Below are 240,000 nucleotides of genomic sequence, written 5' to 3'. Positions count from 1 at the left end.
GCAGGTCTAGACTAAATAGGCTCCACTTTAATTAGCAGTTTGTCTTCAAGATCACTGTTTGTTTTTTTTATATTCTGTGTTTTTTATATTTTGTTTATATTATTTTATATTCTGTGTATATATAATACGCCTATAGAAAAAAAGATTCTAGAAAATATAAAGAACAGTAAATACTTTTAGATACCCCTCCCATCAATCATATCAATGAAAAAAAAAGAAAAAAAAAGAAAAAACAGACAAAGGCCAATAAGTAGGAAGGAGCAATAGTGGGATTTGGGGAAAACCAAGAATTGTCTGTGAGGAAGCGCAGGAAATGAGCAGCAATTGCTTCAAAGAAATAAAGGAACCTCTACAGGCATAAAAAACCCTTCGTTGTCAATAGATCTCCAGGGCAGTGCACGGCGGTGACCTTGTGAGCCTGTGGATATTGTCGCAATGTAAACACACAGTTTTTTGGTTTTTTTTGGCAGGGTCCGCCCTCTACGTTTGCATTACCTTTATTTATTTCGAGGAGGAAAGCGCGTGTGAGGCCACGCAGCATCTGGGACTATATGGAGAGGACTGAGCTGAGGGGGCCGAAGTCAGGACAGGAGAATTTGAGCTCTCCGAAAAGGGCTTTGGCTGAACAGAGGGGCGGGGGGTAGAGTGGGAGGGTAGGGGGTTGTTAAAGGAGAAGGTAAGAATGAGAGGAGGGGAAGGAAATGGGGGCCTAAAAAGATCTGAGAACCAAAGAGAACAGAAGTCGTCAAGCTTTTAAAAGTGATGTAAGCAGAGAATGCGCTACAACAAACAGTAATCCAACAGCCAACATGTTCTTTAGACCACATGGTGCAAAGGGGAGTTGAAAATGACAGCAGAACTAAGGCCTGAGCAGAATGCAGATAGCATTGGGGGTATTTGAAGAGATAAAGATAAATTGTCTTCAGTCCACTCTAATTTACTTTGAAATCAATCAACTGTAATCTATATATCTGCCCTGGACCTTTTTATGACTGAACCAATGCAGGACTTCCATCAAAGTGACCTCCCCCCGCTGTTAAACCATTAGCTTCAAGAAGTGTCCAACATACAAACCTTTTTACACGGCCAAATAAAAACACTAGATAACATCTTTCGCTCCTCTCTTAATTTGGAATTGTTGCAGGCGGCGGTGAGCAGAAACACCTGTTTAAACACGAGCCCCTGATGTTCAAACCCCCTGGCCCACGGCCCTATTTTCGAAACCGGAGTGGTGAGTCACAGCTCCCAACCCCCCCCTCCAACTGAACCGTCTCCGTTTTTGGGAAAACAGTTCCGGCCTGTGCGACTGGAGCCGGGGCGGGGGGAAGGGGGAGGAGGACGACACACCGGAGATTGACACAGCTGGACGCCCCGCTCCCAAGGCCGCGGCGGGGCTCCAACATCCTGCCCGCGGCCTTTTCAGGTTCCCATGGTGACCTGAGCAGGAACCGGTTCAAGGGAAAGGGGGAGGAAAAAGAAAATACTATCGGGATTTAAAAGGGAATATGCTTACACGCCTTCCACTAACTGTATCTGTAAGGGTGTCTAATGCATTGGTCATGTTCTTTAAAGAGAGTGCGAGAGGGAGGGAGAGAGAGAGAGAGAGAGAGAGGGTATAGTGGATATCTGGGAATAATTAACCACAAACGTGTTTAAGAGAGATCACACGTGTTGTTTGAAACGATTCATAGATCCTCTAGATGGTACCTATGGCTTTATTGATCACGGAGGATAAGTGTAGGGTGTGATTACTACACATCACTTACACTGAAAAACCCTTCTCAACCCCTCTTCCTGCTTCCCGCCAAAAGGTGTTTTGGCTGCAAATTCTGGCTGCTTCCTGATAGGCTGGGCTGCTAAAGTCTCCATGACAACCGTTGCCCCGTGCAACACAGGATGCTCAGAACCGTGGGTTTACCCCCCCAATCTTATGCGCAATGCAGCACTCTCCCAAATCCGTTCCAGACTCTTCCACAGCTGAGATCTGATCACTGGCACCAAAATATTTTCGTCTTATTAAGGTTAACCACATGTGGAAAATACTGTATATATACAAAAAATAATATGCAACCTTTACTGCACAGAGGCAACTGGCAGACCTTGAAGTTTGCCGTTTGTGTTATTGCCCCGCGATGTGGGGATGGTGCGGTTTGAGCAGCCACACCTGTCCTGGGTCTAGGTAATTGGGGCCCAGGATCAGTGTGGCTGTATACTTGTTGCTGGTTGGTTGGTCTAATGAGGAACAGGTAAAACTCCAGTCCCCACACACAATCAGGAGACGAACCCTTGTCATGACATGCTGTCCATCTGCTCCAGGGCTTGTTCCAACTAGCCCACTCTCGACAATAAACTTGTGTTCTCTACCCCCTCGTCTGTGTCTCTGTCCCTGAAAACGCCACTTGGGTGGCGTGTGGCAGGTGAAACTGCCACATGGCCCTTGAACAGCTGAAATTAAGTTGTGAAAATATAAATATAGTTTTCAGCATCTCCTAGATTGTCTCCGACACTGTCTCCTAGCTCTAAGACTGACTTGTGCAATACCTTGTTACTCCTAGACTGTGTCCTAGCTCCCTACACTGTGTCCTAGGCTGTTTCCTAGCTGGAGAAAGAGTGTCTCCTAGAGTGGCTTCTAAACTGTTCCAGGGCTCCCAGATGTCTCCCGGTTTCTATTCTATCTCCTAAATCCTAGACCAGGGGTCTCAAACTCAAATGGGCCGGGGGCGGTTCTAACTATATGCGCGGTGGGCAATGCCCCATCCGCTTCATCCCAAAATTCAAAAATAACTGAAAATAATTGTATTTTGTCCTTGTCGTTTTGGCCAATCATAAACACGGCACATCTAAATAATCAAAGTTTACTTACATCCAGTGCTTGAAGTGTGCCGGTACTTTCCGGTACACAGTACCAGCACTTCTACGTTTTACTCTCTGGCATACCAAGACTCTTTTTGCACACCAGCACTTCTCACAAGTTGCCGGTGCTCTGTTCTGCCCTCTCATGTGGAAAAATCAAGTCAACATATTGTAAAATATATAATATTCTATTCAGTTGGAGTGCACTTTAAAAAATATATATTAGTCATGGCAACCCAGAGCTATGACATCATTGACCATATATGGACATGGACGGGGGATTTCTTTAGATTGTGGCCATATCCTTGTTTGCGCTTTCTATTTCATACCTTTTTGGTGGAAACAGCTGGTTTCACTCATTATCTATTCCACCAGTTCTGGTGCCATCGTTGGTAAAGGCTGCTGCCTGCACTCTCTGGTTCAGGTGGATTAGCTCTGTGATGTCCAAGTTTGAATGAATCGTTCGAAATTAACGACTCTTTTCACTGTCTCGGGAGTGACGAGACCCCGTCCCCACTAACTCGTTCACTGACTCACCCCTCCTACCTGTATAAGCTAGACAATGTTTCACTCACACCATTGTGCAACTCTTATATCACTGTATCTGTGGAAATGTATCAAGTTAATTACTGAATTAACCTTGCCCTGTGAGAAAATAAACTACTTTGATGCATGTTTCAATTTAGAACTTGCTCTCCCGGCCCCTGCCATGAGTTGAATGGTCTGACACAGGCTGCACAAATCACTCGCTCTCCCAGCCTGTCCGGAGCTGAAGTCAAGGTCTGAATGACTCTGAGTACTGAGTGAGTGAGCGATTTGCAACCCAACAATCAGCGACTCACTCACTCACTCACTCACTCACTCACTCACTCACTCACTCACTCACTCAGTACTCACTCTCCTTGCCCGGAGCGCTCACCCACAAGTTCCATGCCACAGTGACAGTCAGTAACTGTCCATGAATTTTAATTTGTCCGTTTTTAGTAGTTTACTACTACTTGATTGTGATTGATCATAACATTTTAATTACATTTGAATCAAAACTAAACATTTTGCCTTTGAGAACTCTTGGTCTTTCAGTATTTTATCACAATGACTGATCATTTTCCTGCAGCAAATTGGTGGCCTGATGATGTGAACCAGTGAGGTGTGAACGACTGAATGACTTGATGCTCGGCTGTCAACTCTGGTTGAGCAGCTCTGACTCGTGAGCTTGCGAACGTGAGTCAGCGAGCGAAGCTTTGATTGGTTGAGGGCCTCTTCTGAGCAAGCCTCTAGATACAGCGCCATACTTTGAAGCCAATTTGACATAGTGGTCAAACCGCGTGATTACGATTGGGTACGACAGGGGCCCAAAAATAACTTTTCCTGCACACAATCGTGGGAAAAAGAGCGGCTGTAAAACGGTGGATAATTATTTTTGAGCATCACAGTCCCCGCAAAGTGATTCGTTTCACTATCACAATTTGATCCATTTTGGTCCGATAACATTTGGAAAGTCTATAAGCACAACTGAATTATTTTAGATAATTTAAGTTAGCGGAGGGCTAAACGAAGTTAGCCGACACAACCGGTGGAAGCCTTTGGTACGCATGCTCTGTGGGTGCTGGGGCCGGTGGTGGAATCCCCAAGCTCAGGGTGACTGACTCTGTGACTCGAAAACCCGACTCTCTTTAATGAGGGACTCATACAAACTCAAATCAGTAAAAAGAGTCTAACCTCTCATCACAAGTTTGTATCGGGTTGTGAGACAGCAGGAAGTCTTTCTGGGTTCCATGGGTACTCGGAAAACTGTAATTTGTGTCAGTAGTCCCCATGTTAATATCAAATCTACAGAGTAGTTCAAAACAGGCACGTAGCTGTGGGTGGGCCTAGGTGGGCCTGATTTTAATCTGTTTCCTTATGTAACAAAACCAGCACCAAGCGTGATGGAGACACATGCTCCGTCACTGTCTTACACCCCCCGGGAAAAGACGGCCCACCCAATTTTGTACTTGCCCACCTAAAATACAATTCCTGCCTACACCACTGGTTCAAAACAACGTTATACATGTTCAAATAAATAACAATCTATACAAAGGGAACGTTGTTCACCATTAACGGCGCATGGCACCATACGCCACCTCATATGTTGGCAAACTCGGGCGCGAGCAATCGGCTCTGAAATTCCCAACCTACAAATGGTAACTTAAATACCCCCCCCCAACATGTTCGTAAGCAAATCAGCATTTATTACGGGCCCCCAAATCAAAGCAGCGGGCTCGCTGGGAGCCACCGGCCAGCGTGTCTTCTCCATGGAGGGCCACAGGGAACATTGAGGGAAAAACAAACTGTCCCGCAAATTACTGAAGTCTGTTTATTCCATCTTATTCCGTTTCATCATCTAAAAACGTCCATATACTTGCGTGAATTAATTAGGGGTCATTTAGAAATGAAATTGCTATATTCAGTATATGAATACACAGGGGGAATCCCCGTTCGAATTTAAGGGAACACACAGTATGTTGTGATATCACCAACTTTCCGGAAGAAACTATTCGTGCTTTGTTTTTGTTGCGTTGTTTTCTAAACCGCCGCTTCCCGCGCCGCTCCAGACCACGTGGTGGCGGCAAACACCAGCCGAGGAGCGGCGGCAGAACAACCGGAAGAGCGTGCCGCCTCCAAAATGTCTGCGCCAGACCAACCTCCGCAGGGGGTTCCCGTTTCCCTGTCAGCCAGTGTGGTTGGGTAGGTTGACGGCCGAGAGAATGATGACCGAAGCGTCGGTCTTACCCGAATAAAGTGTTGTTATTTTTTTTTTTTTTTTATCTCATCCTCATAAAAAGTAACTTCCGTCGAGGCTGACAAGTGCCCGAGCTATCACTAGCATTAGCATTAGTGATGGGATTACGCACCACGTTGTTGATTCAAATCTCGTTGTGTCATCTATATGTATACAACACTTCAAGTATTTACCTTCGTACTAATCCTCTTCTCGTTCTGTTGGATAAAATATCTTTCATTCAGAAATGTAATCAAAATGATCAGACCCAACGTGGTCAGTGGTCCTCCAAGAGCGTCCAGGGACCCCCAACAAAGTTATTAATAATTATTCACAACGCGCACTATAAGAGAATGAATAACAAATGTCAACAAAGCAAAAATACGAGGAAAGAAGTCGTCATATATTTATGTCAACAGCAGCTCACAGCGAATGAGTGTGCGTCAAGTCACCTGTGAGGGGAGCCCTCACACAGAGCCACAAGTCAGCACTACAGCCAGTGTGCTTCCGTTAGTTCAAGCGGTCGATCAGTTCCTTTAAGTACAAGATATTAAACAATATCAGCCATTTTTTTCAAGTTAAATCATTTTCGCAGGGTTTTAATTCGTGCTTGGAAACACAAATGGATTAATAGAACTGAATGTGTTATTCCAAAATGGGTGTCCACTCATCTCAATGAACGTTGCAAGCAGTTGGAGCAGAGGCAACTGGCTGTCTGCATTATACATACATGGAGATTCCCTTCCTCTCTGCTCTCCACTCTAACGGTAGTGATTTCAATAAAGGAATCGCCTGAAAGTCATGATTATCATTTCTCCATGCCTAATGTTTATTCTTAACATGTGATTTAGACCACCCCTTTCATTTAACAGTGATATTCAGAGAATAACTTTAGCCATGATGCCCGTTATACTAGGTTTTTTTGAGGATTTGTTGGGAAATTCCTTTACATACTGTACATCTCTATCACACAGGTCATTCGCTTATTTGACCATAAGAGATAGATTGCCGACCATCCTGACCAAAGTAATTGACACAATCCATCGCAACAAGAATACGTTTTTTGAAGAGTATGGAGAGGTAAGGATTATTCTCCACATAAACCGTGATGATAAAATAGTTGTGTTGCTCACTGAACAGTGACATTGTCTAGTTTAAAAACAAAGTCTATTTTTACTTTTCCCTAACTGCCCTAGGTGGGTGTCCAAGCTGAGAAGAGTGCCATTTCTCTGCTGTCCAAGCTACGAAACGAACTGCAGACGGACAAGCCGGTGATTCCCTTGACTGATGGCCTGGAGGATGCAGAGTCCTGGAATCAATACCTGGAAAGACATCAGCACCTGCTAGAGGAAGAGGATGGCGTCAGCTGGTTCAAGTCTCCATGGCTTTATGTAGAGTGCTACATGTATCGAAGAATACAGGAAGCCATCTGGCTCAAGTGAGTGAAATAAAATAATGAGACTGAACCATAGTTAATGTTAATATGATAATGGGTCACAATTAGGGACTTTATCATGAACTATGGTAGTGATAGAAATGTGATAGCACTGTGATTAAATGTAAATGCACAGTATTGAATGTCTAAAGGAACGCTGCCCCCTAGTTGTCTCACAAAAAAATTGCCTCTTCACAAATACACAAGCCCAAAAATTAGGAGATTGAAGATGCCAGTAACCTCTGTCTTAGAAATCCCCTTTATTGCAGCTAGGGGGCATGCATTTCCAGCGTACCACCTTTAATTTGGACATTGCCGTATTGGCTGCATGCAAACTGCTCTTATGACTTTTGTTATTCATTATTTTCCAGCAAACTGAGTTTATGCAGTCTTTTTGGCTTTGTTCTAACCACATTCAGTTGTCTTTGCAGCCCCCCCATCAACGACTTTGATGTGTTTAATGAGGGAAAGACTCAGAGCTACTTTGAGTCTCAGCAGGCTATCATGGCACTGTGCACTAACCTTCGAGGACTCAACAAGAGTACAGAAGAGCTTCCCGAGAATCAACTGGTGGAGCACTTTCACAAGCTGCTGAAGGTAATCCCCCACAACGGATGGATAAACATATGTAGTGGCTGAGCTGCCTCTGGTTGTAGCTGGGTTGTTGGGAAAAAAGGGGGACTTATACAATCTGCATAACTTCTCAAAACATTTAACTCCAGAATGCATATGATGGGTCAAAAATAACCCGGAGGATGGATTTCTTGCGTTATTTTTTATCATACAAAATTCCAGGAATTCCTTAATTTAGGTATTTTTGATGATGTGAACTCAACTCGGTTTCTCAATTAATTTAATTAAATTAGAATTTATTAAATCATATGTACAAACGTATCAATGGAAAAACAAAAGAAATATTAAGCCAGACCATTTTTTACATTAAAATTTATTTTAGAGGGGTGAAGTTGCCTATGCATTTTCAGTTGCGGCTCGGTTCGTATGAAGGTTTTCATTCAAAAAATATATTTTTTCAGGTGTCTTTGTGGGGGAACAAGTGTGACCTGTCTATCTCCGCTGGCCAGGAGAACTCTCAAAAAGCGAGCCCTCTAGAATCCCTCGCCGAACTTCAGCCCTATGTCCTAGTAGACGACTCTGACTCTGTGTGGTTGGCCCTTATTTCTGCGCGCAGACCCGGGCCTTCAGGAAAACCCACACCGGGCAGAGTAGATATTGTTCTGGACAATGCCGGCTTCGAGCTGGTCACTGACCTGGTCCTCGCCGACTTCCTTGTTTCCTCCGGCCTTGCCCGCGAGATCCGCTTCCACGGCAAATCCATCCCCTGGTTTGTTTCCGATGTCACCGCCAACGACTTCCAGTGGACCATCCGCCAGACCATGGCAGCTAATCACAAGTGGATGTCCAAGAGCGGTGTCCAGTGGCAGAGTTACGTGCGCGAGGGGGTGTGGTCCTACCAAGACCACCCGTTCTGGACGCAGCCGCATGAATTCTGCGATATGACGTCCGACGCTCCAGACCTCTACGCGACCCTGCAGGGGTCCGACCTGGTGCTGTTCAAGGGAGACCTCAACTACCGGAAGCTGACCGGGGACCGGGACTGGGAGCCCACGGTGAGCTTCGATGTGGCGTTGCGCGGCTTTGGACCCGCGCCGCTGTGCAGCCTCAGGACTCTGAAGGCCAATGTGCAGGTGGGTCTGCAGGCCGGCCAGGCGGAGAAACTCAGTGCCTGCCATCCAGACTGGATGACCAGTGGCAAGTATGCCGTGGTGCAGTACTGCAGCCCCAACTCGTAACAACAAGACAGGTCTCCCGGTTTAACATTTTACCTTAGGAGTTGTGTCTAAAAGCACCAGTATACTCACAAGGAAACAGAATCTTTTGAGCAAAGAGCTGCATTGAGAATAAATAGTAATCGAAAATAAACAGTTGATGTTATGAGTTTGTCCCCAGCGCCAACTATTCACAATTTCGCCAACCTCTTTGCATGGAATAGGTCACTCAGAATTCAACATTCTTTTCTGGTTCATTTTGGCATCGTCACAAATATACTTTGCTTTGAATATACTAACAATGGTGTCTCCAGTGGTCTTCTTTTTGTTGGAAGTATATTGCTGATACTCATAAGGTTTTCTAGATTTGGGAGACTGTGAAGTTATTCGACAGGGGGATGCTAAACAATTCATCATGTTGAAAATGAAGACTGCAAGGAAACTATTTTTTCCATTTTATCCACTAAAACGTTTACTAATTCTACTTAATGCAGAGCTGAAAATCTCACCCCAAGATTACACCACAAACAATTTTGGAATGGCATGTCGATAGACCTCACTGAAACATGTCACTTTATAATAATTAGCCCATATCTCACTATATTAAATCCAATAGTGTACAGATTGACCCAGAAGTTAACAAGTTTACAGAAAATGGTTATACACATATATTTTGTTGCTGTCAGTTCAGGTTTTGTCATTATTTACTGTCATCGTCAGTTGTATGCATCGATATGTGCACTGTGTTGTTTACGTTTACCTCCGTCACATCCCTGTAGACCAGACTTTGGGCCGTCAGCTGAGGCTTTACCTTATCTAAAGAACTGTCATTAGAGAAGCATAACAATAACTCAGACAATGCATGCCTGTTTATTTTCTGTAAATGGCGGGAAAACCCCCCAAGCCAACTGTAGGGTGAGAAAATAACAGCGGATATCACGCAACATGTTATGTAACATCAGTCCTCTTTAACAGCGGTGATCCAGCCATGGAAAATGAAAATTTTCGAATGAAATGAATAATTACTCGGACTTGATTCAATAAAGAGCTACAACGACAGGTGTTCTCCCCCCACTGTGATCTTTTTCAGGCATGAGAATATGTGGATAATATCTGTGCACATAGTTGATTATTTGAGTGAGACTGCTGAATGGTGTTATCACTATTGTTTCTTTGGCACCTTAAGTCTATGTATTTGAGAAACACCAAATATGATCCAAAAAGGTATCTCAGTTTTAAACAAAATACATATAAATTGATACTTCAATTTGTATCAGAAATATGGATTTGTACTCAGTAAAATACATATACAATAGTTATTATTATCACTATATGCTGGGTATACACTATTTAGTCACTATATATAATAAAGCCTCAAAATAATAATGTATGTCTTGCTTAAAAAAATGAATTCTTTAATAAACCCATAGTTTTGTATTTAAGATTAAATGCCTGTGGCAGAATTTGCCATAGAATATTTTAATGTGTGTTATTGATACTCGTTCCACCATTTACTATCAAGCTAATAGTAAGTTGATCACAAAATGAAACTTACCCTGATCACATCACTGCAAATGTTTTTTTTAATATTTTTATGATTTTTGTCATTACAAATTTCATACATTCTGCAATTTTGAAAAATTTTGCACAAAAACAATTCAATATATTTTTTGCCCTTTGCACAGTATAAGGAGCAACGAACTAACAGGCAGGCAGAGGGTGAATGTCTTCATCGAGGAGACGCTGGTAAGGTTTGCAAATGTGGTTCATTATAAAAATGAAATTAAGTTACTTCCAGAAGCAAATATTTAATGTATTATTTAAAAGTAGTCCAGTTTTACTTCTAACCACGTGTCTTTCCATTTTCAAGCTTTGTAACATTATCATTGTTTCCTCTTTCCCTGTGGGAAATGTCCAAAAAGGTTTTCCACTTGACCTGACATGTCCCGAAATTGGCTTGTTTACCAAAGAAAGATGGTGCACCAAGATGGTAGAACGAAGCCCTCGATTGCCAAATGTTAGAAATCTCACTGTGTTCGAGGTCAACGGTGGCTTGTTATCTTAACCGTTTTGATGAGGTTTATGGCACAAGACTCATGTCAGCCCAGAATCTTTGAAGGAAATTAAGATTGTGTTATTATTATTTCCCTCTTGCTGATACATATCACTGAGTACTTCACGAGAAATTGATCAACTAAAATGGAGCACATGCACTGAGTGCGTGCTAAATAACAGGGAACCCCCTAAACAAAGTAGTCTTAGTCAAATTACACTAACTTTATTTTTTTTAATCAGCAGTCATCCGAGCATTGTTATTGTCTTTATTTAAAATTTGATTTTCTTTTTGTCTTTTTGAGTGGTTTGACTCGCAAGGTCTGTGTTTGACCTTGACCTGTGGTCCAAAAACATGCAACGCCAAGAGGGATCCCTGAACACGGTGCACACGGGACCTTTCTTCAAACTCAATATCGAAAAAAATGGAATATATTTTTTCCGTTTTTAAAAAACTTTCATCAACGGCCAAACAACTCTGGCTTTCTACTTTGATTTGTTGATTCAGCCTTCCATTTGATCTGTGGGTTATCTGCTATAATGTAATAATTGACTGACTGATCACATTTCCATCATTCCCTTTTTTTCCCCACACACAATTACATGACTTTGAAAAAACTATAGTGCTTTTTTCTCTCAGTTTGAATCATTTTTTTCCCTATTAATAGAAGAAATAATTAAATACATATATGATCAAAAACGCCTTTTTGCAATTTGAAATTGTGTAATATTGGCTTTGGTATACGTTCTGACCTCCCGCTCTGTTTGCCGTGTTATGGTGACCTGGCAGCAAGATTCACCGTTGCTATCGATTCGGCTGCATCTTTAATTTGTTTATCCTTTTTTTCTGACGCTGTCCTGTGTTCCCATTCTGTCCATCGAGCCAGGCTGGATGTTTGGCAGTCAAAGAGAGAGGGGAGATGAGATGAAAGCGGAGAGCGAGAGAGAGAGAGCGAAAAAAACACAACAACAAAGGAAACCCTGAAAACATCTCCACAGAAGTGGACCTCCAAATAAAAAGAAAAGAACAAGATGTGGATGATTGATGAGTAAGGGGTGAGTAATATATTACACGGTGCGGAATTGTGTTTATTTTCTTGTTGGGGCCTGTCTTAGTTTCAAACCTTATCTATGCATCACATTTCCGTGTTGATTTGATTTGCCCGCAAGTCTCAGGTGTGTTCGATAGTCTGGCTCAGAGGAGTCGGGCTGAAAACACGTTGCTCTGGTGGCAAGCAGGAGCGAAACAAATGATAAGTATTCACTAAGAGGCTCTCAAGGAGCCTAAACTCTGTCTGCTGAAAGGTTTAAGAGGCCATATAAAAGTAAAGGCAGCGTAAGTAACAAGGAAGCAGTTTTATGGGAGATTAAGATGAGAGGGAGATGGTAAGGGTATCATTTTCCTCATTTTCTGCCTCTATTTCAAATTGTTTTTTGCCTCCATCCTTCCTCCCTCCCACACACCAGTTGGAGGGAAAAAAAAGAAGCAAAGGCTCTACTTGCACTCACACACACCCCCAAAAAATGGAGGGGGCAGGGAGACGTTTCATCGGACATGCTTTTGAAAATTAGTTTTGAGCCGATGGGAGAGCCCGACTCTGTTTCCCCCCCCCGTCGCCTCCACATCCACAGCAGCTGCAAAGTTACCTGAAAATCTCTTTTGGGAAGGAAAAGCCGTGGAGGGAGAGCAGTTAGAGAATAAAGAGAGAGAGGGAGACAGGGAGTGAGAGCAGTACTCTCCCCCTGCCCCGCCCCTCCTCCCGCCCTCCCTCCCTCCATAGGGGAACGTTCAGTCTAAATCATGCTGCTTATCAGTGTTGCTGTGCTGTGATGTTGCTCAGGCAGAGCAGCGCAGCTCAGTGCCGGCAGCCTCGTGGACCCGCGCTCAGATCTCGGATCGACCCGGCCTCCTCCTCCTCCTCTTCCTCCTCCTCCTCCTCCTCCTCCTCCTCCACAGCACTGGAGACCCTCTCCTCCCCCCCGCCGCGTGGCACCCTCAGTGATATGTACCCCGAGGAGAGCCGGGGCCCAGGAGGGATGGCCTCCGTAGACTTCCTGGAGGGGGTGTACGACTACGCCGCCCCGACTCCACTCTATAATCACGCCGCCGCTGGCTACTACTCAGCTCCACTGGACGCCCACGGACCTCCGTCGGACGGCAGCCTGCAGTCCCTGGGTAGCGGCCCCACCAGCCCCCTGGTGTTCGTGCCCTCCAGCCCCCAGCTAAGCCCCTTCCTGCACCCCCCCAGCCACCCGGGCCTGTCCAGTCAGCCTTACTACTTGGAGGCCACCGCCACACCCGTCTACAGGTGAGTGATGCTCTTTCTGCTTCCATTCCATTATCAAGTATTTGTTTTGCCATAATCTCTAAAATTTGGATACAGAGTGACTCGCCTCAACTGCCATTGAAGTGACTGGCGGATGCTACACCTAGTACTGATCTTATTTAGTGACATTTATTTACACTGTCTTTGTCAATACACATGCATTTGATGTGCTTCCCTTTAAAAAGTTTTTTTTTTTTTTTTTTAACAGGAAATACGGAGATTCAAAATAAAAAAAGTCGCTATCGCTCACTCATGTCCATAATTATGCCATTGATAATTTTTTTGTTTTGTCCTCAAAAATGCAATTAAGTACATACAGATTCGATTATATAACAACATTCTGGGTTTATGTCTTCTCTAATGGCAAAACATCGCCATTATCTTAATAGAAAAGGATCAAGCATTGCCCGGGTATTTAATTCCAGAGATTAAGGACTTTGTTAAGGGCCTTGAGGAAAGAACAATATGTAAAAACAATCAAAGAACACAAGTACAGTTTGTTTCCTGATTTAGTGGAAAGCATCACTTCCATCTGCCAGACCATTCACAGAATCCTTGAATTAGTGCTTTCTGAGTTTCTAAAACATATTTAGCTTGGCTTAGCTTGCTTAAAGCAAATGTGTGTGTGTGTGTGTGTGTGTGTGTGTGTGTGTGTGTGTGTGTGTGTGTGTGTGTGTGTGTGTGTGTGTGTGTCCACATGTATGATGCTCACCACTAAAACCACAGTCTTTTTTATTTTTTGGAAAAATCTTTCAAGGTCAAATGTGGCGTCTGGTTCAAGGGACGACCTCCTCAGCGCTGCTGATGGGCTGGAGCCCTACGGAGCGTTGGGGTCCGGGGCTGTGTCGGGGTCCGGAGCAGGGGGGGGCGCGGTGTTTGAGATGGCCAAAGAAACACGCTACTGCGCCGTGTGCAGCGACTACGCCTCCGGGTACCATTACGGGGTCTGGTCCTGTGAGGGCTGCAAGGCCTTCTTCAAGCGGAGCATTCAGGGTAGGAGGGCACCTTTTCTTCCTTTAGTGCTCCTCATTTTTATTTATATTTTCAGAACATATGTATATCAAATGAGATTTTTATGATTTGGTATTCACTAGTGTCACTAGAACTATTCGGACGGATGTTTCTGTTCAAGGATTACTTGTCATTATTTCAGTAATAATGAATGCACTTGCAAAATACTACATCTCTCTCTCATCCATTCTGGTTAATAGTTTATTTGAGAAGTGCAGCTGCCCATGGGTGACGCGGCACGTCGTAGATAGGTTCCAGATGGAGCACCGTGCCCCTGCAAGGAATGAGTCTCGCTATCCGTCAACAATAGAGCTAGCGAGGTGATTTCATCCATCACGTCAAAGAAAGATCATCAAAGAAACAGCCCGAGCCCTAGAAAATGGATGTTCTGGCACCGAAACATTACCATCAACACGGCTTTGTGTTTGTTTGTGCAATTCTGGGTTGGGACTCTGTGTGTGTATGTGTGTGTGTGTGTGTGTGTGTGTGTGTGTGTGTGTGTGTGTGTGTGTGTGTGTGTGTGTGTGTGTGTGTGTGTGTGTGTGTGTGTGTGTGTGATTGTGTGTGTCTCTGCACAGTCCCAGTCCCACAGTAAAAAGTCCCTTTTTTCAGTTGAGTAAGTCTCAATTTATGGTTGTTTTTATCTATATGTGGACAAACGGTACGTGAAGGAGAATGTCTTTGTGTCTGACAGATATGAATGGCACAGCGGGTGACATTAAAGAGGACAAGAGTAGCAAGAGAACGCAGAGACACAGGGAATAAGGAAATGGAAAGTGATTGAAAACGGGCTTACTCCTGCTTCATACACGTGGAACATCTCTGTGGAGCAGTTTTATGGTCTTTCATGGCTTTGGAGCAAAAGACTGATCATTTAAACAGTATCCATGGTAATGACAAGGCAAAGATGGAATTGTTATATATATATATTTTTTTTTTAATGCCAGATCAAGTTGGGAAGAGGGATCGGCTGTTCCTCACTACCAAATAACCAAACCTGCTCTCAGATCTGGAGTGTAATTTCAGTCATGCAATTGTTTTTTGTTTTTTTTTCCCATTTTAGGTCACAATGACTACATGTGCCCAGCAACCAATCAGTGCACTATCGACAGGAATCGGAGGAAGAGCTGCCAAGCATGTCGCCTCAGGAAATGTTACGAAGTGGGCATGATGAAAGGAGGTATCTATCTATCTCTCCAACTACCTTCCTATCTACCTACCTTATCTATCTATCTATCTATCTATCTATCTATCTATCTATCTATCTATCTATCTATCTATATATCTGTCTGTTTGTCTGTCTGTCTGTCTATACCAAACTATTTATCTATCTATCTACTACTACTACTGGTATTTATAAGCTCTTCATGATCTTTATTTTTCATCTGTATTTACGCTTATTAAACCTTAAATATACTGTAGGTACTCCTTTAATGCAGGTTTAATTGCCATCTGTCAAACAAAATGCTTTTGCTCTGTTGATGCTTAAGGGATCGATGCCAAGTATGTGTTACTAAAAGGAGATACGCTGGAGACTAACTTTAACATGGCCTTGAAACTGTTTCCTCTTAAGGAGTACAACAACTGATTAGCACACACCCACATTTTTGTTTTCATACTTCTTGAACCACACAGGCATCCATGCACGCTCTCAAATTCTGCACTGGGGGCTGAATATGACGTCATGTGTGGGTGTTGTCTATGTCACGTGCCCTCCGTTCTCTACGTTCCAGGTATGCGAAAGGACCGCGGGAGTCGTGTTTTACGCCGTGAAAAGAGACGCAGCGCCACTGGCGACAGATACAAGGGCCCCAGACAGCTAGAACACAGAACAGTGCCCCCTCTGGATGGGAGGAAAAACAGCAGCAGTGCCAGAGAAGAGGAGGGAACCAGGGGAGTGAGAGCAGCCAAAATCTTGATTCCTCCTGACCAGGTAGCACACTGTAGTTTATACCCCCGTTTCCCTTCCTACCATTTTATTTTCTATCAATGCATCCCTTATGTCACAATTTTTTTTTGGTTTTAATATTAAATTTTTATTCACTATTATTGTATATGTATCTTTTTTAATGGATTTTTTTATGTATTATTTCTTGTTGTTATTAGGGGTCGAGCCCTTGTTCGGATTTTTATTTTTATTATAATCCTAGGCATTTTTCGGGCTAAAAGTGTCTGGAACATGGCAACCGCTGGAGCTACAGACACGGTTGAGAAAATTAGCTCAGAAGGCTGGAAGTAGCCAAATGTTCTTGCATCGTTCACAAACCAAGGTTCTACAACTTTGGGTGGCTTTGTGGTGGAGCGAGATGAGTTTGTGGAGTAAGACGTTTTGTGACAACATCATACAATTTGCTATATATATGGAGGTTGTGGCTACGAACGCACATTTGCACCGTGCAAGGGCCGTAGTGTAGACTACATCGCTCTGTAGTGTGTGCAAACCGTGTGTGTGTGTGTGCGCGTGTGTGAGTTCATATATCGCCTTACCTGCTTGACATCGGCAGGGCTTTTTTCTTTGATATTCTTTCTCTTTCTCCTCTGCCCTTTTTGTAAATATAAACGCATTCTGTTCGCATCTAACTCAGTGCCGTGTCCCTCCTTATTTTTCGCCATTCGAGCCAGTCGTAGCACACAAACTGTAGGAGTAGAAACAATCTAAAACTTATTCCGTGTTTGTGTCCTCACACAGTATTTTATTTATTTATTGTGAATTTTTTTTTTTTTATATTATAACGAAAATTTTTATTTTAATTATCCACTATCCTGGGCACCTCCCCTCCATTCAGATGAACTTGAACCCCCCACCTTTTAACCTGTTTTGTTTCGAAAAAAAAATTCTTGAATATAAAGATCCTGAAACTGTACCGTTAACGGTGGCCCCAAAACAGTGATACATACCGTTGCATCCCTTGTGTTGATACTGGAACCCCAGTATTGCTGCCTGCAGGTATATTTATTCGGGGTCCAGCCCACAGGGCTGGATCCCCTATTGTAGTTGCTCGGTAAAAATTCGAAAAAACTTTGACTCCAAAATTCGGCTAAAACTATTTGAAACAGACCGGCAGCAGAAGTTACAAACACTGTTTACGTCTTGTATGTCATGGTTCAACTTTCATCAAAATCGATTCACATATGCAGCAGAAATTAGTGAAAAACGGACCAAATTTGGCCCAAATCACAGATGCGGTCGTAGTCATCGAATGCCAAAGTATCTACAACAGGGATAAAACTATCTGGAATACAACAATGACAAAAGTTAAGAACACGGTTGAGGTGTTGTTTTAACCGGTATTTCACAAACATCTCGTGGTTGAAGTTTCATCCAAATAGATCCACATACGGAGCAGAAATTAGTGAAAAACCAAATTTGACCCACAGTAGCCTGGTGGTTGTGCGTCGCCAGCACACCAACGTCCAAAGACAAATGGAACGAGACAATATTTACAGTTAGACGCTTTATGACATCATCATACTATGTGCTATAAATGCGCAGGTTCTGATTCAGAATGGACGTTTGCACCATGTGCGGTGTAGACTCCTTCACTCTGTAGTGGTTACAAATTACAAACTGTGTATATGTTTATGTACTTTCTTACCTGGTAGATGTCTGTGGATCTGTTTGATTGATATTTTATCTCTTTGGTCCCCATTACTTTGATGGATTCATGAAAAAATACGAAAAAACATTAGTCCACAAAAACCTGTGTCCACATCAAGTCGAATCCACTCGACTGTGCGTGTAAATCATGCGTTCAAGATCCAGCAAGGTGTTGGAAAGCCATGATATGGTAAGTACTTACACAAATACCACAATGTTTTCCGTTTTTGGTATTTCATGGAAACGTAACTTTAATGGAAGGAAAGAAGTCACCACTAAAATTACGTAAATTGGAATACCTTCGGAAACCTCCGTAAATACGTAAACATGCGTAAATATGTCATAATTTACACATATGAGACCAAACGTTACTGAGACTGCACATGTACTTTCACACACAACAAGGTTAGTTATATCAATCACAAGGTTTGGTTGAAAGTAAAAAATAAACCGTTGTTTTAAAGAAACAACAATCACAACAAACAATTTTAATCAAACAACAATAATGAATCTATGTGCATTGATAATATTGAAAATGCAGATTTTATTTCAGAAGATGAAAATGTTGATGAAACATTAACTGATAAACGACAACATGGTTTGCTTATGGAAACATGTTTCCAACTAGTTGATATTGTACAGGAAGTATTATGGCAGCACTTTGATGACATGTTGTCTGTAGCCCCAGCAGAAGAAAGCAACCCTGCAGCATTATTGAGAGATGAAACCAATGAAGCAAAATGTTTCCCAGTTTTTTTCCAAAACGTTTTTTTAATTATTCTTCTCTGCGTTTTTCAGGCTAAAATGATCTGAAACACGAAAACGGCAGTACACTGAGACATGGTTGAGGTCTCATTCAAACAGGGACATCTCAGACGTCTTGTCGCTTGAGTTTGATCACTATCGATCTACATTTGGAGCAGAAATCAGTGAAAAACTGTCATAATTTCATTCGTTTCTGGAGCTGGCCACTTTGTGACATCCGAAGGTATATAAGTCACAGCTTCGTCTCTCGAACACCATTTCCATCCAGCGACTTGCGCCAGCTGTTTGGACTGCATAGCGTTCACAGACAACCCACGTAGACAGACGTGCGTGTGACTAATGTGTTTGGGATGAACAGAGCTCTTCCCTGGGATGTCTCTGGGACCAAAGGGATTTTTGAATGTTTGTATAAGCTTGCCAGGACAATGCCAAAAATGACGCCAAATGTCCATTTCTTATCCGGTACCAGCTGCCAGTGGCGTAACGAGTCAGCGGGCCCCAATGCAAGATTGTCAAGGCGGACCCCCATCACAATGTGTCATGTTCCACTTGCTATTCAGTCTGCAGCCTGTCTTCCTCCGGCCTTCAGTACGGATTGTTCCATTACAATAGCAACCTTGTTCACTATTTAACTTACCTCACCAGAATTGTGATCAGGTTCTTGTTTAAGATTTCTCATATATAAGAATACCTTAAATGTTATGGTAACATAACGTGATGTCAGTAGCGAATAAAATAATTCAAAGCATTCAGCTTTAAAATGACCCGCAACAGTGAAATGCACTGCACAGTTGATGCCTAAATGAAATATTGACCAGGAAAACAGAGTGACAAATACTTGGCAAGATCTGGTATCGGAGCAACAAAACAGACGTCTTCCTCTTAAAGAAACTGCCTTTTTTTAGAAGCTTTGCTTTTTCTTTCTCGACTACTTCTTTAACTTTCTGAAACCCGCTTTTATGTTTGTATTTCTCCATTGTGCTGTCGTCACTCTTATGTGTGGATTTTGCTACGCAGTAGTACCGTAGTAGTATGATACGCATGTCCGTAATTACCATTATGTTAACCCAGAATTCCGTGCTCCGCCACACACACATTTTTTAACGAATCGCCCATTAATCCTTATTTAAACGTAACTGTTTAATATTACCGTATGTAAAACAATTTTATGTTATCGTGTATTTATTTATTTATTATTATTTATTTGGTGAATGAATGACATCAAGTATGTGACACCATATTTATTATTATTATTATTATTATTATTATTATTATTTGTTATTTTCTTTAAAAATATATTTTTTATTATTATTTTTAATTCATAGAGTCATAGACACTACAGGAAAAATTTAATTTCCCCAAACATCAAGGTGTATAGTGCCAACACTGTAGCAGATCTGGACAACATGTGGTTCTTTTCACTTCCTCTCACCAAAAACTGTTTAAACCACAAACAGTTGAGACGGTGCCTTCATCTCCTCTAGGTGCTGCTGCTCCTACACGGCGCCGAGCCCCCGGTGCTGTGCTCGCGCCAGAAGCTGAGCAGACCCTACACCGAGGTCACCATGATGATGCTGCTCACCAGCATGGCCGACAAGGAGCTGGTCCACATGATTGCCTGGGCCAAGAAGATCCCAGGTGAGAGAAACCATACCTGTCATAAGTAATATCTCCAAATTAAAGTTGTATTAAACATAGGACTGAGGATTCATAACTGGTTCAGAATAGGAACTGCTTCCAATTTGCCCGTTTTCCTGCCTATGCTAAATATTTCTTTCATCCACATTGACCAGCTGGGTGCTTCTCAAAAAGCCATTTTTGACTCAGATCCTTTTGGTTATTTTTGCAACTAGTGATATTGTTAAATGCTGGGGCTCCAGCACGTGGGAAAATGGCCAAAGGTGAGTTTGGAAGAATTTCCTTTACTTTTTTTTTTAAATGTCCTCATTGCCCATTAATATCCCAGGAGTAACACTAATAATGCTGTTAGTAATGCCCTCACCCATGGCTTTGAGATTTCACCCAGTATCATTTAGCAGCTGCATCCTTCATTCAGTGGTTTCAAGATGAACCGTCTTTCCCAGTAAATATAATAATCCCCAGCTTTTCAACACTATATCGATCTTGAGTGAAAGGCAGAGGAAGTCGGCTTCTACCTGGATAATTCCCCCTCGATGCTTGAATTTAAGTAAATAGTTTTAACGGAGCTGTCCTGCTGACATGAGTCCATCCACTCAAGTACACTGACAGCAGCTATTAGCTAGAATGCCGGTTCAGAGGGCCGACTCTGAGCTCAATAAAAGACCAAAATGTATTTGGTACCAAAGCAAGGCACAGTTGAAGAGTCTGAACAGCTAAATTCTCTTCAAGAACAAAAGGATTCTCTCAAATGATACTGACCCCAGGGCCTTGGGGCATATAGGAGCCAGGTTGAATTGTTAAAATGCCTAACTTCAGTTTTGATTGTGGGGATGAATACAACATCTGCTATATGCTAACAATCAAAGTTAAAGCAGAAAACATGGACATCAATGGCCAATTGTCACATGTCATAAATGTAACATAACAGGCTGTTGTAGATTACTGAATCATGTATGGTTATATATCGCCAGGCTCTCAGTTCACCCTCTGTTGGATGCCATCACAAATTTTAAGAAACCCAATCGGTGGTCAAGATTTTTGTGAACCTCTGGTCAAATAGCAGCAATTGTCAATGCTCTTCAGAGCAAGAACATTTGAACAATTAGATTTCATCCACATACTTTTCATTTGTATGTTATAATTCACTGAAAATATGCTACTAGGAAACTATGTCTTAGACTCTTAGTGTGTGTATGTTGTGTGGTGGGGGCTTTGATAACGTCACCAGGCTGCCCCTAACCTGACACCGGCCGAGGTGATGCAAGGCATTTACAATGGCATCACACACACACCCACACACACACACGCACGCACGCACGCACGCACGCACACACACACACACACAGATGCATTAAGGTGGTAATTACAGTCATCACTTTTGAGAGGGTTGTTTGATCGATCTGCTGGCACCCCATAGAGCCTAAATGGAAGATGAGGCATGTTTGACTGCTAAATCCAGATTTTGAGGCATTATAACCCACGTGTTCCTCTAAAAGCCAGACGGCACGCACAGTTTTAATTGCAAGGGTCCCACTCCCACACGGGCCTGGGAGAGGAACAATGCGGCTGAATCGTCTGTGATTAGATAAGAATGGAGACGGCTGAGTGCTCGTGCTAGGGCGCACTCCAGATCTATTCACACATTTTAAAAAGGTTATCCGAACTCTAAGTACTTTTCCAGATACTTTTGAAAAAGTCTATTTTTTGCAAATTTATAAAAATTAGTAGCAGGAATTCTTCAGGCAGAGGGGTCAAACCACTGGGGTAACAAAAAATCCCACTGCAGTCATTCATAAAAGTATAGAAAATAATAATACTTGTACGGGATGGATGTAGAACATACCAAAAGCATGCCTGGACATCCTGATGAAGACATGGACTGATACTTCTTGATTCCTGTTGTTGGAAAGTTGGACTCCGTCATACTATCTGCCTTGGGCTAACTCTGGTGTGTGTGTGTGTGTGTGTGTGTGTGTGTGTGTGTGTGTGTGTGTGTGTGTGTGTGTGTGTGTGTGTGTGTGTGTGTGTGTGTGTGTGTGTGTGTGCGCGTGTGCGTGTGCGTGTGCGTGTGTGTGCGTGTACGTGTATGTGTGTTTACCAGGCTTCGTGGAGCTGTCCCTCCACGACCAGGTGCAGCTGCTGGAGAGCTCCTGGCTCGAGGTGCTGATGATCGGCCTCATCTGGAGATCCATCCACCTCCCTGGGAAGCTCATCTTCGCCCAGGACCTCATTCTGGACAGGTACCCATCTTTCCTTTCTTCCTCTCTCTTCCTCTCTCTCTCTCTCTCTCTCTCTCTCTCTCTCTCTCTCTCTCTCTCTCTCTCTCTCTCTCTCTCTCTCTCTCTCTCTCTCTCTCTCTCTCTCTCTCTCTCTCTCTCTCTCTCTCTCTCTCTCTCTCTCTCTCTCTCTCTCTCTCTCTCTCTCTCTCTCTCTCTCTCTCTCTCTCTCTCTCTCTCTCTCTCTCTCTCTCTCTCTCTCTCTCTCCTTCTTTTTTTTTTCTGAACCTCATCTGGGACCGGTACCTCTCTTTCGTGCTTTCTTTCTCCCTTTCTTCATCTCCCTTTCATTATCATATTTCTTTCTTTCTATCTCTGTGTGTTTTCTCATATCATCTCTCTGTTTCTCACATGCACAAAGGAAAGCACACGCACAGGCATACACACACACACACGCGCACACACACACACACACACACACACACACACAGAGGGACCCAGAGAGTGATAAATCAGCATTGTACAGTAGATTTCCATTTCTCACCTTGGCAGCCATTGTACCTCTCCAAGTGCTGCATCTCAGAGTGAAAGACTAATTACATGTTCCCCGTGGAGAGGAATACAACCTGGACCCCCGCCCTCCCACCCCCACTGCTGAGCTGGCAGCCCTTGGCTTAATCACAGCCCCAATGTAGGGAGAGGGATGGAGTGGGGAGAGGGGTTTGAAGAGGGAGAGAGTGAGGGGGGGGGTGGTGCAGGGCTGTTTTTCAGGCACAACCTGTTCCCTCTATTTCCTCCTCATGCTTCAAAGTAAACAAGCTAGCCCCACTACGCTAGCTGCCCTTCAGAGTGAAGGAGAGAGACAAACCCACAGAGAGAGAGAGCGAGAGAAAGAGAGAGAGAGAGAGAGAGAGGGACAGAAAGTAAAGGGTAGGAGAAACGGGGAGGAAGAGACCGAGGAGCAGACGGAGCGTTTTAGCCTCCGACGCCCCATTTGATCCAGGGGTGTATTACGCATTATTACCTCTTAAAAGCCACAGCCGACCTGAGTGTTCTCGCCAAATGGCTGTGATGGCTCAAATGCCGCGGCGGACGCCTGACAAATTCCACTCGGCGCTGTGCTGTCACGGTTTATCTTGCAACTCCTCACTGTCACTTCCTCCAACTCCGCTGAAATCTGCAGCCGAATTCCCCCCTGGTACAGTCCCTTATTCCCATTAAAGGATAACTCCGGCCCTTTTTTAGTCTAAATCATATTTTTCTGATCATTGGGAGTCATCTCGAGTCCTTTAAATTGATCCAGCATTGAGGGAATAGCTTCAGCTTAGCCTTACATCTTTCTGCAAAGTGGGTTCTTCTTCAAAGAGTGTAGTGTTGTCTACCGATCCATAACTCGGTATTTCCAAACCTTGCATTAGAAGTATTGAGGTTATCGGCTAATTTCGGCCAAGTTCTTCCTCTTTTGGTGAGGGTGTTGGCTTAGTTTAGCATTAGCACGGTTGGAAAGAACCTATACAGTAAACTGTATATGCACCTTCCGGGTGCCGTGCTGGGAGCCAATTGTAGAACTGAACTGTCTCATCCATATAAAGATGCAGTGCGAGTTGACCCCAACTGTGATTCGCATTTTGTTGAAGCAATATTTTATCAGTCGTTATACAGCACTATTTCAAGTAATACCATTGACGTGTTACTTATGTCAGCCGCTAGCCATTAAAAGAGGCCTTTTAACCCCTTCTAAACTAGGAAGCTAGGAAGAATTCCTTCCTGCTGCTTTTCTAATGTTGCCTGGCTCAGTGGAGTTACATCCAAGGCTTAATGCTCGTTGTTGTTTCTCTCCAGGAATGAAGGCGACTGCGTGGAGGGCATGGCTGAGATATTCGACATGCTCCTCGCCACCGTCTCCCGCTTTCGAATGCTCAAACTGAATCCTGAGGAGTTTGTCTGCCTCAAAGCAATCATCCTGCTCAACTCTGGTGAGCCACGTGGATCTACAAACAGGGGCGGTTCTACGCATGGGCACAGGGGGGGGCAATGCCCCACCAAATGCTTCAACTGCCCACCCGTGGATTGGGAAGGGCTCGAAGTTTGTATGAGGTCGAGAGACAGCAGGAAGTGATGCTGCGTTCCACGGGAACTCAGAAAACTGTAATTTGTGTCGGTAGTCCTCATGTTAACGTAACATCAAATCTACAGAATGGTTCAAAACGAGGTTATACTGTACGTGTTAAAATAAATAATAATCTATGCAAAGGGAGCGTTGTTCACCGAGACGTCTCATTTATCAGACTCAGTTTACCACGGTGCCGCTGCTCAGTTTTCTTTTCCCAGGAGTAAATATTTAACACAGAGCCAGACAACACCACAGGAGTGTAGCTCACATTAGCTGGACAGAGTGTTCCAGGAAGGCCAGTATCGTCAATATTCACGATAAGCGTTCCCATGGTGACGTGACACGCGGAGAGAGGGCGGTGTGTGTGTGTGTGTGTTTGTCTCATGGGAGTCTGAAAATACCTGGAATACCTTCTGGAACACAGTTTGAAACACAGTTTGTGAAGTTTCTGGGTCTTAATGTGCCATTAATTGACCTGTTGGACCTCAGAGAAGTTAACTCTTTAGTTATTCCTTTGAGATGAGATTCATCTCTAATAGAGATGGATAGATTGAGTTTGTGCTTGTGTATGCACAAAAAAAAATCTTTAAGGTTATTGCCATTTCAAAAATTGGATGTAAGTTAATCATTATGATCCAAACCAGTGATTCCCAACCTTTTGGCGCTAGACCCCCATGGTTGTCACAAGGCGTAGTCACATGAGTATTAAGCTGCTTTCAAACATGCACTCTGGATAATGTCTGGACCTGATTATCCGGACATTGTCCGGAGTTACCCTTTTACTAATGTAGCACACAACCGGAGATTGTTGGTTTCAGACGCGTTAACACCAACTGGAAATACTCAGTTTGGTTTAGACGAGGGGTGGAGCCCAGGTAGAGCTTGCACAAGGCAGGACGTGACGCAACGAGGCTGCAGAGTTTTACAGCACACTCAAGATAGCAGATGAGGCTACCGACTTATCAGTAATTGGTAATTTTTACGTTGATACTCCATGTATTTGGACCCATCTGCAATATAAACGAGAGAGTGGAAAGGAATAATACAGGAAAGCAGAAAGGCGTAGGAAGCAGCTACGCTCGGTGCACGAAGATCCGAACAAGGTAAATAACTGCCGCATGATGGAGACATCATCAATACGCGACACCCCCACTTGCTCACTGTGAATGATCAGGACGATTGTCTGGTTTGTTCACACACAGTGCAGGTGTGAAAGTAGCTCTAGTTTGAACATAAAACACAATCCATGTCTACATGTTAACCTAATGTATTGTACGCCCTAAAACCTTGCTCTCTCCGCCATGAAAATAGAACCAATTCAATGAATTAAAGAAAATGGCAATATGCCTTAAGAATTTACTGATAATTGGCAGCATACAATGAGCCTAATTAACTAGAAGATAGAAAAATTGGAAATATACAGGAAACCTAAAAATTATAATAAATTGAAAAAGAAACAAGAAGAAATACAACAAACTTAATCATTAACTTGAAAAAAAACCTATAAATAAACCAGAAAATGGCAAATATACGATACACCTAAAATTTGCAATAATCTAAACATTAACAGAAAATAATAAAATAATCCTAAAAATGGACAATAAAAATCAACAATATACAATATAGCTAAAAGTTAAGTATAACATCAAAAAATGTGACATGCATCTATCCACTCCATGTACCTTCTTTACCTCCATCCCTCTCTTTCTCTCCCTAGGGGCCTTCTCGTTCTGCACCGGCACCATGGAGCCGCTCCACGACAGCTCGGCCGTGCAGGCCATGCTGGACACCATCACCGACGCCCTCATCCACCACATCGGCCAATCAGGATACTCGGCTCAGCAGCAGGGGCGGAGGCAGGCACAGCTGCTGCTGCTGCTCTCCCACATCCGACACATGAGGTGAGACACCAGCCCTGCTGCGAAGGCATGGCTTTGACTATTTGGGCAGCCATTTTTTATTTTATTTTTCTATAAGCCAATGATTGTTCTTAATTGTCATGTGATTGTTAATGGTGGTTTGACAGGTTGTGAGTTGTTATGACAGAGTGAGTTGAAAATCTCAAAAGTGTTCGCAGCCCACATCCCACCAGAAGTTATATGGGAGCCAAACAGTGCGTTCTCAGAGGACGTATATTTTAACAATCATATGCATTGTCATACATACAGTGCAGTAGTGGTAAAACAAAAAAAGAGGTGGGTTAAACCTCACGCCAGCGCTGATAAAACTAACAACAGGAGCACATAATATCAACTCACCTCATGAGTAAGGGTTTGTGTTCCGTGTCTGTCCAAAAAAATTCCCAATGATAAATATTCAGCGCTATACTTTCTCCGAACCTTTCTTTTTTGTTTGACAGGCGGGACAGTTCCGCTTGTCCGATGTCCCGCCGGGACTTCGCTTGTGGTTGATGTACCAATGGCTTCCGCAAGTTAAAAAATGTACAGGTGCACGTCGATCGTGGTCCGGCATGGACGTAGTACACCCTACTATAAGCTCCTATCTATCAGTGATGATGCATTTTTGAAGGCTTTAAAGAAAAAAATACCATGAAATACATTTAAAAACGTTTTTGTGATAAATAGTTTTTTATTTTTATTTTCAATAAGATCGATGTGTTTTGCCAATGATTTGGTGGCCCACTTGCAATACCCTCAATATCGCTGCCATAAACATTTCAATACAGGTTCCATTACCAGTGTCCAAACTTTTGATGTTTCATTCTTGCTGCTGAGTTTCCCTGTAGACCTTACATTTTGGAGCACAATTTCTCAATGGTAGGTAAAAAGTAGTAAGAGGATTTATTTTTCCAGCTCTTTTTTTCCCCAAATATTGTCTCTGTGCCACCAGACGGATAAATTCCTCATTCTCATTTTAAATGACATCTGAAAGGGGGGAGTGGGAGAAGTATAAGAATCGTAAAGCAGAAAACATATTTTTGGGGTTGTTTAAGCCAGTGTTTTTCAGCTCTGAGCTCTTGTGTTGCAAGATCAAAATTGCAAGACTAATTGATCTAATCCATCCGTTCCTGACAGAATAGCAGCTCTGTGTTCATCAGAAAGGTTTGGTTCTTGACGTGTCACCCAGTAAAAATAATCGACTCCTTGTTTGTTTGATTCAGGGAGCGAGGGAGGACTTCCTGAACCTGAGTCTGAGGAGTCGGTTCGGCTCAGAGTCCTGAATGGAATTCTCCCAAGCATCCTTTAATTCTGTCAAAAGGATTTATTTTGGTGGATCCAAAGTGTTAATCAGTCACATTCAAAATGAATTATGACAAATGCTTCGACTTTTTCCTTGCCTTGGACTTTTAATTTAGTCCTCAGTAATTATTAGTTTGTGGGGTCGAAGGTTCGCCCGCTCCAGACTCCTGAGTCATTTAAAAGATTTGCGCTTGCATCAATAATGATTAGTAGGCCATAATAATAAGCACAGTTCCACATATTTATTTGTGGCATTTTAGCTTTAGAGTTTGAGATAAAAATGGTATCTTCTGAGTCAAAGTCCTCTTCATCTTCAGGCCGGGTTCAGTCAATGACATTATTCTAATCCCCTAATTCCCCAGCAACAAGGGCATGGAGCACCTGTACACCATGAAGTGCAAGAACAAGGTTCCTCTGTACGACCTGCTGCTGGAGATGCTGGACGCCCACCGCCTCCACCACCCGCCCAAGGCGGGGTCTCCTCCCCCCCGGGTCCAGGCCGACGGGGAGCCCTCCACCTCCACCAGCTGCTGCTGCAACTGCAGCTCTGGAGCTCTTCAGGGGTGTGTGGACGGCCACGGCAGAGCGCCACCTCAAGGTGTGCTGCAGTACGGCGTCTCCCGCCCCGAATGTGCCTCTATCCAGTAAGGATCTGTAGATAGATATAAAATGTCGTTTTATTTAACGGTGGGGATGGTTAAACAAATTTGGAGGAAAGTAAAGGAAAACTAGTATTTTTTATTTTTTTTTCCTAAACCTGCTTTTTGGATCATTGGGATTCAGCCCGAGTGATTGATATCAGAATTTGTTTAATTGATCCAGTATCAAGAGAATAGATTCAGCCGATTGCCGGAGCTGCAATACAGTATATATCACATGGGGCAATGGGGAATGGGGTGGTGATTGCCCCGCCCCCACTGTACTACGTACAGTATCATTAGGTTGACTGGGAGGATTAAAAAAGTTTCCCTGTTCGAGTTTCGAGTTTCCTTGAAGGTTATTGCAAGATGAGAAGTGGTATTTAAATTATTTCATATGAAATGATCGATTTTCTAATTTGAGTGATTTTATAGTCTTAGCTTTTGAGTTTACCATCTAGTTGTGCGCAGCCTGTCCAAATCAACAGCAGTCATCACTTAAATGCACTTGTGCTTTTGTGATTTTTTAAATTAACAGTTTGAAATCTCTGGTGTCTTAAAAAGACAATTGATGTTAAAAAGCAGCAGGCATTGTATGGTACGCTGTTAGCTCAAAAATGGCTACAGTAATCCTTTTCACTCACGTGTGATGGTGCCTTGACCTAAGTGCTCTTCTTGTGTCAAGGGGCTTCTGGGCATTGATTTCTTCTGTTTCCACGGCTGCATTTACATATGAACTGCATGCCAAACTACGCTAAGGCCAGTGTGAAGTACAAATATATAATTTGTTTGGTTTTATTGAAATTGCTCAATGCAACACTTCTTATCATGTCATCATAACGCCAGGTGCCTTGTTGGGAATGGTCCCAGACGGTTTTGTTGAATTTAAAGTGGTAATCCGTGAGAATATTCTGTTAAAAAACATTTTATACTTTATTTAGCTGGCACTTTTCAAGAAACAGCCATTGAATGTATTTGCGGAATTCATATGCTATGCATTCAAAATAATATGCTGTTTCCATTGTTGGTGGCAGGGTGGCCTTTCCTGGCAAAAAATTCAGCTTCTTAATAATTTTCCATCATCAACTGAATCAAGATGGTTTGAGATATAGACCCTTTGTACTAATAAATTGTGAATAATATAATCAATTAATTGCAGGGGAAATCTTAGGATCTGCAGTAATGAAATTAATGAAATTTAAACTTTGGTTTGGAGCGATTTAGATTGGCCTGCAGATTGTTTTTTTTGTTTTTTTTTGTATATCCAGTAGATCTGTTTAATATGCTTATTAGAACATGTTTTAATGCATTTGTCTTTCTGGAAGAGAGAGAACGCGAGGTATTGGTGTGAATAAATGTACAACAGGCTCCAAGCTGATATAAAGCATCGTAGTTGTTCTACATTTAAACTGCTGGTTGCTCTTCACTCACTAATACAGCTGCTTAATATATTGCATCACATCGATATATTGAAACACACACACACAAAAAACATTTTCATTGTTGCAAAAACATTTTGAACGGAGGCAGATTTGAAGGTACAGTAGCACAAATCTGCTGCCGAGCATTTCAGCTGTTTCCATTTTTAGGAAATCTAAAATCCAAAAGGAAGCTTATACTTTTGTACATTTACAAAATATTTCACATTGCATCCCATCCTAAGTGATTAGGGACATAATAAATATTTAGGCTCTTGGAGGGAAACACAATAACATCTCAGTTGATGTACATAATGTTTACTAAAATAACAAATTGGTTCAAGTTATGGCAGTAATGGGGACAGGGCTTTTTATTAGACATTTTAATATTCACACTTTCTTTTTGGTCTTAATTGTGCAATTTACTTGAAATACATCAAATGATAGCACTACTGAAAACATTTGGGTATCTGCTTTACTGAAGCACTAAATGGGGTTTACTGAATAAAAAATAGTTGATGACTACAAGCACAACTGTAATAGTGAATAATTGGCTTGTCTTTTTGACCAAATTGAAATAATTAATTTCTAATGCAAATGATTAAAAAAGAAAACCTACCTGGTCTGTTATGTTGAGGATGTTGTATGAAGCTGTGCCAGCTTGCGATTGTTGCTTCATTTTACTGTCAGACATGAGGAAATTGCACAAAAAAATGTAATTCATACATTACCTGCGTATCTGTTGTTTTACTGTTTATTAAAATAAAGTTTCTTGAGAAGGACATGGATGTAATGCATTCAATCACTTCAATGATGAATCTGGTTATTATCGAGAGCATGGAAATGTGTTTTTTACAATTTTATTAAATGCAAAGAAGGTATTTCTGGATCAAGTCAGCGTTAGCAAACTGTACATACATAAATAACCATTTCATGTCATTTTTACAGCTTTGATTTTTAAAACAATGATTCGGATTCCACAAAGCACACCTTTCTGAGTCGCATCCTTCTCCTTCAACACTGACAGTTGATTGTTTGGCTTTCTCAAAAGCAAAATGACTTTCAAGTGCATGCCTAAAACTTATAGATAAAAAAATAACTGGCTGTATTTAAAAGCATTTCAAACATCGGTATACAAATCACTCAAATCTTTTAACAAGTCAGCCGACGTGTCTTGAATCTGCTCTTTGCTCTTTGATTAAATATTCCTACACTATCGTTAAAAACAGGAACACTAGCCTTGGGGACAGGAAGTCGGCCATCTCGGTTGGACGGCTTCAGTGCAGTACCTTCAACAATGCTCGTGTCAGTGCGATATTATCAAAAAAGATTTCCTCTGCACGAAGAGTTCATTTTCAAAATGGCATTTTGGAATAAGAGAACCGTGCCTCGAGAATACTGATACTTGAAATTTAGGTAATGTTTTTGTAAGACGCCATTATTTTATAAGACTTTTATGAAATGACAGACATTTCATGTCATTTTGAAGTGAAACTCTTCATAGGATTGCTCCCAAAATGTTGCCTAATCTACAATTTACAGGCATGGTTTTGCACAGTTTGGGTGGCTCGCGCAGTGGCAGCACTGAATTGCATGGACAAACAGCACGGTCGACTTTGGCTCCCAACACACACACACACACACACACACACACAGTATATAAATAGTGCTTTGTTTCTCCGTTGATTCCACGTGGTACTTTAGAAACTCTCAAAAATAATGTACACTTTTAAGTTAGAAAGAATAAAAACACAACGCTTATTATTTGGATGGAGAAGAGTGGGAGGGGTTCCCAGGCAACGGTCCATTAATCCTGGAGATAGAATGTTCAGAGAGTTAATTTCCCTCTTCGGAACAATGGGGGTATATTTATAAGCAGGTTGGGGGGAGTCTGGATATGACTTATAAATAACTTTATTTTCCCAGTTAGGGAAAAGAGTCTTGTTGCTTTTGGGAAAAGAGGGAACATTCAAATGCATCACCTAGCTAATTAGCAAGGTGGTAGCCCGTCCTCATATGGGCGGAGGTCCGTTGGTGTAGCGCAGCATGGGGTGGAAGGAGCGGGCAAAGTTGTTGGCGTGGTGGCAGCTGTAGTCCTCCTGGGTCATGGGCACCAGGCAGGCCAGGCCGATGAGGAGCAGCAGGAGGAGCTGGACGGGGAGCGCCGCCCGCAGGACCCGAAGAAAGAAGGACTGGCTCGTCCAACAGGAGGTGGAGGAGGAGAGGCCACCTGCCAGGTCAGAACGGGAGGAAGCGCAGCCAGCGCTGCCTGGTGATCTGCCCAGGCTGCAGGGAGACGGAGACAGGAGTAAGACACAGCAGAGAAACCCCCACACCCCTCACATACCATCTGAAGATACTTCTCAGGGCTTTGGCTCGAGTCTACGCCGTTAATGAATGGGTCGGTTTGGCTCCTTGGTAGATGTTCTAAAATCAGTGAAAGGGTATTTTCAGAATAGTTTTCTTGGAAACTCTTCCATTCCTTTCTGACTTGTGTGCTAAATGAGATGATCAGAGATGTCCTGCTACAGTCAGACCCCACCAGTATGGTCCTCCAAGCAAATTGAATCAAATGCTGAGAATCATCTGCAGATGGTATTGGATTTGTGGTCCAGAAATAGGTTGGTATGGATGTACGAATTATCAAAAAGGAAAATCACAGATAGTTCATAGAGATCAAAGTAGAATAGTAGTTTGAATAAGCACGAAATACACAAAGGTCTACAAACAAACTAACACACACTTCTTAAGCACAAAGACAGATTCACGCACACACATCACAAAGTAAAAATTCGGGCGAGGAGCATTCTTAGATAGCAGCGCCATCTGATTGGGCGAAGCCGCTCTGGCTCAGCAGCCCAGTGTGTAAGAGTTCAATGTCACGGCTCATTCCAGACGGGAGAAGCCAAAATGCCTCTCTGAGAGTCTTCCAGGACGCGGGAGGACGGGGAACGCCATGTTCCCATTCTGCCTCTTCCTCGCCCGGCCGAGGAGGAAGGGGCCGAGACCCTCCCTCCAAAAACCCTTGTAATAAACAACACAAGCAGTGTGTGTGCGAGCTGCTTCAGATGGTCCATGTTTTTCGAGGACAGAAACGTCTCATCTCCATGGCAACCCATGCCTGTTTGCCAGAATTCAATTTCCGCAACCAATTAGCGTGTAGTGGGGAATTGCGGTGCTCACTGCATCTCCTACAAAGGAGGCCATCAAGGAAAGCCATCCAATCATTACTTCTCTGTCACTCAGGGCCAGAATAGTTCAGGGATGAGGTTTCCATGGGGAGGGCGTGCCGTTATTACTGCTGTTTAAATGACGAATCACAGAGAGAGACGTGGACGTGATGGAGGAGGGGGAGCAAAGCGAGTTCGCTTCCTGGAGAGAGTGGAGGTAAAGCCCTTCAGAAAAGACCACAGGAAAGAGGGAATGCAAAGAGATACTGCCTTTCAAACCACAAGGAGAAAGAAATGAAGGACGGGAAGCGGAGGAACAGAGCTTTAGCGCTTAAACACTGCCATCTAGTGGGCGACAAGGGAACCACAGGGTTCGCCAGAGAAGCAAAAAACTGAAAAGGCATGACAGTGCCGTTCGGAACAGTGAGAAAGAGAGAGAGAAAAAGTGAGGCGATGCAGTGCACAGCAAGGAAAAAAAAAACCACCTTAAACCATTTCAACAAGAAAAGGGAGCCGCCCGATGCAGGCCAGTCCCCACTCGTTTAACAGCTGGAGACTGGGCTCCTAGAAAGAGGGAGGATCATGGAACACAGGATTGAGGCGTCTACATCACCAGCTTTAACAATTTGGTCATAACCAAACAGGTATCTGATTACTCTTTGATTCAAGCATTTGATCGATGTTGTTCTTTTAAGTGGATTTGACGGCCAGGCGCTACATGCTACGTTCAGCAGGTTCTATCTACAGATCAAGGTTCTAGAAGGGTGTTTGAACGTGGTTCCATCATCCTCCCGTGGTTCTAGGGTCTGGGGCTGGAGGTACCTGTGGCGCGGGCCGCTCTCGGGGGGTCCTGTGTAGGCCTGACTACTTTTGCCTCGGGACTGTACCACGTAATGAGCGAGGGCGGGGGTGGGGGGGGTGGAGTGGGTAAAAGAAAAGAAACAATGTTTCAGTCCAAATAAAGACCAAGCTTCTGATGAGAGAAAAAACAATCAACGTAAAGTGAGCAGTAACATTGCTAAAGAGAGAGAGAGAACGTCAACAACCAAAGAGCTGCAACATAATCGATGATGGTCCAAGAAATCTGGCTTCTCATGCATAACTCCTACCGAAATAATATCATGGTACAGGATGGTAATCGTGTGTTGTTATCCTTTTTTTCCAAGCATGATCCCTACGTTTATACTATAAAATCTATCAACTAATGAGAAAAGCCAGTTTTTCTTGAGTTTTGGGGCTTGGGTAGCAAGAAACCAATTGAAAAAAAAACAGGGGGAAAAGGCATCAACAAATGCGCCAGCCTACGTGTAAGCAGGGCAACTTAAAGCAAACTCAAAAAGGGCGATGCTGGGAGTAGCAGGCTTCCCCTGGCACTGAGGAGCCTACCATGCGTTTGGAAAAAGTTGATCATTTTATCTAGTATCTGGGAAATCACTTTCTATCTTTCTGTAAAATTTAACAATTAAAAATGAAATTGTTGCAAAGCAGTTGGTCTATTGAGGCCAAGCACGGAAAGCCAGGAAGCATTACCAGTCGTCTGCGGGGCGGGGCGCCCCCCACGGAGACGTGACCAGAGGAGCCAGAGATGTCCGATTTGTTGATGGGAGGCAAAGCGACAGACTCCTGTACAGGAAACGAGAGGGGAAATGACACAATTTAACATCCGTTGAATCACGTGAGAATTAAGGTCTTTTTTCGTTCAATTACAGTCATGTAAGTCTTTACATGTCACAGTTTTGAGTCACAAGAGATCAAGATCTTAAGGGAAACATAAGGAAATCTTTTTATGGCTCGTTAAGAGCACGTTCCCATCAAAGGCGTCTAGACTAGTCTGCAATCCTTATGAGAGTGCAGAGTGCTAGAATGCTAGAATCCTAAGATCTGTGCACTCCTATGATCCTTGTCCTTGCTAGATCCTTTAGCATCCCTGCCATAAGATGAGAGGCCAGCTCGGTGAAGTTCGGAAGGTTATTCTTAAGACACCAAGAGTCCTCCAGCTGTGACCTCCTATCTTCTGACCTGCCACGTGTCTCCGGTGGTCTCCAGTCTCCTCTCCAGACCCTCCAGGTCGGCGCTGACCTCCCTGAGGAGCAGCTTCAGCCGGTTCCAGATCACGTGGACCTTCTCCCGGGCCTCCAGACACTCGCTGCCCTGAACCTGGACCCGAGCCTCGACCTGAGCCTGGGGCTGGAGGAGGGGACTCTGGGGCTGGGAGGAAACCAGCAGCTGAGAGGACAGCTCCTGAAGGGACGACACCTTCTGCTGTGAGTCCAGCAGCTCACACTTGATTTGCTGGTGAAATGATGGAGAAAATAATGAATGGATTAAATATTTTGTGAGCATTATCCATGATTATATACAATATATGCCCATACTAACCGAAATACAAAACAAAAGCATAGGACAAATAGGAATTATTCATAAATGCACACATATGCTTATTGTCTGTAGCACTTTTTTTTAGACTATCATTTAGTTTCTGTCAAAGCTCACAAAGATATTCAAATGAAAAAAATTTAATTCCCTGAATATTGTCACTTTTCACTTTACCGTGAGCGTTATGTGGTGAGCTCGTAGCGTTTCCTGGTCCAGTTCGGGGGGGACGGGCACCACCTCGTTCCTTCTGCGGTCGATGTTCTCCAGCCACAACAGCAGCCCGTGGCTCATCTCATGGAACTCCTACAGGGAAATGAGGACGATTTATTTGATTATTTTCATGGAGAATGAAAGGTGACTTTCCAGTCACCTTTCCATTGATTTAAGGAGATACAGACAATTATTTTTCAGCCGTGAAGTCCCTGGCTTATTGTGAATGTGAATGCATTTGTGGCGGGGCCGAAAATCGGAAGGAGGGCACTTTCTACTGGTTGGGGGTGGGGGGTCTGGAGGGGAGCATAGGCCCCCTCTGGGAACTGAAGAAGAGTGCCATGGTCAAAGTCCTGACTTTTCCATCCAAGACCCTTTCCTTTAATCAAATGATTATAGGAGTTGACCAAGCTTCATAAGACTCATTGGCTCAACCAATAAGCTGCTGGAAGCTGAGGGCTTCAGGGTTCGATGCCGAGAGAGCTTTTGAAAGGCAGCCCCCCATGGGTGCGTTTGAAAGCGCCCAGGGGAAAGAGACCAGGATTGAGCATGAAGGAGACCTGGTGGCAGGATGCTCGTCACAGGTTCAAGACTTGATTCTTTAGAACGGAGGTTTCTTTCATCAGATGATTAGAGGAGATGACCTCACTGGCTCAAAGAGATCATCTCCTGGAAGTGGAGGAGTTCAGGGTTTGATGCAGAGTGAGCTTTTGAAAGGCCCCCTGACACCAGGGACACCAGGGTTGAGCATTAAGGTAACCTGGTGGCTTGATAGTGACACTGCCTTCCAGTGCTGCCGTCACAGGTTCAAGTCCATATTTTTCATCCAAGTCCTATTCCTTAAATGAAATGATTGGAGGAGTTGAGCAAACTTCATAAAACTCATTGGTTCAACGAGGTAAGCCGTTGGAGGAGGGCTTCAGGGTTTGAACGCTTGAGGGATCAATGCTGAGTGAGCTTTTGAAAGGCGGCACCTCAAGGGTTCATTTAAAAGCAGTGGCGCGTGAAAGTGACCCGGTGGTGTGATGGTATTGTCATCACAGACTCAGAACATATCTGTGGATGTTGGATGGGTGGCCGGTTTGACTCCCTCTCTGCCCCGGTATCCGGATTGCAACAACAACAAATCCTGTTGTAGTGGGGGCTGGGCCACTAGGGGACGCTATGATACTAAGGTTTTTTTCGAGAGTTACCTGTGGGTGGCTCACGTTTTGAAACAGTTAAGAGTTTACTGCGGTGGTTGACAACTGTAGAGATGAAGGACCATATGCAGTATATGTATATATAGTATATGCATGGGGGGGGCAGTTACCTGACACTGCATCAGCGCCCTCTGCAGCTCCTCTCTCCAGTCCTCCAGCGTGGCACCCAGCCGGTCCCAGCGCGAGTTCACCTCCTTGAGCGCGTCCCGCAGCTCCCAGGCTTCCTCCGAGTCCCACGCCTCCTCCGGGTGGCGCTCCACCTGCAGGAAGTCGGCGCTGCTGAGGTTGATGGATAGGACCTCTGACTTGTGGCCGTCCATACCCTTCTGCAGTTCCTGAAGGAAGGGAGAGGTTTGATTGATTTTGGTTTCAGTTATCCTTGTTGCTGTTCTCTGTATGTTTTCATAGCCAGACTCCGTATTTTAAGGTCTAGATTGAGTTCTATGAGTGCTTTTTTAAAAAATAAATATAAATACAGTCTCTGGGTTTTATGTTTATTTATATTATTATAAGCCATCCTGTGTTATTGTCCTTTACCTGACTGCACAGACATATTTTCTTAACAAGGACATAAAGGGATCAAATTTATTTTAATTGACTCTCTATATTTACTTCACGTCAAAATCTTAAGATATGAGACTTTTTTTTTCTACCCCTATCAATTTCTCACCCAAGTACATTTTTATATACTAGTCATTTGTTGTGGATTTGTGCATTGTTGTACAGAAAGTTAGCATGAAAAAAGCCTACAAGTCTGAAAAAACATAGCCAAATATACAAAAATAGAAATATAATAGAAATTAACAAATATATAAAAATACACATATTTTATATAAGAATAAATGTGATTTCATGAACAGGATAAATTGCATAATAGATGGGGCTAAGTGGCAGTATGTTTGTGGGTATAAAATATAAATAAAGATGAAAGTCTGTACGAGATAATATAATGTATGTGACAAATAAACCTCTTCAAATGGTATGGGTATGGATAACAATGGATGAGTAGCTATGAATTATAACTATGTTATTGCTGTGGTGCAGTGTTATTACAATATATTTCCCAAGTTGTGTCTGTGTGAGAATCAATCGCAAACCTGAGCTACTCGCTACAAACACAGTATGTGAAACTAAATAACTGCTGTCAAATAGAGTACTGCAATAAAAACACCACTGCCCCTGTTGACGGATCAGTAGTGGAAGTGAAAGCTGCAGGCTCCAGGTGCTAAACAGCCTGGTGATGGATGTACTGTAGGTTACACCACCCACCCCCCAAATATTTCAGAAGGGTATATTTTTAGAACCCTGGCTTCACCACAAGCCTCAGGTATATTTGTTTGTGGAGGAATGTGTGTGATTGTAGGGTACGCGGGAAGAGTTATTTATACGTATACCGTATTTCCTCAAATAGTGAGGAAATAGTGGGGACTTTTATTTATCTCAACTGCAGAGGGACCCAGGCTTTTATTGGAAGCAGGCTTATATTATAGGCAGGCTTTTATATCTAAAACCAAACCAACTCCCTTTGGATTTTAAAATCAAACTTCCGTCTGGGTGCCATGCTCCTCAAAATAAATCTAAAATAAAAACACACTTTATATTTTAATAGAATGCTATTAAAAGCTAAATAAATGCTATTATTTGTCATTTCTCAGCACTAGCATATATTTTTTTGTTGGAGACGCGGGAACGGCTGGGACGCACAGAGGTCCCGAGATCACTCTCTCTGCATTACGCAATCCACTGTCATGATCCGAGGTGGAATGTCCCTGGGTTTAAAATGTTTGTTTCATGCAACTAGAAACTAACGAAAACAAATAGATATGAAATAAAAACACAGGAAAACCAGCACGGGAACCGCCGGCGCACCGCTGTCTGGAGGAGAAAAACTCCACTCCAGTTCACTGAGTTAGCGTTTAACACGATGAGTAATCCAGAAAATCAAAGTGTTGAAAATAGCATGATCATATTGTTGAATTTATCAAGTTAAAGCGGTGGAAATGTACATTATGCTTAACTGGAATGCACACAAATAAACCTCTTGAATCTTGAATTATATAACAGGCACCGGGAGTTTATCTATCCTTGGTTTTTTCCCCTGGTCTGTATTTGAGGCAGGCCTTTATTTGTTGCTTCATTTAGATGCTTCCTCCCGCCAGCGCAGAATTGTGAGGAATGTCGCTCTGGAGGGATGTAAAAGTCGCAAGAATTGCTATATGACTGTTCAGAGTGAGGTCACAGACCTGTATCTGATTTAGGACCACATATGAAAGTGGCCCAAATCAGAATTGAAAAGATCAGATTCCATGTGATTTGTGCTGTTCACACTGATATGAAAAAAACAGATCAATCACACATGAGCAAATAAAATCTGATCTGGGCCACTTTTGCTTACAGTGTGAATGTAACCTTAAAGGCCTGTTTTTTTCTTTTGAGTAACAGTTTATATTTGAGGAAATACGGTATATTTGAATAATTGTGTGGCTGTAATGTTAATATAGTTATTTATTTATTTGGCTGTAAATTCACACAAGTCACCTTAAAATACGCGCACACACGCACCTTGAGCTTGCGGATCCTCTGCTGGATGGTGTGTATGTCGGTGCTGAGTTCCAGGCCCCGCAGGCGTCCGAGCTCGGCCTCGCAGCGTCCCAGCCAGGCTCTCATGGTCTGCAGTGCTGAGATCAGCTGCTGCCACCGTTGCTGGTTCTGCTGCTGCCGGAGCCGCTCGCTCAGGGACTGAGCCTGGATCAGCTCCCAGCGCTCGATCACTCGAACCCCTGGAGGGGGCATACCATATAACAATACAATCAATGCTAACTTATGTCATGATGTGTTTGCGTCTTTTTTCAATCTGTGTGGAGTTGCGACTGACCCGCGCTCTGAGAGTCGGTACTGATGGGATTAGTGAGACCGGGCACGTCCTCCTCTTCCTCTGTCAGCTCTTCCCCCACTCTCTTCACCGCATCGATGCTGCCACGGCATTCGCCCATCAGACGCATCTGGAATAACCACAATACAACCAGCTTTACTTTCTTTCATGTTCATTTGAGTGGCAGTGATATCAAAATATTAATTTAAAAATGTTGTAAGTGTAAAATAACAAAAAACAACACAATGAATTTCATCAATATTGAAAAATACTGATAAAAAATGCAATATAAAAAATATATAAATACAACAATAAACAAAGCAAAAAAAACAAAAAAAAAAACAAGACAAGAACAGTGATATATAGTAAACCTAGAAATAGAAGCGTTGTTATATTCATCAAATATAATTATGCCAGGTATCCTAACACACATAGTGACTCACGTAGCCCATGTATGTGGAGTCCAGTTCGGGGCTGGATCCATTGGTCAGGGCCTCCCGCTGCTGGATTTGGAAGTGACCCGAGTCCAGAGCCTGGTCCATCTGCCTCAGGTGGGCCTCCAGCTGGCCTGGCTCACCTGGATGGAGAACATAAGAGGAAAACCTGAAGGGAAGTACTGCAACAATAACAGCTGAAGTAAGCTTTCCACACAAACATGCAATTGCTATAAATTAATACTTCAGCATGCACTTGAATAGTAGAAATGTTAGGAAAAGTGACACATTAATGAAGCATATCGCTGTAATAATAAAAAAATGAAATGTGTTTTAAACATAGTTAATATTTGGAATGAGAGAAAAAAAAACCAGGAAGCATGATGCAGCAAACTGGCTGGAATGTGATGGTGGAGATTAGCGTGAGGTTAAATGGAGCTGTGGATTCTGGAGTGGAGGTGACCTTTAGTACATAAATGGTGGGACATGCAATCTGCTAATAAGGCACAAAACTCTGTTAATAAATTAACAATAATATACAGACACATGCCATGATAGCATGCTAAGGCCAGTAGTCCTGGCGTTCCAATGCCACCAGGGGGCGCTGTTTCCTACCAGAGGAGGACCTCAGTGTGTTCTCGGTCAGTTTAATATAGGCCTCTGGGCTCTCAGGGATAACTACATCTGGGAAGAGACACGCCACACCCTGCTTACTAAAGTGTACCATACTGTACTATTAAGATAATACATTTAGTAATAACATAGAAATCATTCATACCTATTCAACCATTGTTATATATATATATGTGTGTACAGAATATATATGTACAGAATATGATTCATATTTATACATAGCCATACTAACAGCCATACCGATATTTACCCCCTACTTACCATAGCCTTTTAACTTAATTTACCCTTTGTTTAGAATCAAAATTTGTATTTGTAAATGTGTATTTGTATAAGTATATGTAGGTATATTGTTAAGCTTTTTATGACAATTGCACAGCAATTCACCAATTCTTACCACAACAAATTCCTTGTACATGAAAATGTACTTGGCCAAATTAACAGATTCTATTCGGACTACAATTCTGAACACTAAATATACAATATCTGTAATTGTGTGGGATTTTTATTTCATGAACCTGGATTTTTCACATTTCAAAAACGATGATTTAAATATCCTTTTAACTCTTTGAAGTTTCTGATCGCTCCAAAACTGTCATCCAGGAGTGTTATTTTAAATGGTTTCTGACCTGACAGCTCGGTGGCTGCAGTCCCCAGATACTCGTCCTCTCGCTCCTCGCCTCGGCCCCGGCTCCTACTTGCCCCCGGGCCCCGGCCTCCGGTGCTCTCCAGGTCCCGGCTCAGGTCGTAGTCGTGGTCCCACTCCAAGGGGATGGAATCGACGCTGGCCGGTGTATCCCGGCCTGAGCGGTCTGCCGCCCGCAGGAGGGCGGCGGCAGTGGTGGCTGAGCCTGGGCGTCCGGTGCTGCGTGGCAACGAGGGGTCGCCCCACTGGAGCTCCGACAGGTCCCCGCCGCCCTCCTCCATGTCCAGCTCCCTGTCGGAGCCGTCCAGCTCATCGTCAGCCAGCTGGGGAGAGGAAAATGAGGGAAAGAAAGAAAGAAAGAAAGACAGAAAGAAAGTATTCAAAATTTCAGATTGGTGGTTCTCAACATGGGGTACACGGACCACCCAGGAGTCCTTCGGGAGGCAAAATTGAAATTAAGATTAAAAGTTAAATCAATTTTAAACAATAATGATTTTTCTTTAAATCCTAGTTTCACTGTTTTCTCCCTAACGACACCAATCAGCCACAACATTAAAACCACCTGCCAAATATTGTGTAGGTCCCCTTCATGCGGCCAAAACAGCTCTGACCCACCTAACAACGTTTAGGGAGGTGGTACATGTAACATCCCCATAAATGCCAGGATCCAAGGTTTCCCTGCAGATAATTTCTCAGAGCATCACACTGCCTCTGCCGGCTTTCTTTCTTCCCATATTTGAGCCATCGCTTCCCCAGGTAAACGATGTACACACATCCGGTCATGATCCACCTTCTTAGAAGAAGAAGAATCTTTAATTGTCACATGACACACCACACTACAACACAACACAACACACGCTACAACACACACACCTTGGACCTGGTTCCAAGTGCCCATCGCTGGTCAGACAATGGCAGAGCACGGTGCCAACAGCCGGGAATCAAACCCAGGACCTTCTTGCTGTGAGGCAGCAGTGCTTCCAGCAGTGGACAGGGGTCAACATTGGCACTCTGACCAGTGTGTGGCTACACAGCCCCATCACAGCAAGCTGCGATGCACTGTGTTCTGACACTTTTCTATCATAGCAGCATTAACTTTTTCACTACTTTGTGCTACAGTAGCTCTTCTGTGGGATCAGACCAGACGAGCTAGACTCCACCCCCCATCCGCATCAATGAGCCTTGGGCACTCATCACTCTGTCGCTGGTTCACCAGTTGTCCTTCCTTGGACCACTTTTGGTAGGTACTAACCACTGCATACCAGGAACACCCCAGACCTACCGTTTTGGAGATGCTCTGACCCAGTCCTCTAGTCATCAGAATTTGGCCCTTGTCAAAGCTACTCAGATCCTTATGCTTGCCAGCTTCCAACACATCAACTTCAAGAACAGACTGTTCACTTGCTGCCTAATATATCCCACCTCTTGACAGGTGTCATTGGTACAAGATGAGCAATGTTATTCACTTCACCTTTCAGTGGTTTTAGTGTTGTGGCTGATCGGTGTATAGTATAAACAGCCATCTGTGGCTGTTGTATGCGGCCATACTGCTCCTGGCCTTTGCGGCTAAAGAATATGCTAATGCAATGTGTCCTTTTTGTGGTGCACTTTATGTTTATATATTTGGAGTTTTCCTTCATTTATTTTTGTCTATTTGTGTTTTTGTGTGTTTCTATATGTGTGTATATTATCTCCTCCTTTCACCTGAATTTCCACCAGGGGATCAATAAATTGTTAAATACTTTTAGATGTTTTAATTAATCAATTCAATTAATTGATATTGGTTCTTTATCAGAAGTTGGTGGCAATTTTACTTTAGAGTGGAAATCAGTAAGATTATTTTGTATTGTATAATTTTGAAAAGTGACCAAGAAAACACCCCCCAAATCAAAGGATCAGAAGAAGGCAAACCTTTGAGAAACAAATGTGACGTCGTAAAGCAAAGTCCAGGATATCCCCGAATGTTGGGGAGAAAAAGTGCAGTTTCCAGTGGCATTCTGGGACGTTTAGTGTAATTCACTCAACACAGATGTTCTCATGAATTTCCACTTTTGAATTTCCACAATGTCCAAACATATTTGGACATTGTGGTCACAGCATTGAATGATTATGTAGTAATATTGGATTTTATGTTTACACCTACAGCAAATATGGCATACGCAGATGTCCCCATTCCCCTTAAATGATAAGAACCCAAATAAACATGTGTGTGCACTCACGGGCAGGCGTGTGAGCTTCTTGTAGTATCTGTCGACACGGCCGAACACTTCCTGGCAGTAGCGCTGCAGCTCCTCCAGCTCCTCCTCGATGACGGCAGCGTCCAGCGGCTCGCTCTTCTCGATCAGAGCCTCGCCCTGACGGAAAACCATCTCTATCTTCCCTGAGTTCAGACAGATCTCCTGCTGGAATGCCTGCAACCAAACACAGCACAACGGAATGTAACAGAATACTCGACAACTCTGCAATACAGTATTAACCATTTGAGAGGATAGATTCATTGATATTGTTTTTTTTCCATTGCGTTTGATTGAAGTAATCTCTGCTGCTCTATGTTCGCTTCATTTGAAATGCTAGGTTCAGTTGTGGATAACATGTGTAATCCTGACAGTTCCCGAGCCGTCCAGTTTTACCCTGAGCTGCTTGATCTTGGCCTGGACATCGCACTCGGAGAAGTGCTCTATGTTAGTGAGCTGCAGGTCCATCTCGGTCAGCCACACTAGGATGCTGTCCCTGGCCGTCTCAAACTCCTCCCGCTGGCTGATGAAATGCTGTTGAAGAGAGGGAGAGTCACAAAATTACCTTTTGTACGTATTTTTAAGTTTAAAGATCATCAAAATAATACAAATAATTTTGTATAAGGTGACTTAAACTGAGGGAGAGGTGACACAGTGTCGTTAATTATTCCCAAGACAAGTAAAACGTGGTAATTATCTTAATTAGAGGAAAGCGAAAAAACAGGTTTAACCGGATATAAACTTTGGCGTAGTCACACCCAGTGGTGGAAAGTAACAAAGTACAAGTACTGTACTTAAGTACAGTAGTTTTTAAAAGTATCTGCATTTAACGCAACACTATTCAACCTTTTTTTGGGGTATGAAAATGTGGAAAAGTGCGTTACGCTTTCAGTCATTACATCACTTCCTTGATGTTTGGCTCCGGTAATTAAGGTTTATCTTGCCTGGTAAAATTTATGTTAAAATAAATAAATTATAATCTTGCCGGTCAAAATGTCCAGTAATAATGCTCATACAAAACGTAGCCGCTCCACTTCCTTGATGGCACGGATGAGACGGGCCAGTGCGCCCTGCACCCGCACCTGACTTTCATTGCGCCACGGTGTTTGTTTCCCCCTCTGACTCACACGTGCGAGCTGATCTACCAGGCCGAACGCATCTGGTACCTAAACCGGTAGCAGGGGGCCGATCCCCGCATCCTCTCTCCCCGCGGCTCCGGGGGAGCCATGGACTGCGTGCTCTCTGAAGCGACAAAGTCTGTGCAAGGGGCGCTGTCACCTGAGATACGTTATATTTGCATTTGTAACATAGACTGTTATTGAAATGTGACTGATAAGGGTCAAATCTGTCAGGTAAAATAAATAATTTTAGTTTTATGACAGTGGTGTAAAAGTACAATTGCACTTAGAAACTGGAGCGGTGCCGAATCCCCAAATATCAAAAGTTACATAGTGCTACTTTAAATATATTCACTTTTGGAGAGTTTCCACTTTAACTCCACGAAGCAAATATTTAGTTTTTACGTAGTGCTTAATGCCATATAATAAGCTTTAGATTAAACTTCAAATGATATCAGGAAAGACTTTTAAGGTACATTTAAGAGCAAGTACTCAAATAGTTTTAATTAAGTAGGAATATCAAAGTGGTACAGTACTTCCACTTTCACTAGAGCCATTTTGTACTTTCCCGTACCTTGAGCCTGCGCAGGATGGACGCTACCCTCTTCTGCAGGTTGTCCCAGCGGCGGTTCCCATCATGCACCATTTCTCGGAGGCGGCACGACGAGTCGGTGCGGTTCTCTCGCGCTAGGCGGCGGTACTGCTTGTTGATCAGCTCCAGCTGGGTCAGGCACTCCTGCACCTGGCGCTGGAATGCCTAAAAATCCCAAAATGTATATTCCATTATTTATAGTTATGACTTCACAGTTCACAAATAAGACTCAATGACCCATAATGATGAGCTATTTATCAATAAATCCTGAAACTGTTTTATAATGGTATTAAGGCTGGCTCATATCAACAAAATCAAATTTCGAAATATTTTTGAACCGATACCTCAATATTGATCATTTGACAATATAGATCTTACAGACTATTGGTGGTTTCATAACAACAAGAACAGTCTATTATATTACAATAAGGCCAAAAACAGACGATATCTAGTCTCATATCACAATATCGATATTATATTGATATCCCCTGCCCTAATGGTATTATTATATTATCTCAAATTAGTTAAAAATATCAATCGTTTTTTTAAAATTCCATTAAAAATGCAATTTGTCATGAAGAGCCTCACTTCACTAGAAAAACAAACAAACTATTAAACGGTCTTCTAGACAACTCTCTCTTTAAAAGTCGGAATTTGAAAGACACGCACCTCAAACTTCTTGAGCTCCTCCTTAGCGATGGTGTAGAGCACTCCAGAGGAGTTGGGCAGAGCCGCCGTCCGCTCTGAGGCCTTTAGCCACTCCTCAAACCTGGAGTAGTCTTCTAGGAACTTCTGCCACAGCCGCCAGGTCTCCTCAATCCTACCCAGAAAACAAGAGAGGAGCGATATTGGGTCATAGCACATTTCACTGCTACAAAATAAACAAATTGTTGTAACACGAATGTTTTCTTTTCCTTTTTATTTTATTTACAAAAATGATGTGTCTGAAGAACTTTGAAACATGGGATAAAAGTCAGTATCACTATAAGCAGTAGCAACAGTAGTGGAATTTAGGCACGTAATAATATTGTATAATGGAATTTTCCTCTCTATGAACACACAGTACCAATTTTATTAGATTACATATTCATGCAAACTTGCACAATTTCCTATTTTTCCTTTTTTATTTTTATTGTTTTCTTGTTTATCATCAGGTTTATTGTATGCACAGAGGTTTATTATTTATTGTTATATTAGGTTTATTGTGTATTGCCAATGCTTTATTGGACTTGTTTATTGTTTATTGTTGACTTGTGCATTTTTTATTGTTAATTTCTAGGTTTATTATTCATTGTTTATTATTAAGGTAGTTATTAAGGTAACTTTAGGTTTATTTCTATATTGCCATTTAATCTAGTATTAAGTTAATGTTTAGGTTCATTGCATATTGCCATTTTTAGGGGTCCAGCCCTTTTGTTTTTGTTTGGATTCTTATTCTCCTAGCCATTATCACCAGTCAAAGTGCCTGGCACTCTGGTGCTCGTTGAACCCACGGACACAAATGAATGACATTTTATTTGGGGCAGTCCACATAGGCTGTGGTCCAAGTTTGATGCACATCGGACTATATTTCTAGGAGGAGTTAATAAAAAGATATTTATCCGGACCCAATGTACTGGAAGTAGCGTTGTGACATCATCCAATTTGGTATATGGTCAGGGTATGGCTCTGGGGGGACTTTCAGATAGATTGTGGTACACGCTGCGCTGGAATCTGGACTGCATTGGTGTGTGTTGGTTGCGCCGTGCAAGATCTGCACTGGGTTGAGACTAAAGACATGTGGCATGTGATGCTGTGTTCCATGGGAACTCTGAAAACTGTAGTTCATGTCGGTAGGAAGTGATGCTGCATTTCACAGGAACTTGGAAAACTGTAATTTGCGTGTGTAGTCCCAAGGTCAATTATCTTTGCGGGGTTTGCAGTTTACGTTGTGTAGTAGTACGTTAGCTATTGTTTATTTCAGTTTTTTGGCTGGTTTTCACATTGGTGCAATTGCTGCAACTAACTGAACCAATTTTTTATTGTTATTACGCTATTATTATTGCCTATTTTTTCTACTGTGACAGCTATCTATCTATCCCTCATCCATCTATCCTTCACTCCATCTATACATCCATCCATCCAGTACAGTCTAATAGAGTACTGACTTGAGCCTCCTCTCCATTGACATGGCGCAGATGTTCCTCCAGCGCCGGTCCAGGCCTCTGGTGGCCTGTTGGATGGAGTCGCACTCCGTCTCCGTGGAGCAGGCGTCGCAGTCGTGGAGCAGAACCTCGCACAGGTTCAGCACCGATGCCACGCCCGTGCTGTGCTTCTCGATATCCCTCTGCAGGTCCTGGAGGAGATACGGAACCATAACAGTGAGCACAAGGACTTAGGGTGTTTACTCTGTTGAGGTACAACGCACTATTGATGAAGAATGTTTAGTAGTAAGGGATTGACAGTAAATGCTCCATTGAGGCCCACGAAAAGGACAATGATTTTAGCTTTATTAGTCAACTCAAGCAAGGTAATAAGAAAGTCCTTGCAAGAAGGAGTGACGCAGTAAACTCATTAAAGGATAGGCTTGCTATTTCTCAACCCACGTCTTGAAAGAAAATTTGGTTCCCATCATTAATAACTGTTCATAGCACATCACGGAACCCTTTACTATGGAGAAACTTACCACTCTGCTGCAACTTCTTACTGTGCTTAAATGTAATGGAACAAACTTTAAAGCCTTGTAAGAAAACCTTAAATCTAAAAAAGGAAGAATAGCAAACCTATCCAAAAAAATGTTGACAAAAAAACACAATAAATGTAGATGGATCTGGTGATAAAACGTGATCTGCTTGTGAAGTTTGACTGATCTGTGGCTGTTGGGGCATTCAGGGGCAGGGGGTGGGGGGTGGGGTGGGCTGGGTGGAGATGTGACTAAGTGTACGGTCCCTGAGGTCTGAGAATCCCTTCCTGATTTAGACCTCCCTCTTGGCAACAGGAAGCACACTGGAATTCAATCAATCAATTCAAAATGAAGGCAAGAAATGCAGACTTTTCTATGCATCTGTCATCTAGGCTTTTAGGATTGTTTTGACCCATTTGAAAATAGTATGTCATGCTTAGTCACTTTTTTGTTATTTAGGTTGATTGTGTATTGTACATAATACTTACTGGTGCATGTGTGTAATTTTTACCTTTAAATGCTGCTAATTATGTCATCATCTTAGCAATGAATTAGCAATTGTATGTATTTTCTTCATTTGAAAATGATTCAGCAACCTCAATTCATGTGAAGATTAGCTCATAAAATACTTAAAATAGCTTGTGAAACTTTAAACCTCTTTAACCAGTTTATAAAACCTCCGGGCCTGCATCTGCAATGTTTTTTTCCCCAATTTGCTTGCTTTCAAACTTGCTACAGTACAGTACGAAGGCTTAAGTGCCAAATATGTTTCCATTACAAAAAGCCAAGATCTATATATAGTTCAGAGAATCTAATTCGTCCACAATTCCCCACCTCGAGAGCAGGGACTAAAAACAATGTTCCAGGCAATTTTCGCAACACAAACAGAGCTGCTTGTTGCAGATTGGCCACATGGAATACATGTGAGAATCACCTCACAGATAAGCCTATCAAGTGCCATGTTTAAATAATCCGCTAACTTGTAAACACACATGTAAATATGACCTCTGAGGGCAGTTTCACGAACAGTGGTATTTAATTTGGATAGCAACACGGATACACAAATAGTACCACTGACATCTCAAGAGGTCCAGGCCCTGATAGACAACATTCAAACAAAGTGAGAAATTAGAATGTTTACGCAAAAATTGCCACGTATCTGGGAGAGCTAGACCAGACCACCAAAAGAACATTTTAAGAACGCCACAGAAAAAGACCACACAGAACAAGAAGTAAATAGAGGATTTCCATCAGCCATAGACATGCCCCCAGTGTCCCTGGCGCTCCACCTACCTGCTGCTGGTTGAGCTTCCTCTCGATCTCGTGGTCATCGCAGGAGTCGTACGCGATGGGTCTGGAAAGCTCTGTCTCGATGTGCGCCAGCCAGGAACGCAGGCTGCTCATGTTCTTATCCAGCTGCTGCACGGCGACCAGGGTCTCCCTCAGCTTTTTCACCCTGATGGAGAGAGACAAGAGAGATGATTGGTGGTGTTGGAGATCAAGTAAGTGCAAATACTGTATACTTTGAGTGTTTCATTTTTTTCTATAAACGAAGACAAATAAGTAAACAAACAAGTGTTTGGTACTTAATTTGATGAAAAGTTCAAAGGTCTATAGACAACATGGAAAACACCTTTGACCTGCAAAAATCCTTGATCTTTCCAAAACCCAAATCAAGGCAATCTGCATTTCGATGTCCAACAGACAGCAACGTCTAGCCTGGGAAGCATTCAGAGCCTCACTCTACTGAGCCAATGCAACTCTTGCCGTCGCTACATTAGAGATCTGAAGAACATAGCCGACCTAGATTGTAACACACACTAATTAGGGCCAAAGTTCAGAATGTGCTACTGAGAAGCATCTTGCAGGCCCGTGACACTCTAGACACATTGTGTTACTGCAGGACTGATGTTGCGTACGGTCAACATCCAAGCTATGCTATTATGTGACCGGGTTCCAAAAATCAAGCTGTTATTCCTAGATGCTGAGGAGTACACCTGTGTTACAGTATGCCTCCAAGCTTGCTTAGTCATTAAATCATTGTGTTTAATATGAGCTATTTAATGTGTTTAACTGATCAGATTCTATATGTTAAATGATTTGGGTGAAATAATTATATGAGGGTTTGTTAAAGGACATCTAGTACTAGTCAGGTGGGAGAGGTTTACTTGTGAGGTGTATTGGAGAAAGTCAATAAAGTATGCAACATTGATGATCATATAAATTTGCAGAATTTGCTAATGCAAGCACTAATTACATTTTCTGATGTGGCAAATATGCACAAAACCACAAAGCTGAAACATTTTTCAATCCTAAATGTTGCTGATCGGATGTTGTACATCAGAAACAGCACCCAAGCTTTACATCCTCTACTCTGCAGTAGTTAAATCACTTTCCTATTTGGGGAAGAAAACAATGTTAAAAATGTCTATGTTTAAAAGTCCAGCCTGAACAACACAAGTTTAATGCTCAAGAAAAAAAACGTTTTGAGTTTAAATATCCAAGATGGTCCTGCCTGTTGACGTCGCAGTCGCATTCCGGCAGATCTGACTCCTCGCTCTGGCAGCCCGCCATGTCATCTGCACCCAAATCCAAAACCATGGGGGTGAGGAATTTCCCAAAAAGTCAGCGTTAATCTCAGGGTCTTTCAGAGCTCCTTTCTCTTTCGTCCGAGAACTCCGAATGGGACTTTCTCTACAGGTTGTCTTTAGAGAGGGTGGGTGGCTTTGCATGAATGTCTGTTTGTAGGGTGGCACAAGTGTGACTCAAAGAAAAAAAAAGAAAAAGGGGACCCAAAACAGTGTGTGTGTGTGTGTGTGTGTGTGTGTGTGTGTGTGTGTGTGTGTGTGTGTGTGTGTGTGTGTGTGTGTGTGTGTGTGTGTCAGGAGTGCCTGAGAGTGACAAGTGCGGCTGTTTCTAAAAGCGGGACTTACAGTCAGAGGCATGTGGCATGGAGCTGGAATGTCACAGAGCAGACGTGTGCACGGTGTGAGCTCTGAATGAGCCACTGCAGCTGCAAGGTCGAAAGTACGGCAGAACTTTCCGATACAAAGAGCATTCCAGGAAAGTACAATCCAGGAAAACTTCCTCGAAAGTGATGAAAAAAAAAAGAAAAACCTTCCCGAGAACGTAGGAAAGAAAAGTCGCTTCAGAATAACCCAACATAATAAAATACAATTGCAAATCATACCAAACAACAACCCTCTTCAATTTTTGAAAACAATGGTCTCCTCGTCTTGAACCTCAGTTTGGCACAAATACCAGAAGACAGGACGTTGCAGCTGTTTTCGGGTGAGGTCACCCACTGCCCCCCCCCCTCTTCCCTCCCCCTTCCCTACTCCATTCCAGTCTCAGGGAGCAACAGCAGAGAGTGAGGGAAGGAGAGGAGGGGGTGAGAACGGAGCATTTGGGTTATGGTGAGTTCACCTCCCATTCAGCAAACTATAAAGTGGATTCTATTTGAAATTATATGGAAACAAAGTGAAAACACCACTCAAATGAGAAAAAAATAGTGTTTTTGTTAAACCATTTTAGCCACAAAAATGGCTTCATAATGAACTACCGAACAGACATTTCAAAATTTGTGATTTGTATCTATTGAAATGAATGGGACATTTTCTTAAATCCAAGTAAGAAAAGAAGCCACAGATGGAGTAGAAAAAAGAAAGGAATAAGGGACGCAGCATTTTTGTTGTTTGCTGCTTCAGTAGAGGAACGCCTCAGCTGCATTGTGTGGAAATTAGTTCTGCACAAGTTCCAAAGTTCCCGAGGTAACCATGGCAACAAGCCATGCCTAAACACGTCACAAACCCCATTCAAACCCCTGCTGCACTGGGACACTAAGCAATGCATTCTGGGACATGGTGGAGGGAGCGAATATGCAAAACGGATCTCATGATGAGGAAGTGATCTTGTGGATTCATCAAAGTGACTAAAAATATGACTTAAATATGAATAGGGCTTGTTTTTGCCTTTATAATGTAGTCTTGTGTAAAAACAAGATATAATATATAGAAAGAGTATATTTTGCCCCGCAATTAGTTAAGAAAACAAAATGTATGTTTATATCATACTTGGCCAATGAAGCCAGATTCCGATTCTGAAGTTCATATACAGTATGTTATAGATTATATGACCCAGGCCAGGGGCTCACCTGGCGGCGATGAGGTCCAGCAGGTGCTGCCAGCGCTCGCTGACCTTGCTGAGCTTGTGCTGGATCTCAGCGGCCTTGCTGTCCTGGCTGGCCTGGGCCAGACGCTCGCCCATCACCTGCAGCTGCTGCTTGTTCTCCTCGGCCACGCTGATCTCCTCCTGGTAGTCCTGAGGAGAACGAGGGGACACCAGGGAGGTTGGGAGTATAAAGAAATTAAGGCTTGAGGACTTCCACTGCAAAATGTATTTATGCAGTGTGAGCAAACCATTTTACCTATCGTTCAGCTAGCTCACCTAGCTAACATGCAGGGTGTGAACATGAAAAGCAAACAGGAGTGTATTGATAACGGATCATTTGAAAACTCCTCATTTTACTGTATTGATCACTGATCAGAGATCTGATGAAGTCAATGCAATTTGTGACGTAGCATGAAGTACTAATCTATGTCAGCATCCTCCCTGCACACGTTGTGCTGATTTCAACCAGCGGATGGCACTGCTGAGCAACACTTACTATCCGTAACACCAATTTGATCACATTTATACAGAAACGTTAATATTATGACCAGGATATATATATTTTTATAAATAAGTTGCTAAAAGAAATTCAGAAATATTAATTAATACACAATGACAAGACAGCCCAGATAAAATATGCTTGGATCTGACTTCGGCCCAGCGTAATAGTCAAGATCCAACTTCAACATTTGCTGTTTTCAGGCTTATTTATTCATGTGTGTGTGTGCAATTATCAACACGGCCACTAGAAGAATGGGATGATGTGGCCAAATTACCTTGCGCAGCTTGTCGATCATCTCCTCGATGCTGATGTCTCCATTCTGGGAGACCCTGCTTTCCATTTGGGTGAGCCAGTCGCAGAGCTCCTTGTTCTTCTCATTGAACACTGCCCACTCGTTCAGCTTCTCACTCACCTGCTGCTTCCGCAGGGAAATCTGGTGTGGGAGGGGAGTGAAGGTAGAAAGGAACAGAGATAGAGAGAGAGTGAATGAACAAGGTCCCGGAATTCCTAGCCTTCCCAAAACTAGGTTAAGAATATTAAGAATGTTTCCTCTCACATGACGGTGTTGTTAAAACAACAGGCCATTGTAATATGCCATGTGCCATCAGAGCTAGTGTTAAGAAAATCAATAAACCGAATCAAACCTGTTCAATTCATCAACTTTTGGTCTTTGAAGCCAATACAACATGTTTTTTTAGAACACACGTTGTCAGGCAAGGATGTACTTCATTGAATTATTTTCCAACCTTAGGCAGTGAAATGCAGTTTGTAACAGAGAAAGTGGAGAGAGTGGACATCTCCCAAAAAACAAAGTCATGTGTGTGTGAAGGGAATTATTGTTGTTAATTTAACAGATGAAGGATATATAATAAGATAGATGCATGCATAATGCATAAAAAGTACAATATGTTTTATATTGTGTCTACCTGGTGGCAGATCTCCTCCCACTGGCTCTGCAGCAGCCGGAGGCGCTCCCGCAGCACAGTGAGGTCGTCAGCGCTGACCACACCCTCCAGGGAGTCCCTCAGCAGGAACAAGGACGTGAGGTCGCTGGTCCAGCTGTCGACGCTGCCCTCCAGCTCCTGCAACCACATGACAAGGAATACCACGTAAAGGATGTGGAGAGACATAATCCACGTCATTTTCTCCCGACAATAGATTTGGGGGAGTTGTATATATATATACTTAAGTAACCCCAGACAAGTAAGTGCTCAAGCTAAACTTGTCGTTACATCCTTCCTCAATTGGAAATGATGAGTCAATAAGAAGATAAAACCAGCTACACCAGACATTCAGCAACCCTTTATAATCACAGAAAGACATAACAAAAACCACTAACAACCAAAAATATCCTCAGAATATCCACAGAAAATCCTTCGTAGAATAAGGTGATAATAACCTTGCATGTCCTCCTCCGCCTCCGTCACTCTGACGACTGCACTGTGGTGTAATGATTTGTGTTCCCGAAGAATCTCTTTATTACGCCACGCGCAAACGCACAAAAGCAAATCCCCCCCCAACACACACACACACACACACACACACACACACACACACACACACACACACACACACACACACACGCGCACACATATATAAATACACAGTCCCTAAGGCAGATTCTGTGGCTCTCTTTCTGCATATCATACATACTCATGCTCTCTCTGTCTCTCTCTCTCTCTCTCTCTCCACCCATCCTCCTCTCACCAGCTGATGCTGCTAGAGGACAGAGGCCAACTATAGAGGCAGCAATAATTTCTCCATGCCCCCCCTTTCCTCCCCTCTCCCAGGGGAGAGGCATCATGGTGCCATGTGATGCATAAAACATGTCTACAAGCAAGATGAACGGCCTTGATCAGAGCCAACATAGAACCCCTCCCGCCCCCCCCACACACATAAATCAGCAATAATTATGTAGGAATAATTATGCTACAAGAAAATTATTTACACATTAGTATAAAGCTGCAAAGGAACGCCTGAGAAAAAATGGTGAATTCCTGATTTAAGAGAGGAAAGTTTTTTTAACCTCTACGTAAAAATTATGATGTTGTTTTGTTATATTGTTAACACACATAAAAATGATATGAAACATAATAACACAAGTTCTGGAAGATCCTACATTGTGGGTCTGTATATATCATAATATGATATATAGAGACACACAATGTAGGATCTATAGATATATTATGTATATACAGTATATATTATATACTGTATATACATAATACATGTATAAAGTGAGAGAGATAGCGAGAGAGAGGGCGTACAGTACGCGCTGTATAAATTAGAGAAAGACAGATGGACATACAGTGATCATTACGTCCACGTATTAAGAGAACACTCCCTCGCACCTTGCAGCGAATCTGCTCAGAGTGCAGCTCCTCGTGGTGGTCGGGCAGTGGCACGGACAGCTTCTTCTTGAAGGCCCTCAGCTTTTCCAGCGACGCGTCGATGCCTTTCTCACAGCGCTCCCAGTTCTACACACAGACATAAACACAATAATTAACTATACAATACACACAAACACATATACTGTACATAATCTCAATTAAAACCTGCAAAATCTACCCGAACCTCAACAATTAGCAGAAGGTGTGATAACAGGGGTCTACGTCCCTTTCCTCAGAAAGACTGAAGCCAAGTCAGCTTGTGAACCTCCCTGGCAACAGTGTGAGGCAGCGTGATGCAGCAGAAAAATGCTGACAAACACAGAACTAGCACCACAACAGGGATCCAAGATATTTTTAGAGCCAAATAAACACCATGATTGATATGGTGAATGAATGAATAAATACTCAAACAAGCAAGAACTCAAGCAAGAAATGACATTTTAGAGGATGAGAATACCCACTCAGTGCCAGGAGCAACTCTCTAAGCACTAAGACGGCAGGATGTTGGGACTAGGAAGGAGAGAGAGAATGTGAGAAAAAGAGGAGTGAAAGAGACTAGGAAAGATAGATAGACGGAAAAAGCGAACTATATAGCTCTCCCCTTTCAGTAAAATCTACCTTGCTGTGTCCACGTCATTGCAGTCGGCTGCACTGTGCAGCCAGTGTGTGTGTGTGTGTGTGTGTGTGTGTGTGGCAGTCCTGAAATAACCATCTTCATCTTTGTGTATTTGTGCTCATTTTCCTTGGTGGAAGTTTCTAAACACACAGAGTGCTTATTGTTGCACAGGGCAACTGAGCAACAGTTATTGTCAGGCATGATTTATATCAATGTTGCCCAAAAGCCAAAGGATTATTATGAGAATATATTCTTTCATATTGCCCAGCTCTAGTATAAAGGATTAAGTCCTCTTGATTTCCCAAAGTGACACAAGGGGCCAAGGATAAGGACTCAACTGGAACAAACTAACCCACCAGCAACACCACCGACCAACTAGTGCTTAACCTCCCATACTCAATAAATATAGTCAATATATATAGATTACATCAATAATACATTTCCCATTTCTACTGACCTTCAGCAAGGCGTGCAGCTCCCTCTTCTGCTGGTCCAGGCGGTGGTGGGCGTGGCGCCACCTTTCCTGTGTCTCCATCAGCTCCGTCTGCAGCGCCGACTCCGCCCGGGCGTCGGCCGACAGCAACAGGCTCCGCCCGGCCTCCACCACCAGGATGTAGCTGCCCTGCTGCCGCTGGAGTACACGCTCCCTCAGCTGGAGGAGCGGAGACACGGCGCGGGGATATAGGGGACGCAGGTTAACTAATGGGAGCTACGGTTGGCGGTACGGGGAGGGACGTTTTTTGAGAAAGGGAGGGTGGGGTTGGAGGTTAGGTCAATTTTAAGAGCTCAGTTAAGGTCTGAAAGTAAGCAAAGCTGTCATTTTATTGGTATTTGGGGTATCTTAGTGAACCTTGCAAGCAAATCATTAGCTAGGTCAGTGATTCTCCACCTTTTCCTTTTTTAAGTAGGCCACCATTCGGTAATACACAAAAAATGTTATATACTGTAAGTTACTGACAATATTGTTAAGTTCAAACCAACCTGGATCTGGTCCAGCATGGTTCTGGCCTGCTGCAGGGCCACCGGCTCCCCCGGCTGATGCACGTCCGGGTCACGGCTCACTTCTTGCAGCCACCGCCGCAGCTTCTCCGCCATCTCCCGGTAGCTCTGCCACTGGCGGACCAGGCTGTCGATGATGCCCCGGCGCTGCTGGGTCCGCCGCACCACGCCCTGCCACTGGTTACTGAGCAGCGCCAGCTTCAGGCTGAAGTCCTCTCTGGTGGAGGAACAGGGGAAAATGGATGTTCTCCGGATTAGAAAAACATTAAAGTTTAATTTAGGCCAAACCTTAAATGAGAAGGTGGGGGGGTGTCACATTTTTTTTTATAATGGTTCACTGGAGAAGTTGGACCTTGGAAGTAAGCAGGGAAGTTTTTGAACATTTTGATAAGTTTTATTTTGGCTCTTTAATTTATAGATGGAAACGTCAAGCTTTTACAATAGTCTTGGGAAGTAGAGTTCCTTTTAAATCATGTGTGGCAGTGTAAACTGGCAGTGAGACTTAATGTTTCCACCTGTCGTTCACTTGTCCCTGATCCAGCATGTTGTGGCCGTCACTGATGATAGAGTAGAGGATCTGCTGCCTGCTGAACATCTCTGCCTGGAACAACTGCACACACACACACACACACACACACACACACACACACACACACACACACACACACACACACACACACACACACACACACACACACACACACACACACACACACACATAGAGTAAGTCCTCTATGATATATGAACATTTTCCCAAATTTTAAACTATATACACACACATCCTCTGACCTCGTGGTCTCTCTGTTGCTCTAGCAGATTGGCGTAGTTGCCGGAGATTTCGGCGGCCAGCTTCTGCTCCGTCTGGGACAAGAAGTACATCCAGGCCTCGCACTTCTGGAGGAAGCCCTGGTGCTGGAGCAGCACCGCTTGCAACTTACTGCAGGGGGGGGGACAGATGGAGCATGATGGAACACCAATCACCATCTTCTCTTCTAGTCTTCTGAATCATCTCTTTCTGTCAGTTTTCCGGGAGAGACCATGTTTCCAAACAGAAATGAAAGGCCTGAATACCTGAATCTCTCAGTGAGGTGAGCAGTGTGGGCCGCCCACTCTCTGTTGAGACCCTGCAGGCGCTTGATGTCTCCGTCGCTGAGGGGAAGCCTGTAGGCCGACTCGCTGAGGCGCTCCATGTCTGGAGACAGGCTGCTCAGCTTCAGCAGGTGGACCTGGAAACACAAAAACAGGCTTTTTATATGATGGTTCATACTGTACTGGGTGTTCTTCTTCCACATTGGTGCAGGTAGAACATCATTTCATTCCAAATGTGCTGTCAGAGAATCTTTTGATACCTTGAGTTTCTCCATTCGCTCCTGGATGACGGCGAGCTTGGAGGATCCGAGGGGTTCGGCCTCCTTCAGCACCTCCTCGGCTTCTGCGGCCTCGCGGCTCAACGCGTCCAGCTGCTCTGTGAACCCGCCGCAGTCCTGAGCTCCACACTGGAGTGAGAGAACACACACGTTTTGTAATTTTTACACAAGGACCATACATTTATACACACAGAGGATCTGAGGTGGAAAAATTCCAGGTTCAGAAAGTTAAAAGTCCCGCCATATTAATATTATATTATATTTTTGCTACAGCCATGCACTGATCAGCTGATTTCACTCATCAGTTGGACTTCTGGGCTGATTGTAAAACAAAATCTACTTGCTTGACTCTAAACCCTGAGGTGGAATTTTACTTTTTGAATCTGGATTTTCCACCTCTGCATAGGGATCCCACAATGTCTGGACAAATGAGGTGTTTCCATAAACAAAAGATCCCAGTGCATGTGTCACTGGAATAATAAAAAATATTAATGAATGTACTATTACCTAATTAATTGAATCTATGATGAAAAAATAGGGTTGCCAAAAGCAGACATTTCTTTATTTTAAACTGGCAAAAAGAGTACCCGCCCACACACTACCACACTAGCAAATTAAGCCTTTTCTGTCATCCTATCGCCTCTAAATCAAGGGCTCAAAAACTAAAAGATAAAAGTGAAAGACAAAAAAGGCAAATGTGGGGTTGCACATAATGCCACAAATAAAAGCATCACATCATCACAAGGCCCAGAATTCCTTGCAACGGCCCTGCCAACATGGTATATTGAGGGTTAATATGATTAAAAGAAAAATGCTGTAACAACATGTATAGTATTTCTCATTTATTTATAACCATTTGAATTGAGAATAACCCAACCTGCAACACGTCCTGCTGCCTGTGGAGGGCGTGCTCCAGCGCCGCCAGCCGGTGTGTGAGTGACAGGTGGTCAGACTGCAGCGCAGCCATGGAGGAGGCATCGACCTGGCTCTTCAGCTGCTCCGCCATTGCCTGCAGCTGCTGCAAGGCCTGCTGTGCTGAGGCCTGCTCCCCCAGACAGTCCTGCAGGGACAGCGTTGTCACATTGTTACAGAAAGGTTCTAAAATTATGTGATACCCCAATATCATTCAATTCCATCATTTCAAATTTTTAATTGGTTTCAAAATTGTAATATCGATACTTTGTTTGGAATGTTTTTGAAATGTTCAAATGGTATCCTTAAAAGTTGGTAACAATTCCCATTACGTAATCAAACATCAGTTTAACAGATACAGAATCGTATCGTGAACCACATCGTCAATATCGTATGTTTTTTTAAGCCGAAATTGGTGATTTGATCTAGCTTCAAACTATGAGACTGAGCTCTTAAAATGATAGATAGGTGGATAGATGGATAGATAGATGGATAGATGGATGGATAGATGGATGGATAGATGATAGATGGATAGATGGATAGATAAATAGTCCCATCAAAAACAATAACAAAAAGTCACATGGAGTAAAGCAATAGAATATAAATATAGAAGAATCAGCCACAAGCAATAAACCAGCCAACAATCAATTAAAAAACAAAAAGAATTGGCTAAATAAAATAAACCTAAAATAAACAGAGAAATGTGAAAATTGACAATCAGGCCATCAACAGCAATCCTAAAAATAAAAAATAACCAATAGTTATTTTTCCGAGAATCCTAGAATCACCGCTGACCATCGCCATCCGACTTAACGTTAATGCTATCTGATTCCTAAACTATGGGTCAGGCAAACGGTCATCATAACAGAACGTGTGTTAATGCGTCAAAGAAACGAGTGGCGTTAAAACAAATTTGCGTTAGCATGTTAACTTTGACAGCCCAACATATAATATTGTTATATCTGATCTATCAATGTCTCCTGCACTTACGTTGCAGTCCTTTATCCAGGCACTGCTCTCCTCTTCCATGATGTCCCTGCAGGTGGCGCTCCTGAGCAGGCGGTGGGCCCTCTCCTCCTGCCTCTGGACGGCCGTCACACAGTGGCCGTGCAGCGCTCTGTAGCTCTCCCACAGCGTCTGCAGAGCCTTGCAGCTCCTCAGCTGCTCCGAGATCTGCTCCAGTAAAGCGTTCCACCTGAGGTGAACGAGAAGATGGAGTACCATCATATTTACAGGTTGACCTCATGCCATTACCTAAGCTTTGAATAGCATTTAGGTTCACAGCACTGATTACTTTTAGACTCACAGTACTTTTAAGTATACAGAGTTTTTCCTCATGAGAAGTTTGGTTAATTATTTTCCTGGTTAAACCCACCGGACATTGACGTCTCGCAGTGCCCGGTTGAGCGTTTCAGCCACGGACGGGTGGCACTCAGTCAGCAGCTGGTGTGTGACGGAGCCAAACTTCCTTAGGCTGCTCTCCTGCTTGTCCATCTCCTCCTGGAGGCTCTAACACACAAACAAGCAGGCAGGATACACTTAAGAATCAGCATTTTCACAATAAATGGTTTATTCTGGATAGAAATACAATTTTACAAGACTAAAGAATCAATTCTGCAATTTGATTTGGCAACCTAGACGTGAAAACAAAGTAAAACCTTTGTTTCCAGGGGGAATTCTAACACCATGTTTGAGGAACAAGGCGACTCTTTCTTACGTCCCACACCATCGCCATCACCTGATGTAATGTAATGTAATGTAAACCATCACCACCGCTCACCTCCAAACTCTCCATCTGCTGCTGCACCGCCTCCAGGGAGCCAGTGAGGAGGCGCAGCCTGGCCACAGAGTACCTCCCCTCCATCAGGTAGCCATCGATCTCCTCCGCCGCCCGCCGGTACAACGTCCATTGCTCCAGCACCGAGCGCAGGCTCACCTTCATCTGACTTATCTAGTGGTGGAGGAGATAAATAATACTGAGATACAATATTGTTATTGTAAATGTAAATGAAGGTATGACGATGATCGAACCACTGATTTTTCATTGGCAGTGCATGTTAAACACACTGGAGGCTCACCATGTGATCCAGATTGGCCCAGGACTGGTTCAGTCCTTTGAGAGACTCCCTGACCACAGAGCAGGCCTCTCCTTTCTTGTCCTGGACCAGTACACTTCCACGTTCCTCAATCTTCTCGAGATCCTTCTCTTTCTCTTTCACCAATTCCTCTAACTCCTGGTGAAATGTGAGAAGGGAATATTTCACTGGAAAGACAAATGATCTACTTCAAAATTGTTTTGTGGAATCAAATGATAGAGTAAATAAATAAGAGTAAAATAGTTGAATAGCCTACATAAGCCTACATAATACTCTTAAGGCCTAATATTTGTAAAACTGAAGACATATATTGAAGACTTTTTAAGGCCCTGTTGCCAAGTCCCTACCTGACAATCTTTGAGTGCGTTCTGCACTGATGCTACATCCTCAATCCTGTGCCTTTTCTTTAGCTTCTCCTCCTGCAGGGTGAGCCAGCTCTTCAGGGCCTGGACTCCATTCTCATGCTCCGACATACCTTCCAATAATCCTTCCAAAAGCTGAATCTGAAGTTGGAGATGCACGGAGATGTTCAGAAAGAGCAACTTAAGAGGTGTGTAAAAAAAGATTGTTAGGTAGCGTTTTTTAACCCACTGAGCTATAAAGGAACTTCTACCTTCTCGTTGATGAGTCCCTGTAGAATCTGCCAGCGTCTGTTCATAGCTCCCAGCCTTTCTGCAAAGTCCGTCTTGTCGCTGCGCTTCCCCTCCACATCCTGACTGCTGATCTGCAGCACCGACTGGTTGACAAAATCCACCGTCAGCTGCTTGCAGGTCAGGTCTATGCGGAAACCCTGTGGACGGCGGGTGCAGAACAAGGACGTCAAAGGGGGAGAAGAGAAACAAAGCTTTTGGAAGTCAATATATAAATGTTCATTCAGAAAAAAAAGTAATTTGAGTGAGGGTTAGGCTTTCACTCGTACCTTATACTTCTGAAGAAAGTCCTGGACGGCCTCTGAGCCCACAGCTCCCACGATCTTATCCTGGTCTTCCTCGATGATGTTCTCCATGAGAGAGATCCAGCTCATCAGCTCTGTAATGGCGTGCCGCGAAGCCAGCTTCTCCATCTGTAACTGTACGTGAGAGGAGAGAGGAAGGGCGGGTGTTAGTCTCGTGAGTAAAAATACAGCATCACAAACAAATAAGGTATAATGACCAGAAGGTTGGTCATAATCGCAAAATAAACCCTGATAGGGTGGTCTGGTCAATAAAGGGGGTTATTTTGCTGCACATTAGCCCACTTATTACACACTGCTATAACACACTACTTACTAAATAAAATACATTACAACAGAATGTTGCTTTGAAATGATTTTATTACTAGTATGCTAAGTTCAAGAGCTTCTGCTAAGAAAAATAGTCTACGTAGCAATCAGTGCAACAATGTAGCAAACTTTTATCTCTACAAAAGAAATGTTTGGGTTGTGCGACAACACTGGTTTTATGAAGGAAGAATGAAAGTTCTTACTAAGCTGTCTCCAGACAACTCCAATGAATAAAGCTGAAAGCCCCTTTAAACAAACCAAGTCTCAACTTTGCCCTGATAGGTTGTAATTGGGCCACACGAACACCCGTCATACGACCGACCCCCCAGTATATACTGTATACTGGGTCACCACCTGTCATACTTCCTCTGACATAATATGTCATTATTATTCAGCTCTTGAGCGAGCTGGTGAGTGAGGCCAGCGGTAAGCACTCTCGTTCTTCATTCGTAAAAACCAGGGTTTTAGCACAAGCCAAACGTTTTGCTTAATTTCGAAACTTGAGTTCTTACTATGCCATATTATATACCCACAACAGTCACTGACCAGGTCAGAACGGATGTGTCCTATGCAAGACCCCAAAGGCAGAGATATAGAACCCCCAGTCCAGGTCCTCTATTCCAAGGACCAACTGGCAAATGTGTGTTAACATTCAAAGCAGGAGCTTTCTTAATGTTTTATGTAAAAATTCTCAGATCAAGAATTGGGCGAGAAAAGCCATCTTTTTTTTGGAATGAGCAAATATCTACTGTAAAAGCAGCAGTTTCTCTCGCTGTCCACTACTTGGCGAATGGCACCCTTCTCCAACAAGGACTAAGATGGAGGATGTTGAGTCCAAGACTTCCGTTTGTGTGACACCAGCGAATGCTGGTGGACGCAGGGCGAACTGCAGCCCATAGCCCTTTCGAATCGTCCTCTCTACCCAGGGGGAATCTGCGCATGCGTGTCTCCATATGCTCACACAAGCAGAGAGGTCTGTTTTTTTTACATTACATTACATTTAGCAGACACTTTTATCCAAAGCGACTTACAATTGTTCAATCACCAACGGACGCAGCCATCAGGAGCAATTGGGGGTTAAGTGTCTTGCTCAAGGACACTACAGCATGCTAGCAGGAGGCGCCTGGGATCGAACCAGCAACCTTTAGATTACTAGACCACCAGCTCTACCGCCTGAGCTACCATCCCCTTGGTTTCTGGTAGCGCTGGCACCAGGGCGGATTCGCCCAAAAATTGAGCCTCTGGCCACAATATCTGGGCAGGGAAGCAGGCCTGACACCTTCACCGGAACGTCCAAGAGCCTGGTCTTTTCCTTCACAGAAATTTGAGATAGGTGAAGCCACAGGTGGCGATGCATCACCACAGAAAACCCCATCACACGGCCAGGTGGCAGCTTGCGACTCCTCCGGGGGGGAGAGGGATAGCCAGGTATCCCAACTACGGCTCGGTGTCCAGGGTCGATCATTGGCTGAATTCCTAGATGGGGGAGCGCGTCTTCTGAGGACCATCCCACGACGACCTTACCTCCTTATTAAAATCCTATGGCACCGGGAGAGAACACGGGCAGGAAAGCCAATCCCTAGCGTCCGTAAAATATGCTCCGGACAGCATGGAAGGAGCAGCGGGTTCTGGGTCTTCCCACGGGATCCCTAGCTTCGCCACCGCGCTCTCTAGGAGGCGCAGCAGCTCCTGGTGAAAAGGCCCCTGGGACAGTTTGTGAGCAGCACCTTGTCACCTGCCCCCCCCCCCACCTCGGAGCCTCACTGTCGGAAGTCAGACACGGAAGTCCTGCAACTCCTGGTGCACGGCTAACTCCTCTTGATCCCTCTGGCACGGATGTTGAGGGAGATCCAGAGAGGCAAGGGGAGTGTGTCCTTGCGACTTGGTTGATTTAAAGGGTGTTTTAGCTTTATTCAGTGGAGCTGTCTAGAGACAGCTTAAGGCATAGTGAGAACTCGAGTTTCAAATGAAGTAAAAGACTGCCCGACATATGACTAACATATTTACTGTTATTAATATGAAATTAGACATGTCTGCTAGCTAGTGTTAGCATTAGTGGGAGGAGTGATATGAGGGATGAGTCCAAGTGGAGAACTGACAACTGTCATTATTAACAGACAGCGGCCATATGAAATGAATATTCCATGGAGCCTTATAATAATGGGTGTAAACACGTATTGAAATATGCTATAATTTGTTTTCATACGGAGCGGTTATGACCAGACCTGGTGTAGCTTCTCCTGCACTATGGGTATTTGGGTGAGCAGCTCGGCCCACTGGGTGTCCACCTGGGCCAGGGCCGACCTCAGACCAGCCGTGTCCACCCTCTTCAGGCGCATTAGTTGGTTCCCTGTGCTCAGCACCGAGGAGCGCAGGGAGGACTTGGCGTCCACCTCCTTGGAAAACTCCTAGAAGACAGAAACACAAAAAGGAGATAGAAATTAGATGTAAATTTACTGTTAATCAGTACAAGTGATATTACTGGGTTGTTACTGACCAGAAAGGCGTAGAGGTGGTCACGGACAGTTTCCAGCTCCTGCGGCACAGTCACCGATTGAGTGGTCCAGAACTCCAGGCGGTCTAGAGCTGACCTGAGCCACTGGCTCAGCTCCCCCGACTCCCTCTGGTACCTAGAAAACAGTTTGGCATTTAAATTAAACTTTGCATTTAAAAAGTGCAAATCTCACAAAACACTAACCCTTATTAGTGAGCGTATATATATATATATATAGTGTTAAAAAAAATGTTAAAATGATTTGTTATTATAAAAAATAACAAGTTTTGCTTTGGATCCCATGCAGTTCCGTCACAGACCCCTAGGGGAGCAGCAGACCCCAGTTTGGGAACCTCTTTTACAGTCATACAGGCATTGATTTTAGTTTGTAAACTACTGGACTTTGACACTGCTTAGCACATCACTTATATTTAAGCAACTAGTTTATTGGATGGAGCGACAAAACTATGTGACAGAAAGACGGATGGAGAGAGGGATAGTCAGACCTGCTCCAGTGTTTGAGGGTGGAGTCGAGGCGGTGCAGCTCCTTGTTGACCTTGGTGGTGGAGGCGAGCCAGTGCTCGCCCAGCTGGGTGAGCTGGTTCTCAAGGTCGGAGCAGCAGACAGAGAGCAGCAGCCTCTTTCCCTCCTCCAGGACCTGGTAGAGCTGGGGCTGGTGCTCAGTCAGGCTGGCCTTCAGGTGCTAAACAAACAAAGATCAAATTATGCATTTGTATATTTATATTGCAAGTATATTTTTATTGTAATAAATGTGTTAAAAGTATATTTCTACTTTTTTATTGGTATACTTAAGTGTATTTATTTGTACTTCTTATGGACTTTATGTACTGATTTAAAATATAGCTTTAGTCATTAATATGCTGTAGAAGAAGAAACCAAAAATCGATGAAAAATATATTTCTTAATATACGTATCCAAGCACATCTTAGGTTTTTATTTAACACAATTTTAGTATATTATATAATACATAGTGAACACATAAAAAGTGTACAAAACAAAAAAAACACATACAAGTATATATTTTTTCATTTGGCTATGCATACAAAATTTACAAGCATTTACACATTAGTAAAAATGTGTTGCTTGTGTGTGTAATGCAGTTACCTGGTAGAGGTTGATCCTGTCGTTGAGCCTCTCCTCCGTCTCCTCCACCAGACCCACAGTGGGGATGCTGCACTCCACGGCCTCCAGCTGCCGACACAGGGCCTGGTAGTCCTCCACCAGGTGGCTCCACGACTGGGACGGGGCGGGGGGGGGGGGGGGGGGGGGGGGGTTCCAGCATGGGTTTTAAAGATTATTTAAAGTCACCGGAAAATAATATTCTCATTCAACATCTTATCAGGTTGTTTCCAAGGATAGAATGGATGGGAGGTTCAAACTCAGCTCAACCAATCTGCCTTCAAACTATATATGCCCTATATATTATTATTTGTTAGAAATGTATTATCTTCAACTATTTCAGATAAGTCTAATAGTCCTTTCTCAATTTGAATAGTGGGTTATCACATTGAAAAGGTTTTTTATCTGGTCTGGGTAGTATGAAAGGAATTCCACGGTTAAAGTCCGCTTCACAAATATATATACATGGTAATAAAATAAATGCAAATACAAAGTAGAAAAAAATGAAAAAATACTACAATCAAACTCTGTATTAAGATAAAAAAAAAAAAAAAAACAGAAAATATGTATATATGTCTCCATCCACAAATAAATTACTTATTACTTGTGTTGTCAAAACCATTTTTTATATAAATGTAGCATCACCTATGTATTCTTGTGATCTGTTTGCCTTGTCTCAATTAATCAATTACCAAATGAATTGTAATATTCCTAATGCAATTCATATCTCATTTTAAATGGTTATTATGTATTTAGAAAATACTGAATTTATATTTATGTTTGTCAATAACTGCTACAGATATGTGGAATGGTCTTGGAATCATATTGTATTTGTATTTATTTTATTATTTGTAAATCTTTGTGAATAGTGACACGATTCCTCCCGTAGGTTAATCACATGAAACTCCCTGTTTAGTTGTTTTCAAGGTGGACAATACAAGAGGTGTGTTTGTGATTATTGAATACCTCCAGTATGCCCTCCAGCTCCACCCCTCTCCTGTGGGCCTGTTTAAGGACACTGTGGGCAGAGGCCATGGTCTCTTCCAAGGCCTGGCTCTCCCTCTGCACCACCAGCCCAGAGACCTTGCTGTAGAAGGTCTGGGTCAGGATCATGTGGCACTCCAGGCCGTGGAAAAACTCCTGGGAGAGGAGGAAAAGAGGTTGTCAGAGGTTAGAAGAGGTTAGAGGTTATCAAACAAATGTAATCAGATTTCCTATTGCAAATCAGCCCCCACTTTGTGTTTGTCCAGCAGCATCTGGACCTCGATGACGGAGGCCACGTTCATCTTCTGGTCGGCGGCCATCTTGTCCTGAGCGGTGTCCACCAGGTCAGTGAGGTCGTGGAGGGCCGCCTGATACTGGGCCTTCAGGGACAAGCTGTGGTTCAGGCTGCTGCGCCTGGAGCCGACCATCAGCACCAGCTCCTCATAAGCATCCTGACAAGAGACACATTAAGCAATATACTGAGGATACAATAATCCACATGATACACGTATGAGTTGCATAGGCTTTCACAGTCAACGCATTATTATACATTATCAACATTTCATATTGTGTCTATTCCGCTATTTAAGACAGGAAGAAGGGTTCTAATCGGTTTTAGCTTTTTTGTCTTGGTCATGAATGTAAAACACAGTCCTTTATCCTCTATGATGAAAATTCCCAAATGCTTTTCCGCAAACTCAACCATAAGATGATACAGAATACTTTATACAGAATTTATACAAGAATAGAGTGAGAAACAAAATGGAGAACAAAAGATGTAGAGGAGGGGATAAGGATGGCGCCTGTAATCATAATAACATAATAATAAAAAGTTATAATAATCTTTGCGCTCCCCACCTGCAGTTTGAGCAGCTCCTGCTTGGAGACCTGGTCCGACTTGAGACTGTCCGCTCTGCTCTTCAGCTCGGCCACCCTCTGCTCAAACTCCCGCATACTGTCCTCCACCTCTGATAGGGTCTAACAAAAGGCAAAATCAATTCAAGATGTTTACTCAGAGCACCCTGTTTATTGAGACCTACAGTTGGGATTACATTTCAACAGGCTTTTCTCACCTCTATCTGTTTGGGAGCAGGTCTGTCCACAGTTCCCGCCATCCTCTGTAGGAGCTGGTGTTTACTCTCACTCAGAGCCGTGGACAGCATCCTCAACTCATTCTACAAGAGGATAGATGGATAGATAGATGGATCAAAACAATGAGAAAATAAATAAAATAAAAAATAACAAAAAATGCAACATTTACTAAGAAATATTTGGCAATATACAATAAACCTAAGAATGGTCAATAAACAAAAAGCCATGTATCAAAAATTCACATTCTGACAAAAGTAGGAAATTGTGCAAGTTTGCATGAATTTATACAGTTTAAATATATAATTATATATATATATATATATATATATATATATATATAATTTTTTTTTTTATTATGGCTGCCCCTGAAAGTTGATGAGTCGAATCATCAGTCGGAAACACGTCGACTGAGATTCCTGAAGCCGAGCAGTTTTTTTTTTGTCAGTGTGCAATAACAGGATAAAACAGATAGAAGTTTACAAAATGCACAGGATAACATTTCAATGAGGAATTATGAATAAGGGGAATATATTTTTATATGAGTATATTGTCTGCATCGTCTGCACTTGGCAGCACCTGGATGGTTGAGTGCTCCTGCAGCCGGTCCCTCATGGCATTGCAGTGCTGATCCAGGGTGGAGTCCAGCAGCTCCAGCCTCTCCTGCAGGCCGTCCAGGGTGTCCTCCATTAGGGCTCGCTCTTCCTCACCACACAGTCGGCCCACTCCTCCACCCAGGAGGTCCCTGCAGCGGCTGGCCTCTGCCCGCACTTCCTTCAGCTCCTTATTCAGGCCCTGGAGTGGAGGAGGCCAAAATTGAACATCTTATTTGAACATAAATATCTTTTGAAAAACAAACATTATTATTTTTTTAATCTAAAGCACCAATCTTGTGCACACTATCTTGTTATTAGTATTAGCATAGATGTTCATGTGTTAATTGAAGTATTACATAACAGGGATGTTCCCAAATATGAATACGAGAAATCAAAGAGAAATTACACATTTTCTGACTGAAAAAAAGCAGGATTTAACTTTAGCTTGTAATACAATGCACAGTTTGTGTACATAGATACAGCCACCAGATGGATTTGCAGCTATGAATAGTCCTTTTTGTCTACCATGAGAACCACTTCCTGGTTAGCACCAGCCAAATCTGGCTTCTATCAAAATATAAGTATTTCACCACCCCAATAGATACAGATACAATTACCAACCCTTTTCACAGGCCTCTACTACATAATTGCACACATTAAAGACAGTATATAGAGATAATTATTATTATATTATTATTATATATATAAGATAAACCAATCAATTGCATTGGTTGAAGTATTTTAAAAGTATATACCCCCAGGTGGTGGAGCTGGGTCTCTGTGTCCTCGGACAGCAGTACGGGGCCAGACAGTAGCTGGTTCTCGGCGCAGTCCAGCCAGGACGAGGCGGCAGACACTGCTGCACACAGCTCCTGCTGCAGCTGAACCTCCACCAGCACCACCCCTTTAACGTCACTGTCCGCTGCCTGTAGGGTCACACAATGGAAATCGACAGTCACTTTTTTAAACAAAAAGTGTCAATTAATTTTGACACATTGTCAAAATTAAAATAAGATAAGATAGCATTACTTGATTAATTAACGGGAGATATTAAGGAATAATAATGATAATAATAAGAAGAAGAATATCTAAAATATATTTATAAACAATGTATAAAACAATGCTGAATAAAATAAATAACACATATACGTATATAAAATACACAAAAAACATCTATAAATAATAATAACAACAGTAATATAGTCGAGTGAGAATTAATTTCTGAGAGAAATCACCTCCTGGGCTAGACTCTCCAGAGTCTGGCGACTCGCCTCAAACAAAGCTCTTGGGGAGCGGGAGTCTTGTCCAACAATCTCTCTCCTAAACACCAGGCTGGGACTGGACAGACGAGACCTGTGCAGCACCTAAACACACAGCACAGGAGACAATAAAAGGACTATGAGATCAAAAACCAACATTAACTTGGAATGTGTATTAAGTGTAATCTAAGAATGACATGCAATGTAATCTCAAAAATGTTTGCGACTCAAAACCGACCACAAGTAACAGTAGCATTCCATAAGTCTTACCTATAGGTTTATCAGAGTGGTCATGCGTTTTCCAAGTTTTGAAGAAAAATACCATGAAATCAGTTTTTAAACAACATGAGTTTTTTTTGTTTTTTTTCATATCATTTTTTTTTTTTACCTTTATGTTTTGGGACAGAATTGCCGGCCTGCTTACAGTGCACTGGCAGCCCACTAGGGGGCCGGGGCCAATGCATTGAAAATCGCTGCTGTAAGGCCACAACCAATAACCATTTATGAACGATATGAGGTCATATACTGTATGTCATTTTGGAATATCTCTCCCCATACCGGGCTAAGCTGCTCCTGTTCCAGGGAGTTGAGAGAGAGTTGCAACTTGGTGCTCTGGTCTCGATTCAGGTTCTCCCAGCGCTGCCTCAGCTGCTCCACGGGTGACAGGCTGTCCGACTCCAGGAGAACCCCGCCCGGAACAGACACCTCGCTGCAGGAAAACACACGCGTCTGAATTCCTGCACCATTCCTTACATATTGCCTTGAGAAAACCGGCATAGTGTTTCATGAATAAATACGTTTCTTAAATTTACCATTTTTTGGGGCTTTCGTCTGTAATAAATAATAAATAAATAAATAAATAAATAAATAAAGTGCTACCTGTCCCCGTTGGGCGTGGTCTGCTGACTCAGAACCTCCTCCCCGACGCTGGCGACCGACTGCAGCAGCCTGCGCTGTTCTGCTACCTGCTCCTCCAACTCCTTGATGGAAAAATCATGTGGTTGAAGAGATCGTCGAAGAAAACAAAGCAATATCTGACCTCTGAGATCTGCACTTACCCGCTGTCGGAGCAGGTTGTCACGGTGCTGCTGCGTGCGTGTGGACCGAACCTGGGACAGCCAGTCCTGCACGTTGGGACTCTGAGACAGCGAAGAGTCCGTCTCACTGTCTTCCTGCTCCTGCAGCGAGCCCTGGAAGACAACAGAAAGAGGTCAGGGGTCATGCTGGTTTAATAATCTTTTTTTTTCCGAGTCTAGAGTATTTTTCTAATTTCTTTGCCATGGCTTACTATACTGCAGTAATATACTACTATTTCTACTTACTATTTCTTTCACTTGCATAATTTCCTATTTTTCTAATTTCTAAGTGTGGATTGTTGATACAAAGCTTTATTGTATATTGCAAATTTGATTTTATATTTTTTAGGTTAATTGCATATCTATCCATCCATCCACTAGTTTAGGTTAGTACTTTCAGCTGTTGCACAAACACAGATAAAACCACCCAGCATCATTTCTGGTGAAAAAAATAATAATCTCATCTCACTTTTCCCTGGAAATTGGTGGGAAAACCCTCACAGTAGATATTTTTTAAATGCCATGCGTCATCAGAAAGACACCTGTGGTAGCCAATGAAGAGTCCCTTTTGTCTGGGATTGAAGCCTTTTGTGAGACACACAGTCACTGGTTTGTCCGTGGTTGACCTTTATAAAAGGAGTCTGACGTGACGTTTGGTGTTTACACACAATGCGTCCATTGATGAATAGACACAATGCAATATAAATAACACAAAAAGGGACTCAAACAAAAGCAGGGAAAAAGGCAACAGAGTGAAATTATGGGGGATGATGAAAGCAAGGGTAGAATAAGGGTAGAAGACGATTACATAGATCCAAGACTCGCAGGACTCCACAGTGGTGGTGTCTCCTCACCTGGATGTCCACTTGCTTGTGCTGCAGCATCCTCTGCAGCTCCAGCAGACTGTCCTTCAGCGAGTGCAGCTTCAGGGTGAGCTGCTCCGCCTCACCCTTGGTGCCCGCCCGGCCCTCCAGCAGCAGGCTCTCGCTGTGGACCGACAGCTCTGACAGCGACGCCACCTTCTGCTCGATCTCCAACAGCATGTTCTGCAGGGGCCAGAGCAGGTGGGCAAGCTTGGTACGTTTCATTAACATCACCAAAGTTTCGGTTTACCCAAATATCACTTGGAGAATGAATCGTGCTCCTCAGGACTTAACCAGTCCAGATTTAGCCGTAAGAAAATCCTGGATACAGAACTTCATTTGTCAACATCACTGCAGTTGTCACTGTACAACCTTCAAAACATTTGAAGTTCAACTTTGACCCATAGTTCAGTCTTGTGACTCAGAAACAAAATCTGCTATCACGACTACAGAAGCAGAAATGCCAACACCAACAATAACAGCATCCCTTTTCCAAACAGGTCCATCCAATTTGAGTTGTTTTCACTCATTGACTGTTTGGGTGATTGACAGGCCTCCTCTCCATCATAATGCACAGTGGGTTTTAGTAGTTTCTAGAATGCACTGTACGTGCCCACGTCCCACTACCAGAACTTTCCATTCAGTGGTTTCTCTTTGAGGTTTCACTACATCTACTGTATTCACCTTTTCTCTTCCGTGATGTTCTTTTCAGAACATCAACTCTCTCCTCCCCGACTCTCTTCTATCAGTCCCTACCTAATGACGCCTCCTTAAAATAAAAAAAAAATTTAAAAAAAAAGAGGCCACCACCTCTTTCCATGCACTGGCTAGGGGTGAAATAATGGGGTAACAATAGGCTCAGAGCTTGAAAAGAAAGGGATTAGGGTGCTTGCATCCCCCGAGTTTCACAAGGGGATACAAGAGGCCCACAGTTCTCTATAAACAAAAAACCTCCTTTCCTGCAGTTCAGAGCAGCCACTGGGTCTTATAGAATTGAGGAACTCTCACAGTGATTCTAGTACATACCTTTGTGAAAATACAAGGTGAGAATATACGTCATAATATACGGATCTTTTTGGAAAAAGCACATCATCAAATAAACTATTGGTAGATAGGTAAAATGTACCACCAACAATGAGAATGTTTTACCCAGTATGTTAAGCCAATGATAGGTAAGAATTCAAACCATAAAACCACTATCCTGTCAACTTCCTACTTGCAATCTGCTGTCCTATAATCCTCTTGCTATCTGAGGAGGAAAATTAGGAAAATGAAGGAATTAAAAGAAATGTAACTCAATTGAATTTCTTCTATTATTTTTCAATACCACTTCACCTCTTTTACTTTATACATTTAATAACCTTTTTTTATTGCTCTATATCACAAAAAAAAGGTACGTAAGGTACGTTTGAAATTTTTTTTTTTCTCCAGAAAACACCTCCCTCCCCTGGAGCATAATACCACATGCTTCCAGGATATTAGACCTGAGCTCCACAGTTGCCATATGCAAGCCCTAATCAGATTAATGTCTGGAAGCAACGACAGGACCCAGCACACTTTGGAGAATGAGTTTTCGTGACTCACAGAGGTTTAAGAAGAAGCCAGTTACAGTGTGTGCACTGTACTGTGTAAGCAATTCAATTATCTAATTTGATTATTACAAACTACTCCTGAAAGTAGAAAACTCCTGAGTGTTTTTAGGAGGTGCTTTGTGATAAAAAATAAGATAAAAAATGTGATTCTGCTTGCATGTACACCCCATGAATATCTTTAGGAACAACCATATCACCGTGGTAACGGGGTGAGCAGGGGACAATGTAGGAGCTGATGGAGGAACGTTAAGGACCATGCCGGTATCAAATTCCATGTTAAACCAATGCTGATTCCGTCTTTCAGAACAGAATTTATAAATACAAAATATAGCAAAATTACATAACTTGAGTAACATTTTTTCAAGTAAAAAATATATTAAAAAAATTATTTATTAAAAATGACATTACATTTTTTAATTAAGTAAAAAACATGCTTTACTGTAGTTGTCAATGGGAGCAAGAGTTCATTTTAAGGTAGTTTTTTTACTCGCAATATCATTAAAATTAAAAACCAGTAACTTTTTATTAAAATATCAAAACTTAAAAAATCTGGAAAATGGTCAGGGGTTAGCAGGCTGAAACCTCGATTAGGCAATGGTATGGTCCTTTAAGACCCATTGGGATAGAGTGAATCTGAAGGGTTGACCAGTCCTAATATTCGATATATTGTCTATAAATCTTTCTTGGGCAAATGGCAATAAATGATACCAGCCTGGTATCAAAAGAAGACTTATAAGATCCGTTTGTGTATGAACAAACAGCTCCAACAATTTGGCTAAAGTAGTAAAATCCCACCAGGGTGAAGAACCAAAAGCCCTAATTTGACTCCATCATCAGCATATCACCTGGCAGTCGATGAGCTGCTCCTCCATGTCAAGGTCTTCGTTCAGGGGCTGGAGGGCGGAGCTTAGTGTGGCCCGCGTGCTGAGCAGCCAATGGCCAAGCTCCTCCGCCTCGCTGTGGTAGCGCTGCAGAGCCTGCTCCTGCCGCTGCTCCTCCAGCTGCTCACTTAGCTTCTCCTGGACGGGTCAACATGGACGCCAAAGGAAGTGATTAGTCTTCATATTTAATCGGAAGGGAGCGTTGAAAATCCCGCTCAAATAAATAATATTCTGAATGCTCCAGCGTCCCACCTCCAGCAGCTGCCGCTTTCCGGAGGCCTTCATGTGGATGGTAGCCATCCTCTCCCCCAGCACGGTGAGGGTGGACTGGAGGGCCAGCTGGTCCCCGGGGTCCCCATCGTTGTCGCACATGCCGTCGCCCAGGAGCTCCTCGGAAAAGCACGTCTGCAGCTCACCGATCTCCTCCTGCAGCATCAGGATCTCGTCCATCAGGGCCTGGATGGAGTGAAGGGAAAGGGAAAGAAGGAGCGGAAAAAAAGCAATTAGCCCAAGCGTTTGTCTCACTGTATAGGAAGTTGCTATTGTCACTACAGGTTGCCGTAGCAACGCAGAACAGGGCAGTGCTGTCAGTACAAGGCTTACACAGACTAATACAATATCAAACTCCTCAATCAAGCCCTCTGTTTTCCCTGAACAGTCCAGTTCAGTCATTGGTCTTTGTCTCCTCCTCCTGTTGCTCTGTCCACGTCATTACAACTGCACCACTGTTCTCTGCATTTCAATTGTTTCTACAATTTCACACTTTAAAGTGTGAAATTGTAATTTAAAGTGGAAATCCGTCACAATATTTTGTAATAAAAAAAATCCCATATTCAATACTTTTATCTGGCACTATATAAGAAACAGCCTTTCAATGTATTTACAGTGGCGGGGTCTGACACCAAGAGCGCACTGATGCGCACTATGCGCAAGAAGTGAAAGGCAGCCGTGCTGAATGTGATACAGCAGAGTGGCTAGTTGTGGTTCGTACAATGTCGATATAGATGAACATTCACCAAAAAGAACAGCGCTCTCAGATGAATACATACTATCCCCACCACCTAAAAAAATAAAAATAAAAATCCCCAGTATTTCCTGTCTCCACGTCCCCATCCCCCCATTTACCTGGTGTGCCGCCATCTGGCTCTCAGGGGTCTTGCTGGGCTCCAGGCCCTCGTTGAGAGCCGCCTCCACCGCCTCCATCTTGGTGGAGATGGACTGGAGGGACTCCTGGTAGTGCTGCTGGCGCTCTAGGGCTTCATAGAGACTCTTCTGCTTCTCGCTTATCTGCAGTTTGGGAAATAGAGTATAGAATATAGTGAGAAAAATAAGGAGGGGGGTTCAGAGGAAGCGGGGGAGTTAGGATGGAGAGTCAGTAATTTGTGGTTGTGGTAGTTTCAGATGGTTAAATTTAGGTACAGGCTTCTATGGGTTTCCAGTCCTTATTTGGCACTCGAGTAACTAGATCCGTTCCTAAACAGCTACTTGAATTGGCTCTTTGCTAGCTCGATTTCTGTCGAAGAAAATAGTTCATTATCACAGTAAATACGTGTGTTTTGATGATGTGGTGACGTACCACATTCTTGAGTGTTTCCCAGGACCTCTGCAGCTCATCCAGGTTAGCGGCGCTGGACTCCATAGAGGGGTCAAAGAGCTCCTGGAGAGGAGCCCGGCTTAGCGTCGCCCGGCCCTGCAGCGACACAATGGAAGACTGTGTGAGTTTGTGTGTGTATATTCATATATATGTACTTTTATAGGATGAGTATTAGCCTCCCTGTGTTTATTCATACAGTAGAAATTGGCCAATGGAAAGGACTGCGTATATTTACGTAAGTGACGCCTTTACTAAATGAGGATCAAAATACTCCGATGTCTATTAATGTCCTCAACATATTGTCTAGAAAACATGTGAAACTATTCAGCACTTATGAACCAAAGTCAGACAATAGTTTTAAAACCACATTTGTTTGCCATAAGTGTATCTGTGTTGGTGGTCACGTTCAGGAGCCACAAAGCAAATATTGACATTAGTGTTCCAGATAAGCATTGACCTCCATTGAGGTCTAGTTTCAGTCAAGGCTGTATGCATTGAGGTCATGAGCCATGGGTAAAAATAGAGTACGGCTGACAATGCCCTTTGCTATCAGCTCACCATAGGAGTTATAATCTCACACACACTTAACATTTTCAGCTTAAGAAGAGTAGAGTTTAGCTCGGTTTATGTCATGTAGTAATTAATAGATAGGCTCAAACAACTGATAGGCCATTGTATTGTTCTCTACTATACGTGCTGAGAGCTGGGTCTGTCTGGAAGTTTGGTATCTCTGTTTCTTCCTGGATAATTTTAAACCCACTGGCTGACCGCCAGTCTAACCTCACAGATAACAGATTTTAAATCATTGAAAAACAAAAAAAAAAATCTTAAAAAATTTATTTCAGTGAAACAGTGAAAAAAACATCACAGATTTTTATATTGTTCCCACATCGCAGCAAAATAACTAAACTATAACCAAATTAACCAATTAAAATAAAAACATATGGTAAAAACCAGCATGAGCATTCACAAAAACAGATTTGAGCGGGGAAGGTGGGGGTGGGGGGGTGCAGAAGCAAAGTAAAAATTGACCGGCTGCTTAGAACACCCAGCAGAGGACGGGTGGAGGATGGAGAGGGGGTCGGGTAGAGGTGGGTGGAGGTGGAATAAGTTGAAAGATCAAACTTGAGGTGAATGTAAGGTGAAATAGGTTTTTAGACTGGAAGTCGAATAGCAATGTAAGGTCCAGGCTCTTTGGTTTGAATTCGTTTTAAGTTATTTTTCGTGGCAGTACCTGGTGAGGAGGAGCGTCAGCGTTAGCCCCAGGGGAGGGGGAGCGGCAGGCAGGGGGAGAGGAGACCTCGCTGTTGGTGCCCTCCTCCCCTGACTCCTCCGTGACAGGGGAGAGGAGTGTGTGGCATCGGCCCGCCGTCATCTGGCCACACACACACACACACACCACGCCACGCATACACACATCCAGGAAGCCGGCGGGGGAAGAAAGGGGCGACAGGACGAACAGAAAACATCAAAAGAGGGATAGATTTAGATTAAGATTAGCAGCAGGGGTAAAGCAGGAGGATCAGGAGACCACAGAGGATTTTGTGAGGGGAAGTAATCAAATAACACCCAAGAGGAAGACACTGAACGCCCGAGAGGTCTCCGGAAGCCTGAGGCGCTGAGCGAAGGAAAAGCAAAGTAGCATCGATTTGTCCCAGTTAAAAGGTAGTATGAACAGAGCCGGGGTGAACATGTAATCCATTGGAAATGAATGACCCACAGGGGCTGTTTATCAGAGGCATCAGAGGAAAGGAACGGAGACTGCCAGGAAGTCGAAAAAGTAGACTTAACCAATTGAATGCCGAAACACAAACACACAAATTTAAAAAACAAACAAAAAAAAACACATAGGTACAGAAACTGCTCTCAGATCGAATCAACCTAAAACCAGACCTTATTTAACTCTTAACTCGTAAAGTTAAGCATATGTTTCATGATTTATCTAAGCTATTAGCTACCATTGTAATGTGGATTAAACAATAGTCGGTAGCTATTAAACCAAAAGGTGGTGTGAGATAACTCCTTTAGTATTACTTCATGAGCCGTTCCACTCACATTGAATGAATCTTTTTTTCAAGCCAGGATGCCATGAAAAAGACAACATGGACAGAGATGCAAAGTAAAACACAAAAAGACAAATTATATATATATATATATATATATATATATATATATATATATATATATATATATACACACACACACACACACACACACACACAAAATGTGAGCATCTTAATGGTAGTAGGCCAACAGGATCTCAGTAACATGATGCATGGTTTCAGCAGAATAACTGAAGGAAGAGATGATGCAGTAACTGAGTTCTCTGTCCGGCCGCATGCTCATGCAGAGCTGAAATTTGAGTCAAACCCTCACTTGACCGCATTTTGGTGCTTAATGTGGAACTTGGCTGACTGACATGGGACACTGCTGCATTTCGGAGGCCCTAATGATGCAACTCAGGGCAACGGAGTGGGTGTGTGTGTTTGTGTGTGTTTGTGTGTGCGAGTTCACTGTGGAATTAGATAGAACGTCGCCAGTAATGGTTATAACATTGTTTTAATGACACTAAACTATGCTCAAGGAAAACAAGTCAAGGGCAGCAGGGGTTTCACCACCTAATCTCACCATGCTCACAAACTATTCATGCTCTGCACAACAACACACACACACACACAAAATGTCCTATTTCCTGGCCCTATGAGAGTAAAACACACCGGAAACAGCACCAGCGGAGCGACAAGCAAGATTTTAGCAGAATCAAAGTGTTAAGAGGCACACACAAACACAGAGCTAGAGAGAGAGAGAGAGAGAGAGAGAGAGAGAGAGAGAGAGAGAGAGAGAGAGAGAGAGAGAGAGAGAGATAAAAGGCAGAAGAGGACAGGGTAGATAAGGCAGCAATCTGTGCAAACACATGAAGGGGAGGAGTGGGATCAAGTTGAGGATGACAGTAGCAGGGGGACAGATTCAGGCCACTATAGAACAAACAAGGCTGTGAAAACAGCCTCTGATGACTGTCAGCAGTGTCGTGCCGTGGTGAATAGCGGGAGACTGTGAGGAGAGAAAGTACGTGGAGGATGGAAAATAGAAACATAATACTCCAGACACAGGAAGGGGAAAAATAGAGAGAAACAGGCAGAGCCTTTGAGCTAAAATATGTGCTAGACTAAGTAATAACCACAATGTGCTGTAGACACAGGGCAGAGCAGTAAGATGTGTACACACATGGGTCAAGCCAGCAGACGTACAGCCAATCAGGGTGTGTTCGTGGTGGGGGTGTATGTTGCGTCCTGAGCTCACCATGACAACGGAGGGGTGTGCGGGCAGCTGCTTAGCGGCACTGGGTGCTGCCGTGCCGTTGGGCAGCAGCTCGTCATCGCTCAGCTCGTCCGCGCCGTCTGACAGGCCGTCCACCTCGCTGACGGTCAGCAGCATGGTGGCGTGCTTAGCCTTTACCGTGAGCATCTTGCACTTGGAGTGCAGCGAGGCGATCTGCTCCTGGTAGCCGCGAATCTTCTGGGCCAGCTCCTGTCAAAACATGGCCCAAGAGGAGATGAAACCATCCACCACGCGAGGGGGGGTGGGGGGGGGGGACCACAGCTCCAGTCCACAGTAGAAAAGAAGAACCAAAATCCACAACCACCACACCGGTGGAGGAGCCGGCGTGAGGTGAGGTGTCTGCCGGGCGGGACACTTTCTCTGGCTCTCACTCCTGGCTCTCTTCTCTGACGCTCTTCTCGCTCGGTGCTGGGAGCCAATCAGAACTCTGCCGAGGCCGACGAGTCAGAGCGCCGGTGGTGCGGACGTTTGGTTGAGGGAGAGGTAGAGAACCTTGCTGAAATAGTTTCAAAAAATCTCTCCGGTACTCCCTCCCTCCCTCTCTCGTCGGGTGCGCACGCACACACACACACACACAAAAGATAACAAACAGGAAGTGACCTCACTTCCCTCCTCCGCCAATCCCCAAGAGTGGCTCGCTCGCAACAATAGAAAACCGTAACGGAGAGACGAAGAGAAAGAATGACAGTGAGGGTGTCGAATTACCGGCTGGTATGCCGGGCTCTGGTTCCTCCTCCCACCCCGCCTCCTCTTTTTTCCCTTCCTCCCTCCCCTCCTCTCCCCCTCCCCTCTCCTTTCCCCCCTTTCCCGCAGATGGCCAGTGCTCTGATAATCAGATCATGTGACTCTCTGGGCCAATGCAGCTTTCATCCCTGCAGCTTAGCGACCAAACTCAGACGTAAACACACAAGAGACTGCTTTCAAGCAAAGAGACACAAAAAGCCCAGTACGAGACTAAATTAATTAATTAAATTACCTCTGGAGAAATAACTCCATTCTCCACCATGAAATATGCACTCAAATTCTGCAATGTAATCATTAGTCCCTTTCCCACTTGCACTGAAAGCTGTAAATCTACTGGCAATGTTCCGTATTGGCGTCATGTGGGGAAAGGAGCCGGTCTTAATGTTCTGTAAAAGTCGTTCCGTAAATTTCCCACTCTCGACCTAGTATAATTTACAGGAAAATGCCAGTACGGCTGTGAATGGAAGTGTGGCGGAATGGAGGCAAGAACATTGTCGTAACGTAGGGGTGGCGCTAAATGCGAATAAAGCTCAAACAGTGGGTTTTTCCCGAATATTTATTTCGTACAAATATTTAAAAAATATATTTGTTTTTGGGAAGAAAAAAAAAACATTTGGAAAAGTGGAGAGCCTGATCCGAACCGTGGAGCTTGGCTACAAAGATGAGAAATTGAAAGACATCCAGTCTCCAGACATCCAGGAGAGGGGTGTTATATGTTCTTAATTTTTATTATTTTTGTTCTTAAAAATGCCACTCAGAAGCATTATTCTGGAGGTTTCTTCCGGACTCTAAATGTGTTCCGAGCTCTGCCAGCAGCACACGCCACGCACAGTAGACAGTAGACACAGTAGAGCACTGGGACTCACCTGGGGGCAGTGCGTAGGGTTAAAACTATCACTATAGGGGGGCTGGGGCATGGAGAAAGTGTCCTCATCGTCCCCAATCGTTCAGCCCCAACCGGATTGCGGAGCCCGAGAGGGAACGAGTGGATAGGGAGAGGCAGAGCGTGTGGAGAAGGTTCCTTCTCCGGAGGCGGAGAGTGTAGGACAGGTTGAAAATGATCACACTGTTTTAATAGCACTGGGTTAGGGTTATTGGGTCCGGGGACCGGGGCAAGCTGATTCAGATTGTATGTCCGTTGCTGACAGATTGTCCAAATAACATACAGTACCTACTGCCTTTGAAGGATATTTCTTATCCAGCAATGTTATGGATTCCATGTGGGAAAGAGGCCGTTGAGTATCTACATGTTATTGAAAAGGAATTCCAGCAGATACTGTAGGGGCGGAATAAGTTTGTGCCAAGCCCATAGACAGAAGCTGGGGCCTTCCAAAATGTCGGAGGAGATTCAAATTATTATTGTTTTCTTGTTTTCAATCGTCAATATGAGAACTCTGCTGTTAGAATTGATAGAGGATTTAGCCAACTAGGTTTACCAAATCAAACCCTCTTCAGAATCAGATTTTTCAGTAGGAAACACAGCATATGCCATGTTCCAGCCTTAACATAAAATATAGATGCGATCTGATCTGATCTACCTATGTCACTCATTCTAACACATTTTACACTATTTTTCCCTTGATACAAACTACTGCCCAGGAAATACATTTTGATTGAGGAGTTATTTCCCCCTCCATTCTCCTTCTCTCACTGGGATTTCTTTCAAGTTTAAGGTAGGTCATCTCATTAGAAAATCCATTTAACACTAATTGCGCATTAACTCCCTCAGAAACAAAGCATAGTATGAATCTTCGAGGTCAATGGGGAAACAACCCAACAGCAAGTATTTCACATAATGGATTATCAAGAGAGTTGTGAACCCAACCAAGACAGGAGAGAGAGTGTATGTGTGTCCACTCATACCTCGTGGTGGTGGATCTGGGCCTGGAGCTCCTGTATGTTGCTCGTGGAGACGGGCCGGTCCTGGATGATGTGGTGGGCTTCTTCTATCAGCCGCTGGAGGTTCCTGACCTCCAGCTCGTACTGCTCATACTGCACCACCGCCTCCTGGGGAGCACAGCAGGAAAAGGGTTGAGGCGACGACCAACATTATTCGCCTCAGATTGGGAACTAAGTCCATGGGTCCATCGAGTTATAGGGTGGTATTAATTCTACTCTACTCTATTCTACTCCTTCAATCTCCTAGTCTTTGTGATTTGGGGCCATTATACCTATAATTAACCTCCACAATAAGTGAGATAAGCTTTCTCCCTTATTTTCTTTTTATAAACTCAAACATTAGAAATTGGCTATGATTTAAGCAAAGTAGCCAAGAGGATATAGTATAATATTCTGTGTGTCCATCTGCACAGGGACACTTCTGATCAGGATATTCAGATATGATATATATTCCTTTATTATCTCACACTCAATGAAGGACTGAAGCTGGTATGCAGAACTTGCATGGATAAAATAGTTAAGATGCTTTAGGTATCTGTTTGCTCCATAAGCCCCCCCACCCGACGTCCTCAAGACTAATCTTTACCAAAATGAGCTTAGCAACAAAATCAATCCTGAACACATGAAGAGGGGAGGGGTCCTAAAGTTAACCCTGACATTCCAAGAAAAGACATGATAGGAATCTGAATCCAGATAATCAGAGCGGAACATCTGTTCTAGACATTTCCGGTTATATGTCTTTTGAATGACTTTCTATACAGTTAAACAGCCTTCATGCTTCAAATGTCCACTATTGAATTACACCAGTTGCTGCATCGTCAGATATCAGGACATCATTCTATACATTGTAATGGAACTATGTGGAGCATCTGTCGAGCCGCAATGTTCCGCACATTATCTCACAGCTGATCAACTGAGGCATTCCACTTCCTCCCTGCGTTCCTGTTGCTCTCGTATCTTGTCACGCCCGTCTTTCTCACCGTGTGACTATCTTTCTGTTTCACTCACGGAAGACACATTCACAATCCCAAAACTCTGGCTTGACACTCCAGGGCAGTGATTCTCAAACCTTTTCCATATCAAGGACCCCCAATTTGATATACATTAAGCCACAGACCCCATTTCATAAGATATTGTCTCTGGGACCACAATCTGAGAAGATTGATATTGTCGGATATGATTTGGTCCAAATTTCTGTACCTGTCTATACCATAGTTAGAAAGATCAGACCAGACCAGTGAAATTAGGATCAAAACAGTCATTATTGTACATTCTCTAATGGTGGTGAGGTTTACTTATGAATAATTTAGCAGGCGTCCCCGGACCCTATATTGAGGATCACTAGTCATTTTCACCTGTTCTTAAAGGCAGTACCTGAAATTTGCAAAATTTGACAATGTGCAACAAAACAACATATTTTCAATGTGAGCAGCGCCCCCTGCTGTACCTGCAGGATATTGCACTGTTGGATGGTGGTGTGCTGCAGCTGGCTGGTCTCCTGCTGCAGGGTCTGCGCCATGCGGCAGATTGGCAGGCTGGCCACTACCTCCTCTGGCAGCCGGAGGGCGCTCTGACATTGCTGCACCTTGGTCACCTGCTGCTTGAAGCTCTCCATCTCCATCAGCAGACGCTGGGGGGGGGGGGGGGGGGGGGGGGGGGAAATACAGATGTCAGGGAAAAGTTGGATCTTAATATAAGTAAGTGTAGATGCATGTGTGTTAATATGTCTTCCCGTTTGTACATTTTTACTTGGACATTTTTTAACGACGTTTAGGTGCATCTACCTGTCTGTGTGTGAGTTGCTCTCTGAGGCTCAGTCTGTTGAGGTCTGGGGAGGCCAGCGTAGCCTGGACCAGGTCCAGAGTGTTGTGGAGGCTCTTCACCTCTGCCTCCAGACGCAGCATGTCCTGCAAGAAAGATATACGACAAGAGCAAAGGAAATCAGGTATATAAGTGTTTAAATACATGCAAACATCATAATAGAAATGAATGTGCTGGTTGAGTGGCCACAAGGGGGCACTGCAGTCTCATATCTGTGTTGCTCACTTTTTGAAGCAGTCTAAAACAATGTACTCCACAATATAATACACTTGGATTTTAGGAATTCATTGTGACTTACTATCCAAATGAGTTGGCAAATATGATAGAGACTGTTAATTACTGGTGATATGTATACTATGTATATTTCCATTTTTTACCATCTATCTATCTATCTATCTATCTATCTATCCATCCATCCAGCTATCTATTGTACTATGATGTGTTGCCTCAACAGCATTGATTGCTGCCATTAATGAAGCATTAAGGTTTGAGGTGCACCATATTTTAACAAGGTATTTCTTCCTTAAAATACCACTGTGAGGACACCTTTACCTTGGCTGCATCCTGCAGACTTTGCAGGCGTGTCCTGGCGCCCTGCTGCAGCTCATCCGTGCGCCTGCTGAGGTGCTTCACCTGCTGGCTCCACCCCTTGGTTTGAAAGACCTCCCCTAGCTGCCGCTCCCTCTCGCCCATGGCCTCCAGGTCGCCATGGAGACCGCGGCACTCTCGCAGCAGGGCCTGTTGCCATGGGAGCGAGCATAACATGTCAAGAAAGGAGCCGGCCATTGTATCGGATGATTAGACTAATTAAAAGGGGTTTACCATGGCATGCTATTAGGAGATAATACAATGCTAAACTGGTCCATTTTAGGAAGTGGATTACATTCAAATTTTGTGTGAGGACCATTTTCAAACATGTCGGAAGTAAGAAAAAAACAATAGGTCTGCAAGACTGGAATTTCACACTAATCACCAAGAAACAAAACAATAGAAAAAAAAACCAGAAAGAAAAAATGGATAAAAAAAAACCATATTTTGAATGGAGATTAAGCTGTACCTGGTGTGCTCTGATTTGCTCCTGCAGTTGGGAGGCCGAGCTCCACACAATGTTTCCAGTGACCAGAGTGTCGGCCTTGTCCGTCCATCCCAGAATGAACGACCTCATCCCCCTGTACTCCTCCAACTGTCTCTCAGCCTATGTAAAGAATAATGACAAGATGAACAGAGGGAGTGATAAGTCTAGAAATCAAATGCATTCACACAAAGATTATCATTCTCCTTGATCCAATATCTTTGAAATTCAAAATTGTATTTGGGATTCAGGCAACAAAACGCTGTCTGTTAGTTTTGCATTATTGTATATTGTTATAACTACTTTGTTTTCCTACCCTGTCACACATAGTATATGCAGAGCTTTTATAGACTGTATATTTATGCAAACTTGCAAAATTTGTCAAAATCTGAATTTTTGGTTTATTGTATTATTGTATTGAACTATTACTACTGTACATTTGCAATCTTTTGTATTTTACATTTTTGGGGGATTTATTACATATTGTCATATTTGTATCACTTTATTATTATTGCCTATTGTTTTGACGTATGAGGCTGTAACACTGCAATAACTCCAGGGATGAATAAAGTATCTATCCATCTATCCATCCGTCCGTCCGTCTGTCTGTGGAATTCAGGCTACAGCCCTTACCTTCTTCGCCCTGTTGGCCCTCTCCTGGGCCTGCAGCGTAGTATAGCGCTGCATCTCTGCCAGCCTGGCCACGGCGTCGCCCAGCTGCTTGCACAGCAGGGGATTCTGCTCCCCAAACTCCTGCACCGCCACACCCAGCTCCGCCAGGGTGCGACCACAGCCCTCGCACTCCTCACAAAGGCACTGGAAGGGAGGGGAGGAGAGGAGAGGGGAGGGGAGGGCAGAACAAAACAGAAGAGTAGAACCTTAATAAGCAACAGAGTGGTATAATGCAAAAATAAAGTTAAAGTAATAGGACTTGGACTTAATTTGGACCATTTGACCATTTTTGTATCAGTGAGGTACAAATTTGTCACTAGAGGTCCAGAATTAGCACCCATGCAAGTAACCATGCAGAAGGTACCTTTGATGGTTCTGCCAGTTTGATAATCTATCGTACCAATAAAGGTTCAATGCTGTACTATTCTAAGAGTGCATGTGGCTATCTCAGTCTTAACTAGAATTGTTTTTTTTTTCTTTAACAAAATCATGCTTTAGGATTTGGAGGAAAATCAACAGAGAAAGGCGAAGGAGAGAAGATAAGGACCAGAAGAAAGTAGGGGAAGAGTTGGCATTCAAAGAGGAGGAGAATACAGAGAGGAGGGTCAGATTTCCATTTGGAATACCAACACACAGAGCTTCAACACCTTTGATGGCAGCGCCTAGCACATGCCATTCTCTTCTCTCTCTCTCTCTCTCTCTCTCTCTCTCTCTCTCTCACACTCATTAACCCCAACATCTGCTAAATGAATAGGCGGTTTAATGAGAGCTAATTGCTGGGTAATTATTCAATCTGTCTGGCTGATTACTTTGCTCTCCTCTCTGGCCTGCTCCAGGTCGGAGGCCTTGTCTCCGAGCTTCAGAGAAATGGTCTTCAGCTTCCCCTCGATGTCCTGCAGCCTGGAGCTGAAGTCCTCCTTCACGTCCCGGGTCTGCTGCACCTCCCGCTCCCTGGCCTGGACCTGGAGCACAGTGAGCAAGCTCTGTCAGATGCTATGTAGTAGTAGAAGTAGTAACTGTAGTAGTAGTAGTAATAGAGGTAGTAGTAGCAGCTGTAGTAGTAGTAATTTTAATAGTAGTAGTAGTAGTAATAATAGAGGTAGTAGTACTGTAGCAGCTGTAGTAGTAGTAATAATAGTAGTAATAATAGTTGTAGTTGTAGTAGTTTAGTAGAAGTAGTTGTAGCAGTAGTAGCAATAGTAATAGCAACAGTAGTTGTAGTAGAAGTCGTAGTTGTAGAAGTAGTTGTAGTTGCAGTAGTAGTAGTCTAGTAGTACTCTAGTAGTAGTGGTTGTAGTAACATTATTAGTGCTGAATTTCTCCCCAGGGATTAAAAAAGTGTTATATTAGCTCATCTTATCTTTACACAAATTTCAATTCTACCCTTCACATTGATACCTGGTCCCAAAGTTACGTTTGATGACCAAATTTCATGACCTAACATCTATATTAAAAATAAGCACAAGTAAAACACGTAGTTACATTACATTACATTTCGTCATTTAGCAGACGCTTCTATCCAAAGCGACTTACAATTATTCAAACACCGACGGACGCAGCCATCAGGAGCAATGAGGGGTTAAGTGTCTTGCTCAAGGACACTACAGCATGCTAGCAGGAGGAGCCTGGGATCGAACCAGCAACCTTTAGATTACTAGACAACCAGCTCTACCTCCTGAGCTACCGTCCCCCCCCCAACATTATTATTAACGTAGTTGGTTAATCTACGTCACATCTCTGGCTATATGATGGTGGCGGGGGTCTACCTGGTCCTCGGCAGAGCCCAGGGCCAGGGCCACCTCAGCCAGCTGCATGCTGAGCTCGGAGGGCAGGCCGGCGGGCAGGTCCTGGTACTTGGATTGCTGCAGCTCCGTCATGCGCTCCACACTCTGTCGCCTGGTCACCACCTCCACATGTGCCATCTGCAGGACACAGGAGACGACTGCTTAGGAATATGAATCTCACTACGTTCACTCAGTGTTGATTGTAATGATCTGTTCATCCATCGCTTGCTGACACAGGGGCCTCAAGATTCAAGATTCTTCATTTGTCACACGCAGTCATAGAAGTACGCTGAATTTAAATGATAGGGCTTCAGGGCCCGTGCAAAAAAAGTAGGAAGAAGAACTTGATATATACATATACACATATATACAGTAGATATATATATATATATATACATACATACATACATACATACATACATATACACACACATACATACATACATACATACATATACACACACACACACACACACACACACACACACACACACACACACACACACACACACACACACACACACACACACACACACACACACACACACACACACACACACACACACACACACACACACACACACACACACGTATATATATACTTTATCTACTGAGGTAGAATTTTTAAAAATAATATGTAATCTGTATGTTTATATTAATTTAATGCTGTGTGTGTGTGTGTGTGTGTGTGTGCCAACCTCCAGCTCCTGCAGCAGGGAGTCCAGGTCGGCTGTGGGGCTCAGCAGAAGTCCTCTGGTGTCCTGAATCCAGCCCTTGACGAGGCCCAGCTCCTTCTCCACGTCCTCCCGCTCTCGCAGCTCCTGCTGCACCTGAGCCCGGCTGCTACGTACCTGCTGCACCAGGCTGAGAGAGGAAGAAGAAGAAGAAGACAGGTAAGACTGTCTGGAGGGGATCTGGAGGGTATTGGTTGCGTCATCATGAAGGTTTTTCCAGAAAAAGTAAAGCCCAACATGGCCTTTTATGAATACCTTTTATATTAAAAACACATGTCACTTGTTCTATTTTGCTATTGGAGGATAAACCATATGTGGAAATGTTGTATTAGATATGTAATAGCTTAAACAGAATCTCTAAAATCTGTAAAAATAAAGGGCTATATAGGACTAAAATGATGGAAAATTGGATTAATTAAGGGTTAAGCATTCATTTTTATGGTGGTTGTCAGTTACCATGACAAATGGTAAAGACTTGCTGTACATGAAAATGTACTTGACCCAATAAACAGATTCTGATTCTGATCTCATCTAATTAATTGAAGGACTGTATTTATGAAAAAAAAACACGAGCAAAAAAAGGTCTCCAAGTTGAAGCTGTATATTCAGCTCTATCCCTCCTTCCCTCCGTTTACCTCTTATACTGCTCCTGCATGCTCTTAATCTCCTGGAGACACGGCGCCTCCTCCTGACTGCCCTCTGCCTTTCTCTCCATCTCCATCTCCTTCTTCTCCTCCTCCTCCTCCTCCTCCTCCTCCTCTCCTCTGAGGCTGAGTGTGTGTTGACCCAGCAGTGCCAGGCAGGACTGCTCACGCTCCACCTCGCGGCTGAAGGAGTCGTGATACTCCAGCATGCTCTGCAGCGCCGCCCTGGTGGCCGCCTTCTCGACCGTGCTTTCCGGGACGCGGTCATGGAGGTCGGCTGACACGCCACGTGCCTTTTCCATCTGAGGGAGGGTATAGTAACCATTGAGGTCAAGAGATAGCATAAAATTGAATAGGAATTTGGATTTAAAACCAGTTGGCAGTAATGACTATAAAATGTCATTTTATAAAGGTTAAAGGATTATAAAGGTCGTGTTTTTGTATGGTATTTCACATCTAAGGACCATCCCTGTTCTCTGGCAAAGTCAAAGACAAAAAAGATAATAGAAAATTAATGAGTGAGAATGTAAGTCAGTTGGTTCGTTTTGCAAACATACAGTATGTCATCTAAGACCAGATCAAAATAGTTTCCTCTAGTCTACACTATATTCAGAATTAACTGTGCATTTTTTAAATTAAAAAACGAATGGTCTAATGTTGGATAAATGTGGGCTAGAGATGGTAAATTACAAATGGAAGTGAACATTACAGGATAACGACTGGGTTATAGGTTGGTGAGAAGGTGAAACAGCATGAAGTGTGAATCTAACATTTTATGGTTACCAATAAAGAATTGGTAACCATTGATGGCCCAAAAAAAGGGCAGATTACAGTTAGGTGTGATTGTGAAGTTAACACACAGATGATGATGTCATACACTGTTAAACAATGGGGCCAAAGAGAACTGACAGATAACAAGACTGTGTCAAGTTAACGCAAAGGGAATTGGGAATATCACAGCTTTTCCCACAGTATGAACTCATTTCCTTTTTAGGAACAGGACTTATGGGAGTTCTGCAGTGCTAAAGTGGGTCAGTGGGCGGGAAAAGGCTTCACACTGTGATGTTTAGGCGGGAAAATTCCTCTGGCCTTAAGCCTGGAATTACATCATGCTACACCCACACTGGGCCTCAGCTGTCGCCCTGTTTGACCTGAATCTAAAAGGAAGATTTGCACGTCTGGCTATGCAACATTAGCATTTTGTTATAATAAATAGATAGAATACAGCCTATTACGTGTCTTATGTTTCATTTTTGTCACATTCTGCCTTAAATATAAGATTTTTTTAAAGTGGTTAGTAAAAAAGGTGAATGGCTCCTAGAAGTTGAGAATCCACCAGACACAGTGGCTAGTGCATAAAAAAGTTAATTTTACAACCTGGCTATATATGAGTTTAAATATACAGTATAAACAGCTTTTAGCATCAAAGGCTGGTTATTACTGTAGTATATAAATGATTAAGAAACACCCGACATCCAAACCCACGCAGGGACTCCCATTGCGTCTCCTTATACCTTCTCGGTGAAGCTCCTCCACTCCCGAGCCGTGTCGTCCAGCGCCCTCTCCTGGGCTCTGGCCACGCTGCGGAGCCTGGTCAGGCGTTGCCATAGCGACGACACGGTGTGGCTGGTGAGCAATTTGCTGGACTCGGAGCTGAAGCCGTCCAACTCCGTCACCTTTTCTCTCAGTGCGTTTAACAACTGCTCCAGTGACTCAAGGTGAATCAGCAGAGACTAAAGCAAGATGGATGAACAAAAGAAGCACACAAAACCAAAGTTCTACATATTCTACATATTATATCTTTTATGAGTCAGAGTGAAACAGCAGGTTTCAAAACACAGTAACACGAGACTAGGTTGGCATTTGATGGCACCTTTAGCAGAGTAGCTTAGCCAACAGTATAATCAATCACTTTAATTGAGAAAAACGATTTTGACAGCCCGTTTTACCTGGTAGCGATGACACTTGTCCTCCGCTTCCTGGATGCTGGCTGCCTTTGCTGTAGGAAACATGGTCATGGTGTTTTCTGCCACATTCATCTGTCCGATCAGCGTCTCCTTCTCACGTTGGAAGGAGCTCCACAGTGCGGCACAGCTTGAAAGATAAATTAACTTTATATGGTAAAACAACAAAAAACACACCTAGAAAGAGACCAAAATCCCCCCCTCCCTCACACACACACACACATACCTCTGCAGAACCTTTCTGTAGGCATTGAGATGCTGATTGACCTCTGTGTTTCGTCCATGGGTCTCCTCAACTTGCTCCCTCACCTCCTTCATCACCTCTGTTCGCACATAAGTCTCCAGTAGAAGATTGGTGCCTCTCAGCTCATTTAGCCCGGCGGCAAAGAGTTGTTCCTGTTTTGAGATCTCCTGCAGCTCATGGTTGCTTTCCAACAGGGTCTCCAGCTCCACGCCCAGGCTCCCCCTCTGGAGAAAGGCCCCTGCAGCGTCCAGCCATCTCTGGGTGGACTGCTGGGATGAACAGTACCTCTGGACAACAGAGAGGGCTTGTTCCATGGCCAGCTGGGGGAAAAAATGAGATCAGTGGATTCATTTTGAGCCAATACAAAGTAATTTATCTAAACAGCATAATGGATACATACAAAGGAAAATTGCCATATAAGCTAAATTAATTGATCATTTATCCTTTTATGAGACTAAGTGTATGAGTATGAAAAATTGAAATTTTACTGCATTACTAAATAGCCAATTTCAGCACAGATTCCCTAGGTCTGCTAATATTAACAAACATCTTCAGACGCATTATTCTTGGATTGGAGGCTTGGGAGGAGGATCAATTGTTAAGCCCCATTCTGCTTATGAATGATGGATCAGATTTGGGCAAGAATTTAAGTTGACTTTCAAAACAGCTTTGATAGTCAATCAAACATTAATGAAGCACCTGCCTGGAACAACTCAAGAGAGAGTGTCGTAAATGAAACGGTAGAGGTGGGAGAAGCCTTACTTGTTTAGCACTAATGGCTTGGTGAATGTGTGTTCCGAGATTGGTTAGTCCCAGTAATTGTTCCTTTAATTTGACTGGAAACTCCTCTCTGCTGCCAAATCGCTGTTTCTCCATGTTTACCAAGGCATCTACCACCCGTAGTCTGCACTGCACCTCCTCCAAAACAATGTTCAACCTCCTCAGTTCCTCTTGGACCTTCTCCACCTTGACCTCGGAGAGGGTCAAAGGCTCCTCCAAGTGGTCCTTCACCTTCCTCAACCATGCAAACGTTCTTTCCATCTCTCTGGTAAAGTCTTCATTCCTCCATACATTCTTTTCACTTTCCGCGATGCAACTTTTTACTTCCGAGCGTAAAGATTGGAGGGACTCCTGCCATGAGGTGATTTCCTGCATGGCAGAGGGGTCAATGTTCAGATCAAGGCCTTTGATTTGTTGATTAGACTCTTCTATCTGACAGCTGAAGCACTCCAGACTTTCAAGTAGAGAATAAAAGCTAGCCACTCTGTCCAAGGCACCCATATTAGCATCTGATTGTAACCTAGACAGCTTCTCTTTAATGGCATTTGTTTTTGATTGAATGTTGGCTGATGCTGAGTTGTGCTCAGCCACTGTTTTCAAGCAATCATCCAAAGGCTTCATTTTCTGATTGATTCTGTTTTTAAGGGAGTTGTGGAGGTCGATCAGCTGCTGCGTCTCCTCCACACCGCACTTTTGGCCCCGGCTAAGGAACCCTTCCAGTTTCCCCATCAACTCTCTGACAGCGGGGCTGAGGTGGGACAGGCTTCCGTCCAGATTCCCGTATTCATTTTTCAGCTGAGCCACTTCCTCTTCGTTTACATTGATAGTCTGCTTCTCCAGATTGTCACACTGCTCCTGAAGCTCCTCCAGTGCATTACGAGTGATTTCAAAGAAAGTGCTGAACTCCTTCCTCTCCAGAATGACCTGCTGGACTCTGTTTCTCTTCTCTTTGGCTAGAGCTAGGACGCTGTTGTACTGTTGAGGGAGGGCGTTTAGCCTCTCGTCAAGATAGCAATGATCGATCTCGTTCAGAGTGGGGAGGATCTCCTGACCTATTCTTTGGACTATGAGGAGGAGGTTCTCGTACTCCCAGGCTTGCTCTAAAACATGCTGGTAGTTGAAAAGGTGCGTCTGCAAGTCTGAGTTGCAGTCGGTGTCCGTTAAATCAATTTCCGGGAACGTAACGGCATCGGCTTGTCTCAACCAATTGCAGGTCTTGTCCAGGTCGATCTGGAAGTACTTCCTGGAGGTCAGGGCTTTGTCCAGGTCTGTCAGCCGCTGGGTGGTCCTCTGGAGAACCGCCTCAAACGCCACCTGCAGCTCCTCTAGTCTAGCCACGGTCTCTGCCCTCTCCTTGTCGGTGGCATCTCTTTCTAGTTCTCGTCCTTGTGCCCAAAGCGATGTCAGCTCTCCTTGGTACGCCCGCAGGCCGCGCTGCACCCCCTGACAGGCTGCGACCTGTTTGGCCAAGTCCTCAGGAAGAAGTGCGATGTGGTTGTCTACCAAGGCCTTCCTTTCCTGTTGCTGCACCCAGGACAAAGCCCTGCCCAGGCCGTGAAGAAACTGGGTCCTTTCTGTGAATGCCTGGAGAAAGATTATAAGGCCATTTTAATTGGCAAAATAGTCTTGTAAGTATGTTTTTTTTCCCCTGTTCTTTATTATTCTCTCATAATTTTTTATTTATTGTTCAAGAATTGCATTTGTCTGCCATGTAAAATTATTGTTTTTTAAATAAAAGTGCTAGTTCACATGGTTTCCATAGAAGTACAATTCATAAAATTCTAACTAATTTCTAAGTTCTAGGACATCATTACCTTTAGCACCCTAACATTGTCATGCTTGTTTTCTTTCTATCATTGGTTGTTATTTCGATATCAAACAGCATTTGTGTTAAATGATGAAAAAAGGGCTCTCAGTAATGAAATGCGGTGTAATGACTGCTGATATTATATTGTAAACAAACACAGTAATGTTGAAAGATGACACAATAAAATATTTTAAAAAATCATATTACTTGTGTATTTTTCCACCATATACCATTTCAGGAGAAAATCAATGCCGTAGTGTAATTCACTCCAGGTCAAAAATCAAACCTTCTGTCATTCAACAGAGAAATCCCGCCGCCTACTGTACCTTACTGAGGTACTTCCTCCTCTGGGTCACCCGTGCTCCCAGAGCCTCCACCTCGGCCTGGGCCTTTTCCACCAGCTCCTGGAGGCACCTCTTCTCGCTCAGGCCGAGCCTGGAGGCCACGGCCTTGGCCTCGCTCACCGCCTGGCACAGCAGCTGCTGGCGTGCCTCCATCTCCACGCACACGCTCAGGTGGTCGAAGAGGAAGCTCTGGGCCAGATCTGGCGGCGGGCTGGTTTTAAGGACGGAGGTGAGAGTGGGCCGTTGCTCCTCCACCCACTCCCTGGCGTCCTTGAGCTTAGCTTCCACATGCACCAGGTCCCCCAGGGTCTGTGCCGAGTCCTGGATCTTCTGTTGGATCAGGCCCTCTAGACGAGACCAGCGCTGCTCAAGGTGGCTCACCTGGAAAGGGAAAAGAAAAATAGAAATACAAGTAGATGAGACTAAACGTCAATTAACATTGAGAAACATGTCAATATAATAATAACCAGACTGGAGTCCCACCTGTTGCTTGACCAGCTCCTTGTCCAGGAGGCTGAGTCTGGGAAAGACAGCCTGTCTCTGGTCCCTCAGCTCCTCCAGGGTTCCTCTCTGCTCCTCCAGGTCGCTGGAAAGCTTCCTCAGAGCCTCTAGATGCTCACTGGTGCTCTCTGTGTCCGCCCTAAACACAGTGGCATTTAAGGGATAAGTGATTGCTTTACATTATGTAATTTTTCATTAAGCGTTACTTTACGTCACAAGCTGGCCTGTACTAGGACTGGACGATTTGGAAGAATTTATAAACATGGTGTTTACAGGCAATTTTACACAATATTGATATAGGTCTATGTCCTATTGTCTACTTATAGTATATTCAAATGCCCGTGTTAAAGAATCTACAGTAACGGATGTACATCAAATTGAACAATGGTAAAGATTAATGACAAAAACTTCTATTTCTAAAAAGAAGAGACTCCCACACACTGTCTAAACGTGCAATTAAAATGTATTTATTTAGTGGAGCAATGTTTCAGTCAAAGGAATTTCATCAGTCAAATATTTGTTTGATTGATATTTGCCTAATGAAATCCGCTCCCTAAAATCCCCACATTTTAACTGCCAGTGTAATTTTTATTACAGTTGCCAGTTTCCTCTTCTTTTTTTTTATATTTTGAGGGCATCTCCTATGCACCTGTCCCTCTACAAAGGTGTTGAAGAAGAATTTTGTTTTTATTTGTATTTTTTCCTCAAAAAATACTATTTATAAAACTCCCTCAAAAAATAAAAAATAAAATAAAATAAAATCATTTTCTGACAAAATATCCCCCATACCTGGCCAGGTAGTCCCACTCTCTGGACACCTGGTGGAAGAGCTCCTCAACGGCGGCCACACTCTCCTGGTACTCCCCGCTCCGCTGCATGTCATCCCCACGCTGGGCCTCCAGCTCCTCGGCCTTCTGGCCCAGTTCCACCCAGCTCCTCCTCAGAGAACCTATCTCCTCCAGGGAGTCCTGGCTCTCCGTCAGCCCAGCAATGACCTCGCTCAAGTGGTTCACATCAGACTGCCTCTCCCTAACGTACTGCAGAAACTCCTGTGGGATAAAAAGAAAATGACACTTTTGCATATTATTTTCTTACTCAACAGTCAAATAAAACATAGCCATTAAACAGTAAACGCCTAAATTTACACTATTATTCAACAGACCTGTGCCTTGTCCAGTTGGTTTTGTGCGATCTTGGGTTCGAGTTCTGCTGGCCTCCTGGCGAGGTTCTGCAGCTGCTGCTCCGTCTCTCTCAGCTGGACCTCCAGATCGGCCGTCTGCTCCCCCACGTCCCTCCAACTGTCTGCCACGTCCTCACAAAGCAGCATACGCTCCTCGATCTACACACAGAGCCACATGGGGATAATGGCAAATGATCAACCAAAAAAATCCAATCCAATAATCAACTGTAGGATATTGTTCCGTAAATATAAATACATATCTTTTGTGGATTAAAAATCATCCACTTACAGAAGATCTCCAATAGTTTGGAAATTTGAAACCCCAACCTGGGGTGCCAGACCCCCACGGGGGGTCATCAGAGTTCGCAGGTTGATTGCCAGGCCTTTGACCATTTCAAACATGTCTCCTAATAGTCAAATATTATTTGTGACATTAACATACATGTATTGTATGTTCAAAAAACCTTGCTCTGTCTACAATGAAAATCAAACCATCTCAGATAAAAATAACCGATGGACGAATCCAGATGGATTGCGACTTTTAAATAGGGGGGTCTCAGATTGCATCAGGTTTGATTTAGGGGATCTCTGAGCAGAGAGAAAGGTTGAGAAGTGGGTGGACTGGGTGAGTCCATCATGTTTGAAGATAATCAAAACTTCAGTCAAAATATTGTACCTATTTGCAGCTTTGCGTGGGACCTATGGAAAAGTGACTGACCTGCAGTTTGACCTGCTGGATGGTGGCTGCAACCTCCCTGACGCGGGTCTGTGCCAGGTCGCAGGTGGAACACACCAGCTGGAGGTAGGTGCTGGCCTGCTCCTGGAGAGTCCTCTCATGCTTCACCTGCCAACACAAAACATTACAGGAACGGGATGAATCATACCTCACCCAGCCTCATGTAGCATGTTCTACTGTGAATGTCCATCCTGGATTGGAGATTTGTGTGGCTAAAAGCTTAAAGCTATCTTCATTCATTTGGGAAAGGAATACTATAGTAAATGTGACCCACCACAACCATATTTCAAAGTATTTTCAAAACTGAGTTTGGTTTCTAAATATCAGATAAATATTAAAGGCTACGTGATCCATCAGCATTAGTTGAGTTACAAAACCAACAATAATTTGTTGAAACAAACAGCGATCTTATGGTTCCCTTTGGTGCAAACATGCAGATCAACATCATCCTTGAATGTAACACTGTTAAAATATGGTTATAAAGTGTATCGAATAGTGAATGACAACACCGCGTCTTCTTTGTGTGATTAAAAAGTTGCGCTGGTACCGCTGATGCTGTCTCAAAGGGCAAGAGCTGATGTCACTCCTGCAAGCAATGTTTTAAGGAAACAACAACCAAATGGACTGCATCTTATATAGATAGCACTTTTCCAGTCTTGCGACCACTTAAAGCGCTTTACAATACACGCCTCACATTCACACATACATTCATACGTCCATGGCAGCGACAACCTTGCAAGGTGCACACCAGCTCATCGAGAGCACTTCAGGGTTCAGTGTCTTGCTCAAGGACACTTTGACGTGCTGCCAGGAGGAACAGGGGATTGAACCAGGAACCCTCTGATTACTATACGACCCGCTGTACTTCCTGCACCACCGTCACCCCGAAATACAAGGGATACGTCAAGTCGACATTTTGCAGATTTTTTCTTTTAATCAGATTCATAGTTATTTGGCTACTAATATGTGACCAACACCAGAAGCTGTCATTATGGATAATGAGAAGAAGGTGGCAGAAGCTCTCAATTATGTCACCGAATATTTCTGCTCCAAGGAAACAGCAATTTCCAGATGGCTGGGAAGACCTCGCCAATTGCATTCTTGAAATTGTTGTCCCCTGGTGATAGGTTTTCATGTGCGCGATTAGAAAAGGGCCACTTTCTTATAACTACTTATTGTTATAAAACAATAAAGGCAGGAAATGGGAATGTTCAGAAGTTAGAGAATAATAGAGGGGTTATTTCAGTTTAGTGAGCATGAACTAAAAATGAAAGAAAATAACTTAATCTCAAAATTAAAGGATTAACTTGAATTATGCATTTCCCAATATTTTTAATACTATTATTATTTATAAATTAATGATTCAAATATTATTTCAGAAAAACCCATTCAACATTATCTCATTGAAGGAGTACAGTAGCCATTTAAAGCCCTAATTGTCTTTCTAAACGTGTATTTTGTGCTGCCAAACTCTGGAAATGCTTCTAAAACTTGAAAGCCTGATAACTCAGAACTTCTGTTTCAAAAACCTTAATGATTAATTAGCCATAGCTACCAAAATATTTGTTTGATTCCCACAAGTGATAGCTTGCTTTGAAGCTCTGGTTCTGCACTTTCACATTATGAAAGAAACATACATTTCTAAATGTGACCCTAAAGTATGCGGTGGGTCACATATTAGTAGCCAAATAACTATGAATCTGATAAAAAGAAATCTGCAAAATGTCCACTTGACTTGAAATATCCCTTGTTGTTTGCCTGATGCTAATATACACAAACATTCCAAACAAAACAGACCTGCAGTAGCGCCTCCTCCAGGTTGACGGGGTGATGTTCGGGGGGTTCTGGTTCGTCGGCCACAGAGGCCAACCAGGTCTGGCACTGCAGCAGCGTGTCCTGCAGACTGACATGTCTCTGCAGCTCCCGGTCCAGACTCTGGTACACCTGCAGACAGAAGGACAGCGCACAGACTCAGCTGCTGCTAAATACTACTACTACTAATACTGGTATCTCAAAAATGGACCCAATTTCTGAGAAACTGAAAACTATATACATCAGGACTGCTCAATAGGCAGCCCGGGGACCAAATATGGCCTGTGCATCAATGTAGATTGACACTTTGAATAAGAGAAATGAGAAAAAAACACCATAATAAAAAAAAGCAGTTCTCCTGGTTGTCCCACCCATTTGCGTTGTTACCAATAACCATTTCCTCTGGCATATTACACGTGTTCCATGACCAAGTGGGAAAATATATATTGATCAATTTTCATTGTACCTAGTAAGATTGATGAGTGAAATAACTGAGGCTGGAAGTAATTAGAAAAAAACAATAACAAAACATACTGTATACACATACAGTATATTCCACAATGGATTTGAGAATAAGATAACCCAACTTGCTGGTCCTGAAAATAACCAAGTAACAATATACATACATATAAATAAGTAAAATCGAGGATATAAGGATGGACAAAACTAGGGATTATAGAGAAATAAATACAACTACAATGGGACACGAAGTGGTAGACTCCAGCACTTCAAGCTTTTCACACCTATTATCAGCACCAAACCAAAAAAAATAAATAAATACCCCCCCCCACTAACTTAAACCATAAGCCGTAGCATTCCACCGAATTACCAAATCCCTCTTGATGTCATTAAACTATACAACGTAGACAAGTGGACTTATCGGTGCTGGCTTTGACAGGTGTTGAATGTGGAGGCGTCCATGCCCCCTGGGGGGGGTGGCGAAACAGCAGGGTCTGACTGACAGTGTTAATATGAGAGCCCAGAGGGGGGTGGGGGGTCCGCCATTGACAGACACGCGCTGGCAAGCCGCCTGGCAGACTTGGCAGAGGGCAGGAGGTTGGCAGTGTGGCAAGGGGGAAGACGGGATATTAGATATTAGAGCGGGGCTGAGCTGGCAGCAAGGGCGGGCGGGAGCATCAGCGCGGCGGTAAAAAGTAGAAGCGGCGCGTCAATGGGGTGTGTGGATGTGTGTGTGTGAGGTGCTGTGTTGTGTTGTGTTGTGTTGGGGAGGTGAGCTGTGATGACAGAGCGGGCTTTGCCAAGATGACAGAGCGGGCCTGGATTAAAGGGCTTGCCAGATCTACCCGGACGGCAGAGCGGTGATCATTTTTGGCTCTGGCGTGAAGAAACGAGGGTTGACGCAGGGCACTCAGAGATTAATATGGGGAGTTTGAGAGAGTGATTTTGGCTGATGGAGTCCGTCTGAGTATGGCGGCTGTGGTGCGCAGCTTTGGCAGCCTTAATTGGTTGTGCCCTCTATGCTGGCAGCGAGGGCTGTCGAGAGGGGAGGACTGGAGTGTCAGAATGGGTTAAGCTCGAGTGGATGGCGAGGCCAATGGAGGATGAACAGCATGGATATGAAGTGTGTGTGTGTGTGTGTGTGTGTGTGTGTGTGTAATGCATCTGTGTATTAAATGCCTTCTATTCATTCTTCTGGTTCAAAGACATTTGTAAACTCCCCCTCTACTCACCCGCTGGGCCGTGCTGCAGATGGCAGAGTAGCTGTCCCTGGTGCCTTGATGGTGGGCCTGGACTTGCTGCCTCAGCCGGCTCTGTACGCGCTCGCCGCAGCCCCGCACCAGGTCGTCCCCGCAGTCCTTCAGGATGGAGAGACGATCCTCGAAGCCCGCTATCTCCTCCATGATGGCCTTGGGGGGGAGCAAGGACATCAGAAGAATGACAGCTGGTCAAGTGGTCAAGGACAGAGGGAATTCGGACAGATTGGCACCCCTACGGTGAGGTCATGGGCCCTATTGGATGAAGGTTAAATCGTTTAGACACTACATACTGAGCTACAGAAGGAAAATAACTATGAAGACTGTAACTATAATTTAGCGGGTTCAGTTAATGAAAAAACGGGAATTCAATCTCCATTATCCGTCCCAAATGGTGGCCGGGTGAGCAGCGGCTCTAATTGAAGGACGTGATGATTAACCTTGTGCCTTGCCAGCTGTTGAGTGGCCGCCTCCAGGCCGCCGCCCATCGTGGGGTCAGGGGTCACCATCCTGCTGGACATCTGGAGGAGCCACCGCTCCACTTCCTGCAGCTCGCTGTGATACACTTCCTGCTCCTTCACCTGCTCCTCCAGGTTCTCCACGTGGGCCTGGTGCATTGAAGATACAGACACACGGGTACACCAAAGTAGAAATGTATGAATTACGTTGGATATTCTTTTGTACAGTTCCCATCCCAGGGCTTAAAAGAAAACTTTTCCTTAAAAGTATTTTTTAACCTAAAACTTATTTTTTGACCATTGGGAGTTAATCAGATTGACTGGCCTCAGAATATGCCAGGTCATGGGGCAACTGCAACCACATTCTTTGGTTAAACTCCTGCTTGGACAGCTCTTCACCCATTTACACAAATCTCCATCCAATGGGGAGTCAGCAAAAGTTCAGTCAGGAAGACTACTTACTATCACTACTACTATCAATTTAATGTGTTTCTTTGTGCTTTGTCTTAATGTTTTTATGTTTTATGTAAAGCACTTTGAATTGCATGCTTGTTGAAATCTGCTATACAAATAAACTTGCCTTTCCTTGCCTATCACGGCCAGGTAGCATTTGACAGCTCTGCCATTCAGCCACAACCAATCAGAGCCTGCCACACCCTGCACTGGGCCAACCCTCGGCTTCCTGACAGTATTTGTACGGCTGCTTGCTCCTCTCTTCTTGTGTCATTTCAGATGCTAGTCCTATCGCCAAAACCATGTCTCAGAGTGTTTCAGTTGTTTCCCTACACCGTCCACTCATAACAGCCTCTAGGTTCTCACCATGGCAGTGTTACAGAGCTCAGCGTAGTCCTTGTGTAGTCTGTTCATTTTGTCCCTGATGGATGGGTAGTGGACGGAGGACAGCAGAGCTTCTCCTTTCTCAACCACGGACTTCACCGCTCCGTCGTGGGACTGAACAGTCTGCAACAAGGTCTGGAGCACATAGGAACACAAGAAAAAAATCTATGGACTTCCAATACAATGACAGACAGTAAAAGTCAATTGGAGTTACTAATCGACCAACCCTGCAAGACTTTGCTAATCCTTTGTCAAGGTGGACGAAAAGGAATACATTGTACCTTGTACTTGGCTAGCTGTGCTCTGCGCTGGTACAGCTCCGCCTTGGGCTCCACGGGGGCCCCGAGCAGGGCCCTGGTCTCCAAGAGCCACTGGGCCTGGGCCTTGAACCGGTCCTGGAACTCCTTGGCCAGCAGCAGCGCACGCTCCAAGGCACTGTGCTCCTGCCTCAGCCCTCCGGTCAGGTCCTCCAGCTGGGCCAGCCGGGCCTCCACCTCCGCCCCTAACCTTTCGGCTCCGTCCTCCTCCAGGAAGCCCACCGCACGCTCCGCGGCCTCCCGGAGGGACTTGAGCAAGCTGCGGCCATGTTGGAGCTCGGACTGGAGGGTCTAGAGAGCAGAGAGGTGAAGCAGGAACAAGAAAATTAACTTTTACCCACAGCCAGCAATGGAGTCGAAAGTCACACAATGTTGTTTGCATAGAATATATCAGGTTTGTGAAACGTGATATTTCTATATTCTGAAGAAGCCCATGTTTGTTTCTTGACCTGCGGTGCTGATCCATCCACCGGAGGCTGGCATAAGAGTGTGTTTTGGGTACCTAAAGGGGGGCTTTGAACCCATCGGGTGGGCCGACACCTGCACCGTGAAGCCTCAGTGAGACAGCGAGAAGACCAGTCCAGTCACGGTGTAGAGGAACCACAGCGAGTAATATGAAAGGAGGACCCAATTATAACCCTTAACAGGCTGCAGTCACAACGGGGGTTTCCAGGGCAACCAAAACACACGCTATCGAAACACATGCGCGCGCGCACACATACACACAACACTCCATGGGATGCCATCTAGCTTTCATCATCAGTCTATTATTGTCTGAGTAGAAGGCAGCTATACAGCGCCAGTCTCCAGGTAACGCTGCTGATAACACAATAACAAGATCAGTGCCTGGCCACACACATCCAAAAACCATTATCCACCCTCCATCCGGGGCCACCTAAATGTATCATATCCATTTGTCTCCTAAACGAGTGCATGTAAATAATACATATAGAGCTGTTTATTTGAGTGTTATATTTCTAACCGTTTATTATATCCTGCACATCGCTTGTGTCTCACACCCAATATTTAATATTCTTGTTCTGCAAGATTGACATTTCTCTCTATGAAGTACTTATCTGACTATACCTTGTAAGAGCTAGAAGTCAATATTAATTGTTCTCTTCTCAACTCTTTGAAGATCAATGCAGACCTTTAAATGGTTCATTGTTACAGCTTGAGGAATCTTTTATGCCTTTGGATGGTGTTGTATAAATGGTGGTGCCAATAAAAATAAAATAAATAACTACAAATAAATGAATAGCAATGAATAAATAATATCATAAATAAAAATACATAAAATGAATACAATTTATTAAGAACATCTAAAATATGTATAATAAGGGAACATGTTTAGGCTGTTTGTTTAAAAGGTTTTTGCATTCACAAAAGGTAACAGCGCAATGCACAGAACATTAAGCATCTAGTGAAGCACCGTTTCACAACGACTCTATTAATACAAATTATAAATAGTGGCGGAAAAACGAACCTTAACTGTCACAGAGAATTATTTTAGTTACGAATGCAGTGTGTGTAAGATTGGGGGTTGATGGCAGTTGCCGGAGCCTGTGTCAACCGCCATAACTCATTAACACTGACATTGTGTTCCAACCCCTTTTCTCCATGAGTATCATTATGATCCGATGCGGTAAAAAGATAAAAATTTACCAGGGGCGGTGGGAGAGGCAGGAGCAATATGAACCTGACCTTGTGAACAGTCTATTAGCTCTGCTGTCATCGTCTCCACGCTGTTATCGCCAGGACCGCAGCAGAACGGTGGTACGCTGCGTCATCGCCCTCGGCAACGGGGAGGCAGCTAATCAGAAGCAAATACATGCTCAAATCCACATCTCCATGTCTCTCTCTTTTCGGCTTTTGCAAAACCTCTCTTTCTTCTAGTGTTGGTTACGGAGCACTAAATTACATTGTAATTACATTGTAATGCATTTACAACTGGTATTCCAAGCACTGCTTGTAACAATGAACTCAATTCATTTTATAATAGTTACATTTGATTAAGAGCATATAGAATAGGGGTAGGATAAAATAAGTGCTTACTTCTTCCTACTCCTTTCAGACATTTACATTAATTTCTTTGAGAAGAAGCCAAATACTACAATTTTTTCCATTCCATTGATCTTTGATGGCTATTTCCTGTGCTTCTCATGAATTGTTTCTGAAACGTCTGAAGTAAAAAAGAATCATTCAATCCAAAAACTGCCATTTTCTTTTATTCTTTACTATTCTTTTATTGTCTTTTTCTGTTATGGGAAAACAAACTGAATTAACCCAATTGGTTTTGCTTCAAAACCCGATCTGGCAGAGATGGAACCAGACCACGATGCTCCATAGATGTCCAAGAGACAGCAACTATAATAAAGCCGTGTCTGAACCCCCTCAATGCGTCTTTATTGACTATTGGCCCCATTATCAATGCATGGCAGCAGCAGCAGTTCTTTCTCCAGCAGAATGACTGAGCGCCGGGGCTTTAGAGAACAATCTGCAGTCCGAGCGTCGCGCATGTGGCGACGGCATGACTACAGTCCCTGAAGCAGAAAGAGAGGAAAGGGGATCGATCCCAAACCCCTGGATTACTGCAAAGCCCACGCCAGATGACGAGCGGTGGCGCTGATGTCTTTGTAAAAGTGTGCATGTGCTCCAGTGTTTGTCCTCACGTGCATGAGGCGGAAAGAGAAATGAAGTCCGTTACAAAGACACAGATAGAGGATTGAAAAGTTTGCTGCGGCTTGTTAGCCGGCACTTGTCTGGTGCTTTTTGATAATAAGTGTAGTGCTCGAGGAGAAATGTGTGTGTGTGTGTGTGTGTGTGTGTGTGTGTACGCGCGCGTGTGTGTGTGTGTGTGTGTGATATGAAGCAGTAAGGGCACTGCATCAATTACAGTGTCTGTGCCAGCAGGCGCCTGACACCGGTGCTTCTTCATCTTCTTCCTCACAGTGGGGGGTTGGATGGGGGTGTGCGCGTGTGTGTGGGTTCCTCCCTCACTAGCGATCTTCCTCCAAAGCAGAACCCGCTTTGTCTTCATAAAGAGCCGATCGATATGAATACATTCGTCCCCTCCCTCTTCGCACTCGATATGAACCGTGCCAAGCCAGATTTTCCCCGTTTATCGCTTTGTGTTTGCACGTCTGCCTGCGTGTGCCTGTGTCTGCCTGCGTGTGTGTATGTGTGCGCGTGTGTGTGTGTGTGTGTGTGTGTGTGTGTGTGTGTGTGTGTATGTGTGTTTGTGTATGTGTGTGTGCTTGCGTGCATGCGTGTGAGCCGAAGCTAGCTTACTTTGCACCGGCCCCATTTCATACAGAAAAACCTGTAGTTTCTCGGGGCGAGTAATACTATGTAAATATTTTAGCTCAGCGAGTTGCTTTTCAAGCTTTTTACAGATGTCCACGTAGGTCTTTTCGCAGCCTAAACTAAACTGCAAGCAATAATGTGGAGACTGCGTGATAAACTGGCGGCGTATATTTCTTGGCAGGAGTCAAGGAGAGTGGGTACGGACATTTCTGCTGGCGAGGATATTGGAAGATTGTTTTGTTAAAAAAAATAAAAAATAAAATCCTCTAGCAACTGTGGTCTTGCTCACTCATCAGTTTTGCATCTGATAAAACCAGAAGATGTGGCGAATTTGTAAAAGGCGAGATGAAGCGTGTGTTCTGAAGCCAAATGGTTCGCTCAAGTAGTCACAATCATCACAAAACCACCCAGATATACAGACGAGGGGCGGGCGTCCTAAAACAGAGACAGCATATACCTCTAATTTCTTCATTTTTCTCTCCATTGTGAGCCGGTCCAAAGGTTCTGAACAGTCGATCAGGGCGGTGAAGTTTTCCTGGGTGGAGTTGTGCCAATCGGAGAAGGTCACGCAGAGGTTCTCCGCCTCCCCGATGCTCCTCAGCTCGTCCTGGATCTGCTTGATGGTTTCCTGATGGAGGAGAACAGCAGATAATAGCATAGAGGCTCCTGGGGGGCTGGGCGATATGGACAGAATAAAATATCACAAAATCTCTTGACGAATATCCTACAAATCAATGGTTTGACAATATTTTTGGAGATGACTATTGGTGCTTTCATAAGATAGTAAATATCTTATAAAAAATATTTGAGAAGCAATCGTTATTAAGGTGGATATTATGACCAAGCAGGTAGAGACCAGCTAGAGCAGTCTGATGGTCAGAAAATTGCATTGCTTTACTGTAATACAACCTTAAAGACAGCATTTAACTACATTGCGATATTGAAATAACCAAAATCCCAGACGAGATCACATACAGCTTCATTACGTCATTTAGCAGAAGCTTATATCCGAAGCAACTTCCAATAAGTCCACTTTGTTGGTGGTATGAAACCAACTGTATATCACAGTCATAGACAGCTACATCTCCTCTAGGGAATATCGTTTATATCTAGTGTCATATGGATTTTCGCTATATCGATACAACGATATATTGCCCAGCGCGACGCTGCAGTAATGGCCGTTTAATTGCCGCTGAGGTAAAAGTATCAGAGCGTAGCCATGGAGACATCACAAAACATAATCTCTTTAAAGGTGTGTGAGTCTTTGAAGGTTCCTAGGTGTATCGTTTGGCAGCAGCCAACAAGGACAGAATCCAGCCATCAAAATAAAAAAAACATTTTTTCCTCCCCACCCGACCTCCTTTTATTTGCTGAATGTCAATAATTTTACTTGCGGGGCGACGAGGGATTTGGTTTGCTTCTTTTTTTTTTGATGCATTATCCACTTGACTGGGATTTTGAGTCAATAACGCCATGAGTGGGGCTGGGGTTTCTTGTGGGCTTGCCGCATTATTCACTCAACTTGCAAATCCCATGGTGAGAAGCCCCAATTAGCTGATAGTGCTGAGTGCATACCTTTCCTGAGTAGACTGGAGGTAGCAGCTTTTCGCCGAAAAAAACCTCCTTAACAACCCACACACACACACTTCACACTGTGTAATCACATGCATTTGTGGAATGAGATGGATTGGGGAAGTATCGCCATGTGAATGTGAGGGTGTGTATGGGGAGAGGGGGTTAAAACACTCACACTCACAGAGACACACACAAATAGGTGTTGGAGAAGGTGCAAAAATCAATGCTGTGCAAGAGAAGCCTGTGCACTCCTGGCGCTGGGTGTGAGATTGCCTTCTGTAGCGTTTAATTACAGTCTAAACTCTGGACCTGTGGAGCAGCATTGACTTTCCTTTAGTCCTCCTTGGAGGAATTGACATGTAGAGACTTCCTACATACAGCGAACCACGAGCAGGGGAGTTCTGCTCTGAATGGAGCGTTACGGAAACAAAGAGAAGGTGCTCAGGAGCAAAGAGTAGAGACAGTCCGCGTGTGGAAAGACCAGGATATGTGGTGTAGTTATGAGCGCTTTCATGATTTTGGAGAATTATCTAGCTTTTAGAACTATAAGTACAGGATCACATTCTGACCTGGCTGATGGATGACTTATGTATTATGAGTTGTAGCTGATCATGAATTATGTGATTGTTTTTTTTTGCTTAAACTTTTCTTTTATGTTTATAACCATTTTTCTTGTAAATAAAGCTGCTTTCACACATGCACTACAACCCTGAAATTATCCAAACATTTACCCGGAGGAGCAGTATGTGTGAACACAATTGTCCCGAATCATTTGGACCGGACATTACCCGAATGTTACTCAACCAGCGCCCAAGTACAAAATCTGCGTAATGTCTGATTGAGGGGTATGTGTGAACAGAGCATTGATTGTCTGGAGCATTCACAGCGAGTGAGTGAGCGTGTCACGCGTTGATGACGTCTCTATAATGCACCAGTTTTTAACCTTCGTGCACGGAGCGTAGCTGCTTTGTACTCCTTTCTGCTTTCCTTTATATTCATTTAAACACCTTTGTTTATATTAAGTCCAACTACTTGGACTATCAATACCAAAAAAGATAAATCGACGGCTTCGTCTGCCATCTTGGGTCTGATAAGACTCTGCAGCGTCATTGCGTCACGTCCTGCCTCCTGCATGCTCTACCCAGGCTACGGCCCTCGTCTAAACCAAACAAAGTATTTCCAGTCGGTGTGAACGCGTCTGACAGAGACAACCTCCGGTTGTGTGCTACATGAGGTAAAGGGCAACTCTGGCCAATGTCAGAACCTGATTATCTGGACATTGTGCAGAGTGCATGTGTGAAAGCAGCTTAAGTTACCATCATTCGGAAGATACATCAATCATGGTAAATTGTACACTGGAACATGTTTTGACAACTATGCTTTGCCTCATTCATATGAGAAAATATGATTTCATCAATGATCTCAACGTAAGATGTAAACGCCTTTTAGCAACTCATATTAACTACATATTAACCTGATTCATAAATGTACAACTTGTTTTCTAAGGTATCCGGTATTTGAAGAGAGTAACACCTTTTCACACTTAATCTATTTTTTTAAAGGCATGTGAAAAAAAGACTGTTGAAAGCAAAAAAATATATATAATATTGACGGATAATTTTTTTGTAATAAGTAATTATTTCTTAGTATGAGCCGCTAGGCCAATGAAATGCATCAATAAACATCAAACAAAAATAACTGGATTCATTCATTATGTATTTTAAACGTAGCATTGCAATTATTTTTCCTTATTCATTTTGGTTCTCCTGAAAATGACTCCTCATGGACATATGCAGATGTGATTGAACCGAGAACCAGGTCTCACCTGGATGTAGAGTAGCAGGGCGTGGTAGCGGGTGGTGATCTGGGTGGCGGTGGTGCTGACTCGGCTGCTGATGTGGGTCTCCTCCAGAACCTGCTCGGCCAGAGAGGAGAGGCCGTCCACCTCCACCTGGCGGGACAATGAAGCCTCGTACCAACCCTGAGGACACGGGGATACAGGAGGCAACACCAGGGCAAAGTCCAGTGAAAAGTGTAAAATAATCAGATTCACAACAAGAAGCGTTCAAGAAACAATCGAGTTGAGGCTTACTATGAGCTCTCCTAAAGACATCTTTGTCTTGACCTAAAATATTGTCGTTCATTCCTTGATAATGCGGAAGATAGAAAACAGCAAATGGTCCCTGGAATTACAGGTTGATATAACTAATATAACATTCATAATTAAAACAAAATTTTAATGTGTTGAGCTTCCCCCAGAAGCACTTTTACACAGACAGTTTCAATTTTAAGGAGTAGCTTTTTTTTTTTCTAACCAAAAGTACGAGTCAGTAAAAATGTGGATCGGCTAATAAGGTGCACAGAGGAGGCACCGGCTTGGTCATATTGTTGTTTAAATGTGCAATATTTATGCATTTTTAGGCTACTATGCAAATATTAATTTGCACACGAGGCCTAATTTTTCCCATGCTGAGGGTAATTGCGGAAAAGTTCATTATGAACGTAATTAGATAAGTATTAAAAAACAGGTATTAAACTAATATTGATTTGGAAGCTGTTTGCTGATGAGGAGGAAGAAATGGGAGAAAAATAGGAGAACTACCAATATCAGTTGCTTAATAACCAAGCACATAATCTTAACAAAAAACAAATGTCAGGAAAAATACAAAAATAATGACTATGGAACAATGCCATTCTAGAGACTACGGACTGAGTAAAGGATTTAGGACGACACAGAGCTTATGTCTAAACCTCTCTCTTCCCATGATTCTTCCCGGTTGGTTTGGTGGGTGGGATAGTGGGGGTGGGGTGGGGTGGTTTTTGAGGGCTAATTAGACAGCTGTAACAGCCCTGTTCTTTGTTCAAGCCCTCCATTGTTAACGGCTCTCCAACAAACAGTAAAACCTAATTTGAACATGTATTTGTCCTTTATTTGCACCAATCATTCAGCCACATAATTATTCCAAGTTAATCACCCCCAACCGAAGAATTCACCAAACAGCTCCAATCATGTCAAACAGTTCCATCATGTCCTGTGTGGACTCTGGATAATGCATCAATTCTGTCTTGTACCTGGAGCTGCTTCAGCTGGGCGTCCTTAGCTTCTCTGGATGACCTCCGATGCGCTCGGACATTGGCCTTGCGCTCCATCTCCTCCAGCCATTGAGCCAAGCTGAGGAACATGTGGCCCACCTGCCTCAGCCGGGCCAAGCTAGAGCTCAGCTGGGTGGACGTCTCGCCCAGACGGTCCTGGTACTCTCCCCAGTCCCGCTGGGCCGTGTCCAGGGCTCGGTCCTCTATCTGGGGCACCCCCCAGGGGATGACATGCTCCCTGCTGGTCAGCACCGAGGAGAGCAGAGCCTGGCCCTCCGAGCAGCGCTCCTGAAGGACCTTCACGATGGGAAGTTTATTAGATTAACTGTGTAAAAAAATTAATGTTATGAGTTTTAAAGGGAGAGATCATTTAATTCTTAGTTTAAGTTAGGCTTAGGAGTGCTACATATGAGCATAGTAACCTGCAGCCTCTGCAGGGTCTTCTCCAGCGTGTCCACGTTGCCATCTGGGTGGGACAAGGAGGCCAGCGAGGCCTGCTCCTGCTCCAGCCAATCCTCAAATACGTGCAGCCCCCTCTGGTACTCCTGGTGCACCAGAACTAGCTCCTTGGCCTTACTGACCGCAGCCTGACAGACAATGGGACACAATGCACATGGCAGTGGATTGCTTCAGTATTTCAGCAAATAATAAATTCATCAAGTGATTTTGATTGATTGAAAAGCTTAATAGAAACAGGTAAAAGTTGTGAACTATTAATTGCAACGACACAAAAACATGTTCAATCCTAGTTAATAATTAGAGTAATTGCACACCGTATTGAAGCATTACTGTTTATCCTCAGAATTTAATTTGGAAATAGAAATGTAATTTATTTGATTGATATTTTAATATATTTAAAAATAATTTAACCCATCAGGGGTAATTCTCGAAGAGCCCTTGTCAGCTATAATGTGTGTTAAATGAAGTTTGAAGCTATAGACTTAGATTAAATAATTGTAAAAAAAAATCTATGTCAATACTCCTGAAAACTTAAAAAAAAAAGCAGAACAAAGCAAGGTTTTGGAGTCATCCATTCAGTGTTGAAATGCCGAGAGTGGACAAAATACTGAAGGCATTTCCCTGTGCATCTGTTGCATGTAGACACCTTGGCCTTGTCTTTAATGGCATCGTATCTGAGCTGCAGCTGCTTCACTTCCTGCTGGGTGGTGCAGTGTTCGGCCATGTTGGATCCCTTGGTGGCAATGGTCTCCAGGGGACTGCTGTGACTCAGCACCTCCTCATACAGGAGCTGGAGAGAAGGCATAGACAAATGCTCAACAGTATGCTGAGATGCTTTTAATTCCCAGGCGTGAATGTGAATAACTCAGCACAGATGCACCAGGGACAAGGCCGTTGCGGTTGGTATTTTTCTTTTGCCGTGGGAGAAAAGGAAACAGGTCTGTCACATAATCAATATTCTTACAATATAGGCAATTAGAGCCCCGTTATCTACTGTGAAATCAATTGAGCTAATCATATTTGCCACGGGTGACTGTCTATCACTCCCTGTGAAGCATAGTAAACCAGAAACGTCTTCGATCCCCGTGACCCTGAATATTGGAAAAGCTTAATAAATGACTTTTTCACTGCCTTTTATAGAAGAAAGACCACCAGATTAAGGGTTTGCGATACCTTGGTCTTTCCGAGGTTGGCCGTCTTGTCTCTCATCTCTGAGTACTGTCTGTCCGAGCAGCACAGCGTCTCCTCCACCCGCTCCATCCACAGGACGAACTGGCCCACATCCTCCTGGTAGCTGGTCCACTGGGACAGGGATCCCTCCAATTGGCTGATTAAAAAAGTAAACATCATCACATAACCCACAGGGAAATACACAGATACGGGTTGGTGAATTGTTTTAGGGTCAAACTAACCTTTTACACTGGATGGAGGCAGAGAGCAGAGAGTCCCAGGAATCCTTGAGGTCCTGGATCTGTTTTCGGACCACGGGGACACCCTCCGCTGAGGTGTTCCTCTGGACCGCCTCACCCCGCGTCAGCAACATTTTCAGCTGGATCTCCCGCTCCTGACGGGCCGCCAGCAAGGCCTGGATCAGGAGTAAAGACAGCAAGAATTAAATGTGTTATTTGAAATTACACAATGTCTGTTGGGATAATTTTGAGATGCAATATACTATAGCACAGTGTATATTATGGTAATATTTTTTTTGCTCTTCTTTTATACTTGGTCATTGAGAACATTACATGTTTTGTGGTTCAGGAATTTGCACCATTCTAGATAGATAGATAGATAGATAGATAGATAGATAGATAGATAGATAGATAGATAGATATAGACCACATCAAAAATAGCAATATCCAAACAAAAAAAAACAATAACAAATAAAACTTAAAAAAATAAAAGAAACAAGAAAAAATTGGCTCTCTAAAATAAAAATAAAAATAATAAACAAGAAAAAATGGCAATATACAATAAACTAAAATAATAAACAATTCACATTCTTACATTAATGGGAAGATGTGCAGAATACATATAAAATAAAATATGTACATACACTGGGTACCAGGGTGGAGTAACAATATATACAGTAATTGCAGAGTTTATAGATTTGTATGACTAGAAATACATTTAAAAGAAAATCTGAGTAAGCTTGTGCATTTTCAAGGTTATAATGTCGTCCCTACCTCCAGCTGTATCATCCTGTCCTCCAACACACTTTTGTCCGCGGTCGGGGAGAGGCAGGTGCCAAGGATCCTTTGGGCTTCACACACCCAGTCCTGCAGCTCCTTCAGGCCCTGCGAGAAGAGCTGGTGCTCCCCCACGATGCGCTCGATCCTGGAGGCCTTGTCCTTCAGAGAGCAGAGCCAAAGCGGCCGTCACAGTCAGAGCGGCGGTCGTACTGTGTTTCGTTGGTCTTTTGTTTCGGCGAGGATTAGCACTGAGTTTTAAATTCTATAGAAATAGAGGACTTTCCCAGACAAAGAAAAAAACACAATCCCAATTAATTTTCTCTTTAGTTAAAACGTAGATTAATCAGTACCTCGATGAATAATTAATGCAAATTCAAACCAATCTCTGCAATATTTGCGAGGGTTTGCAATTTTTCTACAGTATATTGCCGCGACTTTTCCTTGTAAAAGGTCCAAATCGTCAGAACAGTTAAACTTGTCGTCCCTTCCTTGAGAAGTTTATTTTGAATTTAATGATTATTTGGTTTAATGTTTATTTTATAGACTTAAAACCCATGCAAAAGCACAGTATCTTCTTTTTTTATAACTTTGACCCATGGATCCTTATGTTTAGAAAATAAAAATATATTTCCTTTCCTTTCTGTGCTAGGTGGAATAAGTATTATCATAAGTGGCGATTACATGGCTCTTTCTTCATCGGTAGTAGTAAAAAAACAAAAACAATTTCCTTTGATTTGCAATTTGTCTTGAGAGAATCTGCCACATGAAGTCATTTTGGTCTGAAAAAACTGTGAAATCCCAAAGGGACTAACAAGCCTCCTAGACATGTACAGTATACACTTCAGATTGACTGACAGGTGTGGGGAGTTGGAGGTACAGTGGAGAAATGTAAATGTGGCACTCAAATGACTGCGTCATCTTTTCAAACAACTCCATTCCTGTTTCCAGGTCTGACAGGGAAGAAGACCTAAAAATAGCGCTCCGTTCGCAGGCCGACAAAGTAAATAAGTCCCATTCAACATCATCATTGTCCTCTGAAGAGAGGACACTGCTAGTGCTGCCAGTTTGAGTTTTTTTTGCCCAATGCAATATCAAATAAATCATGAAGATGTCATCAATATCAAGAGTCTGTGCAAAAAAAAAAAAAAAGGTCAATTTACCACACATTTAAACTCTGGCATTTCAAAAGTGCCACAGCCCTGGGCTTCACTCATGCTGATGAAACAGAAATCCTATGGGTCATTTGAAATGCACAAGGAACAGTCACATTGAGACATCCAGGTTTTACATACTAAGAGTCCTTTGTAAGCTAATGTTTTTTACCTGGGGCAATAGGCTGTGAGATTGTGATTTATGTGTTGTTGCCCAGAGTCATGTTGAGGGGGGGGTTGCCATGACACAGCAAAACACAGTAAAGCCACAGAAAGCAGCACTGCTGGACAGAGAAAGCCTCCTTTTTAGGAGCTTCCACTTCCAGCGGTTAATAAAAGGCGGGGAGGGGAAACAGAAGACGTGCCACAAGAAGGTGTGGAGAGGGAGGAGTGGGGAGGAAGGGAGGGAGGGAGGGAGGAGGGGATAGAGTATTACCTTGGTCAGGTTGCTGAGGGCGAGGTACTGCGCCGACAGCTGGGACACGCGGTGCACGAAGCCCTTGCCGGCCGCCTGGCCCTCCCACAGCCGGTGGGCCCGCTCCCTCAGCCGGCACAGCTCCTCCTCCCTGCCGGACATCTCCTCCAGCACACACTGGGTTAGTGGCAAGGAGGAGATGGAGGGGATGGAGGAGTAGCACCAGGAGATCAATGAGTCAAAAGGAGGTTGAGGAGACGGAGAAGATGGAGGAAATAGAGTGCAGGGAGAAGATTGGCGGGGATGGAGATGAATGGAGGAGATGGAGGACATGGAGAGAGGAGCCCCAGGAGAGGAACGAGGCAACAAGGAGGTTGAGGAGATTAAAGGTGGGAGGATTTGAGGGCATAGGATTTCACCATCATGGGAAGAAGGAAAGGGCAGAGAGGATGAGAGGTATTTAGGAAGGAAGGCGTGGCAGGGACGAGGGATACAGGGTTTGGGGAAACAAGGAAACACGGCACAAGGAGAAGGACAACAACAGAGAGCACATTTAAAACAATGTACGAGGGACGAGGACATCTTAAAGAACAGCATCAGCAGAATTTCTCTTCTGGATGTTCCTTCTTTTTTTTTTTTATGTGGTTAGTCGGGTAGATCGCACGGAATCAAACGGAGGAAAAGACGAGCCTGATAAGGAGCTTCAGAGGTAGACGACATATAAAGACATAGGGAGGGGTTTCCCACCCAAGGGTTTTCCCACCCTGTGTTATTTGGTGTTGTACAGTCAGCTGGGGGAGGAAATTTAGGTAATTTCTTGCGGGGGCCAGACAAAAGGGCTGCAACAAGAAGCGCTACGGCAGACGACAAACTCATACAAAAATAGCAACAGCGATAAGGGCAGGGCACTAAGATGGGCTTGATTTTTTTTTTTCTCCACCTCTTTTGTCAGTTTTTATCTTTTTTAACGCTCCACGCCACTCTTCTGCTTTTCTTTTTTTTGCGAGGGGGGCCGTTATCACATCTTGAAAATAGGCTTTTTAGCCACACGGCACTCTCTGACAGAAGGGGAATTAATTAGATTTCTGGACTTTTTCCTTTTGGACTATTGTGTCAAGATGCATCTCTTTTTTTTGATCCAATGGTGCTCGACAAATGTAATTAGGTTCTCCTCTCCACTATGCTGATTATAGTTCGCGCTTTATGGATGCGTGACTTATGAAGAGCTATAGCTTATTAGCTTTCAATGACTCCATATGATCTTTAATTTATGGAAAAGTGGAGAAGGATAAGAGATGTTAAGTAATAACAATTGAGACAAGGAATACAGGAGGAGCTGAAAATCAGTCTATCAAAATCTATTTAACACATGAATTTGAAATATTAGGCTAAAAATATGATATTTTATATATATCAAATTTGTTAACAATCACAATTATTTGTCTCGGGTGGGACCACACAAATATCGGGTGTGTTGGGTTGAAGTGAAGATGGCTATAAGAGGATCATAATAAGTGATGTTCTCAGGTATTACGTTAGTCATTAAGGAACCTTGGGCAGGTCTCCATTTCATCTCCACGGTACCTGCAGCTTGCCCAGCTCCTGCCTCTTGGCTGGGAGGTCGTGCAGCCGAGCACTGCTCTCCTGAACTGTGACCTCTGTGTCGTTCAGCCAGTCCTGGAGAGGCTCGGCACAGGACTCAAAGTCCCTCATCTGCGACTCCAAGTTCTGGCCAAAAGGAGCACAGAAACAATTCAAAGCTCTCACATGTATCTTTGCAGACTGAGGGAAATGAATTTCCATTCTACCGAGGACCACAAGGGAAATAAGGGTTGTTTTTAATATTTCTGAACCGTGTAATACACTCTTGTTTCAGAGTGTATATAAAAAAACAAAAACAAAGACACAAATCAGATGTGTATGAATATTTGTAAAGTGTAAAGGTCAGTAGGTCTGTGCAGACTAATAATACAGAATGTACAATATATTAAATACAATCTAGGTATGATTTCCTACTTCACACATCTCCAGTATATGAGGGGGAAAAGGGTTGAGATAAACAAGACAAGGCTGTTCAATTATGATTCATGTGATACATCTGTTGTTAGGCAAAAGGAAAACACACTGTGTAATTGTGTGTGTACCCTAAGTCACTCAAACACGCTAACACACACACACATATACAGAAACTCTGTGCTCTGACCTTGAGCGCATCCTCCCTCATATGCAGGTTGCTCATCAGACTCTTCCAGTCTTCTCTGGCGTTGGCCATCTTGGCCTTGAGTCCCTCCACCCGGTCGGCCACCACAACGGCCATGAGCAGCTCTCCTGCCGCCCCCACCGTGCTCAGCCGGGCCTGGCCATGCTCCCTGTCGCTCAGGAACTCCTGGAGGGACAAGAATCAAAATGGGGTTTCAACTATGCCAGATAACACACACACACGTACACACACACACACACACACGTACACACACACACACACACACACACACACACACACACACACACACACACACAGACAAAGGTCTGGGAGGGGGGTGAAAATTAAGAGTTAAAACAGAGAGATGAAGATAAAACAATCAGAATGACACTAATTGGCCAACTGATTCGATAACATATTCCCAGAATTACACTCTACGTTGTCGGACAATGTAATTAGTCATTGTCATCACTGATTCCGTCGGTGTGGGTGGAGCCTAACTCAGGGAAGGGAAGCGATCAAACTAACTAAGTCAGTGAGCCTGAAATGTGTGGCTTTGACATCCCCCCCCCCCCCCCCCACACACACACACACACACACACACACACCCCAATACACCCCAATACACCCCGCCCTCGGAGCGGAGCCAATGACAGTAGCGCAGCAGGGATGACTCCACCATCTGTGCAGTAAGCACATCACCGACATACAGTTAAACTCACACACCCACACACACTTTTTATCTCGCTCTGTTCCTTGGTCTCTATCTGTCTCTCTCTCTTTCTGCTCCTCCTCAGCCCATCCATTTTTTTATTTTTTACACAATGGCTCCTCTTTTTCCCCTGGCAAAGTAACGGTATAGCACCAATTAAGCGTGACACAGAGCATGTCTGCCCCTCCCCGAGTCGGCCCTTCCTGGAGGTCAGCCATGTGGAAACATTGTTCCACATTCCTCACCACGTCAATAATAAATAAAACATGACCGCCTCCATATTCGCCTTCCCCTCCAACATCCTCTTTTCATCCGCAGAGTGGCTCTGTGAACTTTATTTTTTACTCTGTGTCCCTCCAAGAGTTGATGATACGGTGAAAAAAAATTATCCGAAAATCCAACACCTCACCTCCTGAAGCATGGCTATTTTTAAAAACCATGAATATATGATATGAATATGGATGTGAATTGTGAATGTTAAATCCAGGAGAATAATTGATGTTGACTTGGTTATTACCAATAGAGCTGATTGATAAAGACAGGGGTAGAGGAGCTTAATATGGCGGGGGATTGGAAAGAAGATAGAAAGGAGAATGGGAGAAGGAGAGCGAGAGAGAGAGAGAGAGAGAGAGAGAGAGAGAGAGAGAGAGAGCAAGGGGACAGAGAGAGAACGTGAGAGAGAGAGAAAGAGAGAGAGAGAGATAGTCAGGGGAGAATTGGAGGGAGACCCTGCTGTGGTGCTCGCCCTCATCCCCCTCTTGGGTCTGAGCCTGCATCCAGCTTATCCAGTTTGCATCAGATCCAGGCATTCCATCAAGCCCAGCAGAGGACACAAAACAGAGATTCCCGATCTCAAATGGACTGACTCTTCTTGATTTTCTTTTGATCATTTCTCTCCCATTTTCCTATCGTAGATGATCAAATAACTGATTCGGAGATGACCTGAGACAATGGCTTCCTCTTGGTAAGAAGGGCGTTTTAAGGTATTTTATATGTATTGTTTTACATTATATGCATTGAGCATATTACTGATACGCCAATAGATCTATTATTGAATACCCTCCCCTCTCCCAAGGAATAAAACAGGAAGTATAATACAAAGAAAGAAATAACTTGAAAAAAAATGTCCTCAATATCGGCAACTGCTGTTAAATAAATATGTGTAATAAATATGTACATATGTTTCTCAAATGTTACCACTTCAGTAAGGTTTAAGAAGGCAACACCCCCTACCTGGATCCTCTGCAGGGCGGCCGAGGCCTCGGCCACGCTCTGCGGCACATCGAAGCACTTGGCAGTGCTAATCTTGGCATTGACCAGCCACTGCTGGAAGTCCCGGAGCGCCGCCCGGAACCTCTGCTCCAACAGGCGCTCCTTATTCTGGCACTCCCTGGAGGCTCGCAGGCTGAGGCTGGACGGCGGGAGGAGGGAGGGAGGGAGGCGGGGAAGGAGGAAGGGAGACGGTTGGTGAATCAATGAGATGTGTAGCCCCTTAATGCCCTGAGAACAAATCATATAATATCCATAAATGACATCATATGCAACCCCCTTGTCCCCCTCTCAAATCTCTCTTTTACTTCCGTCTGTCTGCTGTGTGATCAAGTACAAATAGAGGTACATAGATATCTATCTACCTATCTATTTATAGACAGATAGATAGATAAAGACCAGATAGATAATACAATTATAACATGGAATAATTGTCAATATACAATAAACCAAAAAATGTACAATAAATAATAGAATAAACAATAAACCTCTGAATTAATAATTCCCATTCTGACATTGTACAAATTTGCATACATAAACACAAACACACTTACACTTACACTTACAGTTATACGTAAAAAATACACATACTGTGTATACCAAGGTGTAAAAACAAAATGGTTATAACAATGTAATATATATAGATGGGGTGAACACAATATGGGACAGTATGGGGGGGTGAGAGAGAGAGATGGCCAGCTGGATAAATGGAGAAGTGGGTGAAGTGAAAGGAATGAGAGCTGGGGGGCAGAGCGTGGGGTGATGGGGGTGATGGGTAGGGAGTTGAAGGGGGGTTCACGAGGGATCGGAGGGGTGAGAGTTAACGGTAGGGGGGAGGGGCAGGATGGAGAGAATGAGGGATGGGTTGGGTGATACTGGGAAAGGGAAGCTAAGATAGAGAGAGAGCTGGGAAGAGTACAGTAGAGGAAGAGCCGTTGAGGAATGCATTGTGGAACGCTTTTAATTTTGACAGTTCTTCAGTGTTAATTGCCGAAGACAAAGAAACATGGATACCGCAAAAATATAACTGATAACGGTCGCGGTGTTCAATTTTCTATAGAATAAACCAACCAACAAAGAAGCAGCAGCTTCCCAGTGTCTCTCAGTATTTGCAAAGTCTAAGTTTTAGTAAGGAATATGTGCATACTAAAGCCACAGAAGGTTTTATGGGGGAAAATAAGTAATGAATAACAGAATGAAGTAGTCCAAGAGATAAAGAGAGAAATAAAAAAGCCCATGTGTTAAGGGTGAAAAGTCACGGTTACAATATGGTTTGTTAACTTGAGTTCAAGGTAGCACTAGGTGAACAAAATAAACATATTCTCAAAGCCTCAAATCCACCTTCAAGTCAGAACGAGACATTCATGTATTAGCCCAAAGTGGAAAAAGAAAGAGTTTTACAATCAGTGGTTATAGTTGAAAGATAAGTTGTGACGGAAAGGTCGACGGGCATGTAAACCAGATGAGCGGCTGTTTGGGCAAGATGTTCCGTCCAAAAGGAAAATAAATAAAACACAAACACACAACCTTTCCTTTGACACACACACACCTCCTAAGGAAGCCTTGACGGGCAATAATGGATCAGGCCCGGCACTAGGATGAAGTGACAGTGAGAGGCAGTTAAAAATGGTGAGGGGGCAAATCTTTTTATGTAGTAAAACAGAGGATTATCATCCCGCTATGCCTATTTCTGCATATTTTTCATCCTTTGGATAGCAATATAGTGTTGCAGGCACCATCGGTTTATGGATGTGGTGAGGGAGGACATGCAGACGGTTGGTGTAAGGGAGGAAGATGCTCAGAACAGAAGGAATTGGAGGCAGATGATCCGCTGTGGCGACCCCTAACGGGAGCAGCCGAAAGAAGAAGACGATAGTGTTGCAGGCACGTGCAGGTATCATTTTTTATTTTTTATTTTTTTTTAAGCATGAATGGGCAACGAGATTTCGTTGGTAACAGCTACAGTATATTATATATTGACTAAAAGAGGGGTCCCCAACACGGCAGACCCCTGTTTTAGTCAGACGGTTGGGGTTAATTGTTTATAAATCTGAATATCAATTGTCAAGTTTGGATATAATAATATAAGCCCAAATAATAACCATATTTAAGTGGGCGCCACTATGTGGTTTTAGTGGGGAAAAGAAGTCAATAACTCCTTTCCCGACATTATTTTGTACAATCACGGCAGGAGAATAACAGAGCAACTATAGTGTTTTAATAAGTCTCATATTCCAGAATAAATTACTTTATTTAGCCTGTAGGAAAAAGGAGAAGAAGAAGTCCAGATGACTAGAGGATTTATTTTCTTGGCAAGATATGAATACACATGATGTACGCGTTTTTCAACGCATCCTCATTGGTCGAGTCCAAACGAGTCTTTATTGAAGGAAGTGATGTCAGCATTCAGCGCTGAATGCTGTTTGTGCAGTGGAAAAAGAGACAGGATCAGATAACAGGCTTCAAATAAGGGGTTTCATTACGTCGCCTCTATGATACTTGTATCTCAGCCAGTATTTTTAGTTGTTTTTGATATTTTTATATAGGATACATACTATAAAACTTAAACTGGAGGGGCAGAAAATACAACTGAGGGGGCAAAGCCTATGGACATACACACAGAGCATCACATATGCACACAAACAACCCTGAGTTTTAATGATGCAATGCAGGGAATGAAAGGGGAACACTGTGGGGAGCGCAGGGGTGTGAAGGGGGGCCGTTTTTATGCTGTGACAGACAAAATCTGGCAACCGGGATAAAGAGCGTGATGTGTGTGTGTGTGTGTGTGTGTGTAATGTCCTTTCTATGTCTCTCCTCTCCTTTTCGTTTTCATCTCTATATTCAGTAACTCCACTGCTGCAAGGTAACTTCATACAGGACAGGTTGTAAGAGAATTGAGGATGCCAGTTAAAAAAAAACCACCAAAATACTGTAAAAACCCAGCTGAGGGAGAAGGGGCGACGGGTTTTTCTACTACCCATCAGAGGACCATCAACAGGTTGAGCTCACCCGTGTGATATGCCAATAAAGACTAGTCAAGGGGGCTTAGTCACAGTCCCCCTGGCCGTGCATTCAAATCTGCAATACTCCATTATTCAAATTAAAGTACTATTAAAGTGTAAACACACCAAGTCACACAAAAAAATAAAACAACAACTTAAGCATGCACTTAATGAACACGGCGAACATGTGGGCTCGATAGCAGCCACCAGTAAACAACACAACGAAGCAGTCCATGAGTCCATTAAAAAATTAAACCTAAAACATATCTAGTCTCTAGCATTGGCTGTTATTTCCTTGGGGAACACACTCGGTCTGGCATCAAACGAAAATGGAAGAAGGAGACCCGCCAAAAAAAAAAAGAAAGAAAGAAATAAACAGCAAACAAGCAGAGAAGAGGCAGCGAATAAACGTCGCTTAGCAACCGGTGGCACAACGGCTCTGCACTCCGTCACCTTTCACCCTTGTCTGGATGACACACACACACACACACACACACACACACACACACACACACACACACACACACACACACACACACACACACACACACACACACACACACACACACACACACACACACACTTCGCAAATTCTTCGAAAATGCAGGCGCCAACACACACACCAGGTTTCATTCTAGAATTACAAAATGAAAGTCAAAGACTTATAAGTACTTTTAAGCACAATTTTTTCATTTAATTTCATTTACCTTTCTTTCAATGACGCAAAACAAATATAATCCATTTTTAATGTGATCTTTATTAATTCAAGTATAATATAATCTTACAGTAGTGTCATTGTCCATTATTTATATTAGTATTATTAGTATATTATACTGGAATTATATGTAATTACTCACAATTTGAATAACAAAACCAGGGGGAAAATCCCAGGTTTTCAATTAACGCATTTCTTTCAAGAACTTTTCAAGCACTTCAGCCCAAAAGGGGCTATTTTCAAGGTATTCCAGTCCTGACATTGCTGAGAGTGAAATTCAAGCACTTCGATGACCTGGTAAAAAGCCGCGTACACACACACACACGCAATGCGTGTTTTCCAGTGTTGCTGTGCTTCACTGGTTAATCTGAGGCAGCATCGTCTGACACACTCCCATCTTCCACTTCAATTTGTTTGCACCGCGATAGCAACACACACACACACACACACACACACACACACACACACACACACACACACACACACACACACACACACACACACACACACACACACACACACACACACACTCACCTGTTGTGGTGCTTGATGAGCGTGGTGACCCGGTCGGACTGAGCGTCCAGGTCTCTGGAGTAGCGCACCAGGTCGTTCAGCTGAAGCTTCAACTTCTCTGCCATGGGCTCGGCGCTCTGCAAGCCCTCCAGTATCTCCTGGCGAGACGCGGAAAAAACACACAGAACCAACAGTCTCAGCAGGCGCGTGCGTGTGTGTGCACGTGTGCGTGACAGCCACCCGGTGGATCTGCATGACACCCCTTCAGTGGGTAACTGCTCTCTCTCTCTCTCCCTCTCTCCCTCTCTCACACAATAGCATTTCTGTTCTGCACGGAGTGTGGCAGGAAGAAGCCGCGGACAACGCTCTCCCGCTCCACTCAGCGAGCCTCACATACTGCTCTCACACGGCGACATTCGCTGCCATAAAACATCTACAGCCTCTCTCTCTCCTTCCTTCCCTCGCTCTCCCTCTCTCTGACGTACCTTAGATAAACAACCCCCCTCTCTCCTTAAGTCTGGGCTCGCTCTCTAACGCACACGCTCGGTCTTTGCAGTCGTCCGCCGTCTACTTACACTCCCATCCCTTCCTCCTCTCCCCTCTCCCGCTTTTCTGCGTCCCTCCCTCTCTGGAACACTCTCTCTCCCTGTTCTCGCTGCACTCTCTCTCCTCCCCCTATCCCTCCCTCCCTCTTTCCCTATCCAAAGCTTTTACATTAGTTTTCCCCCTGTCTCTCTCTTCTCAACCCTCGCTCTCCCTCGCCCAACCTCTGCCTACAGTATATCCTTCTCTCTTCCTAAACCCTCTCTCTCTCTAGTTTTTGAAACACATTCTTGTCCCCTTCTCCCTTTCCTATCTCTATCTCTGCTTGAATCCTTTTCACCCCCCACCCCTCTCTCTCTCTCTCTCTCTCTCTCTCTCTCTCTCTTTCCCCCCAGTGGAATTCAGCTGTCAGCCCCTTCGCAGACGCAGGAAGGTTGGAAGCGCACGCTCACGCACACAAACGAGCGCATAACACAAACAAGGCCGGACACAGGAAGCAAAGGGCTCTCGGCGGAGGAGGAGGAGGAGGAGGAAGAGAAGAAGGAGGCGAAACAGCAGAGGGAGGAGCGCTCTTCTTGTGCCTTGACAGCATCAGACACCCCCACTGTTTAAAGAAACCCAAGGAAGAGTACAAGGTGTGTGTGTGTGTGTGTGTGTGTGTGTGTGTGTGTGTGTGTGTGTGTCAGTGTATATAATACAAGGTGTGTAAAAAAAAAAAAGAAAAGAGAAAAAGAAGATGCCTGCACGCTACATTTCAGCAGACTGTGTGAATGAGGAGAAAGTGGCTGGCATGAGGGAAGAAAAGAAGGGAGCAGAGGAGGGAGAGCTGGGGAGGGACAGATAGTGGAGGAATCGGGCCAAAATGAAAAAAAGGGAAGGACAGAGAGAAGAGCGGGAAAAAGTGAAGGGGATTGAAGCTGTCACTCTTCAGCAACGGCAAAGCTGATTTACAAACTTAATCTGTTTTTAGTCTGGATTTACAAATAGAATAGATAATTACGGATGGAGAAAAGCGTCACTGTATGCCGAGAGAGAGTGTGTGTGTGTGTGTGTGTGTATGTGTGCCCTTCTATGTGTGTGTGTGGGGGGTCTTCTCAACTAATCACTATTCCGCAGAATTCTCATCAACAGTAATCAGCTGGTTTTGGAAAATATCAACTTTCTGAGAGAAGATCCACAGAGGAACGCTGGAAAATTAAGCTTTTTTTTTAATTTTGTTCTGCAAAAATGTCTGCTTTATTTTCCATTATCCTGCCATATTTTATCTTGTAACAGTTAACTGTGAGGTTTATTGTACATTTCACTTTTTCCCAAGACACTTTTCATTTTTATATTGATATATTTGTTTCTGTTACTATTACTGCCTATTGTTTTTTTCAGGGTTCATTCTGGTATAACAAAATACAACTCAAGCGCTATTTCAAGTACTATTTATTTCACACAAGACAAATGGAATACATTTTTCAACTTGACGTTTACTAATTAAAATACAATATCATCTTAGTCTCATCGTCTATTGTTTGTATTAGTATATCTATATATCTATTATTAATCCCATTGTCATCTACTATGATAAGTGTCCATCCAACCATGCTGGATTAAATTTATATTTCCCTGGCATAATCTGTCATAATAGCGACTCTGGAACATTTTTATTACATTATGATTTTAATTAAAAAAATGTTTGGGTTGTGCTGCAACCCTGGTTTTATGAATGACGAATGAGAGTTCTTACTATGCCATGAGCTGTCTCCAGACAGCTCCACTGAAAAAGTCTCAACTTGGCCTTGATACGCTGTGATTGGGCCACTAGGACATCCATCATAAAGCCCGCTCCCCGTATATATACTGGGATGGGTCACAGCCTGTCATTCTTCCTCTGACATATTATTCAGCTCTTGAGGGAGATGGTCAGTGAGAGCACCGGTAAGAACTCTCGTTCTTCATTCGTAAAACCAAGGTTGTAGCACAACTCAAACGTTTTCCTTCATTTCGAACTTGACTTCCTACTAGTGGTCGATTAATTGGGTCAGAATTTGTGCATTTTGAGATAATCAGCATCAGCTGATGCCTGCACTCACGAGGCCGAAAAACACAACAATTTCTGCAGACTATAAAAAATAATATCTGTTTTTGTATACATATAAATTCTGAATATTTTAAACGGTTCCAATTTTCCGCACTACGGATATACCGGTAGCAGCTGCTTCCTCACTCTCTCTTCTCTCCCACAGCGAGTCACACACACCGCTGCAGCGGCCACATAGCCCCGCCTCCTCTCACTCACACGCTGTCTTCACTGTCTCATTTATTTGTTATGGTGTCTGCTCATTAAAGATGGCAAGTGCAGAGCCTCTGCGACTGATTTTAAAAGAAAACAGCAGGAGTGCTGTTTGGAAAAACTTCGCATTTCAGAAAAAACATAAACCTAACTCAGAAAATTGGAGAACATTTAAAAAAAAATTTAAAATTTAAAATTTATTTTCTCCTCCAGACAGCGCTGCGCCGTGCGTGTGTCTTATTGTGTTTTTATTTTAGATCTAGGGAGTAAATATGAGGAAACATGGAAGCCATGCTCAAACCCAATTGGCTAACAGAACCAGAAACTTGTGCTCAAACCCTATTGGCTCACAGAACTTGAAAACACGGTAGGGTGGCTCTACCCACAAAAAACAGCCTGTTTTTTTTTTTTTTTTGTTTTTTTCTAACCTGTGCTGTCAGCATGCTGGGCATACAACACAGAGTACATGTATGCCATTGTATCCAGGACAGAGTTAGTCTGCCAGTGGAGTTCAAGTTCTCAACCTGCAATGCAACTCTTTATTAATTCATAAATCATCAAGAACTGCTGCAATAACTCTGTCCTGTGGATGACCTGTAAGAATGACAAGAGCACAGTTTTTGGTTATGGAGAACCACCACCAACCCCACTCTTTGGAGAACTATTTATCATGTTTGGCTCTATAAACAACTGATCACTACTACAAGAGGGGGAGAATCACCACGGCGAGACAAATAAACACAGAAACAAACAACATTTACATAAAAACATAAAATGACATTCTCGGACCATGTTGCTGCCGTCTCCCGGTCCTGCCGCTTCACACTATTCAACATCCGAAAAGCCAGGCCGTACCTGTCCCAATATGCCACTCAACTGCTGGTACAAACCTTGGTGATGTCCCGTCTCGACTACTGCAACGCCCTCTTAACAGGCTTGCCGGCCTGTGCGGTGAAGCCACTACAGATGATACAGAATGCGGCGGCGCGACTGGTGTTCAACCAGCCAAAGAGGGCACATGTCACTCTGCTGCTCATCGAGTTCCACTGGTTACCTGTAGCCGCTCGCATCAAGTTCAAGTCTCTTATGCTGGCCTACAGAGTGATTGCTGGGAATGCTCCCACCTACTTAAATGCTCTTGTAAGAGCACATGTTGCCCCCCGGGTGCTGCGCTCGTCAAATGAGCGTCGCCTGGCTCTGCCGGCCATACAGCCACGGCAATCCAGGCTATTCTCATTTGTAGTTCCATGTTGGTGGAACGAGCTGCCAAAAATGACCAGAGCAGGGACCTCCCTCTCTGTCTTTAAGAAGCACTTGAAGACCCAGCTCTTCAGTGAGTACCTCCTCTCCTAACCTACAATTACTTAGCACTACCTAGCAGTATTTATTGTTACACTAATGTCTCTGTCGCAATGTAGCTTGAATGTTATTCTCCCTTGTAAGTCGCTTTGGATAAAAGCGTTTGCTAAATGACTAAATGTAAATGTAAATGTAATAAACATTGGATGACAACATGTATTGAAAAAAAACAGTGAATTAGGTCCAGGAAAACTGGAACTACAACTGGTCACGTGGCCTCTTCCTGTCATAATTATGGCAGTAAATGAGGGAGGAATTGAGAGGAATGCAACCAGGAGGGTGCTGGGGTGCACTCGAAGCAGGTGTGGTGGTGTGCGTGTGTGATGGGGACCGGCTGTATGTGTTTGTGTGTGTGTGTGTGTGTGTGTGTAAGAAAACAGCCTGTTTTCTAACAGGATTGTATAAAGGTATGTTAAAATGGCTAGAATGCATAATCTGAGTGGTATTTTCAGTAAAAACCATCAAAAACATGTTTTGGGAACCTCAGAGACCCATATTAAATTGTGTAAAAAGGAGCATAATAGGTGCCTGTGGGAGTCTCTGCCCACAGGTATGGGTTTAGGGAGTGAGACGAAACAATAAAGATCAGTTCGGGCATTCCACCCAGTCCCACTCTGGACGGCTGACAAACCTGTGCGCCGATCCCTCTCCGCAAGACAGACAAAGATTGAGAAAACACCCTGCCCCCGGATCCGACCAATCAGAGCCGCGATGGCGCTGATCCGGGGCAGCTGGGTGGCGGTGGGAAGGAAACCATGCTGCTGTCTGCAAGCTCAGCTTAACACCCCTTGGTCTGCCTCATACCCTCACCCATGGTCTAATGGGAGGGTTGTCGTTTCGAATGGAGTACCATAGAGGACAATGAGCTGTGTCTCGTGAAGCGAACAGATCTACCTCTGCTTGGCCGAAACTAGATCATCTCATGACCAGAGGATGAATGCTTGCGGCCGTCTCCTCGGTTTAGCTTGCCTTGAATGTGTGATGCTGACAGAGAACATTTGTGAGTGTGAGCCCACAGCAAAATCTGGGAAGCCACCTGATGCGTGGCTAAGGAGTAGAGCCACCCTGATGATTGATATAAGTGATCATCGCAATGTCTGAACGTATCAAAACGTGGTATCTCCTCACTGGTGGTGCCAGACGCAACCTAGCAAACTGGACTGCCACCAACTCCAATACATTGATGTGATGGGTCTCGTGACCCCCCCACGACTTGTAGTGTCACCGGTCCCAGCCAAATACCTTTGATGAGGTTGATGGGGCTCAGCCGAACCCGAGGCTGTCTCAACACTCCTGCACACACTCAAAAAACCCGCTTACATCCGGCTTTTCTCTTTAGTGGGAAAGGTTACACCAGTCCCGGGACAAATGATCCTGTAATAGTCACAGGTTTTTATCAGCTCCAGCTGCGATTGGCAGTGACAGAAACATGACACCCGGGTAGACAACATCATATTTAAGTCTGGTCGGGAACGAGTCTCCCTGTTACAGTTGTATAGGGTTTATTATTTACAAGTAAAGTATTTACACAAAAACATCCAGTTTTTACTAAATCAAGTGCCATAGCAATGGTAAGCAACGGGGAGACTGTGACCTGCCATGGGACAGTGGGGACACACAGGCATACAGACACGTACGGGAGGGGGTCAATGCCCAAGCACCTGCTCCTTAATGTTCATGTGCCACGTTTATTTTTTTTAAAGCGTGAATGGGCATTGAGGTAGCGGATTTCTGTGATCAGGACGCCTGTGATGGTGTGCATCAGGGCGCCTATGATCTGCTCTTCATTGTGTGTCCCCCTACCGCTCCATTGACATGTTTTGAGTGTGGGGACCGCTCTGTGAGGACCACAGCTGGGAACCCTCATGCTTCGTACTGGTTCTACTGTTTTTTTCCCCAATCACACTGGAACCATGACCACCAAGATGATTTTTTTTTTCAAGAACATTTCAAGGGCAAAAAGGGGCTATTTTCAAGGTATTCCAGTACTTACAAATCTGTGGAGGAAATTCAAGCAGTTCAAGCACCTCAAGGAGCTGGTACGAATCCTGGTTTTAAGAAGTGAATGATTAGAATCACATCCTACCTTGGCCATACTCCACCCCTCCACTGCCTCCTCCCCGTTGCTCCTCCCCTCGGCCCTCATCAGCTCCTGGCTCCATCCCCTCAGCCGCCCGTCGAGCTCCCTAAGCTCCGCCTCCAGCTGGGCAGTCAGGCGGTCATACTCCTCCTCCGAGGCGGCGGCGGTGGCCAGCGCCCCCTCCAGGCCGTCGCGGGCACGTAGAGCTGACCCCTCCCACTGCTCCAGTGCCTGGGCCAGCGCCCCTAGCTGGCGGTCCACTGCCTCGCAGCCACCCGCCGCTGTGTGCTCTGCCGTGGACGCCGCGCAGCGCCGTACCCGGCTCAGACGCTCGCGACCCTCCAGCAGCCGGCACTCGATGCGCTCCTGACGCAAAGTGAGGAAGGGAGGGAGGGAGGGAAGGAAGAAGGGAAGTGGAAGAAAGAGAGAGAGAAAGTTGCTACGGAAACTGTGGCTACGGAAACTGCAGCCCTCTTTTGTACTGCTGTTTCTATTTAAAGCAGCTGACACAAAATGTTTTTTTAAGATATTTCTTATAGTGCCGCTACATCTCTCTCTCCCTCAATCTTCCACACATCTGTGCACAGCATTGCGATCCACTTATCTCATCCCTAATCTTCTTTCTCTACTTATTTTGCCTTTTTTCTTCCCCGTTTTCATTTTCTCTTCTTCCGTCCTTCCCTCACACCCTCCGTCTATGTCTGGCTCTAAGTGGGAAGGTAGCACTTCTGAAGAGTGTGAAAAGCAAACACTTGAGTGTGATGCGATAACGGTAAAAGTGTTAGTGGAAAGAGATAAAAAACACAATAACTCTGAGATCTAACATTGTAGCGGAAAAATTGTTACAATTACCTTGCGTGTTTGCCCGTTTTCTGTTAATTTCTGCATCTATGACTGATACACTGTAAAGCAGTGCATCCCGTTATCTCGCTCACACACACACACACACACACACACACACACACACACACACACACACACACACACACACACACACACACACACACACACACACACACACACACACACACACACACACACACACACACACAAACACACACACACACCTAATGTGATAATAAGGACTCGCGCATGGAAATTAAATGCAAATCAATATTTTCTCACATACTCCACAGCTCTGTAATGGTGGAAATTATCTAACAGGTGGAAGGCTTGGATTCTAATTAAATTCCTTCCACTGGTTCACACGGTATTAGACAAACACAGACAGTGAGCTCAGAAATTGTGTCGGGGGGGTGGGATATCGAGGAATTATCTTTTGATACGGGAAGAAACCACATAATTTTTTTTATTCGCTGCAGAAATGCGAAACCACCTCAAGAGATTTTGTATATATTTACAGAAGGAATATACAGTTTATAATCAAGGTACTCCTCACTTAACGACTGAGTTCTGTTCCTGCGACCAGGTCGTTAAGCAAATTGGTCGATAAGCGAGGACCCGTGTTATTCCACGGTAAGGGGGCGTGGCCATTGCGAACGCGAGCGTAGTGAATACTGACAGACTGCGGGAACCACACTGAGACTGAGAACAGTGATGAGATGAGATGTACACAGTATATATAGTGTATATAGTATATGTAGTGTATATAGAATATATAGTGTATATAGTATATATTGTGTATATAGTGTATATAGTATATTCAAGAGGTTTTTTTGTCACATACATATACATACTTTCATACATATATGCAGTGAAATGTCAAGTATATATAGTATACAGTATATAGTGTATATAATGTATATAGTATATATAGAATATATAGTGTATATAGTGTATATATGGGGTCAACCAGATGGAACAGATGGAGAAGAGTGTCCGGAGTGATCTGTAACAGAAAGGTTGGAGTAAGGGTGAAAGGGAAGGTCTACAGGACGGTAGTGAGACCAGCTATGTTGTACGGTTTAGAGGCGGTGGCACTGACAAAAAGCAGGTGGCTGAACTGGAGGTGGCAGGTGGTTGATATTTTCATTGGGAGTGATTCCAGGATCAGGATTAAGAATGAGTACATTAGAGTGACAGTTCAGGTTGGACAGTTTGGTGAAAAGGTGAGAGAGGCGAGATTGAGATGGTTTGGACACGTATGTAGGAGAGATGAGTTACATTGGGAGAAGGATGCCTAGGATGGAGCTGCCAGGCAAGAGGAGAGAGGAAGGCCAAAGAGAAGGTTTATGGATGTTGTGACGGAGGACATGCAGGCGGTTGGTGTAAGGGAGGAAGATGTGCAGAACAGAAGGTATTGGAGGCAGATGATCCGCTGTGGCCACCCCTAACGGGAGCAGCCGGAAGAAGAAGAAGTATATATAGTGTAAATAGTATATATTGTTTATATAGTGTATAAAGGGTGATGAGATGAGATGCTTGATGCTGAGACGTGTGCATGCAACACGCATGCCGTGGTATTGTACACAGCGTACAACACAGACTGGTCAGAGAGCTGGTCGTAAGTCCAAAGGGTCGTCAAACAGGTAGGTCATTAAGTGAGGAGTACCTGTACTGGAACTATACAACGGACCTATGGCAGACCTACAGTACAAACTCTTGAGGCATATCCAAAACTGACTACAAGTATTTCATTCATTATTTGTCAAAATTACCTCAGATTCACCCTAAATAACCTGTCATTTACCTGTAAAACCTGTTATACTTATAACATACATATTATAGTACAGCATAAATATTATTAATTTATAATTATTAATGAAATAGTAGTGATTTTTAACCTGTGGCCTGTGAGGGTACAGCAGATGGGTCATGAAATCATTTGCAAAACATAAAGATAATATATAATATTATCGAATGTAAAAGACCGGAATGAATATCCTGTTTTATATCCACTCTGAAGTTATGACATTGGAACATTTTACACCGAAATAAACACACATCCTCTTATTTCAACAGCATAAAGCTGCCTAAAAAGGTCGTAATGTTGTTGATAGGATTGTGTTGATTTGTGTTAAGAGTTCCAATTAAATGAAGTAAATGTTCAGAAAATAACTTTGCTATGGCAATAGAACAAAACTCTCAGAGAACACATTCTGTAAACTCACATCCTGGCACGGTATATAGTTTCCTGAATATCATTTATTATACCTTGATTACACTAAAGATACGTTAATATGAGCAATTATCCATTAATATGAGTATATTTTTAGGGAATATTATCAACTATGAATATTTGCCAAATCGCTAAATCTTCTACTGTACAGTATGCATCACATTTTTTGAACACTTTATGCAAGACGGGAAAACATACAGCCAATACTGTAGCAGTGAGTTGAAGTGGAAGTGGAAGTGGAAGTGGAAGTGGTGGATGCTCAGAGGCACTTCAACTGAGCTCACCAAACTGACACTAACAGGGATTGGCACCTGTGACCTTTCACTTGTACAACTGACATAAGCTGCTTTCACACATGCACTAATCAGGTCCGGACATTGTCTGGAGTTGTCCTTTCACACATGTAGCACACAACTCGAAATTGTCTGTGTCAGATACGTTTCCATCTACTGGAAATGCTCTGTTTGGTTTATTGGAGGGGCGGCACACACAAGGTCAAGGACAAGACTGCCGACTTTTTTTTTTTGGGCGTTGATAATCCATGTACTTGGACCTATCCGCAATATAAACAAAAGAGTGTAAAGTAAAATAAAGGAAAAAGGAAAGGAGTACAAGCAGCTACGCTCTGTGCACAAAGATCCACACAAAGGTAAATAACCGGGACATGATAGAAACATCATCAACACGCGACACGCCCACTCGCTCACTGTGAATGCTCCGGAAAATAACCTGCTCTGTTCACACACACTGCTCCATCAGAGATTACATGGATTTTGTACGAGCTGGCTGGGTAAAGTCTGGTTGATGTTCGGTCCAACTGATTTGTTGGTTCTGATGCGTTCACACATACAGCGCCCCCAGGTAATGTTTGGATAATTTCAGGTTTGCAGTGCATGTGTGAAAGCAGCTCACATCATACATTATATCAGTGTACAGCATTTAAAATTGTATGTCTTAATGGAAAAACTGATGTTTCCAGAAAGGACCTGCATTTTTGTCTTATATGAATACTTTTCAGCCATCTTACCCTCACTTCTGTCAGTCGCTTCTTGATGGATGTGGAGTCTCCGGGCGTATCGGACCAGTGCTGGAGCTCCTCCCCCGATGATATCAGCCAATCGGTCAGCTCCCTGACGGCCTCCAGGTAGTCCTGATGTTCTAACACCACGGCCTGCGCCCGCTGCACCGTCTCCTGCACAATGGAAGCCGGCGGTCAGGAAGGGATCAAGAACAATAGCCTTAAATATGAACTACTCAAGAAATGCTCTGTGATTATTATCTTTAAGTGGTGGGAACACTCCAATTTAACAATATCTGTTAAAAAACATATAAAACACCTCCACAAGGCTGGTGAGGTCGTTGAATTGCGCCTGTAGTCGGCTGCGGGCACCGTGGTTGAAACTGACATCCCCGGTCTTTTTATAGAGCTCCCTGGCCTTTTCCTCCAGGCTAGACAGTGCCACCTGGCGGTCCTCCAGGTCAGCCAGAAGGGCCCTGAGCCTGTCCAGCTGTGAGGCTTTCTCCCTGGGCCCCGGCTGGGGGGTAAGCGGGGCACACACCTCCACCTCCAGAGCCTCCATCCAGCACCGCAGCTGGGCAGCGCTCTCCAGGTAGCCTCCCCACTGGGACACAGTCCACTCTAGTCGGCTGGGGGAGGAGAGAATGGAGAGGCCTGTGTTATTTTGTGAGTGTAAAACATGGGACATATAGTGTGTGGACATCAGGTTTTTTGGCAAAAATGTGCAGTATAGTAAAAAAAAAGTGAATGTCAAAAAGCTGTTTTCTAATGGTGATTTACACACAAGTGCATTATTATCATTTATATGTCTTTTTATGTTTTCAGCTTTTTATTTTAATTATTTTATGTATGTATGTATTTTATGCCTAATGTAAACCACTTTGAATTGCCCTTGTATCTGAAATGAGCCATACAAATAATCCTGCCTTGACTTTCAAGAAACTTCAGTAATAATTTCAGGGTAAACATTGGTTCCAAATCGGATATTTATTGATTTAAAAAAAGGAAAGATTCCTCTTGACCAGAATGATATGTAAGTCATTTTTGTAGAGCCCTATAAATATAACCTTAGCAATCCAAAAATCGCCTAATTGTTTTGTATTGTATGATATTTAATTATGCATGTGTGTTTGCCATTTCTCACACACACACACACACACACACACACACACACACACACACACACACACACACACACACACACACACACACACACACACACACACACACACACACACACACATTTTATACCCCATCTGTTCACCCCTAAACATAGGAATAATAATGGCGATATAGTCACATTAACAGACACATCCACCTCTGCTTCACCTGCTACCTCTCACCTCCTTGTCGTCCCAAAAACAAACACACCCTGTGCTTGATCCACAATTAACCATCAGTGATAAAGTCCCTGATGAGATCAATTTATACTGGCAGGAGGGGCGATAATCGCTCAATTAAGCACAGACACACATGCACACATGCACACATGAGTATGGAGGCTTAGCGCACACATGCACATACAAAAATCATACAAAGCAATCAAGGTTACAGAAAAATAAATCTGGATCGTTATGTGCTTAACCTAACAGTAATTAATGCCGTAGAGACAAAAAAAGCTGCACAATGGAAAAAAATGGACGAGAAGGAATATCTCAGCACGAAGGTTAACACCTGGAATTACACCCAGGGCTTAATTTGTGCCAGATTCTGCCGGAACATGTTCTGGGACCTCCCAGAGTGGGATCGGCAGCCATCTGATTGGATCCGGCACCTCCGCACAATCTGCGGCTCAAGCTGCGACATCGCATTCTCCATTTCTCCAAACAAAACAAATAGAAATAGTGTGTTTTTAGATTATTATTTCTGTGCCCGACCCAGAATTTTGTCAGTTGAATTGGATTTGGCTGGCCAATGCGCCCGCTCGGCTCTTCTTTTGCCATCCCGAGGCAGGGCGCGAAGAGGGAGCGATTGGGGTGCATTTTGTGCCCCTGTCTCCCCCTCAGACGATACCGAAGACGCAAATGCTAGCAATGCACGGGACAGCAATGGGGTGCTTCTGATCGGCGCATCAGAACAGTGTGTTTTTATTTTACTTTATTTATTTTACTACTAATTTGTCTCCTTATGGAACTAAACATGTCAGCATGGATTGAAACTTTGCGAAATGGGTACACTTTCTGTGACTTTCGCCCCGATCACCCCCTATCCACCCGTTATGCACAGAAAATAATGTAAATGAGTCTACGAGTGGTGCCCCGTTCCTCTGTGTTCCTCTGTTAGCCCTGTGCATTTTGTAAGCTTCTATCTGTTTTATCCTGTTATTGTGATGCACACGGACTGACAAAAAAAAAAAAAAAGACTGCTCGACTTGAAGAATCTCAGTCAAATGACAGGTTTCGGACTGATGATTAGACTCATCCACTTTCAGGAATTTATTTACGTCTCCTAATTGAACGAAACAAAAAAAAGCCCTGTGCGTGCCATGTTGCGTCTCGCATGGCAGCTTAAGCCCCCACCCCCTTCGTGCGTTCCTTCATACGTTCCATGACGATTCTTCTCCACCTGACCCGCTTGGCAACATCTCCGTGTTCCAGCACCTCCTGATTTACAAATGAAGTACTGATTACACTCAAGGAAAGTTTAAATTTACATTTACATTTACATTTAGTCATTTAGCAAACGCTTTTATCCAAAGCGACTTACAAGGGAGAATAATACTCAAGCTACATTGCGACAGAGAACTAAAGCAGAGATCGAGACAGAATTAAATTGTGTCTCCTGTAAGTGGCAAAACTTTGTAGCATTTGATTTGACAATAACTGTAAAATAACTGTACACATGTATGTTGGGATGTTGAAGGTGATGTGTCTGCCTGTGTGTGTGTGTGTGTGTGTGTGTGTGTGTGTGTGTGTGTGTGTGTGTGTGTGTGTGTGTGTGTGTTTTCCCTAGAAATGGCAAACACACATGCCATAGTACGGGGGTACTATTTCATGGGATATTGGGATTCGGGCAATAAGGGAGGGCATGAGGTGTTGAGGATCATAATTACATTTTATTTTTATTTTCATTATTATTATTATTTTTACCATCATTCATTAACACATTGTGAATATATTATTTTATATGTATTTACATACATAATATTTATATAATTGTATTTAACAATTTTTTTTTTTTCATATAGTTATTTATTTTTATACTTATTTATTTATATATTTGATTATATTATTTCCCTTCAAAAAAGAGCATATCAATATTATTATTATTCATCATAATGATAATTAATAATTAATTATATTCTGTTTGAGGTTGTGCACTGTGTTCTCCTTTTGTAATAAAATGAATTATATATTACAACTATAATTATTATATTATAACTGTAAACTGTAAAATGATGACAGACTGGATGAATGTCCATAGATTCCTTTGTGTATTTAATTTACATTAGATCCTGTCCTTACTGAGCAGGAATGGGTCTCTTACCTGTGGCAGCTCATGGTGGTCACAAGCAGCGTTGCCCAGGCGTCCTCCACTTCCTGGAGCTGGGAGCGTATCACTTCCTGCTCAGCTTCGCCGTAGCTGCGTAGCGCCAACTCGCCCTTCCCCATCGCCATGTTCAGCTTCACCTCGCCCTCGCCTTTCAGGAGCAGGATGTCCTGCACAAACAACCGTGACGGATCAGAGTCAAGTTCAGTGTTCGTTGTTACAGCAGTTTTCACTTTGGAAGGGAACCTTTCTCAGGTGAATAGCACCATCTGGTGTTCACCTTAAAAAAACTGTACTGTATCAGAAACTTAAAAATAAATCTCTTGCCTATGGCTTCCTCTCTGAAGTACTTGTGTCATGTGTCTATATTTGTCAGTGTGAAATTCCTCCACATTTAATTTCACGTGTGATTCTGATTCGGATGTATGACCCTCTTACCTGAACCGTCTCCAGCCTTTGCTCCAGTTGCTCTTTGGTCCCCATGGTGCTGTCCACGGTGCCCAACCGTTCCTGGATCTCCTCCAGCCATGCCCACATGCCCTGCAGGGTCTCCCCGAAGGCCTGGCTCTCTTGGCAGCCTCGCAGCCTCTCCCTTGTGGCACTCAGCAGGGCCTGGTGCTCCGTCTGGAGCTGGCCGCTCAGCACAACCTCCCCTCCGGACCCTCGTCCCGCCTCGGACAGAGACTGGGCCTCTTGGCACAGACGCTCCACGGAGCCCCTGGCAACCGAAAAATAATGTTATAGCTCATATCAGATCATAATAAATATTAAAGAATATTTTATGTATTTGATGTATTGGGCCATCAAAAAGAAGCAGGTTTTTACTTGTGTAAAGGACAATAGTGGAACAAGTACTCAGACCTTTTACTTAAGTAAAACTACAAATACCCTGACAAAAAATAGTAAAATGACCACATTGACATTCCTCCTTAAGTAAAAGTATACTATAAGTATATAAGTACTTGCCGTTAAACATACTTAAAGTATTAAAAGTAGATACTTGTCATATCCAGTGCCCTGATTTTACTTAAGTACAACTACAAATACCCTGACAAAAAATAGTAAAATGACCACACTGACATTCCTACTGAAGTAAAAGTATACAAAAAATATGTAAAACGTATTTAAAGTATTAAAAGTAGATACTTGTCATATCCAGTGCCCTGATATAACAGTGCCTATAATACGGCATCAAGTCCAGATTAATATATATATATACACACACACACACACACACACACACACACACATACTGTATATACTGTATATATATATACACACACACACACACACACACACACACACACACACACACACAAACTATTTGGTGCTATCCTATAAGGATAGAACCAAAAAAGCATAGGATGGGATTTTTTCTTATAACAAATCCTATTTCCTATAGGGTTTTTGAATTATCCTATAAGATGTACCGTATGCTAGATATACAGTACATTTCTAACACAGTCACATTACTTACAGGGGCAGTGTGTATAATTTAGTGGCATCTAGTGGTGAGGTTGCAGATTGCAACTCAACTGAATATACTCAATCTCCCTAAATACCTGATCATACCACTGGTGTAGGTAAGTGTTTCAGAAAACAAACAACTACCCCACTTTCACCCCACTTCTATCCCATCGGCATCAATTATTATGATACATTATTTCAGTTTTTGATTTTATTGCTTCTGGAAAAAATGGCAGAAAACACAATACCTCCTCCCGAGAAGTTCCTGGTGAAGGTTTTCCATTTTCTCCAACTCTTCTACAGTGTCATGGCTTCCTTGCTGGCCGTCCGGCCTCTGGTCAGGCCTCTTCTTCAGGCCAAGCTCCATCTGCTTCAGCCAGTCTTTCAGTGCCCCCACACGGCCATTGAACCTGGACAAAACAGAGGAGGACGAGGGATCAGTAAGACAAATGAGCATTTGGAATAGAGATTAAATAGATAAAATACAACCATTGTGGTCGGCTTACCCCTTCAGCTGCTGGATGCTCTGACCCAGGTCTCTCTGGCTCTGGGAGCAGCTCTCCAGGTAGGATGACCAGGCTCGCTGGCAGGAGGAGAGTTGCTCGTGGACCTGCATCGCACCAGCCTTGGGGAGGTGGAGTAGGAGCTTCTCCGCCTCTTCGCACATCTTCACCAGACGCTGCTCACCCTTTGAAGAACTCTCCACTGATGCCTGGGAAGGTGGAAAAGCTTAGGCATCAAGGATTCAAAGAGCTTTAACTGTGGGAAGAATATATATATATATTTTCTTTATAAAGAATGGGAGAAAAAAGTATTTATATTTTATTTTATATATTGTCACATGGACTCCTCAATCAATATAAACATTGTCCTTTTTGGAGAATTAGCTGTAGTTTTGTACAATGTCTTTGACTATTGTTGCTTTTCAGTTAAGCAAATTTGGTTGATAAGCGAAGACCCGTGTTATTTCACGGTAAGGGGGTGTGGCCATTGCGAACACTCGTGTAGTGAATACTGACAGACTGTGGAATGATACTAGGACTGAGAACGCTGATGAGATGAGATGTACGTATATAGTGTATATAGTATAGATAGTATAGATAGTATATATAGCATATATAATGTATATAGTATATATAGTGTAGAGCGTAATGTGCGATGAGATGCTTGACGCTGAGACGCCGTGGTATTGTACGCAGCGCACAACACGGACTGGTCAGAGAGCTGGTCGTTAGTCTGAACGGTCGTTAAACATGTAGGTCGTTAAGTGAAGAGTACCTATACTGGAATCGGCACCCAAGCATTGTGATACTATCAAAACAGGAGCTCCCTGGCGATTTGCATCAAAAGCTCCAAACTTTATAATAGTACAGTAGAATCAATCTACCAACGAATGTTAATTAGAGTTATGATTTGGCTCCTGCTGGTGTATTAGACTGTAAAAAAACAGAGTGCAGAACGGTACCTTCACTCTGTGCAACTTGGCCACAAGGACGCCAGCATCTCCCAATTGGTTGGAACAGTCTTTCAGCTCCACTTTGAGCTCTGCGAGCCAGGTCTGGAAGTCCTGGACCAGCTCTGCTCAGAGGACAGAGGGGTTAGGAGGAGGAAGAGGATGGAAGAGGTCGGAGATTGAGCCGATGTGGTGAGAAGGAGGAGGCGGGGGAGGGAGAAACGCAGCGAGGCAGACGGGGGGATGCGTGGGTGTGTCCATGCAGTGCAGCACCAGGTTGCCTTGGCAACAAGCCCGCGACTGTTCCTCCGGGAGCAGCTGCGACGGGAACCCCATCGCTCTCGGAGGCACAGGTGTGTGTCGGAGGAGTGGGAGTTGCAGGGGGCCCAGGAGGGACATTCCAGGTCTAATGGACGCTACATCTGTTGCGCTGTTGTTGCTGTGTAAAGATGTTGTGCTACTTTGTTTGGAGCCGTTTTGAGTCAGTGATATTTGGGACGCTTTGAGAAAACTGGAGTATCAGTTTTCCTTATTTTGAAACTCAGTTACAATTGCACAACTACCTCAATGTGAAAAAAACTATCCACAAATAACATTTTCTTGAGCTTTCCCCTCGTACAGAATCATATAGCCCACTGGTTCTGGGTGCGAGGACACCCAGGGGTTCTTCAAGAGGTAATAGGGCACCCCCCCAGCAAAATCATTAATAGTGAAACGTCACCATTATTTAATTAAGAAGATGTTAGAGAATGTACAATAATGACTGTTTTCACCCTAGTGTCACATCAGGGTGAAAACAGTCATTATTGTATCATATATTGCATTGTTATCTCCCTAACTATATATATAGTACAGACAGGTGTGGACATTTGGACTAAATCAGATCTAACAATTAAAATCTTCACAGATTGAGGTCGCAGAGCCAAAAACTCATCAAATGGGGTCTGTTGCATTATGTGTATCGAATTAAGGGTCCTTGGATAAGGAAAAACATTGAGAATCAGTGGAATAGACATATAGGTATAGTATCTAACTACTAAGAACACAAACAGATACTTACCAGTGAAGTGCAGCTGCAGCCCGTCCTGGAGGCTTCCCTGGGTCCGGTCACAGCGCTGGGCCACAGCTTCCATCCTCTTGGCGATGGAGGTAAGGTCGGAGGAGAGGTGGGACAGCTCCTGGGTGGGGTGCGACCGGCACAGGGCACTCAGAGCCTCCCTGGCAGAGTCCAGGTTGGCCCTCTGCTGCTGCATCATAAACTGCAGGTCCTAAGATACACAGCATTTGGACATAGTTAAAGGGTTAAACCACCATCCATGAACATCCTATAAGGTTCAATAATGTTGTTTAGTTAGAGGGTGATGCTATGATATATTTAAATATGCTATTATGCAATGATATTTTAAATATATTTAAATATATTTATTAATATTTTATTATATTTATAATTGCATTTCCTGGTTCAACCTGCTTCCTGTTTGAATCAGAAGTACATTTTTGAAGCTACTTGTTAAAATGTATTATAATGACAGCATAATAAATGTTGAGTTTTAACCTAATAAATCCATTTAGTAATTTGCTAATCTGGCGTGTAGTGTGCATGGAGTGGTTCAGCCTTGTGAGATTATCTCTCGGACAGCCCTTGTTGGAACATTAACTGAAGGCAACAAGACAGGGTTCTAATATGTAGATGGGTAGATCTTTGCCGTACCTTGACGGTGCTGATGTCTTCTGGAGACATGGCCTTGGTGAGGTGGGACAGGGAGCCCTCCACCGTCTCCAGCTGGTCGGTCATCTGCGACATGAGATCCTCCAGACGCTGCTTCTGGAAGCTGAAGAAGGTCAGGGAGTGCTTGGCCTGGTTGTACACCTCCTGCACGTGGGCCATCTTCTTCCGGAGGTCCGACTCCAGGACCTGGTCGAATAGCAATGATGTTACTACCGCAAAACAAGGTAGATTCATCAACGTACACAAATGACAGAGAGAGTTGAGCCGTCTCTATGATGTTCACCTGCAGCTGGATGGGGGTCTCCTGAAGCTTGGCTAGCTCCTTTAGCTCAGTCACTCTCTCCTGCAGGGCGTCCAACATCTGTTCCCTCCTCTCCACCTCAGCCTGTTGGGTGACGAAAGAAAGGAGTCCCCCATCACAAAAAAACAATCCAACAGCCTGTGCATACTACACCAGTGACATCCCGTCGCTGGTTTCTCACCTGAAAGGTGGCAAGACGAGCCTCTGTCTTCTGCCTGTCACTGAGGTTGGCAACACCATTGTTGAGGTCGGCGATGGTGACGGAAGCCCATTGGTCGATGTCTCGCTCCATGTCCTTGAGGTCGTCCCACAGAGACACGCAGTAGCCCAACCTTTCAATGTTAGTTTGTATTCTCTCCGAAACCTGGAGGAGCAGAGAACACCAGAAATATCAAAGATCTCAATCAAACAGATGCTTTGATTTGGCTTGAAGATGGAACTCTCCCCCACCTCTCTACTGTACCTCTCTCCCTTTCTCTAAGAATGACAAGGAATGGCAGGCTCTATTGGTCCAGAGAAGAAAAGGGAGGCTTAATTGGTTTGACAGATGCGGGGGAGAAAAGTGAAAGGCAGACAGAAAGGCAGATAACACGTCTAGACTTGTTTATATTACTGTCTCATTTGTGACATTCAAGCAGCCAGACGGAGCCCAGAAGGATGATGGAGAAAAAGAGAGAGCGCCGGTGCAGGTGTTTGGCTCTGTAGATTTTAATTGAATACACAGCATCTTAACCTATTAATAAGAGACAACCACATGCAACCTATCATAGTCTTTTATTTCTTGAGTCAATCCAAATTGTGAAGCAATTTTCGGTATTTGTTTAACCCACAAGGATTATAGATGGGAGGGACAAAAAAAAGATCTCTGTTGGATAAAATAGACTTCAACTAAGATTTAAATCCATATGGAAGCCAGCATATATTTTGTTATTGTATTGCCATAGGTATGGTGGCAACTCGTACCTCCAGCCACTGGTCCCTCAGGAGCTGCATGTCTCTCTGGATGGACTGTGTGTCGCAGCTGGGGACCTTCTCCAGCTTTCTCTGGAGGTCCTCCACTGTGCTGATGACATTGTCAATGGCTTCCTGCTTGTCTCTCAGCTCATTTTGGACCATCTCATGCTGGAGGTGAGAAGGAGATGTAATGATCAAACACAACCACTAGAGGGTGAAAATTGAGTATTTAAAAGGAGATTCAACCTTTGAAAGGTCCATTGACCAGTGTGGAAGGAGAGGATTGGAGATCGGAGAAGATAGAAATATATAGAAGTTGAATGCAATGCAATATAAATTAAATGTTTACAATTGTATAAAAGTGTCTTAACAGACATCATAACTTCCAGTAATAAAGCTACTACATAGATAAGGTGTTCTTGTTACCTTCTTCCCCTCATCTGTAATTATTTTTTTATTGATCTCCACTCTATATTATCAAATAAAGAAAATATTTGAAAAGATTTCTAACGGATCTAACCCGTGATAAGACCCTTCTGACTTCCTCTGGGCTGTGGTTGTGGTCAGGCAGATTGTGGGTGACAGCACGGGCATTCTCCACCGTCGTGGTGAGGGCTGACCTCAGACTGTGGAACTGACGGACAAGATCGACCAAGACTCCGCTCTGTTCCTGACTGCAAAGGGAAGGAGTGAGGGAGGGAGGGACGATGAAGACAGTTATGAGGCTTCCCCTAACACAAGAGGATTTGTGGTGTAGATACCAGCAGAAATCAGAAAAACCTCCACCAAAACACCTTGCTCGAGATGCCTCCTTCCTCCCTCCTTCCCTCTTACCCGTCAGTGATCAGAGTTCTGACGCTCTCCCATGCTGCCTCAATCAGGGCCACCTCCCTGAGAGCCTCCCCAGCCAGCTCGCTGTCTTTCTGGGCCAGCTGGCTCCCTCGCTCCCCAAGCCATTGCCGCGAGTGCTGCAGAGACAGGAGCTCATCTTCCAGCTGGACAAAGCATCGCAGCCTGGGGACAATGGAAGCACACGGGGGGAACACAATGAGGATCATCAGCCCAATTCCAATACAATCACACCGTGCAAAATATGGGAATCCCTTTTCATGGCACATAATTTTGGTGATGCAAATCCAAAGTCATCGTCTAACTAACTAGCACACTCTTGGGATAATGTGATAGATGACTTAGATGAATGTAGAGGATAATGTTCATTTTTTCTGCTGTGTTGTGGGGTATTAAACAACAGTGAATTCTACAATTTACATCACAAGAAGTGAGTAAGCATGGGCAATAAGAAATGCTAGGACATTTTAATTCCTACAGTTAGAACCTGGTCTGACTACCTGTTTTGGAAGGCTTGGATGGAGCTTTCTCTGGCCCCTTCCTGCTTCACCACCTCCTCCAGCTTCTTCAAACTCTTCATCACCTCCTCCTTCCTCTCCCTGAAGGAACTCCACAGGGCTCCCAGAGTCTCCGCTTCGCTTTGCCTCCAGCCTAGGGCCCTCTGCACACCCTCCAGGGCCATCATGAGGGCCACCGCCTGGCCCGTGCAGGACGTCCTCCTTAGGGGAGGGTTCGTATCTGAGGCGCTCCGCCACTCCGCCCCCCACAGGTGGAGGTGAGCCTTGCTCAGCTGGCCGTCCAGCCCCACGGCCTCGGCCTCCAGCCGTGCCACACCGCCCGCCACTTCCCCCAAGCTGTGGTGAAGCCGCTCGGCCTTGGAGCAGTCCCAGCTGCCCTGGCCCTCGATGGCCTCGTGGAGATGGCGTACCACCCCAGCCTCCTCGCTGTGCTTCTGGAGGAACGTCCCCAATTCAGCCAGACACTCCCCACGAAGGAGGAGCAGGCGCTGGGCTTCACCGAGCGACTGCAGGCAGTCCTCTCTCCACCCCTGGAGCTGCTGCTGGGCCTCCAAGGTGGAGGAGGGAACGAGGGAGGATTCCCTTTGCTGGAGCGACTCTCTGAACGACATGTGACCCAGAAGAACAGCCTCCTGCTCCTACAAAACATACAACACAGGCTCGATTATAAAATATACTCTTAATACCAAGAATGGATTGATGACTGAAAATAACAAGTTTGTTTTGTTTTTGCTCACTTTGAGTTGACTGAGTGAAGCCGCCAGGTCGGCAATATCGACCTGGGAAGAACTTCTGAGGCCAGACAGAAAGTTCTCACTCCACTGTGTCAGGGCGAACAGCGCCTGATCGAAGAGATCCAACCGAGAGAGATGGGTCTGCAGCTGCTCCAGCCTTTGGGAGATGGGGAAGAAAGCACGGATTAGGGAACATGGTTCGGGAAGCACTGTTTTACATATAGTATAAAGTATAAAGTTAATCGAGCACTCATTCAAATTACCTGCGTGCCATGCTGCCTTTAAGTGACGTGCACCTCTCCTGCAGTTGCGTCAGGTTCCCAGTGAGCTGCTGGACGCATTCTTCAGAGGCGCTGGGCTGCAGGGAGCGTTGCAGACCCTCTAAACCCTGCAGCACGGCCTCGCTGCCCGGTGCCTCGGTCTGCATCTCCTGAATAGTAAAAAAGATGAATCCATTTTATTTATAAGTAATCTATACACTTTATCACGTCACATTACATTACATTTAGTACATACAATTTAGCATAGACTTGTGTCCAAAGCAACAATAACAATGAGTACATTTTGTCAATGCTTAAACTTCTATAGGAATAAGAAGGTTAAGTAACATAAGCATCAGAGTCAGAGTTTTTTTTAACCAACAAGTGGGGTCGAGTAAATGTATCAAAGTGGGAAAGGAAATAAGAATAACATACTTTTAAAATAACAGTATTTTTTAAGATTTATTTAAAAACACCATTGGACGACTTCAATATATATATTAGATTCAAAATTCAAGATGTTTATTTGTCACATACATATACATACAATCATACATATACGTATGCAGTGAAAAGTCATTGCAACGCACCCGAGAGATTATGCACAATAAGTGCATAATCTCACTTCAACACAAATTAATCAATGTTCACACAACACCATTAAAGAAAGACTGAATGAATCTTGGAGTATTCCACATCATTGACCTGCACATTCTGCAGTTCATTTCTAAGCTTCACTTTGTCCGCCGAGAGGTGATGGACGTCTGGACAGCAGACAGACTCACAGCGGTCTAGCCAACCCCTGATGGAGGAACTCTCCTTTTCAAACCTGGGGAAGGAAAAAGAATTATTTAAAAACGGTACCGTATGCAATTAAAATAACCTTTGACTGAGCATACAATTTCTAGCAAACAAACACGGATGAGCTTATACTGGGCTTTGGATTGTTCCTGTGTTAGTTTTATCTATCTGTGGTGTCAGTATCAGTGGCAGGGTCATTACAGGCCGGCCATATCTCTCCAGATCAACTGCTGGATGTAATCCCTAATACATACACCTACAGGGAAGAAGATGAGGTCGACTACATGGAATAACACACGTGTGTAAAATCACACACACACACCTAAACTTTGTATAAAAGGTATAGCTTATTTCACTTTCAGCCGAACGGGTTAACAAAAAATGGGACACACATCATTCCTACTAGCTCATTATTTTACTCCTGCAGTCAGAGGAGAAGAAAATTATAAAAAAAAAAAAATATTATTACAGCAGAAAAGGCAGCAAGCACCTAAGGGACATAATAGAGGCTAAGACGGGGCCTTTGCTTCTGCAAATCACAAAGAGATAATGGAAAGACTGGAGAATAGGGAAAAAAAGAACTCGCACACGGGAGGTTTGTATAGACAAAGAAGAGCGTGCGGGGGCTGACAGTGGATGAAAAAGCAGCGTTCAGAACAAGATAAATAGTGCGCTGGAAACGCTGGAGAGCTCAGAAAAAAAAACTATCTCTAGTTAAAAATGCACTAGAACTGTATCTCTGGTGAAAAAAAGACAAAGATGAGAGAAACAATTTGAAAATGTGCTTATGTGCATGTGACTTGGAAGTCGATCATATTAAACAAAAATAGAGAAAAAAACACCTAGATAAGAGATAGTGAACAACCTTCAGTCATTTAAGTCCCAGGAAATTGCGATTATTATTATTATTGCTATAATGAATGCAAAATCAACCAATCTGCAATACTTGAAAGAGGCTGCAATTCTGCCAAATTGATGCAATTCTTCCACATTGAATGACTCTACTTAATTGGTAGTAGTAGTTCCCTTTGACTTTAACTAATTCCCACAATTTCACTGCAAAATAACCACATAAATCATATTTCCTCAAATAGTGACTGGGGGCCTTTATTCACCTCAACTGCAGAGGGTACCAGGCCTTTATTGGAAGCAGGCTTAGATTAGAGGCAGGCTTTTATATCTCACGCTTTTATATCTGCTCTACGCAGCAGCAGGAAATGGAGTAAATTAAATACATCTACAATAAAACACACTGTTTTATTTGCTTTGTTTGGGAGCAGAGCTCCCCACCTGAACAGTGCTGTAGCTCCGATAATTTTTTTCCCCTGGTCTTTATTTGAGGCAGGCTTGTATTTGCTTGTGTAGACCACGCACCCGGCATTTATTAGAGGCGCGGTTTTTATTTGACTACAATATGACTACTTTATTATCAGGAAATATGGTACCTTCGTAAATTGCAACATAATAAGTTCTGAGAAAAAACGCTGCAAAACCAAGCATTTTTGGTCCCCACAATCATAAAAAAGACTTAACAGGACTGATCTTCTTTTTTTTTTTCTTTGTTTCACATTCAATATATTATTTTTTCTTTTATAAATGTTTGTTTCCATTACCTCTGCCACAGCTTGAGAAGGTTCTCCAGAGTGGCTTCCTTCTCCGAGGCCTGGTCCATGAACTGTTTGTGCTGTTCCTGCAGCTCAGCCACTTCTTCCAGCATCGGACTCCCCTCACCAAGCCGGTTCATGGCCGAGCACAGAGCCACCAGCCTGTGCCTCAGCTGCTCCAGAGCTTGGCAAACCTCCTGGAAAATGGGGAGAAAATGCATAAAGGTTGACTGCTGCAAAACTGTAATTTACAGATTTGTAAAGTAATGTTATAAATATGTATTATTATTATCACATATGTCTACAAATATATTTTTATAAATATACACATACACACATATATATATTATATATATATATATATATATATATATATATATATATATATATACACACACACATATATTTATATATACATATATATATACACACACACATACATATATACACACATACATACACACATATATATATATACTGTATATACTGTATATATACACACACAGACATTAAATATATATGTAATATATCTATATTTAATAATATATATCAATATATAAAGGAACAAAATGTATACTCACTCAATACATACACACCTTTATATGTACAAAAATGTAGTATTGAAATTTCTATTTCTAAATATTTATTTTAAAAAGGATTTACTTTTAAAAAAATTATAAAACACAAAATGTTGTATGCACATAGTTTTGTTTGTACAATTTATTCACTTTGAACACTTTTCAGGAACATATGATAACCATTCGTTGCCTGGGTCCAGACCTTTGAATCCGCCCACTGCACCGAGTTGACTGATTCTTGTGGTCTGGCATTAGCCAATCAGCGCCACGGGCAGGTCTAACGGCATTATTTTATATAGAAAGCATGTCTTCTCAATATCACCCAACATCGTAGTTTGTTTTTACTTTGCTTCGCTCCACTCTTAAAACCCAAGCAAAACCAATATGGTGGCATGGCTATGCATCAGTGTCGACTTAAAATGACTTAAGATTCAGGCAGATACACTGGTCTCTAGTGATTGGTTGTGGAAAACTGAATCGCCCTCCCCCACGGAAATCTGCTAGAGTGGAGGCAATGTCAGACTGAAGACGGAGTGTGATGAGTTGACAATTCAGTCTCATATCAGGCCAAACTGTTTGTGTTTCTCACCATGTGTTCCTGCAGGCCTTTGTAGGTCTCAGACGATGATACGCAGTATGTTATTGGACAGTCCAACTTCTCTTTGATGTCAGCCAGTGATTTATTCACCTGATGATCACAAACTCTTTATTATCAAATATTCAAACTATGGATTCTCAAGTCACCACATTTACCATGGAGGTGGAAAGTGAGAAGAGAAGTATTGGCTATCCTATATTTTCTGCTTGCCTGCTCCAGGTTGTTGCTGCATCTCTGCCTATAGGAGGCACTCTGGTGAAGCTGTCCTCCCAGCTCCTGCACTCTTCCCCTCAGCTCGTCCCAGCAGCGTGCCGTCTGGGCCAGGTGAGCGTGGATACGCCCGGCCTCCGCGGGGGTCACGTACGCCGACAGGGATTGGCACTGCTCCTCCAGGCGGACCAGGACCGCCCTCCTCTGCTCTAAGTCAGCCCCGACCGCCTGTGGGGTGGTTGAGGGTGGCGAGAAAGGGTTAAGACAAGAAGGAAGTCAGCATGAGTTAAGAAAACTACGGCAGTGTAAAAAGTGTGGGTATATCTTATATCGCATGTCTTCAAAAATCGGTTTAAAACCTACTTGTGCGCCCTCGCCTACAACTGTGATTGACTTATTCCTTAGTGTTTTGTATTTGTGTGCCTGCATTCTGTTTCACGTTTATATTATGCTCAAACTTCTCTGTACAGTACTATAAAAGTGCATGCATCTCTTGCACTGTTGTTATTTTTAAAACACTAGTATAAATATACTTGAACTTGAATAAGCTGTCTTGTAGCCATTTGAAGTCAATATGAGTTTATTAAGCATTATGCAATTTATGCGTCCTCTAATTTCAAAATCTAATATATATTTCTTTATCTTTATATCTTTTATTTATTTTGTCCATTTTTTCCATTGTGCTATTCTAATTGTTTTAAAGCCATTAAATTATGCTCTTTCCTGTATAAATAAAATATAGTAATATTATGGAAGAAACTTTATGTTCTTCATTATAATATAATTGTTATTATTATTCTAATGCTAATCTTTTTCCATCCTAAATAAACACATTCGTCCACAGAGTTTAAGTTATCTTACATTCCATCATCTTGAAAAGTCTCACACAGTGAGAGTGACTCGGGTTTGTTATGCTGGTATGGCTCATGCCCCCCACACTCAATTTTAATTGCATACACAAACGGCACACATTGAGCACTGGGGTTTCCAGGGTGGCGGGGCGCTGGTGGGTTGGTGTGGGGGTGTGGTTGGTCCCTGTTGCTCAGTGGGCTCCCGGCTTCTTTCTGGTTTGGGGGGGTGGGGGGGGGGGGGTCTTCTGTGGGTGTGGTGCATTGTACTTAGAGCGTTCTTGAGGTTATGGGGTGTCTATACAGCTGTGGGACTTGTGGGTGGCTGGGAGGCCTTTTTCCCTGCTTGGAGGAGCTACAATACAGTCAGATACACCAGAACAAATTGGGATAAGTCCCGTGCATCACACACCCACACCCACACCCACACACACACACACACACAAAGGTGGATTCATCACAGGCACACACACTACCAGCATCTGCCTTCAACACGCCCCCAAAACACCCTCCTGATTACATCCTACTCCCTTTCTCTCCTTTACTGCCATAGCTATCACAGGAAGAGGCCACGTGCCATCATTTCTGTTCCAATTTTCGTTGACCTAATTAATCATGTTTTGTGAAATACAAGTTGTCGTCTGATGTTTTTATGTTTATGTTTTGTCAAGTACATATTGACATTCATTGTCTCTATGTTTATCTGCCTCAACCGTGGTGATTTTCCCTCCCCCACTTGGAGAACTAATGACGAAGAGTTGGTCTTGTATAACAAAAATCCCACAGGTGTTCTCATCCCACAGGGCGTCCACAGGACAGTGTTATTGCAAACAGTTCTTGATGAATAATAAAGAGTGGCTTTGCAGGTTGAGAATTTTAAAACCACTTGCAGATTAACTCTGTCTTGGATGCAATAGCATACAAATAGTCTGTGTTGTATTCCAAGCCTGCTGACAGCACAGGTATATAAAAAAAAAAGAAAAGTCTAACACAGATTTATTTACTCTACTCTGGACAGTCGTCTAGGGCAAAAATAATGCACGGATGTGAATCATGCACTGTACCTCCACCAAGCTGACGTGTTTGTCCAGAGGATCCAAGGAGGAGGCGGGGTTCACCATGTCCAACTCTTTCTCCCTCTCGGCGATCCAGGAGGAGAAGGCCTCCAATTCGCTGCTGGAACCCTCCCACCACCGACACACCAGCTCCAGCTGAGTGACACTGGGACAGGGAAGGTATAAAAGGCCAAATAAAAAAACAATAAAAACAATGGCTGCAGATCAGTAAAATCTCTCAATGTATAGTGTGGATGTTGTTCTTACGTCTTTTGGAGCCGGTCCTGGAGCTGCAGGACGTGCTCTCTGGTGGACTGAGCTTGCTGTGGAAGGAGGCTCCGGCTCTTGGATCCCAGTTGAACATTCACTGCCCTCTCCAGCAGAGCGTCTGCTCCCACTGTGAACCCTTCTGCCCTCCTGCAGAGCTCCTATGAACAGAAAGAAACCAACGTGAAACTGGGCGAAAATCCACAACAAAAAATGTTATCTATTGTACATTTAAACTGTTGCACACACACACACACACACACACACACACACACACACACACACACACACACACACACACACACACACACACACACACACACACACACACACACACACACACACACACACACACACACACCTTGTTGAGTTCTAATTCAGTTTTCAGGCTGTCCAGACTGTTGAAGAGCAGCTCTTTGGCAAGGCTGTTGTTGGTGCTGCTGACAAATCTCCAAATTGTTTCTCTCTCCATTTCAAATTCTTGCCAGGCACTCAGAGTAGCCTGGGAAGACATACATAACCATCAGATCATAGTACACGGGTGATGGATGATCCCAGTAAACTGCAAATATTATTACAGAAACACATTAACACGAGACATTGCATCAGACACAATTAAAAAAAGATCAGTGCTGTGAAAGAAGTCGTGAAAGAAGGTGTATGTATAAATCCCACGGTAACAAGGCAACAAACAGCGGTTAACATACCACCGCATAATAATCAATACCCAGTTAACACAGGGAGATGGAAACATTGATCACGCTCGGGGTGTTTGTTGAAAGATTGAAGCTGCTCAGTAAAGTAAACAGTATGACGGCGGTGTACCTGCAGGTTGTCCTCCTGGGCGCCGGCTTTGCGATCCACCTCCCTAAACACCCTCTCCAGCTCCCCTAGAGATTGGCTAAGCCCCTCCCCCTCCTGCAGCTGCCTGCAGTGGGACACCAGAAGCTCTGCCTCCTTCCGATCAGCGTGCAATTGCTTCAGGTGTTGCTGCAGTACACACACACACACACACACACACACAAACAATGTGTCAAATGACCATTAAACGTCTATGCGTACTGTATTCCATAGGATTGTCTGTGTTGAGTGGATCAAAACTACTATGTTTATTTAAAAGCCGGGTTGTACCCTCGTCTTCGCTCTCAGACGGTCAAAATTTCTCAAAAATTTCTCTTCTTCTGATTGATTGGTTTGTTGTTTCTTGTTGGTGACTTGAGGTGGTAGGGATATTTTATGTTCCGTATAGTGAATGTTCATCCATATCGACAGTGCTTGAATTGGAAATAAATGTGGCGGTACTCCCCTTGTTCACATGTTGACGGGGGGAGGGGGTTTTAGACTGGAGCTCGCAGCTTGAGTGTTCTAATAATTAAAAGAAAAAATGCGCTCTGACTCAATAAAATATGATAGATTTTACAATATGTCCACTTGATTTATCCACTTGAGAAGACAGAACAGAGTACTGGCAGCTTATGAGAAGTGCTGATGCTCAAGAAAAAGTCCCGGTACACCAAAGAGTAAAATGTAGAAATGCGGGCACTGCATATTGTTGAGTACCGGCCCACTTCAAGCACTGCATATCGACAGTTTACTGACCACAGCGAGCTACGCTGCTTTATCAAATTCCCAGCGGTTGCCAATCACTTTGTGCACATGCGATAAAATATGAGATTTCTTTCTCAATAATCTTACAGATTACCACGTCAAACAAAACTTTTTCCCCCACCTGGTGAATTAAGTAAACCTGTTTGGCCTCCTCCAGGTTCTCAGCTTCCAGAATCCTGCTGATCTGCTCCTGGGCTTCGCTCCGCACCCTGAGCACCTCCTCCAGAGCCGCACGCACCTCCTCCCTGAGCTCCTCACACTGGAACACAGCCGAGCCCCTCTCGCCCCACTGAGGAAGAGGATCAATGAGGAAGAATGAAGGAATAATTGCATTTACTTCATGCAAATCCATGAGAAAGCTAACATACAGTATAACACTTAATTGATCCCAGGGGGCAAATTCAGAACTATCATTCTTGGGTTTGAGACGGAAAGAGACTATAATCTATTGGATCACAAAATCCACTGAGTGATTTGGAATGGAGGTTTCAAGTAATGAGGTCCCATGACAAAATGCAGCAACCATTGCCTACTAATAGAACGTACATAGAGTATAACAGTAGTTCACCTTGGCATATTGTACCACTGAATATTTACTGAATATGAGGGAACATGATAAGTTAATATGTTACCTGATGGAGTGAGGAGAGCAGTGCCCTCACGTCGGTAGAGAGTTTGTCCAGCGCAGATCTCTGTCTCTGGACCTCCAGGTCCGAACTAACCTCAGATAGCACGACCAGGCGGCGTTTGAGCCACGTCAGGGTCTCCTCATGGGCCTCTACTTCCTCCTGGAGGACCTGGAATATCGACAGTGGTAATATGAGATGCTAGATTCATGAAATTGAACTTTGGCTTCATCTCAGAACCTGGAAGAGAGAGGAGTTCTCACCTGAACTGCAGCATCCACCTGCTCCTGATGTTGGACACGGGACGTCTCTCGCAGGATCCTCATCTGTCTCCTCTGAGACGAGAGCCAGTCGGAGAGCTCACAGAACCTGTAGGAGAGTAAAGGAGGTCTTCACATTAATAACTGCATTATCTAAACCAGTGATTCTCAACGTTGGGTCCGGGTTCCTCTAGGGGTCCCCTAAGAGATTCCAGGGGGTCCCCAGCAGATTAATAGTTAAACTTCACCATTACGTCATTGATGCTTGTGATGTTAGCACCATTGGGGAATGTACAATAATGACTGTTTTGATCCTAGTTTCATTGATAACTCTCTAACTTTAGTATAGACAGATCTGGAAGTTTGGACTAAATCAAATCTATCAATAAACATCTTCTCGGATTGGGGTCCCAGGGCTTAAATCTTATCAAATGGGGTCTGTGGTCAAAGCTTACCTGTCGTTCCACTCCCTCCATTTATCTGGATGCTGCTGCAGTTTGAGGTGGGTTTTCTCTATTTGATCTGTAACGTCTGCTAGGGTCCTTAAAGTGGATTCCAGCGCTTGGTGAGCCGGGTCATTATCTGGCAACTGCTGGCACAGATCCCTCATGTTCCTGATCCTCTTCTCACACAAAGTTAAAGGGTTGTGTTCACTGAAGAAAGCCTGGGTGGAGATGGTGGAGGTTAGATGGGGATGAGTGATTTCTTATCACTCACCATCCTTGCTCTTCAACTCATTTGTCAGGTTTTCCAACTGTCCATTTCTTATTTATATCTCCATGCTATGCTACACACACCCCGTCCCCATGGTTTCCTCTTACCCTGTGCTCTTTGACCACTCGCTCACTGTTACAGGTGCCAGAAAGGGCTTCCATTTCACGGTCTAGCTCCAGCCTGCAGTCTTGCAGGATCGACACCACCCGTCTCTGCTCCACTTCCATCTTCAGACGGAGCAGGTGGCACGGCACCTCCCCTTGGACGTCCTGCAGGGAAATGGGAGCAGAAAGAGGCAGCCACTTGAACAGGGCTTTGTATGAGGGACTCAAATCTGGGATCAGGTTAAAATGGGGAATCATGGAATATGCCCAACACAAAAATCTAGATATTCAGCCCAGGACTTTGAATTTAAATTATGATTCCAATTATTTATCACTGTTCATAATAGCTTTAATATTGAGAAACATACCACTCTGCTGCAGCTTCTCATTGTGCTTGAATGCAGAACAATGTGTCAAAGGTTTACACCTCAAAAATAATGTTGAATCATATTTTTTATTAAAATTAAATGTTTGCAATTGCAACAGTACATCCAAAAAGTAACGTTGGCTACAGTAGGTTTCCAGTAGGAAGTGCCACAACTTCCTGTTTCTGGTTGTACCCAAAACAACTGGTTTGCCTACGTGCAAAACAGTAAATAATCTCATGAAAAACCTGATAAAATTCACGGTTTGGGACCATTTATTTTGGTACAACCCAAAAATACTGCTTAAAAAGATTGTGTTTCCTGTTTTCAAAAAGAAGATTTAACATGTGTTTTGAGGCTTCAAAGTTTGTCCCATTGGACTGCATCCAAGCACAGTGAGAAGCTGCACCAGAGTGGTATGTTTCTCAATCGCAAAGTGTTTGGCGAGGTTGTTTTATGAGCAGCTATACCGTAAACGATGGGAACCAACATTTTTATGAGGTCGGCATTGAAAAATGGCGAAACTATCCTTTAAAGAAAGGCAACTTGATTGCCAGTTGATTAATAACGCATGGTCAAACCAAATTACTGGTCTACTCATGTTCCTCAGAAGCCGATCAGAACCAACTAGTGGGAGATACCTAGTTAAGTTTACCATTAGGAATCATATTAGCAGCTAAAAAGTGATATCAGCCTACGCATTATTATAGTATTAGTATATATTATACTTACACATTATCTCACTATTCTTCAGAACCACATTGAGGATGTAAAAACACATAGAAAAGCGTTAACTCTGACCTAACCACAAGCCGCTAATTGGACACAGACCAGAGACACTCCATTAAAGCCAGAGGTCTCCTGCGCTTCACTAATGAAGTATCGACTCAGCGCGCCCACAGACGTACAGTAATTAGTGAGAGTGATAAAGACGGGTGACCTCTAACCTTCCAGTGTTTGTGTAGCCGGCGGACAGTCTCCTGTAGTGCTTGCTGCTCCTCCTCCGGCAGGATGTCTGTCAGCTCGTCGCATGCCTTGAGGAACACGCTCAGGAGCCTCTGGTCCAGGTGAGCGAAGAAATCCTGGAGAGAATGAAGATACAGTATTCAGACACTGGAGCAGAAGTTTCACGGTTTCAAACAACCCGTTATGTAATAACCACACCTTTGGTAATAACTTTGACCTTTGTTATGTATTATTAAATGGCTCTGCGGAATACCCTATTCTGATTGGTCAACAGCAGCGATCAGTGGTCAGTTATTTCTGAATAATGACCAATGCCTGTTAGTAATGACCGTTGTCACAGGAAACCATTTCTCCCTGCTTGTATACACGTCACTTGTCTCATGCCACCGACATGCTAGTGCTAACACTATCTAGCAGCGACGTCTTACAAAGTCATTTCAAGTCAATATTCCGTCTCAATATATGATTTTATTTAGTGAGTAACCGAGTAATAGCGGGATAATGTGCAACCAGCCAGTCGTTATGGCAAAATAACCCCTTCAGAGTGATCAATACATATTCATATAACATTTTATGTAACAACACACCAAAATTGCTGCCTTTATGCAAATCAAGTGTCACACTTTAGTACTTGATGAAATTTCAAGTTGTTGTAAACCAACAATACGTAACTACCACCATGTAGTTGGTTACAAAATGTGGCAAAAGTTATTATGTATTGCATTCAGAATATGTATTACAAAATGTGGTCAAATGTATTATATATTGACATAATGCGGCAGTAGAAAAAACCGTTGGACATCATTGGTCAATTTGCACTGACAAGAGGCCTTTATAAATACAAATAAACAAGAGGCAGAGCTCAGCAGGAAAATCAGTCGACAACACAGTAGTGCTGGGCGACCTGATTCCTCACCTCAGGATTCCCACTGACACCAAACGTTCTAAATCACGTGAACCAAAAATTTCACACTCTGTCTCGCATTTCATGATCTTGTCACGTCACATGCTGGGAAATAAACTGCACTGAGCCTGAGCGGAATATGTGTGATTGGAACCGTAGGTATTTAGTCTCACGGTGTGTTTCTTCAGCAGCTCCTCAGGGTCTCCGATCTCCGTCAGGCAGCCCTGGGCCGTGCACAGGACCCTCTCCAGCTCCCGGCGGGACTCCTCGAACCGCCTCCTCAGACAGCTGTTGGCTTCCTCCTGCCGCCTCCACTCCCCCACCTCCTTAACCAGCGCCTGGCGGGGACGATTCAGTCTGAGTGAGCGGTCTCAAGGGTAACCCCGTATAATTGTATTGTTCGTCTTTTCATTAACTGAGTGAATAATGAGACAGGTTATAGCGATGCTAACCTGTGCCCTCGTCTCAGGGGGAATGTCATTCCCTTGTAATGTGATTAATGCGAATACTGTTAGCATTGTGTTTAATGCAGTTTCTCTGCAGTGTAGTGTGGGTTTTGTGTGAAAGTGTACCGTGCATATGTACTGTCTGTAACACGGAACAGTGATGCCAACCTGAGCGGAAGTCTGAATCTCAGCTACTCTCTTCTGCAGAAGAGACGGGTCAAAGTTTCGGAGCACCTTGCTGTTTGATAGTGCCCTCTGCAGGGCGTGGTGGTTCCTCTCAACCACTGACAGACAGCGCTTACAGCTCTGCTGCTGATTCAGCAGATCCTGAGGAGGTAACAGTGGCTGATAGATGACAAATTGCAGAGATACAAATTGTTCACTGAGCTAAGTAAACAATTCAAATCCTGATTTTAATAAAAATAAATGACGCTGAAATAGATTAAGGTATCAATTGTTAATGTTTCACAAGGTGAGGTGAACTTAAAACAAAATCTACAGCAAGGATCAGCAACTTAAAGTATGAATTCAACTTTAATATCATCAAGCACATTGGTTCTCATAGTGGGGTTGGGGGACCCCCAGGGATCCTTTCAGAGGTTTCAGGGTGTCCCCAGCAAAATGATTAATAGTGAAACGCGACCATTAGTTAATGTAGATGTTAGAACCATTAGAGAATGTCCAACTATGACTGTTGTGATCAGAGTTTCACTGTCATCTCCCGAACTATACAGTAATGTAGACTGGTATGGAAGTTTGGAAGTTTAATGCGTATCCTATCTAACCTGCCACTTGAGCTTGTGCTGGGTGTGGGCCTGGGTTTGCTGCGTGTTGGGGTCCCTGGCCACAGCAGTGATGCGACTGGCCCTCTCCAGTGCCTGGTAGAACCCAGAGACGTGCTTCTCCATCTCCTCCAGCAACGGCAGCAGGCCGTGGCACTCCCTCACTAGAGATGGACAGCGCTCCCTCACCTGGAAGCGGAGACAGAAAGACGGTCTCAAAATAGAACGGGAGAAATGTGGAGGACTGAGTTTTTAACTTTTCCTTACAATGCTTTTGAGCTTTTTGGGTGCCTACCTTACTCAGCTGACTTTTGGCCGTTGCCATAGTTGCCATAACCCTGGCACCCTCTTGCTGGGGTCCATCCTTGGCAAGGAGCTGAGCGCTGCGGGAAGCCAATTTGTACTGCGTCTCCATAGCAACAACCTTTTGCTTGGTGTTCTGAAAATGAGATGTCAGCATAGAGGGAAGAGGTGATGAAGTCACAAGTGTTGGAGACCAGGAGCTCAATTTGTGGCATGATAATTACAAACCACTATACATCCCTACACTATGATGTAATTTAAATGTGAAATGCGTAAAATACAAATTCCTCACCTCCACATCCTGCAGGTAGGCCCTGACGTTGAGGAAGGAGACCTGGACGGGAGCGTTGAGCTTGGCCTCTGCTGTATCCAGCAGCTCTTTCAGGGCTGAAACAGCCTTCAGGTGGTCTCTTCTCCACTTCTCAATCTCATCTGCATGAGCATACTACAGAGTGGGAGGGTATAATATGATAAAAGTATAAATATTTAAGTTTATTTAAGTTTAAGTTTGATGGGTCAATAATATTGAATTCATATACTGCAAGGTAAGTTTATTTGCTGAGGAGTGCAACAAATCTTCTTATCCAAATGTGATCCATCCAGAGACATCATTTGCAAAAGAATGTCATACCGGACACATATTTGTTAGAGTTATTTGTAATTGTATGTTTTTTTTTTTGTTCGTTTTTTTACTTGTTTGACTTTGAGGAAGAGGTCCCTCCACCGGCCGTTCAGGAGGAGCAGCTGCTGCTTCAGGTCAAGAGACACTGTCTCATCACACGTCTCGATCAAGAAGTTCCCGGCGTCGTTCATGGCCGAGTGCTGCTCCATCCAGTGGTTGAGATTCCGGAAGAACTCCTGGAAACAGAGAGGAAGAATGAAAGAAAAATAATTTTGAATTAAAAAAAAAATATATTGAACATATTTTACATGTTCACAGAAACAAAGAGAAATAAAGAAAAATGAGAGAGAAATAGATAAATAAGACGAGAAGAGAGAACAAAGACAAAAAGGAATGAAGAAAGGAAAGGAAGAAAGAATGTAAAAAACAAACAAAATAAAGGAAGAAAGAGAGGGAGGGAGTGAGAGGGGGAAGAGAGAAAGAAAAGACAAAGAAGTGTGAAAGAAAGAAAATAAAGAAAGAAAACAAAAAAGAAAAAAGAAAAGGAACGAGAGTGAGAAAGAGAGAGAATGAGAGAGGAAGAAAAAAGAGATAAAGAATGAGAGCGAAAAAGAGAAATACAGAAAAAAGAAAATGTAAAAAGAGAGAGTGAAATAAAGAGAGAGAAAAAGGGCGCGGGAAAGTAAGAAAGAGAGAAGTGAAAAAGAGAAACAAAGAAAGAAACAAAGAAATATTTGGGTTATAAGATATTGGTAGAAATGCCTGGAGGAGAGCTGAGGCAACCACGGTAACGCAGCAGCTTTCGAAATCCTAATTCAGGAGGTCATTTGATGTAATCTGCTGCAGTACAAACTTTGACATTAAGTCCAAATGCGATGACCGTCTTTCCATCACATTTCAACCCAAAAAACATAAAATCAGACTTAATTTGTACAGCCTTAATCTGCATCCAGAAAGTTTTTTTAATTTTAAAGGATGTGTGACACGCCGAGGCTCCTACCCGCTTGGTGTTTTCGGGCTGGCCCAGAGTGGCCTCTGCGTCCTCCAGCCAGGCCTGGAGGGAGGCCACAGTGCAGCAGTAGCGCTCCCAGTTGGACAGCACCTCCTCCAGCATGCTCCTCACGCTGCGCACCTCCACAGACAGGCTCCTCCACTGCTTCACCACCTCCCGCATGAAGTGCCGCACCCCGCCCTCCCCCTCATCCGCTGTAGGAGAGTATTACCAATTTACTGTACACATACAAATACTTGGCCACTCTCTGGAATATTATACTATGTTTTACCGGTTGATATTAATAATATACACTTGACTACCTCGACACTGTGAGATGACTACTTTTGGGACAAATGTTTTTTTTAAGCATACATGTATGATTATTTATTATTAGTAGTAGTATTTAAAATCTATTTTAAATTATATTTTGCTATTTTATGAAGAATTTTATGGTGAAAATCATTTATTTTGACTTTATTTCTGTGAATTAACAGAACCAACAGACATGGCTCTTACATCACAAAACTCCCAAAATGAATTTTCTATGTTACATGTGTCGCTATATTTATTTTGATTTAATGTCATACACAAAATGAGCGTCATTTCATTGACACATATACTGTTCGTACCAGCAAAAGGTTCATGTTTACAGAGATGGTATACTGTATCTCCTAATTAAATTTGCGCCAAAAAAAAAAAAAAGCACTCCAAAATAATAACTCTGAAAAAGATGGAGCTGCATGCACTCTCAGGAAAGTGTGGGTCCTGGGTACATGTGATGCAATGTCACTTTTTCTTGTCTCACCAAGAAATAAAAATCAGTTTTTCCATCGGGAGCCGACTGACGAAACCCTGATTTAAAATGCACGTCAATCAAACCCAGCAAGCGCAATCTATCCAAATGGTGCAAAATTAGATCATCTCAAAACCAGCCTTCAGCCATCACCCATCAACACACACACACACACTCACACACACACATACACACACACACACACACACACACACACACACACACAAAAGTGTGTATCTGCTGCAGAGCAACGCCCTCGGAAATGTCTAAAAATTGAACCTCAATCTAGCCAATCGGATCTTGGGGCACAAAAGTTCCAGCTGGGCGCACGGCACGTTTTCTTCAGGGTCGACCAATCAGGCCGCGGATCCAGTGCTTTTTCTCACCACACCTCGCTTCCCCGCTCTGCGTACCCTAGAGCACCACAACCTTGGAACTTAATGAAACCAACAAGCTCGCTCTGTTGGTGCCGAGAGACGGCAGAAGTGGAGCAGCCGCTAGCGAGCAAATGAGGTCGTATTCCCCACTGAGAGCTGAGAGTGGAGGAACCTCATTTAGCTGTAGCCCCAAGATGTCCTCCACTGCGCCCGGTGAAACATATAGGGGGGTGAAGGAGCGGGATGGAGGGAGGGTGCTCTGATAGGTTATTGAGTTGTTGACAGCGGGAAATGATCAAAGGCAGGAAAATGAGACGTTCAGTGCCTCTAATGGGAGGATAGAAACATGGTGTGCTCTGGGGGGTCATTTATTCACTGAGAATAAGATAAAAACAACGAATGAAGAAAATACAATAAAATACACTTATTTTACAATAAATTGTCATCATATCAATAGGTGGGTAATTGTGATGATTAGTAGCAAAAAAGGAATGCTCATACCTACTGTACTGTTAGGAGACACATATATGAAAGCCTCAAGTGATAGACCTACACAGTGTGGGTGGATCTATACCTTAATATATCTTAATTCTGATCAGCCATCTACATTTAAAAAATATAAACAGTTGATTCATATGACATATGGTTCAAAATTTCACATCACTCACCCAAGCTGTCAGCATTGACATAGAGCTCAGCGGAACATTTCAGCGACTGGAACAACGCCTCATACTGCTCGAAAAAATGGTGCTTCTCAACAAAATCCTGAGGACAAATGAGGAAGACAATGAAAATTGATTAGTGAGAGGTGGAGTATCTGTTGACATCATCCCAATAATGGAAATTTAAGAGCAGACACTGGCTGTTTCAGAGAACCCGAAATTGTCATAATAATTTTATTATGACCTGACAAACCTGCATAAGGTCCCCATAGACATTAATATCATACTGGCAGACTTTATTTCTATAAATAATAGGCAGTAAAGAATTTAATTGGTTCACTACAGACAAAAATTTTATATGAGGAGTCAGACAGTGGCGCTCACCAGGTAGTTTTGGAGCATCAGCTCCACTGACTCCCGTCGGCCATACTTGATGATCCAGGACTTGAGTTTAGACTCGGCCACGATGAGAAAGGCCTGCATGTGGTGCTTGTTCTCCATGAACTCCATCTTGGCCAGGTGGATGTTGGAGGATGTGGAGACAAAGTTCATCCTAAAAGAAAGATTGAAAACGTAAAGCCTTACACTCACACGCTTGTTTAATATTTTGTCTCTGAATGAAACAACATTCAATTCAATGCAGGCCTTATAAAAATGTGCCCATTATTTATAACTGTTTATAACTGCACAACCACAATGAACGCTTTACTACTGAGAAACTTACCACTCTGCTGCAGCCTCTCACTATGCTTAGATGCAGTTCAATGGGGCAAACGTTTAAGCCTTAAAGGAAGGTCAAATCTCCAATACAATTTAGTTTAGTCAGACAGTCTTTATAGGCTCTAAGGTTAGGCTACCAAAAATATGGTCACATATTGTGTATCCCATTATTACTGTGCATTTTATAAGGTTTTTCAGGGTTTTATTAACTCTTTCGCAGTAGTTACTGTACTTGCTCGGGATGCAACAGTACAGTTGGCTTACGGTTCGGTATGTATCATGTTTTTTGGGCCACGGTAATGGTACAGTACCTTTATATTTAAGAAAGAAAAATTATAATAAAAAAAAGTTAAAAGGTATAAAAGATTTTTTTAAAGCAGTCTGCCATAAATACTAATGCTGTGTATGTATGACTGTGGGGGGAGGGGGAGATGAGGGTTCAAGTTCATTGTGGGTTGTTATTATTTCCATTAGTTCATCTGATTGGAGGGGAGGTGCCTAGGATAGTGGGTAAATGGCCCAGGTGTCTAGGGGGCCTGTTCCTGGCAGAGAGTCGGAATGTGGAAGGAGGGGAGAGAGTGAGGCGAGCGGCTGGTGTGAGTGGAAGTGAGCGTCTGAAGAGAAGTCCGTAATAAAAAGGGACACGGCCATTCCAGGGGGTTATTTTCCGACTGGACACCTCAACCCGGGGGTAGTTGTAAGCCTTGTGGCAGGAAATAAAAAAGGCTTGTGCTATACCCGCAGGTTCAGTCGGCGTCTCCTTCACTGGTTCTGTCTGTTCCACCCCGCCAAGTGTCACAATATAATTTTAATGTGAACTACAACTGTAATTGTTGCAATTGGTCAGTGGGATGTGTTTGTACTGTATTGCATTATTTCTACGTATTACATAGGCTATATGTTTGTTGTTTCTTTTTTGTTTGTATTTAAAAACGGGTCTTGATCAATAAGCAAATCTGACAGCAGCTCTAGGTCTCTGCTACAATGTAGACTCATATAAAACACTCTTTACAAAAGTTTTATATCATGTTTCTATGGAAAAGGCTGCATAGCCACATAAAGTTGGAAAAAAAAAAAAAATAGACCTCTTGCACAAAAATGGAAAAATGGGGATGATGTGGGCAGTGGAGCACCAACAGTGTATCAACATGGATTTAATAGGAAGCAGCACTGATGGCACGCTGCAGCGTGCCCGTAAGCTGTGCCAACACGTCTGGTTGGCGACTGGACTTCTACTATGACATTGTAATACCCACGGTTGACGCGTGCGTATTGAACCATAGGGGACATACCGAAGGTTCGATAACATACCGTGTACCATTGCATCCCTAATGCTTGCATTCAATTTTTTTTGTATTTGTTGAATTTCATCACAGTGAGAAGCTGCAGCAGAGTCCAAAGTCTGTGAGTGTGAGTGCAAAAGACTGAAGTGTTATGTGCTATGGACAGTCAAAAAGGATGGGAACCAACATTTTGGTAAGGCCTTGGTTGAACAATAGAAAACCTATCCTTTAAGTGTTGAAAATCCTGTTGCATTTAGGACAGGGTTGTGGTTGTGGTTTGAAAGTTATACCTTTCTGCCATGTCTTGGAGTTGCTCTGGGGACACAGGGACCCCATCTACACAGCGGTCCCTGTGGATCCTCTGAAATACCTGCTGGTGACTCTCCAGACTCCTTAGCACGTCCTGCAACACATCCATTAATGCTGGCTGTACACGCTGGAACGGGAAGCCAAATACAAAACCCACGAGACACATAGTAGGGTTTTTTTTTAATCACATTCTCCCTCTATGAGTCCTTCTACTGCTCACCTTGTGCTGTTCCAGGGCCTTGTGGACTGTGTTAGCCATCTCATCGTGTGCCTGCTGGACTGTGATCTCCTGACGCAGGGCTCCCTCGGCCTGGTGCAGCCACACTCCCACCACGCCCAGAGGAGCCGGCAGAGACCTGTCCAGCTGCAGATGCCAGTCCAGGAGCTGGAGTAAGATGAGCCAAAGGACCAGTGTGAATAAAATGTTTGCCCGAGAATAGAAAATGTGAATTTTTTATGCCTGGTGGGTCCATGGATACAAGTTTGTTTATGATTTCTTTTGGGATTCTGAACGGAAAAACACACAAAAACAAGAAAAACTGCTCATTTTCCTATTTCTAGTTTTCAGAAACAAAGTAGGAAAATGGGAATCCAGCTTGCCTGGCGGGTTAGTGATGAATTCAGAAAACACCCTGAACCAAATGTTCTGCCAAAAATGTTTTCTCATGCGCCGCAGGAACACTCATTGCAAAAAATCTAGACTTCACAGCACGGCAGCCATTTGTCTCCAAAATTACCAGCCAAATAGGATTTCAGAGTAAATAATAACCTCGAAAATTATGACAGTACGTTGGCTGGTACAGTCATCATTTATCAGCAGTTGGCAGCAGCAATAGAACAGTGGCTTACGTCCTATGGATCTGAGAGAGGTTGCTTTTTTACTGGTACTGGAAAAATACACTTGGGATGACTCACTGATTTGGTGACACCGTGAGTTTGTTATTTATCATGAACTTTTTTTCACGACTCCATTGATTATACTAACCCTGACACAACAAAATCAGAGTTAAAAAAAAGATACAACTATTAATCTCATCACCTTTTATTAAAATGGAACCAGTAGCTCAGGTCTATTCAGCTGGCCCATGTATTCATTCGGACCGGCCCTCTGAATACATTTGAAGTTTCTGAAACAATGTTTACATTAACTTTAGTCATGCCAACAACCGCATGACCATGCAGAAGCAGTGCGTATTTAAGAACATTATCTAGAAATCTATTAGTTAATTTGAAGCTTTTTTGTAAACTGACGAAGATAATTTCAGGAAGATTATTTTGCAAGTGTTACTACGCTCTCAACAATGAAAATTGCTTGTTGAATATGGCCCCTAAGCTGGTGACATGTTGACAATCTCGCCCCAGTTAAACAGCCCTGCAGTTGCTCTGACTGCTCCTCTGGTTTCTTTTCGGTTTTGTTTTGTTTTTCTCTGGGCGGAAAATCCACGCAACAACACGTTATCACATTATGTTGGCATCAGATTTATACTGTATATCAGAGTGTCTTTACAAGATACGATCCCAGTATGGGTGCTTCAACGTTGCTGATCTCACCCGGTTGGAGACCCTCTCCCAGGCCTGCTTGACCAGCGCCTGGTCCACGGTCAGCATCCCGTCCTTCTGCGTGGACCGCAGCGCCGCCTCTACCTGCCGACTCCTCATCTCCAGCTGAACATGCAGACTCTTGAACAACTAAGGAAGAAAAGGGGGAAAAATGCTTCATGACATGACATAAAAGGTTTTCTATTGAGCGTAAAAGGAAACAGAAAGTGATTCAAGTGTCATTACACAGAACACAGAACTGTGCGCTCAATGGAATAGCGAGTCGTGAATGGGTCTTTTCTCTCCCTCTCCTAATCAGGCATTCAAGGAAAAACTGTTGCTAATTGCCTTTGAATCCCCTGTCTCCCTCCGTGGCTCCACGTTCTCAAACTTGACTGAATAATGTGCCGGAGAAGAAACGGGGGAGATATCACGCATGCTGCTGAATATGGAATGTGTCCTGAGGCTGGGTGGAATAAGCCAGATCGGTGGAAACTGCGCTTTCTGATCCCTGTAGTGCCATGCCCGTGATTAGGCCCATACAGAGATGTTTTATATGTGTGTGTGGGGGGGTTAAACCGGATGTGATTTTCAACTCCACAGACACAAACATGCTGGAATACCAACCTGATATTGCCGTGTGAGATTGCCCTTGGTCTTCTGGGCCTGCGCCGCCTCTCTCTCCAGCTGGTCGAGCCAGATCTTCAGCTCCCTCAGGCCCTTACGCTGCTCTCTCTGGCGGGCCGGCGGGGTGGAGTGCAGCACAGGGACGAAAACAGACGATAAAACAAAGGAGTGGAATACAGAAAGCAAAAAAAAAAAAAAAAAAGGAAACGGGGAGGTAGAAAAAGCAGGGTGAAAAAAAGGGATTTAGCCACATCAAGTTGTTTAAGCAATGGATGAATGTTATTGTGGTGGAGGGATAAAGTGAGTTAAAGTAAAATTTCCAGTTTAATATCTTTTAATCCTCTGTGACCTGAAAGACTAAACTTTCAAACACTCAAGACCCCCTTCTTCCTCGTAATATAATGTATTAATTGGACTTTAAATCACCATGATGATAATTCCGTTCAACTCGGGAGCGGGTCAGATAGCCTATTTAATTTAAAAGCTTTTCCGTCTTTTCTCCGTTTTATCAGTCCCCTTTCGGCTCCCCCACAGGCAGTACGGTACCAAAAATCTTCTCTTTTATTCCGGACTCCCAACATGAAAACGCAGTGGGCTCATTCTACAGTAGAAGGAAAGCGTCCCCTTATCTGCCGGCCGTACTTACCAGAACCCCTAAGTCCCATTATTAGCAGAGCTTCATTTTAATGGAACAAAACATTTCACAGTTTATATCTTTCGAACGGAAACAACTCAAATGGACCACAGCTCAGTTGTTAATGCGTGAGTGAATGAGCGTTTGTACTACACACATCAGTGAGTAAATGAGAGTACACAGAAAACAAGGCTGGTGAGAAACGGCGACAACCACCACGCCGACAACCACACACATACTCTGTTTTTTTCTAAACAAAACGGAAAAAAAACTCTTTTGTTATTGTTTTTTTTTTTTTTTTTTTAAACAGTGTACCAGGGCTCTTTACGGCCTGGCCTAACATAAAAAGCTGACCCCTATTCGCAAGCTTTCCATCAAACCGGCGATATCAATGAATGCCAGGGGCTTTCATTGTCATGCTAATGGAGCTGGAAGCCGGAGCGCTAGGTGGCAATGTTAATAAATGGTAATATCACGTCTTATTAGACTGGACTCCCTTCTGTTATTGTCACTCAAAGGAAACTCCATCAGGAACATCACCTCAGGTAACATAGGAGGCAGATATGAAAATAGTAAAAAAAAAAAAAAAAAAAGGCAATATTAATATCCCCCCAAAATGAGTGTGGTGTGTACGGTACGAGGTGATATCACAGAGCAAATTTCTAGGGCCTAAAAAACGTGTAGTTAGGGCTGCGACGTAGGAAAAAAATTTAATAAATTATATATATATATAATTTTCTTTTTTTGCAGTAATGACGGTAATGAGCTCACCCCCGCAGTGACATCACGTGACCGCAGTATTGCGGTACTGCAGTTATCATCACAGCCCTATGTGGAGTTGGACTTGGTTCCGATTTGTGGAGTTTCTTTTCAGAACTATTCCTTCAGCTTAGGTTTAGGGTTCATCCTTGGATTTACGGTACATGGTTTTCATGCCCAGAAAAGGGTTAATGCAGACCTTAGCTGAGGATATAGGCGTAGGCAAATTAGGAAGCTGTCTAGGATGCAAAACACCAACTTTAAATGTTTTAGAATTATTTGGAATAAAAATGTAATGCAAAACTCAACATACAGAAAAGGTGCAGGAAAAGGTCTAGAAATAAATAAACATTAATATTGGGTATGAATACCCAAGTTCCCAAAAGGAGTTGAGCTGAGTTCATCTTGACTCTCAGGGAGTTTAATTCAAGGGCCAAAATCTGCTGTGCAAGATTGATTTGCATTCCCATAACAAATAAACAACCACACAAATGTAATAATATATTAATAAATCGTCCAATGTGCCAAGTTTGATGGAAAACTCGCCGAAGGGGACTGAATTTACAGAGCGACCTACCTCCAACATCTCTTCTATATCTCGAGGAGCGAGACCCCGCTGTGGGACAGAGGCAAGCGAAACAACCACAGGACAGCAGTCACCACAACAACACCAACCAAACAGAGAGAGACGGGTACAAAATGCAAGTCACACTACCAGATCGTGATCAAACAGCAAATGTCACTATTTTACAGTTTGAAAGTCATCAGAGCGGAAAGTTGAGTAGAATCGACCAAACAAGAGCAATTTTGAATGATAAATATGACTGATTTGACCGATTTCTGTGCTTTCATTAACGCTCCACTTTCATAAAATGCCCATGTTGAGATGTGAGAAACCTAAACAGTTTAACATAAAGGCTAAAACACAAAAAAAATAAAATAAAATAGTTACAAATGCTATTTGAACCAGGTCTGGACGCTACGACTCAACAAAAAAGAAACAGTGGACAGCGGGTCATCTATGGGTTATGAGTTATATGTATATTCAACACAATAACATCTATTTGAGAATTGTGAGAAGTCCAGAGGAGTCAACAGAATATGTGCATTGTGGAGGGATGCGAAGAATAAGAATAAGATGGGAGGAATAAAATGTGAAAAATTAGAGCGTAATGCAGATTGAGACGGGGTGGAAGGGGTACCTCTTCGTCCTGAGGCCCCTCTGAGTCGCTCTGCCGGCAGTTGGGGTGGTGCTTCAGGAACTGAGCCACGTAGGTCATGATGGACTTCTCGTCTGGTTTGTCCACATCCACGTCTGAGGGAGAAAGCACAGAATAGCGACAAGCTGGTGAAATATGTAGTTATAAGCCATACAGCATTATTATACAAGTTAATGAGGCATTAAAGGACCATATCGTAGCATGTGTTTTAGTCAATTTAGCTCACATTTCTTACTTTTCTATTTATTTTTTTATTTTTTTTGTCTCTCTTCTCAGGTTTTGCAAAACCTAACGATATGGTGAGAAATCCATACCATAACATGATCTCCTGGTTCTACTGACAACCATTTTATCACATATTTTTGTCAAAGTTATTTAATTTCACCATATTTGGTTTTTGTTCATTCCATTTGAAAAAGCAGAAGTGCTTTTTGCTTTAACATGGAATTACCAAATCGAAAATAGGGCATAAATTATGTCGCTTTGACAAAAATATGTGTGTCAGCGATAATTTGAAGGTAGGTTTCTCACTATATCGTTCAAATTCTCAGAAACTTGAAAACAGTGTGAGTACAGAGTACAGAATGCAGTATAGAATACAGTAAAGAAGTCACTGTTTCCCCATTTCATCAGAAACTAAGAGGCGTCATAAGAGGCGACTGACATCTGTTGAGACAAAGGAATCGAGAATGAAAACCACCTGATAGGTACTGTGCGTAGGTTTAGTTCTACGACTGTGTGGCACTGACGACCACTGACTACAGTAATGGCTCTTCATTTTTTCTGGTGTCAAGCTTGATTTGTCAGAGCTCATTGGAAGGGGCAGGCACGAAGGGGCACAGATGGCGCTTGGCAGCCTCGCATAAGATCTAATGTGCTGTACTGATGGATGGATATTCATTGTAGAATTTCAATTTTGATCATATCCAGCTCCATTTTACGATAAGGCAACACTGCAATTTTGATGGATGCAGAATTGCTATATATAAGTCATTGCAGTGAAAAGGGGTCATTGTAATGTTTAATATATGTTTTTATACATTTTTCAATATATTTTTGTATATAGTGGAGTGAATATATGATGAGTTGTACCACAAGTTTGATTCTCTGACTTTACCAGTACTTTCTTATGGTTCCTACTAAAGTCACCAGGAGATAGAGAACTGTAAAAGCACATTTCTTCTCTTCCGTTTCAAGATTTTACACTTGGATAACTTAATCCTTCTTAATAGCAAGGTAACTGAGAAAAAAACGTTCTTACCTTCTGGGTCAAGAAGTTGTGGAACGCCCAACTCGGTCTCAGCCAATGAAAAGGCTTCCTGAAGATTGTCTTGGTTGGACCTTCTCCGCACTCGCTCCATGTTCACCAGATCAGGCCGGAGGGCGTGAATAACGGCAAAAAACGCGAGACCTGAACGCCAGCTGGGGCCAAAGTCTTTCACTTCGATCCCTAGTCGCCTAGAAAGGATGGCCACAATAGATGAGCAATAGTTACTAAAGTTTGGTTTCAAGAAAAGAAAAATATTAATCTGATATTAGATGGTACTGTATATTGATACTCAGTGGTGAGCTGAATTGTGTTCATTTAAATTCATAGTTTAAAGTGTAATCCATGAGGTCGTCTGTATTAGGTGGATTATACCATGTCCCTCCTACCCTAAGACCCAGAATTCCATACAAAACTGCAACATTATTATTATCAACATCTGTGTTTACCCTCGTCTTTCACTGTAAGACGGTTGCTTATTTTCCTCGAAAATTTGCCTTCATCTGATCGATTGTTTTTTTTTTTTTCTTGCTCACTTGAGGTGGTGGGAATAGTTTTTCATTCAGGTTCCTGTTGTTTTTTTGTGCATGTTCATATGTTCATCTATATCGACAGCTTACTGACCACAACTAGCTATGCTGCTTAATCAAATCAGGGCATTCTTTCCGGGAGTGGCAGACCCTACCACCAACAATCAAAACAGCACAGAGTACATTATGAAACAGCACAAATAGATTTATACAAATACATAATTTCTTACAAAGTGCCAGTTAAATAAATATGGGACAAATATCAAAAATGGGATTTTTTCATTTACATTTTTTTACACAAAATAATCTTGCGTATTACCACTTTAAATGTCATATTTTAACTCCCAGACTTCAGTGAGAACCTCTAGGTTAAGAGGCTACATACTTGGTAGCCGTCTGCTGGACCCATCTGAGCAGAGCCCTCCTGGCTCCGCCTTGCAACGGCGGCGGCTTCCTCTTGACGGGCGGACTGGTGGTGTCGGTGCTGCTGGTGGAGCTATCCAGAGAGGAAGTGCTACTGGACAGGGCCTGGAGAGTCAGCAGGCTGCTGGTCAGCTCTTCAATCTGGAAGACAAGACTTTATTACTTCCAGGACAGAAAGACAGAAGACAGAAAGGAGATGTGTAGTGTATATTTATTCAGGAGTTATTTTTTAAATGAGTAAAGAGTAGAGAACTTATATTTAAGATCAGTATGCAAGGGCACCTTGACAACACTGGCACATTCCACCCACTACATCCCTACTTATACAGTATCTTTCCACCCGGTCCAGGGTTTTAATCTCCTGCAATCCCTCCGGTCTTAATCCACTTTTCTGACCTTCACATATCCCTACTTTTTTTGAAACAGCTATGGAAGTCCATTTAGAGTAGCCAATGACAGCTGTCGATAACAATAATCATGATCCAGAAACCTTTAAAGGTCACTCAAACACTTTCAAAATATGAATTCACCGGAGGCACAGTCTTTATTTCTTATTACTGTTTGACTTATTTTTTACTGCCAACCACCCAATTTTCACCTCAAACCAACCATCTATCCAACAAAGTTACCTGAAAGTAGAGGATGATGGTCCACACCAACCCCAGTACAATCGACGGTCGTCCATCCACGATGTCTGTGGAGTTTATGTTGACCAGCTTGATCTGGGTAGAAAAAAAACCCCACCATATGCAGAATTAGGACTTTTAACTTCCAAATAAATTAACCAAATCATTTTTCTATGATTGAACTCAGTAACAGTTAATCCGCTTACACATTACTAGAATATCATAAATAAGGGATGAAGTAAAGGCCACTTCCTCCAATCTGATAATTAAATCTTCAATATCGATATGCTCGCACATAACAGAAAATAATCCTTGACACATAATCCTCAACATGACTGGGTGCAGATAATCCTGCTTCATCTATCCTATATAGAAAGCAATGGAGTAAACATTCACGGCATGATTGAATTTGTACAATAAGCGTGTGATACTGACCGGTGATCCTCTATACGCAGACTGGAGTGAGCATGAGAGAGTGAGAGAGAGCGAGAGTGAAAAACACACACAGAGGGAGGGGGGCACTTTAGAGAGAGAGAGAGATACTTTAACTCTGTTTGATTGAAGGGGAACGTCTCATTGACCGTGTGATGGCAGATAGACGCTCTGAAGTGAGATAACCCCAATGGCTGGTTGAGAGGGGAGATCTATCACTTCCGCCCAGGCACAGGGGGATTACACCCAACAGAGATAGCGGTTGAGCGAGCGAGAGAGAGAGAGAGAGGGACAGAAAAGGGACAGCTTGCGAGAGGGACAGGGCGAAGAAAGAAAGCTAAAAACGACAAATAATGGCACCGATGGGAAAGAAAGAGAGGTACTGACGGGGACGTATGAAGACATGACAGAGACAACAAAAAAGAGGTTGAGAGAGAAAGATGTTGAAAAAAGTGGAGAGCAGGAAGGAAGAGAGAGAGAGAGAGAGAGAGAATGAATGACCAGGTAGCGATATAAGATATTAAATACAGATATTTTATATCAACACCCAGAGGACTGTGTCGCTGAGGAGCTGGAGTGGCTCAGCATAATAGGTCATCCATGTAAGAGGAGGGAGGGAGGGAGGGAGGAAGAGAGGGGAATGGAGCGAGCGAGAACAGCATGAGGAAACATGGAAGGCTGGCTGATAAGAACATTCGGCGTCATATTAGAAGACGCAGCAGGTTGTCGAGGCATCTCGGAAAACCTGAGAGAGATTGGAATTATAATGCAGAAAACACACTAAAGGGAAATCGGTGTGTGTGTATCTTATAACTAATTAGAATAACATATCATACGCCGTAAACACACTCACTAACATTTCTGATCACGATGGATCGCTTAGTCTGTAGGGCCCTCAACGAAATGTAAATACAGTCAAGACAAGATTTGCACACACAGGCTGTATTTACAATTCATTTCCAACACACAGACGACTGCACAAACACACACGCGCCGCCGTGTCACCCCATCAGCGCCTCATCTCCAGTCTGTCTGCAGATTACTGCTGCAGGATTTATGGTTTTAACCCCTGTCACACACTCGCGGAAGTCGCATCAATGTCCCAGCGGATGCCAACGCCGCTTATGGTGTTATTTATGTATATCCAAGGACACCTCGGGGGTTGGGCTTTTAGGGAATCTTATTCAGACCTCGGGAAGGGAGAGTTGATGCCGATGGCCCCACCCCTCGTTGAACTTGACCGGGCAGGAAATGACGAAAAAGGTTTTTTAGAGAAGACTGAGGAAAGGAAGTTATCACAGATTTGACACAGCAAGCATCGAGGGAATAATAACAATGTGATAATAGACATCAATTATTCACGTTTCATTATTAGCACTTTTTAGAACAAAAAAGAAAATTGATCTAGAAAAAATATATTATACATAAAAAAAAGTGATTTATGTATTATATGTAAATAATTCCACTCTTAATAATAATAATACCTTTTATATAAATCAAGATATGGCCAATAATTGTATTTATTTTCTATATATTATTTTAACATTTTATATTTATTACAAAATAAATAAACAAATAAATAAACAAATAAACAAATAAATAAATAAATAAATGTACGTCATTTTGTACACATGTGTTTTTAGGAAAACCAAAATAAGACAAAAAATAACCTAAGAGCCTAAGATAAGGGATGAGAGATTGGGGAAACGCAAAGTAGGTGGTGGAGGGGGTGGGGTCATGTAAGGTCAGCATACAGCGCTCAGAGCCACGAGGCAGCAGCTGAGCACAGGGAGCTACCGAGAGGACCGAGAACGAGAGAAGAAACAAAGATTAAAAGGGAGAGGGGGTGGGGGGGTGAACTTTTACCTTCCTCCCCTCAAGGAAGTTGAGAGCTGTGCCGATGTTGGCGACCCAGTGGATCCTCCGTAGCTTCTTGCCCTGCTCACACGGCTGGCAGGCAACGGGGAGAGGAGGAGGGAGAGAGAGGGGGTGGGGTGTCTGATTAATTTCATTAAATTGAACCACCCCATACAGTATATGATGTTCAGACAAGACTATAAAAGCTAAAAATAACATAGTAGGCCTGAAAATAATTACTAATGGGTTGACTGATACCAACTGAAGATTAATAACAACATCGATTAAAACAAAACATGGAATTATGTTAGAGAATAGAGAGGAATGGGATGGACATCAGAAGGACAGGATCAGATCAGAGCTTTGTTTGCCCACAAGCAGCCAGATCAATAGGACGTTTCCAGAGACAAACCCTTAAGCACCGCTGTCCAAGTGGGATCTTCAACCTCTGAATTTTGTGTGAATTTCATATTTGTGCTGGTGCTGATGGTTCTATGTGATTGTAACAATATAATATAAACAGACCTACTTACCTATGCGATAACGTGCAATATATTGGAATAACACTGAAATAACACTGTAGACACTGTAATTTTTAGCTTATATACCTATACCTGCGATTTATCCTGTGCACAGAATCCCACTTATTTTATTATATTTTTATATTATATCTAATCTTATATTCTTTATATTTTTATATATTTGGCTATTTCTGTTCTCTATTATGGGCTATTCCTGTATACTGTAGATATTTGGCATTTTTTTTATAACTCTTGAGCTTTTTTGATGCCACAGTAATTGTCTTTACGACACCACAACAAATTATATGGAAATGTGCTTGGCCGAATAAACAGATTATGATTAACTCACGTTCAATAACATACAGTAATTAAGTCAGCCGTTTTCAGTAAATCACATTTTAAATGTGGTATCCTTTGACCAGGGACCAAATGAGGTGTGAACAGGAATGCGGGAGCCATGAGCAGGTCAGCGGTCACGTGCGACCACGGGACTCACCAGCTTGTGGCCGGACAGAACCTCCAGCAGCGCCAGCAGCATCACTCCATCTTTTATGTCCTCAAACAGGTCGGTCACCACCAGAGAAGGGACGCGCTGTGGAGGTAGACACATATACACGAGATCCTCATTTGTGATATTTTTATTTCTTAGCCTATTTGCTTTGATGTGTGCTTCTGAAACACCGCCAATTTCCCTCCGGGGATGAATAAAATATTTATCTATCCATCCATCCCTCTATGTATCCATCTATCTATCTATAAATGCATCTATGCATCTCTCTATCAAATCCAAATAATGTGATAAATCTGAAAAAAGAATGTCTGTGAAAATTGTCCCTGACGCTTTTGAAAAAAAAATATTAATAAAAAAATTAAAAAAAAAAAAAATAAGTCAGGGGCATTGTTGTCACAGGTACACATTGTGTTGACAAAATGCTTATAACTTGGGGGATTTACAATATTTCTGCACTCTTGGGCCCTCTGTTTACACAAATATTGCATACCATAGGCTCAAAAAAAGCTTTATAAGCGTTCTTGGAATGCTGCAAAGTAACTGGGACTTAGGCCTTGTAATAGCTGTCGCAATGTACATGGAACTATGAAGCAAGTTGGATTTGTCATTATCCTAATCTATGCAGCGTGATGCATTAACAAAGTTCCAGCGAGGAAACCTTGCATAGCTGCCACACTGAAGACGAGGATTTCAACACGCGAAACACAGATAAAAGAGCGTCTTGCGTAGAAACTGTTCTTTGACCTGAAGGGAGCTGGGCTGCACTGTATGCAACTGACAGCCAGAGTCATCCCTAAGCGAAGGCTAAGCGCGAAGAATGAATGGGGCCCTCAAATCCAAAAATATGCTGATGACTTCAAACCCCAATCCTTCTTCCTCACTGACTCCCCGCGCCGGGCCCAACACAGACTCCCAGACGAGAGAAATCCACATATCTCTGTTTTTCCCCGTCGCCACATCAAGGATTTCTCTCTTAAAGCGCGGTCACATGCCGGGGCTGAGGAGAGGTTTAGAGGGGGGAGGCACTGAGGCGAGCGAGTCATTCACAGGGAGATTAGTGGCAAAGAGGGAGAGTCAGAAAGAAAGGAGGAAACACAGATGTGTGTAAGTGTGTGTGTGTGTGTGTGTATGTGTGTGTGCGTGCGTGCGTGCGTGCGTGCGTGCGTGCGTGCGTGTGTGCCAGACATACACACGAACAGAGAGAAAGAGAATGAAAGAGAGATGGACAACCCCCCCAAACATGCAGCAGGGATGTGAGAATGAGGGTAATTGAGTAAAGCAGCAGTCAGAGAAAGAGAGAAAGAGAGAGCGAGAGAGAGAGAGAGAGAGACCTCACATCTCCTAAAAATTAATTAGTAAAATACAGTGGCTCTCCCGGTTAATTCCTCTTCTAATGCTGTTTCATGGTGGTGAAAATTAGAATAATCACACAGCACTTGTAGCCCTATCTTATATTGACAGCGGGGAAACACACACACACACACACACACACACACACACACACACACACACACACACACACACACACACACACACACACACACACACACACACACACACACACACACACACTCAAAGGGATGGATTTCAACAGTGAGCTAATTGAAGTTAAATTCACCTATTTGTTCTTGATAATCCCAAAGGCTAATGAGGAAAATCTCTGACTAATTGCAAAATAAGGAAGTCATATGCATGTCGTCTGCTGGGCCACATCGGGTAAAGAAAAATAAATCAAGGACTTTAATGAGCTAATTACATCTGTGTCTGGGTCGTAATTGATTGTGAGAGGAGTGGAGTTTGAGGATGTGTGCCTGTCTTTAGTCTCATGTGCCCGCCATCCCCCCGTGGTACATCCAATGCAAAGGATTCCCAGAGATCAACGGCAAGAGACAGAGGAGAGGCGGCGGATGAAAGGAGACAATAGACAAAACACATCAGAGAAAAGGAAAAACAAGTGGAACTTGATGCTAATTGCTCAATTCAAAATAAAAGATAATTAGAATCTCCATAAGCTTCTCGAAAGCCAAACAGATTAGTATAGATAACAACTTTGATGGTAATCTGCACTGCGTTTCCTGGAAAAGTTGTTGTAGATAGGGGGATGGGGCGCGGTAATTGCCATTTGCGGTTTCAGAAGGTGGTTCGCTATAGCTGAAAGAAATGTATTTTTTTGTTTGTTTTTCATTTTTTTACCGCTTTGTTTATCTATATATGTGTGTGTGTGTGTGTGTGTGTGTGTGTGTGTCTGTATGTCTGTGTGGTGGGGGGGGAGGTCATTTGCAACTCCTTATAATGAGTCTTCAGAATTCTTCCGAGCAGTGGAGGCAATTTTTTAGGTGTGCCAGTGCAAGGAGACTTAATGAGACAGTTTGGAAATGAGAAAGAGAAAAATGCGACTAAATGAAAGTGTGAAGATCAAGTGACCGAGTGAGTGAGTGCTGACCGAGTGAGCGATAGATTGAGAGCATGTGAAGGAGAGAGCGAGTGATCGAGTGAGAGTGGGGAGGCGGTTGAGGACCAATCTAAGCAAAGAGGCCACAAGTGGAAGGAAGGAAATCTTCAAAGACAGAAGTAGAAAGAGAAGATGATGCACACACCGAGACAGGCGCAAATGGTGAAGCAGCAGTCGAAGGAGAGAGGAATAGATAGACGGCGACGGAGGAAAGGTAAAGGCAGAAAGAGGGAAAGAATGAGACGTCTCCAAGGGTCATTGGAGCTTTACTTTCTAGTCGCTGTAATCTCGGGGGAACACTTGCTTCGCTGATCAACGTTGCGAGGCGGTTCGCCTGTGAAACGCCTGAAAGACGATGAGTCTCCTGACACTCACAGCGTCAGCCATCCCATGATGATAAAGCTTTAACCTTCACAGAGGATTTGTGCAGTTGGAAACTGAGGTACCACTCTTTCAATTTTCTCCGCCGTCGCTTCCATTCCCAATTTAAAGCCCAATGCCCAACTTAAAAAACTTGACTTAGCACCAACCGTAGGTTGTTGTGGTTAAAAATTTGAACTTCTCATTGGGTTTCAGGGTTGCTCTCATTATAGGTTGTGTCCTTGTTCTCAGACTGGAGATTCTCTCTGGTAAACTACCCCTGAAGTAATTATAATCATTAATCTTCTCTGGAAATTACCCGCTCAAATACCCCCTCTTTTTTATATATAAACCCTTGTCGGAGCTCAGAAGACTTCTTTTGTCGAACCTGTGGAGTGGGTGGGAGAGCGAGTGGGGGGGCAAGTGATGGCAGACGGAAGGGAGGGGGAAGCCCTCGTGTGATATCTTATCTCACCTAGCTAATGCTAACGATTAATCACATCCCTTTAGGCGGTAAATTAAAGACCCCTCGTACCCACAGAGGCCTAATCATCTGCATAGCCAAGGGCACGTTCCATCCCTTTGAGAGCGACGCTAAAGAGGCTGCGAAGCCTCCCCAAGTCTCCCTGCTTGTCTTCTTCTTTCGCTCTCCGTTCGGCCCCGTTTCTCTCACTTTCTCACCCACCACTTAGCTATAACTTGACTTGGAAACGCTAGGTTGGTAGACGGGGTTCTAACATGCCATATTCAGGATCTTTAAAACCAGTAGGATCACTGTGATTTTTAAAAAAGGCTCTCCACCTGCTCAAATTGCTTTCACTGCAGACCCCGCCTACCCCCCTGAATCATTGCATTTATTGCCGAGCTGTTATAGCATTTACCGAGATACCCAGACATTTCTCAAGACAAATATAGTCCAATCAGTGTTGCTATGGCGACATCAGGTTCCGGGTGAAAGGTTAGCTAGGCTTCTGATGAGCGAATCTGTCATGAGAACAGCTAATATGAAGCGCCGTGATGACAAAGAAGTGGAAGTAATCAGGAGAAGTAGGGACCAAGACAAGTAAGGGAGACCTCTGCCTTTGAAAAACATTAAGAATCATCAAATCGTGGATCTCTCAGTTCCCTAAATCAGTTGATCAGTTCCTTCAAAGTTAATGTGACAAACAGGACTTTTCTTGACAAATTCCGGGGTGTAGAAAGGTCATCACTTTGGATAACAGGATAATACTTTTAAACAGTTTGAGCAATACAGTTAATACAGTTTAAACAGTATTTTCCAATCAAAAGTGGTCTTAACCCAGATTTCTTTGAGCTCCCTTAAACTTGCCGTCCCTGTGAAACCCTGTGAGGGCCAATTAATCTCTGCCTGAATTTGAAATATAGTTATGGACCCATGAAATGACAGGGAGGGACCGTGACTTTGCTCTATTGTATGAGAATGGCATTCAGTATAAATAAACTATGTGTTTACTGTAAAAGGTTATTAAACATTCAGGAAATTTTAAGAATTTGCGCCATGTGTAATTTTCTGCTGGAACGGTCTTGAGACCTGATGTTTAATATGATGTCAAGGAGGTTTATTCCCCCTAGACTGCTTTTCAAATGAATTTTCTGCTCCACATCACCGTGGTTCAAGGCTGCTGCAGCTGTCGTAATCAAATTGGAATCCTTGAGAGGGGCGTCTCAGATTGAAATAGCACCTAATTGCACCGCATTGTGCCACATTTGCCTCGTCCACTCGCTCCTGACACACTAGTCAAGCAGTAATGGGTTAAATTGAGGTGCCTATTGCACAATAATACCATAATTACACACACATGACAGGCATTCAGCATGCATCCGCTTCAGGCCTGGTTGTTTAGGTTAAGTCACCAAATTCTGGAGCCCAAGATTTAAGGAAAGGCAAATGAAGGGCAGTCATTAACCAGAGACCCTTATCGCAAACAATCTAAATGAATCAAGTAAAGAAAAACAAAGGAACAACGATAAGCCAAATTAATCCCAGACTAAGATAGAGAACCTAATATGATGTGTTATACTGCAGGTTACAGGGAAAGGATGTACAGCGTTTTGGCATAGTAACATGTAAAAGCAATAATTAGAGTTTGAGTAAATCCTTGCCACAAGCTACAGTTTATGAGATTGGATGAATAAAAATGAACAGGAATAAAGGGCTATTCTACAGTTAAAATGGCCACGCGTGTGTGTGTGTGTGTGTGTGTGGTGGGGGGTGCGGGGGGGGGGGGGGGGGTTGTCTTGGCTGGCACAGTCAGTCCCATGACTAACTCCATAGTGCGTTCTGGAAATGGAGCAAATGTCACAGTGGGAGCACAGAGGAAAAGAGAAAAGAGAAGCAAAGGGAGGAGTCATTAGAAGAGAGCGGGGGGGGGCGGGAAAGATTTCAATCAACCAGCAGTGTTTTTGTGCGGAGATCACAATGCTGGCAGCGGCAAGAGCAGTCAGAAGCCGCCAGTCCCTCTTACCTTCGCCAAGTGGGAATTGATCCATTTCGTGAACGTCCTCTTCTGCACTGCCTCTTGCTCATCTGTAAATCAAAGCCCAAACAATCACAGTCAGTTTCATGCAGTCGCAAATATGGAAACCATAAAGATAGCCTCTTCTGTTTGTTCATGGAAAGTTGTTTTGTGGCAGATTGAATTTTGATTTTTAGATTGAGTGCAGGCCAGTTACTCGCATTAAGTATTTGAAGATTCTAAGAATTGTACGGCTATTTTAAGCCGGCACTGATGGTACTTTGGGGTCGGAATTTTACTACATTAAAACGTAATAAAGCAAAATGGTGACTGGTTGGTTTCCACATATCTCAGACCCCGCCTGTGCGTCATATTACTACAAAACAAAACAAATTTGTAAATAAAATGATTAAATAAATAATGCGGCACAGGTAAGGCTCGTTACGTGTCTGGACCAATCACAGCTCTCTCTGTGGATTCCAACTGACGCTCAATCCGCCATGTCTGCCGGTCCGTTAATGCTTTCTGTCCTACTGTATCTGACATGTGTAAGCGAGGTATACCTTGATGTACTACAGAGAACTGAGCAACAAGGAGTCACTTGACATTTAATTGACATTTGGAAAAACTTTCTGGAGATTAAATAGTGCCGCACATGCCTACAATGATGGCCATTAAGTGATAGAAAAGGTTGCGTCGGCGGGTTTCAACAGAAGGCGACAAATCTCTCTCTGTCCTATGAGAGATTTCAGCATTTTGCTGCTGTGATATTGTTCGGTGCAATGATCACACCACAAATATCTCCCACAAGAGTGAAAGGTCGGAAGTGAACCCTTTGTTTTGGCGGTGGTGACAAGGTCCATTTACCAAATGCATAATCAATACTATAGATGTCCACTAACAATGTTCCGTAAAACGCCACTTTACTTAAATGAGGAAAAAGCATAAATCAGAGACTGGGCCTCCACAACTGTGAACAAACACAGGGATATCAATGTGCACATGCATGTGCATACACATACAACTCTTAAAAGATGATTGAATTTCTACACTTTGTGCACGCATTGGAACAAGCAAATCCATTTAAGTGAGGCTGCTGCAGCATCACGGGACAACCTTTACCACAATACAGGGACAGCCACAACAAAAATCCCATTAGTGAGACTATTATAGTATCCAGAGTAGCTTCGTTTTTTCCCTCCTCAAATCTCCTGTTCTGCATGCAGATACTGTACTGGGTGTAAGCTTCCCATAATGTAATCCACAGTGTTTCATGCATTATCCTGTTACACACTTTGTCACAGAAAGTAAAACGCGCCAAATTACCTACGACTCCAATATGTATGACTCCAAAATTCAGCATGGTACACTTGGGACCCTGTAAGACTAGCTCTAGTCGCAACAAAGGCTCTGATGAGCTGCTATGACAAGCGTGTTTTTTCTCTTCCTGCCTGGCTGCGGCGCTGAGCAATATCCTTGAGATAAGTGTCTGTCGGAGTCTCTACCCACAGGTAGGGGTTTAGGGAGGGAGACTGAGTCTTTTGTGCTGTGGGTTGCTGACATGGTGAGAGATTTTATGAAACATCCTGAACGAAAAGGCTCACTGGCCAAAAGGATAAATAATAAAGAATAATGAGTTTGCACGCAGGAGGAATGGCGTTCCGCTCTGGTTCCTGTTCGGCTGACGAGCCCGTGTGCCGATCTCCTCTGCAAGACAGACAAACATTAAGAAAGCTCCCTGCCCCGGATCAGACCAATCAGCAGGTGCTGATTTGGGTCGACTCGGGGCAGCTGTGCAGTCGCAGAGAAGGAAGCCATGCTGCCGTCTGCAACCACAGCTTAACCACGCCCCTTGGTCCGCCACACACCCCCACCGCCTGACTGAGGCCGGGGAGCCGTTCCGCTGACAGCCACCCCCCCCCTCCGGAGCGGGAGAGAAAGTCAGCCACGACCATCTGCAGAGCCAGCCTATGGACCACCCGGAAGTTAAAGGGCTGGAGAGCCAGGTACCACCGGGTGATCCCGGCGTTTGTGTCCTTCATGCGGTGGAGCCACTGCAGCGGGGCGTGGTCTAAACAGAGGGTGAAAGGGCGCCCCAGGAGGTAATAGCGGAGGGAACTGATGGCCCACTTGATGCCCAGACACGCCTTCTCCACTGTGCTGTAAGGCCGTGGCGTATGCTACATGCGGAAGCAGGACACGGCCAATGAGTTTCTGTGGCTGGGGCATTGAACAACGCAAACGGATGTGTGGTGTTTGTGTGGTCCAACGCACACGGAGTGGAGAACACCGATGTTTCCTTGGACTCCAGAGACAAGGGAACCCCTTGGTTAAATCCAGTGTCAGTGGGTTACAGTCGCCCAGTGAAAAAACAAGCCGTACCTAACCAGTCGAGAAGTTCATCGACCAGGGGCATCGGGTAGGCGTCAAACTTTGACACCATGTTCACCCTTCGGTAGTCTACGCAGAACCGGACCGACCCATCAGGCTTACCCACCAGCACGATGGGACTAGACCAAGTCCCTCGTGGACTCCTCTATCACCCCCATGTCCAGCATGGCCTCTAATTCTGCCTGCACGAACTTGCGTTTATGTTCGGGCAGGCGATACGGCCGAGAGGGCACCTTCACCCTGGGGTCGTCTAACATGGTGATGTATGAGGGACGTGAGGCCTGGCAGGGAGGAGAAAACATCAGAGAAGCGATGCTGAAGTGCGGCCACGTCCGCCCTCTGCGACGGAGAGAGATGGTCGGCCCCAACTCATCCTGCTCAATGACCAGCGTGACCAGAGCCACAGACTGCCCCTCACTCCATTCTTTTAAGACATTCAGGTGATAAATCTGTGTCGCCCCCTGTCTGTCAGACCAGTCAACCTCATAATCGACCTCTCCAACCCGCCGTGTGCCCACAAACAGCTCTTGTCACTTCGCGAGCGATTTAGAGCTGGGCATATGGAGCAACACTAACACCTTGTCTTCCGGTATGAATTGTCTGAGCCGCTGTGAGTTGTCTGAGCCCCCTGTCAAATAAGAGGTGCTGACATTCCTGAGCCCGGAGCAAATTCTCCCGTAATAACAGCCGAATCAGCGTGTGTAACTTTGCTCTCAGGTCCATAACATACTGTATTTCTTTCTTACTGGTGCTAGGACCTTCCTCCGAGTTTTCTTTGATTAGGTCTAGCACCCCCCGGGGTCTCCTGCCAAAGTTAAAAGGGAGAAGATCCTGTGGAGGCCTGGGGAAAGTCCCGAACCACAAACAATAGGGGGTCCAACCACTTGTCCAAATTACGGCTATCTTCATGAACAACGTTTTATCAAAGCGCTCACCCAGACCGTCTGGGGTGGTAAATGCTTGTCCGAATTGATTGACACCCAGTAACTCGTAAAGTTCCCGAAGTGTAGGTGACATAAAGGAAGTGGTGCCCTGGTCAGGCAGGATTTCCTTCCACTCGGGAGATGACCTGAAACAGCGCCTGTGCCACAGTTTTAGCCGTAATTAGCCGCAATGCCACTGCCGCGGGGTACTGGGTTGCTTAATCCACTAGGACTAACACAAAACGATATCCGCGGGCACTGAGGTCTAATGGCCTGATGAGATCCAGTTTTTTGAAAGCGAACTTGACCAGGGGGAGGGGCCTCAATGGAGTGCTCTTGGTGTAGCTGGAGGGTTGGCTAACTGGCACTCAGGACACGCAGCGCACCATTTACGCACATCTGCCCGGCTAATAGAAGCAGGCCATTATCCGCTGTCGGCGGCGGGCCAGTGGTCAGTTGTGGCGTGTTCCTGGCAGCTCACACTGGCGGGGACGCGCTCCAACTGTCAGCGGAGAAAGTCCTGCTCCTCCTCCAGGTCTCGAGGCGCTTCCGCAGCCAGCGAATCGGCACCGGGGCGCCTTTCACTTAGCACCCTGCCCCTCCTTGATTCGGCTAACTCAGGCCAGCTGTGCGGTTGCAAAGAAGGAAGCCATGCTGCCGCCTGCAGCCATGGCTTAACCACGCCCCTTGGTCCGCCACAGTGTCTTATTAGCCAGGAGAGGACGTCTAACACAGTGGTTCCCTCTCGCTTAATGAAATGTGCTGACGGTTTCTCTACACACAAGTTGGTTAGTGTGTTACTGGGCACCGTGGGCAGAGGAGAGCGGTTAGGATGTGTGTGTGTGAGTGTGTGTATGCCGTGTGCTGAGTTGCGGGGGGGTGTGTGGGTATGGGGGGTATAGGAGGGGTTCATCCATAATGCAAATGCACATTCACACAGTCACATGTGCCACCAGGCAGGTTCCCATTTTATGAATTAATCGTTTGATTGGGTCTGAGAATAATCAAATATTGATGGGCGAGACATTAGATGAAAATGGAATGATTTTTTTTTGTACCCGTAATCGGAAGTCAGAGCGTGCTTGTGTGAGGTAGAGCGAGCAGCACCGGCTCTTCTCTACCTCAGGGACACGGCGACTTTGAGCTTGTCTGATGCACCACACAGACACACAGACACACACACACACAGACACACACACACACACACACACACACACACACACACACACACACACACACACACACACACACACACACACACACACACACACACACACACACACACACATTCTTTCACTGATGCAGAGAAGAGGGAGCCTGTCTGCTCTGTGGAGACAAACGCTCCTCACAACAGGATTTTAACCAACATGATTACCTCCTCTTCTAGTGGTGGCCTTCATCATCGCTCAAAGCCCCCCCTCCGCTCCCCACTTTGACTCCCACTGTGAAGATGATCTTAATGAAATATCACCGCAAATAATAATGCCCTGTGCCCGCTGACTGGCGATAACAAGGCAGGGGAGTACACACAATTAGACAAACCTAGGAGACACGTGTATTCATACAGAATCAACCTCTGACATCAGGGTTTTGGATGCAGTCTAAACCGAATTGGATTTACATGTTCCACAGTAGATAGTGCTGCAGGGTGAGCACAGAGAAACCTCTGCCAACTTGGAACACCCCCCCACTCCATTCTGCATAACACTCACAGTGCTGTCCTGCACAAAACGCTAGCAACTTGAAATCCCACTAACATGCACACACAAACATAAATACTGCAGTGGCTCGCTGAGTAAAACAAACGTGTAGCCTCTTCCCAAACATGCTGAATGCGAGCAGCCCACACACACACACACACACACACACACACACACACACACACACACACACACACACACACACACACACACACACACACACACACTTACCCCGAAGGTAGTGGTAGAAACCTGTCACCATGTTGAGAGACTTGATCTTTTTCGGGGAGCCCTCGGTCCCGGATCGCCGCGCCATCTTGAACCCCAAACTACGTGCTGCCGCAACCCCGTCCTCATGGGGAGGCTGAGATGACATCCACGGCAGCCGTGGGACCACAGTGGGGTACAGTCGCCCTTGCTACTGTCCTTGCTGCTGTCTTAAAAAACAAAAAAACTGTTGCTCTGTGGCAGGGCGCATAAAGGTGGAGGGATAGAGGGGGATGGGGGGCGTGTCGTTCTCCTATGCCACTCTGTCTCCCCCAGCCATCGTTCTGTCCTCCCCAGGTGTTGCCGTACTCCCTCCTCTGTTCTGTCTCCCCCGCAGCAGCGAGTGGAAGTGTTCGTTCTCTCCGCCTCTGTGCTGGTCCTTCCTCCCAAGCAGCTTGGGAGTGAGCGTACGCCTGAGACAGAGCTGTATGTGTGTGTGTGTGCCAGAATGTGTGCGACTATGTCTCAGTGTGTGTGCGTGTGTGTGTGTGCGCACGCTTGAGCACGGTGCAGCGCAGTACCGGCTTCTCTCATCAATCTCTCTCACTCACTCTCTTTTCCATACCTTTCTGCCTCTAGCTCTGTCCTCACTCTCTTTTCCATACCTTTCTGCCCCTCTCTCTCTCTCTCTCTCTCTCTCTCTCTCTCTCTCTCTCTCTCTCTCTCTCTCTCTCTCTCTCTCTCTCTCTCTCTCTCTCTCTCTCTCTCTCTCTCTCTCTCTCTCTCTCTCTCTCTCTCTCTCTCTCTCTCTCTCTCTCTCTCTCTCTCTCTCTCTCTCTCTCTCTCTGCTGCATGATGAACAATCCACTTCCCTCCACCGGCTCAGCCAATCGGAGCGTGTGGGATGAGTGACATCACAGCAGCCCTGTCCTGTGGAGGAGAGTGAAGTAGCGAGTGTGGGTGGATGTGGGGTATGTATGGATGGGGCCGTTTAGCAGGTGAGGATCGGCCACCCCACCTCTCCACACACACACAGACACATACATACATAAACACATGCACACACTGCAAAATGCTGTCAGGCAATATTGTGTGAAACGTGCAGGAATTCCCTATGACTTCACTTGTCATCTCTCTCCACGCACCCGCTCCACCCCCCTCCTTAACTCCCTATTCACCCCTACAGATGCCATGCGGTGCTCTAAAGCACGCAGTGCTCTCCACTCCATAGCCTGCAGGGAAGCGGACCGTCGATGGCAGTCATCCTGTCTGATCTGCGGCTGTATTCTCCTCAAAGCAAGTCTCTGCTTTCGATGCTTTCTTTTCCGCCTACATCATTTCATCTCAAGCACATGATTCCAAAATCCCACTTGTGTTTTCCCCACAGGGTGGAGACAATTGACAGAAGACAATAAAGCAAAATGGAACGTTCTAGGCGGAGTACATAAGACTGCAGTACTATAGAAACAAATACGATGCAATATAATGTTTTCAGACAGCATCTTGTATGTTCAAATCCAGCAATCCCCATTTCGATAAACCTACATTTAATAACTCTCTTGATTGTTTATCGAGATTGATCTATGGCATTGCAGCAATTTTAATCTAGAGAGATGGGATTTCGACAGCTCCAGAGAACCATCCCCCCTCACTTCCCCATGTCGAGTAACATCTCCACAGCTAAAACAACCCTAAAACACTGCCTGTGTTTCAATGGCAGACCTATTTGTCTGACCTGGGCTCTCTATTTTCCATTTAGTGCAGGGGTGCCCAATACGTCGATCGCGATCGACCGGTAGGTCGCAAAGGTAGTGCGGGTAGATTTTTTCAACCGATCGGACCAACATGTTGAATGAGCTTAATTTAGAGCTGAAAGGAAAAAGATAAAACCGTGGTCAAGATAATGAGTTTAGTTAATGCTTTCAAACGAAAAATGCAACTTCTGTCCTCAAAGCTGCAGGGCCTTCATTTGGGAAACTTTTAAAACCTGGCATCAGAGCTGGAGACCTAAGGGAAGGCGTGTACGCTACTTGACAGTGCGTGCTACACAGAGCAGATTGAAAACTGTCTGTCAGACAAACGGTTTCAAGACTTTGCTTAACTCGAGCCAATCGCTACATTTATGTGCTTCCCATTTAGGGAAGATATTGAAGTTGATTCACATCAAAAATTGCAACACTGTTTCACCAGAACTGGTCTGCAGTGGAGGGTGAGATGTTGACACTACAGGCTGACATTGAGCTGAAATCCAGGGCTCATGGACAGTTTTGAAACTTACTCACAGAGGAACAGTACCCAAACATGAGGAAATGTGCTACCTCCTTGACTGCATTATTCGGCTCTGCTTATTTACGTGAGTCAGCCTTTTCCCACATGAAGATTTTTAAGTCCAAATACCTTAATTTTTACTTTACCTTATACCTTACTTTACCTTACCTTACTACATACTTAATAATCTATAAAGTCCCAATACCGTTCCACCATGACTGATGATCATTTGGAAGCCTGCTTGAGGCTGGCTACCAGCAGCTACTGTCCGGACTATGCAACCCTGGCCGACTCCACTCAGTGCAAGTCATCAGAGTAAGGTAGTGACCATAAATGTATTTCATTGTATTGTGCCGTAAGAGTTCATGCAGTGATGCAAGGTACACCAATATATATTGTATATATAAAGTATACTCAGTATATATATAAATAATTATATTTTGCATTTTTTAATGCAGGTAGATCATTTTGACCTGGTCATTTTAAAAGTAGCTCGCAAGCCAAAAAAGTGTGGGCACCCCTGATCTAGTCCAATCAGTTGCTCATTTTACTCTCATTATATTAACCTTTTATAGTCCACTCCACTGAACCCAACCACACACAAGTGCACACAGAAAGTTTGCTTTGGCCTAAAATAAAGAACCAGACTCTTCTTTGAACCCTTGTTGGGAGAGGTTTCCTCGAAAGGCGCGGCTCATATCCAATGCAGTGTAGTATGGTGGCTCTTATATCAGCCTTAAAGATGAAAGGACCATTTATCATTTGTGTGATTTAGCCGTCCGCTCTTTTGGGTGTCCCATAAGGAATTTTAATTATGAAAGTCATCAATAACCAATGGCAGCTGTCATCCGCTATCTGTCTGCCGATAATCATACCACTGGCAGTCCTTCCATTATCCCCGTCAAGACTGACTGTCGTTGCTCTAACACAGGCCTATTTCATGGATTCTGGTCTTTGAAAGTCAGGGTGTCATTATGTGTGTGTGTGTGTGTGTGTGTGTGTGTGTGTGTGTGTGTGTGTGTGTGTGTGTGTGTGTGTGTGTGTGTGTGTGTGTGTGTGTGTGTCTCTCTGCATGGTGGGAAAATAGTGTGTATGTACAAAGAAATATTTATGGAGTCCTTTTTTTTTTTTTTACATTTACATATACATTGCCTTCACAGACACACACAGACACACACACACACACAGACACACACACACACACAGTTGAACAGTCCATTTTATGGAAATTGAAGGCTCGGCAGCATAAAACACACATTACTATCACATTGCAAAATACATTTGACCATATTGTATTGTTGGCAGAAACTTCTAAAAATGTAATATCTATTGCTCTATGAGCAATATAACAAGGCAGTACTGGACAAATGTCATCTTGACATAAAAACAACTTCAAAGTAGAAAGAAAAATCTGCATGTTTTCATCAGTCAATAGTTGTTTTTATGTCTAATACATCATGAGGTTCCTCTTCAACAAGTCAATGGCAGTATTTAAGAGCTGTCCAAGGTGCTGAAACTATCAATGAGTATCCGTGAGGACAGTAATCTGTTTTTCCATTACACTTATTTTTGCTTCAATACAATTCATTCCAGAGGAAGCAACAATGAAAAAGATGTTACAATGGTACACACACATTACACTTGATTAAATTCCAATTCCATCTGAGCGTGGCATAGAATCAGATTTCTCTGATTGCATGTCTACAAAGATTTTTGGAGTGTACAGCAATGAGTGAGTGAGTGAGTGAGTGAGTGAGTGAGTGAGAGAGAGAGAGAGAGAAAGCTTCCAGGAAGAGCTGAACGGTTTAGGAAAAACAACCCCCGGAAAAAATCTAAACGCGATTGAGAAGATTCCTGACGGCTGTTAACCTCAGCAAGGGAGTTGGTGGATACACAAACAAGCAGGTAAGTGTACACACACACACACACACACACACACACACACACACACACACACACACACACAAACTGAATGGAGCCTCATTTTCTACCATCTACGTGTGGGAATTGACCACCAGACTCCTTGAGGCTGCGTGCATTGAGAGAATGCTCAAGAGCCTTCTGTGCTTTCCAAGAGGGGGAGAAAGGGAGTGGGGGGCATTAAGAGTTGTGAAAGATAGAGCCTGTGCCTCAGCTGGTCCTGGTTCCCTGCTGGACCCCCTGGCAGCAGTCTCTGAGATTTGAGAGGTTGGATGTGGGTCAAGGCTCTGCGTACACACAGGTGTGTCTGCAGGCGTGGTGCACCCCGAGGAGACCTGGGAAGAGACGCTTTTCAGCCATGAAAGGAAAAAAACAACCGGCATTCCTGGAAAGCAGAGTTTTTCTCATATACTATTCAACCCCAAGGATATTTGGGTTTGCTTCCTTTGCAGACTTTTCATTTACACTGACGAGAATAGTGCAGAGGAACAGTGTCACCTAGTGGCGTGTGTTTAAAAACAAAAAACACCTTTGGAAACAGAAGAAGGAAGGAGAGAGCGATAAAATTAAACACAGCCAGAAGTTATCTTGGCAAAAAGTGAATAGTAGAAAAAGATTTAAGGCTTAAGTAGGACAGAGGGGTGTGGCAGGGAGCAGGGATGACTGAACATGCTAATCGGGGGACAGTTATTAACCTGCGATTTCCCAGAGAACATCACTCTGCACTTGAGCGTCACTGATCCCTCAATTCATCCACTAATGATCCTCTTCATAAATCACAAGGACAGATTATGGCTGGGCAGACAGGGTACTCCATGTAGTCACTTCACATGTTTTTCTATCTAGAATGATGATGATTTAATTAAGATTTCTCTCCTTATAAATATATCTATATAGTTTTTCTATATTTAAAAAAAATATTCCTTTTCCTCTCGCTCTCTCCACATATTTTTTTTTCTTATTTTTAGAGCAAAACATTATATTAAGCAGTGGAGAGATTGGAATTGAATAGTGAAATTGTATGGTACAAAATGTAATAAAAAAAAAAATGTATCTTCATTCTCCTTATATCAATGCAGTCCTCAAGATTCCACAGGAAATCCCTTACTAAAAAGGGTTGGGAACCACCGTTCTAGGGTGCTCAAAGTGTACTGCATGAGTCTGTATATGAGTATTGTATGAGTGAGTCACATCTCCACGGGAATGTCTTTGTTTTCCATCCAAAACATCAGAAGCGGTCTCTTTTCAGTAATAAGGCCGGCTCAGAGGAATTGTTCAGTCTTTTTACAACATCAGAGCGCTGTATCATCTGCCAGAATGGGGCATCTTCACTCAAGCATTCATCAAACAGAGGCGATATCTCACAACCAAAGTCCTGTGTAATGTTTCTTAAGAATGGTGAACTCTGAAAAGCAGGAAACAATATCTACCGACGTTGGAGCAGATGTGTCTATGTATATGCGTTATCTTGCCACAATTCACAAGATTTGACAAGGGTTGGGTATCCAAATTTCGATAAACGACGTGCTCCTTAGCGGTTCCTAACTTTTGCATATTTCAATGACGCTCCCAGCTCGCTCACCTTATGTCGTCCAGCGCAGTAGCAGACGGGTAAATGTTATTATAATCCATCAAATGAGTAATTTCCCGAAGCGCAACGTTCCTCCACATTTGTTTACACTCGCTCCCACGTGCAGATAACGTAAAATATTGCCGTAAAGCAGTTCTGCCGCTGATTTGCAACACGCTTCTGTCTACATACTGGACCATGGCTGACTGCAGCAAATGCTCGAGGGTTTGGCTTAGCTTCACTAAAAAAAAGATAACAACACAGCAAAATGCAACACCTGCAGTAAGGATATTTCGTGCAAGGGAGGAAGCATCTCCATTTTAACAAGGCATTTACTTTGAAACGGCGTGAATCTGAAGGACTGCAACGTGTTTGATGTGTTGTAGTTGCCCCGATACAGCTGACTTGAGCAACATCTCACGCTCAGGTACAAAACACGGATGAACTGACATTCACCTTTATCTTGAAGGTAAATGAATGATGTCTACAAATTATTCTAATATATATTTTTCTTAGATACGAGTTCAGAGAGCAATCCTCCTCTTCCAGTTCATCCCCAGAGACCCCCCTCTACAGAAACTCCTTTCACTTTAGCCACGAAGGGGAAGACGAGCAAGGAAAAAGTGGATGAATGTCACCAAGCGGTGACAAGATTTTTGCTCAAGGGGTTACATCCCTTTTCTACAGTTGGGTCTCCTCCGTTTAGGTATATGCAACTATGTGCAAGTGCAACTATGCAAGTGCAACTATGCTTAAGCCTACCCCATTTTAAGTGTATAATGTGAAAAATTGAAATGTGTAACCTTCTTCTGCAGGGAAATGACTAAGGCCCTAAATCCCAAATACAACCCTCCCTCCAGGGATAGTCTGTCCAATCGCTTGATACCAGCCTGGTACAACATAGAAAAATAAAAAACAAATTCAGATCTGGAAAACGTCAGCAAAGTAGCAGTTAACAGTGATGACTGGACAAGCATTTGCCAGGACCATTACATTACAGTTATGGCACATTATATCACTGAGTGAAGGATGAATCAGAATGTCCTTAAAACAAAAGTCGTCTACAAAGCACAACCAGGGACAGTGGTAGCCAAAGAAACTGGAGACATTTCGGATGAGTTTGGGATAAGGTCATGGTTGCAGCTATCACAGTGGATAATGCATCCAACATGGATGCATATTTTATATATAAAATATTCTGCTTCGCACACACGCTTAAACTTGCTCAAAGTTTGTCCACAATCACCAACGGGATTAGATCCGGGATGCGATCATGTTGATGAAAAGGTCGTCCATGGCCAAGACTGTGCTCAGAGAGAAGCAACGCATTGAGTAAGAATCATTAATCATTAAGTTAAACATCAGATATTATTGTCTATGTATTAGTATTAGTACGATAAAGTTAATAATAGTATTATTGTCTGTGTGTGTTGTGGACCCCTCCCAGCACTCTGTCCTTCTCAACATCAGAACTCATTGGAACTGCCTTTACCTCACGCTTGAGAGGTTCCTTGAGCAGTATCCTGCGATTCAAGCAGCCTCTTTGGATCAAAGGCTGAGAAAACCAATGAAGAGGGACAGGTATGACAGCTTTTGAGCACAGTGATGTTGTGGTCCATGGTGGCATAATGGGATGACATTAGTGATTAATTATTCAATTACCTAGCCAAGCGAATAGTAGATAATTCATAACTTGATTTCTGAGCGTGGAAAATATTTTCTTTGCAAAAAAGACTTGCTCAACTAACCAATGAGGACTTCAGATAAGCAAAGGACTTTGTCCAACTCGTACGAGTTCTGTACACAGAGTCCCAACTGAGAAGATTCCCCCCCTGCGGCCAAATCCTTCCCATACTGCAAAAACTTAGGGGGAATTTCACTATGCAAGATGGAAATTAAGTGTTTGTGTTCACCCTAAAGAAGACAGTCTGGTCTGATCTGTCACAGCGATATCGGGTTAAAAAAAATTCAAAACAATGAATATTAGTTAGAAAAAGAATTGTATTATGTTTTAATATTCTAATTGGATATATAAATTTCATAGAATATCGGCAGCAGAGCCCTCCTAGGAGAGGTGACCGTAGTGGATCCTTGGTTTAAGCATAAACTGGAGGATGATGACACAGTCAGGGACCAAGTCAAGGACAGAGTACTGGCAGCAGCACATCCTACAAAAACAGGACAGGTATTCACTATGAATTGAATTTAGAATTTTAATTATCAAATACTAATTTCCTGCATGAATATCCTGTGTTACTCCTTTATCTAGTCTAATTGCTTATTATACTTGCAGCTGATAGAGCATGATGATGGTGAGAGGGACATGGGGACAGCCAGACGAACAGGAGAGAGGGGAGGAGAGCGAGAATGAGACTGTACTAGTGACTTCAACATGAAATTATATTAATATGATTGTATTAATAATGTTATGTGTTCTTTGTTTTGATTTTCATCTCAAACATAAACGTTTTTTATTTTAGCTTCAAACCTGCAGGAAGGCTAAGATGACTCCCTTGGAGGAGCTTTTTGAAGAAGATGATGACCTGAAGAAGAACCTAATTCAGAGCACCGTGTCCATCCATGAAAAGACTTACAAAGAACTGGGGATGTTTTTTCAGGAGGAAAAAATGGTTTGATTGTTTGGTCCGCACCAGAGTTTGAATGCATGTTCTCACCTCTCCAAATGATCTCAGTCACTCAAAAGGGCTAATGCACTGTGGGGTGTCTAGGGCAGGAGTCTTTCTGGTACCGGGGAGCCGACATGGCGTGAGTTTTTATTAAATAAATGGGAACAGAAAGGCTTGCTGGCCAAAAACATTAAGAAAGCTCCCTGCCCCGGATCGGACCAATCCGTGCTGATTGGTTCGTTTGGCCGAATCCGGGCAGCTTTGCATCCGTGGTAAGGAAACCGTGGCTTAACGACTCCCCTTGGTTCGCCACACACACCCTGGTTCGATTAAAATGGACCGAACAGGGTAGGTGTGAAAGCACCCTAAAAGCCATGTGATGTGATAAACAAATGCCTTTGTTGTATGGATGAGAGACATGTACTAAAATGCTGCATCAAGGACGCACGCACGCACACACACACACACACCCACACACACACAGCACAGCACAGCTTCAATAACACATTACTTCAGCTTCAATAACGCATTACTTATCCTTTTCACTGACACACAATGATTTACACACTTCCTGATTCTGCAGCTCTTCCCTTTCACCCTGACAATTCCTAATTAAAAAGAAAAAATGTCAGCCCTTCTACCGCACCACTTTGCCCCTCATCCTCCGAAAAGCCACATCAGCCCTTCCACTTAAACCCCTTTTACACCCACTCAGCCTCCTCTCCATTCCCCCATCCCACCACATTCACAACACATTTCTACCAGCCGGGGAGTGCTAAAAACGGAAGTCCAAATGCCAGGCCATTAGCATAGCTAATGATATTTCAGTAATAATGACACCACATTAAAGAGAGTAAGAAGAGGGGAACAAGTCAGAGTGATTACCACAACAAACCACTCTCACCCTTCAAGGACCACTGCCTTCTTTTCAGCAACCAGATGTGCAGGAAAAGCACTTTATTGTTTTACAAAAGATTCCAAATATCACACAAGATCCATCAAACCTAATTTAACACACGCTGATTTCAGCACCTGCAAGTGAAAAGCTCAGATCTGAAAACGAGCAAGAGGAACAAGGAACCCCTTTTGGATTCAAGAGGGGAAATCTGCGCACTTCAAACGGTAATTTCTACAGGATATATAATATCAGCACTTATTTTCTAGACTTTCTTGTTTTTTTTTGGGGGGGGTTTTTTCAGAAAAAAGCAAGCGTACATACAAACACACAGTTTAAGACCTCTATTCCAACTAAGGCAACAGAGGTCACACCAGCACACTACTCCGTGGCATTAAAAGCTTTATCAAGACTCAATTTGGCTCAGATTCCACATTTCGGTTTGATGTTTCTCCTCCTGCTCTGTAAGTGTGTTGTGATCTGATGAGCTTGTGTAGTCATTTGTGCAGAGGTGTGGCAGAGGCATACACAAGCACATTAAAAGTCACAATTTATAAAGACAAATTATTAATTGTTCTCTCCCAAACCGCGTTATCCAGTCTGTATTCTGGCATTTGTGTGTGCGTGTAATGTTCTTGTTCATGTGTTTGGTTGTGTGTGTCTGGCCATGTGCTTAGCGTCCATGAGTGGTGATTTTCCGTGTGTGTGTGTGTGTGTGTGTGTGTCTGTGTGAGTGTGTCTGTGTGAGTGTGTGTGTGTGTGTGTGATGTGATGTGATGCTCTGTGTTGGTGCGGGTGCAGCAGTGGGTCAGACAGTCTAAGCTCTTTATCCAGGTTCAGCGGCCTGCCACACATTACAGAGGAGAAAAGTGAAAGGATTGGAGTCGGTGCACTAAATAAATCACAGTGGCCGTAATTCAGTTAGATGTTTAACCCTTTCACTGAAAAATACAGACTGGAACAGAGCCCGAAGAGACAAAGAAATTATTTGATTCAGCCGCCTTGTCCAGGTTAACTGAAGAGGTGAGATTTCCCGTTATGCTAAAATGAAATTAAATTAATTCACTTATCACTCGCACTTCATATCCTGTCCATTGAGTCTGTTATCAGGTACAAAGGTGTGTGTGTGTGTGTGTGTGTGTGTGTGTGTGTGCACGCACGTGTAATTTTGGATATTACCTGAACGTTTTGCCTTTTTTTCCCCATCTTATGTTCTTTTAGTTTTGAGACTTAGCCAAATAGGGAAGGGCTATAGTCGGAATAGAATGGGTAGATTTGAATAAAAGGTTTCCACTCAGACAGCACTTCTATTGCTTTGCTTTTCATAATAATATTATTGAATCAAGACTGTAGAACCACTTATATTCCAGGATGAAAAATTGCAAATAAAGAAGGAAACAATGTCGTTCTAAGCTGATTAGAGGGAAATTTGTGAATATTTTAGTCATTTTAGGCATCTAAGATTGATTGGTGGAAATTTTCACATAGGAAAACGAAACAGAATTTTTTTTTTTTGACAGCCAGGTCAATTGACTAAACATACCAAACATAAACCACATCCATCCCCAGAAGGAACCATAAGCTTGACGGCCGTCCAGCTTTCAAAAAATTCTCTCCTCTTCCCGCTGACCTTGCCCCCTCGCAGGCCGGCCCTTGCACAACCTCTTTGACCTTCTTCCCAAAACCATTAAATGCTGAATAGGGTGCCTGAGGCATATATGCCACCGTCCTATCATGCTGTGGCAGCTGAAAAAAAGGGGGGAATAGCAATGTCTGTGGATGAAAGATAAGACCATCTTTAAGATTTAAAAGTATCAGGTACGGAGGGTGGAATGTCTCTCGGGGTCGTGAGCTCACAGCTGTGGATCCATTTGTGGGAACATTGTTCTGGACGTCCGTCAAAACTATATCTGACTCCTCAATCTGACACCCAGTGAAAGAGATTTCATTGAAAGACTGGGGCAACTACAGTATCATGGGATCACTAGCTCACTACTGTTCCAAAAAAGCTCCATGCTGCCGATTTACACCCAAAGATCTTTTTGGCTACTGTGCATTCTAAATAAAAATAGGATAGATTGACATTTAAAGGGCACATTTGGTATGTTTTAGTGTTTTTCTATTTCGATTTGGTAAGATTCCCTGAGACATTAAAATATTTTCTATTAAAGGGGACCTATTATGCAAAACTCACTTTTTCAGTGCTTGTACACATACATTTGGGTCTCTGATGGGCCTACTAACACACAAACTGTGAAAAAAGACAACCCAGTGAGTTTTTTGTGAGCTGTCAGTTTCAGAAAACATTTCCTAAAATGAGCTGCCCCAATATATGTCATCACAGTAATATATGTCACTTATATGAGGGAAATTTAAGTCTGTGCTGTGTGTTTCTTTCTCTGTGTATGTGTGTGTCCACAGCAGGACTGTACTGTCGGCTGCGGCACACTCCGCATTTCTCCAGACAAAACCAAATATGTATTTATTTCATTTATTTGATTTTCCGACGTTTCCATGATTGAATGAAACAAAAAAAGCCCCAAGCCCCCACGTATCGCACGGGGATCCGGTGAAAGTCAGAACAAACTTTTAAATTTGGCCTCGTAGATCTAATATGAGTGACGATTCAGCAACTGGATTGCTTATTTCGCGCCTCAGATTTGTTCAGAAACTGATAAGGTGAAAACGGAGTAAACCTCAAACACCATTGGCTCACACAACCATTTCGCTCAAACCCCATTGGCTCACACAACTAGGGGCCTCGGGAGGGTGGCTCCTCCCACTGAGACAGCCCGTTTTCATACAGGGTGGATTGGATGCATGCTGGAATGGCTAGAATGCATGACCTGAGTGGTATTTTCACCAAAAGATTGAAACATGTTTTCGGGACTTCAGAGATCATATATTTACTTGGTGAAAAGGAGCATAATAGGTCCACTTTAAGAGTGTCATTTTATATCCATTCTGAGTGAATGTTTGTTTTCATCCTAGGCCTTCTCTGACAAATAGCTTGTTTTTAGTGGTAATAGAGGTTCCTCAATTTTAATTAAAAGGCAATATGATGTGGACGGTTTCATCACTGACATTGGGTCTGGATAGCTCTAATACTATAGATGGAGGAAAAAAAGCATCACTCACCCGGTATCAACAGAGATAAGGGCGAAAGGTTTCCATACAGGTTTTAAAGAACCTATCAGTCATTCCTTGAGCATTTCTACATTGAAGGAGCATGAGGAACCTTCAGCAGAATGAACAGAAATTTTCAGAAACAGTCATTGGCATGTGGCATTTACACAATTACTGGAAAACAAAAATGTAAAAAACAACAAATGCTTTCCCTGCGTTCCTCTTTCCAAATATCCTCGCCCATTCTGTCAATATGAGATGAAAACTGCTTCGGACTGACAGGTAGCGGATCGGATCAATCAGATCAAACTGCTCATTTGATGCCTCTTTTGTTGGATAGGGAGCAGGAAAATATGCCCTTGAGGCTTCCATTGATTTGATTAAAAAGGAGGAGTTACACGGACGCAGCATGTCTACCGGTCCCGTAGGCTTGAGGGGAAGTTGATCAAAGTGAAAAAATAAGAAATTGGCCTAGCTGATACGGAAGATTTTATATTTACAAAAATGGATGAGCTTTTAATTTTCCAAATTCTGAAAGCATATTGTGATACAATACACGGTTCAGTTTTATTATTTTAATTTTCCAGAATATACATGGCCTTTAATATTGTGTAAACGTAATTTGACCACTTATTATTTTTGATAAGCCTCTCTGTATTTACTACTGAATTTCCATTTTTGTTCTTTTGCAATCTTTCTTTGAGTGATTCTGACATGCCCTTGACCTTTTTAGATCTGAGTAAACTGAGGGAGAGGCTCAGAGTAAGTGACAGCCAACACGACCCCTCCACTGTCTGGGCCAAGCCTCTTGTGACCTCGTCTTGTGATGTGTCACTCACACAGTCTCTGTGACTGGCAGGTTAAAGGAGATTATAATCTGATCCACACTGTGGGCTGTCAACGAGAGGCTCGCAAAAGCCTAACCCGTAAACACTGGTCCAAACACTGACGCCAATTGTGTACAGGCCTGTGTGTGAGTGTGTGTGTGTGTGTGTGTGTGTGTGTGTATGTGTGCCCAAGAACACCCACAGACACACAGTATAATTTAATTAAACATAATGTTCTGTTACAGACACAGAGGATGAACCAGACATATCCAATAGTCCCGCAGGGTAGGGAAGACCCATGCTGGCTGTCATGGGACTGTTGCTATAGCAACGGGTCATACACAGTCTGGAAAGTCTAAAAGCAGCAGTGGCAGAATAAGAAAGTGAGCTAAACTGCTGGCCTAGGGGGTGATACACAGGCACTGTCGTCTCAGTTCAGAGGCTAGCTAAAGTAATGACTACCTGAAGTCATGGCTGCACCTCAATACTGTAGACTGCAGGTGCAAGGCTTCCTGTCTGTCTTACTGCTCAGCTAAACTGCTGACTCCGGTCAGTTTGATGATTAAAAGGAAAAAAAAAAGATGCAGCCCAGCTATTTTTAACACGCGACATGTGTTTCACCAGAGCATGTGTGTGTTCGCACGTACGGTGCGGTGTCCAGAGCCAGGGAGGATAAATGGGGGGTGTCATAACCGTGGAGGAGCCTGGCATGGCTCAAGGTGACCGTCTGCCTGGACCCGCTCCGGCTGTGGCCGAAACCGTAATGTCGCCCCTGGCAACAGGATGTCATCCTGGCACTGTGCCAACCGAAGCAATTGTGCCAGTTATACAGGAACCACCAGGAGATTAAAACGGGTTATTAGCACATTCTCTCTGTCGTTGTATCTCCTCTACTGATGTTCTGTCTGAATTACATTGATTTTCCTTTTCCTAACTCAATTAATAGTTGTTGACTTCCAAATGTTTCTCACCTCTGCATCACTGCCCTGCTCGGCTTCTCATCTCTTTCCCCTTCCGTGCCCACCTGCTGTTCATTTTCAACACTGGCTATAGTCAGAAGCTGCGAAAACAGGAGCCACATTCCACAACTTCCTTGGCAATAATCATTGTTTCTGAACACCTAAGCCTGAGATTCGATCCCCAAAGAACTGTCTAACTCAGTGGAACACCAAGGCAACTTAAAAAACATTTGAAATTACAATTATGATAATCACTAAGTGTCTCTCAGCCATCTATTTCTGTGGCTGCTCTCCTGTTGTTATCGCTCACTACGTCGTCCGAAATCCTGGTGCTGCTCCCAGTGGTACACCTACACACTTAAGACAGCGAGGGCCCGTCAACCTGACGCTTCGACAGAACGACAGCTAAACCCGGAGGTGTCGGTGGAAAGGCTTCTTCGTCTCCACCGCCCACGTCCATGGGAAAGAAACAGGTGAGGGACGGGAACACAAAAACACAGATCGTTTTTTTTCTCTCATTAACGGGAGACAACAAAGAGGCGAAATTCCACAGCATATGGAGGAGTTCAGACCGAGAGGCATTCAAAGCATCCTCGCTGTTCCCCGCCATATGGTGTCACTAATTACTGTTTTTCACTGCGACAGAGAAGTACAAAAAGGAGGGGATTGAAGAGAGGCAAAGAGAGAAAAAACAAAATCAGTCCCAAAAAACTGGGGCAAAAGTTTTTGATTGTCTTGATGTTGCGCTGTGCCGTTACTAACAGCTTCCAAATTTAGCCTGATGGGAACGTAGTTCATCTCATGATCTCTAGGGATTGGCGGGTCGTCGCTTTGATTTGGGAATATTGTCTTCCCTCAGAGGTAGTGAAATTGCCTTATTTAATCTAATAAGGCCCTTTAAGAGTAACACAAAATCAAATGAAGTTATATTAGCATATGAGAATTAGGAATCTTTATTTGTCACATGATCGCACTATAGCACACACACACACACACACACACACACACACACACACACACACACACACACACACACACACACACACACACACACACACACACACACACACACACACACACACACACACACACACACACACACACACACACTTTTTGGGGTGGTGGCCAGTGAAATGTGGCCTCTGCATTTTTCCCATCATCGCAAAGAGGAATATATTAACTGTACATCTTGCCTTTGTTTTCTTTAACGGTTCAAAAGTATATTCGAGTATTTGAGTCTATTTACCCAAATAAGTGTACTGCATCGAAAGACAGCATCGTGAACAAATGCAGCATTGATTTCATTGAGAGCGTCACTTGGGGTCTAACTTGTGACCTTACCTCTAGAAACACCCGGGAGGAGGACTAAACAGGACAAGGGATGTTATGTTGTTTTTTTCCACTATTGGATGATGCTTCATGTTAAAAAATATAGATTTTTCAATCTAAGAGGACTTCTTGACGCTTGTGTCATAGCATTATGTCTCCTCTCCCAGGAGATCTCAAATTAACTGTCATGTTCAATGATGAGATTCCACAGGCCCCATTGTAGGTCGACCTAGGTCATCATGTATTCCAAAGATAATCTTTTGAACATCCCATAGCTTGTCAGAATGTTTAATTTGATTTTTAGATGATTTGAACTAAACACTCAATATGGTAATGATAAATATATCCACCATTGTTCAAAGTCGTGTGTATGACTACATTAGGCGATATAACTTACAAAGTCAAATAAACGGCATAAACAATGTCCCAATATCTCTGAGGATCATGAGGTCAAAGCAAACATGATATTATTTTTATTAGTATCACTCCTAATCACCTTCACCCCATCTAATAAATAAAGCAACAAGACTTCTTTCAGCTACAACAATATTAACAACACCTCATCTGGCAGTATGTTACAGATGGACCGTTTTGGAAAAGGCAATTAAAAGCTTCACACATGGGATTAAAAAGAAGCCAGGAAGCCAATTCCAGAAGAAAAGGGAACCTAAAGGGGAAGTCTTATTGCTTCACATAACTCGGATGTCAATAAACGCGAAGCCTGGACCTGCTCTGCCGGGCGCTGACGCAGGGGGAGCCACATGGCCGCTGGCACTGTTCTCAGCACAGACAGAAAGTGCCAACTCAGAAGCCACACTGGGAGCGGCCATATTGGATCTGGGCTCCAGTGTCACCTGACAACCCTGCTATGCTGGTGCGAGTGCTCGTTCATCGGGTCCCGATGGCACGGGAGGCGTGTGTGACAGCGCCACACACTGTTCTCCAGAAAAAACTTGAGGACAATCCAAGTGCAGATAACAGCGTGCATCATCTAAACACTTATGTGCTGGTCGTAGGAAAATAATAATATAAATATTTAATGTGTGCAATAATGCAATATGGATCAAGCTGATCTTGAACATCTTTAGTGTTGCTGATAAAACTCTTATACCCACATTATGCTTTGCTTGGGACATAAGGGGTCCAGGATAAACCCCCTAAGACAGCACTGTGCGTCTTGCTGTTGCAGCAGAGCTGAGAGGAAAGAATAGACTTCATCCTGTCAGCTCCTCTGAGGATTAGCTTAGCCGCTGTCTGCATCTCTGCCTATCCAAACACACAGACACACACACACGCGCGCGCCCACAAAAAACTCACATGCATGTATGCATACATGCAGACAAAGCCCGCTCCCACTCCCAAAAAAGCAACTTTTAACGGTAATACTTAATATTCTTTTATAACTTCACTCACTTTGCTATGTCTGAAACTATCCTTAATCAAACAAGTTTTTTTTCCTTGACCTTTAGCATTGATTGCAACTGCATGCAAACAATATTATCGACAGCAATCTGAAATGATCCACCATGTATGAATATCATAATATGAACCAAATAAGAGGTATGACCGACATTGAACCTCGCATCCACCTTTCAAAGCCATTTCACCTGAATCCCAGAGGCCAGCTGATTATTTTTTGCAATCAGGGAGAAGGCATTCTGAGACGAGTAACGTACCTCGAAGCTGAAAAAATACATTCTGCTGTGTCATGCCTTTTGCATCGGGTCACCTCCAAATGCACCGCAGAGCGCGATGGAGCGCCGTGAGTAAGCAGTCTACACCTACCCTGGAGCCTCTGCATCACGTTGCCGATGTCCCTGGTGGAGTGCCCGTAGTGCCGGGGTGACGCCATGCCCCTCCAGGGTCACGTCCAAGTTGCGGCCAAACTCCCGGTGTCTCACCCGGATGAGGGCGGTCTCATCCCTCTGATCCAGATCTGAGTTTTTTTTTTTTTTTTTTTTGGGGGGGGGTCTTTCCGCTGATTGCGGACTATGGAGACGGAGCTGTGTGCACGCCGCTGCCTTCCTCTGAGCAAGTCATCCCTGTTGCAGCAGCAGCAGCACCAGCCTGCGAGCCTCTCACTCTCCCAAGCTCCTCCCCTGATGATGATGATGATGATGATGGTGTGTGTGTGTCTATCAGTCTGCATGTGTGTGTGTCTGTGTGTGCATCTCGCTCTCTCCATCCCCTCCCCACTCCTGCGGATGGGACAGCTTGCTGGTCTGCATCCACCGCCACCTGCTGTCCAATCAGAGGGAATTTCTCTTGCATCAAAGGAGTCCCTGGCCAGACATCCCATCGCCACGTAGAGCCACATATGCTTCATCCTATATGCGTGTGAGTGAGTGAGTGAGTGAGTGAGAGAAAGGGAAAGAATTAATGGAAAAAAAAGAGAGCTGAAATAGGTGACAACGCTGACACCTTTTCTCGTCCTTTACTTTCTACTTTTACAACCATCCGTGCCAATAATGCATCCCTATATGTTACAGAACAACTCCATGAGGGTGCAATCATATATTTTGGTTTCTCACGTCAGCCAAACAATGATGCTGTTCGGAATGCGAGGGGGAGGTGTGATGCACCACTCACTATGTGTAATCCCATTAGACAAGTCCTCCTTTCATCATCTCAGGAGAGCTCTTGAGCTGGGGGGGGGGGGTGTTGAAAAAAGAACTACAGTGGTCTGGACACAGCCCTATCAAGTCAAGCGAGATGGATGAGAAATATGAAAGATCATAAATGATTATTGATAACAGGCCCCTAACCCTGTTAAGGGCCTGTGATGTTTATATATATTTATATTAATGAGATTGAGTTAATGGAAAGAAGAATTTATATTCACTGGAGTAGTGGTGCGGCCGTCACATGGGGTGATCTTTTGTTAATCAAAATGTATCAATGGAATTGATATAATCCCAGGGCACACTACTATTCCATTAATTAACTGAAAATTTCACAAATATGTTTAACAGTACTTATTATTATAGCCTATTAATAGTTCTCACTTTCGATGTGAAACTTGCGTTAATGAACACAGAGGTGGTATCCTATCTAGGTTGATGATTTACTAAAGCTTTGCAATTTTGACCTGGCAAAACAGCTAATTTCCATTATTTTTATATTTTTCAGTGGAATTTTACAAATTTTCACAGCAAAGGGATTGAAAAAACACTGGGCTATAGGATAAAATCAATCTCTATCAAGGCTACATCAATCAATCTAATCACCTTGAAAGTGTGACCTTAGCAGCACGGTGAAAACTGGATCAGCGAATTGAACCCAAAAAATGTATATATTCTGACAGTTCTTTTACCAGGCTCAAATTGTGATTTTCCAGTGCATTGAATGTTGTGCATTTTCTTTTAAAACGGTCCGTTCTTCTCTGCAGCAGAAGTGCTTTGCTGATGCCTACATTTTTCACGCACCAGAGGTGACCTCCTCTGGTTTCAAGCCAATACAGCGGGAAGGAGAAGTAAGACTGCTGCAGCCAGCGAAGGGCATGCACACACACGTGTATGCAGGCAGAGTACCACCCTAAGATCCTTCTCTATCTTATCAGTGCGCACCCAGACCCTTTTTTTGGGGGGGGGGGGGCATAATCTCCCGCATACCTAGTCAGCATTTTTCTAAAATCTCATTAGAAAGTTATTCTTTATCAACCCCCACGTGCCGACTACCGATGTCATCCCTGCGACACAACAGGGAAACATGATAAATGATGTGATGCCAGAGGGAGAAATAGAATACAAACGACATCAAGGCGCCAAAATTAGGAAAACTAAATCATTTTTAAATATGTGACTCCAAAGAGATATCTCAATACGAGGAAGAGTATTATTGACCAAGGCCCGAAGGAGTGTCAAGATTTGTTTACCCTGCATTATCACTATTTGTAAATAAAGGAAATTGATAACATATTTGTCAACTTTGTGTGGAAAATAGACATCACCTTCTTAAAAGGGAAGCACTTAGTTTAGGTAAGGCCGAAGACGGATCGGAAGTGTTAAACAAGGCTAATTTAACTGGCACAATTAAGATAAAGTGGTTGAAAACTGCTGAGAATCTCCAGAACCGTTGTGGTACTATATGTACCTCCTGATGTTTTTAAGAAGTTGGGAGGTCCATGACTTCTCGCCTCAAATAGAGATTCTTTGGAACAATGGCAATATCACATCTAAAACTATGTATATGGAACACTGATTTGACAGGGATCTAACATATGTGTATGATACGTTTAATAACAGTGGGGATCTTTATTTTTATGAAGACTTTTTAAGGGTCAAAACAACTATAAGCTACAGAGAATACAACCCTGTAATAAAAGCTATTCCTTCATGCGTTCAATTTAAAAAAGAGCCATCTAAGTTATCATAGTATAAGTACACGGGAACCTAGTCTGATGGCCAACGGTATTAAAATAAAGAATCCAAACTGTGTTAATTAACATATTCAACGAAATTCAATGAAGAAATAAAATTGTTCCAAGGTCGTTAATCTTTTCGGAGTCCTCAATTGGATGTTTTCCAATTGAGGACTTGGCGAAAGGTTTGGCTTTGTCCCTTTAAATGTTGCATATTAAAATAAATTGATTGTACACTATGCAGTATATCGCTGTAATAAAATTAATTTCAAAGTTTACAGATATTGACGTTTAGCTTGTGCAAATGGAGTCTTTGATCTCCAACACACCTGTTCTACACCTGCCCCCCCCCCCCAAAACCCCCGTGTGTTTGTTTGGCTGGTAATGATGGCCGAATGCTCTTTGCAGTGCTCGCTCTGTCGCATTGAATCAATAATAATGACTTAAACAATGACGTCCAGGCCTCCTACCTGCACTTTGTACGCTTTAATGTCGACGCCGCGACAGCACTCTCGGTTTGTCATGAAATGAAAACAAGTCGTTGACGGTTGTGCCTCCTGCTTGATAGCTTCTCGGCGTCAAAGCTGCTTTCACCGTGGAGCACTGCGCCCCCTGCTGTTCAAAACGACAACATAACCGATCGCCCTAAAACATAAGTCGGGGGGGGGGGGGGGGGTACGTTTGAATGACTGATTCATTATTAGTTAATACTAAGAATATAATATAATCTACAATATTTAAATAATAATAAATAATTGTTTATATATTCCAGTGTTATGTTATGAGTCCATCAGCCACGGACGCGACGACCTTGTGAATCTTCCTGAGAGCGGGTACAGTCATTCTGAAGGCTGGGACCTACGTGGGACGTGTAGGGGAGCCTCAGCCATGGGTTGAGGGTGTACTCTCCGATATTTCTTGCAGTTCACGCGGGGAAATAAGAATCGAAGCTTCGCGGCATCGAGACGAGAGCACGGTTACGCGGGGCGGCCCCGCAGGAGTTTCTATTGCAGCCACTCCGTGTGGCGACCGCAGACGGCGTGTTCCTGCAATGCAAGCCGCTGCAGTTTCTGGATCGCAGTTCCAGGACCGCGTTTCTAGGACGCGAGTGTTTTCGCCACAGCGTCACCTGGCGAGCTGTTGTTTTCAGGGTTTATTCCACCCAATTATCACTTTCTGTCTAACTACTTCAAGATTCAAGTTTAAAGGTTTTACTCCACCCAAATACTACTTTCTGTATAACTACTTATAGTCTTTAAGGTTTATTCCACCAAATACTACTTTCTGTCTAACTGCTTATAGTTTTAAAAGTGTATTCCACCCATATACTACTTTCTGTTCAAGAACTTGTGGTTTTAAAGCTTTATTCCACCCCAATACTTCTTTCTGTCTAAATACTTATAGTTTTAAGTAAAAAAGACAAAGAGAAAAATAAAGGTAGAGAAAGAAAGAGAGTCAATTCATGATGATGGACTGCAGCTTCCAGTAGCAGACAGAGCCTTGTCGCAGCCCTCTCCAGAAGGCTGGTCCTTGTTTGAAGGTGCAGGGAGCGCACCAGGCGTTTTGCATCTGGTCTGACGTCCAAAACTTTCCCCATCTCCCAAGACCCTCTTGGAGCTGTGGCATCCGCAACAAGGACAATGTCTCCAGGAGTGAGGTTTCTCCTTGGCCTTGTCCATTTTTGTCTCTCCTGCATCAGAAGGAGGTACTCAGAAATCCATCTCTTCCAAAAGAGTTCAGCCACGTATTGAATTTGCTTCCACCTTTTCCTGATGCATAACTGTAGATCACTTTGGTCAAACAGTCCTGGTGATATGATTGGTATGCCCTTCAATATTAGAATGTGGTTTAGTGTAAGGGCTTCAAGATCATCCGGGTCGTCTGAGACTTTCGTGATGGGTCTGTCATTTACTATTGCCTCCACTTCACAGAAGATGGTTTGGAGCCCTTCATCGTCCAGAATCTGCCGTTCAAGAACGGAGGTGAGAACGCTTTTCACTGAACGAATCAGGTGCTTCCAGATGCCACCTTGGTTTGCTCGTGCATTTAAGTTCCATATCATGCTATCCTGGACCAAAGCCCTTTTGCTATGATTCAGAACAGCCAGACTTTCTTTCAGCTCCTGGTGGGCTCCAACAAAGTTTGCGTCTCCTCTACAGCTGAACCTCGGAACTGCATTTATACAGGAGTCTGTATCCAGTGTATATGCCACTTCCAAGTCCACAGCACGACTGGTCAGACAGGTGAAAAGTGCTCCATATCTTTTAAGAAGACTTCTGCCTCTTTTAACGTTGATGGGTCCAAAATAGTCAACTCCACCATCTGTGAAAGGAGCTTTGTCAGGCCACATTCTGCCTCAGGCAAGTCTGCTATCTTCTGTTTAACAAGCTTTCCTCTGTTTCGTCTACAAACAATACGGTCAGATTTAACTTTCCTGGCAGCAGAGTTTGTGTTGATGATCCAGTACTGCTGCCGTAACCTGGACAGGATGTGATTTCTTCCTGCATGTCCCAGTTGATGATGGATATGGCGCAAAATTACAGTGGATACATGCCGGTCTTTGGACAAAATGACTGGATGTTTGGATTCTGCTGGCAGTGCTGCTTTACTCAACCGACCACACACTCTGACCCACTTATCATCTATAAGTGGGTCCAATTTGTACAGTAATCTCTCTTTGGGGATGTTTTTAAAGCCACGCTTCAGTGATGCAATTTCAACTTTGAACTTGTGTCTTTGTAGATATTGAATAATTGACTTATCTGCCTTAGAAAGATCTTCAAGAGTTAGACTTTGTTTTTTGAACGTGGCTTTAAAACTCTGGAGTCTTCTTTCCACTTCATGTTCTTAAATTTCCAGATTGTCCTTGCCGCGGCCTGCGGAAGCACAAAACTCCTTTCTCTTCTGTCCCAATAATAAGAGTATTTCCTGTACCTTCAGAAACCAAGCCACAGAGGATTTTAGCCTCATCCAATATGAAAAGTAACAGATTAGGCGGATGGTGGCATTTTCCAAATCCTTGACAATAGCATTCACTGTCAAGGCTCGTTTCTGCAGGAATGACATCAAGATCCACATCCAGTTTAGGCCATTCCTCCTTTGACTTGGACAAACTCAGGTCCATTTATCCATCTCCCACCTTTCAGGAAATCCTCAGCTCTCATTCTTCTTGATGCTTTGTCTGCCAGATTCTCCTTAGAACCCATATATAGCAGGTTTCTCTTACAAAGCTCCTGCAAAAACAACTAGGCTGGCATACTGAACGGGGCTAGAATTCCCAAAGGGTCATAAAGTGAGCTGACCACTGACTTCTGGTCTGTGGCTTGTTCTTGTGCTGAGGTCCTGAATTTGTGCTCGCTTTGTTTGAAGTTGGTCTGTTTACAAATCCAGTTTCCCTCATTTCCTTTGCTCTACTGTTCTCAGCAATTGACAGCAGCACAGCTGTCACTGATCCACTTTGCAAGATTGAATCCTCCTTTATGACAGAGAGCACTCAAATCCTTGATCATTAGCGCTCATTAGCGCTTCCTCCTCTGAAGCCTTGGATTTTAGGCAGGCATCCACATAAAAGTTATGTTTGACTGTATTGATCACTTCAAGAGGGAAATGTTGGGCATTATCATCAGCAATTAATTCCAATGGAGACTGTGCAGTGTCACCATCAGGCCACTAGAGAAGGCGGAGAAAGTTGATGTGCTTATCTGAGACATGAACTTGATGAAACATGGCTTGGATGTCGACCATTACTGCAACGGGCTCTTGCCTAAATGGAACGAGGACTCCAATAAGTGAGTTGGTAAGATCAGGGCCCTACAAGAGTTGGCAGTTCAGTGCTGTCCCTTTATACGTTTCTCCACAGTCAAAAACAACTCTCAGCTTGCCTTTTCTGGGATGAAGAATCCCATGATGACGGATTTAGCACACCTTTCCTTTACTTTGTTTTTTCGGTAAGCAGGCACCCTCTGAGCATATCCTTGAGTTATCATGTTATTTAGAAATGTGATGTATTCCTCCTTAAATGGGCTATTCTTGTAATGTTTTCTTTTCAGGCTCTGGAGGCGCTGTTGTGAAACACAGTGATTGTTTGGCAAGAAGGGATTTTCCTGTCTGAAAGGTAAGTCAAAACAGTAATGGTCTCCAGTTAATTCTGTCGTGCTGCTCATGAATGTGATATCTTCTCTGGACATTTTAATCTGCTCCTCTGATGATCTTTCGTTAAAGTCATGGTTATACTGTTTAACCCGCATTTCTTGAAGGTGTTCAACAGAGATGCGGTTGGCTATTAACGCAGGGCAGCAACTCTTACTCCTACTGGTTCCGCCATGCAGTGGACCATTAGTGATCCACCCAAACCCTGATTCTGTCTGAAATCTACAGCTGCATAAATGTCGTGGAGCTTAACATCCTTCAGTTAAGACCACTGATCAACATCCTCGTGTCATGAGACATTAAGTGCCCACAGGCGTGGTCTTTTGAGTTCAAACATCAGGTAACTCAATTTAATCATTCATATCCATACCAGACACTTCAAGACCTGACAAAATAGGAGCATTTACAATCTTCTTTTGACCCATTGTTCTGACCAGAATACCTGTGCTTTTACCCCTCAAGTTTGATTTTCTTGCCAAGTTCTGTGTACAGAAGGTGCCTGAACTTCCTGGATCCAAAAAGTCCAAATATGATAATGTGCCTTTATCCTGCCGCTGTATAGGAAGGGTGCTTTTGGTGACACACATTGCAATCCGAACGACTCCTGCCCTCTTTGCTTGTGTGACCTACTTTCAGGCAACCAAAACCAATTTGTTTTTCCTTGGTGAAATGAATCTTATCATGATTTACTTTTACTTTAAACAGTGAGCATCTATCCAGCCAGTGATTACTTTGTGAGTCCTGAATGTTGCTGAGGCAATTTTGACTTGCTTTTCGATGAAGGCAACAAGATTATTGCTCTCCAACCACTTCGCTCTTGCAAATCACAAGCAACATTTCTCCATTTTTCCCTTCATTTGTAAAGAAGTTTCAAGATGATGCGCCTCATGTTAGACGGTAAGTCCAGTTCCTTCATATGCATCATTTTCTCTGTTCAATTTGAGCATCTTCGAAGAAACGGGTAGAGAATGACTGTAGTGCTTAAAAGGCATCCAGCTGAGAATGTTTTCCAGATAAGCAGATGCAATTTCGTGTTCATTTCCGAAAGTGCTCTGCTAGGAGACTTTTGGCTCTACGGTATCCCTGCTCTGAAGGTAAGTGTTGACAACTGTGCACTAGGTCTCTTGGCTCTCCCTCTGTGTATTGTTCCAGAAAGCGTAAACACACTCACTCACCCCAATTATTTGTATTCTCTTCCACTCTGTTTTCAAAAGCTCTGATGAAAGACCTCCATTGAGGAGGGTCTGCATCAAACACAGGAATATTTCTTGATGAAAGGACAGAGTACAGATTTTGCTGAAACCAGCAGAGTAATGTTGCGTAATGTTTACAATGTCCTTCAGGTATTTCTAAGTCAGAGCTTGGGTTTGAGGGTGCACGTGTCCTGTTTGATTTTTCATTTACAGTTTGTGTCACTTGAGCTGGAGCATCAACCTCTAATGGCACCTCATCCATTTGTTTTTCTAGCCTTTGTTTGAGCCGAGCGACTTGTGGTTGAGGTATGGGCACAACAAGAACATTAGGTTTCTCGCTGTCATTAACATTATCTTACTATCTAAGGTGTCGGCATGGGTCTTTCACTCGCTCTTTGAGAATTGTTCCTTTCAAGTTCGAGTTCATGACAAGCGAAGGCTTTGAGCCACACTGTGATGAATTGATTTCCAAGACATGAAGCTTTGCATTTTTTGCTGCCAACTCCGTTTCAAGCTCTCATTGTTCTTTTTTTTTTCTCTCCTAAACTTTTCCTGTTGAGCTTCTATTACTAAATGTTTCCTTTTTAACGCGGCAATGCTGAGCTGCCTCGTCGGCCTCAGCTTTAATGCAGGCAGATGGTCCTGAGGAAAACCCTGATACCTGGGGGTGATTGACTGGGGGTCCTTACAGAGTTTGCGTTTTCACTCGACACATGAGAGGCACTATCTTCAGGATTTATTTCATCTGTAAAACTTTGGTCGTCGGGAGAATTTACCTTTGCCTTGTAACGTCCCCTTGAGATGAAGGTTTACAAAAGATTCATGCATGTAATTTGTGTCTTGGTAACACTTGATGAACTTTGCGAGCTCAGAATTCACTGAATCATCATTTTCATTTGATGCCATTAACGCACGGATGTTTTCCATACACATTTTGGCTCGTTTGCATTTTGCATTCCTTTTTTCCTGCCACATTTTCGTGTAGAAGCCCAAACTTTTAAAAGTGAATTTAATGCTTCTTTTTGTTGACGGCATGTCATCACTCGCCATAACATCAGACGTTTTTAGCATTTCTTCTGAACTGCTTGTTTGTGTATCTGTCAAATCCGCAATCGGACAATAATGCAGGTGAAAGCAACAAACACAACAAACGTGATTACCAGCCGAACAGATCCAGTTCATCACACAAAGACACACACTGAAGTCTGGTTTCATTTTTATTTTATTTTTTTAGGAATGAAAGCCGACTTTGTGTAAAAGTATTGCTGAATGATAACGTGCAACAATCCAACGCCGTCCTGACCTCTTCATGAAACTTGTACATTGTTGTGAAATACTGACTTTTAAACTCCACACGTTTGGCCATTTTCCAGCTTTTGCAGTCGTATCACACACCAGTTTCTTATGAGGAGGCTGAGCGCTTTGTTGACTCGTGCCAGAAGCAGTTTTTCCGCTTGTGTTGATTCCAAAGGGTGATGAATATAACGATCCGCGCTGATTATCCATTCAAAATCCAGGAGGATCCAACCTGTCCAGTGATGAGGGGTGCTTCCTTTGAGTCCGATGGCTGTTTTTTTACTTCATGTCGTGGCCATTTGTCAAAAAATCAAAATCAAACTTAAACCACAGAGCGTCTGATGTGTCATGTGGTGTACACAGGCAAAAGAAGTTCATTGTCCATCCAAAGTTTCTGCATTTCTTACCTACGTGGTATTGTTATACCTACCTGTATAATCCAAGGTGCCCAGACAAAATACTAGTTACGCAAATACTCAATATAAAACAAGAAACCCTAACCCTAACCCTAAACAAAAAAATAATTAAACTTAACAAATAACTCACAAAAGAAAATACTACTAAAGATCCAATCTAAGTAAAGCGAACATCTAGAATAATCAAACAATCCTACTTATTATAACAGCAACAACAACTAAATACTCACACATAAATAGCTCCTACGGGACCGCGCCAAAACCTTCAAACCAGCCACACCCCTTTCAAGGTTCAGTGACGTTTGGCACTTCTGACGTCATAGAAAGGTCACAGTGGTGATAGTGGTCATAGTGGTTCGACACCAGCTCCAACACACCATGTGCTTCACATGGGCCAAGGTGAAGCACGCATTGACATAGCAGTGTCGAGTTTCCCATCCCGAACTTTCAGAGCTTCCTAAGAATGAGGAGCATTAAGGCCACATGAAATAAAATAAAAAATATGTCCATATTAAAAAAATATATTGATCTCAGGGATTATTCTGAAATAAATAAATCTGAAAATAAATCTTCTCAGAAATCTGAGAATAATGTCAGAATTCTGACATTTTTCCTAAGTAATTCTGAACTCTTTTTTTTTGTTCTCATGTGGTCCTACTGTAATCACCTTTAATTGCCTCCTATTAAGTACTGCTAATTCTGATGACTAGGATTCATTTTTTCGTCTCTACCTTTACGCTCCGTGCCAAGAAGTTGTGAAGCTCAAAGGGGGGGAAGAAAAACCGCAGAGTCTGCGTATTTGTTTGAGTCTACGTATTAGTATTGCGAAGGAGGGGCTTTGCATCATGAAAAGTTGCCAAAAATAAACCTTGTTTGCAGGCTGCCCTTGATTTTCCTGCTCACAAGGTCATTTTTGTCATCAAACTCCAGCTCAAGAAAGATTTTGACAATATTCATGCTTTCACAACACTTAGTGTCCATGGGCTACTTCAGCTATAAATACACACACACGCACCCACACACACACACACACACACAGACGCGCACACACGCACACACGCACACACACACACACAACCACACACACACACACACACACACACACACACACACACACACACACACACAACCACATTCTTTTAAACAATGTCTCTGTAATCAGTCTGTAACATAACATTTAAGCTGAGGCCCAGCCCTTCTACAGTTTATGGTTTAAATGTAGTTATATATAGTTTATCTACTCAAGAAAAATCAATTTGTCTTAATTTGGTGTTGACGTCCGGAGTGTGGTTAAAATAAGGGTGTTTGTCGCTTTTTTTGTCGCAAATGGATGAATTCAACAACTCTACAAAGTAAAAATTTAATTAAATTTAAAAAAGGTGTGGAGGCTACAAATAGTCCAATGTCAACACATATCCATCCACTGAACTCATCGCTTGAGCCGAAAAAGCAAAGGATGAAGTGCAGAAACGACACCGGTGGCAGCATCAAGAATGTGCCACCGAGTAGCCAGCCTCAGGCCCCCCGTGTTTCCCGATGTGTCATGAATAGCGGGAGGCGCTTCGCAAAATTGAAGGATGATGGGAGTGGGTGGCACATTTTAGAGAACGGCCGCTAGCCTTTCCTCTCTTTATCAAAGCCCTGTGTTTTTACTGGACTGACCCCACGAAAACGAAAAAGGGACCAGACATCTTATCCAGGCTCCGCTGACCTGGCAGGCGCCGTGGAAAGACTGAGCTCTCCGACAAAAGACGCTGGGAAATCGGCACGAGCTCAGTCAGCCACATATTTAAAATATGTCTCGGAAAAATGAATATATCACTGGATCGGTGGTTACAGGTTTCAGCTATTTATAGTTATTTATAGTCAGGGGTTTTGCCTTCAGCACCCAATGCAGAACCAGAACCGGTGACGAGAGCCGGAGAATGAAGGGTGATAGGGTCGGGTTTTGGGGGGCATGGGGGGGTGTTACTGTTTCACATTAATCAACTTGAAGGAAATGATGGGAGAGGAAGTGATTACAGCAACACCCCCCCGCCCCCTCCTCCTCCTCCCCCAGGATCCCTGTCCCAGGCAGATAAGCCGCTCCTGCTGCTAATTTCAAGCAGAAAGGCAGGAAATGTGACAGCGGAGTTTTCCGCTTCCACAAACACCCGGGCCGCCAGGGCTGCAGCCTTGGAGGGAATCCTGTGGGCTGAGTCTGCCCCTCTGACAGGGAGAGCGAGCGAGAGCGAGAGAGAAAGAGAGAGGGAGAGAGAGAGAGAGAGAGAGAGAGAAAGGGAGAAGGGGGGGGAAAGAGGGAAAGTGAGAGAGAGGGAGAGAGACAAACACGTGAAGGCAGGAAAAGAGTATAAACTGACTATAGAAATCTCTCTTTCCCTCTGACAGAGTGGAGAAAGTCATGGCTGAAAACAACACTAATGTCTTTCTGGAAATACTTCAGTCATTTGATGTTGGTGAGTTGTTCTTTTCTTGTATTTTATTTTACAAACTGTCCCTTTAAGACCTTCTTGATGCGGCCTCTTTAATTACCGATGCTATTTTCTTAGGAATCTGGGGTTCTATTAACCTATGTTTTTTGCATGGAGGCTCATTTCCGCCAGGGACAAAAAGAAAATCTGGGAAATTAAAAAAATACATATAAAAATACATAAATAAATAAATAAATAAATAAATACACAAATAAATAAATGAATAAATAAATAATCCAAGGAGTATCTCATAATTACAGCTTAATAAGACACAATTTTGACTTAGTATCTCATAATTATGACTTGCTAAGTCAAAAAATGTTTGAATTCTATTTCCCTCCTTCACTTTTGCACCGATGGCATTTCCAGATGATTTTCTTAACCAATGTCTGTTTTTTTTATCCCCTTTGCTTAACTCAGGCAAGTGAAAAACAGGAAAAAACATTTTTTTTAATAAATACAATGCAAAGTCGTGGAGACACTTCGCTCTATTGACGGGAAATTGATTTGTTTTCCCTGGCGTATGTCCAGTCGGATTTGTCTTACCCGTTGCATTCTCTCTTTTCTCTCAAGCCGGGGAGACAAAAGGTCAGTCCCTATTTTTTTTCGGGGATGAGATTGAATCTTCAGTCTTTCCGTGTTACGAGACGAGGAGAGGCGATCATATTGTTATGAGGTGCCATCTGGGAGCATGTACGCTACTGGAAATGCTGGAATTACAATTTCGGGTTTTCTGTGGGCTTGGCGACGTGCTGGATTTTAATTAAAATCCTTCTTCCTGCTGCAGAAGTTGATGAGAAAACCAGTTCCTTGGAATGGAGGCAATTTATTTATGCCAAAACATGTAGATTGCTGTCCTTAATGAGCTCATTTTACCCCAATCGTGGAAGAGATTATAGAAGCTCAACAGGATAACTTGGCACCTGGACGGAAACTACCATCTCTTGGTTTACCCATAATTCTAATATGGATTTTATAAGGGTTAGACAGTCAGAATTAGTTGGTCTCTGTGCCAATCTTTCAAGTCCTTCAATTGGTCTACTAAAGCTTTGTGTTTTTATAGCCACTTGTTATATTCACATTTGACTTTCAGGCGTCTGGCAGACATTATGATTTGTATTTATAGTAGTTTTATCAGTAGAACTCAGCGTCCTATACCATAGTAAGTCTCTTCCTGATACATGGGAGTAACCTGTATATGGGAGTATCCAGTGGATGACACCACTGGAGTCGGTAAATCCTACCAGTCTCACAGGCCCATGTTAGGTAAATTAGTTAATTTGGGTTTGGTAAGGACAATACTCGTAGACAAAGATGTACCACAACAAAATGTATGGTATCCAGCCTTGAATGGAGCTCAGCAAATAATAATAACAAAATGTATAAGGTATATTGTTAAGGATGACACACCAACCACTCTCGGTGGTTATTAACATTTATTGATGTGTTTTGTCCCTCCATAGTCTCCCTGATCATAGCCTTCTGTGTGTCCATGGCGGTGGGAATCATCTTGGGGGCCCTGGTCTACGTGCTGCTGACCTGGATGTCCCGACGGCGGGCGGGCTCCGTTAGCATCACCCGCCGCACTGCTCGCCAGTCGCACTCCTCCTGCCGGACTCGCCCGGGCTTCAGCCGCAACAGCAGCTATGACCGGCGCAGCAACAACAGCTTGGTCAGCGCCGCCTTCAGCTTCCACCGCCAGCATGCCTCGTACCCAGACCAGGCCGACCCGCCCGGCCGTAAGTCCAGCTTCAGGGCCTCCACCTTCCACCCACTGCTCCAGTGCAGCCAGATCGCCAGGGAGGCCGAGGAAGGGAGCCAGACCACGCTGCCCCGCACCCCCACCCTGACCGGGTCGGCTCACAAGGCGCCCCTGCCGGCAGGCTCGCCGCCCAGGCCCGAGTCTTTCTGGGGGAATAGCAGTCTGAGGGGGTTCCACGCTGCACAGACTCCACCTCCAGCATACGAAAGCATCATAAGAGCTTATCAGGAGACATGCACCTGAAAGGAAACAGAGAAGAACTGTATGGCGATGGATGGCTGAGGGACTCATAACTAACATTGGAATATTAAATCAAGTGGAGGGGGGTGACTGACAACTTATAGCTTGTATTTATATATGTTCCAAAATAGGGCTATATGTGGAAAATAAAGTGGTAGTAAAGATTATATAAATGCTGTGCTCACTGACATCAAGCGCAGAAATGTCATCATGTTAACAGAAGAATTGTATCTGAATGATCAACTGCTTTAGCATTTTTTTGTTTTCCATGTATATGGTATGTTATGGCCATACTTGCTCAATACTGACGACAAAATGTTAATAATTAACCTTTTTAGAAAACTGAAAAAAGGGTGACACTACAACCATCCTTTTATTTGACTTTTTTAACAAATGATGTACATACAAACATGCCATGTATGCTTGTACAGAGCCTTTGATTGGATGCACTCCGGGCATCTATGTGCTAAAATAAGATTGCACCCATCTCCCGCTTTTTATCCTGACAGATCTGTACTATGAAGAGCGGATCTGAGTGTGTGTGCTCATGCAAAGACCAACAAAATGTGTGTGTGTGTGTGTATGTGTGTGTGTGTGTGTGTGTGTGTGTGTGTGCGCGCGCGCGCAATTCCTCATTTCTAAATACTTAAAACGAAATATCATGAGGACTCATTTGAGCTGTTTGCACACTGCATTGCAATGAACTTTATACAGGTGAGTGTGAGGGAGAGTCACTGAGTGAGTTGTATGATCTGGCATTCAGCGGACTCTGCTCATAATTTAATAAATAAGGAAAATAAAAAGTATGTCCAATGCACATGAGTGAGGTTTTACTGAAATTTAACTTGGTGGCTATGTTAAGTGTGGAATTGACTTCCATTCATATCATATATGAATGGAATGTCTGTGTAATGTCAATGTGTGTGGAATGATAGTTGGACTATCATTTAGTGTACTCATAATATGAGTAGACCTAATGATAGTTTCACACCACGTACATACGCACGCACGCACGCACACACACACACACACACACACACACACACACACACACACACACACACACACACACACACACACACACACAAACACACACAATTGGCGTTGTTGCGATACGCTGCATCGGATGGAAGTCGGAAATCGGCAAATCAGAGTAAACCCATGTGTGTTTGGCAAGCTTGTGGATTAGAAAAGCGTCTACACTTGAGCCAAAACTACAGAGCATCTTAGATCGAAGTTACTGTTTAAAAAAAACAACCTGATCGGCAAACTCCGACCCGAGCGATTTGCCCCGAAACTCGACTTGGAATTCCAATTTAAATCTTGTATTCGGATTTTCCGAGTTCCGGCTTCAATTAATTGAAGCACATGCTGTGTTAATATAAAATCGGAACTTCGAAACTCTAGTCTCGCGCAAAGGAACGGCAACGCATTCGCTCTTAACTAATGTAGCACAATTATTACTCCTACTCCTACCGCTACTCCTAGTATTTTTCTGATATTTTAACATAACGTTTTGTAGCTTGTAGACTACACAAGCGTAAACAATCACACACACTCGCTGTGGATGCCCATTTGAATGGGCGGGGGGAAATACAGCATGGGAATTGCCGACTTTCACTCTCCAAAGGAACGCAGCGTTGATGACGTATGAATTGTGAGACCGGTGTTGATATGCGACCAGCTGCCGAAGGACAGGAGAGGGGATCGTACAGTTAGTTCCTCACAGCGCTCTATAATAAATACTACTAATAATAATCAACAACAACAGCAACACACACGAGGTAACGTCACTGTTAACCATGTTCGTTCGGTGTTGGTTAAAAGCCATCGCCGGTCCAAACGACCTCTTAATAATAGGGCTGTCTTGTTCACGTTTTAGATAGATGGAGGGCTCCGCGTTAAGATGGCACGGGCGCTACTTTTGGTTTTTATTGATAAATCAGAATGAGGATTAATCTCCAATTTGCAGTGTCCCCACTATGGTTGTGGTCTATTCTTCACAGCTTGTTTACTGTTTTACCAACTCGTTGACATTTATTCTTTATTGGCCGGGCGAAAATGCTTCCTATTGAACACATAAAATAATTGTTATACATTGTGGTAGCTGTCGTGGTATTACGGTAATATGCTAGCCAATGAGAGGGGGTGTTACAGAAGCTGGTAGATACGGAATGTCGCTTTCAGACGTAAACCAGGACACTTGCAGAATAAGTCACTGTTTTTTTTTGAAACTACTAAGATTCAAAATCCAAGAACAGCATATTCAGAGAAATAATGACGGAAAAAATTTTGTTGTGCAATGATTTGAGGAATGACCTTCAATGTCTGGGTCTGAATTGGGGAACTAAAAGTGAAATTGAGGGGTTTTTTTTTTTTAATAAAATGCATTTAGCCTTTCCTTTATTGTTACTATTTGCGCGTGGGTTTGAAATGTGCCAAACATATCAAATCTGTTGTTGTTTATAACCACTGTCGTTTCAGGTGGAGGATGTCTGCGGCAGCGCTGCGTATGATCCGCTGTCGGAAGCTCAGCACGACGGGTTCAGGGGTGAAGCGACCGCTCCAGTGGAAGGATATAAGTAAGTTCTGTGGCATGGGTTCGGCTACAAGGGACAAATTAGTGTTTTGTGCACTTCCTGCATGTAAATATTTAGAATATTCTAATACAGATGATTTCATTTCTCTGCATATATATAGAGAAGATTGCTAAAGTGACCGGTGCAGTGGTCTTTGGGTGAGTATAGTCTTCCTCGGTTGTAAAGTAGCCGGATACATGCGCGGTCGCTGTGTTATATTTGTTAATTTGGAGTCGTTTTAATGTGGAACTCGTGACCTCTCCCTTCAGCGGCTGCGTTTTTATCACCTACGAGGTGGTGGCCTTGGGCAAGGCTGTGACCATCGACACTCAGGCGATCGAACAGGAGAAATACAAGTCCTACATTTATCTGAGAACAAGCTCCTCCAACCAGACAGAGAACATCGCCGCAGGTATTCTATGGAAATAAGCTTGCTTTATGTTGAAAATAAATCTTGTGGCGTTATTTTAATAAATGGATCATTCATATTCAATTTATTTAAAGGAACAATAGACTACTTTTTTTGCTTTGACTTATCATCATGAAGTTAATGTTGGGTGCACAGTGTAACGACTGTAGAATAACGACACCATCGGCTTTTAGTAGATTGGTTCCCTATAAGCCTGGGTACGAACTCCCGGAAAAATGATCAATTTACGGCAGGAAGTGCGTCACCCATTGCGCAAGAAGTAGCGGAAAAACGGCGGAACAACCGAAGTGGCGTGGAAACTCTATTCGGCGAGAGAGAAAACGCGTTAATGGAGGAGGCGGAGAAGGCGAAGGCGATCCGCAGGCGATGGGGAGAGCACCGGGACTGGAGAGCGGTCCTAACATGGCATTCTATGTACTGGACCAGTACGTAACACAACCTGTTTAGTACATACGTATCAATACCACGGATGGTTTACTCTGCCTTTATTCCAGCACCGAGGTCGGAGTTTCTAGTACAAATGGGGATTCTTACGGTTATTTCAAACAAACAAACAAACCATCCGAACAAAGAACACTTGCAGCATGTTACTTCACGGAGCTACCGAAGGGTCCAGCTGCAGACCCGTGCTCTCTCCTGAGGTACCTCCACCCTGAGGCCCCTAGTTCTGTGCGCCATTGCCCGACTGGTCGGAGGATGTATTCTATCTTCCTTTTCCAGGTCAGTGCACAAAATATAATTATATAAAAACCATATATTAGAAAACAAATTATAAATATATGAAGACCATCTCCTGTAATATATAATACAATTATTCAAATATATCAATATTAGTTATTAAAATAATTATTGATGTGCAAAAACAAATATCCATGTATTGATATCATTAATTTATTAACATGTATGAGTGAATGGTTCACAATATAAAATATATGAAAACTATATAAGAAATCAAATTATTAATATATGAAGACTATGTATACTGTAATATATATATATATATATAAATGATTATTGATTATTAAAAATTCCCATCAACTCAGTTCTTCATCATGTGCTTCAAGCAGCTGTTCTTCTACTTCCTTTTGTTGTCTTGATCCCTACATGAGATGAGGGCTGGATGTTACCACAGGCAGGTGCTGCAGTGTGGCATGACGTTACCACAGGCAGGTGCTGCAGTGTGGCTGGACGTTACCACAGGCAGAGGTGCTGCCCCATTATAGGATTGCAGATGCCTGCACACATCATCCTCCCTGATTATTGTGACATGGCAGCCAGGGCAATGGAAAAGACCGTCTGCCCTGCAGCCTTGGTGGCACTTGCAAATTCTCATGTCTACAGAAAGAAAGACCATTTAAAGTACAGTGGATTACATCATTTGCTAAAATGATTTGGATTGTTTCTCACAGATCCAGAGGTGGTGTTATTTATTTTTTCCACAGATCTACAGGCTTCACAGGCGTCTTAGATCTAATATGAGTGAAGCTTCAGCAACTGGATTGCTTATTTCTCAAATTTGTTCAGAAACAGTTTTTAGTGGACTGAGAAGGTGATATCAGTGAAAGTTTACGGAGTAAATTGGAACAAAACCCGGAAGCCGTGCTCAAACGCCATTGGCTCATAGAACTAGGGCATCAGAAAGGAGGTCTGCGGCTGGACCCTGAGAGTTACGTAAAAACGTAAACGGTTGTCTTTGCGACAGTGACGCAAACAATAATACCACTTGGAAATGCTAGGGGGAAAATTCTCAAATCAGATTAAAATAATTTTTTATTTTTTTTTTAATCAAGTAAATTGCAACAGCCAGCACCTGGTAATGGGTAATACACAATTACTCTCTTAGAGCAAGGTTTCTAGGACCCTCTTGGCTTTAAGAGCCCAGCTTTTTCTGTTGATATTTTGTTTTGCATTCATGGCTGAAGTAGACAAACCCTTTATTTAAGGTTTTGATTGTTGGCAGTTAGTACTTTACTGCTTATTGTAGTGGGATGTTCCACATTCCTTGTCTGGACAAATGACATTTGTAAAAATGCTATTGTATTCTAATTCCTTACAGCTATCTTGCACTTGTATCTGGTTGAATTGAGAAACAGGTGCTCATGCACTTCAGTTCGAAGTTGCTTCAATGGGTGATGTATGCTTTGATTGTTTCTCGGGTTAGGGTTGGGTGACCCATGCAAGTCGCTTTGGACAAAAGCATCTGCTAAGTGAATATATGTAAATAAAAGTGCTCAGCAGCTTGAGCCTTTTCTCTGGTTGAGCACAGAGCTGGGATTGTCACCTCCAGGTGTCCAGCGTCGGCCGCACTTCCTCCTTTCCTCCCTTTCCGCTCTGCTCCACATAGCTGAGCGTGGCTGTTCACTGCTCCCACTTCCAGCGGTCACAGCCCCATCGCTGACCCTATTCTGAGATTATAACGACTACAAACTAGGGATGCAAATGAAAAGGAATTTCCTTAATCGATAGTTGTTAAACCTTAAACAATCGTTGATTAATTGATAGCATAAAAGCTAATGATGTCACCAGGGGGTGGCGCCATGGCACTTGGGGACCTATATGGAGCCGTGGACTTCCGGGATTTTGTGACTTTGAGCTAGGCGCGTTTCTCTTTATTTCAAAATGGAGAAGTTCGAGGGACGACGCGCTGAGCTGGTTCACTCATACGGGAATATTTATGACCCGTCTTTGCGGGAGACACAAAATAATTTAGTTTAATAGACTTTATTGGAGTCATCACCATAGCAACATCGCTTGTTTCATTTTGCCGTCGTACCTCTCTCTCGCCCCGGGTTTTTTTTTCTCCCCCTAGAAAGTGCTGTTATCCCATTCCCGTCTGTTCCATCTGAACGCAGCATTAGTTGTTAAGCAACAATAAACATACAGTATAGTTTTCTATGCGCAGCCATGTTTGTTGTTCTTCTGGAAGCCTCTATCTCCTACTACTACTTCTTGCTCCACTGGGCGTTTTTTCTCTCGACTGCCCCCTGTCGTTCCGTTGAGTACTACTTTTTCCTGGCTGGGTTTTCCCTTTTTTCTTCTTCTCATAACACCCTGCGCCCCACAAACACTTCCATTGATACAATAACAATAATATGGCAGATTGTTAAATTCTTATTGATAAGTCAAAATCTTAATCGACTAAATTCTCATTAGCAATTAATCGATAGGTGATTAATTGTTAACATCCTTACTACAAACACAACCCGCTGTAATGTAATGAATGCAACAAGATGCAAAACATTATTGATATTTACTTCATGTCTTTTTTCCCCCCCCCTTCTTTTCTTTAAAGGGCTCACCCAAAAAACAAGGAAAGAGCTTCATAGAGCAGCGAGAAGGTTTTTGGAAATCTCGTCCAGGATGCTGCGGGGGCCATTGGATGGTGAGAGGGAAGGTCTTGTAAAGTGGGAAGAAAAAAAACGTCATACCATTTCATTCAGCCCTCTGACTTCTGTCTAGAGTTGGAAAGCAGAAGTTGGCTATGTAAATCACAGCTCGACAGGGATAGAAAGCGGCCATTTTGATGTTGAACATGGTGTGGGTTGGAGGAAACAGCTGCCAGCCGCTCATCCTGGTGTGGATGCCAGGGAGGTCAGCCATTAAGTTTGTGTAGGTGTATAAAACTGTGACCTCTTTGAGAGTTTTTGTCCTTGAGCTACACAACCAGTCTTCCTTCCTGCTTCAGAGTAACAATCTGCGGGCCTGGGGTTGCCATGACGTCATTGACCATATATGGATACAGACAGGGGAATTCCTTTAGATGGGCATTCTTGTTTGCGTTTTCTATTTCGCACCTTCTTGGTGGAAACAGCTGCTTTCACTGGTCGTCTTTTCCACCGGTTCTGGTGCCATTGTTGGTAAAGGTTGCTGCCCGTGCTCGTTGGTTGAGGTGGATTAGAAACTCCCAAGTTCTCATTAGGGCGAGAGGCAGCAGGAAGTGATGCTGCGTTCCATGGGAACTCGTAAATCTGTCATTTGGCGGGGGGGGGGGCTTATTCTATGCCACCTACCACTGGATGCTCACCGATTGGGACGAACGCAGCGTTACTTCCACCTACTAGCAGTGCGCAGCATAGGCAGAGAGAAACATACACAAACAACAAAAAAAAGGTGGAATATTTATAAAAATCTGTTACAGTAGCCATTCTTAACAAGTTATATACCCCAAATGATTTATATGTGAGAATTGCACACTATCAGTAATAATAAGTATAGCAGCAGGCAGCATTATACGGGTTCCAGTTAAGTTGTGTTAGATACGTATTACAGTTTTCCAGGTTCTGTGAAACTCAACATGCGTTACAGTTTGAAAGCCACATTGTTTTTTCACTCATTTCCTAGCTTTCTTTCAAGGTTTTCTGAGATTTATGTGACTAACCTCTCAGGTTGGATGTTCTGTCCACTCCTTCTTTACTGACTGGCTATGCGACTTGGTCAGGTCGTACCCCGTAACAGTCCCCCGCTCGTTTTTATTGGGACTTCTGCAAAGCGGAGTCCTGTCAAAATTGCACCTGTCGTTGGCAAAGTGCTACTCAAACCCAAATCGTGAAAGTACGGCACACTTTGCAACACAAACTACCTTGAAGGACTCTAACATATTTGTAATAACCCGCTGTGAGGGTGCAATTATGTCACTTGTGTGTAAATGCCAAATATAAGCAATAGAAAAGATTAATTTACGCATTTGAAGAATTTCTGCAACGAAGAAACCGTTTCACTTCTTCGTTGCCGGATAAGTGTGTGTGTGTGTGTATATAATTATTCTTTTTAAATTATTATTTATATATTAATATATGAATATATATATTTTTTTATCATAAATATGGCTTAAGTCTTTAAGCCATATTTATGATTTTTTTTTTTTTTTTTAATTGAACCTTATGTTGTATGTTTTACAGTGTAGGTTCAGCAGCGATGTGACACATCCGGTGTGGACTGGAGCATATAGTGACAACAGGGGACGAAGCCATCCGGCTGACTTTGAGTGCAGAAATTATCTTTTCTATTTAGTGATTTAGTTTTCACTAATTTCTGGTCCAAATGTGCATAGATATTGATCAAACTCAAATGACAAGACGTCGGAAACGTTCTGGTTCTAACAAGACCTCAACCTCAAAATGTTTGCGCGTACTGCGGTTGTTGTGTTACAGATACTTTTAGCTCGAAAAATGGGCTGGACCCCTAACAATATGTACAGGGCCAGTGGAGAGATGAACTGTCTCTTGCCCTGACCAAGAAGAGTGAAGGTACTGCGTAAGCAGACAGGGAATTAATTACATGATGACCTAGTGCCACCACACTGCAGGGAATTTATCACACCTGGCATCAGATTGGATAATGATTTCACCTTTGGCCTTTTTTTTTAATTGATAGCTGCACCGTTGATGACGCATGGTTTACAACCCCAAGGTCAGCATAGTGTCTGATGTATTTAACCTATTGTAGAAACCTCCACCGGGAGGTGTCGCTTAGGCTAGACAGTTTTAGTTTACTAGTACTAGTACTAGACTAGACAATACAAGTCCTAGTTCTTAGATTGTCCTGAAAGGTTTGTCAATCAAGCATGAGTGGTATTTCCCTCAGAGCACTTCAGTCATCTGGACGCAGACCCGCACGAGGTGGCAATGTGGGTCTTGCTGAAGAGGACGTGCTCTGCCTCCAAGGCCCTCCGGCTCCACGCCGTGCAGGAGCTGGCAGACAACCACCACTGGCATGGTAAAGAGCATCCCAATTCACTGTATAATGAGGCTGGCAGTTGTTTCTAACCCTTGTTTTCCCGCACAGACTACCAGTACCGCACAGCAGCCCAGGCTATAGACCAGAGGACCGCAGTGGGGTTGGGACGGACACCTCAGGTGGACCTGCGGTTCTTCCGACCTCCGCCGACACTGCCCGAGATGCAGGACGTACGTTATCCCCATGCAGGAAGTTTCAGCCACTCGTCCCTGTAGAACCTCCAACTCTGTAGGACTATATAGTTAAAATATAGTTGCTGTGGACTCTTTCCAGGGCTTCTCGGTGGAGGACGGGCTGAGGCAGCTGCTGGCATCTCTTCCACAATCGGAAGTGGACAAATGTGTTCAGTACTTCACCTCGCTGGCTCTGAGGGAGAGCAGCCAGTCTCTGGCAGCACAGCGGGTGAGGCAGTGGGAAGCTAAAGCATGATCCAACATTAAATAATACACATACACTGAGATTGATAGCAAAAACTTTAAGACCAGTGGATCTTTCTGTATCATTCTTCCTTTTCTTCTCTCGTGTTCCAGGGTGGTCTGTGGTGTTTTGGCGGCAACGGGCTTCCTTACGCCCAGAGCCTCACCACTGTTCCCTATGAGAAGGTAGAATCTTTCTGCCTCCAAGCTTTGGTTCAACACTCCAAGGTAATGATTGCCTTTATGCAGACTTATGCATTCCAATTCTTAAGCAATAATTCAATATTATTGTTGTTGATCTTTCAGTTGTTAATAACAGCACAATATAGTATAATGTTGGTTGGATTATGTAAAATGGGCTTTTGGTTACATAAGCGTATACCAGGATATATACTGACATCATGTAAACAGCCGACCAAACTACAAAAGGATGTTATCGACTAGGCTTGGGCCGATTTACGGTTAATTTGGCGATCGATTCTGTCTATCGGCAAAAGACTCCATCGATTGACATTGATGACGGACGTTGGTTAGAATTGAAACGGTGTAAATGCAGTTTACCGTGTTCTGAAACTGGAGCGGAGAGGGAGCTGTCGAGTAACCACTGGTGAATGGGTCTCACTTCCCCTCTACAAAAACAAAAGAAAGGCCACATGAACCCCCAGCTCTGCTTCTCTGCATTTTGCTGATTGCTGAGGTTTTTTGTTTCTCCTCCAGACAGGTGGAGAGTGTCATGTCCCATGTCTTTTTATTTTAGATCTATTTATTTTTGTTTGTTTCAATCATGTATGAAACAACATTTTTAAAGACAACAGAGTTAAGAGACTGTCCAAGTCCTTACTCTGTACTGTTCCAAAGAAAAACTGTGCATCCCCGTTGTCGGAACACACGTCTCCCCCGTTGATATGGGACTTAGTTTAGTGAAAACTGGATGTTTTTGTTTAATACTTAACTTGCAAATAATAAATCCTGCACTCCTGGAACGGGGAGACCCCATTTGCCAAGTTACGTTCTACACGCGCGCAAACTCCACCACGCGCACCCCCAATAAAATCGTATATCGCCGATCGATCGCTGCCCTCCAGAGATCGGCTATTGGAATTTTGCACGGTCGCCCAAGCCTACTATCGACAGCAGTTGAGTGGGGTCATTGTACACAAAACTTAAGTAGTTGCTTCTTTACAGACTAGAGTAGTCTTGGGTTTTTAAGAATCAACGACAAGGTTTCATGAGCAGAAATTAAGCAATATTGTGTGTGTGTGTGTGTGTGTGTGTGTGTGTGTGTGTGTGTGTGTGTGTGTCAGGTCCAGAGTCACTGTGACCACATCGTGGCCAACGGGGGTCTTCTGCTCCTGCAGAGGATCTACCAGCTCCGCAGGGACTCACTCAAGATCCAGAGGAACATCGTCCGCATCATAGGAAACCTGGCACTCAATGAAAGCGTCCACCAAGCGATTGTGCAGTCGGGTGAGTTCCACTCAAACCACAAGTGCAATGATGTGTCTTGTTTAAAATAAGTGTTTGTAACATGGGCTCCATGCCTCTATGTTGCCTTGCAGGCTGGGTGTCTGTCCTGGCCGAGATGATGCAATCTCCTCATCTCATGCAGGCATCGCATGCAGCCCGCGCCCTCGCCAACTTGGACCGGGAGACGGTGGAGGAGAAGTACCAAGATGGCGTCTATATTCTCCACCCGCAGACACGTAGCGAGTAAGCTTACGCTCACCATCATCTGAGCCCCGAGCTCCTGATGCTTTGACTGACACTAGACTTGGCCATGGCATTTACATTTTGGCAGCCAGCCGATCAAAGCAGACGTGCTGTTCGTCCACGGGCTCCTGGGTGCGGCTTTCAAGACGTGGCGGCAGAAGGACTGTGACGGCACAAAGGAGGAGAGCAGAAGCAAGGAGGTCTACACCGAGTGCTGGCCCAAGGTTCACATAGGCCGCAAAGTCACCGTCTATTCTAAAGAGCGGTGTGGGTTTGGGGGGGGTTATCCTGTCACCAATTTAAAATTTTTAAACATGTTGTGGTTTCCCTTCCCCGTCGGACCAGTCGTGGTTGGCTGCCGACTGCCCAAACCTGAGGGTGCTGTCTGTGGAGTACGATTCCCACCTGAGTGACTGGAAGGCCAAGTGCCCGGCTGAGAATCAGAGGCAAGTGACGTCAACACCGTAGAACCACACAGGGATATTTGTATTTATTTTTTTTATATACAATTTCACAACTATACTAGCTGTTCTGAGGAGAAGACATTTTTAGTTTTGATTGGTTTGACCTTAAATACTTACAAACAATACAGTTACTATACACCGATCAGCCACAACATTTAAAGCACCACTCATAGTATGTAGCTCCCCCTGGTGCCACCAGAACAGCTCTGACACGTCGAGGCATGGACTCCACAAGACCTCTAAAGGTGTCCTGTGGTATCTTGTACCAAGATGTTAGCAGCAGATCTTTCAGTCCTGTAAGTTGCAAGGTGGGGCCCTCATGGATCGGGCTTGTTGTTCCAGAACATCCCACAGATGTCTGATCGGACCCTAACCCCAGCCATCTACATGAGTTAGAAGAAAACATGATTCATCAGACCAGGCCACCTTCTTCCATTGCTCCATGGTCCAGTTCTGACGGTCACATGCCCATTGTAGGTGCTTTCAGGCGGAGTACAGAGGTCAACATGGGCGCTCTGACTGGTCTGCGGCTACGCAGCCCCATACTCTGCAAGCTGCGATACACTGTGTGTTCTGACACCTTTCTATCATAGCAGCATTAGCTTTTTCAGTAATTTGTGCTACAGTAGCTCTTCTGTGGGATCAGACCAGATGGGCTAGCCTTTCTCCCCACGTGCATCAGTGAGCCCATGGGCGCCCATAACCTTGGACCACTTTTGGTAGGTACTAGTGGTCGACCGACTGATCTGTCAGCCGCCCGGAAGAGGGAAATCAACCCAAGATTGAACAGAAGGATAGTGCGAATGGTAGAAAAAGAGCCAAGGACAACTTCCAAAGAGGTACAAGCTGATTTCCAAGGTGAAGGTACATCAGTGTCTGATTGCACCATCCGTCACTCTTTGAGTGACAGTGGGCTCCATGGAAGAAGGATGGATGGATTCCACTTTTGAAAGAAAAACATAAAAAGCCAGACTGGAATTTGCTAAAATGCATATTGACAAGCCACAATGCATCTGGGAGAATGTCCTTTGGACAGATGAGTCAAAACTGAAGCTTTTTGGCAAGTCACATCAGCTCTACATTCACAGACGAAAAAATGAAGCTTTCAAAGAAAAGAACAGCATACCTACTGTGAAACACGGAGGAGGCTCGGTTATGTTTTGGAGCTGATTTGCTGCGTCTGGCACGGGGTGCCTTGAATCAGTGAAGGGCACAATGAAATCTCAAGACTATTAAGGCATTCTGGAGAAAAACGTACTGCCCAGTGTCAGAAAGCTTTGGCTCCATCGCAGGTCATGGGTCCTCCAACAGGATACTGACCCAAAACACACAGCTAAAAGCACCCAAGAATGGATAAGAACAAAACATTGGACTATTCTGAAGTGGCCTTCTATGAGCCCTGATCTGAATCCTATCAAACATCCATGGAAAGAGCTGAAACATGCAGTCTGGAGAAGGCACCCTTCAAACCTTAGACAGCTGGAGCAGATTTCTCAGGAACAGCGGGCCAAACTACCTGTTGACAGGTGCAGAAGTCTCATTGAGCGCTACAGAAATTGCTTGATTGCAGTGATTGCCTCTAAAGGTTGTGCAACAAAATATTAGGTTAAGGGTCCCATCATTTTGGTCCTTCCTTTGTTTTATTATGTAAAATATTCTGTTGAATCAAAAATCAAAGCCTGATTTTTATTAAATATGGAATAAACAATGATGGATGCCAATTACCTTTGTGAGTTTCAAGTTATTTCAGAGAAAACTGTGGGTTATTTTTCGTCAAAGGGTACCAACAAATTTGTCCACGTCTGTATAGTGTGTATATAGTGTAGAACGGGTGATGCGCGATGAGATGCTTGACGCTGAGATATTGTACACAGTGTACAATACAGACTGGTCAGAGAGGTGGTCGTAAGTCCGAAGGGTCGTTAAACAGGTGGGTTGTTAAGGGGGGGAGTACCTGTATATACAGTGGAGCCACTTGAAGTGGCCGCTTCCAGGTGGCTGACAGGTGAATTGCAGCCAAGTTCCAGCCAACCACCATGCGCTTCCCAGCCGTTCGCGGGATTCCCCCCTCCTTCTCATGTGTCCTGACAGGGAGTGTTTAATTTAGACTGTAAACATGCCCATTTTTTCCAAATGCAGTGTGTCACTATGAGATGGCGTTAACGTAATCATATTCCAGGGACAGAGTTCAGATTTTAACCCCCAACTCTGATTACCTGAGATATTGTCCTTTGAACCCTGACCAAAGGTCAACTTTTAAAGGTTTGATTGTTTTTTGCCATATGAAGGGGAACAGTTCCTAATGACTTATTTTAATCTACATGTTGCACAGCTGTTTAAATTCAAAATGGGAGCTGTTTTGTTTTCTCCATTTTAAAAAGTTCAATAGCTTTGTAACGAAATCACTCAAACTAGGTCTTTGTAATTATAGTTTTAAGTTTATTGTCAAATACTTGATAACAATGCAAGCATCATTACCAATAATGAGATTCTTAGTCTCAGAGCCAACTCAACGTTACAAAATGTTAAATAAGAGCATGGTATTGATTAAATTAAAACAGTATTTATAATGAGAATTAAGAGTATTTAAACAATATTTTGAAAACTAAAATGGAAAGAAGTAGTGATGTATAAGTAATATAAAAGTATTTATCTAAAAGAAAGACAAACTGCAGTCAATAATGACAGTGAGTCAACTTGATAGCGACATCTTAAATATCTGTGGGCTACAACAATGCAGTGTCATACTGAATGGTAAGATGGACAGTTTAAGACACTGTACTATACTCCCAAGAGGTAAGACAAAACAGGTATGTGATACTTGATAAATTAAAGTGACTAGGTTTAAAGTTTTACTATCCTTTTTTTAAGTGGCCAAGTGTGTGGATTTAAAGGTTTTAGTCTTCCACCTTTTGATTTCAAAATGAGGGTTTTTGAAGTATCAAATTTTTGTTTTACTTAAAATTAACTCAAAAGTTGTAGACTGGAAGGCTATGATACAAATGATTATTTAAAAAAAAAAAAAAAGCAGCAATAGGTAAACCATGTGATACGCAATAAAGGGTGATGCAGCAATACAGATACAAATAACCTCATACAATCAGTCAAAATGCACAGATGGCCAATTACACGTGTGTGCATTCGTTGTCGTTATGAAAAGCAACAGGGATTGACCTGCCTCTCCCAAATGGCTCCTACTGTATAGATTCTGAATATTTGAAACGGTTTCAATACTCATTTTCTGCACTATGGCTATACCGGTAGCAGCTGCTTCCTCACTGTCCCACAGTGAGTCACACACACCGCTGCAGTGCCCACATGGCCCTGCCTCCTCTCACTCACTATTTTCACTGTCTAATTTATCTGTTGTGGTCACAGCTTATTAAAGATGGCAAGTGCAGAGCCTCTGTGATGGTTTTGAAAGAAAACAGCAGGAGCGCTGTTTGGGAATACTTCGCATTTGAGGAAAAACATAAACCCTACTCAGAGTTAGAGTAGATTTGGTTTCTCCTTCAGACAGCGCTGCGCCGTGCGTGTGGTCCAGTTTTCTTGTGTTTTAATTTTACATCTATTTGTTTTTGTGTGTTTCCTATCTTGTATGAAATAGCAATTTTAAACACGGTTCTTTTTAGTTTCAGTTCAATAAGGTAAAGCGCACAACGGAGCACAGATCACGGGCGCCCCGATGCGCACCATCTCGGGCATCCCGCGTTGGAATTCCCCTGCCTCGATACCCATTCACACTTTAAGACGAACCCCAAAAAATGTGGCACACTGTCCCATGGCACATCACACCGTCTCCCTGTTGCGTTCCATTGCTATTGGACTTAATTTAGTATAAACTGTATGTTTTTGTGTAAATGCTTTACTTGTAAATCCTGCACTTCTAAAACGGGGAGATTCTATTAACTGACCAGGCTTACATATGATGCATGTTGTTTATAATTCTTTTTTGTTTTACATTCATAATCTTTTTTTTTTAACAAAGTTTAGTTTAACAACCTGTGGAAAATTATTAAGTTGATACATTTAAAATAAGTGCACTGCAGAGACTATGCTGACAATAACAGTGTTAAGTAAATGTTCATTTAAGTTGAGCAATTGTGTCATTTATCATTATTAAGTTGTTGTATTTTATCATGGCAGATCACTGTGAGAGACAAGAGAGCGAGGAAGCAGCTGCTACCGGTGTATCAATAGTGTGGAAATTGAGAATTGAAACCTTGTCAAAGTCGTTCAGATCCTTACGCCTGTCCATTTTTCCTGCTTCCAACACATCAACTTCAAGAACCAACCGTTCACTTGCTGCCAAATATATCCCACCCCTTGACAGGTGCCATTGGAACGAGATGATTCATGTATTCACTTCAACTGTCAGTGGATTTAATGTGGCTGATTGGTGTATGCATAAGCACAGATGGTAAAGAAGACCCCAAGAGACCATAAGTTAGGGACCATCCTGATTTTCATTCTTGTTTTTAGGAAGTCCCTGGCCTACAGAAGCCATGAGCTCCTGCACAAGCTGAAGCAAGCAGGAGTCGGAGAGAGGCCTGTGATTTGGGTCGCACACAGCATGGGAGGTGGGCGCTAATGTCAGGTTTTGAAATTGCCTGGAGGGGGCATATTTAAATGTTCAAATGGGCTGCTGTGGTGGTAAATAACACCCCCCGCATCTAAATAAATTCTCCGTCAGGGTTGCTGGTGAAGAAGATGCTCTTGGACGCCGCGGAGGACCCTGAAATGCACAGGCTCCTACAGAACACCAAGGGCATGTTGTTCTACAGCGTCCCGCACCACGGCACCTACATGGCCGAGTACTCAGTCAACGTCAGATATCTGCTCTTCCCCTCCATAGAGGTCCGAGAGCTCTGCAAAGGTCAGTGAATACAGTTAAGATTTGTCTGAAGGGCGGCCCAAAGCGCTGTTTTACCTTTTGGTATTCTTGTATGGACTTAATCCCACTAAGACCTTTGTTTCCGCATCTGTATTTTTGGCTCAGTATTACAGTGGTACCTTGACTTACGAGTTTAATTTGTTCCGTGACAGAGCTCGTAATTCAATCTGCTCGTATTTAAGCCATTAAGCCGTTCCAGCCCCCAAAAAAACATCCCATTTTTTTTTTGTTACGTGTTTTTAAATAAGAAAAATGTATTTATAAACAACAAATATTGTATAGAAACATAAAACACAATAAAAGATAATGTGTAGATCTCTCTTCTCTTCTGCCTTCTCGCAGATGATACCCTCCGTCACGTTATCTCCTACGAGCTGCTTCTCCGTCAACCACACCAACAGCAGATTCTCCTTTTTATAGACAGCGGTTCCACAGCTTAGACATTATTTTAACGCCCTTGGCTGGCGTAATACCCTTTATCGTCTCCTTCTGCTTCGGTATGATACATATCGTAGAAGTACTAAGATCACACTGCCTCGCCAATTCCATCACACGCAAGACCTCGCTCAGGTTTTTCTATGATTTCATGCTTTAATTCAATCGAAATCATCCGCTGCTTCTTCTTCTCCTCAGAACTTACTTTCTTAGGACCCATGGTTAGAAATTGTTTTTTTTTGGCAAGATAACTGCACAAAAAGCACAAATCGCGCGCACAAAACACAAAAGATATGCTTCCACGCTCAGGTAAACACATGAAGTGAAGGAGTGAGACGCGGGCTGCTGGCCGCACTCGCTCGCCGCGCCAACCAGCGGTGGTGCACCTGAAGCTCGCTCCTCGTAACTCACATTTTTGCTCGCAAATCAATAAAAATAAAAAAAAACCTTGACGGAATGACGGCTCGTAGCTCTGAAAACTCATGTTAGTGCGCTCGTAACTCAAGGTACCACTGTATTAGGGTTATTCATATGGTCTAATTCGAAATGTCCTACTAGCTTTTAACAGCCATTAATGTGGTTGTCCCCATTTGTTTAAAATGCGTTTTTCAGACTCTCCAGCTCTCTGTGATCTGAATGAGAACTTCCTCAACTTGGCCAAGGAAAGAGAATACAAGGTGCTGAGCTTTGCCGAGACGCTCCCTACGACCATCGGCCCCATGATCAAGATAATCGTGGTGCCGGCCCAGTCAGCAAGTAAGCAGCCGGTTATCAACATTCATATGCAGCCTGGAAGGGCGTGGACCTCTGAATCGAACTATTGGTTGTCCCCCCCTCCCCTCCCATTTCAGACCTGGGCATCGGGGACCTGGTGGAGGTGGACGTAGACCATCTCAACGTGTGCAAGCCGGAGACAAAAGAGTCGTTCCTCTACAAGCGCAGCCTCCAGTTCATCCGGGAAACTCTGCAGAACCACCTCAGCCACTGACACACACACGCACTCATTGACGGGACGTATATTTGAAGTTAGGGAGAAAGAGGAGCGGGGTTTGAATCCTCCGCATCAAATGGAAACATAACTGCCTCTCTGCACATTTAAGGGAACATCGAATACAGGTTTTCCATTGGTTATATTAGTGAACAGTCACTTAAACTAATAGGAACGTTTCCGATGGCTGTATAAAAACGGTGGAAATCTACTGGGACAATGTGGAAGATGTATTTTTACGGCACTTTTCTCCACATTAGATTTTGTATTACGATGAAGGCTAATTATTTTAACATTTACCACAATCCACGTCCTGCTCCGTGATACTGCACCTTGTGCCAAACTCCACCTTCCCTGAGCCTTACCTCAGACACTTAAATGTCATTACTTCAGGATGCTTCTTTTACTTATTTATTTTTATGCAACAGAAGTCTTCAAAACCTGCTTTTTAAACTTTATTTTGGTTATTTGCTGTACATTGTGCCAGCTATGCTGCTAACATTAAGGTAATTGTAGGCATTATTTTTACCTCGCAATTGCTTTACCAATTACCTACATGTAATCAAAAATCTGTTTAGAACTACCAAACTCTGATATCCAACTACACTGTTATCGCCTCCCAAAAAAGTAAAATGATGCATAAGTGGTTGGATCTAATCACATTTTGTGAAAGTGTTCCCTATGTTGTCAGGGGGGAAAAGGATAAAAGTGGGGTTTTTGTTATTTATTTTAATCCAAACTGTAGGATGAATGTCGTGCTGCACTTGATGTTCATTGCAGTTAATGGGCGTGTGCAGCGGAGAGCCTCGAGCCTGTTTACGTTTGCCAGCAGGACGGTTCATCAGACATGACACTGCTCCAGTGCAGTGACGAGTTCAACACACATCCAGCTGAGTTCTTCCCAGACGCTCACATTTTACGAGAACAACTTCAGCTACAGTGCTATGTCAGCGGCAATCACCTAAATTCCATTTGAAACGTCTTATTTTTTTTTTGTATTTTTTTTTTGCTCCTGCTGCGGAAGGATTGTTCCCACGCCTGGCTCTGGTGTAGTGATCAAACTAACACGGGAATAAATTGGACACGCCCGGGGAAGCCCTGGCACCCGGCGATAGAAGCTTGCGAATGTGCATTTTGAACGTGTTTCATAATTCGCTTTCTTTGTGCGTAGAGGCTGCTTCGGACGATTCGTCCGGGGGGGGGCCGCAGATTAAACACTGCGACAGAGACCTTCGTGGGCAGGAGCGGGATGTGACGCCCATTCATGAATTACCGTTGACAAGTTTAGGGGGGTGCACCGGTCCTGGAGGTACTGCAATACCAGGTCGATGCGTGGAGTGGACGGAGCAAGCCCCTGTTCCATCTCCCTGCTCCAAAAATCAATTTAATATATGGTCCCCGGGTAGGGGACGTATCAGATATTAAACTGATAAGAACAGATACTACACTTGATCTTAGCCAAAAGGCCGAGAAGCGATGCCGGGGAAACGGGTGAAGCGCGGTCCCCGTTGCCCTGCGTGTCACTCTGCATCACAGTTCTTGAAAAATAAAAAATAAAAATCAGAAAAAAAACGATCGAAAGCCGATTCAAATGTAGTAAAGTTAGAGTTCTCCATAAACGGCAGAGGATGTTTATCTTCACTCTGTTTTAAGCGACGGCGCTGTAAATATATATTTTTGGATTTGTTACTTCCGGCCTCGTGGTGCAACCGCTAGCCAATCGGAACGGAGGAAAATAAAGCGCCATAGAACCCGGTTCAAGGCGACGTTAGAATTGACTAGATTAGAATTCAGATGCTAGATTAGTAATCAGATGGTAGATTATTAATCAGATGCTAGATTAGTAATCAGATGGTAAATGGCTTCATTTGACACATCGCAGCGCGTCCCCAACACCTCACTCCACCGTGTCATCTATACAAGTGCACATTAACATACAGTGCACCGCAAAGTTACTCCACCATCTAGCGGACATTTAGAGTAACTGCACCCGTATATGGGCGCTATGAGTGCAGTTACTCTAAATGTCCACCAGGAGGCCAGGTCAACGAACGTGTAGAAAGAATAAAGTCTTGTGTTCCCATCGGACTTTTTATTTGGGGGTAACTGACCTCGGTGATGTGATTCTCTACTCGGCTGATGCTAAAACGTTCAAGAGTCAATTCTAACGTCGCCTTGAACCGAGATCTATGGCGCTTTATTTTCCTCCGTTCCGATTGGCTAGCGGTGCACCACGAGGCCGGAAGTAACAAATCCAAAAAATATATATATTTACAGCGCCGTCGCTTAAAACAGAGTGAAGATAAACATCCTCTGCCGTTTATGGAGAACTCTAACTTTACTACATTTGAATCGGCTTTCGATCGTTTTTTTTTATGATTTTTATTTTTTATTTTTCAAGAACTGTGATGCAGAGTGACACGCAGGGCAACGAGGAGCGCGCTTCACCCGTTTCCCCGGCATCGCTTCTCGGCCTTTTGGCTAAGATCAAGTGTAGTATCTGTTCTTATCAGTTTAATATCTGATACGTCCCCTACCCGGGGACCATATATTAAATTGATTTTTGGAGCAGGGAGATGGAACAGGGGCTTGCTCCGTCCACTCCACGCATCGACCTGGTATTGCAGTACCTCCAGGACCGGTGCACCCCCCTAAACTTGTCCAAAACAATACAAGACAGACAACGCATCCAACTATGACATCGCAGCTCTGTTGTTAGTTCGCATTTAGATCGAAGCGTTTGAACACCACGTCTGCATCTCGTTACGTACTTGATTGTTACATGTTTTGCTTTACACGTCAAACTTCCTGCTTGTTCTGCGATTCCCCTCCGGGTACGAATAAACCTCCCGTCTAAGTAGCCCCCAATGAGCGTCAAGGTGGTGTCTGGTGGTGTCTGCATGTTCGCCACCAAGATTCAAGATTTGTATGTGACAAATAAAAATCTTGAATCTTGGTGGGGAACATGCAGCACTCGAAAAAAAGAAAGTTATTTTCAGTGTAATATGTGCTGGGTATGGCTCTCAGGGAGCCAATAGCACTACTCACCGGGACAGGGAGCGCAGCGACACACCGGGGGAGGTGATCCGGGGGGGGAGGTGATCCGGGGGGGGGGGGGGGGGGGGGGGGGGGGGGGGGGGGGGGGGGTGCTGGGCTGGTCGCAGAAATGCCTCCCCTCCCTCCTACACTTTGCGTTGGAGCCCGTCTACACAGATGGCCATGGCCAAGTCAGGAGGTAGCTCCCGAGAGGCAAGCTCAGCCATGGCGGAAGGAATTTACATTTAGTCATTTAGCAGACGCTTTTATCCAAAGCGACTTACAAGGGAGGAATCAGATAAAGGTCTGAGTTCTACACACTGGGAACAGTCAGTAGGGAAGGAAAGCTACAACCGACACCAGGGGGGCACTGGGAAGGGAATGAAACGGGTGCCTCGATCACCTGCTTAGGGTTCAGGCAAGTTCTTGGGTAGGTGGACCGTAGAGCCATCTGTGGAGAGACGGCTGCGGCCAAAGTTATAGCCGGAAATGGGGTGTGGGCTTGAGCTGGCTGGATACCGAGAGCTAGAGTCTGAAACGGCACCACCAGGCTGCAGAGAGCAGGGTCGCGGTGCGTATGCCGACCCACTGAGTAGCAAGCGCACTGCTGAGGTGGATCTGCATCTGCCGGGTCCACCGTTATCCAGATCGTTCCACCACGAGCCACGCTGGCACAGGAGCCTAAACGCAGACAGGTTTTTTTAGTTTTTTTTTTACCAGAGGTCGCCACAAGCTGGGGAATGAATAGTACAGGTGAATCCAGGGAGAAGCGGTAGACAGAGGAAGCTGGTGGCAAACGAACCGGACAGTCTGGTAGATCCCGAACGGGCGGGCCACATGGCGAGCGGTCGGAGGTGTCGCGGCACCAGGGGAAGGGGACAAGCAGAGCAGACGTGCAGGTCTGTAATCACTGGCAGCTGCTGTTCCCAGGGTGGGGTGGGCCTGATTGCTGGTGCCATCAGCTGGTCCCGGTGGAGCCAGGACCCGAGCGGAGGATAGAGAGGAGGGAGACAGGCAAACAACCACCAAACACTCACACTCACACCAAAACTGAAAATGAAAGAAAGCCGCACTCACACAGAGCACACGGGTCACCGGGGGGGCAGACTAATATATTTACATTTACATTGTCATTTAGCAGAGGCTTTTATCCAAAGCGACTTACAAGGGAGAATAACATTCAAGCTACAAAGCTATATATGTTATCAAGCTATATATTAGAGAGATCCGTGTAATTCCGTGTGGCCGGTCACAAATAATTAGTTTTGTGGTCCGGGAGTTAATACGGGGACGTTACTGCCCTCAAAAACATGATCTGGTATTACTTAAGTATATTCACCTCTGGGGGACTTTTTGTATTTATGTATATATATATATACATCAGGGCCTGACTTAGGATTGCTCATCAATAACTCATGAGTTCCATATCCTTTAAATTACTGACACCCCCCTAAACCTCTTTGTTTGTAAATTGTGACCAGGATATGATCACTCATCTGCACAAATAAAGGTACAGCAGCACTTTATTATTGGCTGTTGTATGGTTATGTTATATGGTAATACTTCCTTTTGAGTACAGTATGAAATAGTAACAGTACGTTTCAATAATTCATTACGTAATTTTACTTTAAAAATGGAAGGTTTTTTTGTTTTGGTTTTTTTTCCAACATAAAAACGTAACTCGTCACAGCTCAATGTGTTGTTATTTAACTGAACGTTTTGTTTCGTAACACTGCTCGACCGCTCAGCGACGACTCATTCGTCCAATCAGAGCGCTGGACGGTCATGTGACGGGAAGAGGCTCCATGGCGACACAAGCGCCCCTCCCACGCAGAGGCGGCGACTCGCGCGACGCCCCACGGTTGCGCCTCCTTTCCGCCCTTCCCTCAAAAAACAAAAAACAACAACAGCAACCCACGTTCACACTTCCAACGACCGCAGTTGGTGCTCGGCCCCCGGCCAGGCGAACAGTTTATTCCCCGCGACCACCGTTTGAAGGCGGCTTCTCTTCCTGCGCCGGAAAGATGCTGAGGGCAGTGGGACGAGCGCTGTTCTCGTCCGGCTACCAGAACCCAAAGTTCTCACCAGTGGAAACAAAGGTAAACAAACTCCTGTCTTTTATGTCATTTGTATAATACACCATGCTGTGAGTCTTTCAATGTGTGTGTGTGTGTGTGTGTGTGTGTGTCCAAGGCACAGGACTATGAGGTCCGCACCTACCACGCCGCCAAGTGGATCAGCACCAGTGTTTCTGGGGCGAACTGGGACGAGGCCATGAGCACCGGGTTCCGCAGGCTCTTCAAGTACATCCAGGGACACAACCAAAGCGGTGAGTTTCAGAAACGGCCACACATGATAATAAATATATATATACATATATATATATACATATTATATACTGTAAAACCTTTCAGATTATATACATGAATATGTATTTTCCTCCATATGTTCCCATATGTAGTTTAAAGTGAGTGACAAGAATTGATATTTACAATTCGACATAAAAAGCGTGTGGAATAAATAACCCTCAAAAAATAAATGCTCATAATACCCGAGTCGTTTTGATGAAGTTGTTAAAATGCCCGTCTCACACCCTCAGTCTCACACCCTCTGACTCACACCCCAAACCACCACCCATGAGCTGATGTTAGAGTGAAATTCTTAAACAAACCACCACCCATGAGCTGATGTTAGAGTGAAATTCTTAAACAACAGGGCATAGTGCGAAGAAGCACATTATAAAAGGACATAGAACCCATAAAAGTTTCAGTGCAGTGCAATAAATGAATCAAATAAACCTTGTTTTACTCTTAAACCATTATTTGGCGTATGCCCCGAATAGTGTTTTTACTTTTCAGAACATGTGCAACATGACGTGTGAAAGGTTGTTCTATCTGCCATATATTTTACAACTATCCATTACATTGTCAGTGTCAGCAGAGTTAAGTCTGGAGTTAAATTGTCTTGCTTTTGCGAGTTCAATTTAAGACTGAACTTTCACTTCCACTGCCACTTCCTTTTAGAAATCAGAAACCGTTTATTACAATGACATACACTGGGAATTTGTCCTGGTCAGCGTTGGTACGTGTCACTGCAGACCATTAACACAAAAAGAACAGTCTGAAAAAATGTAGAGTAAAAATAACAATAAAACGGAATAAAAAGTGAAAAAAGCAAAAAAAAATTGATAAATAAAAGGTCAAATACATACAAATAGCCAAAAATACAAAAAGATACAAAGCAGAAGTGGTCAGATATATGTCAGATGTTTGCTGTTTACATACGGCCGCAGGTACTTTTTTCACTTTGCTTTTCGTGCGTTTTAGAGACAAGCGTGGAGATGACGGCACCCGTGACGTGCCGGGTGGAGCCCGGCGCCGGCCCGGCTTGCGACTCCACCTTCACAGTGTCCTTCTACATCCCCGAGGAGCTGCAGGCCGAGCCACCCGCACCCTGCGATGCCGACGTGTTCGTGGAGAACAGGAAGGAGTTCACGGCCTACATCAGGTTGGAGTCAACACGTCAAAATAACCATGAAAAACCAGTATAATCTACGCTCAATCTGAATCCACTTTTATTTTTATTTTTAAAGGAAATTCATTTTGGGAGTTTTGTGGCTTCAAAGTGAAAAAATGTGAGGTGGTGCATGCCACTGTGTTTTAGACTGAAAAGGCTGACAAGACTGTC

At 43.6% G+C, this 240,000-nt stretch overlaps 6 protein-coding genes across 7 annotated transcripts in view; 5 read left to right on the top strand and 1 right to left on the bottom strand.

Moving 5' to 3' along the window:
• The first annotated feature begins 5,509 nt into the window (after window positions 1–5,509).
• armt1 (acidic residue methyltransferase 1) lies at window positions 5,510–9,882 on the top strand. Its single transcript, XM_080024346.1, has 5 exons — window positions 5,510–5,580; window positions 6,589–6,694; window positions 6,811–7,052; window positions 7,481–7,646; window positions 8,084–9,882. The coding sequence occupies exons 1-5, from the start codon at window positions 5,519–5,521 to the stop codon at window positions 8,858–8,860; spliced, it is 1,353 nt and encodes a 450-aa protein (XP_079880472.1). The 5' UTR covers window positions 5,510–5,518; the 3' UTR covers window positions 8,861–9,882.
• A 2,836-nt stretch (window positions 9,883–12,718) lies between these two features.
• esr1 (estrogen receptor 1) lies at window positions 12,719–28,407 on the top strand (the record flags this gene model as incomplete). The annotated part of the gene is made up of 9 exons (XM_080023014.1): window positions 12,719–13,197; window positions 13,973–14,208; window positions 15,290–15,406; window positions 15,960–16,159; window positions 20,074–20,227; window positions 22,332–22,470; window positions 24,289–24,422; window positions 26,277–26,460; window positions 28,122–28,407. 9 exons carry the CDS (start codon window positions 12,719–12,721, stop codon window positions 28,405–28,407), a joined length of 1,929 nt encoding a protein of 642 aa, XP_079879140.1.
• A 2,148-nt stretch (window positions 28,408–30,555) lies between these two features.
• On the bottom strand, window positions 30,556–184,386 carry syne1a (spectrin repeat containing, nuclear envelope 1a; the record flags this gene model as incomplete). Its single annotated transcript, XM_080023003.1, has 147 exons — window positions 30,556–32,101; window positions 33,808–33,866; window positions 34,516–34,608; window positions 35,005–35,277; window positions 35,536–35,664; window positions 36,884–37,108; window positions 39,336–39,553; window positions 39,649–39,775; window positions 40,089–40,222; window positions 40,695–40,763; window positions 41,339–41,678; window positions 43,575–43,766; window positions 43,986–44,123; window positions 45,282–45,464; window positions 45,969–46,119; window positions 47,447–47,634; window positions 49,255–49,417; window positions 52,115–52,281; window positions 52,908–53,066; window positions 53,560–53,715; window positions 54,985–55,110; window positions 56,097–56,291; window positions 56,621–56,855; window positions 57,154–57,248; window positions 57,428–57,575; window positions 57,710–57,864; window positions 57,988–58,134; window positions 58,883–59,065; window positions 59,908–60,112; window positions 60,293–60,426; window positions 60,698–60,868; window positions 60,996–61,151; window positions 61,361–61,516; window positions 61,627–61,803; window positions 61,933–62,082; window positions 64,500–64,682; window positions 64,772–64,904; window positions 65,275–65,471; window positions 65,894–66,025; window positions 66,875–67,048; window positions 67,144–67,344; window positions 67,751–67,870; window positions 67,966–68,067; window positions 68,561–68,776; window positions 69,333–69,503; window positions 69,813–69,941; window positions 70,395–70,545; window positions 70,716–70,816; window positions 70,895–71,026; window positions 71,767–71,958; window positions 74,213–74,386; window positions 74,501–74,704; window positions 75,374–75,535; window positions 75,825–75,938; window positions 77,077–77,217; window positions 79,143–79,370; window positions 81,789–81,932; window positions 83,272–83,454; window positions 83,609–83,731; window positions 84,198–84,383; window positions 84,703–84,840; window positions 85,351–85,533; window positions 86,199–86,351; window positions 87,156–87,311; window positions 87,872–88,037; window positions 88,543–88,853; window positions 90,066–90,284; window positions 90,501–90,645; window positions 90,742–91,079; window positions 91,642–93,123; window positions 93,673–94,071; window positions 94,174–94,330; window positions 94,981–95,240; window positions 95,354–95,530; window positions 96,090–96,215; window positions 97,905–98,051; window positions 99,611–99,787; window positions 100,075–100,242; window positions 100,912–101,064; window positions 101,211–101,537; window positions 105,010–105,180; window positions 107,953–108,108; window positions 109,200–109,517; window positions 109,643–109,807; window positions 110,326–110,469; window positions 110,853–111,006; window positions 111,092–111,264; window positions 111,863–112,027; window positions 113,456–113,611; window positions 115,019–115,162; window positions 115,638–115,820; window positions 117,580–117,757; window positions 121,870–122,006; window positions 128,118–128,477; window positions 132,218–132,382; window positions 132,528–132,837; window positions 135,695–135,867; window positions 136,136–136,415; window positions 137,413–137,574; window positions 137,671–137,876; window positions 138,630–138,742; window positions 139,678–139,885; window positions 140,329–140,532; window positions 140,630–140,731; window positions 140,829–141,011; window positions 141,611–141,769; window positions 142,122–142,275; window positions 142,436–142,615; window positions 142,951–143,606; window positions 143,706–143,859; window positions 143,966–144,132; window positions 144,668–144,791; window positions 146,377–146,564; window positions 147,535–147,633; window positions 147,754–147,981; window positions 149,666–149,822; window positions 149,924–150,084; window positions 150,285–150,425; window positions 150,749–150,913; window positions 151,653–151,820; window positions 152,164–152,328; window positions 152,421–152,526; window positions 152,873–153,081; window positions 153,239–153,400; window positions 154,548–154,682; window positions 155,644–155,808; window positions 156,085–156,243; window positions 156,702–156,887; window positions 156,994–157,137; window positions 157,294–157,446; window positions 157,695–157,859; window positions 158,624–158,829; window positions 160,456–160,552; window positions 160,834–161,002; window positions 162,743–162,855; window positions 162,982–163,146; window positions 164,313–164,450; window positions 164,928–165,035; window positions 167,523–167,635; window positions 168,802–168,998; window positions 169,723–169,901; window positions 170,390–170,482; window positions 170,822–170,842; window positions 172,685–172,768; window positions 173,693–173,788; window positions 179,006–179,067; window positions 184,242–184,386. The coding sequence occupies 147 exons, from the start codon at window positions 184,384–184,386 to the stop codon at window positions 31,828–31,830; spliced, it is 26,592 nt and encodes an 8,863-aa protein (XP_079879129.1). The 3' UTR covers window positions 30,556–31,827.
• Window positions 184,387–213,456: 29,070 nt separating this feature from the next.
• On the top strand, window positions 213,457–216,413 carry myct1a (myc target 1a). The gene is made up of 2 exons (XM_080024231.1): window positions 213,457–213,608; window positions 215,087–216,413. Exons 1-2 carry the CDS (start codon window positions 213,554–213,556, stop codon window positions 215,626–215,628), a joined length of 597 nt encoding a protein of 198 aa, XP_079880357.1. The 5' UTR covers window positions 213,457–213,553; the 3' UTR covers window positions 215,629–216,413.
• An 882-nt stretch (window positions 216,414–217,295) lies between these two features.
• serac1 (serine active site containing 1) lies at window positions 217,296–233,927 on the top strand. Of its 2 annotated transcripts, none has more exons than XM_079996732.1 (17): window positions 217,296–217,409; window positions 218,110–218,207; window positions 218,326–218,362; window positions 218,474–218,616; window positions 221,927–222,016; window positions 224,218–224,349; window positions 224,419–224,540; window positions 224,644–224,772; window positions 224,901–225,014; window positions 226,091–226,253; window positions 226,346–226,496; window positions 226,585–226,720; window positions 226,842–226,942; window positions 231,443–231,540; window positions 231,654–231,836; window positions 232,902–233,045; window positions 233,141–233,927. In XM_079996732.1, exons 2-17 carry the CDS (start codon window positions 218,117–218,119, stop codon window positions 233,275–233,277), a joined length of 1,971 nt encoding a protein of 656 aa, XP_079852858.1. In that variant the 5' UTR covers window positions 217,296–217,409; window positions 218,110–218,116; the 3' UTR covers window positions 233,278–233,927. The 2 variants fall into 2 exon arrangements, with proteins under 2 accessions (XP_079852858.1, XP_079852857.1); XM_079996731.1 differs by having other exon boundaries at window positions 226,842–226,946; window positions 231,447–231,540.
• Window positions 233,928–238,194: 4,267 nt separating this feature from the next.
• The window catches only part of hebp2 (heme binding protein 2), a 4,922-nt gene continuing 3,116 nt past the window's right edge, over window positions 238,195–240,000 (top strand). Inside the window, exons 1-3 of the mRNA XM_080020735.1 lie at window positions 238,195–238,412; window positions 238,507–238,642; window positions 239,640–239,820. Of these exons, the coding sequence (XP_079876861.1) occupies window positions 238,338–238,412; window positions 238,507–238,642; window positions 239,640–239,820 (392 nt within the window). The 5' untranslated portion in view covers window positions 238,195–238,337. The remainder of the gene's footprint in view (window positions 238,413–238,506; window positions 238,643–239,639; window positions 239,821–240,000) is intronic.

This window comes from Zeus faber (assembly GCF_960531495.2).
Source record: "Zeus faber genome assembly, chromosome: 2".
In the NCBI taxonomy this organism is placed as follows: Eukaryota; Metazoa; Chordata; class Actinopteri; order Zeiformes; family Zeidae; genus Zeus; species Zeus faber.
This window is presented reverse-complemented; position numbering and strand designations above follow the sequence as displayed.

Coding starts and splice junctions, on each gene's coding strand:
- armt1 (XM_080024346.1), top strand. CDS start 5,519: ATGTCTGCGCCAGACCAACCTCCGCAGGGGGTTCCCGTTTCCCTGTCA. Junction 5,581..6,588: donor CTGTCAGCCAGTGTGGTTGG/GTAGGTTGACGG, acceptor TCTATCACACAG/GTCATTCGCTTATTTGACCA. Junction 7,053..7,480: donor CAGGAAGCCATCTGGCTCAA/GTGAGTGAAATA, acceptor TTGTCTTTGCAG/CCCCCCCATCAACGACTTTG.
- myct1a (XM_080024231.1), top strand. CDS start 213,554: ATGGCTGAAAACAACACTAATGTCTTTCTGGAAATACTTCAGTCATTT. Junction 213,609..215,086: donor ACTTCAGTCATTTGATGTTG/GTGAGTTGTTCT, acceptor GTCCCTCCATAG/TCTCCCTGATCATAGCCTTC.
- serac1 (XM_079996732.1), top strand. CDS start 218,117: ATGTCTGCGGCAGCGCTGCGTATGATCCGCTGTCGGAAGCTCAGCACG. Junction 224,541..224,643: donor CACTGCCCGAGATGCAGGAC/GTACGTTATCCC, acceptor GACTCTTTCCAG/GGCTTCTCGGTGGAGGACGG. Junction 226,254..226,345: donor CCAAGCGATTGTGCAGTCGG/GTGAGTTCCACT, acceptor GTTGCCTTGCAG/GCTGGGTGTCTGTCCTGGCC.